The sequence below is a fragment of the Apostichopus japonicus genome, chromosome 8, assembly GCF_037975245.1.
Source record: "Apostichopus japonicus isolate 1M-3 chromosome 8, ASM3797524v1, whole genome shotgun sequence".
Lineage (NCBI taxonomy): Eukaryota > Metazoa > Echinodermata > Holothuroidea > Aspidochirotida > Stichopodidae > Apostichopus > Apostichopus japonicus.
This window is the reverse complement of record NC_092568.1, coordinates 16,004,951-16,293,308: the sequence shown is the minus strand read 5'-3', so window position 1 is coordinate 16,293,308 and position 288,358 is coordinate 16,004,951. Positions and strand designations below refer to the sequence as shown.

The following is a 288,358-nucleotide window of genomic DNA, read 5'->3' as shown; positions in this document are numbered from 1 at the left end:
TCATGAAGATTTTAGTTTATAGTTTTGTTAGACCATTTGCTAAGTTATACATGCCTGATTGATTAGACCAAGTTACCATAGGTGACCAGTGAACTTTGTTTACTCAACAGGTGAATGCAAACCATCACCTAGCAATAGCAACAAAACAATGCAGAGAATAAAAGGGCAAGGACACGTAGCTAAATTGTGCATTTTGTGTAAATTAGGTAGATTGTTGATGTGTGCAAGAGTTGTCTCCCTTTCATGTTTTGATAAATCCTTTAAAACTATGTCTGACTATGTTTGGTCACACTAAAACATTTCACTGAACAGCTTAGTGTAATGTTTCCTTTTAGTTTAAGGTGACCATATTTTCCTGACTGGAATCAGGGACATTTATTGCGTGACTGATATGAGCAAGGGGTTTAAGGGGAGGGAGTGGCCCCTCCCCTTTGGAAAATTTTCAAGTGCCTAAGGTGCTTAGATGTAAAATGGTGATACTTAGAAGCACTTTTTAAATCAATTTTATTTTCAAATATGTAGCTTTTCCTTAGATGAAATTCACTTACATTACGTGGTTCTTTGTGAGCTTGTGAGTTGCTTTTGTCATAAATTTGTGTTCCGTTCCATTCTGCGACTGCACACTTGACTAAATTTTGTGTTTACAATTATTTTACTAATAATGTGGGATATTTTCCAAATTCCTGAACATTTTGACGAATCAGGGACATTTTCAGGGACACTTGTTCATTGGGGACAGCACACTGTAATCGGGGACTGTCCCTGAAAATCGGGGACGTCTGGTCACCTTATTTTAATTGTTTCATGATAACATTCCCTTTGAAGCCAAGGCCAAAGAGACTGAACTGAAGGTCAACTTACTGCAAGCTGTGAACGGGGTTTTCCAATCATGTGACCTACATCAAGTAGAGTGAATTTATTATTTTAACTTTAACCCAGTGTTGTACTGTTGTCATTTGATTGTTTTTTTCTTAATTAAGCATAGCAATAGTTGTGTTTCCTAATCTTTTTCCCTTTAGGTTACTTTATTTTATCATTTTGGGAGTTAAATGTTTGTTTCCTGTAGGTCTGTGAGTCAGCTAAGTACCCCTCTGAAGGGGAAACCTGAGTGAGTACTGATAAGTTCAAAAGTTGTTCAAACTCACTAACGTCTCAATAGGAGAACCTAGAATTACCATGCATTTACATGCGATTGGCTCCTTCATATGCCAGATTTAAATTAAGCAAATATTGTGTCTTCCTGTAGGCGTAGCCATCGAATATGAAGAAGGAAACGACAAACTTGAAAAAAAACTGATTGTGAATTAAGGGCAGACAAAGCAGAAATATCATATTTAGAAACTGCATGTAGACTCAATGGCTTTAGAGCTATGTAGGTTAATTCTGTACTCTTTAGTTGTGTAATTCTCTCTAGTATCTCCCTTTAAACTATTAAGAGCTGGCTGGGTGATCAGCAAAGCAGAACATATTTACAAGCAATAAATTGTCTGGTCATGAAACAAACTGATTATCATCTCTTTGAGCACTCTTTACTGTAATGGTTGGTCTGTTGTCTCCATCTAGATGAGGCCAGTAAATCACACAGATCAGCTCAGTCTCTTCTTTCTCCATGTGTCATAAATATGCTCTACAGAGCAGAAATTAGTCCATAATTCACTTTCTAGGAAATTGGAACCAAGATGCATTTATCCTGGTTAGGGTTCCCCTGAGTGTGTGTTTGACATATTTATTTGCCAAAAGTTGGATGGGTAAGAAGTAGGGGAGATGTATATATATCAAGGGTTGTTCCTACTTTAAAGGTGCTACACTGTCCTTAATCAGACCAATGGGTAAGGTTGTCCGAGGATACTGCTATATGGATTATGTACTGTACAGTGGCATCAACAGATATAGCCACTTATGGATGGGGCATAAAGATTATACAGTAGGTGTCACCCTTGTTGTAGGTGTCACCCAATGATGAGAAAACTCTCGATAAGGCAGTGTCATTGTGTTCAGTGAGACCATTCTTTGCAATTTAAGTCCATCTTGACTATTCTTTGTAAAGATACGTCTATATTGTCTATTCTTTGTAAAGATATGTCCATCCTGTCTATTCTTTGTAAAGATATGTCCATCTTGACTATTCTTTGTAAAGATATGTCCATCTTGTCTATTCTTTGTAAAGATATGTCCATCCTGTCTATTCTTTGTAAATATATGTCCATCTTGACTATTCTTTGTAAAGATATGTCCATCCTGTCTATTCTTTGTAAAGGTATGTCCATCTTGTCTATTCTTTGTAAAGGTATGCCCATCTTGCCTATTCTTTGTAAAGATATGTCCATATTGTCTATTCTTTGTAAAGGTTTCTCCATCTTGACTAGGGATGCACCGGATATCCGGCCGGATAGTGAGCAATTATCCGGTTCTGGTTCCGGCCGGATATTTTTCAAAATCCGGCCGGATCTTTTTCAAAATCTGGCCTGAATTATTCCTTAAATAGGTGTTGGTATTAACTAAATCAATGTAAACTATTTCCAAAAATTAATAAAAACATTCAAAGTAAGGAAAAATTAGGTTTAACATGTTTAATTTAATTTTCTCAATGGTCTGACCCAATGTTTCTAAAGATCAACCAAAATAATACAACTACTGTAATAATATGAAGCTATATACAACAAATAAAGTTTGAGTGAAATCATTTCTTGCAGCCTTCATCAGTTGAATATTGTGCAGTTAAAATAGACCATTTATATACTTATCAGTCAAAATACTGTTCCATTGAATCTTTACTTTCCCATTATTGTTGGCATTCATGTTCTCTGAATTTTTATGTGTGAAACAATCTCTTATATGGTTAAATACGTCTGAATTTGTTTTAATCCCACAAAAACCACTTCATCTTAAAGTTCATTCTTAAACCTTAGAATAACTTTAATTCTCATCAAAAAAGATTAATTCCAGAGCTGACAATGAAAACAATTTCAAAAGTAACCTTTCTACAGAGACATACAGAGACAATTATGTTCATAGATAGTATGCAGTATTTTTCCAGCAAACAAATTTACATATTGTATCAAGCTTGTCAACAATTATATTGTAGTTATTTTATTAAAGAATGTAGATTACACCACTTCAAGTCATATTTAATGTCATAAATGGGGTCTTAATTTCACCTTCTTTTAATATGCATATACCTCACCTGAGATTTGCTCCTTGTCTCATACTTCTATATCTCTTATTAATGATTTTCTTTTGTGTCATGAAAAAATCCGGCCGGATTTCATGTACTATCCGGCAAAATCCGGTTCCGGCCGGATCCAAAAATTTGGATCCGGTGCATCCCTAATCTTGACTATTCTTTGTAAAGATATGTCCATCCTGTCTATTCTTTGTAAAGGTATGTCCATCTTGTCTATTCTTTGTAAAGGTTTCTCCATCTTGTCTATTCTTTGTAAAGGTATGTCCATTTTGTCTATGCTTTGTAAAGATATGTCCATCTTGTCTATTCTTTGTAAAGGTTTCTCCATGTTGTATATTCTTTGTAAAGGTATGTCCATCTTGTCTATTCTTTGTAAAGGTTTCTCCATCTTGTCTATTCTTTGTAAAGGTATGTCCATTTTGTCTATGCTTTGTAAAGATATGTCCATCTTGTCTATTCTTTGTAAACGTTTCTCCATCTTGTCTATTCTTTGTAAAGGTATTCCATCTTGTCTATTCTTTGTAAAGGTTTCTCCATCTTGTCTATTCTTTGTAAAGGTATGTCCATCTTGTCTATTCTTTGTAAAGATGTGTCCATCTAGTATTTTCTTTGTAAAGGTATGCCCTTCTTGTATATTCTTTGTAAAGGTATTCCATCTTGTCTATTCTTTGTAAAGGTATGTCCATTTTGTCTATGCTTTGTAAAGATATGTCCATCTTGTCTATTCTTTGTAAAGGTTTCTCCATCTTGTCTATTCTTTGTAAAGGTATTCCATCTTGTCTATTCTTTGTAAAGGTTTCTCCATCTTGTCTTTTCTTTGTAAAGGTATGTCCATCTTGTCTATTCTTTGTAAAGGTTTCTCCATCTTGTCTATTCTTTGTAAAGGTATTCCATCTTGTCTATTCTTTGTAAAGGTTTCTCCATCTTCTCTATTCTTTGTAAAGGTTTCTCCATCTTGTCCATTCTTTGTAAAGGTGTCTCCATCTTGTTTATGCTTTGTAAAGATATGTCCATCTTGTCTAATCTTTGTAAAGATATTCCCATCTTGTCTATTCTTTGTAAAGATATGTCCATCTAGTCTTTTCTTTGTAAAGATATGTCCATCTTGTCTATTCTTTGTAAAGGTTTCTCCATCTTGTATATTCTTTGTAAAGGTATTCCTTCTTGTCTATTCTTTGTAAAGGTATGTCCATTTTGTCTATGCTTTGTAAAGATATGTCCATCTTGTCTATACTTTGTAAAGGTTTCTCCATCTTGTATATTCTTTGTAAAGGTATGTCCATCTTGTCTATTCTTTGTAAAGGTTTCTCCATCTTGTCTATTGTTTGTAAAGGTATGTCCATTTTGTCAATGCTTTGTAAAGATATGTCCATCTTGTCTATTCTTTGTAAAGGTTTCTCCATCTTGTATATTCTTTGTAAAGGTATGTCCATCTTGTATATTCTTTGTGAAGGTTTTTCCATCTTGTCTAATCTTTGTAAAGGTATTCCCATCGTGTCTATTCTTTGTAAAGATATGTCCATCTAGTCTTTTCTTTGTAAAGGTATGTCCATCTTGTCTATTCTTTGTAAAGGTATTCCATCTTGTCTATTCTTTGTCAAGTTTTCTCCATCTTGTCTATTCTTTGTAAAGGTATGTCCATCTTGTCTATGCTTTGTAAAGATATGTCCATCTTGTGTAATCTTTGTAAAGATATTCCCATCTTGTCTATTCTTTGTGAAGATATGTCCATAGATCTAGTCTTTCTTTGTAAAGGTATGTCCATCTTGTCTATTCTTTGTAAAGGTTTCTCCATCTTGTCTATTCTTTGTAAAGGTATTCTATCTTGTCTATTCTTTGTAAAGGTTTCTCCATCTTGTCTATGCTTTGTAAAGATATGCCCATCTTGACTATTCTTTGTAAAGGTTTCTCCATCTTGTCTATCGTTTGTAAAGATATGTCCATCTTGTCTATTCATTGTAAAGGTATGTCCATCTTGTCTATTCTTTGTAAAGGTGTCTCCATCTTGTCTATGTTTCTTAAAGGTACGTCCATCTTGTCTATTTATTGTAAAGATATATCCATCTTGTCTATTCTTTGTAATGGTATGCCCATCTATGTCCATCACTGCATAAGTGGGAATAGTTGGCACATGTTTGTAGTGTATCCTCATTTGAGCAGTTGATGCCAAAGCTACTCAAAAACCCTTCCTTTTGGGGTGATATTGCTGACACAAGCTGTGGGAGTTGCTCATTTGTGCAATTTCAGCATGTTAAAGTTTCATTTAGTGTTGCTGGTTATTTACTTTGTGTCTGGAGGTTTATTTCCCTGTTGGTGTTGAATTCCACAGAATATCTATTCAATATTAATTTCTCCGGGATGACTACAAACTGCAGAGCTTCTTGGATGAGATAGATCCAGGGGCGCCCAAAGCTTAATTAATATTCTTCAACACATTATACTTCCGTTGAACTTGCATCCCTCCAGGGACTATCATTTACATGGGACAAGTCTAATGATTGCTGTAATTTATGTTAAATGCAATTTTGCAATAATGATAACATTCATGTCCTTGCATGGGGGCTTTATTAGCCACGGTGGAAGTTGTTATGCTGTTAGTGTCAGAAATTCAAGCAGCGGTTTGGGTTGAGTGAACAAAATTTTGAAATTCCATAGACTATTACTCAAATAAGATTATGATAGATCAAACTAAGATACACCCAGCATTGTTGTTTTTTGCACCAGACAAGCTTTAGTATATTAGCAATTAGCAATTTGTCATCCAAACACATTTTCACAGGCAGATTTTAATCACAAAATCTCCAGCAAAGTTTGCATTTGCCAAATTTTGCCCAAATTTTTCTCCATTAAATGAAACTGAGTAGTGAACATACTGAAAAATGCTTTGTTAGGACAAGTTGTCATCAAGTAGAGATGAAAATTTTATGGCAAAAGAAAATCCTAAATCAGTAGTCGTAGTACCCCCTCCCTAATTATGATCAGTTTAATTATCTATTGCTTCATGTTCAAGCGCTTACCTTGTTAACCTTCCCTTAAATTGATTCTAACAGTAAAACACTATTTAATAGTGAGTCTGTGAGAGAATCCTTCATTCCAGATTTGGTTTGCATCTTTTTCGTTCCTTTCTATCCTAATAACTGTGTTCCTTACTTCCTACTGAAATAATATACCACTTCCCACTGGTGAGTTTCCAGTTTCCTGTTATTCAAAGTTAAAGGGCCACCATAGCATTTTTTGAAATTATGTTGGTGTAGTATTCCTATTTATTAATAATATTATTATTAGAGTTGTAGATTCACAACGAAGATTGTAGCAGCAATCGTCTGGTACAGTAATGGATGGATGAAGGCTGAAAACGTACCTGAAAGTATATAATAAAATAGTCTGTCTAGTAATATTTTGTTGACAAGCTATGCACCAGGTACGATGCAAGCAGCCAGTATAAGTTGTGACGGAAACAACATGGAAAGTGTGGGACACAAAATTTTCCTTGTGAGATAAGATGGGGTTGTTAACAATTTGAAAGGAGGAGCAGCCAAGTGGTTGCATTTACAAAGAACCTGTGATTTAGGGAAAAAATTCAGTTGTGTCTTGTGTGTGATAACTCCTCCAGAATGAGGCAAAGTGACTCGAATTAATCACAGTATAGCTTCAGATACTGTACATGTACTACAAATATTTTTACCACAGAGAGAAAGAGTTTGGAGCCTTGTGAAGATAATTTGTTTGGTTGTATAAAAACTCCTCCATTCAGCTGGTTTTGTCTTAATATATGTGTCTTAGCTGGGTACCTTTCATTACTAACTTGGTCCAATAAGATCGCAATGGATCAAGATAGGAAACCCTTGTAGACTATCTCAACAAATGAAGATTTCTCAGCAAATTGTACGATTGCACTTGCAATAAAAAAAAAAAATACAAAATACCAAAAATCAGTTGTCCATAACGTTTTCTCTAATTTTACTCATAACATGCCAAAGGCAAACAGGAAATTTTAATATTTGTAGTGTTTTGCTTATCATTTGAAGAGAAATGAAACTGATTGAAACTAGAGTGAACTGCGTTGTTATCGTCCTTGAGAATGGAATAAAATTCAAATGATTGGTCATGGTTTAATCTAAATAGCTGTTCTCAAGGAGGGAGGTTCAGTGACCGATAGCTGCATACATTTGCTGTCAATGTCAAAAGTCTCAGAATCAGTCTCTGTAGTTGACTACCTTGATCTCCTATCAGATATCAGTCTACAGGAAAGTATCAGTATATATCCAAGTTATTACCGATCTAGCAAGAAACCAGCGGCCAAAAGGAAGGCAAGTACGCACACAAAGGGTGCTAAATTGTGTTCATGGAATATCTTGTTATTATGACATTTATGTTTGTAGCTAGGTTTTTCAAAATGGGAGGGGGATGGGCCCTTCCCTGGATCTGCCCCTGTGTAATAATGTAGCAGCTTCCTTCTAGTCGAAGTAGACTTTTAAGCTGTAAATCTTGAAAGTGGCATGTCAGAGGTGGAGTGATTACGTTGTACGCTAGTACACAAAGAGATTGTATGCTGTTCTACTTTAGCAATTCCCAAATAGTTGTTGTCCAACTACTGTAGGAAAGCACTCTCTTGATTATCCTACTGTAGTTCTTTTCCTCTTTATCTCCTCTGTGCAGCTCTATCTCCCTTTTTTCATCTTTTCTCCTCGTCTCCCTCCCACCTTCCCCCAAAATGATGCAATATCATTTTTTCCCACATGTAGCCAGCCATTGGTTGCAGCCCGTCTCAGCTTAGACTGCATCGGAGTCACATTGCAAAAACAGTCAAATTCCATAAACATTTCTTTGGTGAGGTTTCTTTCAGATGTGTCCTTCCCGACAGGGTGATTGTACTAACTGAACCAACATGTAAAGTACAGTATGATAGCTGAGTTAGAGTAGGGAGAGTTGAAAGGTTGAGCCCACACTGGGCTGTGTTTAATTAATACTTTAAGGCTGGTAAGACTTGCAGTTTGTATTTGATGATTGGTTTCAAAATATCTTTTTATTTTTATTTACTTCACTCCTGGTTTACCTGTCTCCCCACAACCTTAGCACTCTCGTTCTACCATGACTTTTCTCTAAAGCAGCCTTTTAATGTTGGTTACTAAGTTTGGAAAACTCTACCAAACCATCAGGTTATTACTCAAAGGAAGATCACAATGTATCCAACTAAGATGTGTATCCTAATAGCTCATGTACAATCTAATGAACATTAACTCTTGATTCTGACTAATTCATGATTCTATGCCTTTCTACGAAATGTTATCACTCAGAAATTCTTAACATACAGTATCTACATGCATGTACATGCCAAAGTCCAATATGATATTCTTCAAATTTTAATTAGGTAAACAGAACTTTGATGAATTAAGCTAATTCACTGCATTGTGATGTCATGTTAGTGTTGAGAGATATTTTTTATAAATAATAATTAATATGATATACCCAATCAACTCAACTCATAAGGGGTGCTACTTTGTAGAAGAATGTATAGTTGTCCACAGTATAGCTATAGTGGTTATGATATTGATTGTATTGTTATAAACAGATTTTGCCAGATCAGAAAACCTTGTGAGGTCATGCCATGTGACTGCAATAATGCCATAGTAAAGTATTAGGACTTTCATTATAGGATACCTGAGTAGAATATGTGTATTCATAACCTGGAAACCTCGACAAAGGACAAATAACAAAGGATGTGATCATGCTCACACAGTCACACTGACAGGTCTAAATAGTGTTAATGATTACAACCAGAAACCATTGTTACTTTTTATAAGTCACAAAAGAAAATATTGTACAATATGTCTTGTTTGGTGCCAACTTTTGGAGACATGACGTGGACGACTTTCTGAGAGAAATGCGTCATCAAAGGCAACTACTGTATATTAATACAATAACACATGAAATAACCAGTACAGTAGATACAGTAACACATGAAATAGCCAATAGATACAGTAACACATGAAATAGCCAATAGATACAGGAACACATGAAATAGCCAATAGATACAGTAAAACATGAAATAGCCAATAGATACAGTAACACATAAAATATTCAATAGATACATTAACACATGAAATAGCCAATAGATACAGTAACACATGAAATAGGCAATAGATACAGTAACACATGAAATAGCCAATAGATACAATAACACATGAAATAGCCAATAGATACAGTAACACATGAAATAGCCAATAGATACAATAACACATGAAATAGCCAATAGATACAATAACACATGAAATAGCCAATAGATACAGTAACACATGAAATAGCCAATATTAGATGAAAGCAATCAAGGTTTGTGCAAACAGCATTGATCATTGTTATATTGTACAAGGTACCTGTTAATTCATATCCACGCAATCAGAAGAGGGTTAATCTATAATATGGAGTAATTTATTAAATAGAAATCATGGCTATTTATTCAGGAGTTAAATATATCACATGTAAAGAATAGAAGAGGCTTTTTCCTTAACTGTTTCCACGAAAGGACTCTGAGCATGTGAAACAAGCTAGTAATATTCATCTCATATGTTATGAATAAATATTTGCCAACTGTTTTTTGTTTTCCTTTCGAGAGTTTCAGGTTTTACTGTGGAAACCTTGTAAGCACAATATCTCCAAATGGTCAACTGGAAGGAATCATCCATTCTGTGTTGATTCCCTCATACATATCTAATATTTTTTTTTTGCAAAATAATTCAAATAAGAGATAAAACTGTACATTGGATAGCCACCCAAGTGAAGTGTTACAGTAGTAACAAGCCATTCAGCTTCTCACACATGAGTATGTGACTGCTTAGCATCAAAAAGTCTTCCAGGCCTATTACGTATAGAGTGACAAAATGACATTGATGATGTTAACTTGTTTCCTGTTAAAAGCATTAACTGAGACTCAAACTTAATTATAAACACCGTTATTTTAAAAGCCAAACAAAACATGTCTAGCAGCCTACAATTACTTGAAAAATGCCAGCAAAGATATCTCTGAAGAACCTTGTGGGAGGTGAAGAGACATGAAGAGCATGTTGTTCTAAATTGGAATTTGTCCATTCCTATTGTTCACTCTAACAGCCACATTTCTGTTTATTGCGGCCTTCAGTGAGAAGGGATAATAGAATTGCTGCCACAGTCTCTCATATTACTATTCATCATACAAATGTTGGATGGGATATTCCCTTGAATAAATTGCAAATATTTCTCACTTTTGGCACCAGTTCAAGTTCAGAAACAACAGCCACAAATTTTACCATGATCACATGTGGAATGTTGAGCTCTTATACATTAACAGACTGCGGCATTTCCTTGTACGAAAAGAAAACAAAACAAAAAACAGGTTTTTACTTTCAATATAAATGATTTTGGTTATCGACATATTTAATGCTTGCTTCTATATTAGTTTCCATCTCATTTCTATGATATATTCATTTACCGTCAGTAATTGATGACTGGTCTTATCGTATTTCAAAAATAGCCTTGAAGTACCCATCATTAATATTTTAGGAATCTCCATTTCTTCCAATCTCCATTGAAGTTAATCAATACAACACCATAATACAACAGTCTTATTTTCTAGGCATTGTGACTGTACATAGTACCCTTCAGTGTTTAGATCCATGGATAGCCCAATCAATGAGGTTTTTCTTTTTCTTTCTTCATCGCACTGATCTCATCTGATTACTACCGATTCACACGTGCTGTGATTTCGGGATTCTTGACATTCTAACACTCTCAGAAACAGTTGAACAGTTCCTCATCTCCCTCTATCTGTTTTGCACTCTCCTCACCGACTCCTTCCCGGCGGCTTGATCACGGGGAAAGGATACATATGGCAGGTAATTGCTATGTCAGCCACAAATAAGCGAGAGAAGTTTATGTGATAGTTTACACAGTTTGACAGATTTAATCCAAACCATTACTAGACTTTACAATTATTAAAACGACTGTTTATCTTAATTTCATTTCAGCTTCTATGGTATGCAGTGTTTCTATAGCGACTATGACAACACTGAGGTTGTACTCTGAATGATTGAGAATTTTGTGCCTCACTTTTCAAATTATGCAACATCTCTGGTGATTATAGGACCAACATTTTTAATCATCTTCCATCAAACAGGTAATGTTTTAGTACACCATCAAATTAGTGAGGAAAAGTCTGCCATTAATAATTTTAAATCTGCTCACTATTTTGAGTGTCTCCAGGAAAGCTTGAAGCCAGTCAATGACTTCTTCAGCCAAAAAATTTTATGATTAAAATTATTGGCTGTGAAAGAAGAGACCACAGTTACCCTGCCGTACATGACACGATTAGAATAAATTAAATGGCTTGGGGAAATTATTGCCAAGTTAGCTATGACTAGAAACGGATCAACAGAATATAGTTGTGAGAATTTAACGGAAAATACATGGAAAGTGGTGTCAATTTCCTGAGCTGAACTTTGAATGTGTGGCTGTGTAGAGAGCTGTTAATGTGTACAGTATATATTGCACAAAATTCAACTCTGTTTCTTATGACTTAATGAGCATCTTTTGTTTAGAATCAAGGCAAGTCTGTTTGCAAATTCCCAAATAAATGAATTTATTGTTAGCTTTGAGGTGTCCTATGAGGCCTTTTTGAACTTTGTTCTTGAGAGTAACAGGGTGACCTATTGGGGTTCATGTTGTTAACTTCTTTGCTTGAATAGTTTTACGGAATTTTACAACCACAGCAAAAGTTCTTTCACAGTTGTTTTTCTCTGAGATAGAAACCTCAAGCTATGGAAGTCCAAGTTGTTTTCTTGGATAGTCTTACACCCCCACGTGAAAAGCGACTGTTTGTTTTGGACCTGCTAAATTAACACTTGTACTGTACAATGGGGTCATTCAAGATTACTGAATTTTAAGTGAAAGAAATTTGGTTGCAATAGACTAATAATAACAATCTTTTGTATGAATGTTGTGCAGAAATCCATAAACGATTTCATTTTCTTGGGTATATTAAAAAGTGGGTGGGAATTGAAATTTATCTGGTTTGAAAACTTGTTGCAACTCCCTGAGTTTGGAGTTGAATGTTTTGTGTCAGATCTATGTTATTAGAATGTTAGCCGTATTTACCACATAAGTTTATGCAAAGGCAGGTTATGAAGGTTTTACACATTGTCTGAAATATTGCACACTTAAGGTGAAGAGAATGCACTTCTGATACAGACAGTCAAAATTTCAGTCTTTGGTAAAATATTGTCTGCTCAAGGATTTTGCCACTCATGGTTCTATTTTACTGATAAAATAGATCTATATTGGAGTAATCTTGTACAATAAAAGATAAAATATGTACCACAATTTTAGCTTGGACTAAACTGGTGTATTTACTTTGTTCCTCGCTTACCTGTCTCCTCACAACCTATGCACCTCATTCTACCGTGTCTAGTATGCCCTGGTAATCTTTTAACACTGTGCACCCTCAGCAACCGGCTCCTCCGGTAGTTGCCCTTCTCATTCTACCAACCAAAGGAAGGAAGGGCAACGACTGGAGGAGCCAGTCGCTGAGGGTGCACAGTGTTAAAAGATTACCAGGGCATACTAGACACGGTAGAATGAGGTGCATAGGTTGTGAGGAGACAGGTAAGCTCGTCACTCGTAAATATATAAACCAGTAAGTTTTATGATATATCCACCTTTAGTCTGTCTGTGTAGACTATGTGTCTGTTTATCTGTCCACCACACTTTACCGAAGTGGACCCAAAGTTGGCAAAGTTGTGACCCTCAGATGTAAAAGAACTGATGTATTGCCCACTCTATGTCACCAGTACATTACTGTATGAAATATTACTACATCTAGAATTGATGATAAAGTAACCCATTCTGCCTGGAAATGTTGTCAATAAAATATTTCCCTCAAAGATGATATTTGCAAGCATTGTAATTGTTTGACCAGGTAAAATTAGCACCTAGACCTTTATCTCGCTACTATTTGCTCAAAAAGCCATCATAGGTGCTAAGATAATTAGAAAAAATACACTCATAATACACTCAAACACTCATAATTAGAAAAAATAAGTCCCTACACACTTTTGTCACTCCTTTATATGCTCTTCTTCTCTTTTATTAATGGAGGATTTTTTTCTGATCCAATTGTTGTGAAAAATGATCACATTTAACAGGATGTTCATATTTGAACTGGCATCCTCTTAGTTTGTCAGGATGAAAAATTTTGAAAACAAGAAGAAACATGATATGGGTAGGGAGAATGATGACCAGTGACCACAACACTTGCAAATAACATCAGTTTTAACATAATTAACAGAAAGCTCTGTGAGTTGAAACAAATTTGTGGAGATTTTACCATTAAGAGAACAGTTCCCGATGAATCCATTCTTTATTATAACAAAGTTATGTTTGATGTAAACTACTTCTAACTTAATTGCTCACTATTTAATCGTCAAAATTAGTTAAATCATTACTAAATTACTTTTTGATGTCATCGTTGTGATTGATATTTTTATACCTCCAGTGACGACTTACAGTATATACTGTTGGTATACCCATTGCATAGCCTACCACTACTCCATTCATAATATAGCATATATATTTCTAAAGAAGCTTGATGCTGACAACTATTGAGTACACTATTGATTTCTTCTGCTTGGAACGTTTGAAATCAAGGTTATGTTTACTTTGTGGACAGAAATTTTGGAAGCAGATGAAGTTGTGTTGTTTTTCCTTCCAAAATTTGTTGGGGGGTGGGGGGAAGGGGATTGCTCATGTTTGATAATTAATGTGCAGGTATCATGCATTCAATAGGAAAATGGTTCTATTCCTTGGTGATGTCGAGTCAACCATTGTTAATGTTCTGTGATTCGATGATGTGGTTCTATAATTTGTGAAGGTTTTTAACGAGATGCTGATGGATATATTGATTTTATTCATTCATACATAATCTTACAGTCTTATATCTGATTGAAGGACATATCGAGTTGAAACCAGGGACAGACAAAGCTACCGTTAGTATACCTGGTTTACAAATTTGTCTCGCCAAAAGGATGTAATGTTTCCAGATTTCTGGATAGTTTACTGTAAATCTGCATCAGAGATTTGAAAGTGGTATGGATCGGTAGTGTGCAAGGAAAAGAGGGAAGGGAGATATAATGTGCCTGGAGGACAATTTGTTTACATTGCTGACCAGTCACATATCGTTATGGGAACAGTCGGATGACTTGTAACACATATTTCTCATCAGTTGGCAATTATAGTTCATATAAGTATCACCAAAGAACCCAAAATTGAACCATTGTATATAGATTTTGATGGTTCGAAGTGTATTGTGAGCTCAGAAATAACATTAACAGAGATTAAGTTCAAATTTCAAAATATAATGTACATTTATTGAGGTGATAATCATGTAGGTGAGATAGCTTAAGATACATTGACATGCTAGTACATTATAAGCTAGTATGTTATCCATATAATGACACAGTATGTGATACAGTATTGGACTATTTACATTGACATTTACAGAATGTTTTGAAATTACTCTTGTTCAATTTATTCATAGCATTTATTGAATGTGCTGTGTGCAAGACTAATAGTAATGCACCTCAATGCATCCCCAACCGGTTAAGTTTTGTAGGGAAAAAAAGCAAATAGGTTGTGAACATTTCTGATGTTGTTGAAGGTTGGAAGTGATAAATGTTACTAGTGCAATAGTCTCATCTGACAAAATCTTTGAAATTTCAATGGACTCATCATCCACACGGAAACTAATAAAGTGATGAAAATGTCCAGTAGATTGTCTTTGTTGATCAATTGACGTTATATTTCGAGCAATACTTCAAACATTTGCTGATGGAACATAAAAATCTACAAATAGCAGGAACTTGTTAATATTATCCTGTACTTAATAAGTTTATGCACTAAATAACTCTGTATGACACACATAGAATTTAAGGCTTTGTTTGACTTAGCAAATTAGCACTATGTTCACACACATTATAATACATATATATCAAGCACATTCCCTTGATGCTGTAATCAGATGCATTGCTGAAGATCATGTGACTTAACATATGTAAACACTAAACAGGTACATAATAAGATAAGTGCAGGTAGATCTATGCATACATGCATTGGTACTTTAGTGACCATTACCCTTATCCAATATATTGCAAATTTGGAATCACACAAATGTAATGGTTTGATGTCATTTTGTTTCATTTACAAGTCTATGAAATAAATGACTGAATTCATCATTGCTTTCACATGGTTACACCAGATTATAGTGTAAAATACCTCACATACTGCATCTCTCGTATATGTAATTTGTACTGGTTTCCCCCAATATAACTGACATACAATGTCCGCAGTTCATGGATGCAGCCAGTAATCTAGAAGACTCACAGGAACAACTCGTTCCAGGCAAAATGTTCTGTGAAAGTTGTCCTGTTAACTGTGATGATGATGGACTGGTTTTACTCTTGATATAGTTCAAGGCTTCATTTAGTCACAGAGAGAAACAAATACTTAATTCAACACCTCCAGTTCATTAGGAAAATTTTGCGGCAACTTAAGGCGTTTGTCAGATCAGGACCCTGGGAAATCAGCAGAAAGTGTTTGAATGCTTCAATTACGTAAATCTAAAAGGTAACTGCTCAGGAAGGCATGCTTGAGAGTGTCAACTTAAATGTCAGTGGAAAATTCAATGTGTTAGCGAAACAGTGGGAGATTTGCAGCTGATAAGTAGCAGACATCATCTGGCTGTGCCACTAGGCAATTCTGACCTACGGTGACATTTCTTTACCCCAAGTAGGAGCAGTCTCTTCATGAGAGTTAGTAATAGCCTCTAGAATTGATAAGGGCAAAGATTGTCTCATTTTGGGATCTAAAAGCTCTCATGTTGGGGTATAAATTATTGCCTGTTTGATCTGATTTTGTTACATGTACAGTGGAAGAGAACTCTGTAATAGAGGGGGAAGGGGTTCATATTATTTGTTTTGTTTTACAACATGCATTTTAAATGTTTACAAATAACATTCAGTAGTGAATAATACATGAAGTGAAGGAAGTGGAACAATAAACCCTTGCAGGCTTGATGGGGTGCTTCGCTCTCTAAAATACAGAGAAAGAGACCAATCAAAAGTACTATAAAGCAAAATACACAATTACATACAAATAAGACAAAGACTATAGCAAAAACAATAATACCCCCCCCCCCCCACACACCCGGAATAACAATCCAGTACAGCTGAACAACTGTGTCCATGCAACAAATGCTGGAAAATTGGAGTATTTCAAAGGAGTAAAATGCTTAGGGCAGACAATCACTAGTCAAGAGTTTGTAATTGCTTAAACAATAATAGTAAAGTTATACTTAAAAGATCTTTAGCTGGCCTGTCACCTATTAGAGATCATTGAGTGTATCTACTACTGTAGTAGTGACAAGAGTTATTAATTTTTTTTTTTTTATTCTTTTAGAATTGTTTATGTCTTTCTTCATTTGTTTATCAATTTCTCAAAAGTTTTATCAACCCTCCAACCCCCCCCTCCCCCACCTTTAGGGGGTTGCATGCAGTTGTTTAAGATGAGCTGCCCATCCTGGAGTTTTCCACCCAAAGAACATTAAGTAGCAATGTAACATTTTATTTTATTTTTCACTTTGTAAAAAAAATTGACTTGCAAAAAATGTTTTTTGTTTGCATTAATTACATGCAAAGCACAATGGGAATCTTGAAGACTTGAAGTGTTTTCCTATTATTTGAATTAAAGTAAGCGCACCTGATTAGTGTGGAATATAAAGGGACTGAGGCTTATTCAGGAAGGTTTATCCTAACCAACAGCAAAGAAAATCATCATTAACTTTCCACTTTATATTCACATATAGTCTCGAAACTGTTGGATATTCGAATGAGGGAAAGGTTGGGGTGCCAGTAGTAGTGGAGTAACTTGTCTTCAGGTGGGACAGTGCTAAGTGACAGTAACAAGGTACCAGGTCACTGTATACATTATAGGGTGACTGAGTGAGGGTATTTAGTGCTATGAGTGTGGCTGATGGCTTTAATGTTTGTTGCTGGTAAAGCCTGTAAGTTGTTGTGTCTTGTGCAGAATACATACATCTGATAAAACTTTCAGTAGTAGGAAATAGCATGTGTTGTATGCTGTGGCTAAGTGAATAAAGAAAGGCGAAGGCATTGAGACTTAGCAATCGGGAGGTTCCAGGTTAGATACCTGGCCAGGTTATAGAAAGGTGGGTTTTCATTCAAGAGCAATCTATGGTTCTCCCATCTAAAATGACTTTCTAAATTGAAAAGATTCCAAATTTGAGTTAAAATGTTGAATTGGAAGCCACCCGACATGTAAGTTGTAATCCATAAGCCCTTGCAGGTTTCTCCCACATTTGTGTTCTCTTAAGCATCATTAAAAATAACTGCTGATTATTATCATTATTATTGATATTATTATGTGTAGATGACACACAGGTATGGTGTGTGTCTCTTCTATGTAATGCCAGGTATGGAGTGACTCCGTAGAATTCTTGTAAGTTGTAATACCTACCTGTTATATAATCCATTACATGTTCTGTTGTTTGATTGTTCTCTGCAGGTCTGGACAGATAAAGCTGATACCATGCCTGCCATCTTCCGCAACGTACCAGGGGCAGTCCTGTTCTTTCTGGTGATCTGTGTCGAGGCGGTGACAGGTTGTCTAATCATCCTCTTTCCTCTGCTTCCATTCATGGTGCTCCATCCAGTCTACTACCGCAAAGCTGTTGATCATCTCATGATGCTTGCCCTGGGGCTGCCTCTGGTTAGTCAACAACAGCAATTCTTCTGCCTCTTCAAGTCACTCATGATTATTAAAGGTTCACAAATTGTAAACATCTTAACTCTTGCCAAGGAAAACAACCTGGGCCTATTAGTTGACAAAGCAGGTCAACCATGTAGTAAAAAACTTGGGAAAAAATTGTTCTGTGGCAGAGTGTCTCAGATATTGGATGTGAATTGTGACAGTAATGAGGCAGTCATAGCTTCAATTAACACTGCTCCTTGCTTACTTGTCTACTCACTATCAAAGCACTCTCAAATCTACCAAGGTTAGAACTGTTTTTTTGTGAGGCCATCCTAAAATTTACTGCACTCCTCCTATACCTGTCTCCTCACAACCTAAACACTTGTTCTACAGGGTTCTGAATGCTTATTAGCACACACTCCACCTGCATTAACATATAGATTGTAATATGTTGAAAGCATTACAGCATTTTCATCAAATTACTATTACTCGATGGAAATATTCAGTCGGCGAACTTTTCAAATTTCGAAAGTATTTATTAGCAGAACCATACATTTAGATGTAATCATAGACCAAATTTATAGTCTAAATATGCCTTAGAATGCACTATTTGATGTCTATACGGACACTATACATAAGATTCACATTCAAAAACCCTACGTCCACGAAAGCAGGTCACTTAGCCCAACAACCATTTCGCCCAACTGCCATTTCGCCCAACCTTACCATTTCGCCCAACCAGCCTGGTCATTTCGCCCAACCAGCCTGGTCATTTCGCCCAACCTTGATTAAATATGATACTTCAAAAGGAAACGTTCGGGAATTGTTAACATTACAGGATACGAACCGAATAAACTTGAGGATCGATCAGTGTGTTAGGGGTTAGGTTTGATAGTAAACGTTCGAATATAAAGGAATATTAAGGAAACTTGAAGTCCTTTACTTTGTATAACTTTAGTAAGGAAACGTTCAGGAATTTTTAACGTTACAGGATACGAACCGAATATTAAGGAATCTTGAGGATGGATCAGTGTTTTAGGGGTTAGGTTTGATAGTAAACGTTCGGGAATTGTTAACGTTACGGGATACGAACCGAGTATTAAGGAAACTTGAAGTCGTGGTTAAATTGATTACATATGTGATTACATATGTGGTTACATTGATAAAGTGGTTACATTGATTAAATATAGTACTTCAATATTACGGACGGGTTTTATATTTTATTTTATTTTTTCAATTTAATAAGGAAACGTTCGGGAATTGTTAGTCAGAAGGATGGACCAGTGTTTTAGGGGTTAGGTTTGATAGATTTTTATGAAGACCGATTCCCCTGTGTTTGTATAATAATATAACTTCCATTGTATGCGTAAGCGCCTAAAGTAGTGTAATCCTCCCATTATACCCGAAATAACTGCTCAGACTCCGATCGATATTGAGCTGACCTCACTTTTTTATTTACCTATTACGAAGTAACCTAACCCAAAATAAATCAAATTGAACTAGTGGAATAGAAAAAGTAATATTATTCTGACTGAATATTAGTAAAAATAAGGTTGGGCGAAATGACCAACACGGTTGGGTGAAATGACCAGGCTGGTTGGGCGAAATGACCAGGCTGGTTGGGCGAAATGGCAGTTGGGCGAAATGGTTGTTGGGCGAAGTGACTAGAAAGCACGTCCACACCCATCTTTTGTCAAATTTTGTATGCTACAGCCCCTTCCATAAAGGTTCATTCCCCTACCAGAACGAGTGGGGGATTTGAGACTGCCTCCTGCCCCCACCTTTGAAATCATGTGCACATCACTGGAACCCCTCTCTCACTGCCCCACACAACAATGTTATATCTATCTGATAAAGGATGGTCAACAGAATAGACATGTATGTTTATGTTATTAATGTCCATTGTTTCGACCTCCATTTGACTTTGTGAGTTTCTGTTGTCAGAGACCTCCTTTCTTTACTGCACAGTCTTAAATATTACAATAAATTAAATAAAATTAAATTGAATAGTGAAGTCTTCAAATTTCAAGTGATGTGCAAATGAAGAGACTACACTAGATCCTATGTTATTAATCTCACACAAGCCTTAGAATGCATAATTATAAGTTGCTGTCAAAGTGTTTCACTTCAGAAGTGTGTGTGTGTCTCGGTTTAAATTGATTGTTTTCATACTTAAGGTTGAATTACTTTACATTGATAAGCATTGAAATGAACAAAGACGACTCTATTTTCTTTGGTTAAATATCTAACTCCATTAATGGATCTAATCATATTAAACATAACTCTATTAATGGATCGAAGCATGTGGTTAATAAGTAACATATCAAATTTTAATTTCAGTTTAACTATTAATATGTTATATCACATATTTACAAAATGACAGCCACGCAGACATGACTTTTAAACTATGATATCTTCAAAACAGAGTCAGATTTTTCTTAGCTGTTTAGGGGAGTTGTTCATCACAAAAGTTGAGTTTGTGTCCCTTTTAAAAACTAGCTTTAAGAGCTAAAGACTACATAAGAATGAACGCTGTTCCAATTCTTATGTATATAGGAGAGCACATGCACCATTCAATAGGTTAAATTGCTTTCCTCCAATAGTCCTATAGACTACAAGTCTTGTTACCTGCTGGTGAGAGGTATCAATTTTCAAACACAGTCGGCTTCTTTAACATTTTTCTTTTATATTTTGTCTCCTCTTTCACAGGCCTTACTTGGTGAGTGATCTTATATCTTTTCTGCTTTTAATCATGTGTGTGTGTGTATATGTGTATATGTGTGTACATATGTACTGATGGTATTGTATCATCTATTAACCTAAACTAACATAGTTGCTGGTGTTCTGCACATTTCATCATCTTTGTTGCTGGATGTCACTGAACCTGTCTGTTTTTGCTTTCTGTTAAAAAAACACAAAAGTCATGAGAAGTTTAATGTGAAAACCAGAAGACAATATGCTTAGTCTTAATTTGCACTGAGGGATGGTCGCTACTCTTCCACTTCTAAATTTATTTATTTTTTTGTTTTTGGTCTATCATATTGTAGTAGAAATAGTCTGAGTGAACATTTGTTGTTTTAGATAATTCATCAAAGATAAAAAGATGTCCCCTCAAGCCACACGACAGCAGATTGTATTTTTGTTTCTTATGTGTAGTCCTTTCTGACGCATTTTTAAACTAATAGAGAAATTTGCTGCAAGGGTTTCCATCAAAGTTTAACCACCAGTGCAGTGAGTCATCTGAAATTGAAGAGGTCAAGACATGATGCATCTCTTGTTGCCATGGTTATGAGGGGTACATCATTTATCTTCAGAACAGGTTGAAATAAATTCCACTTCTTAGTAAGACAACAGGAGAACAGAGAATTGTGTAGAAAACTAGTTTAACGAAGATTTCACACACAGTTCTACAAATGATATTATATACCCTGACTTCCTTGGCATTGATTCAGTAAAAATAAATTTCAGCACTAATACATTATGATACCATAACGTGACAGTTTATATGCTCCATGTGTCAAGGAAAAATCCTATTCCAAAATATTTTTAAGTTGGTTTGTGCATTTGATTACTGGTACTACTACTTTGATGAATAGACTTATTTGGAGAAAGAATTTGTGTCCAATAATTATTCCAATCATTCTGTGACAAATACTGTGAGGGTGTCTCAGTTCAGTCAATTGCAATATGATTTATGCAGTAAGTTTAATAAGGAGTGCAGAAATTGACAATCAATTGCCGACAGCTAATTTAAAGGGGTATTGTCTCATCTTCAAAGTGTATTTGCGACTGACAAAGATCGGAATGTTGACAAAAGCCAATTCGAAAACGAAAGCCAATGCGACAAACAAACCTGGACAGTTCATTGCATATTTTTCTTTGGTATGCTAAATCCTAACGTACATGTGCAACATTGCAGGAATCATTTAAAGTTGAAACTGTGAGTAACATTTTTCAAAACTCTGAAATTAACTTCGCTACTCGCTTACCTGTCTCCTCAGTACTCTCGTTCTACCATACCTTGAATGAACTGGTAACCTTTTAACACTGTGCACCCTCTATGTCCGGACCCATTCTCTTTTATAGTTGCACTCATATAACAGTTAGCTCATTTTGCACAGCACTTTGCCGTGCGATACCAGATGAATTATTGTGTGGATTGTACCTTTTCAAAGTGTCGCATTTAGTATTCATCTACAACTCTGTACCCCACACAATAACAACCTGCTAGCTTTATTAAATGGTTGTCAAGATTGTTTATTATGAATTATCTGGTTGAATCCGTTTGTCTATGCCGGTTTCTATTTACACCATGGTACTGTAAAATATAAAAAGTTTGAGGTCAGTCCGTGCTGTTTCGTGGAGTCCGGTCCACCAGTGTTGTTTGGATTCAGTGTATTAGCCTTCCTGACGTGGAAAGCAAATTGAATCCTAACTGAGGCAGACTCAGGAATAATGGATATTGTACTTGTATAGCAATCATCAACATTCAATCTGTTAGTACTACTAATACATGCACAGTTGCCTTTTATGAAATATTTCAATCTTCTAATTCCAGTAAATTGATATCTCAGGCTTTCCCGTCTACCTAAAGCTAAAGTTGAAACCTGAGTCGTTAAATTTAACACCATGCAATTATTTGTTTAGATCGATGAGAAGAACGAAATAGCTTGTCTTTGCATTTAACGCAAAACAGGAAACGCTTTGTTATTGTAATTTTTGAATATTTTCTTAAAATACAAGTTTGATTATCATTACTTTGTTTGTGTATAATTATGATTTTGTGTTTGTTTCATGACACCTTGCACTGATCTGCAGCTTGTTAAGTTTTTCGTCTTTGCAAGTTTTCATATCAGTGCTACATTAACTTTGGATCTTTCATTGTGTACTACTTCTATATATAGAGTTGTACTATTGACTGACCAATACATAGTCTATAAAAAGGACAGATGTGCCAAAGGCTGTATGTAAGCCTAATTAACTAACAAGGCAGGCGGAAAATTCTTAAATTTAGCCAAATTATCAGTTTCAGTATTACCTTTAAGAATGGATGAGGGGGAAATGTATAAAAATTGGATGGTATGTACAATTAAATATGCCAGACACAGCATGGTTAAATGCAACGTTTCTCCACCAATTATTTTACATTGCTACCTTTTCTTTTTTTTAAATACTATTTGCGTTATTTTCTTTCTTGTTCTTAGAATACATGTTTGATGTCCAAGTCATCACATCTGGAGATCTATTATATCCGAAGGAGAGGATGCTGGTGATTATGAACCACCGAACCATGCTCGATTGGCTCTTCTTCTTCCAGGTCCTGATGCATCACACAACAGTCAAAACTGAGAAGGTTATACTTAAAAGAGGACCCAGCATTGTACCTGGTTTCGGTAGGTCATTGTAAACTTTAATCGACTGTAAGCTTCATATGGAGAAATTTACCTTGACCAGGTACTATATCAAACTATTTAATTGTACTTGATAGAGTATTAAAGGATTGGTACAGGTGTTTGACATGTCTATTTTGTATGAAAGAGCACAAAAAGACAAAAAGAACAATGAAGAAACTACCATGATAGCATGCTCTGTTAAGGAGATATGACACTTTGAAGATATCAAAAATTTTTTGAAAACGACTGGTGTAGAAAGACTTACTGTGAGGGTGTGACGTCACATCCTCACTTTCTTAACATTTGTGAATATATTTCTTTTAAAATTATTTACATTTTTTAACACATTTCAAAATAATATAATCAAAAATTCTTCAGATGTTTAATCTCAAATACTTCCTTTGACAAATATGAGATCTCCTGACATATCTTTTGGTTGAAAGTCATGAAATCTCACAAAATATTTAGAGAAAAAAACAAAGACTTTTCAGGAATGTGAGGATGTGACATCACAGCTAGTCAGATTTCAGCAGTTTCTACACAATCTGATGAAACTTTACACTTGAATATCTCTTTAACCGAAAAAGATATTTGAACAGTTTTTTCACCATTGTGTTTCTTTTATTGTCCTCTTTCATATAACATAAACATGTATGACAACTGAACCAATCCTTTAAACATTGGGTAGGTATTTATATCTATAAGTAATAGTATAAATAATAGACAAAGCAAAGTGCACAATTTTAGTTATGATAACACTGTGAAGTATTTCTTTCTCTTATTGATTTCAAGAGAATGAGACACATCCTAGCCATATCCTCCTGCAAGGAGCAATGATTTAAACACAGAATTCCCTGCTCCCACCACTGCATCCTTCCATAGACATCTAACCCCATGCTAATGCCAGTATATGCCCTGTTCCTAATGATGCCCTGTTCCTAATGATTTGCTGTTTTCATATTTTGCCATGGCCTTGTTTATTTCAACATATATTCAATTTCTTTGCTGATTTTCAAACAGTATATTCACAGACTAAAATTTGTCTCATTTAGTCCAAATATTCCAGAAACTATTTGCTTACTTTAACCTCCAAAGCAAAAAATATTAAAACTTATTTTACCGAAAGTGGTTTTTATTTGTGAAAACATTGTGATGAATTTGTAGCTCATATATAGCTGGAGCAAAACCCGTCATTGACCTGGACACTTCCAGTGTTGTTTGTCTTCTCAGAGAAGGTTACCTGGAGACTATTTTTGATTTTTGTGTAGGTGGTCTACAAATTGGTTCACACTCTCAGGCAGAGAAATTATTCAGATGGAAAGAAATTTTGGGTTTTTTTTTTTTTTTTTTGGTAATCATAGAGCTCTGACTTGTCAAAGCAAGTAAAAGATTGTTATCCTCATGCAGTATGCATCAATCAAAACTTGAGGCATTCCTTGGTAAACTGGCCTCCCATTTAGACAGGCCGGCAGTTTCATTTGCAAATTTGAGCCGAATGCTAAATGTGGGAAATGCTGTTAAATTAAGCAGGACACACATAGTTTGCTTAAAGGTGAATATAATGTTATGTTAGTATTTACTTACTGTTCTGTAACTAATACATGTATCCGCCGGAGGCTTTTGTCCGTTTTTCTGAAAGCTGAGTCACTTTGATAAGTTATGATGATGAACATATTTTACACATGATCAGTTAAGGTGCCAGTGGATGTAGCTACATGAAGGAGTAACAACAAGAGGAGATGTACCTTATGAAACATGTTTTCAGCCTACTGGCCTCTGTGCTACGTCAATTGATTAATACTATATATTCCTGTATCTTTCTGTAAAATCTTCTCTTTTTTTTCTTTCTTTTCTCCATTATGCATCTCACCCCCCCCCCCTCCCCCCTCATTCCCTCTACATTTTTGGAGGAATATTATAAATCAAAAGGCTTCACAAAAGGCTCTGTAGTGGTTGTTTACATTCAGTACTACCTTTCACTATTGCTGTGTCCTTTGTTGATAAATAAAGTAATATTGTTAAAGGTACTGCATACATATTACACTCTGTATTGGGTTGTTTGCATACATGGCTCTTTATTATGGCTGTTTATGTATTAGAATTTTGGATGCCCTTTAACTAAATTAGAATGATGATAGCCTCTGGTTGGCATTTGAGAAACTAGAATTATTGAATCTGGTAGCATTATGTATAAAATACTGTCAAATTCTTTGGCATTTGTGGCTGTCACAGCCTGTACTGTAAAACTTCTCAACACATTAAGATGACAAATTAAAGAAATCATTCAGTAAAGCTTGTTGATGAATGGCTAGTTAAGAATTGTACATCACTAGTTGATGTGTTAGCTCTGTTTTTGTAATAAAGATGGAAATCTGCTTTATTCATGTGTTTTCCATATTGACTTAATAGGTATGTTGGTGTTCAGTGAGGTGTGTCCTGGTTAAATATAGAAATTATCCTTTATACTGATGTCTTCAAAATTGTATTTGACTTTTACCAGAGTTTGCTTTTAGTGCATCTGTTGTTTGTTGCTCTTTTCCCAGCTGATCTTATTGACAGTGTGTTTAACATAACTGTGGGCTATCCAGACAGGATTCCTCACAAGTTTGACCCTTTCAGTGGAAACTTCCCCTATAATGTGGAGTTTAATATGCAACGATAATCTCTGGATGAACTCATGCCAGCTGGTGCCTGAGATGCATCTATTCTCTCGCCCCCCTCTCCCACCCCCCCCCCCCCCCTGTAGCTTGGTACAGTTGCTATGAATGTACAAGTGTACATAAATGCCTCTTTAAAGGTTAAAATATGTGAATCATGAGAAACCTTTCCTTTCCCATTCTAGGTTGGGCCATGCAGATGGGAAACTACATCTTTCTGGCAAGGAAGTGGGAGAAGGATAAACCGTGGTTGGAAGAATGCTTCAAATATTATAAAAACTTGAGCTATGGTGGCCAGTTTCTTCTCTTCCCAGAAGGTAATGTAAAGTTGGATATTGGCAAGATATTAATTTTATATGCATGGTTAGTGTGATTGAATTAAAGAATGCCAAATATATATGTCCTGTTTTTACTTCAACTTGCACCATATGTTGACCCTCATTTGCATTGGTTGGCATCAACAAAGTAGCAAGATGAGGAATAAGCCACTGTCCTTGTAAGCAGATCTCTGACTTTATTTGGTGTTTGCTCATTTGTAAGAGTGAATTTTACCTTTTAAGCTCATAAGAAGGATCAATTGTTTGGATTTAAGATACTTTATAGCAATTCTTTGTAACAGACAAAATATGCTCTAGACATTACAGTACTTTACTGTCATTTGAATAACCAGCCAATTAATAAGAAATTTAATTTATTGCCTCAACTTTCTTACCAAAAGTCTGTTGAGAGGAATTTTTGTTGTATATATATTTTATCATGTTTTCTGCAGTTTTGAAGTAAAAAACAGTTGATGGCATAGAAAATCTAAATCCAGAATAGTGCTCATTTTAATAACTATTAATTTGTAAAGTATGGAAACAACAGGAATATCATATTTTTACATTACTATGTTAAACTGAATGAAACATTCGATCCAGTTATTGTGTTACCTCAACCTATCTACTATATTGTGATGTTATGTGTTCTTTTATTTCTGATCTCTTTTAGAATCTCATTTGACCTGTAAAACTATAAAGTAGTAGTGAAGCTACTTATTGTAATTCTCATAGTTGTAGGTACTCCCTTACTGAGAGAGTTCCTCTATTTCAAAATTTTAATGAAATTCCAAGAAGAGATGTAAATATTCCATCCAAAAAGTGAAACACAACTTGACAAGTTTTGCTCCTCCTGAGCATTAGCATGGCATCTGGTTAAAGGGATATTCCAGTAGCAGACCATGTGACACTTTAAATGGAAAAGATTTTAAAAAAAAAAGAAGTAAAACATGATTGTATATACTGCTAGTTGAAAACCCCATTGCAAATCTTGTCCCTAACTCAAGATATGGTTGATTGAATGGAACCAATTTTAAGTGGATAAAATTTTCGATTCTGTCTTGGAGTGGACCACAGTGGCCGGTCTGTGATGTCAAAATGGCTAAATTTTCTCCGAAACTTTACTTACCAGTCATAATCTTCTTGTTTCATTATCCTTGAAACCTGGTACTTTTGAAAAGTTTGCTCAGCTAAGAAGGTTCTCTGTACTTAGAATTTACATTAAAACGCAACAAAGTGTGGAACATACTATTTTTCCTCGGGCGTTATATTGTTCAATATTTTTGACAAAGAAGAACAAAAACACACATTTTCAGCTGAAATTCAGCTGAATTGCCATGATACCTCATTGAAGCTCATTCACACTGCTATTGCCAGATGCAGTCACCAAATTTGCAAAAGTCATATCTTTGCCATATAAAGTGCTATTAGGATGTGGTTTGGACTAAAGGATGCAGAAAGTTTTTCAATAATTTTATCAAGCAATCAACTTGCAGCCACTTGTCCCGTTAAGAATGTCCCTTTAAGAAGCATTCCTTACAATGTTGCTATCTTGTTTTTCAGGTACTGACTTTTGTGAGGCCTCAAAGAAGAGGAGTAACCAGTATGCAGACAAGAATGGTTTACCCCATTATGAATATGTGTTACACCCAAGAACCACTGGATTTGCATTTATCCTAAAGTACCTTCGAGATGGTGAGTTCTGTTTAGTTGGCAGTATGGTATGGATGTGTATACATACCTTCTGTATCATAATATTTGGTGATCTGCCATACGCAGGCAAGTATTAACCTATATGTATTTATATGTGTATCTGTGTGCACATGTATGTGGTTGTGTACGTACATGTTTGACACCTACCATGGCAACCTGGTGTCTCAGGAAGGCTACCACTAGCTAACTGATCTCTTACTTGAAATGTGGTTTGCCGTAGGTTACGAACATGAAGGTCAGTAATGTTAGTAAACTTACAGTAGCTACTTTGTGCTGCTTTTACTTACATAACTTTTACTTACATAAAGTAACTGTGGGAGTATTTTCATTGTAGTTGTATGTGGTAGGCTAGAAACTGTCAAGAGTGATGCATAAAACAACCAAGAGAGGCTAGCAAAATGTAAGGATTGCTAGAATCCCTGATGATACACCTCGGGAATGAAGGCAAATCATCGCGGTCATATAACTCAATAGATTTAACCACTCAACTACTCTGGAATCTCAGTAACTCAACATAATTAGACACCTTCATTTCACATAACTGTACTGAAACGTAATTTGGAATGGGACGTCTGCAGTCATCCAGGACTCAACATTAAAGAATTAAGTCTGTCTAGTTTAACTTGGCATGGGAACACTGGAGTCTTGCAGAACTCAACATGAGAGAATTAAGTCTGTCTAGTTTAACTTGGCATGGGAACACTGGAGTCTTGCAGAACTCACCATTAGAGAATTAAGTCTGTCTAGTTTAACTTGGCATGGGAACACTGGAGTCTTGCAGAACTCAACATTAGAGAATTCCAACCATGTAACTTTACTTGGAATGGGAACACTCCAGAACTGAACATCTCCAGAAGCCAACATTAATGAAATCATTCACTGAAACTCTGCTTTTATAATAAAGATGGAAATACGCTTTCTTCCCCTCGTGTTTCCCTATTTCAAATGGTCCGGCATTGTGTAATTGACTTAATAGGTACGTTGGTGTTCAGTGAGGTGTGTCCTGGGTAAATACATAAATTATCCTATATACTGATGTTTCTTAACATTTGATTTGACTATTGCCAGAGTTTGCTTTTAGTGCATCTGTTGTTTGTTTTCTCTCTTCCCAGCTGATCTTATCGACAGTGTGTTTAACATAACTGTGGGCTATCCAGACAGGATTCCGCACAAGTTTGACCCTTTCAGTGGAAACTTCCCCTATAAAGTGGAGTTTAATATGCAACGATACTCTCTGGACGAACTTCCCTCCGAGACGAAGGAACTAGAACAGTGGTGTGTCGATCAGTGGGCTGAGAAGGAGAACCATTTAAAACAGTTTTACGTGGAAAAGAAGAGCCTGGCAGAGGTCATAGGAGAAGCGAAGAAAAGTAGAAACGTGAAGGAAGAAGAAGGAGAAGAAGTCAACGGACAGAGTCATCTCAAGAACGGAAAGCTTGAACAAAATGGCAACTCCATCACACCTGCAAAGGATGCAACTTACAGACAGACTGTAGCCAGGTCACACTTGAAAAATCTGGTGTCAATTTTATTCTTTTGGGGGTTTTTCACGGTGTTCACCATCCTCGCGTTGTATTTTTCAGTGATTGTCCGTTATCAGTGTTTAATTGCCTTAGCAGTGTTCGTGCTGGCTCATAAAATGGGCGGTACGGATTTGTATCAGCTGTTTGCCTACAATTGGTTACGCCGAACCAAACTCTCACCTATGATGAACTTATCAAGCTGAAATAGTGTCTCATCCTCAGTTTGAGGAAATTTTTGTTTTTTCCCTTTCTCTTTCTTACGCTTTGCAAACTTAGATTTCATTTTCTATATATATATATACATATATATATGCATACTTGAACGCAAGAAAGGAGACTTTTTCCTTCTCTCTGCTTGTCTCTCAGACATCAATAATTTCACCTTAACCGTCATTGGTTGAATGCAGCGTTTATTTTTATATCACCATCACTGTTCGGAGAGATCCATCAATAAGAATGCTGGTAATTCTGAAACTTGGAGAGAAATGTGGCTTATCACTTTGGAAAGTATTATTTTACAAAGCTTACTTTAAAAATAAAAATGAATTTAACAGATAAAATAATCCCTACAGGGAATATAAGCCTTGCAACAAAGTTTTGTCAAAAAAAAGAAGAGATATTTGAAGAAGGTGCAACCTGATCTCATGTCCGCAATTAAATGATAACAGCTTTTTTTCTATTGTTAAGGAGGTGATTTCCTAAGGGAGTGTTACAATATTTAGCAACGTGTATAATTGGTTTTGGTTTCTTTTTGTTCTTATTGCTGGTACAGTAGAGTATTTAATTTTCTTAAATACCGGGGAGTGGTGTCTATGGGGATAAAGCTTAATCCAATTTTCTGGTGCTAGACAATGTACCAGTGGTGTACGGAAGAGAACATTTTTCCATACTGCTATTTGAAGAAGTCCCAATTTAAGATCTTGCCCCTTTAAAATATGGTTGAAAATGTCTAACGAAGGTGTCCGCTAAGACACATTATGATAACCCTTGTTTTTGAAGGTGGTAATTCCTTTCATGAAGTAACAACCAACTCAATACAAAATATGAACTGTGTATTGTCAGGCTGATAAAAAAAATTTGGGTACACATTATTATATATATATATCTGTATATATATATATATATATAAACAGTATAGGTCAGGGTGTCAGCATATAAAGTGAGAGGGCCGGGTTTGAATCCAAGTGGAGGCTGGAAGTTTTTTCACTGTTATGGATTCTCCCACTCACTACAATTAATATATATATATATATGTATATATATATATATATATATATATATATATATATATATATGTGTATATATATATATATATTAATATATATATTAATATATATATATATATATATATATATATATATATATATATATATATATATATATATATATATATATATATATATATATATATATATATATATATATATACATATATTAATATATGTTATGTATGAGTTTGTGTATAGTGTATGCAACAAAAGAAAAATGATAAACTTATGATGTACTTAGACAGACTCTTGCCAGAATAGTCTGTATTAATGATGCGTACATTCAGTTATTGCCTTTTTATCAAATGAAATAGCAACGATCATCTCCATTGTTCTCAAAGAACTCCAGATAAATTGACTTATATTTGTGCCTTTTGTTAAAACTTTAGGGTAAAATCCAACTAAGACTTTATTTTTGTTTCCTGCTCATATGTTAAAATGGTCTCATATTTTCATTTTATTTGCAAGTGATATGCTTTAAAGAAATATATTGCATTGAATTTGTTAAGTTTCAGTATTATTCTAAGGAAAATCCCACAACAATGTTAGATCATTGAGATTATTACTCGAACAGTGAAGCGAAAAGTATATTTTTGAACAAATTTTGGAAAAAAATATCAGACTGTGAAGGCAGATATTGTAGGATGCAAAGCAGCCACATGTATGTGTTGAAGAAACCTGGTTGGCATGTAAATTACACAGGAGGCCCGGTGTCCATACTTCAGTTTTAACTCTGTTTGAATTTTCATATATACATGTGAATACCAAGGATTTCTTCCCAGATGAACTACAGTTACCTAACTTAAGATGATGGCTAGGGCTTGAACCCCAGATGAAAGACAGTTACCTAAACTTAAGATGGCTAGGGCTTTAACCCCAGATGAACTACAGTAACCTAACTTAAGATGGCTAGGACTTGAACCCCAGATGAAATACAGTTACCTAACCTTAAGATGGCTAGGGCTTGAACCCCAGATGAACTACAGTTACCTAACTTAAGATGGCTAGGGCTTGAACCCCAGATGAAATAAAGTTACCTTAATTAAGATGGCTACGGCTTGAATCCAAGATGAAATACAGTTACCTAAACTTAAGATGGCTACGGCTTGAACCCTCAACTTCTCAGATTCTAGGTTTCATTGCTTCTAGTGCTACTGCCTTAACCCACTCGACCATAGCTCTGGAGTTTAGGAAATCTTACTTTCATTGTTCAAGTCAATTGCAGTCATATCTTGAGTAATATGCTGTAGGATTTATAACTGGAACCATCTTAAGTTGTAAATAGTGCATTCTACAGACAAAGCCTTGTACAAGAGAGAACCTCGATCTGTTGTTCACATTTTTGTAATGTGAAAAGTTGCTTTAAAGCAATCATCATTCTGTGGCTATATAAATGTTATGATAGAGTCCAGGAATCAGTCCAGCAAAACTGTCAAAACAGTTTGGGTAAACTTGATGTCTTTTGTAAGCTGAAATATCTTGGAAATCCATTAGATGGAAAACAAAACAAAAATGAAAGATTGTCAATTCACTGTTGTTGGAAAAAGGCATAGATTACTACAAAGTTGTGTCACTTTTAGCATGAAAATATAACTAGAGTAATGTCTTACCGTTGACTACACAATATTTAAGTGGCCTTTGAAATGTAAACATGAAAATCATTAGTTTCCATATGCTGCTCTCATGGTTGTGCATAATTTAGTCACTGTTCACTCCATTTGTTGTGTTTGCTATGTAAGCTGGTTAATATTGTTGGGAGTAGATCCTATCGAGCTTGTGACGGGACCTCAAAACAGTCAGGTATGAGGACATTTCAGGTTTAGGAATCCATAGGCTAGTCCTCTGTAAAAAAAAAAAGGGAAATATAGACTTTAATGAGACCAAAGATCAACTTCAGATTTCATATATGTGAACAAAACATGGTATAGTTAAAGTGCGCCTGATTCATGAGACAAACTGGAGACAAACTTTTGGTATTAGAGTTATAATAGGGAAGGCATCCTTTTCAGTGATAGTACAATTTTTTGTGGAAATTATGCGGAAAAGTTTACTAATTGTATTTGGTTCTTGTAAAACAACTGGGCAGAGAAGTGTTAGCGAACTAATAGAAACAAAAGACTGAACGTGACAAGCAACTGTACTATTTAAAATTCTCAAAATGAAATAGAAACAAATGCCTACCTTGCAGTTCTTTGTAATTGCATATGGAGGGAGTTATTCAAGTATTGCTTATTCTCTTTCCTCTTCATTAATGTACAAATAACAATCGGGGTTTCATATGTGTGAACAATATATAATTTTCTTAAAAATTTCAATTTTTTTTTTTTTTGCAGTTTTATATATGCAACTCATGATGTGGACTATCTGGACAGATTTATGAGTTGACTCATTTAAGCATGATACATCAGAGAATTGGTTCGTTATGGAATACGTTTTCTGTTCTTGGTTAGCATTGTTCTTTCTGTACATTGTTTTTCTGTTTTGTAATTTGAATTTTTTAATTGTTGGGTGCGAGTTCCATTAACCAATGTCCCGTTATTTTGTTAAAAGACCTTACAATTTATGTATAATACATTTTTAATTTTGTAAAAAGTGTTAACACTGGAGTTTTTCTTTTTAGAGGGTGGGGGGTGGGGTGGGCAGTTATTCTGTTTTTACATGTGTGTATTTTTGTGTAAGATTGAGTCTAATCATGAAAACCTTGTTTGATGACTCTAATCAAGGCTTCCATACCAAGTGGTAGGTTCATGTGAATACTTTGGTTTTAATAAGCATTTGATCCCATTTTAAATGTGCTTTATAAGCATATTTACCTGTACTGCTATTTGTCTCTCTATCCTTTGCTGACTAAATTACTTTTAAGTTTTGTATTTATCATTATTTCAACTTTCAGGGGTGTGTTGTCCTACATTTTAGGATTCTCGTTTTTGTCGTTTGTTTTATTTTGAGTGCTTGGGAGCAGAAAAAAGGCCAAGCTGGAAAAGGGGGGCAGGGGGGTGGGATTGAGAGGGTAGTAGTTACTCTGAGATGTGTAACACTTTGGCATTGGTAATGCTAACTACTTACCAATGTTAAATGTATTTGGTCAAATTAAACATTTCCGTTCTGTTTGAAAACTGCAAGTGATTGTCCCTTACTCTGTACCACTTTCCAGTTCTGGAGTTGGCTACACTGTGTAAGTATACCCTAATGAATAAATTCAAAGCCCGCGGCAAAGTGGAGGCTTTAAATTTTGCGGCAGAAGATTGGGAAACACCGCAACAAGGTTGCTCAGATTTCATATTTAATTCTTATGCTTTCAGTAGCTGAAGATAACAACATTTGAGAACTGTTGCAATTATACAGATGTACAGTTCACATGACATGCACTGTATAGTCCATTGCCTTCGGCTGTGGATACTTAACCGACTCATGGAGCTGACTTGACTGTCAGCCTCATGTCACAGGTACATACGTTGGCCAACAATGCATAACATGCAGGATAACATGCAGGTACATATGTTAGCCAACATTGGATAACATGCAAGTGCATATGTTGGCTTACAATGGATAACATGCAGGTGCATATGTTGGCCAACATTGGATAACATGCAGGTACATATGTTGGCCAACAATGGATAACATGCAGGTGCATATGTTGGCCAACAATGGATAACATGCAGGTACATATATTGGCCAACAATGGATAACATCCAGGTACATACATATGTAACCATATATAACTTCTGCAGGCATAATCACAAAATAGATACAGTGACTGCCTGGAAATACTGACAGAATTTCAGGAGAAACTCAAAGAGTCTTGTTGAATTTGAGGGGGGGGGGTGGGTTGAGCCTTGGGTGTCTTTTGGATAATCTATTTATGTTCGTTACAACTGTTTACACTAACTCTTGTTGCTAAGTAGTGTTTTCTTTCCATCTTCTTCTTCATCTTCATCTTCTTCTTTCTTTCTCTAAAGGAAAGGATAATGATGCCTTGCATTCTTTGTGCTGGAAAGTAGGGGAGGGTTACAGAAATGAAGGCATGTGTTTTGTCCTTTCCATACTTTTTGTAGTATTTTTGCCATATTATATTTTCCATTCAGTTCCATTGTAGCAGGTGACAATCTGTTGCCATGTTCTCATGTTTGAGGGATGAAAATTAAATATAAAAGCTACTGTTTCTATCTTATGAAATGGCAATTCTACAACTCATGCGAGTTTTGGACCTAGTAAAATACTCGCAGCAAATGACCTTTGTACAATCCGATCCACACTGGAGTGGCTCACTGTAGTGGAGTGGCTCATTAAACTTTCACTGAACACATTCACCCCTTTTGGGAATTTGAGTGTGTCAGATATATTTGGGTTGAAGATCTTATCTTGTTAAGCCTTTCATGTGCTTTTGTTGCTACCTTTATTAACAGAGAGTGTGCCTAAAGATATGTAATTTAAAAGAAAAAAACAAAGTATAGCTACCCAATCAAAATGCTTTCTTTTTACTTCCCTGAAGATAATGAAGGGTTTGTTTTAACATCAAAGAATTACATTTCTTCCTTCTAGATTTCTTAAGGGTTTTTTTTTCTTTTAGTAAAATCAGTGATAATTTTTATCTCTTTCAAAGTTCGTCCGGTTAGATCCAGCCGAGAAAAGATTTTTCTTGATTGATTGTATTTTATCTTTTGCTATTAATATATTTATTAGTTTTTTTCTTTTTTCTCTTTCTCTCTCTCTGTTAGTCTGGTGTCATTGCTTGTGGTTCATGCCAAGAAGCTTGGAAAATAAAATACATACAAACAGCTATCGATTCTTTTTCATGATGCCAGGTTTTAATTCGTTTGCTGGAAGGTAACTTCCCTTCAGTAGTCCACCATCGTATCTATATCGACAAAAAACACAACTCTTCATCAGATTAAATGTAAAGGCTGTTAGTGCTCATAAGTGTACTTGTTGGTTTTCAAAGATGCTGTCATGAGCAAGAAACATAGGACACCCAATTCTACATACCCTCCTCGCCTGGAAGTATCCACAGGAAATGTTCCTCTTTGTCAGGGGGGGTAGGAAGCTTCCAAAAAGTGGGGGGCACAACATCAGAGGGCCACTTTCTCATTCCACAACCACCACTCGTTATGCTATAAACCGATACACACCGGCCATATCACTTATATAATTATATATGATGTGTTAGTATGCTATCAATACTATTTATTGAGATTTTTATTGTTATCCGTGCTACAAAAAGATATGGGGAGCCATTTTAAAATATGCATGTACAGACTAAAAATAAATTATTAAAATTAAATATTAAAATTAGCAAAGGCTTAAGATATCCAAAAGACAGTTCTTCATCAAAGGTGCACATTTTATTTGCCAGTAGGGGCCATATGCAATTTTGGAAAAAATGGGGGTGCCCCAAGTCTTCCCCACCCCACCCCCCCCCCCGAGTACCCCCTGCTAGTCTTTGTGAAGGATATATGAGGAAGTGTGTTCTTGGCAGTTTCTGATGGGTAAACCTTTAAATTTATGGCAAACTATGATAATTAAGGTGAATAAGACTATTCAGTGATGTACAGTATATTCATGGCATTCCATAGTTCACCCCATGCTCAAGCACTGACTCATTGCTCCAAGAAGGAGGCAATTCAGTAATGCTTATTCATGACATTGCATAATTCACCCCATCCTCAAGCACTTACTGCTCCAAGAAGGAGACAATTAGATATTGTAATCAGCCAGTCATTCAAACTATTATTGCTATCCCAGCTGCCATAGCAATGGTTGCTATGGTAAAAACGAATCTTCATGAGTGCCAGGAGGGGGAGTACAACCATCTTAGGACCACAGAAGGTGTCACGAAATCCAAATCCTGGATACGGGTAGAAAGCTGTCTGTGTGTGTTTGTCTGTTGTATGTGCAATTTTTTGTCCAGCTCCTCAATGGCCAGACCAATTCTCTTCAAAGTTTGTAAGAAGGTGCCCTTTTCTATAATCTTGTGTCTTGCAAAGAGCAATATATTGACATGGAAAGTTAAGGTAGGCCTATAGAGTGGTACTCTGACTATTGCATTAGAAAATTGGAATGTGCTCATGTGGTCATTTCCCATAAATTTGACCCTTCCCCAAACACAGGGACAGCACTTCTATCAAAATGAAGAAGAAGAATGATGCTCTTCTAAATCGATTGCGACTCAACAAGAATTGAAGATGCACATCAATAACTGGACTGAAAATGTCATAACTGCATAGCAAAGGGAAAGTCATTCGGTATCTATATGTTTTGAAAGACTTAAAATAATAAAAACATCACAACTGTGTGCTTACACATAAACAGCAAAGTTCATAATAAAAAGTTTCATCAATAATGTTATTTTGGCACGCTTCATTTTGCGGTCTAAAATATGCCCCAGACTGCACAGTTTGCAGTTTGTATTTATTTCCTTCTGAGGGTGGATGCTCCCGTACCCTACGACATGGGGTGTTGCCTTCAACGGCCAAAGGGCCGCCCCGCCTTTATGAAATCCTGTCTGTGCCTGTTATTCTCGCAATTAGAGTAAGGTATAGGCTTATCATAGCAGTACACCTCCATACTTAGGTCGACAGAAACATGAGCAACAGCGGCGTCGGTCACAGGGGACAGTTCCCCCTCCGTTCTCATATGGGGGACGCATGAATTTCTCCCATCAATCATTGCTAGCGGACGCATAAACAAAGTTATAAACCCGATATAGTTAAATAGTCTAATTCAAAGACATTCATTGTGAAATGAATATTTAAACAAAGTAGTTGGACATTTTGTGATAAGAAAGAGTTGCAACTTTGAAGAATAAGTCAATATGTCGATAGGAAAAGTCAAATTTTCGAGAAATACGTTCGAAAGGCAGTTGAAATTATAAGCCAAAGTTTTGCGATAAAAATGTAGCATTCTCCTACATAATAGTTTCCAATAACAATCCCAAGTAAGAGAAAATAGACAAAAGCTTGAAGCAAAAATGGTCGAAATTTGAAAATAAACACTGTCGAAATTTCGATACCAAAAACAGGTGCGTATCCAGGGGGGGGCGTTGGGGGCGCGCGCCCCCCGGGTAAGAAAAAGAAGAGAAAAAAGAGAAGAAAAAAGAGGGGAAAAAAGAGGAGGAGGAGGAGAGGAAGGAAGGGAAAAGAAAAAGAAGAAAGAGAGAAAAAGGAGAAAAAGAGGGAGTAAAAGCAAAACGCGAAGACACCGGGAAGAGAAAGAAGAACAGTGACATCATTACAGCGCTGAAGGGTAGCCAGTGACGGATCAATGATTTCGTAAAAGTGTGACTCACCCTACCCCTTACACCGACAACTCCATTTTTTGACGTTTCAATTTTCCTCTCTCACTAATGATCTATAGGCCTATATATACTTTATATGGTCTATCATAACGCTTGTGTAGAAATGTGCTATGAAACCAACTGTGGCTGGTCTCGAACTCGACCGTGTCGTCGGGGAACATGACTCATTTTTGGGATGGGGGCGACCGCCCGCCCCCCCCACCCCCATTCAGCATTTTTTTAAATGATATCGCTAAGTAATTTCAAAATAGAAAGTGCTTAGAGGCAACTTACAAGGCCTGGGAAGTGTCATTTCCAGCGATCTGGGAGACATTTTCGGCCAAAATTTGCTTGTACGCTTCGCGCCAACCTATGGTGGCGCTTCGCTTAGATAATTTGCCTACAGGCTTCGCTCCTCCCTTGGCAAATTCCTCGCTACGCGCCTGTTCGAATTTGTAACGCAAACAGCAGATATCACATCATATCAGTGAGCATGAAAATGGCGTTCCAGGATGAAAAGCCTCAAAACTGTCCGACTTGCCTGAAAAAATAACCAAAAATTTTCGCGCGCGTTCAACGTGTTCATGTCAATATCATATAAGCAAGCATATACTACATCGCATGCCATCATGTACCGTACGGTCCGTTCAAATTGCGCAGTACACCGCGGGATGCTAATGTAAACAACGACATGTCTCATGTAGATGTATAAAAAGCAGGGAGGTCCAATTATGTCAAAACTCTTTTTTACATTAGTACTGGCGAATTAGGGCCTGCACCCCGCCGCGCAGTGGCGGAGCGTCCATATGGTCAGGGGGCGGATGCCCCCCTGACGGACTCAAATGGACTGCTGGCGCCTTTTTGAGGTCTTTACCACTTTTTACTTATTCTAGATTATTGACTTTTTTATTGCGCTCTCATCTACTTATTGACATTTGTCACATTTTGTTGGTGTTATTTGGCGATGACACCTTATTCTTCGTTTATGTGCAAATTAGTTAGGCCCGGAAAGGGTCATTTCCGGCGATCTAGGGAGTATCTTTACTCAAAAATTTTCTGTACGCTACGCGCCAACCAGTGGTGGCGCTCCGCTTAGATAGTGACGAAAGCGCCCCTTCAGACCATTCTCGCCACTCCTGACCAATACCAGTGGCGGCGGAACCGGGGGGGCTTGGGGGGGCTCAGCCCCCCCAATAAAAAAGTTGAGGGGGCAAATGCATGATAAGCCCCCCCAATATTTACCAAGACTCCGAAACGTGCATCTGCCCATTTTTCAATGCATACTTGTCGATCTTCCGATGCACACGTATACTAAATAGGTGTAATAATTTTAGTAATTGCTGGGGGACCTTCGGCCCGTCCCCTGGCTATATAGACCACATTGTCACCCCAACCGCGTCTTCACGCCCCGTGAAAAGTGGAAGCAGTGAGTGTGAGTACCGGTAAGCGTAACACAACTTCGTCTTAGGCCAATGACTTGCCTCATTTCAGCCAGTTCTCCAACATCCCCTTACTTAGTGGCGGAGCGTTCATATATACAGCCAGTGGGCGGATCCCCCCCCCCCTGACGGACTCAAATGGACTACTGGCGCCCTTTTCAGCTTTTCACTACTTTTTACTTTTTTACTTTTTTCTTACTTTTTCGCGATTATTGACTATTTTATTGCGCTCTCATATACCTATTGACATTTGTCATATTCTGTTGGTGTAATTTTCCGACAAAATGGCGACGACACCTATTTATTCTCCGTTTATCTGCAAATTAGCAAGGCCCGGAAAGGGTCATTTCCTGCAATCTAGGGAGTATCTTTACTCAAAAATTTTCTGTACGCTCCGCGCCAACCTGTGGTGGCGCTCCGCTTAGATAGTGTCGAAAGCGCCCCTACAGACCATTCTTGCCCCCCCTGACCAATACCCCTAGCTCCGCCACTGCCCTTACTACACTCAAAAACGTCTTTGCGAGTACACTACGAGTAAAAGCTACTCTCTTAAAACACCATCGAATATACAAATAACAATTTTTGCAGACTTTTACGTGCAATCTGAGAAATTGCAGGCTTGAGACCCATATTTTAGGGCTAGGTATTCGCAGCATAAAACACTCGGGAAGTGCCGTTTCCGGCCATCTGGGGGTTTGAAAAACCCAAAATTTTCTTGTACGCTCCGCGCCAACCGATGGTGGCGCTCCGCTTAGATAGTCTCCACACATTAGCCCCCCCAATAATTTTTCCGTTCCGCCGCGCCTGACCAATACCCCTAGCTCCGCCACTGCCGCCGCGCCTCCTACGCCTATGTGTGTAGTGTTCGGTTTCGAAAATATCTGCTATTTTTTTCATTTCCTTCAACCAAGTTTTATAATAGCCGTTATAACAGGTTTTAATATTTGTACACCAATAAATTAACTGTGTCTTAATTTTCGAAAATTTATGACCAACATTCTACATCACACTTCCCTCTACTCGTGCAATTTTGACCGGTCTGTTAGGGGTTGAAGGAAGTTTTTTCTATATTGGTTGTACATAGATGAAATTTTGTACAACATTATGGGTATGTTTTGAAGTGAGTTTTGAAGTGAGTTTATTCACGAGAAATGTGAATTTTCAAATTCTGAACAAATATGGGGCTTAAAACCTTGAAAAGTGGGGCTGATGGGTATTGTGGGCCGCGACGTAGAATCACCTACAAAAGCAAAGACCCACAGGAGATGCGATCAGGTCGAACATGATGTGTGCCGGGTTGACAATCTTCAAAAAGGTTATGGATGGAAAAATAAAAACTATTAAGAAATACTTGGTTCTCAGGCAAAAAGTGTACATCTGGTTGGTCATTTCAAGCCCGAGAAGTGCCGTTTCCGGTGATCTGGGGGGTTTCAAAACAAGAAATTTTCTTGTACGCTGCGCGCCAACCGATGGTGGCGCTCCGCTTAGATAGTAATTCGCGCCCCCCGGGTTTGAAAATCCTGGATACGGGCCTGAAAAATGAATACGTTCGACCCTTTATATCAAAATGTCCACTTTCTATTTGAAAGGAGCATTGTCGAAAATCTTGTATCGATCTTGTATCGATCTAATTTGCCCTCCATTCTGAAATCCGATCGACGCCACAAACGCTCTTGTTGAATTTGTTAATACCTACAGTATTCTTACCGTTTGCAAGGTAAAACAAACACCAATAATGCTAAGTTGGCATAGCAGTGGGTGATCTTGTAAACCTGACTAAAATCTTTACAGAAACGTCTTAAACGCACGGATTACAGTCCGCAGATCAGGAGTGTATGTCTGCGGGTGGGGGGGGGGGGGTAGGGGAGATGAATCCTTTTCAATCCAAAATCCAAAGTATTTTATAGCACAAACTTACGTGTAGACATGATTGTAGACCTAATTCATGGTCTAAAAATGCCTCACATTGCATCCTTCACCCCTATTGGGGGGGGGGGGTGAGGGAAGGAGGGATGTTAACTTCCAGACCCTTTCGCATAGCAGTCGGTCTGAAATGACTTCACCAATCCGATTTTAAACTTCAATTCCGAGTCGTCTGCCCATGTATGGACGGTGAGACTGAGAAGCCAAGTCCTCTCATAGCAACATCCTTCAGTGAATCATGTGAATGAATTAACCTAGTAAGAGCATACATGTCTGATCTTTATCCAGACCTACCTTGTCTTTAGAAAGAGCAGGATATCAAGCATGAATTATTTAACTACGTACAGATGAGACCTATTCAACATCCTGATACAAACGCCACGACGTCTGCATCATGCCTTGCGGCGATTTTTTATTTTGAAAGAAAAACGACCTAACATAGAAAGGAAGGTGCTAATCCCTCCAAAATCAGTTATTGTTATGTTTTTTCCCTAAACAAATTTTTAACATGAAAGTGACCATTTTTCAAACGTGTTTATGTACAGAAAGAGAGAAGGGGCATGCACATTGACGACTAACATACATTGTAATACATTTAAAAACAAATCTGAAACTGCCGTTTTGACCGAGATGTACTATACGTGCGTAACCGCTAAAAATCTGAAAATCACCGTTTGCACACTTGCTACTTTATCTTTACATTAAACATCGATAAGTTTGTTTTATTTCTGACGTTTTGACGAGAAATACTAAGTGTGCAAAACGGTATATAATTTCACACTTTTTGACGTTTTGCATCGTGTGTTAGTCGTTCAACGTAGATGTCCTTTCTACCTTACCGTAGTTTAGCCTGTTCAAATATGTTTAGGCTGAAGTAGATGTAGACAGGGTTTTCCGATAGATAATACTAATGTTATAAGCACCGGGAAAGGTTGACATCAGGATAGTCCTGGCCAAAATAGCGCTTCAGGTTTTCGTCAAGTTATAGCGATGCCATGAATTTCCCCCATTATAGTACATTGATTGTGAGAATCGGAAAATCTTTGCAAATGGCCGAGTACATGGGCGTTAATCCTGGGGGAGGGGGCGGGGGACACGTCCCCAACATTTCGATGGGTGGGGGCGAACTTTCAAATGTCCCCCCCCCCCACACACACACATACACACACACACAACACACATTTGGACAAAGAGTAGTGTCGTGGCTCTGTTTGGTTAGGGCTTACACATCTCCGGATTCATATCATCGAATAATAGAACTTCATGCGCATGTGTGATCAAGGTCCTGAAAATAAAATTAAAGTGGTTTGTCTTGCCATCCTTGTTTCAAATTTCATAGAAATGTATTCTCGTAGACCTAGCAAAACATTTAAACTGACACAGTCCTATTGGAAGTGTGTCACGGGTGGCATTACAAGTCATTGGTGATTTAACATGCTGGCATGATGACGACCTTTGGCCAAATTTGCGCTAAGTTCACTATACGAACTCGGATCTGGACTATCTTATTTAAATTATTAATAATGGCGTATGAGAAAAAGCACCATTTTGTGGTATGACTCCCACGACGGCAAGTCGAGAAACTCACATGCAGTCGCAGGGGATAGCTTCCTTCGCCTATACTGTCCGGGGACATTTTGGGACATCCTTCCTATAGGCCTATATCTGAGGCTCTGGGTCATCCTTGACTGACTTTGTGCAATATATATGTGCCCATTTCGAAGTAAATTTATTCACAGATTGTTAGTTGTCATTTCGAACAAATGAGGGGTATTCTATCCTGAAACATAGGGCAAAATGGGGCTGGGGTTTCCAGTTCGCCGCAGCATTTGCCAACTTGTACTGGCAAATGTACAAGTTGTTCATGTCAATTGGAATCACTAATAAAAGAAATAATCCACCAAAAATTTAGGCCGCATGAACTTTATTGCAGATTTCCTGAGTGACGAATTTGTAATTTTTCCCCGAAATCACGCAACTAGATGGCTGCTATCCAGCCTGACAAGTGCCATCTCCAGCGATCTGGCAGGTATTGTAATCTTAAATTTTCTTGGTACGCTGCGCGCCAATTGATGGTGGCGCTCCGCTTATATAGTACTCGAAGCCGTATATACGGCTCTGATAGTACTTACAGCCGTAATACACGAATCGAATACGCCCCCCCCCCCTTACGACCCTTACGTTTCAAATCGGATTGACGCCCCTATAGCCGAGTATAACAAACTGTGAAACATCAACTTAAAAATAAGTTTGGTACATATATGCACCACTTATAAACCTAGGCTAGTAATATATCATGAGGAGCACATAAGGGTTTCTTATAGTTTGGAGCAAATAGGAAAGGAAAAAGCAGAGGCCAGTGGCCCCCTTTTAATGAAATTACACCCGGCGTGCAACTTTGTAGTGGATTTAGTGACTTATTTAGTCTAACGTCCATTTGGTTTCTTGAGCAAGGACTTAACACCGTGCGTCACCATCGTTGTGGCATGCGCTACAGCAAATATCCCCCTGAGCTCTTAGCAAACAGGCGCCAGCAGACACAGCTGCCGTAGTTGAGCTTCAATAAGACAACATAAGAAAAATGTGCTATGACTATATATTATAAATATGGCTTCGCCGTTTGAAAAGATAGATATAATCTTTTCATAAAACATTTCATTTACATTCCGTCTATATTAAAAACAAGTAAATTACCCACCATGAATAAATTTGCAACTAACTTTTAAAAATTGTTGTACTTAAAATAGAGTTTTTAGAATAAATGAGGTTAAATACTAGTTTTAACTAATATATATATCTCTCTCTCTCTCTCCCTTTGGTATATATAATTCGCACTTAGAAACTGACTATTCAGCGACACTACCATTATATACAGAGGTAATACATTGATCCAGATAGGCTACTGTGTAATTTTACCAACACGAAGTAAGTCAATAAGAACATGTCTTTGGTGTTGAACTTGGAAGGTATAGGCTATGTAGATCTTTATGGCTCATTTGTTGATTGTTATACCTGGGTATACCTACTGTATCGTAACAAGCGATGTACCATATACTTGTTTTTAGTAAATCTTAAATAGATTAGAAGTAACAAATATCCCCATAACAGTAAATATATCCACAGCACTATTATCATATGATATATTTACGGTATTACTGATATCCACTGCTGGGACAAATATTGAATCATAACACCTGTCTTTGAATGTTATAATCCAATAAAAGTCAATAACTTCATATAAGGTTATCTGGGCCTGGTTCCCACTACCTTCGTCGCATATGTAATTGTATGCTGCATACATGACTAACTGAGCTATGCTAATAGATATGAATAATACATAAAAATAAAATGTCTGCGAGCATACAAAGCCTCTCATGAATATATGGCTCACAAATACTTCGTCGAACAAATTCCCTGTGTTAGCAATTCGTGGGATTAATGCAAAGCTGTGACTGCAAGGCTATTCCAATGTTTCATTACCGGAGTGGCGTAGCCAGCGGGGTGGGGGAGGGGGCAGGGGGCAGAGTGCCCACAAAGACATATTTGGAGACGCGATGGGCGACCGTGAAAAATCAAAGGGAGCCAAAGAAAAATCTAAATGTACTCGAACCTGGGTGGATGGGGCCAATGATGGGGAGGGGGGGGGGCAAATACTAAAGAGAATGTAATGAAAAGTCACCTCAAGAATATGTGCGCTATGTATGGGGAACACCCTCTCCCCTTACACCTCACCCCCAGACGGCGATCCACCGCTATGTGCCTGAAACTGATGGGGACAAAAATTTTTACTTCGTCCCCCACTCCCACACACCAAAAACCTGGCTACGCCCCTGCTTTACCGTAACGGTGTTTTTGAGATGCTGAGCTCTACTGAGCTCTGAAATGAATAAAACTCGAATTAGTACAGTTACAAATATTGCAAGGTTATTTGGTACCATATGTTGTGCAAATGGAGTTATACTGACTGATGTTGAATCAATGGTAAGTACAATTTGACATCAACTTGACAATATGTAAAATTATAACTGTTAAACTGGTTAGCACAAGACTAGAAAACAATAACCCCCTGTCCCCCTCCCCACCGTGCGGAAAACGACGCGGCACATGCAACAAAGCTCAACACGAACTGCTCTAATTAATTTTTTTGTACGAAGTTGTACATAGAATGTTTACTTCATTTATATTTGCTAGTAGAACCTATCTTTTTGGTAGTTGCGTTGCACGTTACATAAGCCTATAAGGAGAAAGTTTGAGGCTTCATATATATATATGATATATATGATAAGGGGAGGGGGTGTCACCCTCCCCTTTGGCGAATTTTAAGGCCTCTAGATGCAAAATGGTGCAATGTTTGAGCTCAAATCATGCAAAAGAATATTGATAATTATTTTGTGGAATGATTCTATTTACATCAGAAAAATGTAATCCTATATAGACTCAATTATTGATGCAAGGGAAATGCGAACCTAAAGAGATACCTTTCTCAATATATATATTTTTGAGGGGCACTTGGGCCATGGGGGGTGTTTGAACACCCAAAACACCCCCCTTGGCTACGCGCCTGGATACCACCAGACTCATGATTCCACGTTCAAAGCGTAAAACTGGCCCCTTCTCTGGAACCAGCTGCCTGTGGGTATTCGTGTGGTGGTTTCCATCTCGGTCTTCAAAGGTCTCATGAAAACAGCGCTGTAATTTTGGAATTTTTTTTGCTTGTGTTTAGGATTGGCGTTTGTTTTTATTGTGTAGTTTATATTTGTTTCTGTAAAGCGCTGTGATGTTTTGTAGAGCGCTATGCATAGTCATAATAATAATGATAATAATAATACTCCATATCATGCTCTCAAAACACTGGTATTGTCGGTAGGCTACAAACAGTTCCTAACCTTGATCTGTTATAGAAATATGGTATTCATACTGCTCGTACTGACAATACGAGTGCTCTGAAACGGGATATAGCACTACAGATATAGAAAAAAAATATCCCGAGTACATGCAGGGTGCGTTTGGTTTTGGTGACCTTTTCAAAAACCACAGGAAGACGTAAATATTATACAAATAATAAATGGTTATGAGTGCAGTAGTGCAAATATTTCATGAGTTGAAAGATGGAATGTTCCATTCAACGAGGCGGCAGCCGAGTTGAATGGAACAAATTACATCTTTCTACGAATGAAATATTTGCACTATTGCAAGAGTGGAAACCATTCATTATTTGTTTTATACAACACCTTCAAATTTGGATATAATTGGATGTAAAATGCACTCATCAGATCGTTTTGAACAGACAGGTTTCTCTGCTCTCTTACCATTGAAAAAAGTGCTATCAAAAAAGTATAACACATGGTTCTATTTCATAGAGTGCAATAGAGCGGATTTTGTTTGCAATCGACGAGCAATTGACCAATCAAATGGCCGGAATATAATTAGGTGTTGAATAAAGCCAAATATTCTGCAAGTCTAACAAGGCTTGTCATTTAACAGTAGAAAAAGACGCCGGTTCTTAATTTCCAAACAATCACCTTGCATTTATCTACATAAAAACACCTTGCATTTATCAGTGGATATAGAACTTAATCATCTTTTGTTATCTGAGACTTGTGAAAATAGTGAGTTTCGTGTTAAAGGAATTTAATGTTGCTTTCTATTGAAAACCCCTCAATTGGATTGTATACAATTGTATAGACGAATTAATTGAGCGGTAACTTCGTCAGAATTATAGTTTTCAGCCTAATTTCCCCCACAAAATCCAGTTCTAAACAGTCGTTATCATGAATTAAAAAAAAATACGGTAGTGGTTTGACGAATAAGTTTATTTACGGTAGGCCTACTAATTCAGCCTGAGATCGATTAATAGGATGCTGAGATATGACGAAAGGAAAAATTGTCAAGGGCGTATTTTGATTGATGTGTGTAGTGTGACGATGTGCTATTCACAGAGACTTGATATGAAATCCTAACATGAAAATGTGTGTAATGATCAATTGCGAAAACTGTCACTTTACCCTGTGACAAGAAATAAAACTGTTCGGGATCATTGACTTCATACGTTGAAATGTAAATACACAGTAGTTATATTTGCGAGAAACCAGTCTCACTTTCGGCTGCAAGTTGGTATAACAGGTTTATGGTTGCCTGAAACCAATTTGTTCATATAGCAGGAGAGCCTTTATTAAACTTTAGTGTATTGAGTCATGTTACCAAGACTGTTAGCATGACAAAATATACAAATATGAACATATTGTGCAATGCTAAAACGATAAGACTTCATTCCTGAACAATATGTTTTGCCTAATATCTTGTTAGTATTGCGAAATGCTAACATATATATCAATCACGTAGTTTTTGAAAGGCGGCCTTTCACGTTATAAAAATGGGTAGGTTCTAGGATGAAATAAGAGAGACTTTCTTGACTTAAACTAGTTAGAATATAAGACCTGTGTCGGGTCATTCTTGTAAATAGTTTGTAAATACTTGTAAACATAGAAGATAGGTTAAGTTGCGTAGTTATAAGTAGAGAGAGAGAGGGACAGAGAGCTCAATGGTCTCCCGAATTTAACTGTAAATGAAGTGGTTGAACCTGTGGTTGAATTTAAGGTCTCATGATCTGCGTCTGAGTGTCGTGCCTTCCGTGGTTTTTACACCTTCCGAAAAATGAAGCCGAGAAAACCGAAGTATAGACCCCCTGTGGCCCTACTGTACTGTGCGGTTGTGAATCTCACCTGAGAATGTTAGTACTGTACTGATTTTGTACAGCCAACACAAAAAGAACGTAATGTCTGTTTTTACTTAGCGCCATCGGGTTTTATTGCACATGTACGCACTTCTTTTCATCACGAACATACATATCAACGAGTTCGACAGTGACAAAACACAGCGAACCAGCGTCGTTTTCCCAAGATAAAATAGATTTTATGTAAGATATTTTCTCTTTTTCTCATTGCCTTACACAAAACCATATCATGAGGGGTATGTTTTTGTAAAAAAAAATTACAGTGATATTGAAACGTTCATTCTCTTTCCATTTCAGAAAGCTGGGATCATCTCTTGGAGAAGGTACCATATTGCTAAGCGCGACTCATCAAGTAGCCTACCACTGTGCTGAGCGTGGTGTTACTATTACATCATTATCCTAGCCATTGATCGAGGCATATTCCGAGACCGAGTCCTACTTCCAAAGTCAGGATTCCATCCAGTCAGTTCCGCTATTATAAGAGTGCTGAACGGGGTAGACATTCGCAGCCGGACATTTTTTATCGCTTGAACCACCCCACACCAAAAGTGTTTATGTCTTTTTGTGGATTGATAGGTACGAATAAATTAGACCATTCACTCACTAACTTAAGTAAGGCCTTACTAGTACTACAGTAGTATAACTATAACAAGTCTAACTAATTACAGTTCTAGCCTATAGAGTGAGGCTATGACTAGTAGTAGTAATAGCCTATCCGGCATGGTGAGCAATACCAATTGTTTTCAAGTAGCTTAAAAGTGATAACACAACAAACCAATTGTACACTACGACTGGATTAAAGATACGCATTAAAAATTTATGAGGAAAGTAGTTTTCAAGGATTCCAGTGCCATTCCTCCATAGGTACATACCACTGTACCATTCCGCCATCGGTTTCATTCCTTTCTGCCATGGCGGAAACCTCAAAACCTATGGAGGGAAGGTACATTTTAGGAATGGATTTTACACAGGAATGATTTAAATGACCATTGCTGTGGATTATGCGGGCCTAGGTAGTGTAGAGCGAAGCAATATACAATGCATATAGGCCTACAGTGCACCCACAATAATGTGCTCTTTCCACCATACAAAAGTGCTTTACTGCCATCAGAATAACATGTCCGAATGGCACTTTTTCTATGGCGGAAAGAGCACATTTTCTATGGCGGAATGTACCGATGGCCGAATGACACGGCTTCCGTTTTCAAGTATGATGTAGGCCTAAGCTAGCCCTACAGGCTGATGTACCAATGTTCTTCCAACTGCTTGATCTAACTTAACCACCTGGGCTTGTGTTTTGCTAGTCTGTCAATAAGTTAAATTGTGGGTGGCAACTTAAAGGTACGTTTTGAAATATCCCCATGCCTGCAAAAACACAATTCATTAATAGCACATCTCCATAATAAGGCGATTAACGTAATTGTTAGCTTGTCATGTTGAGCGGTCAAAGTCGAAAGTCAAAGTGGTGTAAGTTTGAACTAGCTATACTACAAGGGTAAATTGAGGGCGCTATCAATTAATGGAAACAGGAGTGGTGTCAAATTACGCCGCTACGTTAGTATCATGAATAAGTTAAAATGTGTAAACTATGACTAAGACACAGCAACAAATTGACTGTCAAGTTATCATGAAAGCAGGTATCCTTGCAGTTAAATTCTGTAAAAACCAGTGAGGAGCCCTATGATTATTTAGGCCTACAGCACAACAGTGGAAGACAAAGCTCCAGTTAAATATGCTGACATAAATTTGACCAATTCATGTGCGCTTATTTACCATGAACAGTTTCACTTTGCCACATTGTTCTTCAGTTGTATGTAATTTCCCTTTTCTACATCCACTTGGCAACCCCAATGGTGTTCTGTTTAGATCCCATTCCCATCACAGTATATGGGCAATTCCATGAGAAAGTGGACATGATACCCAAAAAATTAAAAGTGTGTGACAATAGTAAATTTGGTGTCAAATGAAAGCTAAGAGTCCATATTTTCCAGAATCAGGTTCAGAAATGCAATTTTCATGCATTTTGGAATGAAAATATATGGGTAATTGAATATTCATGAGTTGATACAGAAAATTGGATGATTGGTAATAAAAACTATTCGTCACTGCTCATTGATAGCGAGTATATAAATGATATCAGCCACTACCATGTGAGAGTATAGATCATGGAAAACTGAATGGATAATATTTTCGCCCCTTTTCCTCATTGGTTCCGCTTCAGTGGCCTTCGGTATATTTGCCATTTGAAATGTCCTTCCGTTACCGAAAATATAACTTTTTTTAGTTTTTCAGGAAAAGTTGCAGCATGATTAATATGAAAGTTCATCTTCAAAGCAAGTTTAGATTGGCCAACAAAATGAAATAATTAGTTTCACCCTGGTCCTCTTCGTTTGTTCATTATGATTGATTAAAACCTGTCTTTCCGTTACCATTTTGGTAACGGAAGGACAGTAACGGAAAGACAATTTTGTTTTTCCAGTCAGAGAATTGAGTCATTTGCCTTGATTAAAAGTAAATATCATTTCATGCATACATATATATTGTATACAGCATCCTGTGGGAGTTGTTGGATCTGAGAGTGATGTTTATATCTACTACTGTAAGGGACAATTCCATGGTAGAGCCATTCTCGGTCACGTCTGTGACTGAAAAATGGGGAGATTTGCATTTTACCACTAATTAACTACTTTTAGGTAAAGAAAGTTAGGTTGATTGAAGTACTTAAGTATGCAATAGGGGACTCTTTCACAAAACCATATAGCTTAGCCAAATTCAGAACATTCATGTGCTGGCAGAGGTCATATAAAGGTCGGTCACGTGTGTGACGTGAAATGAAACTGGCTTTTTTGCTCAAAAAACATTGGCAATTTCCTCAGTTTTTAACAGGGCTGAATAACCCTAATTTCTCATGTTTCTACCTTAATGTGTTTCTATTCTTACAAGACATTTCACCTCAATATTTCACTTCTTAAAATTAGCATAATACTACATAAGCTAAAAAAATCTGGTCACGTCTGTGACATTGTTGGGTCACGTGTGTGACATTCTGAATTTTGCGTATGCAATTTTCAGTGCAAATGTTGACTCTAGTAATGACCACAGAACAGCACTGATGTTGATATTCCACAGGAATTACTTTGATACAGTTTTACTGCCATGATTTGGAGGGTCACGTGTGTGACATTGTTGGGTCACGTGTGTGACATTCTGCATTTTCATGGATAAATGTCACACACGTGATCATCGGTCACGTGTGTGAGGACTAATAAGAGGCTATTAATTAATCGCAGGAATAATTATTTGACTGGATATTTTGCAGAACTACAGTAACAGTCTGCACCAAGAACGGTTGCATATCAAGTGTGGACATCATAAGACACATCAGTTACTTTTTATGAAAACTTTTGCGTTATTTTGGTCACGTGTGTGACATCAAAATTATGCTAATTAGCACCCATTATTAACGAAGAATTGAAGATCAGGAACCTCTGCTTTAGGAATGAAATAAATGAACCCATGTTTAACTGCCTCCATGTGATAGTTGATAACTGAAATATTGTTTCTAGATACTCATGTAGAAAAAACAAATATATATACAGTTAAAAACTACTGTTTGTTTGTACTTTTAGATACAATCACTTCCCATTAATAAGCAGGTGATTATTTCTAAAGTAGTAGGACTCCAGCTTCAGTTAATTATCATTTTAGAATAAATTCAGTTGAATATAGTGATAGTTGCTTCAACTTTTTCAGTTTCACTTTTTCAGTTATTGACCTACAGTTAATTAACATAATGTGATTAGTTGATAATTAGAAGTAACTTCCATATTTTTGCTTTTGATGGTCAATGCATTGTTATAGTTCACATTGGAATGTTGGTTCTGACAATTTTATTATTGTGTCAACATGTGATATACTCTTCTTTGCACACTGTAACTGAGTGGACATTTTGTCCTTCCGTTACCTTCCTTCCGTTACCAAATTTAACTTTAATTAGCACAATATTTCTAGAAAACCAAAGCAATAATTTCAGAATGGAAAGTGGTACAGTATAGGAAACAGTATTGGGATAACATTTCTCATCTCTAAAATAATATTACTCCATAGAATTCACAGAGTTTTACAATAAACTCAAGACGTGTGAAAACCCTTGTCCGTTTGCTGTCCTTCCGTTACCGACCTCATTAATATTCATATTTCAAAAATAGGAAGGGTTTGTGGAAAAAAAAATATGTGAAAATTGAAGAACGTAGTTATAGCTAGTCAATGATGACAATGATTTGTTGTAATTAATGGGGATATTCATGATATACTTGTTTAAATGTCAGAAAATTAGTCCCAATGTCCTTCCGTTACCATGGAATTGCCCATATGTTAATACCTTTGAAAGCAATCTTGGTTCAAAATGGCAAGCATCAATTAACTACCTCCGTTCATATCTTATATGAATGAGGTATGTGCCATTTCTGCCCAGAAGATAACTGGACCACATGGTCAAATAATGTACTATTTATTTGGTTATTTATTTAGGCCTAACTCCCAAAGCAGAGAGAACCAACATTCAACTCAAATTATGTAGTCATCTAGTAGTCATTATTGGAAATGCTAGCTTGTACAAAAATTTCAAACATAAACAGTCCAAACTCACATCATTTGTGATAAGAAGGATTGTTCACATGTTACATGACAATCGCTAAGACAATAAATGGCAGCTTCCAACCATGGGTATTTCTTGTCCAAAATGCAAAACGAGAATAAGTTGCTATATTGTTTGCACACATATGATAGCCCTTGCCACTAACATTGCATTTACAGTTAACTTTACAACTAGTAGAGTTTCTGAAACAGTTTTTTCAATGGGTGAATGGAAGATCCAAGAATGTTTGCAGACAATTGAAAGGGACTATTAACCGATCAAATCACTGAAAAAGCAACCGACTATATTCAACCAGAAATCTCTGTAATAGAAATGTTGTGAGTGTTGTATCGAAAGATTGCAACTTGCAGCTGTATAATAGTGAAAAAATTCTTTCTCAGGAACCAGATCTGTCCTTAAAGTGTTAATTATGGTCAATCACATTGTGACAAGTTTATTGCAAAATGTAGAGTTAGCAAAGTGATAGTAAAAAGAAAAGAGCAATTAAATCAGTACAAGCTTTGATCATAGATCTTTCTTATTTGTAGACTCAGTTGGTTCTTCTTGCTGTAGAGAGGTTTGATTTTGAAATTTGGTTTGAAGGACCAAATAACCTTTGAAGTTGTCGGACAAACAAGTAGCTTCCCAAAATGCTCACAAAAACAAATCTCACGATGAATGCCAAACTGCTTCATTTTTGCACTTCCATACACAAGTAAAGAGTTTCTAGTCATCGATTTTTCAATTATTTTAGTGATAGAAGCTAAAATGATATGAACATCAACTTTGGTTAAACTTTTTTTTTTTGTTGGTAGACTTGAACCCTATGAACAATAGCTTCAAATTGTAGTTCAAAAGTGATGTAAAATTATGGAAAACTATTATCCTAAGTTTTTACTACTACCGTTTCTGAGAACAATGAAAATGCATGGAAAAGTTATCATTGAAAAGCTCTCATGTCAGTGTGTGACCTCACCTCTTAATCTTTTCTGTTTACAGATCCATCTTCCATAGAAGCCTACTTTCAGCGCCACAAGGCGGTCTCTAGGCATAGAAAACATCATCCGTTAAGGTTTATGTCTTTTACCGAGGAACGGATCGCTCTTCCTTATCTGCTTGTCAGGAAACGACACAAGCTCAATTGTAAAAGTAAAAACCAGTCGAGAACTATACCATCAAGATGGGCGAGTATATCAATGTCAACGGAAATGTCAAGGATCCTTACTATCGCTACAAAATGCCCCGCCTGATAGCCAAGGTTTGTATCTTACAAGACTGTGCTCTTTGCTGAGTAGTTGTGTCTGGTATTAACTTTAATGTTTTAGTTTAAATGGTGAGTGACATTGCTGTTTGTGTGAAAGCTTCATCCAGGATGTTGAAGCCACAAGCTTTACATGAACAAGAACATTGGGAATGTTTATGCTAAAACCACTTCATTGTCATGTCTGTGTTTACTTCCATACCCTCGAGAAGTTGTCAGTTACAAATTCTTGTTACATTGCACATTCTGTGCTCGTTCTCGAAGCAATGAAACATCTGACTGCCCCAGTGTTGTTACTTGGATTTTAAAGTTGTGAACGTGGGAGGCAACGTCTTAAAAATGTTTGCGTCCAGAAAACTTGCGTCCCTGCAGTCCTCCATTAAAGCATGCACTTTAAAGTACCTGTACAGGAACAGACAATACCTTGCTATAATAACCCCTGACAACACATAGGCTTGAGCGCAACGGAAGCCTATAGTGATAGATCTATAATATGCACAAAAGAAAAATCAATTGATGAAAGTTATAATTAATACACAACAACAAAATGACTCAAATTCCGAGACGGGAAATTTTACCGTAGACCAGTTACAGTATACATAATATATGCTAGCCTAGACATGCAATGCATACTACTGTATGGTGTACAACTCCCTTACATAGTGTCTGTGAAAATGTTATAGGCTATGAGTATGCTGTGATATCGGAAATCAATGTAAAGTAAAACAGTGCCTAAAGAGAAAAATTCAAGAATGAAAATACTACACATTTGACTGATTTTATAAGAGCCCCATAAATTTTTTAGAAAATATTGCTTATAGATATCTACGACACAAGAACACGCCCTTAAAAGTCCTAGTACTTGCTAACTACTTTTATGCATCCCTTACCATTAACAGTTACCCAAATGCAAGTTTATTCATAAGTTTTATTCAAAGTTGAACAAAGTTTTTTCTTTTCCCCAACCACTGTGGGCAAGTCCGCTCAACCCCGGCCAGTTTCGACCCCATTCCCAGTATGTGAATAACTTTTTACACATTGTCGATTAAAAACTTGAGCTTCAGTGGATACTTTTGACGATGTATGACCAACCCTTTTCAATTACGGTCGCCATGGTCGCATTGGCGACCACAATTCTCGGCTGGCGATGAGAATTTCTGGAAAAATTAATGCTAGTCGCCAGCCCTATAATACTGTGGCGATCAGTTTTTGCAACTGAAAATTTCACCAATGCTTTACAAAAAACTGATATGTACTCACAGACTAGACGTACGTTGCTATAAAATTAATATTGAATGGATTTCCCTTACAAAACTGTCGATATTATGAAACAAACTACATTCGGCAAAGCCCTGTTTCTAGACTGCGTAACAATGAACAGCGTGCACTACACGTACATCAGTTTACAACTGCAGTGTTTAACCCTACTTAAATATCACAGTAGGCTGGCTACATGTGCTGCAAATTTTACCAGGTACCTTACCAAACAACCCCCTGTCTAACACCTGTTTTTTAACATTTTTGGCACGTTTCAAAAAAAACTTTTCATGGAGTAAACTATTTTGGCTCCACTGTAGAATTAATTAGGTCAGTCAGTAAAGGATCGGTAAAGTTGTGCGAAATATTATCTTAGGCGTTCAAGAAAAGTAGGTAAATATCCCTGTAACATTTAGGTAAGTAAAGCCATGGAAGTAAAAACAGACCTCAAGCCAACTGACTCCTCCGCATGAACAAAACCATTTATTCCCCATGATACACGAGGCACAGTCTATACCATACAGACATAGCACGATATCAAGGCCTATATACAGCATGGCCATCTTTATGAAATTAAACCTTGCAATCCCATGTTTTAGGCCACTTGGCATGATTAAATGCTGAATATTGTTTCCATGTCCTTGTAGAGAACGTCAACTTCGCAAAATACAATTAAAGTTGTGTTTTTGTTGTTACGTGAGATCCGTAACCGACGAAGTGGTTAGGCTATTTACTATACACTTAACTATAATAGAATATTAATTTTTCCATTTTTGTGGAAATTCTAGAAAATACTTTCGTTTTCCCCCGCTTAACACCAGATGTGGTCTTATGGTTAATTCATAAATGGGTGTACTAGAGCCTTGTTTACATTAAATTAGTTGCATTTGGCACGATATGCCAGTTTCGTGTGAAATTTTTGAAAGTATTTTGCTCGATCTTTCGTAAAATTTGAAAGGTGTACCAACTTACTTTTCGTACACAATTGGTAATTTCTCTACTGATTTTCAGAGTTTTGTTCTCTATACAGTGAATGTTGTAAAGGACGGGTTTTTACGAACGTCAAAGTCATGAAGTTGATAAACTTTATTTCTTTTCAACTTTCTTAACCATGGAATGCTAGAATAACATTTAAACATAAAACGGAGAAAGGATAATCGCATTTTTTTCACATTTATTTCAAATTTCTTTTACAAGAAATTATCGTCATTTGTTTATCCTCAAAACATATCGTCTTGAAAATTTATTATCGCGATAATAATAATTTTCGATATATCGCCCAACCCTATCATAGCGCGGGAAATAGAACTTAATTATACTATAGTTCAACGTTAGTGTAGTCAGTACTGACAGTAGTTCTTCTTGATGTTGAGCCTAGGCCTAGTGTTTTTTGTACTAATATTTAGCATATCAAAGTGGCGATCACATTTTCATTCTGGGTGACCAGAATTTGGGGAAAATAAAGATCTAGTCGCCACAGGATGCTCCTCCTGGCGACCTCATTCACTGGGGAATTTAAAAGGGTTGCACATGGTAGCCTAACACCAAACTAAGTCAATGGGGAGATCTAGCCTAACCATCTGTTTAGTCGCTGAAATTGTGATGCAGTTATAAGATTTCCATGGAATACTTTCTTTATTACTGTTTACTTCAACCACATGCTAGCCTAACACCAAACTAAGTCGATGGGAAAATCTTGCCTAACCATTGGATTGCCAAAAAAAAAATAACATTTTGCGTAGGATTCAGTTAATAAATTAGGAACTGGGTAGTACGACAGGTGGGTAGCTGGGTACCCACATACACTATATAACTAGTATATATAACAACTAGTAGTTGTTACTTTCTACCAGAGTGTACAGTTCCTGTGACTGAGTGTTTGGAAAGTCTCAAATTGTTGGTCTGTGTATTTGATGTGTCTTTGTTTCATTAATGCCATAGAAGGCTGTTAGAGAGAATATTGAAGTACTTTTTGAGATTCCGACAAGTTTGTGAAACGGTTTAAGACACTGTGTTGGTATTATCAAGTACTGGAAATATTTTCAAAAGTTTCAGAAGTTGATCACAATTAAACATTTACAAAAGCCTCTTCAAAACACTTTGATATATGCTTGATAGTGTACATGCTGTGCAGTTCTTCTGCCTGTCCCAAGTAGTTTCTTGCTGTTGTTATGCCTGCCAACAGGGAAAGAGCTCAGGAAGCCTTAGAGGAGACAAGTGACACTTTAATTGTCTTTCTTTCCTGTCTTGATATAATTTTAAAGACCGTGATGTCTATAAGATTACTTGACACACAGTACACTAAGTACCACACCTGCCAATATTGAACCCTCATCCCGATATCCGATTTATGTCATTGATACACAGAAACATTGCATATCATAGTTTCTAGCCTCTGGACAATCTTTACTCTCTAAGGGGAACATGGAGTTTATTTAAAGATCCACACATGTGGAAGCAACCAAAATTTAAGTTTGTTGCCAAAGACCATCTCTTTGAAGTTACAGTACTTTCAACAGTAATAGAAGTCCTTTTGCCTTTGAAGCATAAATCATTTGCTTATCCATAAAACTAGAAACCTTGTTATTAAATGTAGCATGGATTGCTGATATGAAGATTTCTCTGTACCATTGTCCCATTTACAGTGCAGCTGTCCAGTTTAAAAGAAAGGGTTTTCTTAATTATTCAGACATATCTGCCTCTTTGACATTTCTGTCTACTCCTCAGTGTGGATTGTCAGTACTTTGAAATAACAAATTATTTGAAGCTTTGATATCCTGTCAAAGCTTGCTCGCTAGCATAGACCAAAGCAACACACTCAAAAAAACATGAAGTGGCTGTGAGGATGTCTGTGCACATGAGAAGTGTATGATTGCAGCCAGGATGGAAAAATAATGCTATATCAGTTAGTAATCAAAACTTCAATATTCTCTGCCAGTCACAATATCTGCTGTATTGCCAAAATAAAATGCCTGATTCTGCTATCAGGTAATTTAATGTGCTCAGTGTAAATATTATGCTTTCAAAGGTCAAAGAGCATCTAGTGTTGAACCACTCACAATGTGATATCTAGGTATTAAAGATTGATTGATGGCTGAATACTGTAGTAGGTGGGTACATTTCTTCTTTTGCTATGACTTTGCAATATTTTGTAGTGGAGGGTCGAAGCCAAATGCGATCAGGACTTCAAGGAAAGATTGGGATTTAGGGATTATTTTACACAACCAAAATTTGTTGTCACCTTGTTCGTAGGACTAGTGTTCTAGACATATATAGTTAATTTCCAGCCATGAGATGGCCCACTGAAACCATCAGTGAGTGAGACTTGCAGTGAGGTGTATGACTTTTGCCTATCTCAATAGAATTGATCCAAATACAGTAGGATATGAAGCCCGAGAGATATAACAGTCGTGTTTAAGAAAAACCAGTCATGTTACAATATAGCAGTTATCTACAAATCAATTATATATTTACTTAGCTTCCTCACTTACCTGTCTCCTCCTAACTACTCTTAGGTATGATTTACTGTCCTTAATGTTTCAATGTTAATTATGCCTAGCATTGCTGAATCAGGATTAGTTAGATTGGTTTTATCATGTGATAGAGCAATCAGTTTTTGTCTCAGCACATCTTAGGAACAAAGATAGGTCTCTCTGGATAATACATCTAACATCATTGTTGATTGTGTTTAGTTTACCAAGCAGCTGTGTAAACAGATATAGTTCAAAGGCTGATGAATTTGATGAAACTGTAATAATTTCATTGGGCATGGAACCTTTGCAATATGTACAGTTAACAAAGAGTGATATTGTTGTTATTTGGAAGGGGAAAAGGGAATATGTACAGGCCTATACCTGGTATAGGCTCTTGTTTGTCAACACTCTCAGCTGCTGTCTGGTGGCAAGGTAGGGTACATATATGCTGTTGTAGCATGTATATATGTGTTCACATAGGTTGTGAGCTAGAGCCAAGAGCCACCAGTAATGTACTAAATGTATGCTACAGACTACAATTCACCAACCCCAGTACAAATAGCCAGTGTACAGTACTACAACAGCTAGATCAAGTGAATGTGCACAATACATTACATAGACTATAATTCATCAACCCCAGTACAAATAGCCAGTGTACTACACTGCTCAGCTAGATCAAATGTATATGTACACTACATTACATAGACTACAATTCATCAACCCCAGTACAAATAGCCAGTGTACTACAGCAGCTCGATTAAGTGTATATGTACAATACATTACATAGACTATAATTCATCAACCCCAGTACAAATAGCCAGTGTACTACACTGCTCAGCTAGATCAAATGTATATGTACACTTCATTACATAGACTACAATTCATCAACCCCAGCACAAATAGCCAGTGTACTACAGCAGCTCGATTAAGTGTATGTGTACACTACATAACATAGACTATAATTCATCAACCCCAGTACAAAAAGCCAGTGTACTACACTGCTCAGCTAGATCAAATGTATATGTACATTACATTACATAGACTACAATTCATCAACCCCAGCACATATAGCCAGTGTACTACAGCAGCTCGATTAAGTGTATGTGTACACTACATTACATAGACTATAATTCATCAACCCCAGTACAAATAGCCAGTGTACTACAGCAGCTCGATTAAGTGTATATGTACAATACATTACATAGACTACAATTCATCAACCCCAGTACAAATAGCCAGTGTACTACAGCAACTAGATCAAGTGTATGTGTACACTACATTACATAGACTATAATTCATCAACCCCAGTACAAAAAGCCAGTGTACTACACTGCTCAGCTAGATCAAATGTATATGTACACTTCATTACATAGACTACAATTCATCAACCCCAGCACAAATAGCCAGTGTACTACAGCAGCTCGATTAAGTGTATGTGTACACTACATAACATAGACTATAATTCATCAACCCCAGTACAAATAGCCAGTGTACTACACTGCTCAGCTAGATCAAATGTATATGTACACTACATTACATAGACTACAATTCATCAACCCCAGCACAAATAGCCAGTGTACTACAGCAGCTCGATTAAGTGTATGTGTACACTACATAACATAGACTATAATTCATCAACCCCAGTACAAATAGCCAGTGTACTACACTGCTCAGCTAGATCAAATGTATATGTACACTACATTACATAGACTACAATTCATCAACCCCAGCACAAATAGCCAGTGTACTACAGCAGCTCGATTAAGTGTATGTGTACACTACATAACATAGACTATAATTCATCAACCCCAGTACAAATAGCCAGTGTACTACACTGCTCAGCTAGATCAAATGTATATGTACACTACATTACATAGACTACAATTCATCAACCCCAGCACATATAGCCAGTGTACTACAGCAGCTCGATTAAGTGTATGTGTACACTACATTACATAGACTATAATTCATCAACCCCAGTACAAAATACAAATAGGGTCTTGCCCATAGTCCTAGAAATATACAATGTGTTCACTGCTATGAACTCCTATATAAACTCCAGCACAAATAGCCAGTGTACTACAGCAGCTAGATCAAGTATATGTGTACACTACAGTACATAGACTACAATTCATCAACCCCAGCACAAATTGGGTCTTGCCCATAGTCCTAGAAATATACAATGTGTTCACTGCTACTAGATCAAGTGTGCAAGTTGTATTGCTTTACACCGACTACATGATATCATCAACTCCAACACAAATGTAAAATGTACATGTGTTTACTGCCATACACTTCTACATATTATGAACTTAGTACACATGTAGACTGTTTTGCCAACCCACATATCATCCATTTCCAGCACACATATATTAGGCTCTTGCCTATATTCACTAGAGAGCAATCTTGCATCACATTCTAGCAATAATTTCCTTGATTTTGCGGGTGATACTAATTGAATTAATATTTAAGGAAGTTCTTGAGTAATTTGATCTCTGAGTGTCTTTGATTTAATATGATCCAACATTGTAAGTTGCAGCCATGTGGAAGTTAGTAAGTGGCATTGATACAACTGTCTACCAGTACAAACTAGGTTGATGTATTGTCATCTTCAACCAGGATACATCACCCAGAAATGGAACATGTTTGTATTCTGTGTACGCCTACTTATCAAGGATGTGTTTTTTTCTATACTGTATTTCATTTTCATGAGTTGTACAGTGAACTTTGATTTGAAGCTCAGCAAATACCACAACAGAAAATACTGCTGTACTGATCAAATTAAAGATTGAACGTGTTGTGAATATATAGTTTGTCATTTGACATATGAACTGTAACTATTGACTGTAACACAGTATGTTATGTTTCAACAGATAAGATATGTTTATACCTTGTGTAAGCCACAACATAATTAACCACCTAACCATTAATTACCGTGTTGATGAATGTCTTGTAAATATGTCATCTATCATTCCATGTAGTCAATGTCAAACAAGCTCTAACAGTTTCCATGTTTTCTTTTTTTCTTTTTAGGTGGAGGGCAGTGGTAATGGAATCAAGACTGTCATCTCTAACATGGCAGATATTGGCAAAGCCCTGACCAGGCCTCCCACGTGTAAGATTGTTGTTGATATTCTTATTCAGTAATTACTGTATGTACGAAAAGGTGTTGTATGGCATTTATGAAACAAATTGTATCAGGATTTCTGGCTTTAGTGTAATCTGTAAGTAAAAGTTCCCAAAATAATTTGAAAAGAATAATGAAAATGTTTGTGTTTGGGACAGCATTGAGTCCTGTGCTATGCCACACCGAGCTATCCAGCTGTTAGTTGGTGCCAAATCCCTGTATCGCTATATCTTTGCTGGGTGTACCATTCAGTGTTGCCAGTTAAATGACAAATTTTGGCATTTTTCAAAATTCCTTGGCCAGAGGAAACAAAATATCTGGCCATACAGTTTGTTGACAGTTTTTGGGGCTTTTTTTATAAAATTTTAAAAACATTTTAGCTCAAATTTGTTAAATTTCCCCAAAGAACATTGATGTCAACCGTTTTGTGTTGTTCAGTCCGGTGCAAGTTTGCATACAGGCCTGTGCATAGGTAAAACTATTTGCCTATTTTAACACCTATCCCTAATGTTCAGCTGTAAGACCCCAAATGCAACAAATTGCAAGCTGACACAGTCTACCCATATGCAGGGTCAGTTGTCATAATTAACAGCAAATTTGTATTTGGTGTTGTTTTCCCCCAAATTGGACAGCTGCATCACAGGAAAAACTACCATTAATGACCCTCAGCACCTTGCATACCATGTTACAATTAGGTATCACACCCTAATTTCATCCATTGATAGAACCCAGAATGTGGCGGAGAAGAGATTTCATGGGAAATTATATATTTTGTTTCTGTTGGAAGGATAAATTACTGTCCCAGTTAATCAAAGTAAACATTTACAGTAAACAAGTATGCATCTTAAAGAGTCCAATTTGGCTTCATAAATGCCTCTCTGAGTTGGCTAAATGAATGTCTTATTTTTAACATTACAGATCCCTTGAAGTTTTTCGGGTGTGAACTTGGCGCTCAGACGCAATTTGATGTCAAGAATGACCGTTACATTGTGAATGGATCTCACGACAGTTCCAAGCTTCAAGAAATCCTGGCTGCATTCATCATTAAGTTTGTTCTTTGCCCTGATTGTGATAACCCGGAAACAGATCTAGTATGTGTCTTTTATCCTGGTGCTTGTCTAAATGCGAAAGTGAAACTTTTGCTATAAAAGTGTATTTTGCAGGGGGAGAAGTTGTTAGTGAAAAAGATTGTGATGACAGGGAGTTGCTTAAACCAAACTTGGGATAGAACCATGCTTTATATCTTTGTTTTGCAATCAGGCTATGTTGTTGACTGCATGCTGTGTCTGGTTATGTTCCGTTACTTTAGGTGTCATATTAGGAATGGTGACACTTTTTAATAAGTTACTTTGAAGTAATTTGCACAATTAAATCTTAAAGGATCAGCTAATATCACAAATGTAGTTACATCCAAGGTTCATTGCGGGGGGGGGGGGGGGAGGGGTGCATTCTAGTGTATCTTGGTGTTGAGAAGAATTTATGAATGCCTTTTGCCAGAAATCAAGTTTGTCTTGGAATTTTCTTCAGTCCTTCTTCAAATGTATATCTTCTTGAACTACTCTGGATACCAAAACTTGATTCACACACAGAAGAAACATTGATTCACAGGTATTACATTTCTCTGGTCGTATGGGTTAATGACACATCCGGAACTCAGTTTACCCTTTCCCATTAGGTAGCAAGTACTTTAATTTATTCAGCTGTGAAGTCGTAGCACCACAATAAGGAGACCTGAAGGAACATTGTCAGAAAGGTAGATAAACATTTACCAGATGTCGCTCATAAATGAAGTCCTGGAACGTGTCGAACATTGACGTAAAAGTTTTTATGATAGCAAGACATCTTGATGTACTTTTGGTTCACAGAAAGTGAAAAGGGGCTCAATCGGTCAAAGGTGCAAAGCGTGCGGCTACCAGGGCTTCATTGCTTTGACTCATAGAGTCACACAGTTTATTATCAGAAACCCACCTGACATGGACCCAAAGGCTATTGGGGAGAGCAAGACCAAAAGAAAAAGCCGTAAGGAGGGTAAATCTGCCCAGCATATTGAAGATACGTCAGACAACCTCAATGATACAGTGGTGAGTCATTTGATTGTGTGCGGGTTACTCTTTTCTTGCTGTAAAAATGGTGATTCTAGCACTGTGGTTCTGACATTGCATTATGTCCTGGTGGAAGATCCATTGTTGTCTTGCTTAGTCCACTTTATGTTACTGTTGAAGAATATTATGTATGAATATGCATGTATTCAGTTAACTCAGCATTATTTAGATTCTGGCTCAATGGTTGGTGATCGGGGGGGGGGGGGGGGGGAGAGGGAAGGGTGATGATGCACACATGAATCAAATTTGTAGATTTATCATGTGGTATCTCTTGGTATAAAACTGATCTTTTTGAAACTTTGCTGCTGCATCGAGAGACAAAGTGACAGGATAGGGTAGGGAAAGAGTGGTTAAGTCACTCCATTCACTTTGCTGTCATGGAACTTGTCAACTCTCTTGCAAATGTACCTTCATGTTTTGTTTATTTTGAAATTGAATTTGACCTTCTCAATGTCTTGAGAGTTGCTCAGTATCCTTGTTACTGAGTAGTGATGCACTTTGAACAGTTCTATTGTTTTGTGGACAATGTTTTCCTTTCAGGAGGATGATGATGACGGTGAGTGGTCTGTGGATGTGTCCGCTGATGCAGTGGCAGAGAGAATGAAGGCACTGACCGAAGGAGCCAAGAGCCTCACTCTGACCAATGACTTGGAGCAGACTCAGACCCAACGGCTTCAGACATTCTTCGACTATGTGAAGGTGAGAGAACTGCAAACTCTGTAATGTCAAGGGTAGGGTGTGACATCTTTGGATGGCATTGCGGTATTCAGAATCCTTGTAACTCACTCAAATTTAGATCTTATATGGCATGCATGAGAATAATCAAAACTTAAAAAGGACAGCCTTTAGTTAGTTGTAATTGGTATGATTTTAATATGCAACCTGATGACATAGGGATGTCATTGTCTCCCTGCAAAGCTTCAAACAAAGGCTGCAACTGTAAAAGATGCGAAACTGTGCCGATAAAGAAAGTGAATTAAACTTGTCCCAGAAGCAAAGTAAATAGAAGAATATTGCTGTTGGGATAGTCATAAATAACATGCGACTGTATGGTCATTAGATAACACAGTATCAGGTGTTAGGAGAAGGATAGATCATTAACTAACTTGTGACGCTATAAGAGATTAGAAACAATGCTCATTGCTGGAAGTGTTTCAATTTTAAAAGTTAGGAAAGTGATTTTATATTACAGTTTCATATGCTAGACAGGGAAAGTCATTAGCTAACATGTGACAGTATCATATGCTAGCGGGGGAGGGGGGTTCATTAGCTAATATGTGGCAGTATCATGCTAGAGAGGGAGGTCATTAGCTAACATGTGGGAGTATTTTATGTTAGAGAGGGAAGGTCATTAGATAACATGTGACAGTATCATATACTGGAGTGGGGAGGTCATTAGCTAACATGTGACAGTATCATATATGCTAGAGGGGGGAGGTCATTAGCTAACATGTGGGAGTATCATATGTTAGAGAGGGAAGGTCATTAGATAACATGTGACAGTACCATATACTGGAGTGGGGAGGTCATTAGCTAACATGTGACAGTATCATATATGCTAGAGGGGGGAGGTCATTAGCTAACATGTGACAGTATCATATGTAGGGAGGTCATTAGCTAACATGTGGGAGTATCATATGTTAGAGAGGGAAGGTCATTAGATAACATGTGACAGTACCATATACTGGAGTGGGGAGGTCATTAGCTAACAAGTGACAGTATCAGATATGCTAGAGAGGGAAGGTCATTAGATAACATGTGACAGTACCATATACTGGAGTGGGGAGGTCATTAGCTAACATGTGACAGTATCATATGTAGGGAGGTCATTAGCTAACATGTGGGAGTATCATATGTTAGAGAGGGAAGGTCATTAGATAACATGTGACAGTACCATATACTGGAGTGGGGAGGTCATTAGCTAACATGTGACAGTATCATATGTAGGGAAGTCATTAGCTAACATGCGGGAGTATCATATGCTAAAGAGAGGGAGGTCATTAGCTAACAAGTGACAGTATCATATGTTAGAGAGAGAAGGTCATTAGCTAACATGTGACAGTATCATATGCTAGAGGGGGAGGTCATTAGCTAACATGTGACAGTATCATATGCTAGAGGGGGAGGTCATTAGCTACCATGTGACAGTATAAAATATTGTAATCAATATCATTAGCTAATCTGACATTATGAAACATTAGAGAGGATCAAAGGTCTTTAGATAATATTTATCAGTATCAAAAGTTAGAGATGTAAGCCATTAGCTAAAGTATGTCAGTATTTGAAAGAATGGAGACAGTCATTAGATGACAGTGACAGTATCAACAAATGTGTACAGTTTCAACCCTACTGAAGGACACTCAACTGGTATGGAGTTACATGAAGTTAGGAAATGCAACAAAAGATCACTGATATTGGAATGAAACCTTTTATTTTGTTGGATAGCCACCCTCCACCTTCCACCCTCCTTTCCCCCTCCCCAAATCACTTCCTTCTCCTCCAAAAATTACCCTAAATAGCATGTTAAGGTATTCTGATGAACATCCTATTATGTTACAATATACTCTCAGCTATCCTGCCCTATGTTGAAAATTAAATGGTTGCTTTACAAACTACATTTCAGGTGGGTTGTGACTCACTCGGACCAAGCAATGTAGTATTAACACATAATTAGATAGCCCTCATTCTAAGAGATTGATGTACTTACATCAAGGGCCATTGAAAAAATGGATGTTCTATCAGTTTTATCCATAATGTAGGTTTGAAGACACCACCTGCATCACACCTGCCATAGTTTTCAATATGATATCATGTTCCATAGTAGATCAAACATTTGTGATAATACATATAGTAAGTCAGATCTTTGGCAAAGTTGCTTCTTTCATGGACCTGCAAAGTCTCATAGATTGCTTATTAAAATTCTATTATGAGAACATGTTTCTAAGCCAGAAATTTCTGACTAATTGATTGGCTTTTTTATTTATTATTTCTGTTTAATGTATTTCATCTAAAGTATGAAAAGATTATTGCACTGATCTGCAGCTTGTTAAGTGCTTCACCTTTGCAAGTTTTCATATCAGTACTACATTAACTTTGGATCTTTCATTGTGTACTTCTACTACATATAGAGTTGTACTATTGACTGACCAATACATAATTTTCAACCATTACATTGTGTATTTATGATTATATGATTTATGATATGATTGTGTATTTATGTTGCCTTGGTAATGCCCAAGTTAAGTTTCTGTTCTCGATACAATTTCTTCATGAATTGGAAGAAACAGGGATATCAAAATAGATGCATGATGTTAGTGTTACTGCTGCAATCGACAAATATTTTAGACAATTCACGACGTTCTCTGATAACATGTGTAGTCCACTTTATTGCATGCTGTGAGTATTCTATAGAGGGGGGGGGAGATACACCACTTCAGCTGAGTAGTTCTAGAGCCCTTTATTTTGGGGGCCTTTCTTAGCTTTCCACTGTTAGTCAAATGGTGTATGATATTAGGACACAAATTGAACTTATGCTGTTTCTTCAGAAACTGAAGGCAGATGATCAGCTGATTGGCAATGACAAGCAGATGTTTTGGGAGGCAGATCGCCTGGATATCAAAGACAAAGGCCCTCTTGTCTTAGTCGAGGTCCTTCTGGATGAGGACATCATCAAGCAGTTGAAGCTGTACCGTAATCATTTCCTGCGTGTAAGTTGAATCCCAATACAGCCACCGGTATCAGTCATTGTGTAATGAGACTGAGCAGCTACTGATAACTGCAAGAAGATTTTAATGTTCTTGAAAAAATGGATGTTCTATCAGTTTTATCGAAAATGTAGGTTTGAAGACACCACCTGCACCACACCGGCCATAGTTTTCAATATGATATCATGTTGCATAGTAGATCAAACATATGTGATAATATATATAGTAAGTCAGATCTTTGGCAAAGTTGCTTCTTTCTTGGACCTGCAAAGTCTCTTAGATTGTTTTATTATTAATTCTATTATGAGAACATGTTTCTAAGCCAAAAACTTTTTACTTTATTGATTATCTTTTTTATTTATTTTTATATGATATTTTGTTATGTTTTTTATCTTAGGAATGAAAAGATTATTGCACTGATCTGCAGCTTGTTAAGTGTTTAGTCTTTGCAAGTTTTCATATCAGTGCTGCATTAACTTTGGATCTTTCATTGTGTACTTCTACTACATATAGAGTTGTACTATTGACTGACCAATACATAATTTTCAACCATTACATAATCGATGCCGTAAAATTAAATGGTTGGTAACAAAGCTTACTCTTACTGTAAATAGCTCTGCTTCAACCCAAGATTTGAGAATGCAGTTGCTATTGTTTTTTTTATGGATGGGGGGGGGGCATTGGTGGGTGGGTGGTGGATATAAAGGAAGGAGAAACTGATCAGTCTTATCATTTTGTTGGTATGATAAGAGATGTGTCCATTGATCCACTTGCTGTAGCGTTCATTGTAAAAATGTGAATAGTTGTATATTGTATACAAAGTACAATGGTGACTTCACACTTAATTATGATAGAAAAGCAGAGATTCTTTTTGGTTAGTAGCAGTAATGCCACTTGACACATAAAATGAAATGGATGGTAACAAAGCTTACTATTACTGTAAATAGCTCTGCTTCAACCAAAGATTTGAGAAGGCAGTTGCTATTTTTTTATGGAAGCAGAGGGGGGGGGGGGGCATTGGTGGGTGGGTGGTAGATATAAAGGAAGGAGAAACTGATCAGTCTTATCATTTTGTTGGTATGATAAGAGATGTGTCCATGGATCCACTAGCTGTAGTGTTCATGGTAAAAATGTGAATAGTTGTATATTGTATACAAAGTACAATGGTGACTTGACGGTTAGTCATCGTAGAAAAACAGATTCTTTTTGGTTAGTAGCAGTAATGCCACTTGACATAGAGCCATAGATTCAGATGTGAATCTTTCTATAAGTGCTACAAGAGCATTATGTCTCTTTGTATGTATGTACAATACGTATGTAGGTTACTGATTAATAGAATAGATCCATACACATGGTACATGATTGGCCTACTGCATGTAGATACGAGCTATGCAAACCTGCAGTGCCATTTATATTACATAGTGCCCAGGTTGATGCATGTACTAGTGTGTGTATTTCATGTCATACTTTCAATGGAAACACTCTGGAGTGTTTCAGCTCATCAGCTGTGGAAACAAGAGTTTTCATCTGTAGCTATTTTCTTCTTCAGTATCCTATGCTAACTATTTGTCATAATTATGACTTTGTTTTTGACTAGCTCACAATGGAAAACCCCAAAGCACAGAAGTATCTGCTCGGAGGTCTGGAACAGCTTTGTGGTAATGTCCATCCTGAGAAGCTGCTGCCCAAAGTGGCTGCAATCCTGAAGGCAATGTATGATTTAGACCTGGTGGAGGAAGAAGTCTTCCATGATTGGGGGTCAAAGGTCAGTAGAATACACAGATAGTAAAACAGCATTCTATTGGGATTGTGTTCCATCTCCTTTACAATTGATTGAAAGAGTAAGAGTGGAACATTGGAAAACAGTTTGGCAGTTTGGAACAAAAGTCCAGTTATTTTCAGAGAAAAATGACTTTGTCCAGAATATCCATAATAGCACTACTTGCCCTTTTACTGCATTCTGCTCCATCCTCTTCTCCTCCACCCAAATTTAATTTCTGTAGTATGTCGATATTTGGTGATAATAAGTGTGGTAAATTCTGAGAATTAGCTCTAGTCTATTACACAGAGTCAGTCTAAGTGATTCCTTAGCGAGTTGGTTTTGTTGTAGGATTCATTGTTCATTGGGTGGTACGAAGGAGACTTGTGGATTTTAGATGGCAGAAGCTCACTTTCAAGCCTGTTTTTTTCAAGGTTTGATTGATCATCCCTATGTTTAGGAAGTAGGCATCTTTGCACTCTTCTATTGGATATGAGCTGCAGCCAAGTCTTGTTATATGGAGACAAATTGCACATGTGATGGCACAACCATGTTCAATCATTTCTAGTGTTGAACTTCCTTTTTTCAAATGGTATTTTCCTTTGAATCTTGTGAATTTTTTTCAGACAAGTCATCTTTGTCATGGTCTATTCTTTGTTGTAGTGATCATTCAGATCATGGACACTTAGAGTGATAATATACTTTACTATGATAGGATTCTGTTAAGGTTCATTCATTCCACAGGTTTGTGTCATTGAGGGTAAAGTCTTCTCTTCATTTGCAAACAGCATCTTAGAGATGTTTCTGTTTTCTGTTTGTTTTTGAACCTTATCTCCTTTTGTTCTTGCAGCCTTCCAAGAAGTATGTTTCCAAAGAAATTTCACAGCAAATCCATGACAAGGCAGCCCCATTCCTTAAGTGGCTTAAAGAAGCAGAAGAAGATTCTAGTGAAGAGGAAGAGGATGAAGAGGTTGAGGTAAGAGCGGGAATATCTGCTTTGTATTCCTTTAAGTTATTGAAATTACATATACTAACAGTCAACATGACATGAAATGTCCGTAGTTCATCCCATCAGTTATGTAAGGGCAGTAGTTCATCAGGTGATTTATGTTATGTCAGTATGTCATCTTGCAGCCTTATTAATTCTTGAGGTATTTTATAATCCAAGATGAGTACTCCATCAGGTCAGTTAAACGTTAGTAGGTCATTGTGTAATACAGTAGTTCATCCGGTCAGTTATGTAAGGGTAGTAGTTCATCAGGTGATTTATGTGATGTCAGTTTGTCATCTTGCAGCCTTACTAGTTCTTCAGGTGTTTTGTAATCCAACATGAGTACTTCATCAGGTCAGTTAAGCTTTAGTAGGTCATTGTGTAACATCAGTAGTTCATCAGGTCATTTATGTTATGTCAGTAATTCATTCCGTCAGTCATGTGATGTCAGTAGTTCAATTGATAGGTTGTTCTAGAAATGACAGTTGTGTATTCCCTGATGGTATTGCAGAATAGGTTACCTCAGTGTTTGTTGTGCACATCATTCTTATGTATATACATCTGAAAGCAAATAATAAGTAAAGATACCACATCACCCCTCTTGTTTGTAGGACTTAATTTGCTTAACCCGGTTTTAACTTTTCAAACCGCAGATCTCCTTTTCAAACCGCAGTGGAAACAAGCTTCATGTTGAGAAAGTGGAGAGTGGAAAGAAGGAAGCTAAACCAGAAGAGGATGAGATAGACATTGATGATATCTGAGACAGAGTGATGATAGTAACTAAGTACCTATCATCATCAATTCCATATTACATGCTTTAATAAAAATGCAGTGTTTACGTTTTTAGAACAACGGCCACTTCGTGCGGTTGGTGTTGTCGATGTTATTGTGATAGAGTATGAGGAAAAGAACGGTGAAGTTTATTTTGTTGTTTTACTACACTTTCACGCTAAAATTCCATGCTGTAAATCGGAGTGGTGCAGTTTACAATTTCACCACAAAAGTAAATGTGTGTAATTGTCACCTGCTCTGTTTTAACAAAATCATTCTTTATTGGATTACAACGTTGAAGGATGTACTCAGATGTTCCAAATAGATACAAACTCAGTATACCATGTGTATTTATGAGTTTTTTTTTTTTTCATATGGTAAAAAGATGACTGGAAATATCATTTTGGGTACAGACTTTTAAAAGTGAAAGTTATTTATGTAATAATTATTTACAAAGACATAAATTGGTCACAAAAGCCTATATTAAACTAAGATTGGCAAGTTGTTAGCCATTGCATGCTTACAGGCAATACAAGTCACCATCCTCTCATGTGTTAACACAAGAGAAGGGTTGTCATGTTTTATATAAAGTCTGCTTTATCTTTGTTTCAATCTATTCATCTTCATCAGTACGGTGGTTGTACGTAACTTGGACATCGTTTAATGCAACAAAACACAGAAGAGATATCAGTAATGTTTGTCAGTAATTGTGGATATCTGAGATGTGATTGTGATCACTTTAGCTTGCTTCCTCTAGCTCAAATACCAGGCTTGTAAATGGTCTCTGCCTACAGGGCTCAGATAAGAAATGTTGTCTATGTAGGATGCAAAGTTTGATGCCTATAGATTGATACGTGGGTCAGGTGGAAGAATGTTGATGCCAGATTATTGAAATCTTTGAAAACTGAAAGAAAGAAGGAAATAAGACTACATCTGTGGCTTAAATTTGCTCTTTTTTATAGTCTAAAGACTGCCACATAGGAAGTGAACATCACCCTGGTGTTAATTTGTAATGTGGATTTTTCATTTTTAATTGCCATCCTTTTAAGTGGTGCATGAATCATTTATTGAATCAGTGCCATAAACTTGTACTCCTTCCTGGCCAGTAATGTTGAATGCATTAATATCTGTGGTCGGCAACGTGTCGTATCACTCTCTTCTTTGTAATGGCACAGTTGTTTTTATGGCTATACTTAGTCACGGTGCAGTATGAATGTATTTTGGTGCAACTGAAGGACAGGACTTTCATTGATAGATGGCCGACCTCTAGGGCAAGCGGAATTATTTTTTATTGCCATCAAGCTTATAACTTGCTTATAACAAGCTTATATCTTTTCTTTGTTATCCTTTAAAGTCAAGTGGGATTACAAGTTTGTTTTCCCACTATAAAACAGCACTCATTTCACTGAATGAGGCATTAAAAACTTGAACATTCAGAAGTTTAACGGTACACTTTAAGTAATGTTCGATGTTTGTCATACGTGGAGGGTTAGAATTTATGTTTCCCATCAGAGCTTTTATGGATTTGTGAGGTAACAAATTTGTTGCATGTTTAACATCAAATATACAGAGGTGTACACAACATTGTATATTGTTCCTCATTTGTACATGTTATATTTTTCACCCATACCTTCCCCTTCTGCCCCCCGACCCCTTCTCCTCCCGACCCCTCCTTCCGACCCTCCTCCCGGCCCCTCTTCTCCCGACCCCTTGTCCTCCCAGACCCTCCTCCCGACCCCCTCTTCTCCCCGACCGCTCCACACCCATTGCACAGGAGTCAGATTAAAAATAAATTTTAGATCTTGGTTACAACCATTGTGAAAAGTGATAACATTTATATGTTACTTGTTGTCAAGTTTACATAAGTATAGATAGAAACTTTAAAGCCTCTTTTACCAATACTTTGCTTTTTACTTGTTGATTTTTTTTTTTGTGGGGGGAGGAGAAGGGTTGGGGAGTTGATTGGATTCATAGAGACATTTAGTTCTCTAATTCTGCCTTTTACATTGTGTAGGAGTGAGCAAGAAACTGCAGTTGTGTCGGGACTCACTACTTCATCGGAAGGAATATGTATGTTGAGTGAAATTACTCATCAATCACCTGAAAGATGTATGTTGGCAAGGAGAGTCACCGCATAAACAAACTAATCTACTTTGGACTTTATAATTCAACTATGACATTTGAAAGACAAACAGAGCTTTTGAAAGTCTACAAATCTGCTGTCTGCAGGAATTCTTCTCTAGGGATTAATGCTTCGAAGATATTTTGACCAGCTGAGGCAGATTTCAGTTTGATGTAGGGATTCCCAAATGATCATTACATGCAGTTTGCATATTTTGGCTTACACAGTGTTGACTGTGCAGCATCAAACTTGTGTATTTCAGTGATAGAAATCCTGCTAAAAGTGGTACAATCTCAAAAATCATTCCACTTTGATTAGACTGGTGCATCACTTTTTGCAGACTGGGCACGATGCAACAATTTGATTTGATTTCAACTTTATAGTATCCCTAAAAGGGCTATGCCTACACATAATGCATGCATAGAAACTCTACATATATACTACATAAAGAAAAGAAATTAAACATGTAAAGATAAAAAGAGGGAATAATTGATACAAAATTAAACTGTTAAAAACCAGCAATTGAAAATGATTGTAAAAATATTGAATACACAGATTTTGTTGGTTTGTAGCAAAAGCTTAGTTTGGTTGTTCCATTTTCCCTAAAACTCAGTAAATGCAACACAGTATATGGATGTCGGACTCGTCACAGTCATGAATATGACAAGCCAAATTATCAATACGGTGAACATAAAATGAAGCAACCAAGTTTCTTATATGGTAAAACCAGAATCCGAACACCATAGAACTGATAAAACTAGGAATGCATAGGTGTGTAAACTACATCATGGTGAAATTGAAATATGGTATTTAAGTTTTATTGAAAAAAGGGTTATTGGGTGATATGTCAAGTTGATAAACCTGGATCATTGAGTGTTAAACTGGGTTGATCAAAAATATTTCTGGTTTATTGATTAAATAATATACCCTAATGACACATGAGATGGTCAAGGTTTATCAGCTGATATACTTGGATTTTCGGTCAAGTCAGTGTTATCGACGTCTACACCAGGTATATCGTTTGAAACCAGGTTTATTTGATAACAGGTTTATACCCACTACTGTCTTCGATATCACACACCTCTCCTCTTGAGATGTTTCCAGCTGAAAGGATCCTCCGCCCTCTATTTCGTGTACCATCGATCACATCATAATATACAGTCAGATCTGGTGATCAACAGTGTTAGTAATCATCAAAATGAATTCTACATTACCAAATAGATTTCCATCTATACGATCATAAGGAGGAGAAATCCTTGTAAGTAACAGTAAAAACGCCGTTTCCCATATTTCGTTTTCTGTGAACATTAGGCTTATATGATATCACGACGATACCGATATCCTGAATTTTGTGTAATGCTGGTTATGAACTGTTAGACCTATGCTGGGGCTGGTCTAGTATTAATGCATATAGGTCTGTAGCTACAGTAACTGCATACGTTAGCAATGGCTACTCCCGACCTAGGCCTAAGTTGAATATGTTGGCAAAATAATAATTGCTGTAACGTAGGCTAGTCTTAAAATATGAACTACATGCTACAATTTATTTGCATGTTACCTTCAAAATGATTTGTAAATTGCCAACAGTAGCAGTAGCGTATGAATCATTTTTGTCATAGAGTAGGGCTACTGTAGGTGGTGAAAATCTGCAGTAAAAGGTCCAGATTAAGGTAGAGAAGGCCTTAGCCTTTGCACAGTGTTTAAGCCTAACAAGTTAATGATAAGCCTAGTCCTAATTTTGTTCTCATTAAGCCTAACGTTTGGCCTAATTGTTAGATACTTTTCACCATTAGAGGTGAGAAACAAATTCTTGGTATCACAAACTGTTGCAGCACTAAAGTGCAGTGAATCTAGGTGAAATAGTATCAAGAAAGGTAAATTCAATTGTTTTGCAGCTAGTCCTAATTTTGTTCTCATTAAGCCTAACGTTTGGCCTAATTGTTAGATACTATTCACCATTAGAGGTGAGAAACAAATTCTTGGTATCACAAACTGTTGCAGCACTAAAGTGCAGTGAATCTAGGTGAAATAGTATCAAGAAAGGTAAATTCAATTGCTTTGCAGCACATAATGATATGCCAGACCAAAGGTGCTCCCAACATTGTCACACTGTATTCATGAAAGGAAAGGCCAGAAGAAATCATAATAACCTCTTCATATCAAACTCGATCAGCATGTTTGGTGTCCAGATTTACTTAAGTATTGAAAGTCAAGTCTGCCTTGCTAATTATGCCAGCACTTGCTAACATGTACTGTAATCTGTAGTCATTTTATTTGTCTGATTAGCAAAGCTTGAGTGGAATTTGTTACTTTTGTTAGATCTAGTCAACAAATGGAAGAACAGGGCAAAACAATGGGAGACCATTAAATTCCTGTGGCTATAATAGCACTCGAAACAAGTGGAAAGGATACACTGTCAGGTCTATTGAACTACATATGATATGCTGATGACTTTGAAGCTCCAATGGAAAGTTAAAACATTTATGAGATGAAGAATGTCATTACATGAAATGTATGCAAGAAGCTGTCGACAATAGTTCAACAAAACTCTGTATTCATGTAACACAATACTGCTTCCAGAGGTTTGATTTCTGAAAACAATACTTTTACTGTGTAGAGATTGTGGTCAGTCTACCATGTATGATTATGTACAAATAAATGCTTCTGTTAGGAGATTGTGTCACATTTTCGTCACAAAATGTACAACGCCATGGACATAAGTACAACCACAGCCACAATGCTTTTGGTAGAATCTTTCATGAAGAAAGGTAATAATCACATTCCTGTGAATTTACAAGTTTAAAGATGAACGATAGTGATTTTTCAGCATGGACGAAAAAATACGATTTTATTCAAGAGTATTCTAGTTGGTTTCCATATTACACATGTGAAAATTCAAGTCAATCCGATGTTGGGAAAGGCTTAAAAAAAATTCCTAAACTCGTTGATTTTTTAAACAAAAATTGGGCTTTTCGCGAACAGCGATATGATGATCACGTGATCTACAGTGACATGTGACGTCATTATGATGATAACAAAGTGAGCTCGTCGTAGTGTACTTCAGCAGTGTGCACTTAGTGTGTAAGTTTAGTTGCAACCTACTCTATATTGGACTCGACAAACAACCTAAACCAGAGAGGAGATTTGATACTCTGTGTGAGATATTTAACGGTCTTATTTGAATAAGTTGTTATTGTTCCTGCTTTTTCTTGTCGTTTTAGTGAAGCCGACTGCCCCAATGTAAATTACGGAATAATCGGTCATAGAGCCAACTTGGGCCAAATTGAAATTTGCGTGTGGCAAGGTCACTAACGTAAAAAAAGGTTGAAAGATTGATGCTTTTATGCCGCATTATTTATATATATCCCGATAAATGCAACAGTAACTGTTGCAACTGGAAGACATGTCAGACGTGAACAACCTAATGACTATGTGAGGAGAGAATCCACGTGCAAATTTCAATTGGGGCATGGACGTCGCTTAGGCAGAGCAGAGATGTGTTCATACCCTCCAAACCACTTTAAATGTAATACGAATAGGAAATGTGTGTATGCTCGAGCGAAACAAAACATCGTGTAAGTATTACTTACGGTAGCGCACACTGTCACTTATGTTTGCACAGTGTGAAAGTACCGTTTGTGGACCTACGTGAAGTTGGGCTAGAATACGATTCCTCCTGAAGCCCAAACCACGAGGCATGCATGTGAATAAACGCAATAGGCATTGCATGTAGTGAGAAAATTGTTCGAGCTAGACTAACTACTCGATTGAGTTCAAATGCGGTTGTATTTCAAGCTCAATGAAACCTTTCTGTTGGATTTAATGACGCACGGAACAAGGAACGTTTATGTCTTACAGTAGGCCTAGTGCATAAAAGCGAGTCTACTTTGTTTAGAACTTTGGATTTTCTTTCGGATGTTATACTAAACTACGTTTGAGACTATCATCTCTATTGTTATTGTGCCAGTTTGACTGGTAAGTGAGCACATTCATACATCACTCTGTATAAAACCCGCCAAAAACGTGATCTTGAGATTTATGTTACTTTGGGTCAGCTTGCGAGTTACCTCTTCAGATATTGGGAAATCGTTGCGAAATTGCTGCAAATTTTGTAAAAAAAACTTGTAAACACGTGGTGAAGAAATCAAGAAACAACATGATATTCATTAGCTATTTATGTCTTGAACATTACGCCGGAAAATAACAGTTATGCTGACACGAAATGCACGCACAGCTCCGTACTGAACAGTTCACAACAGAAAAGATCATCACAGTGACGTCATTCACTGACCTGAGGGCTGTTCAAGGTCGCTGCAGTGTTTGCAAATTCCTAAATTATGGAGACGAAAAAAAGATGTTTTAATTCCCTTTTTTATAACTTTCCGGTGTGCTATTTGGAAAATTAAAAAATATGTTGCTTGGTAACATATAAACTACATTATATATGAAAATGAGAGATTTTTTTTCTGTCACTATCGTTCTACTTTAAATTTTGTCAAATCTGGTCTACTTTTAGTTCTGCAGTTATGTTCACTCTAAATTTGCATGCTGGTTGCAATAGTTCAGTGGATACCTACAAGCAGCTAGTACATGTGTGTTAGCCATGATGTTCGATGCAGAGGGTTTCCTTTATTTGAATGCGAAACTTTTATATGAAATAACATATGTACAGCTTGCTTGCGGAGAGCCTGTAATGGTAGCATTTGAAACTACATTGCTTAAAATGACAACATAGCAGGGACGAAATGTTCACGGACAGACTTGGTGTTCACTTTGGGATCATGGGCATCAGGAAGTGAATGAGAAAAAATCCTAGATGGAGAAACAGGGATTTATGGGAAGTTGTCAGGGAAATACACACAAAGCTTTATACATTGTGACAATACAGATTGCCATTCGGATAGCTGTTACTTAAAGGCTCTGAAATACATTAACAAAGCTAAATAACTCACCACAAAATGTAATAAAAACAATGACTCAAAACAAGCATTCTACCTCCAAAATGAAATAGAGATTGAACAGGACATTATTCAAATCCCTGGTCCTTGCAACCCTCGCTCTCAGTTTACAGTAAGCTACCCGTATTCTGTGCTCCCCTCCCCAAATGTTACTTTTCTTATTGCTGTGCTTCATCCTCCTTCCCCACTTCCAAATATTTGGCAATGGCACTGCAAGATGCACAAAATTTACAAACCACAAGTATTACTTTTAGTCAGGTAGAATAATTCAATGTTGCATAAGGAAATTATAGAGATGTGCATCTATACAAATACTGTACCGAAGAGATCCCCAAGAAAGTTTAAAAAAGAAAGTTGCAGATAGGAATCTCCATGATATAATGTTCCAAATATTTGGACCAGTGAGACTTATACAGTACTAAGTCGTTGTACGGCGCAGTGACAAGGCAGGTAGAAATTGAAAACCGATGAATACCAGACCTCATTGTATCCTCTGCATGGCTGTATACGATGTACATAAGTTTTATATGCTGTGTGACTTCCATTACCCATCTGTGGCACAATTAGTCCTTGCAATTTAAAGGAATACCTTGCCTTTCGACTACATGCTACTAAACACATGTAGAGTTTACTGCACTCTACATGGTAATCAACCACCTTTGTAATCAACCACCTTTGTATCAACCACCAATACCTTGCCATAATATCACTGAGTAAATTCTGTGCAGCCAACATTTACCACCGAAGACGAAATGTACCTTCAAAGGCCTATTTAGTCTAGTTTTTGTTCCTTATCTCAGTACCTGTCCAAGACTGCTGTTACCCTTTTCCGAAATTTCTACTTGGGCTGTGTGATTTTATTGTATTTTGTTCAAGAATTTAAAGTAATTAATAGCAACTGGAACTTACAAAGGTCCTCAAGCTGGTTTTTACCCTACAGGTGCAATTAATGAGCCCAGTGCCCACCTCAGCTAGATGCAATACAAGTCATATTTAGATACGTTGAAGCTCAGAACTGAACAGCTGTGTTTTTACACACTTAGCATACGTTGTGCAGTGAAGTCTGAAAAACCTTCATATTTGAAGTTAACCCTAACGATTGGAAACTTCTTCGGAGAGATGATGCAAAATGATGTATTGATGTTCAATAAAATTTATTTCATTTCAAAAAGGCCCTGTTGTATCCATTTATAATGACTTTCAATTTGTTGTGTGCATACATGGACAACACATTGGAAACTGCTTCCTTCAATTTTCCCAGCTAAAAGAAATTAGTTTACAGCTTTACAGAGGTGGAACAGTTTAGTCATCGATGTTGTCAGATAGGCAACATATTCAGGTAGTGGATGAGAAGTTAATAGTTCCTCGGTCCACTAACAAACTAACTGAAATATTTGCCAAAGTGGTTTTCTGCAAAAAAGGCAATTCTATTGCATGTCAGACACATAACTGACAACTTTGTGACCTCAGTTTCTCAATGTAGAGAGTGAGGTCAACTGAACTTTATTAGCTTGGACAAGGGTTGCCTAGTGTACATTAAAGTACCACAAGACAGAACATTGTTCCTTCTCAAAAAAAAAAAAAATAGAAAAGAAAAGAAGCTGTTTAGATGTAAACCAGAAATTTTCCCATGTTTGGTGCCAAGGATAGCCCTGCAACAAATCGGAATAAACTTTCCCATTTACGTAAAAATCCTATTCTTTAGCTAAAGTGCTATATAACGTGACCACTACAACTACAAAATTTTGAAAGATTTGTTACTAAATAAGCAAACAAATTTGTTACAAATGCAAATTTGTTTTGAAATAAATTAGCTGTCTGTACACTTTTTGCAATTCTTTGATGCTTTTTGTTTGAGTCAATTAGATCATGCTGTTCGCAATGTGTGTTATGAATGGAAGTTTTCGACATATTTCAGGGCAAATGTTTAATGGTCGTCCAAGAAGAAATGTCTGTTTCGACGAGGGACATTAGGGTTGAGGCTTGTCTGGCGAACGACTAATGTTAGCATCAAGCTCAGATGGCATTGTAAATATTAACCTTAAAAAGGGATAAATCGGTATCATCTCCATTACATTGAAGATACTTTACTGAAGTAAAATAGAAGTAGTGGTAGGACCAGCCGACCATGTTCCACTTGAAGTGGACTTTTACTTGACCAAAGCTGCTGTTCTATTCACAAAACCTACACATCTTTCCTGCACTGTACATCTTGGCCATTCTTTGTTGTTTGCTACATTTTTTCAGACAACCAAATTTGCCTTTCACTTTGCCAAAAAGTAAGTCCTGGTTGTCCAAGGTACAACCATAAAACAATCCTTAAAAATGTTCCTGTATTCTGTTTACACCAGAGTCTGAGTGGCACTGTGTATGTTGGAATAACCCAAGTGTTTTCCAGATTACAATTCCTAACTTCCAGTGTATGGAGGGACCATTAATGTTATGTCTGAGGTCTGAATATATGTGTTTACATACTGTACATTGTTATCAGAATGTACTTGTGCAGTGTATATGTAAAGTATGTATGTAAGTGTCAATGGCCTCACCCTAGTCTTTTGTTGCATACAACTGTACAGTATATTTGGTGAGATTTGCTTTTATATATAATGGAAAACCAAAGAAGAAAACTATGGAGGAATGAAGAAAAGATTCCAGGGTAGGAACTGTCATTATTTGTACAGAGTTCCCTCAAATTTTCAAGTTCAAAATCTTTTGTTTGTTGTTTCATGTGGAAAATGATTTTGATGTGGAACGTACTGTACAATGTGTGTGTTCTGGAACGAGTTACACCTCAGGGATGCTCTTGTACATGGCATGCTAATTAATATCGCCTAACTTTGTCGAGCATGACTTTGCCAGGACTGATGATACAGTGTCGAGTACCAATGTTATTTGCAGCCTAACAGTACTAGTTTCTGGAAGTGTATTTACATGAGAAGGTTAGAAAGTCAAAGAAAGAGGTACTGAACTTGGCAATATATTAGCTTCTAATAAATGCCACCTAACTATGAAAGAAAATGTATGCAAAATATCAATGTAAAGATATATTAAAATTTGATGTCTCTTTGTTGTTACTCTACATTTAGAATCACTTAAGTATATATCCATAGAGGGTAAACAATTTTGTAAATTCTGTAGCAAAACTAGATATATATCTCTCACACAATAGAGTCCAAACTGAACTTAGCAAGCTCGAACCAGTCACGTTTATGTGTTTCTGTGCAGTAGTGTAGCCTGCAGTTCATACTTTATGACCTTATCATTATTCTGATATGTAATATGTTCCCATGTAACACAAATTTTCACACCTTGGAAGATCAATAGCATGCCTCACTATTAGTCAGCAGTAGTAGCCACTGTAATGATGTCACAACACATGGATTTGAGCATAGACAGCTGCCTTGAATAGTCACTTAGTCCATTACACTGACAAATCCCGGACACATTCTCACTCCAAATCAAAGTTGACGACAGGTTTCTTCTTGGCATTTAACTTGCAGTATGAAACAACAATCATAATTTACCTGAGTAATAAATGTAACTTTCGATGTTGCATTTTGAATGTAAGAAAAGATCATGAAACCATAATGTTTGGACGTTCTAACATTACTGTCAGTTTTTCCATCTGATTTTGGTCATAATGAAGCATAATCAGATTTATCTGCGGGTACTCACACATCATGCCTGATGTGACATCCCTGAACACAAACAGTGATCACCCTTTGTAAATACCGTGCCTTTAAAACAGCACTTTGTGTTGATTTTTCGTATTTTTCAGATATTTAATATTGTAGCCATAATACCTTAGGTCATTCAAATTCTGAAGCAGAAATCAGTGTTTAAAAATTGGACCTTGTTCAATTGGCTGGTAGTGTTTGATATACATCAAAACTTCCTGAGGCAACCAAAAATATTTAGCCTCAAATACAATCATGAATATCGCTAAACGAAGAGTTTTGTTTTTGGTGAAAATCTATAGGACCTGGGAGAAGTTCTCATTATCAATATTCAGTAGGCGTGATGAGAAATGAGAAAAGTTTTAGGCGAATAACACACAGACTTGTACACTTTGTACAGGTCTGTGAAGGTAAACAAACAGTCCTACGCTGGACTGACCCTTTTGACAGGAAGTGAAATTATAATCTGATTATATCAACTCAATGCATTCAGTCGGAAGATTTGATAGCACCCTTCCCATAGCCCTGATTGTGTACATACTTGAGTTAATGCAATATATGAATACGGTTTTGGAATCCTCATAACATGTTTTGATTCAGTTGTCAAATACACATCACTCTGTCTGGTGTCTGTTTTGTTTCACCCACAGACTATTTTCCATCCTCTAGCCTCTTTAAAAAATTGGTCTTATTGGATTAGGGAATTCAAGCATTCACTGTCATTTGTCCATTTTTGTGACGACATTCGCTTCACATCCCTTATTGCCCTTCTTCTCGTGTCCTCCCTCTCTTCTTGATGAATAATACCTCTGCCGCGTGAGATTCTTCCATCCTCATCTGCTAAATTTTCCACATTATGTCAGAATTTTTTTAGGATGTCTCGTCTTGCGTCATGACCTAGCTGCTGTCTCAAAGACGACGTTCACTGTGCCAAACTCATCTGAGTCTTGTTCGTCCCATTTATGATAATTCTGTCGCGGAATGTTTAGAAACTAAAGGGAGCCCCCAGTGTAGGGCCTCTCGTTGCCTTTCTCCTAGCATTATTCAAGGTGTGGCTAAGAGCAATGGCGTAGTCGACCAATAAAACTCTCCCTTCATTTCATTAAGTGTGCAGAGAACAGACTCACATACACACAGAGAGTCAATGTAGCTTTCCTTTAATGAGATGTTGCTCTGTGCTGTCATCTCTTGTGGGTTAGCACGTAGACATCTTGTATATAACGTAGACAACAAACGTAGAGCTTTTCATCCATTTCTCCATTTAGTGTATATATGTCGTCTTTCAACAAAATTGTTAGGAACTGAGGAGAAATTCTTTTTTCAAGAGAAATACATAGGTTTTGTCATCTTGTCATGGATATATAGAAGTTTACTGAGAAGAATGTCCTGTAGTTGAAATTAGTCGCTTCATTTTGCAGCAACAGACCGTCTTCCACACATTTTCGTCATAAAGGTAAGTTCAACTAAGCTTATGTTACTGTGTCAGTTGGTTTGACTACTAGTTCTGGTGACTTTATTTTAATAGGAGTGCATTTTGGATATGAATTGTTGATTGTAGTTTGTGTTCCAGTACACTGTTATGCTATGGTTGTATGAATGTGTAGGACGGTCTGATATTACTGATTGTAGTGTCCAGTGTTATGGGTAACACAGAGGGTGGTCTTGTGACATGCTGGATAGTAACAAACACCAGAATAATCACAGCGAGTCGTAAATTATGAAATCTGGTCCTTTCTGGAACACTTGAAAGGCGTGAAAGGTAAATATGTTGAACGATCTTTGTCCTCTGTGAAGATATTGTTTCTGTGATGAACTAGCGACTACCCAAAAAAGGTGCAAAGTAGTTTTGTTTGTGAGATAAATCACATTTCTTCTCAAGTCATGTCAGAAGGCTCTGACATTTTGTCCTTTGTATGATGTCATAAGTGCACCTGGAGGGGGAATTGTTTGGGGTCTTTCATTTTCCTTTGTTGTTCTGTTCATATTTTCATTGTTAATGTAGGCAGTATTACTTTATTAAAAATTAATAAAAATGTTAAATGTTCTAGTATACATATGGTGATGTTATGTCACTTTAAATCTGTTCATGTCATCTGTCCTTTACGCTTTGACAGAGCATAGGCCATGGTTATTAACTTTGCTCCCCCTTCTACCCCCCCACGCCCTTCGGTCTACTCTAGAGCCAATGAATAATTCAGTGTTCTAATTTTGTTTAGCAGTTTTGAAGGCTCTGAATTTAAATACTACGGTTCCTGTATAAAAAAAACAACGCTATACATCTTTGCACTTGAATAGCAATTAGACCATTTTGCATAGCAGTGTGACACCGGATAAATTATGCCCTGAGAGTGTTTTGATAAAACGGTTCAGAAATAACTCATCTGAACTCTGGTCCGTTGCATACAACTGGCCGGAACTTGCCATTCTACTGTACGGTACTACCCAAAGTGTATACGCATATTTTTTTCTGGACAATTCGTGATCCTTAGACCTGCCAAATGTTTATCGTCATTCAACCTGCATTTTTGCTACATTTTCACCTTTCTTGTGTTTCTGCTGTTCCTCTGATGTTTCCTGAGTTGTCCCCATAGTTGGGATTATTTCTCCTCGGACTGTGATATTTTGACAGAATCTGTATGTTTTAAGTAGCTCATTGCAGTGGAGGCTTCATGGTTTTACCCATTTCATACTCTGTACATGATCATGGTACTAAAGGTAAACAGGATAATCTCTTTGAGTATATGGATGCAGTCCCAGTAGAAACAGAAAGGGTTGTTACATTATGTCATATCGTGCAATGTTATCTCCAAAACAGGATATGTAATGAAGCATCCAAACATGAGAAGAGAAACCTAAAGTGAGGACTTTTCCTGTCATGTAACTCTATGTATAGTTTTACATACATACTGTATAGTACTACTGTGTGTACATGTTCATGTATGGGGATTACAGTCAATAGTACTACAAAACACTTGCTTTCATTCACTACCATTGATTGACCCTGAGGCTTACAATGGTGTACACAAGTATTAAGTAGCACAGTTTATAGGCAATCTGACACAGTAATTATGGTAATTAACTGTGGAGCAATCAAATTCACCTAATGAACATCTGCTGTGTTTTCTATCTAATTCTAACAAATGTTTGTTGAAGCCTGATTTCATTGTGCTTTAAAATGCTACTACTCACAGTGTGGTCTGTACTGTTTATTAAGTAACACAAGTGTAATGCATGGTCTTAGTGGCTCAGTATAACACTGCTGCAATGAAGCAAATACTAATGAATAGAAGAAAGTAACCTGCAAAACAGTCTCTGTAGGGAGTGTAAGTCTGTAATTTCACTGATTGTCTGTAAATTCACATATTAAGATATACATGTGCAAAGACAATGTTCGCAAGCTAGTTCTGGTTCGGCGTAAATGAGAAAGTTACCATGGAAGTAAAAAAGACCACGGTGTGTTAAAGCAGCCAATATTAAAAATAGGTTACTTAGTTTTGTAGCACTTTGATGTTCATCAACCTAGTAGAGTATTGATCAGATATCATTGCAATGGATGAAAGTATTGAAGACGTACAAGTACTGACTTATTTTGGATTACATAATTAATTAGTGAGTAATAAAAGGCTTAGATTATGGCAAAAATTCCAGAACATTGTATTTGTGTTATAGATTCATAAAGTAAGTTTGTGCAATGGAACTCTCGATTCAAGTATACAAGAAGAAGTTGCGTAGGTCTCGGAACTAAATTGTGATTGAGTTTACAGCAGAATACTGCATGTACTGTGAGCTTCATTGGCACACTTGATGATCATATGATGTACTGGTATGGGAATGCTGTTGGAAGTTAGATGCACTTGGTTCTATAAATGTAAAATGTTTAAAAAAGAAAGAAAACCAGCAGAGTTACCTGGGCAACGTTTCAATAGTTTTGTATTTTAAGGGGAAAGTTGACGAGAACATAATAGTCAGTAAACATGTTAATAATATTTCTTCAAATTATTGCCCAGGATTCATGAGTGTCTGAGTTTCTTAGTTACAAATTATTAAGAATTTCAGAAACATGTAAGACTTGTCATAGGCCTAACTTCCAGTGTATGGCCACAAAACAAAGTTAATAAACAAATGTATAACTATAATAAATATATATATATATATATATATATATATATATATATATATATATATATATATATATAGTAATATAGTTATATTTATATTATATATATATTTATTAAACCTATTGAAATATCCCTTTAAAACCAGACTGCTTGTACCCAAAACTGTTATACTGCTTTCAAAGTTTCTTCCGAGTACAGACGTACATAGATGAGTTACTTCCTTCTTCTCTTCCTCCTCATACTTTACGGTCTTGTTAGAGCTCTATATTTCTTGGTATTCTGCTGAGTGTCTATATATATACACAACTGACGTCATTGTCAGACATCTGAGCTCGGAACTACCTAAGCAGCCTCACAGTTTAGACACAAAACATTACTTTGGCCTTGCAGCAGCGAATTTGTTTCCAGATTTCTCTGATATTGTGAAATCTCAAGAAAAACTCTCTTTTGCCTGTGTCTCTGTTTATTATGACTTGCCTTTTTTTCCATTTGATATTGATCACTGGTGTTGTTAGGTTTGAAATCACCAAGATGTTTTTTCATTCTTAATAAGCAATGAATCATTGTTGTCATTCAGAAGTATCTCTCAGCATGCTCTCACAGAGTCTGTTAGATGATTCATGGGTTTTACATTAGTGTTATTAAGTATGATAATGGTAGCTCTCATCCAAACAAGATTTCCATCTTTGAACTTAGTCCATTTATGCTTTTTATAATGCTTCCTCCTTAAAAGAAACCCTTTTATCAGAATTCACTGACATAAGTTATTGTATACCTGCGTGTGTGCTTGTGTAAATTGTAAAAATCTTCAGTACCTTTTTTTTATGTCCTGGAGGCATTAAATTAATGAAATTTGGCAAGTACTGTTTGGGTGGAAACTGGGGTGTCATGAAAGCAAATAAGCAGAATCAGAAATGTGCTTGTTACTGTATGATGTGATCTTTGACTACATGGTAAACTTTGCCATGGTATGGTATGTATGTAGATGCTATATATTATGTGTCTTGGTTTCCTTTGATAAATTGAAGGGTACTTTTCACAGTACATCATTCACATCTTTCTTCCATAATACTCATCAAACATTTGCCAATCTTTGGTTAAAGGAGAGGAGGATTTTGGGAGCTGTCAGAAACAGTCAGTGTTTTAAGACTTAAAGTAGGGTGGAAGGGAAATATACCTCTTAGAATCTGATACCTGTAATGACGATTATGTTTTTTTTATGAAATATTAGTTAACACAGTTATTAAAAACTTCACTGTTCAAGATCTGTATCATAGTTTATAGTTAACAGGTTCATGTCATCAAGGGTTTGTCTATACTGCTAACATTGAAGTTAGTCATCACCTCCAGCCTTGATACCTTCATGATTGATTCTGGGAAAGAATGGCTCCGTCCTGACAATTCTGTGGGAGATCTGACATAATTTATTGTGAAGTTAGCCAGTGATTTCACAAAGTAGTCTCTCTCTTTACTGTGCCTTAAGTATTACTTCTTACCTAAAAGTCATTGTATGTTGCCAGAATATGCAGGGTATAGCATTGCCAAACTTTTCAGCGATTGTGTGCTGCTTACACTAGTTTTGATTGGTGGAGTCCTGTGTCCAATGACTGCGAAAAAGTACCGTAAAAGCGAAATATTACACATTCATACAACGTAAGTGCACAAGTACCTACTGGACAAAGACAAATGAGTTGAAATAACCAGTTCCTCATGGACAGTCACTGTCGCCAGTGCACAGTTAAAATTTCAAAATCACATGCTTTTTTTTTCCCCCTCTTTCTGTTAAAATTTCATTTGTTTCATTTTCATTGTCAGTTTGCAAATATCTTTTCAGAGTACAGTATCAAAATTATTCACAAATTTGTTAGGATTCAACAAACAGTCATTTGAGATGATGTGGTTTGCCTGGGGAAAGGAATTGTGTACAGTAGCTCCTTGTAGGTCATTGTGTATAGATACTATCTTAATCTACATTGATGCTGTGATAAGGTACTTCAACTGCACCATTGTAATTAGATGAGATTTGCAATCTTTTCTTTTTTAATCTCTTTATCTGATCACAAATTTGTGTGTTGTGTTTCTGCTCTAGCATAGCGTATCGTTTATGAAGGTACAAATCAATAGCAGCCAAGTCAAAGATCAAGTAGTGTGTTCTTAGCACTGTTTAGAGCTCTATACTATAAATGCAAAGAATACACAAAAGAAAAAATAGCTTTTTTTTAATTAAGGGACATTAACCTCTTGCAATGAAACTGGAATACCCCCCTCCCCCCTGGGCACATGGCAGACATTTGCATGTATAAAAAGATATTTTGTTTTTGTTGTTATTAGTACCCAAGATTAACATACATTGCATTTCACACTAAAAATTTGTGCAATAAAGCTTAGGTTTTTATGATGTGACCTTGGAGAGGCAATTGTCTGTATCCCATCTGTTTACTTCCTGTCCCCTTTACATACACACTCCGATCTACCCTAGCTATCCTATAGACAACTCTATACTGTATGTATTGGAGACCCATCTGTTTACTTCCAGTCACCTTAACATACCGCATACACACTCCGGTCTACCCTAGCTATCCTATAGACAACTCTATACTGTGTGTATCGGAGACCCATCTATTTAATTCCTGTGTCCTATACATACTGGATACACACTGGGATCTATCCTAGCCTATAGACAACTCTATACTGTATGTATTGGAGACCCATCTATTTACCCCTGTCTCCTATACATACCGCGTACGCACTCCGATCTACCCTAGTGAGCCTTCAGCTACTGTATCCTAGCCTATAGACAACTCTATACTATATGTATTGGAGACCCATCTATTTACTTCCTATCTCCTTTACATACTGCGTACACTCTGCGATCTACCTTAGCTAGCCTATAGACAACTCTATACTGTGTGTATCGGAGACCCATCTATTTACTTCCTGTCTCCTATACCGTGTACACACTCCTATCTACCCTAGCTAGCCTATAGACAACTCTATACTGTATGTATCGGAGACAAGTAAGTATCGTCATCTGTAAGTACCCAAACCAGAAAGATTTGGGGTGTCTGTATGAACCTTACAAGTGACATCCCAGTCTTAGCTTATAAGGTCCATGGTTGCTTGATGATTGAGGAATTTTAACAACAGTGGTGGTCATACTTGTTTCTTTGCAGAATAAAACTGATTTGCTTACCAAGTCATGAGGCACACAAACGGTACCATGTCCAGTTCAAACTCTTCGGGGGGTGCAGCTCCGCAAGCCATGTCTCAGGATGAAATCGTAGGAGGAACCAAGGAGGTTATCAAAGGTACAGTATTTGCTCTTCTCATTTTGTTGTTGAAACATTTCCTGACAATGTCTTATTGTTTGAAATAATCAATATTTTGAATTTCAGATTTAATTCAACTTTAAGGGATCATGCAAGAGATTCCTTAATTTGTTTTTAAAATGTGGTACACCTGTGGCCTTAGGAGTCAGGTCTCCATCCTTATTCAATATAATACAATGAATACTGCTAGAGAAGAAACCTAAAAAATGTGGAGTAGCGATTCCACTCCCAAACAGAAGTCATGACTCTGACTTAGTGTTGAATTACTTGCCCAAGACTAATATGCTGTTTGCCAATAGGCAGAAATGGTGACATAAAAACACTGCAAGAACTTGTATTATCATATCGCATCTGGTACATTCTAAAATGAAAGTGCCTTACCAAGGAAATAGTCTCAATTGAACAACTAGTATTTATATCTTTCAGATTTTGTAGCATTTCTTGTGAAGCAGGTTTTTTGAGTTGATTGTGATCCATTTTATGATTCCCTTCAATGCTATAATCATATAAGGATGAACGACATGATCTTGATTAGTCAAAGTTTCGTTTTGGAATGTCGATGTAAATTGTCAAAAAATTCCCAAGTGTCTTTTACTTGCGATTGCAACTGATATGAAAAAGTTTCTTCGAAAACAAAATGTTGAGAATCTTGTCACATTCACCAGTTACTTGTTCATAAAGCTTTTGTCTGACAATAAACCAAATCTATGATGGTGACAGAGTTTGACCAGTTGGAAACTTATTGAATGTAAAACTTGTTTGATCTGGTAAAGTTTCTAAACCAAATATGAAAAAAGCATCACAAAGACTCCTTTCGCTTTGTGGAGTAAGTTGTACTTTCGATGCGAGTAGTAATTTCTGATCTAGTGGTTACCTAGGTATCTTGGTTACCAACTGTGAAGCATTAAATTTCCACAGAGAGCTCATATGATTTTGTTTCATATTGCAGGCCTTGAACAACTAAAAAATGAACACAACGATATATTAAACAGTTTATACCAGTCTCTCAAAATGGTCAAGAAAGACAAAGGAGATTCCAATTTAGTGGAAGAGAAAACCAGAATGATTGAAAAATCATTGGAAAGTTTAGAGCTTGGTCTTGGTGAAGCTAAGGTAAGCCCATTTTTAATTCTTTGAGTGTGATTACTGTTATTCTCTGACAGCATTCTTTGTATACTTTACAAAGTTCATATGAAGGAGACATCAAGCCAGCCACCTTCTTTAACCTTTGTGAAAGAAGTGATAGATATGAACAATGTTTACTAATAGAGCTATTAATGCAGAGTCTGATTTCACTTGGTAGGAGTCATTCCCACATAATAATTACAAATTGAACCAGAAATGCTTGAATTACATGTCTTCCCTCATTCCTTTACTTACTTCTCTGGTAGAAGTATTTTTTGCTAAATTTAATATAAGTTTCTGAAATTTGCTGATGTAGATATTAATTTCACTAATATAGCAATATTAAAATCAATCCATGAACAAGAAGGAAAAAAAAACTGAGAATGTAAAATCCAGCAAACACGTGTTATCAGACTTTGGCCTGTTAGTGTTGATTTCCTTGCAATGGAAAAGATGTTCGTTAGCATTTCCTCTTGGTAAGTATCTATGTACCTTTAAGCCAAAATATTATTTGGGAGGTCTGGGTCCTTTACCTGCCTCGCATGATTTAGTCAAAGAAATTTGGTATTTGGTATATATACCCGATAAGAGTCTAAGTTACATTTCTGTACAGTTGTTACAGATCAGAGGCTCATCAAACAGTGGTTTGCAAATTTTGTGCTTGGTAAAATTACTGCACAATTCTCACAGCACTTGTTGCTCATCACTGTACTTATCTGTTTGATATTTATGCAAGTGATACCTTCAACCGTTTTGCGTGGCACCTCAGCGTCTGATAAAATTTTGTTTGTGGACATTGGTGACATTTCACCAATGTCGAAATATATAAACAAATGAAAAATTAATTAAGTGAATTTCCTGGAAGTATGTTTGTAGTATTTCGTTTTTTTTAAAAGTTCTATTAGAGAGTGATAAGGTAAGTAGTCTTCTTAGCGATGGCTGTTAGATACGCCACACTCAGATGTAACAAGAACAGTTTTGCATATTAAAGAAGTTCCGTCAGAGCACTTAGTATGTGCATGTGTTGATCTCTATCATTAAGCGTTGACGAAGCAATGACTCCCTCCCGGCATCCAATCAGGAGGACTGTTGTAGGAGGAGGATGAGTCATACTTCCCTATGGCAACAAGAGGTAGAAGTTGATGTAATAATTACAGAACCATGTATGCTCATAGAAGATGGCACTGTGTGTTGCTTAACGTAGGAGTGACCGTTGAGAACCTAGTATTAATCCTTTCAAGTTTTTTTTTCTGAATAATTTAGTGTCATATTCCTTCAGTTACTCAAACCGCCTACTCCTAACTTACTTTGGTCATGTAAGACACCTCAAAGAGTCATCAGTTTGTGATGTTTGTGAAGTGGCTGCAGAACTCTTGATAACTAGCAATGTTACAAAACTTGCTAATGTTTTGCATGTTTGTGTGCAGAAAGAGAGAAATGAACTGTACGGAAAAATCTCTTGGGTTGGAGCAATGCCATGTTCAAACTGGACCATTAAATTCTCTGAGCCAGGATCCAGATAATGTTTCACTGTTTTGGTCTTTGTACCCCTCGCCTGGATACTGGGGGAGTGGCATCTGAACCATGCACTGCCAATTATGTTCACAGCAGTGGTTTTCTTGTAGGAATATTGCTGCCATATGCAATTGGAACACCCCTGGAAACTGATCAGACTCCTGTTCCCCCCTTCCCCACCTGTGTTGCTATTCCTATGCCAGAAAAGGCTGAAGTAGGGAATGTATGGGTTAATAGTCTCTTGCCCAATATAATCCAAATATGAATGTACTGGACATACCCAATCTGGATGGGATTCATGTTAGGCTCTTCAAGTGTTTAAGACATTCCAAGATACTTTGGATATATATACTTCATTCATTACCTGTCTCCTAGACATACACACTCTGAGATCCACCCCTAGCGTACAAACTGGTTATATTCTTGCACTGTGCCCTTAATTGACCCTCTCTAGGGTCACTGCCCTCTTCCTTCCAAATCATCCATTCAGTACTCATACATACATGAAAAGCTTAAAGCCTGGATTTTCATCTGCTTGGTGCCAAAAAGTTAAAAGTTGTATACAGGCATCTCAGCTTGAGGGAGTTGCTCTTCCAGTAAGGAATAATAGTGTCATACTCCACCCATATTTAAGCTGTGCTGTAAACTTAGCAGTGTCTCTAGATTGGTATTTAGAATGATGTTGATGGGATACAGTGTAGCTAGGTGACACATTGTGTTTCGGTGTGAAATGTTACGGTGGTTGCATCCTGTCAGAATAATTCTGCTTTGTTCACTTCACTGGAAGCTTCTGTTGTTCAGTGCTCATGCAAGAAGCCACAACATAGTGTGTTTGCTTCAATCGAAAACTAGATAAAGTAGATTTGAATGAAAGAATTGCTGATGTACAGTCTAATAAATCAGATGACCAGCATATCTTGTGAATAGTTCAACTTAATTGTCACGGAACTAACACTTTTATGGATTTGCTAAGTCAATGATTTGCAGTAAATTGATCTATGTATTTTAATGCTATCCCTGTCCTAGTCATAGTGCCAACATCCCCATATCAATATGTGTATACATGTATTTATATATGGCAGATTGCTGTTATGATGGGTAAGAGGTGGAGTCGGAAGTTTAAACAGGGGACAAACTTGAAAAGTTCCTAAACATTATGTCTCAAGATGACATGCCTGTGTTTTTCTTAATAATTATGAATGAAAAATATCCTGTTGTTTTGGTGGATATCAATGTCATTCATTCATGATCGTGTCAGGTCATCAAAATTAAAAACTTTAAAATGGTAAAATACACATCTCAAGAACTATAAGTTGAAATGAAATTTACAAATGTGTATGATATCGCCTCTATATTGTGCAAGAACATAGTTATTGCACTTAAAATGTTAATAATGATATTATTTAATTCTCAAAAGGGACAGCTGACAAGTAGATTTTTATTTTGTATGAATGTTTTGATTAAGAGCCCTTTCGCTCTTGGGTAAAAAATGTTGTGAAAATGTGAAAAAAAAAAAAATGTTTAAACCTTGTGTATATAAATGACTGCACTCCTTCCTTATCCATCATCTGTCTACTGTAGCTTTTTTTTTCCTCTTCATTAATCCTGCAAATCCAGCTTATCTTTGAGCTCTGTCAATAAGCTGTGATCCTGAAGTCCTTCCTTAGTAGTGGAATTTATAGAAACTCCAGGATAAATGAACAACTTGCCCTTTATTTCAATTCTCAAACTTAAAAAAAGTAAAATTTATGTCATACATACCTACTGTGCTACAGTTGCTATACAGTTCATCAATCCTGGATGTAGGACTGATGACAACCTTTCTTATTTTATGTTTGATACCTTCTCCAAGACATTGTGGAGTGTTCCCCTCAATGTAATCACCTACTGAGCACTGTCATCCTCAGTAGTGAAATTTATAGAAACACCAGGATAAATGAACAACTTGCCACTTATTTCAATTCTCAAACTTAACAAACTAAAATTTGTGTCATACATACCAAAAGTGAAAATCATGTCATACATAGATACAACTACAGTTGCTGTACAGTTGATCAATCCTGGATGTAGGACTGATCACAACCTTTCTTGTTTTATGTTTGATACCTTCCCCGAGACATTCTAGATTGTTCTTCTCCATATACAGTAATCACCTACCATAACTAACCAAGGATGTGTATAGGTTTAAATTCTCAACAGATATTGGTACAGTTACAAGCAAGTTGTCATAACAGTATCATGATTTAAGATTCCTGTCATGAAGGAATTGAAAGGGATTATATGATCCTCCTAAAATGGTCCATCCATTAAGACTTGGCATGAAATGTTTGTAAACAGTATGCCAATTAATCCAAAGTATTGTTATATTATTTAAAATTTTATGGAAGATATGGTAAAATTGAAAAACTTAATAGAGCAGAGGTAAGACTTTATGATATAGAACATTAAATGTGTACCATATATAAGTATTGTCATGAATTAAACATAATTTAGGAGTTAGTTTGGGTTGATAGTTTCCCAGCAGAATATTGACAACCAGACTCATTCGAAGCAATCTGTTGGAACCTGGAGGTGTTTTTTCTTTTTCTTCTTCTATCTTTTGTTCTTGGCCAATGGCAAATGGAATCTGCAATGGTGATGACATTTACAAACTGTGAAAATGGGAAAAGTCAAGGCAAAATTAGGGAATTGAAAAAAAAAATTCTCTGGGTATAGGAAGCCCAGGAATTTTGACATTTTAGTCTGATAAAGTCAGGGAAATCCTCATCTGTAACACTCCCTTTAATATTCGTGACTAATCATTTAGGTTTCTTTATCTGCAAGACAAAGACAAAAAAAAAGAAGCCTGGAGCCTTTGTGTATGTTGATTCTCCTGTGATTTGCAATTTTTCTGTCCTAGTCCTCATGCAGTGTAGTGAACTTAGGCATCGTATCAAGCCTTACATTCAGATCATAATGCAAGATAGTACAGCTAGGCAATAGGCATAGACCTAATATTGCACTATGGGTAAGAATTAATAGAGCTAGGATAAACTTAGCAGTATAAATCAAACTGTCTTGAAAAGTAATAGCATATATACCGCATGCCACATATGCGATTCATGGCTCGTGAAATGTCTCCCTCACTGCAAATTAACAATAAATAAATAAATTGTGTTAGAGTAACAATAATATAGGTATAGGTGTAATATAGGTAGTCCAACATTAAGTCCTAATTACTGTTTTAGCTGTCTTTAGTATACCACAATACCTTGCTTTGGTCTCGAAAAAAGTCTGACATTTCATTTGTTGAAAAGCATTGGAACCATGAGTCATGGTCTACTTGGTGATTGATTGTATAATTTCACTTTTCATCTTTGCACATACAAAAATGTTCCTTTATTTGTACAAATTGTCAAAACTGTAGTTAATCTGTGCAATGATTATTCTGTCCTCAACAGAGATGAACTTGTTTACTCAATATCGTCAAAATGCCCTGACTAACATTTTGATGTTATTACTTCAGAATGACATGAAATAATTGTGCTCACACTTAAACATGGCAGCACCATACCACCAAAAAAACAAAAAAAAACTAATTTGAATATATGGAACATGGCATCATTATTCTAGTTTCCTAATAGTGTCAAATTGAGATAGAAGGGTTTCACGTCATGCTCCCAAGTTTACTACCTAGTAACCTACTACCTAGCAACAGTGATCCATCACTCATAATGCCAGTTGGCATTTTGTTGCAGCCATCTCATGTAAAAGCTCCGTCTGTGAAGAGACGAAGATGAGCCCCCTGCTGCTGCTGCTGCTTCATCCCGGCGGATACCTGCAGATGTTTATATACTCGCTCTTGTACTCATCAACATTATGCAGGGAGAACTTCTGACAGTCATTGATTGAAAATGCATTAGCATTTTGAGCTGGATAACAACATTCAAGTAATGGAATAGCTATATGGATAGTGAAAACAGCGTTGGACTTATTAGAAGACAAATGAGTTCAGTATAAATTCAGAAGACTAATTCGTGAAATTTGGAGAAATTTGTAACCCCCCCCCAATATTTTGATGCTGTTAGAATATCCATAAAAATGGAATTTTCCTTCAATTTTAAGATCATTTGGTTGTTGTTTTGCTACATGCATGGAAGTTTAAACAAAACATATTTTTTATGGAAATATTAATGTGTTAATAATTTGTTAAAATGGTCACTTCTTAATCAATTTTATTTTAAGTTGCAAAAAAATAAAAAAATTAGGTTAGCAATATTTTAGTTTAATTTGCTAGATTTACATTGATACAGTAGAGTAATGCTCAGAAAAGCCTAACATATATCAGACCTTGATGAAACAGCAACATCACATTAATGTAATCAAGTGAAGACTCTGATGTGCTTGCCAATACTGTAGGTTAATATAAACAAAATTTTTGCGTTATTCAAACAAAGGTAGGTATTACCATATTGATTGCTTTGCTTTCCTCTCCCGCTTCTGTATTAAGAGTAAAGCTCGGAGTAGATTTGCTGCGTGAGAACCTTTAGGAAAGCATGTAGAATAATTTTCTCCAGCAAAGTTTCAGTCATAACAAATCTAAGTTCCTTTCAAGCAAAAAAGGCTACTCTTGGAAACCTAAATGAAAAGAATCAAGTAAGATCCTTGTCACTCGAAGCAAAAACTTGTTCCTCGCCACAGCTCCAGTTGAATTCATATCTTACGTAGATGACTTGGCTGGCAGCCAAGGTGAGCGATAGAATCGTGCGCTTTTTTTCCCCCTTGGTGCCTGAAATTAGATACACACCTTATCAGAACTGTTGTCTGTTGTTGTGTGCAATCAAATACACTTAGTCTTTTCTGCCGATATTCTGGTCCGGTGCATTTATGTTGATGAGCTGAATTTTGAAGCAGTAAATTCGTAGAACTTTTAAATGATGTAGTGATGTCATTTTTCTTTTTTCAGTTTTTTGTACATATCATTGCTAACCTCTAATTGTAAATGTCTCAATTAATTACACTGGCAAACTTCAAGCAGTTTTTGTTTTTTACTTACTTTGTATGATACAAAGGTTAAAATAGCTAGAGTTTTTCTAATTGTTTTATTTTTTATTTTGATATATAATGCATGGTTTGGGTCTTGCAAATTGTGACAAATTTTAACAATCATTCTGCATATTTATGGATTTCAGTAATTATAGAAATTAGATGAAGTGCAAGGGTTCATAGTCGGAGAATGAATATAGGCCTACAGTATAGTTAACTGCTTACTGTTTGCAAGTTTGTACTTTCTGAATTTTCTTCTATTAGTCAGGGACTCAATGTAGTAAAGGACTACACAACAAAAAACATACTATGTCTATATTTGCTTTTGTGTAGTAGGTTGATATTCTTTGCATCGCATTTTGCAGAACAAGAACAAAATTTTCGTAATTAAAATTGTATCAACATTGCATAAGTATATTGTTAGGATTGTTTTGTGTGTGTTAGCAGTGCTTCAGCCTATAGTTGTTGTTGTGGAGGAAGTCTAACATTTTCACAGTTTCTTATTTTATTATATTTAGATCGTCCTAATGGGTTTGATAACTTGTCTGTATTTGTTGATATCAAATGCCATGCATACCTTCCAGCTCTTCTTCCAATAAAGATTCCATTGATATCTGTTTACCAGTTTTGGAATTCTGGAAACCAGACAGTGTACAAACAAAAATAGTCACAATTAATAATTTATAAAGCTTTATTGACAGGTGGCAGTCTTTCTTAATCATGTGGCTATTGGAACCTCCAATCGATAAACTTCACACTAGGTTTGAAACCTATGGGCATTACCATAACAACATAAATTATGAACTGGTAAACAAATTCAATCCAATATTTACAAGGTTAGAAGCTGCCCTGTTTGCGTGTGTGTGTGTGTGCATGTGTGTTCATGTTTGTGTCTGTTTGATAGCTTTCGGTGGAGTCGCAAATTAGTATTTTAAAGGGTTCTTCGTATTGTGGCTTACAGAACCTACTTATGATGAAAGTCTCAATACTGTAGGTGGGTTGCCGATGGAACTGGTATTGAATTAAAGTTGCGATGATCTAGTATTAGTATTGTTGGACTCCCTTTCGTGCATGTTAGATGGTCTAGTACCAGCAGGGAGCTGTTAGAGTAGCAGCTACCTGGTACCTGGTAGAAATGACTATGGTACATTGCTTATATGACTTTGATCATCACTGTGACCCAAAGAAGGAGAGAAAGAAAAGACAAATTGAAGTTTATCAACAAAATTGGAACATTGAACAGTAAGAAGGTAAACTGGATATGAAAATGCAGTGGATGATGCTTCAGGCTGGAAAAAGCTAAAAGCTGAATGCAGATGGAAATATTCCCCATTTTCCCAACTAGAGAGTAGAAAACAGAACTGTTTTACTGCCAAACTGATGTTTGGTACCGTACGTGTGGTGTTCAATCTATGTCTGAGAGGATTCAGAGCTCTGTTTGTCCTTGGTCATGTGTGAAACCCTTTCATGAAATGACAACTGAAGCCCTGTTGATCATTTGATGTGAATCTTCTCAGTCTGTCTGTCTGTCTGTCTGTCTGTCTGTATGCCTCTTGATGAGATGCTGACTATCAAAGGCAACATTAATAGTCATTGAAGAAAAGCGTATTGGGTAAACTAGGCTACCAATTAACATAAGTTACAAAACAAATTACGAACTAGTAACATCCGTGATGAACTGATTCTAAATTAATGTTAATTATATTTAGGAGGGTGATTCAATATCTCTGTGAATGTCAACCCTGCACAATGGTGAAAATTGTTTCAATACAGCATTATACCTAGCTGACAATATTGGTACAAATTATTTATTCATGTGCGTTATTACATTGTCCGCATCAAACTGAACCAATTTCCCGTTGAAGATAACTTTCCTGCCAAACACCTATTTGAAATATTGATGGACATTTCTATCCATCATGATGGTATGACTACATAATCAATGTGAGTCAGATGTATGCATCATTAGATGGGGGGGGGGGGAGGGAGAGGAGGAGGAGGAAGTTGACAAAAAGATTCTTCGTTAGTAACTGGAAGCAGATCTATACTAGTGATAGTAAAGATTCTAAGATAGGACCTAATATGAAGGTACAGTAACCCGGGTTGTAGCGATTGCAGGTAACCTAGTTACTAGTAGCAAACAATTCATAATCCCCTTGTGATAAAAGTTATAATAAATAAACAATGGAAAATAAGTAATGGGCTTTCACTTAAAAAATGAATAAGAGACTAAATGCAATGTAGGCATGGAGGAAAGTGGTGGGTGGAACAGGTGGGGGTGGTGGATGGGGGTGATGGAGGAGGGAGGGAAATTAGAAATAAATAATTTGTAGCTATAATGAGGATTTGTATTGGTACTGAAACAGATCATAGTGAGCTAATAGTCTGATTTATAAGTTTCAGTACTTCTTTTGTGGATAAAAGTAACAAACACACAGATTTGGCGACACCACGCATATCCATTACCGCATTGATCGGGCTGCAAACGTTGAAGATCGTAAAAGCTTCATGAAGATCTAAATGAATCTACCATCTCTCGTGAAATCTTGCTCTTATTTGTATTCTAGCTGATGCAGAGTCTGTTTCAGAGCTGATGAGAATTTTTGGTATGATACTAGAGGGTATATACTACTTCAACTCTGTGATGAAACCCTTGTATTGATTTCATATAGTGAATAAGAAATGTTTGACCAGAGGGTGTCCTACTTTGATGTTTAATCTCATTATGGTCTGTCTGGTTAGTGGTATATATCAGGATAGAGAGTCCCTGTATAGAGAAACACATTGTCTTCATTATTTCTCATCATGTATATCAGTTCACATCTTTATAATTTAGGAATTTTTTTAGCTTGTAACCTATCTTCATTTGATTGTTTTTTGAAGTGTCTTCTTAAAGGGTCACAATGTGAATTCAAGGAATTTTGATTAAAAGTTAGAGAGAAAGACAAGAATATTGCTTTTATCTTCACATATGTTTTATGCCAGAGTATATGCATAATATGGAGACAGCAAACATTTCTGTTGTCAGCAAATGAATTATGTGTTAACTTTAGCCTGTTGAACTAAAACAGATAGTGCACAAGAACATCTAGCTATAAAAAGGTAAATGTACAAACTTTGAAGTAAAATACAACAAAATTCAAATTTTTAAAAATTGATTTTGGTCAATTTGCTTAGATAGTCAACATTCATGGCATGCAGTTACAACAAAACCATGGTTGGTTTATGTACTGAACATCAAATGGGAACTACTGTAAGTAGTTAAGTTGTGATCACACTACACATTAAAGTCACTTCCTTCCTCTGTACCCATGCTGTGAACAATTCTGTTAAAGTGTCCATGGCAAGCCCTACCACACAATCTACGAAAACACTTCATTTCTTAGAATAACAACTTCAATACCTACTGTACATGTGTATTAGTCCTGTGATATTTAACTATGTAACCATGGAAATACCACCGTAGGTATGTGTCATCAAATAAGTAACGGGCATTATGCAAATCAAGTTAATTATTATGTACTGTACAGTAGGTATCATTGCGTACAGCAAGAATATGTTCTTACAAATATCTATGGATACCTGTTACGTAATGTAACTGTTTCTTTGATGGAAAAAAAGGAGGGGGGGGGGGGTAAGGTTGCGAATCGGAGATGACACGGGAGGCCAACAAGAGGAAGCTGAATTAGAAACAGGTCCGAGAAGGAAAAATCCAGAATGGAATACTAGTTTACTTATTTAATGGTTATTTTCTGCTCAGCTTGAAATGAAATTACTTTGGGAATTTGTCAAACTCCATCTCCACATGAATTAAACAATGCAACAATATGTTTGCATTGTTTCCTTAATGTTGCTTAGCCAATTAGACCCGTACCCCAAATGTTTTGATGTAAGATTATGGCACTTTGAGGAATGGGTAGATGTGGCAGGAGGGTGACAGTGACCTTAGAGAGGGTCATTGGGGGTGAAGTGCAAGAATGTTTCCAATTCTTAGGCTAGGGTAGCTAGTAGTGCATGGTATGAATAAGAGACAGGTAAATACCATCGTTCTTAAATACCAAACCTGTAAGTTTTGGGGTTTACATTTATTTGCATGACCAGCTACCACCATGCTAGCAGGCAACAAGGACACACATGTCATTGGTGTGTTTGTTAACAACAATTTCATATCATTGGGAAATTGTTTGATATTTCATACCTATTGACAGAAATTCTCCAGCATTGGCATGAAGAATGTGATCTGGTGTGATTTTTAATTGCTATGTAAAACCTTACAGTAGCTTAATTTGTAAAGTAAATTGTCACCTTTAATTGCATTTAACCAAATGATGAACTCTTATCTTATTCTATTTTCTTTTCTGATTTCTATAAATTTCTTTTTCCTGTCCTTTTTCTAGGTAATGATGGCATTAGGACACCATCTAAATATGGTGGAAGCAGAGAAACAAAAGTTGAGAGCTCAAGTAAGGCGATTAGTCCAAGAAAACACCTGGTTGCGAGATGAATTGGCAGCGACCCAACAGAAACTTCAAACTAGCGAACAAAACTTTGCAGAACTGGATGAGAAATACAAACATCTGGAATACATGAACTCCATAAAGAAATATGATGAAGATAAAACACCAGAGGTATGTTATAAAATGTTAATTATTTTGCTCTCTAGCATCTTCCACAAAGAGAACCACTCTCAGGTGCTTTGGTTGGTTGAAATAGAGGGAGAGTCATTGACGGGTAACGGGGTGTACAAGTGTTGAAGAGGTTAACCAGCTCCCTTGGGGTACTGTAGAGTGCTGATGTTGTGAGCAGACAGGTAAACTTGTCACTCATTAATATGCAAACCTGGTAAGTTTTGGAATATCGCTAATGAAGAACAGATACAAATCGAATGACAAAAGGAGTTGTTTACAAAAAACCACAATTAATTCAGACTGAATTGATTGACTCAGCTAATTTAGGGAACCAGATGGCAACATTTTAAACTAACGTGAGAACGCTAAGCTGGAAACTGATCAAGTGAACTTTCCTTGTACTTTTCTTTTAACCTTTTATATAAATCATGGTAAATAGCTGGATGGGAGTTTCATTTCATATTTCCTTTGCTACATTTTGAAATTGATTCAGAGAGTTTGCCATTGTTTGGGTTGTGATCGTGAAACCTCATTGATTTTCTGTTTTTATCTTTCCATTTGCAGAGTGAAGATAGCTCTTCGGCAGCAATTGATCTAACCTTCCCAGACGATGAAGTAGCTCAAGGAGAAGGTATCGTGGAGCTTGCCTTATATAATTCTAATGTATACAGTTTCACTAGTAACGTCCAGATAGTTTCTAGCTAATGTCCACGGTCCTCCGACACAATAGAAAAGATATTATTGATATGACAAATTAATGATTATCTATTAAGTCTTCTTTGTTTGTATCTGGTTGTTGCCATATATCTAACACTCAATTTATCTCCTGTAGCTTTAATAAAGTTTTGGGACAATTAGGACATTGAACAAGAGGCTTTGTGCTACAGTTCATTGTATGTTAAGAATAAACAGAATAAACAATAAACCGGGTCAGTTGGATACAATCAAGAGGTCTTTGAAACTTGACAATTAATCCAAGGCAATTTTTTTTCAGAGGAGTGGTGTATGTGATAGCCTACATCTCCATCTTGAGAAGGACTCCTTATTCTTAGCTAAAAAAAGACAAATAATGACAAGGAACTATTTCCCTGTACACTATGTGCAGTACCACATTTAACTTCAGGCAAAATAGATTTTATGCAAAAGTAGTGACTAACATATTGAGACTCCAGTGGTAACATGTTATTCTCTTACTGACAGGATATCATTTATCAATCTATTACTTCCCTGTTTTCATTACACTGTAGTGTGTTGTTGTTACTATAACACAGCCCCTCCTGTTAATCTTCCTTGTTCACAGAGGGTTATGCTCACCAGTCTATACCAGCCAATGGGTCACCTTCAGCTGGAGGTTATGAAATCCCAGCCAGGCTAAGAACACTCCACAACCTTGTCATTCAGTATGCCTCTCAGGGCAGGTACGAGGTAGCAGTCCCTCTCTGCAAACAAGCTCTGGAAGATTTAGAGAAGACATCTGGCCATGACCACCCTGATGTAGCTACCATGTTGAATATATTAGCCCTTGTCTACAGGTACCATTAAATATTCACTACTCCTCAGCTACCGTCCCCTCACAACCATAGCACTCCATTGCATAGTTGTTTGACAATGTCTCAGATGCAGGACTTTGTCTGATGGTTGTCTGTCAATATTTCAGATGCAGGACTTTGTGCGATGGTTGTTGGACAATATTTCAGATTGAGGACTTTGTGCGATGGTTGCCTGACGTTGTTTCAGATGCAGGACTTTAACTGATGGTTGTCTGACAATGTCTCAGTTGCAGGACTTTGATGGTTGTTGGACAATATTTCAGATGCAGGACTTTGTGCGATGGTTGTTGGACAATGTTAAAGAAGCAGGACTTTGTCCGATGGTTGTTGGATAATAAATGAGCCAGAGTTGTTTCTGCTTCAGTTGAATCTTATTGTTTGAACCAGTCTTTACATCAGCACAGTTAAACTAACATGTTGGTCAATTAATTGGGGGAGGGGGGGGGCATGGGAAGTGGACCCTTTCCCCTTTTTGACATTGCAAGTGAAACTATATCTTCTCTTAAAAAAAGCTGTTGATCATTCCTGTAATCATGATGTCGATCAATATGCAAATTTGATTGACAGAAATCTAACCCAAACTTTAGTTGAGTGGCATGAAACACCGATGTCCTTGATGGTTGGTTAGCTCTTATTCTACTTGCTAGCTATTGGTTTTGAAGACAATTCTGTGCATAGGCAATATGAGCCAAGGATAGAACCCAATTTAATAAATTTCACGAAAACTATTTTCATGCAATGGTACTACAATATACTTTTTGCTAGACATTATACTTCCAAATTGTGACTGAAGCATTGGCTTTGAAATGGGTTTTTTCGCTTCGTTAGGGTCAGATAGCTATATCTACATCTTTCTATCATCTACATCTTTCTATCTATGCAGAGATCAAAATAAATACAAAGAAGCTGGCAATCTCCTACACGATGCTTTAGCAATTAGAGAGAAAACATTAGGACCAGACCATCCTGCGGTGAGTTAAAGCTATCATTGTAATTGATGGATTTAATTGCTTAATATAATTAATTCATTGGTTGTTAACATATTTACATTCAGTTGGCATACAGATGAGGGTCCCTTAGCACTATAGACGTAATGAGAGCTTGCAAACGGTGAACTGTACTTTTGTTAACCTTTTCATGTCATTCTTGTAGCTGTATCGCAGTATAAAGGCATTTTGAGTCACAAATCTTGCTACTTTGGTGAATTTTCTTTACTAAGACTTCCTCGAGTCATTATAGCGTACACATTTTACGGATTGCCTTGGCTAAGTGTGGTTTCCTACCTAATAGGCTGGGAGTGGAGGGGGGGGGGGGGTCTGCAGTGGGCAGATTTTGTTAAAGACATTTTTTTTTAGAAAATTAAAGATCTTGTTTGAGAAGCTGTTCTTTCTGTTTTTTGTGACTTCTTTCTGCAGTTAAGAAAGAGAAAGAGCTTTGACTGAGGTTAAAGAGCAGGAGCAGAAATGTTGATTAATGGCTTCAATATTTTGTATTCGTCTTGTCTTATTTTGTCCAGGTTGCTGCCACGTTGAACAATTTAGCTGTTTTGTATGGAAAACGAGGAAAGTATAAAGAGGCAGAACCTTTATGTAAACGTGCCCTGGAAATCAGAGAAAAGGTAAGATATATAGGATGTTTCTATGGACACCTATCCAGCTGGCTCAGGGATAAAATCAACTTGTCAACTAGCTCAGACATTAGTCAGCTTTCTAAATCAGACATAAGTCAGCTTGCCAGCTAACATACGGCAGCTTATTAACTCAGACATAAGTCAGCTTATCAGCTGGCTGACTCAGACGTAAGTTAACTTACCAACTAACTCATGCATAAGTCAGCTTACTGTTAGCCTACCCAACTAGCTCAGGCATTAGTCAGCTTACCAAGTAGATCAGACATCAGTCTGTTCAGTTGGAAACTTGAACACATATCCTAGACCTACTACTCAATGATAGCAAAGATAGTCGGCTCAGTTTTATTTGCATATAAGAATTAGCAACTGAAGCAATTGTTACTAACATATGGGGCAAGCATTTCTAGACTCTATGACTCTATGGAGAAGACTCCTCTAGTTATAGGGGTGAATAGATAAACAGCTACCTTTACAGTGACTGTTGAAGTGAGTTGAGTGCCGCTGTGTAATTTAAATAATAGAATACAGCCTGCTGCTGTAAGACACATCTCAGACACTCCTGGCATGATGTTAGATATAAACAGCTACCTTTACAGTGACTGTTGAAGTGAGTTGAGTACCGCTGTGTAATTTAAATAATAGAATACAGCCTGCTGCTGTAAGACACATCTCAGACACTCCTGGCATAGTGTTGGATATTCAAGGTTTTATAAAAGCAGTTAATAATGATGGCTGCATGTTTGACGAAAACCACCACAGCAATGGTTGCAATTAAACCAAACATAAACAAGCAAAGAGCTCTCATTAAGGAGCTTAACCTGCATGTGTCCAGTTTTGTGTCATGTCTATTCTAAAATGTTAGTAATTCATGAATGATTATAATAATTATAAATATCTTAGCTCAAGTCAGAAAGATTTAAGAATTGAGAATTTTAAAATTGTTTAGTGTTTCTTGATCGCTTTGTCAAGTGAAAACTTGAAGAGGTAAGTTCATATGTCTGACAATCTAGTAGTAATGTTGACCAAAACATTGTTGACTACTGAGTCTTGTTTCTAAGACATTTGAAGTCTGAATGACGGTCTAGCATTCCAGAGTAAACACACACTGTTGCTACCTTAACCTTATCAGTAAATGCCAGCAGTAAAAGGTCAACCAAACTTGAAGAAAAAAGTAAATATTTGATAAAGTCAGAAGACAATGTAGGATCCCTTAAGTTTGTTCTGGTTTGAATAATTAGCATTCATGAATGATGCTATGGCTCTTGCTTGATAAAAGTCAACCATCACTTTCTTTGCTGTAAAACAATTTCCTCGTGATGGTGAGAGGAAGTTATTCTGAGAACAAGGAGCAACTAATCAAATAATGTTGTATACTTGAAGGACAGCATAACACCTTGAGATAAATGTTGCAATGAATTATCTGATGTTGTGGACTCTTGTGAGTCGCAGTAAGTAGCCACACTGACATGTTTTATAAGTGATATAAAAAGCTCACAGGTACGGTTCACCAACATACCACCACGATGGTTCATCACAGGGAGGGTTCATCACAGCGAGGCCGAATTGAAAAATCACTTTCGTGTGGAAACCAAATGTTTGTTTAGACATAAGTCAACTCTCAATGCTTGATGGCGCTTGTTGCATTATTATCAAGGTAACGCTGTTTAAAGATGGATCATGTTAGATTTTGAATGATTTTTAACGTTACTCTGCATTAATATGTCATCTTCATCATCTCAGGTTTTGGGGAAGGACCATCCCGATGTTGCCAAACAGCTGAATAATCTGGCTCTACTCTGCCAGAATCAAGGAAAATATGAAGAGGTATGATATTCATCTGTGTCTCTGGTGTAGCAATAAAAACATAAATATTGTATCAATAAGGTAATAATCAATAGGTACCAAAATGCACCTGGTATCCTTATTTATAGCAGCCTTTTGAGTAGATTATGATCAATTCTTCAATGCTATATAAATACATAACACTAAACCCCATAAATAAATGGCATCATATTTTGATTTATAAATTGAAATCTGTTTTTTTAATTTACACTTAGAAGGTTGTAAAAGTTGTTGACCAAACCAAACTAGCTTCTGTAAGGCGCCATTTTTTTTTAAATGAAATTTACCTTTAAAAAAAGTAAAACATATTCAATACTTTCGTTTGTCAGAAGACACTTACGCAAGCTGAATATTGTGCACATTAGCTCTGTTGAATCAGATACATATATAAATACAGATATTTCCAAGAAGAGATTTTTACATAATAAAGCATGAAAAATACTCCATTTGTTTTCTTCGTAGTAAGCTCACGCTCTCCGTACTTAATTTTACTTTAAACATAAAATATTAACTTACTTTTAATCTGAACAAGAGTATTAAGGTGCTCGGTCAATAAGTTGTGTCTGAATGCCAGCCAGCCTTCCTCAGTTTCAATGAGACCATTTTTCCACAAATCCTCTCCAAATTCAGAGTACAAAGTTAGTTTTCAAAGACGATACCATTTGTTTTTGTAAGCACTCATGTAGACAAGAAAACAACAAACATGAGCGCTTCTGTTGCTTCGTGTTCTGCTGAAGGCATTCAAATGCCAAGGCAATCCGTGCCTGTCAAAATATGCTAATCAAATTCAGATGGAACGTCAAGAATTAGACTGCTCGAGTTATTAATTGATGAGATTATCCAATAGTCACTCAATAGGAGGGGGAAAAAATGGCCGTTTTTGGTTTTGCCTTTGAAATGAGAATGATTGGCGGGTAAACATTAACGCGGTCGAGTGAAAATTATGAAGATTTCATTTGTCGATACTTCTCTCCGACCACGTATGAAATCAGAAGTCTTGGTTAAAGAGAGGGACCTATCTAGTCATTATATCCCCTTGACACTCCTGTAAATCCAAAAGAAGTGATGAATTGTCTGAAAAAATTGGAAACTAAACCTTGTAGATACTTTAAATTTATTTGTAAAATTTAAATGGTCTGTTTGTTTAATAAATGTTTGTGTTTTGTATTATTTTTTCTGGATTTTAGTTTTCTGAGTTTTTCCTGAAAGGGCGGAAATAATAAATTAAGAAAGATATATTTTTGAAGGTCTGTAATGTGGTATATTACTTTAGTGAAATTGTCACCATTGATGCTTCTGCAATAAACTACTTCTTTTAACCATTAAAACTGCTTCTTTTAACCATCCTTCAGATGTTCCTTATGAAAGTGAAGTCAAACAGAAATCTTAAAAAAAGTGCATTTAAGAGCCTGTAAGCATTATCAAAACTCAAATTTAAATTGAAAAGCAGTTGTGTCATTGAGATAATGAGGTCGTGCTTTCAAGAGAGAAAAGTGTTTACAGTAAAGCAGTCATTAGTTTACAGTGTGTATCATATTTGTGCAGTTAGCTTTAACTTCAATTTGGGTGATGAAACTTCCAGGGTATTAAATCAAAACCTTTTAGTTCCAAAGTGACATTTACAATTCTCTAATATCAGTTGGCGGGTTTTTGCACTTCCAGCCAATATTTGTCTGGTCAATTAACCGGAAACTGAGTTTAGGTTTGGCAATAAAATGGATTTATTTTTAGCTGATGGATGAAAGATTCTGACCGTAAAATGGCAATGTTTTTGTTGTTGTTGCTTGAATGAACAGGTGGAGTGGTACTATCAAAGAGCTTTAGAAATCTATGAGAAGAAACTCGGACCTGATGACCCTAATGTAGCAAAGACCAAGAACAACTTAGCTTCAGCTTACCTGAAACAAGGGAAGTACAAGGCAGCAGAAACACTCTACAAGCAGGTGTTGACCAGAGCCCATGAGAGGGAGTATGGGGTAACCGATGACAAAGACAACAAACCAATATGGATGCAGGCAGAGGAACGAGAGGAAAAGGTAAAGATCATGTTAAATCTTAATAGGGAAGGTATGTGTAACAATAGGAAGAGATCGATTGGAGATAAAAAAAACAGACGATCCCTTGTCTATAGATCACTTCCCCCTGTGGCCACCTACACCTCGACCACACCCACCCCCCCCTCCCAATTTCCGTCCTTGATTCTTGTGTGCAAAGTAGGATAAGGAAAGGCACATTTGCTTGACATTGTTATATTCATTGATGTAGGAGTTGATGTTTGTTCTGAAATGCAATATGCTGTGATGCGGTTCCATCATCTGTTTGTAACTCTGTTGTAATAAGCTCTTATAGTGTAGTTGTGCTCATATATTCACGCTATGCAGGCACATGTTGCTGCTTTAAGCCATGCTTAGGAAAGTTTGACAAAGCCAACTGTTTTTAACATCCAGCAGAGATAAACATACATGCAAACCAAGAAGTAGTGTCAAAACATTCATGCCTGGGTAGATAATTGTAAGCTTGTACATTATCAATACTTTGACTGGAGTTTATGAGTATCCATCTCCATGCTGTTCACTTTTGTTTGTTTCATATCATCAGAATGTTAAATATCTCTTTCTTTCCTTGCCCTGTGCTATGTTAGAAAAGATTTTTGCCAAAAAATATGATCACCTTGCCCGAGCAATGAATTAGTAAGATGGAAGGAAGAGTCTTGATCAGATTGTTGTAGTGATATATTTATGTTCTCACTAATTCTGAGCACTTTGTGAATTCTGACAATGTGTGATATTCAAAGTCTGATAACACCCAGAGAAACATCGCAAGAGAACCAACTATGCAGCAAGTTGTTGTTTTGTCACTTTTCGTTAACCATTGTATGCCTTGCACATACTAAGCTGCATTTTATGCCTCTTGGATTTGTTCTTACTTATTGTATTAGGTTTGTTTTTTCTGAACAAGTTTGCTAAATTCTTGTTAATTTAAACAATTTGATAAAATATCTCATCATTGAACATTCTGTTTACTCTTGACAAGGAAAAAAAGAAAATATACATATATATGTTTATCAATTTTCCTGACCTGTTAAACTAGTTGTTATAATCTATTTTACTTTGTGTTGGTCAACTGTTGTTTAGTATATTTGATTTCATTGTTGTCTGTGAGCAGTACTTTATTTATGTGCTACTTGTTCTTTTTTATTTGGTTCCCTTTTTTGAGTTTCCATTTTCTCTAAGTTTGTCTTGACTGTTGTCTTTTCTTGCATAATGGTCGTTGTGATCATCTCTTCAATTGATAAAATACTCTCATGCTTTTTCTGCTTGAAGTCACTTAACGCAATCCCTAATGTCTCAAATGACAAGGAGGATCTTCATATCATTATCCCTGTTTCAGAAAAGGCTGTTTCATAGTTCTCGGTAGACATCTTAGGTTTACGTTAAAGCACATAGCATAAATTTGATTGCTTTTGTATCAAATTTGCTTCAAACATAACAGACATAGGGGTAAGATGCATGTTATTACTGGATGAATGAACTCTTTTTATCTGTCATGATAATACCTATTGTGTTATCAACAATATCAATTTACATCATTGTGGTACAAACAATATTAATTGAACATCAAGTGTATTAACCAATCAGGTTTGTGCAGTATACATAAAGCCATATTTGCTCTCTTGCCAAGCTTCAACAAGTAATATGCTATAGCACTGTACAATCTTTACATTGTAAAGACAATACATATGCTTATGATGTATGGTCCCCATGTGAAGATGCGGAAAATGACATTTTAGTATAAACAGTGTATATTTAAATGTGTAAGGACAAAGAAAAGTTAAGACCCTTCACATGTAAGACATTTTAAGATATAGCACCATGTTACCAGATCAAGTTCATAGTATTTACTTGCAATTTACATGTACAGAGTTTTATATGATGTACCACCAGGAATGAATTATTAGTCATTTTATTGTCACTTTGGGTGGAAATAGTCTCTACGGTTACTACAAACCACACTGTATGTAAGGTATTGTCCTTTCTGTGGAGTGTATAATGACTATGTGACCTCTTTTGTTTTGTTTATACGTGGTATGTTTAGGAAGTGAAGCTTGTTTTGGATACAGGGCTGAAAGTTAAAGTGGAGTAGGAAGTGTGTTTGTGGAGAGGAGAGAGAGAGGCGAGTGTTGTCATTTGTGAATATATCCAAAACTAGTCAATTTTGTGGTGTACATTTAGATGTGGTGTTACACCTTACAATACACCATTGGTTGAAAGGACATATGGAGACATACTGCAGTAAGAGTGGATTATCTTCCAGTATTGGGACTTCTCTTCCAGTAAGGGGACTTCTAAACCAGTAAGGGGACTTATCTTCCAGTAAGGGGCTTATCTTCCATTAAGGGGACTTCTTTTCCAGTAAGGGGACTTCTCTTCCAGTAAGGTTCTACCAGTAAGGGGACTTCTCTTCCAGAAAGGTTCTACCAGTAAGGGGACTTCTCTTCCAGTAAGGGGACTTCTCTTCCAGTAAGGGGACTTCTCTTCCAGTAAGGGGACTTCTCTTACAGTAAGGGGACTTCTCTTCCAGTAAGGGGACTTCTCTTCCAGTAAGGGGACTTCTCTTCCAGTAAGGGGACTGTTTGGTCAGTTGTCCTTTCCTTTTCAACTAGTGCATCTAGTAGTCCATTCATAACTTTTGTTTCATTTTACAGGGTAAATTCAGAGACAATGCTCCATATGGAGAGTATGGAGGCTGGCACAAGGCAGCTAAGGTGGATAGGTATTGCACTTTCCTTTATATCAGTGTGAACTATTATTTCAGAATAAGATGTAACATTAAGAAGGTAGGGATTTGTGGTAAAAAGGTAGTGTTTGTGATTCAGTCATTTTCATAACACATTCCTTAAAAAGAAAAGAAGATTGGTGTTTATACGAATTGTTACCATCAAACTATCAGTGAAAATCTTCGAAATCATTACAAAATTAAGACCAGTTAGTGCAGAGAGGGCAAAGCTTGTTCCGAATCTGGCATTTCACATGTCTTTATTGCGGAGGAAATTTATGTGAGAGGCATTGTCAACACATTGGTTACAACGGTACGTACTACATGGCCAGCATTAATTCACCATTAAAACTCATTCTTGGGATCCTTTCTAGTAGATTTCAGTTTGTAATGCACACATCTTTAGGAAATGAAGCTAATGCCATGACAGTACGTATTGTTCACACTCAAATTAGCTGAATGCTAAAACTATTCTTGGTCAAAGTGATTGTCGTAATCACTGAAGGTGTTTCAGTTGGATCGGCAGGGAAATGACATTCATGGAGAGCCAAAGATGACATTATTAACAGTAGTCCTATGTGTAGTTTCTTCTAATTGCATGTTAAATATACTGACAAGAATCCCTTTATAGCAAATAAGGCAACATAAGCAACTTGTTTGATCTCTTAAGAGGATAATTAAGCTGGAAAACAAAAACCAGACAGAGTATATGCATTTGGTCAAGAACATAATTTCAGGTCCATTCTGAGTGTTCACAGATTTCTCTGCCAATTTTTCTATCAAACTACAAACATCGTGGATTTGGTTGAGTAAAATCACAACCGTGAACTTCCCAGAATCAATTTGGCTCACTTTTCTCCTTCCTACTGAAGTAGCCCCACGGTGACTACCACCCTGAAAAATCTGGGGGCCCTCTACCGAAGACAAGGGAAGTACGAGGCAGCCGAAATATTAGAAGAATGTGCACAAAAATCCCGAAAGAATGTAAGTATCTGTGGCTCTGGGGGAAAATAACAAAACTTAGCTGGGTGCATATTATCCAGAGCAGCTCTAGCAGTATTAATAGCAATGTACACAATTCCATTTTGCCTTTACCATCCTTTTGTACTTGTGTCTGTCTCTTTGCTTTTCATTGTGATTTAAACGTTGTCCAATATTTGTCTGTTTATCACTTTAAACTTTCAAAAGGTTGCATTGCTGAGGTTTTTCATTTATGTCCCAACATGTCCACTTTTTCCTTGCTGGGATCAAATGGTGATGGGATTTTTTTTTTGTGCTCTCCCTCTCTTTCAATACTTTCTTTCTCTTTAAGTTGACTATTAAAGTCTCTGGGAATAAGAAATTTGAAATACAGAGCAAAAATAAAAAGTTTTGACTTTCATGATAATGCTCATTTGTAGGGATTTGATTTACTGTAGTGTACCCCTCCTGTTTTATCATCCAGCCTGTAGATGTAGTCAGAGAAACTAAGGTCAGAGAGCTCCTCGGACAAGATCTCTCCACGGACGTATCCCGCACAGAAGCACTTGCCAAAGAACGACAGCGAGATCACCGTCGTAGCAGTAGCAACAGGCACAGTAGCGCCGAGAGCGTATCTTATGAAAGGGGGGACTTAGGTGGGGGCGATGATGTGAGTATCGGCGTCCAATGGAGAGGGGTGAGTTACATGAGCAATTCAATTCATTGACCTTTGACCCTGGGAATGCTGCAGGTGAAGCTTACACGGTGGCAAAATAAACAGAAGAACTGAAACTAATCAGCTTAGTTGTTGAATTGCGGTAAAACTAAGCTGGTTAGACTTCAAAGTTTGCTTCAATTACTGCTGTGGTTTTACATAACTTTTAATTGTACAGTGCAAAAATGTTTGGTTCCTCAGAAACTGAGACAACTCAAGCAAGGGGGGTGGGACTGGGGTCGGGAAGGGGTTGGGGTGAGCGAAAAGGCTACATTCCTTTCTAGTTGTGTCCACGTGTTTCTTTGAAGGGGCTGACTGAGCTATGTAATCCATTATAATATGTGGTTTTATATAGCCTAACACAATAGGCAACATACTCTCTCTTTATAGTATTAACATCACCGTATACCACTTGATGTACTAACCACTGAGCTTTGCTTTAACCATCATGCCCAAATCTAGCAATATATACATATATATATATATATATATATATTTCTAACATGGTGCTTCCAGTAACATGTATGGGATGACATGATGGATTAATGACAAACTATTAACACATTCAAGTAGATGGGATTGTATCTTATTGCAGATATGCTTGTCACACTGCCATGTATCTATTCTTCCCAGTGTTTGCACCTACCAGCCCTGTCCTCCATCTATCAGTTTGTGACTTAAAACCTCTGGTGGGGAGGCTAAAGACAATCAAAACGTCTATATAATCAGAATGTGATCAATGGTCCCACAACAAACAAATACACGTAGAGAATATGTCGTAAGAAGTGTTCTCTCAACTGATGGTAAACAATACGTCTAATTAAAGCACACGTTAACAAACGTCGACCTATTCCAAGAACTTGTGAAAAACTTCAATAGTCCGCCTCAAGCAATGAGCTGTGACTGTGTTTTTGGACCATGTCCCTATTGGTCTTATGCTTGATGAAGTTCACGATTAGGATTGACATTGCAACTCTAACAGGATTCACATTCAGTCAGCAAAGGTATGAATTTGTTTTTTTCGTTGATATCCAAATAAAGAAAAATATGCTTTTAGTTTGCTCTTAGTTTGCAGCATCATCACAACCGGTTTTGGCAGAAAAAATGCTCACTTGAAAAATTCTCATAGTTTTTATTTGTCTTTATTGCAAAGTATGGGTCAAAGTAATTAAAATTGCTACCAAAGTGACTTCTATTTTATTAATTTTGTTGCTTTCAAACACAAAAGCATGAGACAATTCACTAAAACTGATTTTTTTTCTCCTGCTTGTGATAAATTTATGTCGGGAAAAAAAAAGGGGGAAAAATTTTGCGAAGTTTATATACTCTAGCTCCGAAACAGTTTATCGGACCAACCCCAAGGAAGGAACCAGTTAAGTCCTGTAAATAATAAATGTGTAGCGTCGAACTGCAGCAGGTTTGAAATTTACAAACATTGATGCTGCATCCTTGGTAGTTTACCTGCACCAATAACAAGAGACAGCTCTGAAAACTGAAGTTCTAGGGAAAGGGGTTTGTATGAACCAAATTTTAAAAAGCAGCACTGACTAAAATATCAGTTCTTATTCAAGAAAATGTACATTGGTGATCGAGATAATTTACTTTTGGCAAACAAATACACACAGCAAAAGTTGTTTTATATTTCTTTTTGATTTTCCAAACTGTTCTGATTTTCCAGTTCTAATGAGTGCTTCTTGTTTGTTTGGGTTTTTGTTTCTCAGTGTGGGACTACTTTTCTTCACCGATCTTTCTCCTGCCACACTTCCATCATCTGAAGGGTCATTAAAATTGCTCATGTACTCACATTCCTTTTCTTGTTTGTTGTAAATGGTGCACCGATTTGCCTGCATATTCATGTGATGACGTAGATTGAGGTGATGCCCGAGTAACCCGTCATGTATTTGATTGGACATATGGTAGTGGGTAGTTTTAATATTATCATAACCAAAACCTTGAAATGCCATATTTACATGCATGGATTCTGTGTAACTACAAAGGTTGTTGCAATCAACTGTGGTGATTTTATTTTTTCTACTTATTACTGTTGTTTTTCAGATGGTAGGTATTTTCCTTTGATTTTTGTCAATTTTAAGTGATAATTCAAAACTATCACTCTTTTTCAGCTCATTCACACTTCATCATCATCACTTCAAGCCACTTTGCATGTAACAAAAGATCATTTCTTTTCCAAATCTGCCTTCACAAATAGCAAAGAATTTTTGTTTTTCATTTTTTTGGGGGGTGGGGGGTGCAAAAATAGCTCAAACATGGTCAATCCTCCATGGCTCCATCTTCCTAAACTGTTTTTCTGAGTGTTTGTTGTTGTTGTGCAGAAAGTTTTAACTTGTTGTTACTGTCTTGTACATATATCCTACCTAGACTGCTTGTTGTTTGTATCTGTATCCTAACACAACATATATGTATGTGTGCTATAGGTACCTCTTTGTATAGCCTATCCATACCTCTGATGGGGGAATTGTCAAGCACTATACATCATTCAATTGGTATGAAGCCAATGTGTTGGCTTTCATGCATTAAGAGTACATTTTTCTCCATTCCATTGATCTGTTGATGCATTTGCAGATTGAAAAGAGACGGTATCTCTCCATATACAGCTGCCTCATTCTGTCATATATCTGATGATATTTTCCTGGAGAAATTTATAAATATTGCATTTTACCAGTTAATATTGTATCGTCTGAGGGCATGAGAATTCTAAATGGGTGGTGTTTTAATTGGTTTTGACTATCTGGGAAATAACATATTAGGTCTCCTTTAGACTGTGCAAGGTATGTTTTTTTCCCCCTTAAAACCGTTTCATTCAGTATTTTCAATTTGAAAGCTAGCCGAACAGAGCCACGGGAGATAATTTTCAGTATCCTTGGAGGTTATTACATGACATGGTATCATCACTTTCATTCAGAAAGGGTCAAAACAATTCGATCAGTCTGGAATGACTTTTGAGTTGATTCTGAGATGTTTTTTTTTTGCTCCTTGATTTATATATTTCTCTCATATCTGACATCTATCAGTGCCATATCATACATCTCAAATACATAAGACTCTCACATCCATTCATCATTACCTCATGTTTTTGTAGGTAGTATTTATATGACCTCATTACCCACATACCTGGAAAGTGTCTGAAATTTGAAAATACCTCTGCATGGAAGGAGATGCATAGGTTAAGGTTCAGAGAGCTAAAAATCTATCATAGTATATGAATCTAGCGGACAGACAGGTGAGCCGAGGGTCTCAAAACTGCTTTTTATCCCTCTGCCGCTCACACTGACATTATCCTGAAAAAGTATGAATCATTTCTCGAAACATGAACAGTGTCTTTTGATGTCCAGACCATATTAAGCTGTTTCAATAGGACCAGAACTACATCTTTTCTAAGAGGTTTCAGGTCATTGAAATCACATCGAGTGTTAGTTTTGCAGTGAAACAGTTTTGAGTTTTGACCTTTCCTATTGAGGAGCCAAATGGACTAGGGCTTTTGAGATACTCGACTGCAGTCAGCGTAGCAAACATGTTTCAACACCTTCGATAAATCTAGCTTATATCATGTAATTTGAAATAGCGCCACCATATTTATTATTCAAAGTGTTTGGAAATACCCCTTGGTTTGTTGTTTAAATAATACTGTGATGAATTTAAGATAAATCTAGATTATATAAATAAATTTTAAATAGCGCCACCATATTTATTATTCATAGTGTTTGGAAATACCCCTTCTCATCCCTCCTTCCTTTTTTTTTTTTTTTTTTGGACAAATAATGTAACATTCATGGAGATTTTATTCTTAATCCTCAACTTGGTTAGATAACTCAGCAAGCAAACTACAGTTGCTACCTTGATATATGATTGATTTTACAGTACAGAAGGAAGTTTTGGGCCAATCTTATCATTCTGGTCAGTTGTTTTATTTTTAATTACAAATATTTCCACATCAAACAGTTATTTAGGTTTTAAGGTGACATTAGGGTAGATAAAACCCAGCTTAACAGTTAGCTTTCCTTTACACAGATCTATGTTTGGCATATTTGTAAAATAGAATGAGGTATAGAGTGTGTGGCTTGCCAGAATCCAACTAATCAAATGTTCTAGTGTAGGTTAATCTTTCAGAGTAGCTGTCAAGAGAAAATGCTAATCCAGCTTCAATGTTAATTGCTTGTACTAATCTGGGGAATCCTTAAGAAGAGGGAGGACGGGGTGGAGAAGGCAGGTCAGGTTGTGGAGTTGGTGGAGATTTAGTAGCACCATGGTGGAGATATCTGAACCTGTTGTAATGTCAAGTATGCAGCATGCAGTTTTAATATGCACATTGGTTTATCTTGAGAGTACATTAAAGTTGGCATCACTAGCAGATATATCAGTCAATTCTGGGTCTTAAAAGTATTCAGTTTGGTAATCCAGGATGATTTAATAGATATCACCATGGCAACCAGTAGTTCTTACCATGTTCATAGCAATATACTGCATACTTGAACTTTGTGCCCACTTGTTCATGCGTGGCTGAGAGACCACTCTGTTGTTGTTGTTTTTCGGTTACTTGCAGTAGGCAAGCAAGTAACCTATGCAGTCAAGTTGATTTGTATGTGTTTGACTGTGTGTGTATGTGATGCCCTAGCTTGTAAACATGATATCTCAAGATAGGTAGCATCTGGCATGTACCATTCAAAGGGGATGTCCTTCTGACCAATAAATACCACAGTAAGCTGAAGTCAGTTTATCAATTTTCACCACTTGAACAACATGTCAACCATTATCTGATCATCTAAGAATGTAGAGACAGAAATTGTCACAATATTTTTGTACTGCTAGAAAGTGGGATGTCCATTATGGTTGCAGACTTCATCATGTGTTAGCCACTTCTGACAAATCTGACAAATTTGACTAAACTGCTATGATCTCTAGGAGGGAATAAACTGGTGACCATAAACTTATTAGGTAACGTAGGAGAAATGTACAAAGTTGTATGCATTGGTAAACCTGTGATGTAAAGACATTCAAGTACTAAGCATACTCCAAATGTTAAGGACTTTACAATCAGTGATAATTTTGGCGTATCATGTGTTTATTGAATTCATCATAGTTACCAGTTGCATTTATTGAGTTATGAATGGTTTCATAGATATAGGCCTGTTTGTTTGAACTACAGGAAGTTCTTAAGTCAGTGGTAAATGTGATGACAATATAATCTCTGGTACCACTAGAGGTGAAACAATTTCAGGAAATTGTGTGACTGACAGGGATATTTAGTGGTCGTGGGAATATCAAGAAAAATCACAAGACAGACCCTTTTTACCTCTCCATATAAAATTAGCATATTTATAGAGTAAAATCTGGCACATCGTTTGTGGTTAGTTTGTTCCGGTGGTAAGTAATAGTTATGGTATACATTCTTTTCCACAGTTTTTCCTGAAAATGCACTTTCTCACCTTTTGGAGGTAGCTTAAATACTGAATACTGTATTAGATGCTTTCCAGGGGATTACAAAAAGAGAAAGGACTGGCAGTTTTTGGTTATAAAGGCGTAAAAAAGCAAAATAAAAAGGAAGAAGAAATGGTTGCAATGGTAGAATAAGCTCTGAATTTTCTCTGCTGTGTCATTGTTAGATAATACTCAATGTAAATAAGATTAGATGAACAGTTATCATAAGTAATTTCGTCTCAAAGCCTATTTCTGGTAATATTGTCTTTTGATTCTGGTCGTAGATAGAGCCAGATAAGCCAACATCATCTTTTAGACTGCTAGAAAGATAAAAAAAGTCACCTTAAACTAAAGAACCGTGTTGGCAAATTTGTTGTCACATATAAAGAAGTAAACTTGTGTCATTTGATAACTCTCAGTGCCTAGCATTCATTTGCGAAGTATAAGTCTCGGGGATAGAGGGCATCCCAGCTACGTTTAGATTCTCACCATTCATACTTTGATGTTAAGTTTGGTGTAAGTTCATTTTAGCCAGTTATTAAAGTCTGTTGTTAAAGTCAGGTTGTTTTAGACATGTCATTATCTGCATCACTCTGTGTTAGTGCAGCATGCATGCATTGCCATTCCTTCAAAACTGCGATATTTAAAGTTGTGCAAGTTAACCACAAACTCTTAGCCCATTATTCCCTTTCTGTTAACCCTACTCTCTAACAAGTTTTGGGGTGATCGTGGCTCAGGATGGCACATGCGCAAGAAGAAATTGCACTCCGCAGCAAACTGTAGACCACATCATAGCATTATTCAGCTCATGAAATGATTTTGAAAGTTCATGTTGGGTGTTATTAGCATCTGTGCCTAGCATACCTTGCGGTTTGGATTCCAGCCAAGCCAGGGATGACACAACCCTGTTGCCTGCACCCAACAAAGGAAGAAATTGTTTGCTTTGGACAACCTAATTTGAAAATAATTTTGAAGCACACTTTCAAGGACAAAGGGCGTTTGGTTCAACAAAAGGTTGCTGACTATAACTAGAATTTCATAGATGCTTGTTCTATACTGAAAGGCAATCTTCCGTTAATATGTGGGCTGAAATATCTTTGAACTTTAAGCTTTCATGTAGATTTGGAGAGAAATTCTACTAGATTTTTGACCCATAAAATCATACAGAGATTTGGTTCATACCACAGAGAAGTTTCTTTGTCTTACCCACTTGAGGGAGACAAATGTCTTACCCATTTGAGGGAGACAAATGTCTTACCCATTTGAGGGAGACAAATGTCTTTCCCATTTGAGCGAGACATATGTCTTTCCCATTTGAGCGAGACAAATGTCTTCCCATTTGAGCGAGACAAATGTCTTTCCCATTTGAGCAAGACAAATGTCTTCCCATTTGAGTGAGACAAATGTCTTTCCCATTTGAGCGAGACATATGTCTTTCTCATTTGAGCGAGACAAATGTCTTTCCCATTTGAGCGAGACAAATGTCTTTCCCATTTGAGTGAGACAAATGTCTCCCATTTGAGCGAGGACAAATGTCTTTCCCCTTTTGAGCGAGACAAATTAGTTGATAGTGAAATTTATACTCTTTTGTTTGTATAGCAAATCTACAAATATAGTCAGGGCAGGGGTAGGATCTTGAATACAGGGGGGGGGGATTAGAAGAAATGTAGCCGTATAATCTCAATCCAAGTCGTAAGTGGCACAGAACATGCCCATGCCTTCTTGGTCCGAAGAAGGTAGCCAAGACCATTACAAATTCTCTGCTGTAATAAACCTTATGCTATGTAACCTAAGCTGAATTCAGCCATGTACTTTTTTAGCCACCGGACATAAACCACTAAGTAATGCATGACCTGTGCGTAAGGATAAGTATGCGGATGTATACAGGGTTCGATAGTCATCTCCACTAAAGTAACATTTAAAGTAGAGTGTATCTGAACCCCGAACAAAATAGCTAACGTATTTTTTCGGCTAACCAAATTGAGATAAGTATAGGAAGATTCCATCTTTGAGTGCTTCCTTCCTAGAGGTATCGCTGAATCATTAATTTCTATAAACTGCTGGTCACTGTTGGATCATATTATCTGCAAGATGTAAAGTAAAGATTAAAGACATGGTACTATTAAAAGGTAACATTACTACCAAAACAGGATATGTTACTGGGGTTAGGTTTAGTTCTGTTGGTCATAAATGGCACAGGGCATCATGTGGCCGGTAAATGCATTGTTGAAACATTTAGGAATTTACATAAGCATTACATACTTACTAAGGATGTAGGTAGAAACATAATACAAGTGAGAAAAAAAGGTCAGTCCCAAACCAGACAACTGCTTACATTACAAGTAGTTGATGAGATAACTATAATTCTGCCCAGAAGAGAATTGTTGCCTTCTGCTTTCTTTATTCATTCTTCAGGGTGTGGGAAAGGGGGGGGGGAGTGTCATAACCACCTATTCAATTGACGTTAGTATATGTTACAACTTCATTAGTGTACGGTACATCTGAAATCCACAAAAGTTTCAATAATTTATCCCATATTGAAATTTCTTGGGAATTTTGTACTCTCTTGTGTTGTACTTTAATTCTTAGAGCGGTCGTGTCCGAGTTATGTATATGCATATTCCAAACTAGAACCTGTGGCTAGTGCTATTAATCCAAATGACTGTTACCTTTCTGTTATTAATTCTGTTATTGATTCTGTTATCGATTCTCTCAGTAGTTGGTACTTAGTGGCCATGTTTTTGCAATCGACTTTTCTTCCTTCCACTCTGGCCTTGTGTCATTGGTAATTTTAAAGTAGATGCAAATTATTCACTTGATCTTGGTAGAGGTAATGTAAGCAGTAACGGTAGTTAGTTTCATCGTAGTTTCATGTTAGATACCAAATAAAGTATCACTTTTTTTCACATTGGTGAATTGTTGTTCACAGTTGGTCATATTCGTCACTCACTCTCTCTCTCTCTTAATAGCTTCTCTAGGGTTTCTGTAAAATAGTAGATTCCTCGTGTTTTTCCCTTTAGTTTTATGAATCCTCTTCTTTGTTTTTTTGTTTCTTCCCTTCTTTTTTGGTGATTTTCTTCCTTAGATTTAAATATAAGAGATTGTTGTGGTTTCTTGAAGTTTGCATGTTGGGTGCAGTGCACGGCAGTGATATGTTAATAGCAAGGACAAGCACAGGGTGTAACGCATCACCCTTTACGTGACCTTCCGTCGCAGGACCTGTGAATTCTCCCTTTTCTGTTTTTCATGCATCACGTTTGCTCATTAAGAAGTGTGTAGTGAGCTGTTCCTTCTAAAAAACCTGATTTTATTTGTGTTTAAACACTAAAAGCTGTCATAACATGTGAGAGTCACTGCTTACGGGCTGGCAACCGATCAAAAGGCATGCACGCTGTTCATATATATATTGTGCTTGTTTCGATGAGTTTTGTATCACAAGATCGCCCTCTCTGACTATGTATTCCCATTCAAGCATTCCCTCAGTCCACTTCCATCCATACCCAAACTATTCCAAGTTTTTGAGTTAAATTATGATTTTTTTTTTTTTTTTTGTCTTTTTACCTTGTGTGCCTGCATTTCTTGCATGTGTTTGCATCTTTCCCATCTCTCAATTTTCCCCACACTCTCATCAGAACGAGGAAGGCAAATTGCGAAGAAGCGGGTCACTATCTAAACTGCGGGCATCCGTCCGGCGGAGCAGCACCAAATTACTCAACAGACTCAAAGGAAGGGAAGCAGAGGAGGATGGCGGGTAGGCTCATAGCTCTCTTTCCTTCATTTAATTCGGCAAAGATAAGCTCGTACAGTAAACTAAGACACTTCACGAGAGGGGCAGACTTGGTAGTACCAATGCAAAACCAAGGAACCAAGCCTGCACATTGTCCCAGTAGGGAAATAAAGAGAAATACTTGAGTTGCAAAGCCATCGTCAAGTATCACACCAAACAAAATTACTACATGGAAATGAAACGTGCATCCCTCGTAAACTCAGCTTTTTTACCATAATTTCTATATGGCAATAAACAATTACACTAGAAAGTAATAGCTGTTTTTTTTTACTTATTATTATATTTTTATTTTTTATTACCTACAAAATGCTCTGTTTGAAACCATCTTCTCTTGTGCAGGAGGTACCTATTTTTCTGCCCATAGCTCGGTGATTCAAAGTTCACTTTTTTAGACTCCCATGACAATGCTACTGCATCTACTCCAACTTTGACAGGTTGAATCTTTCACCAAAATATTGTCCTAAAAGTATGAATAGTTATTACATATCTGCAAAGAGTGTCATTGTATGGACAGCATATAATCAGGACAGAATCGCAACAATCTACTCCTGGTTCCCTGATTTATTCCTAAAGTCATCCAGCTCCGAGGGTACGAGCGAAAAGACAGTTATTGTGAAAAAGTCTAAAGTTTTTGTAAATTTATTCTTTTCCTTTCCTTCTAATGCAAACAACTTCTTTACTCAAAGATAGGCTTGAGGCTATTAATTCCATTTTCCTGCAGCTCTGATCATATCATCATCCTCCCTTTATTAACTTGGTGGTTGCAATTATTAATGGAACCCAAGCCATTTGAGAGTGCAGTCTTAAATGTTAGCCATTAATGCAAGTAAATACTAATCTAACCATCAGGGTGTCTTTTTTTTTTTTTCTTTCTTCTTTCTGTCTATCTCTCTTGCTTTTGCTCTCTTTGTGGAGTACATGAAAATATTGTCCGAAACAGATGTCACCAAAATGCTGTTGTTGTTTTTAAAATAAACTTGAAATAGTGAGATATAATTGCCATTGAAAAGGTTCAGGTGAGCCTAATATGTCTGAAGTAGTGTAGCCCAACTATGTCGTAGAGGTACCGTTGGGCAGTGAATTGGTTTTATCTTGACCTAATATGTCTGAAGTAGTGTGGCCCAACTGTGTCATAGAGTTACTGTTGGGCAGTGAATAAGTTTTATGTGGACCGAAATATGTCTGAAGAGTAGTGCGGCCCAACTATGTCTTAGAGGTACTGTTTGACAATGAATAGGTTTTAGCTGGACCTAACATGTCTGGTGTAGTGTGTCAATATTTTGTACAGTACTGCTATCATTAGAAAGGTTTTAGGTGGATGTAAATATATCTGAAGTAGTCTATGTATTAAGTTCTGTTATCATTGAATCGTTTGGGGTGGACGTAACAAAGCTGAAGTAGTGTAGCTCTGCTATGTGAGATGCATTCTGCACTAAGATATCTGAAGTAGTGTTGCTCTGCTATGTGAGATGCATTCTGCACTAAGATATCTGAAGTAGTGTTGCTCTGCTATGTGGGATGCATTCTGCACTAAGATACCTGAAGTAGTGTTGCTCTGCTATGTGAGATGCATTCTGCACTAAGATACCTGAAGTAGTGTTGCTCTGCTATGTGAGATGCATTCTGCACTAAGATACCTGAAGTAGTGTTGCTCTGCTATGTGAGATGCATTCTGCACTAAGATACCTGAAGTAGTGTTGCTCTGCTATGTGAGATGCATTCTGCACTAAGATATCTGAAGTAGTGTTGCTCTGCTATGTGGGATGCATTCTGCACTAAGATACCTGAAGTAGTGTTGCTCTGCTATGTGAGATGCATTCTGCACTAAGATATCTGAAGTAGTGTTGCTCTGCTATGTGGGATGCATTCTGCACTAAGATACCTGAAGTAGTGTTGCTCTGCTATGTGGGATGCATTCTGCACTAAGATACCTGAAGTAGTGTTGCTCTGCTATGTGAGATGCATTCTGCACTAAGATACCTGAAGTAGTGTTGCTCTGCTATGTGAGATGCATTCTGCACTAAGATACCTGAAGTAGTGTTGCTCTGCTATGTGGGATGCATTCTGCACTAAGATACCTGAAGTAGTGTTGCTCTGCTATGTGAGATGCATTCTGCACTATTACCTGAAGTAGTGTTGCTCTGCTATGTGGGATGCATTCTGCACTAAGATACCTGAAGTAGTGTTGCTCTGCTATGTGGGATGCATTCTGCACTAAGATACCTGAAGTAGTGTAGCTCTGCTATGTGGGATGCATTCTGCACTAAGATACCTGAAGTAGTGTAGCTCTGCTATGTGATGTGCATTCTGCACTAAGATACCTGAAGTAGTGTTGCTCTGCTATGTGAGATGCATTCTGCACTAAGATACCTGAAGTAGTGTTGCTCTGCTATGTGAGATGCATTCTGCACTAAGATACCTGAAGTAGTGTTGCTCTGCTATGTGGGATGCATTCTGCACTAAGATACCTGAAGTAGTGTAGCTCTGCTATGTGGGATGCATTCTGCACTAAGATACCTGAAGTAGTGTAGCTCTGCTATGTGGGATGCATTCTGCACTAAGATACCTGAAGTAGTGTTGCTCTGCTATGTGGGATGCATTCTGCACTAAGATACCTGAAGTAGTGTTGCTCTGCTATGTGAGATGCATTCTGCACTAAGATACCTGAAGTAGTGTTGCTCTGCTATGTGGGATGCATTCTGCACTAAGATACCTGAAGTAGTGTAGCTCTGCTATGTGGGATGCATTCTGCACTAAGATACCTGAAGTAGTGTAGCTCTGCTATGTGGGATGCATTCTGCACTAAGATACCTGAAGTAGTGTAGCTCTGCTATGTGAGATGCATTCTGCACTAAGATACCTGAAGTAGTGTTGCTCTGCTATGTGAGATGCATTCTGCACTAAGATACCTGAAGTAGTGTAGCTCTGCTATGTGATGTGCATTCTGCACTAAGATACCTGAAGTAGTGTTGCTCTGCTATGTGAGGTGCATTCTGCACTAAGATACCTGAAGTAGTGTTGCTCTGCTATGTGGGATGCATTCTGCACTAAGATACCTGAAGTAGTGTTGCTCTGCTATGTGGGATGCATTAATGTAAGGTACTGCTTTCATTGAAAAGGATTTAGTTGGACTTGATAGACATGAAGTAGTGTGACCTACAATGTAAGATACAGTAAGGCAACGAAAAGGTTTTAGGTGGACATAAATATATCTGAAGTAGTGGGACCATACAATGTTGGATACAGTTAGGCAACGAAAAGGTTTTAGGTGGAGGTAAATATATATGAAGTAGTGTGACCCTACAATGTAAGGTACAGTTAGGCTACTAAAAGGTTTTAGGTGGACGTAAATATATCTGAAGTAGTGTGACCCTACAATGGAAAGTACAGTTAGGCAACGAAAAGGTTTTAGGTGGACGTAAATATATCTGAAGTAGTGTGACTATATTATGTATTAAGTACAGTTGGCAGTGAAAAAGATATTAGGGGAACCAATCTTCCTGAGTTATTACTAGCTCTACTATGTAAAGTTCAGTTGGCATTGAAAAAGGTTTGATGTGAAAACAGGTATTCCTGAAAATCAACCATTGTAGTGGAAGATCAAGTGTGTTTAAGAAAAACTAATAGAAAGTCAAACCAAATGTCCTTAATGGCCCATGATTACCCATATTGTCAGCAGTTATTGATCAAACCTGTATTTGCTGAAAGCTTACAGCAAGGCCTGGCCATCTGCTGCTGCAGGTTCCTATTATTCTTCAAATTGATTATAATAAGGCTGTATTTAACAATTCTTGAATGTAAGAGGTGAGATTATTTAACATAGCTGATGTATCATATATATTTTGAATTGGGTGTATTTACAGAGGCTCTCTGCATAATAAGTGTCATTAGTTTAAGGGATTAGTAGTTGAGAACATGTACATAGTTGTTTGGCGATTCTGTTTGGCAAGGGGGTGGGATGGGGGCTGAGGGGCTTGCCTAAAAATCACATATATGTCAACCATGCAATATCTGTCCCTAATGCACCACAGTGGACACAAGCACCTGATATCTCAACTGTGGCTCTGTCCAAGGTTGTCTTGTACACCCCCACCCATCGATAGAAGAAATGAGATATAATGTGCTTGAGATTGATTCATTATGACTATCACCGCAGCTCACCCAAAAATCAATTATCGTATTCAGTTGGTCTTCTTATATAGCAAGCTTCATATATGATGCTTTCCTGTTTCAGCCATTAACTCTGACATCCCTTTCATACCAAAAAAAAAAACACATTGCTAATGTCATACATTATGTTGCGTTGAAAATTGCTTGGCTGTATAATGAAGGCCCTGTGATTGAACTTCTGCTCTAGAAAAATCAATATCTACCCTGTCAAATTGAAAAGTGAAACCATATCTGACAACTTATTTCCTTGATTGTCATTAACAATGTATCATAAAAAAGGGAGTTGAATTCATGTGGTAAAGAAATGCAAACAATTTTTGCTGTTACTAAAGCAAATACCTGCCACTGATCAAGTAATACAAGTGGATCTGGCTTAACATGACAAACATGAAAGCATAATAAGGTTAAAGATAGATCTACCACTTCCCAAATAGCTTAGAGGTAAGCCTGATGAGGATTTGGATTAGCCTGATGAACACCACATGGTTCTTACAAGTTAAAGGGATGATCTTCCTGATATCCATGTGTAGAAAACATTTTTGGTGGATTCGGTTTAGCCCGGTGAACATCACAAGGTTCTCCCAAGTTAAAGGGAGATTTGCCAATGGCCATGTGTAATATACGTTTTGGTTGACTCGGTTAAGCCTGATAAACACCTAATATGGATCTTCAAAATTTCTATTCAAGGTGGATTGAAGCAGCTGATTGGTTGCATTTCTCTGCATTCCAACAAGCAAGACATGAGCAAGGTGTATGATGTTAGTTAGTTTACATCAGATGTTGAATTCCTCCAGAAAAATAAATCATGGCTACTTTTCACTTGTGAGGCCTATAGCACCTTCAGTGCAGTTCATATATGAGGAAAGGGCCTACTTTGCATTTAACAGTCGGGACTACGGTAGTACAGTCATGTGTGTACAACTGACAGAGCTTATGAACCAGCTAAATTAGGTCATGTTTAGACAAGGATGAAAACATACATTATGACATTCATGTTAAAACATTGTAGTAGTTAACACAAGCAAATTTGTTGGTAAATGGATTAAGGTATATGTATCATTGTAGCATTAATGAATTGCAACCGAGTTGTTTAAGGTTTGTCAGTTTCAGTGGTTTAGCCCAGCACACATATCTGTGAATTGTCAAGGTTCTTGACTGGCCCTATGCTAGGAGATTGGAACAAATATAAGCTATCGACGCATAAAATATGACAGTGCTGGATATGAACTTGTATGACATGAACTGATCAGATCAGATTAAGGGATTAGCCTTTACAGACAATGACTTCTTGACGGTAGCTGTCTGTACTTTTATGCTTCGAGTTGAGTGATTTGGAGAATTGTCTGTACTCTGTATGCTTTATATACAGCCTCACATCAAACCCCACACAGAGTTCTTGTGAACAAAGTTATGGAATATTTTGAGTGGATTACTTTGATTTGAGTTAATTTTCAATATGCTTTTAGGAAGTCTTTGTGTTCCTTTTTTAAGATTGTTATTTTTGCTATTTTACTTCACTTGCTTGTATACTAGATTTGAACTGAGTGGAATGTGTACAGGTTTCCCAGGGGGTGTCCTATGATACAAACAGCTCAATTCCTACAAAAGCTAGCAGACATTCCACACTGCTGTGTCTCTCCCTTCAGATAATTAGTGCAGCTTAGGGGGGGGGGGTCTTGGGTGGCTTGAAAAGGTTGCTGCAGTAGCATGCCGTTATTACTATTATTATTACAATGGACTCCACTTTGTTGTACAGCTATTGTCCAAACATAATACAAATATATATGGTTTACCTTATGTATATATGTGTGTGTGTGTTTGTCTAGGAACACAGTATTACAATCACAGATGCATTTCTGTAGTGTTTAATATACTCTTTGTTGAATATGATTGTGCCTAGATCAGATGTTTCCCTTGTACCTACCACTATCTTTGCAAAATTTCTACCCTTTACTACTGTTAGTCTTTAGCCAGCAAAATTTGGTTCTTCTGCATTCATTCTATTAGCAATAAGGAAATTGGACACAAAAAGAATTGATTACAAATTTCATGAGGTATGAGAATTCCTAATGTTGAAAATCTCTCGATATTTAATGATTGAATGTCAAGAAGTTTTCACATTAAGTATTCCATACCTTATGAAACTGTGCATAAATTCATATTGATTGAATCTAAAAATAAAACCATTTATATACATATTAAGAGATCTTCAGTATGTGTTGCTTTATCATCCACAAAAGCTCATCACAAAAATTCAACTTTGCTTAAAAAAAAATACAACCAATGTTGTGTAAAGTTACCTGTTATTCTCAAAGAAAAGTATGTAAACAGTGGAAAGTTTTGAAGAAATGCAAGAGAGTATCTAGTTTAAAAGCTTAGGTGTTAATTTCTTGATTTGGTCATGACATTCTCTTGGAAGTAGTTTTTGTCTAGAATTAATGAGTATTCCCTGAGTTTCAAATACTTATAATCTTCTGAAGGAATTGAATAGAATTCATTCGTTCGTTCATGACAGGAAGATGTGGCAACCATACTTAATGTACTGAATGAGTTTTAACTTAAAAAGTCACCAGGCACTCTGAAATTTCTTCCCAAAGGTCTTACATTTTTGATGGGTTGATGGATATGGTCAAAACTGGGTGAGTTAGACGTCCCCAGAGAAAGCTTTTGGTGTTACCTCCTTCTCCCACGATACCTGCTTGTCTCCTTTCAAGCTGTGTGGATTTTTTTATTTTTTTTATTATTATTTTATTTTTTTCCCTGTTTGAGTGTCATTTCTTGCTTACTTTTTGTTCAACCGTCAATTTTGCATTTTTGTGTGTTGTATTGTAATTGTTGAGTGCACCCTGAGTTTCAACTGTTTCTTCTTCATTTTGTAGACATCTGCTTAAACTTGTTGTGGTTTATTATTTAATAGCTTCATGTTTGGGAATGAACCTTCTACTAACTCTAGACCTAGTCACATAATTATGCTGGTGATCTATAAAAAACAAAATAGAGGGCAACAACTTATTACCGTCATTTCATACTTTTGCCAATTTTACCATCTCTGTTGACGAAAGCAGGATGTACATTACTTCCCAATGACTGAGATTACTTCACTCTTGAGTTCTGTTAGTAATCATTGCACAATATAAATCCTGCTGGGCTGGGCAGGTATTGTGCAATATTTACCACTTTGAAGTCTGTCTTTGTAAGTCTTGTTCTGCAGCAACCTTTTCAATGAGTCATCATAGTTACTACAGTTCCATAGCAACAATGACTATTGTTGACATGGTATTTATCATGAGTATATACACCTTATGACAAAATAGCAATTTGTTTGACATACAATAAGCAGTTTTTGTTTGTTTGATTTACATCAAAGGTTCTACCACAGGCAATCATGCATATCACAGAGTTGTAGGTATATATATATATATATATATATATATATATATATATATATATATATATATATATACACATACATATATATTTATATATATATATATATATATATGTATATATATATATTTATATTTATACATATTTATATATTTATACATATTTATATATATTTATACATATTTATATATATTTATTTATTTACATATATACTGTACATATGTTGGGATGGCTGGAAGATGGGGGGTTGAGAACAAATTGTCAATATATATTAATTGTTACATAATTTTCAGCTCACACTTTGTGAGAGGAGCTTGTCCTTACCAACAACTGCCACATGTCCCAGCATGAATATAGTGGCAAATTAAGTTAATAGGATAGGAATGATCTATGAACATTATTTAACTCTCCCACTGGTTAATTTAAAACTTAACACAAAGAAACTGTAATGAACTACTTTTGTTAGGCCAAGGATTGCTGGCCTGTAGCCCCCTAGCAAGTGTTGTGCACTGCCAGTCAATGTACAAAACATATGTTCACCATCCTATATCATTGTACACATCCCAAGATTATTTCTGCACAGTTGATTTCAAAACAGTTTCCTCAACTTTACTGGTTCAAATGATGCAAATATGAGGTCTTTCTTTCATCTCTTTGTGGGATAATGTTTGTGAAGAGCAACTTTAATTTACAAGTCACAATGACATTATGTTTGCTCTGATCAGAACTAATTTAGCTAAATTTGCCAAGTATAAATCATTGTCTGTTATTAAATAGTTTGTCTTTTGTTAAGGAAAGGAGTGAGTGACCTTTAATTGTGAAGTATTTTATAAAGTATTTCATAACTTGAATAGATCATTCACTGTTGAAACTTAGTTCCATCAAAAGAACTATGTCCCTCCATAACTGTCAGTCACCTACAAGAGAGGTGTATATGTCAACTATGGCAGTACTGTAGTAGTAGCTGCTACATCCCTGCACACTTCAATACCATGGTGCTATACAGGAAAAGAAATAAAACAGTACATTTCTGTATGTCGTCAACATTTTTGAAACAAAAAAAATGAAGTATGACTCATGAACTAAGATAGCAATTGGTCAAAGTTGGAGAATCTCCTAGCTTCTTCATTTATTTATATTTTTTTTATTTCTGCAAAGCTAAAATCAGTAAGTAACTAAATTATTCATTTAGTTTTTAAAATGTCATGGTCCAGATATTCTTCTTTATTAGCATTAAGCAAGTTGGAAGTCCGAAAGTTTGGAAGTTTTACTTCAGTATTTGAAATGCAATGTGGCTTTAGCTAGACTAATGAGCTTTGGTGTCATAGAATTCGTAGTATGGCAATGGCTAACAGATTTATCAAACCCGAATCTTCAAACAGCTGTCAGGCTGTAAAAAAAGCTGGCTGCCAGCATAGGCCTGGTTTCGTATTTCAATAGTTCAATATTCATGAATAATTGAAGTCTGAAAATTGCAAAGATGCTACGTTAAATTTCTACATAGTTCACTGTTGCTTAGATTGCGGACTCTGTTAACATCAACTCAATGCTAAAAGCAAGTTACGACATCTCTTGCATATATATGCTGGTAGGGAAATTGTTACAGTCATTTGGAATTATGTTCTAATGCTTACAGTATATGGTACTCGATTGTCACACTTCAAAGCACCAGTAATGACAGTAGGAATAGGTCTTTTTGTGTAATATAGGAACAGGATAGAGGAACTATTCCTCTACGGGGCTTTGAAATGTGGTATATGAAATGCGAGTACCATAGAGTTTGTCTCAACTGGGTAATTGTGAGCAATTGTTATTGCTACTGGTAAGGGGAAAAGTACAACAAAATATAGCAGGAAGTTACATTCTAAGCTAAATTGGTAATTGCCTGAAAGGTTGTTTGTGTATTAGATTTAGTGCAATACTAGGTACATGTTAAAGCAGCAAGCTGTATGAATATGGTTGGGAAGGAGGAAGAAGAGGGAGTAGAGATTAGGAAATAAATAAAAGAAAAAAAGAAGAGATGTTTTTTGTGTCAGATATGTGGGGATATTGGCAAAATAACCAGAGCGTCCACACATGACTTAGCTCTGGATTAATGCATGTAGGTGCTGGCTCTACAATGGTGGTGTCTTTAGTGCAAAACATTGGTCTCTCGCACCCTATTTAATGCTAGAGACTTTGGTGTTGTACATCTTTATATAAATGGTTGCAGCTATACTACATAGGTATCACATGGATATGAGTAACAGATATTCACCTTAAATTCCCTGACATTGGACCAATCTGAATCTTGTTTTGATATGACAAATGTGTTTCGGAGTTATCATTTTTTTTTTCCAGGATACATTTTTAAGCAAATTATTCAAAGCAAAACTGATTACTATTAATTTCAATAAGCATGCAGTTGATCAAACTATAAAGACGGAAGGGACATAGCTATATTCACCTACTGAATATTCAGTGATCAGGAACGCACAATTCCATTTGATCTTTTAAGTGATATTTGATTACCGCGACACTTTCTCCCTCACTATTAATATTAATCTGTTACAAAAGGTACATTTTCCAACCTTTAAATTTGTGTTCATTATTTGCGTAGCCAGCTGACAAGTACATACTGAAGGGCCAATGAATTGCATTGCTATGAACGAATTTGAAAGTTAACCAAAAACAACTAAAAATATCTGAGCATTTAAAAACTAGAATACATATGCTTACACAATCAGGCTTAGAATTTCACAATTTTTAACATTTGCTATAAGATGCCAGTGCTTGAGAAATCTGCTGACCAAAGTCCAGTTCTCACTTTCCTATTCCTGCATTGCAACACACAGGTTATTACTGTACCGGGTAATATTTGCTAAAACCAGCAGTATTACTACAGGGCTTACTTTAGGTACGGAAATCGTGCCAATTCTTTGGCCGACGCTTGTCGACTGACCTACTGTGTGTTGATGTTCTTAGGGTCTACTAGCAGAAAACTGCCAGTGTAATTATAGCCAGTAAATAGCCCTGATTTTGAGACCTGACAATAAAAAACATTGATCTTCCGTCACCTCTCAACCCAGACAGAGAAATGTTTAGCCCTTTGGTCTACTTCTTCTGAACCGTTTCTGATTTGAGTAATCATCATCCGTATTTTTCTCCCTCACCTGTGGTTGTTCCTCCAGAAATTATCAAATAACAAATATAAAAAAATAAAAACACTGTAACACTTTGAAAACAATTTGAGAAAGTAACACAAAAAAAAGCTTCATTGGGAACTGTCATGGATCCTAGCAAGGAAGGGAATTACATTATGTACCAATATTCAATTACCTAACACAGGAAGTATCTTAGTTGAACTCTACAAGTTTCGTTCTGGTTTGTAAATTCTGCAACTCTTTGAAGTAAAGGGAAGTGGGAGGAGGGTCTTTGAAATATTGAAGTGTTGCCATATAATGTGAATGTTGACTTGAATGATGTTTGAATTCTTCCTCTGTCCGCGTGTGACAATACCTCTTAAAAGTTGTGGGTTAATTAGGCGCAAAACCAGACAAAATGTGCTAAAATGGACATTATTCTTCAGTTTCTTCTATATTGAGAAGATAACATATCTGTAATGATGGGTACACTTATAAATGAAATATTGGAACGGCCATAACTCTTGAGATCATGGACCCAGCCCATAGACCCAGAGACAGGGAAGGGAGGAGAGAGTAGGGTAGGGTAGGACCTGTGTGATGACTATATTGTAGGGTAGGGTAGGACCTGTTTGATGACTCTATGGTAGGGTAGGGTCGGACCTGTGTGATGACTCTATGGTAGGGTAGGGTAGGACCTGTGTGATGACTCTATGGTAGGGTAGGGTAGGACCTGTGTGATGACTATATTGTAGGGTAGGGTAGGACCTGTTTGATGACTCTATGGTAGGGTAGGGTCGGACCTGTGTGATGACTCTATGGTAGGGTAGGGTAGGACCTGTGTGATGACTCTGTGGTAGGATAGAACCTGTGTGATGACTCTATGGTAGGGTAGGGTAGGACCTGTTTGATGACTCTATGGTAGGGTAGGGTAGGACCTGTGTGATGACTCTATGGTAGGGTAGGGTAGGACCTGTGTGATGACTCATGCTGCCCTTTTGAGGGTTGTATTATGTCCAGTACTGCATGTTTGGTGTATAACTTTGCCTCATGTTCATTGCATCATGTTAATCTTATGTATGAAGTGTTTTAATATTTTTTCTTGTGCTGTGTGACTGTCCGTGTGGTTGTTTGTTTTTGAGTTCAAGTCAAGATTAGATATCATCCAGTCAACTCTTATAGTCCTTATATATATATATCACCCAGCTACAGAGATAACTTATCCAGCCAAGTTTGTAGGTAGGCTAAAAGAATGTCCTTATGTCAAATTCTGTATTTCAAAAATATAAATAAACAAACTTGTTTGCATTTAATGAATTGTACAAAATATTAGCTGTTGTTATAGTTATAGAATTGTAATGAATCAATCCTTTTTATCTTGTTTATATCACTGAGTTTGCATTTGATCTACCCTTGACATAGCCAGCTATGAATACTCACATTTCATATTCTTTTAGAGAGAATTTAGTAGACAGCTGTGCAAAATATTGAGGGTGTGTTCATGTTCTACAACTTATCCAAACAATGGGCATTATTCTAGCTTAGAAGTTACTGGTAGTATTATTGCTACATTGTGTTCCTGTATGTGTCCAAATGATATAGCAAATATGATAATAGCTAAAGTCCTCAGGTTTTCAACTGAGTCAAATCACCACAGCACTTAATGACATCGTTGCTGCAAAAATAGCTTTATTTGTCATTCCTTTGACATCCAGGGAGGGGGTGGGTGGGGGGCGGTAGAGCATCGCTGGTCTGTAGCATGATTTGTGTTGTATTTGTCCCTTTTATGTCAAATTTCTTGATGTTGTTCGTGATGTGAAATCCAATACAGATATGACTGCAAATGAGTGATAACAATGATTAGGCTAGATCACTGGCACATGTACAGTATTGAGTGCAATGAAAGAGTTAACAGTCAAGAAGCTGGTCAACAGTGTTCAGAAGGTCCTACTAGTTTGTTGTTGAAAACTCATTTCAGTTCATTTCTCACAAACATAACAAATTAGCATTCATCTTTTACACTACAAGTAACGTTAATGCTGGTCTGTTTGTGATATCCTGGCCCTTACAGACAGACCATTTAGATTTGCCCTGTAGAGAGTCAATCTACTTAAAATAATGACAAAAAGGCCTGTCCTATGGACGGCATTTTCATCCTATTTGAAACATCTGCAAGCTACCATTTAACCAGCTGTTGTATCAAGCCTGTGGTAAATGGATACAGTGCAAACATCACTGTTTAGTTCCAGGGTAATTAGGCCAATAAGCAATAAATTAGGATATTTCTGTGTGAAAGTACAGTCACATTTCCAAGTTATTTTTTTATTTTTAAAATATATTTTAAAGTCTCATATAAGGAAATCATTTAGTCATAAAACCTTTTGTCACCCATATATTTACTCTTCATATCAGTATTAATCACATTTAAAACAAACCACAGATTGTCAATATTGTCGACGTTTTTGTTGCTATTCTGAATAAAATATTAACTAGTTAGGTTTATGATCTACATTATTGTCATATTAGTGCTGAATGAGAGAAAAGTTGATCGAGAACAAAGTAAACAAGCTGCTTGACAGTTTTAGTCCTCTCCCATAAAAAAAAAAAAAATGAGTAAATCCATTGAGAAATCTAATCTAGATTAGTTTAATCAGTGAAGAAAACCTAACGTGATCTTATTATTTGAGGTCACTATGCAATGTAAGATGTATCTTAAAACCTGATGTTTAACATACCATATTCTTCTGCTGACAAAGACATAATATGTCACCATGCCAACATGGCTGATCTCGTGGCCTATTTAAAATGATTCTTATTGTATCTCATAAATCAAGACAAGGCATTGTTGCTTTATATACAATAGGGGATTGCATATACTCTTTCTTGTCTATCTCATAGTAGTGGCTTTTCCATTTTATATTTTTTTATTAAATATCTTTTTTTTTTGTAATATTCCATGAGTCCAGACTGAAATTCTGTAACTATCAATTCTCTTTTTATTATGAAAGCCTTGAAAGGCTTGAGTTATGCTATAAAATAGAAGTGACCTTGATGCACAAATCTTCCACAATATTTTTGATTTTCAAGGTTGTGCAAATAACATAGACAATTGGTTACAATTGTACATGACACATGCCATGCTATTTTTGTATGGCAAACATGTCCATGATATGCATACTGTAAGTATTCATTTCACAACACATATTCATATTACAGTACAAGATCTATTATAGAGCAATGTTATCTCAACAAAGACCTTTTTTAGATGCCAGGAAATTTGATTGAAACAGGATGTCACTTGTTAACATCGATTGAGCGTTTGAAATTTGAACATTTAATTTTTTTTTTTTTTTTTTAATCTTATGTAGATCTGGAAATGTGTGTACTTGAGTTGAAATGATTTCTTGAAGTGAAGAGACAGTTAAGCATTTTAGCATGTTAAAGTCTCAATGTGTGTCTGCCAAATTTTAACTTTGACCTTTCCAGCTTACTGCCCTAAAAGCTCAGTGAAAATAACACCGTTTATGCAATTTTCACATTAAAATCATTTTATTGTGTTATCTGTTGTTAAACATTTTGAGCTGAATAAAGTTCACCAGACTTTTTAACTAGTCCTAAATTCTACAAACTTCAATCAAATTTTCAAGCTCCGCCCAACAGATTATGCGCATATCAAATCTCTCTGTTTTGTTTACGACCATTAGGCCTGTGTGCTGGCCTGTGTTAGATCCATTCTCTTGAATAGTATCTTTCTTTCGGTCTTTCCGATGTAGCTTGCAAAATTTTGTCATTTCCTTCCATTGCAAGGAATAAAGAGGTGTTTACAGACGTTACCTCTGTGAAATTGGGTAAAAAAAGTGGATGATACGAGTATATATAGGTTACATTTGTGTAATGCACATGCTGGCATGGGCGGTCGCAGTGATTTTACGGTAAATCGTTCGCGCCATAAGGGCAACAGAAAATAAATTTCTTTTTTTCGTTTGCAACAACTCTTCTCTATTAAACCCACCTGGTCAGAGTGCATTTAGAATAAGGTACATTGAATCTGCTTCGGAAGTTTGTTTAAATTGTTTTCCTGAATTCATCAGCCCACACATATTGAGACTTTAAGTATAATTTAGATTTAGATCATAAATCAAGAAACTAAGATCCTGAAGTTAGACAAAGTATTTCTTGATGAAAAGTCTTTAAGTTTCAACGACCAGTTCAATTTAGTTAAGCCTAGTTGTTGATGACAACATCACCATGAAAAAGAACAGAATTGAGAAAACAACCAGATAAATTTAGACAAAGACAGAACTATAGGTGACACAGAGTTCATTCAACAAAAACAAGAACATTTATTTAAAATAAGCTTAGAACACAGCAGCAATAATGGAGACAGCAGAGTGACTGCACTTTGGCAATCCATAAAACCTAGGTTCCTTTGTGTGCATATTCCAGGTACTGAAAGTGTTCAACTCCAAATAATTAGAGTTTGCCACTAAATATTGAATTATTGATTAATGTACTACACCGTACATCGGGTTCGATAAATACAATAACGCACAAATGAAGTGACAGTTTTAAACAAAAGCTGAATTAGGCAGGAGAGAGACAAATAGGCATATATACTGTAGGTTATTTGAAAACATGGTGTCGTATCTGAGCCAGACAGTCACAGAAGGTTTATAGTGCGGTTTTTCTATAAGTGGTTGTGGCTTGGTTATATAAAGGTTTTAGACAGTTCTATTCAAGAATATGCCTAGGTTCACGATAATGTGAAGTGTAAGTTATTCTATTGTCTATAAGGAGTCTCATTCAAGCCCACATTTCTCAATCAATAAAGAAAGTACTTTGGGTAATAGTCTGTTGAAAGTGGAAAATGTTCGACAATTCGCCGTGATAGGAAATGCAGGGAGAGCAATCCTCGTTGGTCCATTACACATCATCATCACCGTAATAAATATTCACTCAGGAAAAAGTATTCAATCAACACATGTTTAGCTCCCCCTATTTAACCGTCCTCCTTTTTTACTGTTAACCCATTTTTCCTGTCCATTACCTGGAATATTGCCTGGTTCCTACATTTCAGGAAATTCCTCCACAGCTAGCTTCAATTGAGTAGGATATTGCTTGTTTACATTCCCTGGAATACATTTGAATGTAATTTGTTGTTAAAAATTGTACTGCAGTGTAGTAAATGAGCTGAGAGAGCTTGAAAATCTGCTCTAGTTCTTGAGAGTCAACATTTTTTACCGAATTGTTTGAAATGCAAAGTGGCACCTTGTATGTAGTGATACAAAATAAAAGGGGGGGGGGGGAGGTGGATGGGAAATGTTTCTGTGTCATGTACATACACACCAGACACTTATATGTTCCCTTGAGTGGAATAAGTTGAATGCAAATCCTAATCAATCATTACACATTTATTAGAATCCCATCCAACATTCTGTTTTATTTGTTATCATGTTACATGAGGTGGGTGTGTTTTTTTTTAGTGTTGAGGTAGTCAGCCTGTAAAATCATGCACTATTTGTGGTATTGTTATGTGCCTGCTGTTTGTTCTCTGTATGAACTTTTGCGTTACCATGCACCAACCTCCTTTGCATCTTATTCTCTCCCATTCGTGACAGATGACCCCGAACGATTCTAATCTCTCTTTCTCCTGTTTGTGTCTTCACCCAGTTTTCGTAGATCTAATGGAGTTGAAGTGTCATACAATAGAAGCGTGTCTGTCCCAGTAGAGGTATATATTGGTGTATCCCCTGCATGGCTAGTTTTTTCAGCCATCTATGTGTTCATTTTCAGACCACGTTGCTCTAAAATTTGCATTATCATTTAACACCCCACCACCTTAAAAAAACAGCTTGGAATGAAATTTAAAAATGTTCTCAGCACACTTGCTTCTGTTTAAATAAGTGTTTGTGGAGATTATGATTCAGTAGTCTCGCATTACGTAAAGCAAGATTAAGCGTATCAGTGGATTGATATAAATGTGTGATTCAAGAAATTCAAAATAGACATTCTTCCAATATAGGCAAAGTTGACAAAAGAGAAAGGGAATGAAGTTTGGCACTTTCTAACTTTTTAAATCTTACAAAATTTTTGTTCAAAGTGTTAGGTAATATTGACTCATCTATAGTAAAACAGTATTTGCATCGATTGTCAGTTGTATAAGAGAAGACACTAATACCATTGTTGCCAGCTGCTTTTGCAGACTGAATGTCCAAGCTTTATTATAAATGAGCTTTAAACTTTACGAAATTTTGTACTGACGTGTCATTCCGTCTCTTAACATCATCCATAACTTGTCCGATAAGATGTAGTCTAATTCAGCTGTCTAGTTTCATTGTGTAACACCTCTCTCTCACTATCTGAATCTACAACAAACTCACCTTGAATTTCCTGTACATATTACCTGTCACAACAGATGGATTTCTTCATACCCCTCTCACATGTCTCCTATACATGAGGACATAGCCTACATCATGTTCAGATTTATAGATTATGCCTTGCTGTGCATACACATATAAACTAGGGTGGGATTGATGGCAAAGAGTTGTCCTACACTAGGCCCATTACCGGCTAATTGCACCTTTTGGGAGTGGAATGTGTGATCTTCATTATGTGAAATATTAGCTGATGTTTAAAATGGAACATTGCTATGTATTAAAATTAAGAAACAAATGTAACCAGTTGCTGCACTGAAAGCATCCTTCATGTAGGTGAGGTACTTACCAATCAGCTGTACCCTGGAACTCACATGTTAATTCTCAAGGTATCAACATAATTGAGTTGCCAAGATTGCCAGAAAAGTTATTGAATTTAGCTGCAAAGAGTAGCATCCTGTTTGACTTCTAAGGAATAACTGGATCTTTACACAGAACAGACTTTCACTTAAACATTGTTACCTGTTCATCTTTAACAACATAATAATATCAATGTTTGTTGAACTTGTTGTATTCCTTTTGAAAACTCTGTGCTTTTATGTTCAAATTTGTTAACTCTTCTCAACTTGTTTTATTGCTAGATGAAAGTAAACTGTTTCATCGTTGTTGATGTATTTTTCTTTGAAATTTCAAAGTTTGATGTGAAATCAGTTCTTGGACTAGCTAATTTGTGACTCTGTGGACAATCTTTGATCTCTTCAAAGCTATGGATTGTTCAATATCACTGGCAATATCTTATTATATTTTTTGCATCTTATCTTTATAGTCTCAGCCAGTCCTGGTGTTCTTCATGCATTTGTTTTGTAAGCCATGCATTATGCTTTTACATGAAATGTTTTATACATGGGGGGGGGGGGGGGGGTTGAGGACTCATCCATATTACAAAGACATTTTAATTTAGTGAAATAACATTGCGGTTGGTGAAAGCAATAACACATCTGCTTGCAGTGTTGAGTATCCTTGTTGAAATCAATAACAAGCCATTCAGTATGTAGCTTTCCCAGGGTACCTCCCAATGCTGGTTAAAAAACGATATCAATTCTGAAGTAACTGGGGCACTCAATATATTGGACATTAAACCACTATACAAATATAAGACACAAAGAAGGTATGATGATATCATGAAAATGGGAAAAAAGGACATTTCAGGTCAATGTAGAGAGAAGTTCAGTTTGTGTTCAACAAGGAATTTTGTTCAGCAAAAGGTGCGATTAAGGTCAGATTGGAAAGCACTTAGTGATGTTATTTAAAGTAGACCATTGCTGCTACTGCCAAACATTGCAACAATGCAATGTTTGCGAGACATCATGCATGGAGACTCGTAGAATTTCCATATTTTATGAAGGGAAATGTTCAAATTGTAAACAACCTGGCAACATATGCGTGTTGATCTATTCAGATATTTTGTAGTTGTACCATAGATTTGGGATTGTAAAACCAGGGCCCATCTTGGAATGGAAGATGAGCTGATCATGCAAGTATTTTTAGTAAAGTAGGATTCTGTAATGAGAGCCACTGTATTGCAGGAATTCTGACATCACTCCTCTCTCACCTGTCTCCTAGATTCATAGGCACTCAGGTATTACGTTCTTGCACATTGTTAAAGAATTTCGTTAAATAAGGAGCAATGGCGTGCATTGATGAGATTAATATGAGCCCAGGCACACTGCACAAACTGTACAGAGGGAAACAAAACTTTCCCACCAATAAATCCCAATCCAGGAGTTCTATACAAACAAATCATCGCAGAAAATAAAGTGGAAATAGGCATATTTTGACTAAACAATAGTCGGTTTGAATTAATGCAATTGCTGAGAGTTATTAGTGTAGTGTTAGTGTATTATATCTGATCATTGCAAATCCCTGATCCATGTCCATTGACTCACCCACCCCGCCCCTATCCCGTCCCCCTCCCCTCCGCCCTTCTTTTTTCTTCATCTTCTCATTAAAAGTGTTACCGTATTTCTTAGGGGCATCTTTTTGGGCATCTCATCAAGTGGACTTATTCACTGTCTTGTTATATTTCCACATACTGTATCACTTGATAGTATTATTTTACAGTGTACTTCTTCATGATATTATTAAGTTGGGGGGCAGGGGGGGGGGGTTAGAGGAGAGAGGGTTAATGCTAGGTTGAGGCCTAAATTTATACTCCTTCATAGAGCTTTTTGGAGTGATGTGTAATGTACAGGTACAGTACTGAAGAAAAGACTTCAAGGAAGTGTTCTATGAGTATGACAGTGAAACAACACTCTCCCTTAAACAGTATTACTGTCACTCTAAGATTTAGGTCTGGTCACAATGACGATATCTAGTTTTATATTAATGAATCTATTTTGTCAGGTTGAAGAGGGTACGTTATCACACAGGGAGTGCTTTGCTCGATAAAAGCCGGTTTATTAAATTATGTGCACTCCACATGGGAGAGTGGTCTGGTCTAGTAGTGAATGTTACACTATGCTGACAGTTGTAAGCACCAACTGGTGTAAGAGATGATTGTGTATAATAAATATTCTCACATACAATAATAGTATACTGTATGCTAAGTTTTCAGTAAGACTTTGATCAAAGTTGTTTGGATGAGCTGTTTTATACTATACTCTGATATCAATACAGCTCATTAGCTTGACTAGCCAAGTTGCATTTGAATAAGTGAAGTAATTGTTCATGTAGTTTTTTAAAACTGTACACCATGTAAAGTGTCCAAACTACAGACCCACCGCCGTTGAGGGAGTAAATCAAGGTCTATAATGACCTACGGATGAACCTTCAATTGGGAGAAAGATCTAGATGAGCGTCTATAGCATGATCGATTGCAATCATATCTTGAGAAATACCAGTCAGTAAGAAATTGCAGACGGCGGCGGCACTCCAGAAAAAGCTGCTCTAAGGTTGTTAAGAGTGTAATGATATGATGAATGTATCGTCCTACAGATACTACACCTCGGACTACTGTATATTTCATTTCAGAGTTGAGGGGGAAAAGAGGGATCTTTTTTTTACTGACAGTTGGAAACTTACAGAAATAAGACAAGAACCATAGCGGAGTTAATTACGATGATGATGATGATGTATAGTGCTTGTGCAGGATTTAATTGCTCTGCATAGAGCTATATATATTAACCTATTACATTCTATCTTCAGTGTTTCTTTATACTCTACAGGATTTGCCATACCTTTGACCAAATCCTTGGGGAAATGAGACTGCATGATGTGTTCAGCTTGCGTTATTTTTATATATGACTATATATATATTTATATCTATAATGCTGTGATTATATTCATTTGTGGCTGTGCTTGGCTTGCCCTGCTCCTCCTCCTACTCCTCCTAACCCTCCTCTGTCATACACACTCATATAAACTGTCACCTCTTCCTCCTTTCCCATGATTTTTTCATTTGATCTGGATACGTCAGTTTTTCAGTTTGGTTTGTTTTTTTTCTTTTTCTGTTCCATACAGCATGAAAAGAGCTAGTTCCATGTCTGTACTGAATTCCGGTCACGAGGTGAGTACAATCGCTGCATTCTCTGTTCCCCTGCCCCCCACACCTCGTTAACGTTCACGTCAACTTTAAAGCACGAGTGTGAATTGTCAAGCATGAAGATAATGAAAGTGTTTCTTCTTCTATTTCTGTATTCAATTGCTACTTATTTCGTACTGTTACTTTGCCAATGTTAATACCGAAGACCTAATTAACCGAAGTAACCTAATTTCACACAGTACTTTACCTTTGGGCAAAATGTCATCTTGCAGGGTGTCTACAAATATTTGTTTTAGGTTTTGTAAAAGCGCGTAGAGGCCTTTTGGTATTTGGCGCTATATTAAGAACTTATTTATTATTATTATTATTAAATGACAGCATCGTGGAACTGTATGTAACTGTGATGTTACTGGAAGGCTTGTTTGTGTAGTAAATCGAAAACACAACAGGAAAAAAGATCACATTAATATTTAAAGTCACACGGCTTTCATCTGTAGAACTTTTGGTTGGTAGTTCGTGGAAGGGGATACCAGTTCTGATTTATTCGTCACGTTGATAGTGGTAAAGGGGCATCAAAGGTACCAGAGTTGTAGGAAGGGTGGATGAAAGCCAATCCATGTTACCTTGTCAGTGAGAATCCGTTTAAGAACGTGGGAAAACCTAGAGCCCTTGTTTGTTTGTTTGTTTGTTTTGTTTGTTTGTGGTAAGCAAATAAATTATGCAAAAGACTCAATAGCTACATAGCTAATCTTTTGTTGAAAATAATGAGCTGTTTGTTACAGTTTCTGAGCAATTCCTCACAGGACTCAGGTCCATGTTTCTGTGAAACTAAACTGGGACTTGGTAGACTCTGGGTGGCCTGGAGATGGACTTGATACTGCATTGTTTGACCACCCAGATTGAACAGATTATTTCATGAACAACATCAGATTTACTAATACCTATTCTTACACTTTGGTTGGTCGGGACCGATTTTCTATGTGTAGTTCCGTTGACTTAGAAATAATATGTTATCGTACATCAAATTGACCACTTTGGATCACCAGGCCAACTCCCAGTTCATTATAGTTCTAAACAGTGCATGTGCAGCGTTAAAGTTTCTCAGCATTGCCCAATCAGATCACTGGGTATACATCCTAACCGACTGGTTGAAAATTTGGCTGGATCATTTCAACTTGAATGTTGATCAGTGATGCTAAAGCAGCTGTTTTGCATGTTAACCAATTTTATGGTTTCATTTGAACAAACTTAAGACTTCCTTCTAGGATTTTGAACCCAACTAATGAGTCATAGTTTACTACAACTACTACTACCCTGTCATGTTGAAGACAAAATTCTGAGCCATATTTAAACTAGGTTTTATTCATGTGTATATTTTTACCGTGGCATTTCTTTTCCTTTTCTGCTCATAGCCTGGGGTACCCCGTCAGCTGACTCTCAGGACACGGGCGGGGAGTCACGAGAATCTATCATCAAGAAGGCAATCTGGAAACTTTTAACGACCTGTTCACTTTCCTATTAATTATATTTGTACACTCGACTGCAGCAATGTTGTGAACGCTTTTGCAAGAAAGGAACGCTCTGCCCGGCGTGTTTGAGATGGACTTGCTACGATACGGCAATGAATGGAATCAAAGCTCAGTTAAACGTCATGGATCAAGCGGCTAGTCGGGAGTCGTTGCTCACCCACTGGAAGACATCCATCCATTTGGCCACTGAAGAGGGATGTTGCTTGAAGGTAATAGAGAGATTATAATGGACAACTCGAGCTTATCTGATTGGTTCCATCCATGACCGCCAACTCCTGAAAAGTAAAGTCAGATAATATCAGAGATGCAGACACAGAAAACCTGCTAATCTATCACAAATTGTCTGTGAGAATTATCTGTGTTGATAAAGTGTTGTCTCTTTTAGGCTACAAGCAAATTGATTTGTTTCAATCTAACTAATGCTGAAAACATGTTAGCTTTTTCTCCTACTTTCTGTCACAAGAATAGTGTTCTTGTTTTTTCTTCTTCTTCTAATGTGTACGGTGGGCATTGTCTTGTACTACTAGGTTTAAATTGTTTTCATAAAGATTTTATCTACTTGAATAACTCCATTATGAATTATTATAACTGTCCATGTCTGATCTCAATATTGAAACATTGCCAGATAGAATATATGGTAACATTATGGAAAAATTCTAAGATTATGACATCTTGATCAAGTCACCACACTGATCCCTTGCACTGATCTTTCATTTACCAGTCTCTTTACTGGTTCACATCTACAGATTATTTCTTGATCCAGTCCCTGTACTGATCCACAGAACTGATCCATGGTACTGATCATTCAGGAAGCAATCTCTTTACTGGTTCACATCCAAAGATCAAATTTTGATCCAGTACCTGTACTGATTCATTGCACTGATCATTGATGTGCCAGTCTCTTTTCTGGTTCTCATCTCCTGATCAAGAATTACTCCATTCTCTCCCCTCCCTCTATTGATTGTGAACGTGATGTGCCAATGTGTAGGCTGGTCAGTTTCAACAGATCCAAGTGTTTGTACAATAAATATACTGATTCAGAGAACTGACCGTTTGCCTCAAGTGGTTCACCAGATCTGTCAAGGTGATTCCAATTAATTTGTCAATTGGCTATGCTGTTTTGCCAGATTGCCTACCTGCAAATTATTTCTTCACTGTAATGTGTCTTTTACACAGATGCATGTTGAGCAATGGAATAGTTTACAACTACGTATCTGCAATGAATAGTGTGCGAGCACGTTTAAGATGATGACATATTTTCTGGGGTTTTTGTATTTTTTTTTTTTTTAGTGTTTCTGGTTCTTATTATGATAAACAAAATGCCAAAGAATGCAGGCATGGTTTTCAAAGTATTTAATATTCAGCAAACATTTTTCCAAAAGATGTTTTAATATTTCTTGATGGCAGTCTGTTGATAGTTTAGATGAAGTGGACATAGAGAAGTCTCTCAAATCTGCGATCAGTTAAGTGGTACTGTCAATAGTTCTTGTATGGTGTAGCACAGGTGTGAAATAACCTGTCCTGCTTAATATTGCAAAAGCAAGTGGCAGTTGAAAAATGATACACTCACATACAAATTACTATGACTACAGGCCATCTTGAAGTTGAAAATTCGAAATAAGTAATTGTTCTGTTTTATTCCTGTTTGGACTTAAACTGATAGACTCAGTAAAATGAATATATTTGTAGTTCTCTTTCTAGTTGGACAAAGAAAGACCTGAAAAGTCTTAACTTCTCTTTCTTTCTGTACATTGCTTTGTACATAAAAACAAAGAAGAAACTGTTTTCATGTTGTTTGAGTGTTGTTAGTGATCACTGGGCAATCTTAAATAGTATTCCAATTAATAAGGAGTTGGGAACGTAATTTGTTATACACCGTGATGGAGTAAATCGTATGGCTGCCTTTCCCTTTAATGTTTGGTTCTTGCCAAAAAAACACGTGTCCCTTGTGTGACCTTGCTCTGATTGCATTGTTTGCAAACTAAGCATGGCACAGATACATATTTGGTTTCAAAACCCGTTTAAAGCACTGTGTGAGTTTGCAGTAATATAACCGGGTATGCGAACTTACTCGAACACAAGCTCATCCAGGGTCAGATTTGATGCAGTATTGTCGTTATAGATACTTAAAATATCCGGACAATTTGTTCAAAGATCGAAACTTAAACCTGAGTACACAACATCAGATTCATGATGGAGTCTATGATTAACATCGACATCACATCTTCATCGTTTTGGGGAAGAAGAGTTACTGCGTGTAATTTGTATGACACATTGCCAAGTAACATGCGTGATATGGCGGTGTAATTGTTGAAATGTAAATCAGCTACTTTAACATACTACCCACTGTATAAACAAGTCTAGTGTGCACTTGCGGTTGAGCACACAGGCCACAAAGACCAACAAACCTAGTTTGAAAATGGCGAGGTGAATGCAATTAGTAGTGTGTTCCTTGTTTAGTCTACCCTATGACCTATGTTTTTGTTCGTTGTGTAGGAATGGTCTAATCCATTCAGGTTTAAAGTCTTAGATCAGCAGCCAAGTACTACCTTCAAAAGAGTTATAGTGATAATAATCAGCACTATTAAAAACACTTTTACCAAGTGCACACCCTCAATAGTTCTATATAAGTTCCAAGAAAATCTTGCTCTGGAAGTTGTACTTAGGTATATTGTCCTTATATAAGGATGTGTATCTATGTGTTACCTATGTTTTGCCTATCCTTTCCTGGAACTCTACTATGCCTTAAACCTTACTTTGACCGATTGGCATATTTAAGTGAAGATATTCCATATTAGTTGTAAACAACAAAGAAAATGATGTGGTCATTTCATTAGCTTGCAAAATTAATGATTCTTAGCAGGTATCCATTCAAAGGAACTGGACTGCCTAATCTTTTCTTTTCATATTGTTTTTTTTTATATGTTCTGTGTCTGATACTGCTAGTGGCAGAGTGTTCAGTTACAAAGTTCATTACTTAGAAATACAAGTCACAAATCAAAGATTAGAACAATCAAGGAAATCTTTACAATTTTTGGCTTAGGTCAAATGTCAACCCATTGCAACTTCCCAGCTGGTTACTTTTGTACCAGAAACTCTACAATGGTACAGGATACTAGGGTATTATTCTAAGAACTTTAGCAGAAACCAAATCTGAAATGCTATCACAGTAAAACAGATATTGTGTTTGCTTCCTGCTACATGTCTACACAGAACACTAAGTACTGACATGCTCTGTCAAGCTGTACAGACAGCAGTTATTGCGTTCCTTTCTAGTTCCCACTAATATCCATTCAAGCAATCGTAACATGATATTGTCTGTCATTCATGATAACGTCCATGCTTATCTTGTTGTTTAGCCTATGCATTTTGAACTGTCTGGTTATTTCAGGTAGAAAAAACAAACAAACTAGTTTTCAGTTGCCTTGTGAAGTGAATTGTTATATGATCTTAATGGAGACTGTATGCTGTCAAAGATAAATGTAATGATCGAAACCAGCGACTAATTTGATCCCAACTGTCCATCGATTTCTGAAAGGTGTGATTGTATGTGATTGCCAACTTAAAACTTAGACAAAAGAAGATTTAGAAAATGAGTTGCTTTACCCAAATTGTGGTTTTGTTTCTATCTTGAACAGAGAGAGGACAGAAACCTGCTTCTGTTTTGAACCCTTCGTTAAGTATGACATAGTGTTGCTGCATTTTGTTAGTAAAACTGATTGTGCCATTATCAATGATACAAGACCAGAATTAGCCTTATTCAGTGTAATCTTGTTTGTTAGTACGACCATAGATTCTGTGTTCCTTCCTTTCGGAGCGTTTATTCGCTTCATCGGAAAGGAAGATATTTCAAATAAATTGAGAGATCATCTCTCATTAAGTTTGTCTGAGAAATATTGCTTTATTGAAAGTGTTGCACCGTGCCTGTTGTTGATTCCCTGGGTGTTACTACCGACTAGTTCCACTTGGTTAAAGCGTATTAAGATATTTATTGTTCCTCTCCTCCCACACCGGAGGGAAGCTGTCCAAACCATTCAAGCTTTGCATGTATAAGCGTCGTCATCGTCATCCACAAGAAGCTTGGGTTTGAATTTACTCTTTTCGTTGATCATGTTACAGTGATTACAAAGACATCAGAAAGTGGGAACCATTTGAGTCTTCTCTCTACCGGTGGGATGGGATCAAACAAACAATGCTTATATCTATATAGTGTTTATGAGCTGGTGTGTGGCATATGATGAAAGAATCATTGACAATGAATGTTAACTTAAATTTTATAATTTTAATTTATTTGCTTTTGAATCATTGCGTGGACAAATTTTCATTGGCTCTATAACGTTGTCTAAGGAGGAGTATATTAAAAACTGACATATCATTTTATCAATTTTTCTTCTTTCCGTTATGCAAACATGTAAATTTTAAGAAAAGTTTTCAAATATTATTTACTTTCTTCTGCATTCTAGTTAGGAAAGGGGTTGCTTTTCTAATTCTCTTTCTTTCTTATCTCTCTCTCTCTTTGTTTTCGTTTGTTAAAGTAGCAGGGTTATGAGTTAACGGTTGCAAAATAATTTCCATACATTTTTGCAACCCCCACAACCCTTTTGTACCCTAGTTATTAAAGTCAGGCTTTGGTTTTCCTTTGTTATAATATTGACATTCATGGTTTGACCAAATTGAGAATGAAAGCCAATTTTGTATGTGATGTGTGGTGAATTTGCTTTGTAGTTTAAAAATGCTTCTGCTGTGACAAGGAGAAGGGACAGAGTAACTCACAGGTGGTGATTGGTTTCTATAGTAACCTCCCAAAAATTGAAATATATCAAAATGTATTAATATAACAATCATATTATTATCATTATTATTATTATTATTGTAGATAACGTAGATATTAAAATTGCGCCATTGAAAGTATCGTTAGTAGAGTGCAAATTTCTTTAATAGTTATTTCAAATGTAGCAGTATTGATGCTCATACAATTAAAAATTAAACTTATTTATCTCACACTAGTTTGCCATAGATTGGTTCATAGAAGTGATAGCCTCACTTTTTACCTGGAAATCTGTTCAATTTGACCAGATATGTGATGTTAATCATGAGGAGGTATTTGGTAAGTTTCACATATTTACAACCCATGGAACATCTCAATGTGTATGTTATTACAGTACATACCACTAAAGTACTGTGTAGATAAACTGTGAAGGATTAGCAATCTACAGGTTTGCACTCTCACTGAATGACCTGTTAACACTGCATCTAGATCGATTCCACCCTAGCCATTGGATCATAAATCATCCCGCTAGGGTTTCAGTGTAGCCCATCTGAATGCATTACACATACTACTGTGTTTGTTAAAAGACAGTAGTATGTGTGATACGTCACAGACAATGATACAGTCGTTGTACATTAATAAATAGGGTGACTTTCATCTGGGATCAACTGGGACTCAGAAGGGTGTTGATTTACAAATTTGATTCGGAGGAGGGTGGGGTACAACCCTGTTGTCTGCCCAGAAACTAGTTTAATCTTGCCCAGAGGAATGTTCCATTACAGCCACAGGTGTGATTTGACATAACTAGAGTAAATTTTGACTTTCTGAACTGCAGATTGAAGAGTCTTAGTCTGTCTTAACAATGTTGGCTCTGTTGCCTGGACAGCGTAAGCTGAAGAGGCTCTCATACATGGTAAGGAGCTTTAAGGTGGAAGTTATCATCATCGAAACCCCCCTGGTTGTTTTAATTACTCTGAGCGGATTACTCTGTCCCTGTTCCTTCAGTTTGCCTAACTATATATATTAATTTATATATATATATATATATACATATCAGCGCATTGATGTAGCATTGTACTGACTCTGTTGCTAATGTGCAAATAAATGCATGTAGTCGCACATTAAATATAGTTAACTGACTGTGCTTATCATGTACATTTATTATGGCAAGTGTTTGTGTATGGCTTCTCAGAGGTAGTTGTGTAGGTATTCAAATTAACATTTTATTCAGCTGTATTGATACCAACTAATTTGAGTAAAATCCAAGAACTAATGGTAAAGATGTGTTCACGTATACATATGTAAAAGGCCACACAATGTCTTGTCAATTGCCATATATATATAGTGTGAATAAAGCTAAAAAGTACATGGACTTCATTTAAAGATGTCACTTGTGTTCATTTTTTTGGCTCGTATGTTCTCTTTTATTACGATAATTATCATCTGTTTTAGGGATTACAGATAATTTCCACACCCTGTTGCATTTGTGTATAAGAGTATGGATTAGGGAAGGGTTTGGAGTTCACTGATTACAAGTCAACAAAGAAAGAAGATATCCACTGGATCTTGTTACATCTCCCGTTTAGATGAGGTTTTTTTGGGGGGGGGGGGCAATTTAGATGCATACCCAAAGGTATTTCAGCAGTATAAATAAAATCGTTCAATATAGGGCTAGTTTAGTTTCTCATCAATAAGTGTCCCTTACTCTAACCCCTCAACCCCTCCCCTTTCCAACCTCTGTCTCCCATTCATTGTAAGGACATGAACAAAGATGCGTCTGATTCTCATTCCATGATTGAAACGTGCAAACAAGTAGTCCTTTGTTGCCATATTCATGCTGATGATACATAATAGCCTGCTGCATCAGCATATCCTGAAAACTTACATGTCAGTATGTCTCACTAAAAAATGGCTGTGTGAGACAAAATCATTTTTGCAAGAGAACTCCCAGCTAGTGAAATCTGCTGAAAGTTTTGAATCTGTATACTATGTGCCTTGAAATCTGATACATTTGTGATGTCATTGAATGAACCCAATGCATCACAAAATAATTGTCCTTTTTTTTATTATGAAAGAATTTTGTCTTCACCTTAAAGCAACTTTTTGCATATGGTTGGCAATTCTACCAAACCTGCTGATTATTACTCCGAATAAGATTACATTACAATTTGTCAGAGTACATTACATAGTGCAATTACAGAGTACATTACAGATCATCAGAGTACATTACAGATCATCAGAGTACATTACAGAGTATATAGTACATTACAGAGTATATAGTGCATTACAATACAATTACAGATCATCAGAATACATTACAGAGTACAATTACAGACAAGGGCGTAGGAACCGGGGGGGCTGGGGGGCGCCAGCCCCCCCAGTGCAAAATGTGGTGGGGCGGAAGTATCATTCCGCCCCCCGCTTCGCAAGCCAGAAAACCCCTTTTTCATTTCCAAATGAGAAAAAAAATCTCATTTGGAGCACCAAATTGCATCTAAGGCCAGGTGAAAATACAAAATTAAGTTTACAGAATGGAGTGGGTGTGGAAGTGTGCTATATTGCACCAAATTGCATCTGAGGCCACCTGGAAATGCAAAAAAATCCAAAGGGGAGGGGGAAACCCCCTCCCCTTAGACCCTCCCCCAGGCCGGCCATCAGTTTTCAGCCCCCCCACTCAAAAGTACCTTCTTACGCCACTGATTACAGATCATCAGAATACATTGCAGAGTACATTACAGATCATCAGAGTACATTACAGAACATTACAGAGTACATTACAGATCATCAGAGTACATTACAGAGTACATTACAGATCATCAGAGTACATTACAGAGTATATAGTACATTACAGAGTATATAGTACATTACAATACAATTACAGATCATCAGAATACATTACAGAGTACATTACAGATCATCAGAGTACATTAAAGAGTACAATTACAGATCATCAGAATACATTACAGAGTACATTACAGAGTACAATTACAGATCATCAGAATACATTACAGAGTACATTACATATCATCAGAATACATTACAGAGTACATAACAGATCATCAGAGTACATTACAGATTACATTAGAGATCATCAGATTACATAACAGAGTACAATTACTGAGTACATTATAGATCATCATAGTACATTACATTTCTCGCCAAAACTGGCTTAACCCATTTCTAATTAACCTACAATCAGTTGATAACATTAATAGCTTTAACCCGATTCTTCAATCCAAAGTTAAGATGTAGGGTCTATCTGTCTGCTCGTGGTTGGGCGGCTCTAAATCATAGCTGCTGACGATATTTGTTTTGAAAGAACTGATGTTTCATGAGGTTACTAACATCTAGTCTGGCATTAAAGCAATAAACAAAAGCAGTTCGGGATCACGTGTCTTTGTGTTGCAAGAAGGACATAAACGCACTTGAAATAGATATCTACACAGTATGGAGACAGGGATTCTTTATGAAACGTAGCCGTCCCTGGTCGTGTCAGTCGCTCGTTCTGCTGTTACAAAATACACACATCAAATCACGACAAGGTTCAGTTGCCGCATTCACCTTCACCTTTGAGAATGACAACCAAGGAACATGCAATGCGACAATCAATATCATATACATACAATATCATATTTCTTGTTATATTAATATCGCCAACAAATGAAAGTCGAATGTCTAGAGTGATCTTTATTTTTTTGTTTGGGGGAGGGGGGAGGCACCCTGTCAATTAAACTCATGGAGACTTGAATACATTATGTTATAATTGTTGGTGAGTCTGAACCATACAATTGGTTTATGAAAGTAATGTTTGAATTAATTAGCTTGTTATTTTTTATTTAAGACTCTCATCTTTATTACAGTACTAGTCCAGCGTCAAAGAAATCTAACATTTTTAAACGGTGAAGATACGACGAGCATAGACGTAAAAGTGCGGCGACTTATTTTATAAACTGAAATTAAACTTGCGGCGAGCTTACTATAGCAAAGTATACTGTATATATCGTTGCATTGGAAGTAGCCTACTAGTCTTGGGAAATATTTCAGGAACTATAAATTGGTGGGTCCGATATGACTTTCCCTCTTGTATTGTTTTCCATGTGTAAGTAAGTTCTATAAGTTGTGATGTTCGTTTGATGCCCTTATGTTGAACCCCATGCAACAGCCATTCAAATTTGCGATTTTTCATTCACCGGATTTTATGCTTACGGTTAAGGTTTTCGTTGTTGTTCATGATAGAGCCCCCCCCCCCCAGTACCACTTCGTGTCCCTCCTTCTCTCACTTCTTCACCTTGTCTGAGGGCAAATCGTTAATTTTGATAAACAATGCATCCTTACCCCCACCCGACAACACAATCTTACGTTTCCCTGGTAACATAGGCCTAAGAAAATTCTCTTACATATTACGAGAAACAAAAGTTGAAATTGGGGTTAGGGTTAGGGGATGTAACATTGCCTCCTGATCTTGAAATAGTGCTACAATCTCTTTGTATTTAATTTCCTGATCGTGTTTCAATATATAATTAATCCGTACTGCATTTCATGCCAATAATGTTAGTATTAGAGCTACTGAAGAAGTTTTGGCAACAGAACTAATTGTATTAATTAAAGTAAATTTCAATCGCTAAAAGCTTGCCTGTTTGGTACCTTTTGTTAAAACTGTTTGGGTCTCTTGCCTTGCCTTGTACATTGTATTGTTTTAGAATTGTTTGGACATGCCTTTATAGTTTATTATTTACTTGTATTTTGTATTTATTCTTTTATTTAAATCCGGCCATATGACAGATGTACATCTTTTTAATTTGCTGAGATAGGAAAGTCACATGGCATTATCCTTTTGTCCACACAAGTTAATGGTTTATTAATGGTGTGGGGAAGATGGGGGGGGGGAAGCAAACATTTTAGGGGGGAAAACGCACCTGTATAAATTGCGCATCACGGGAAGAATCAGGGGAAGGAAACACGTTATATACACCACACACCCTCACCCCACGGTTCATTAGTGAACAAAATTTTAATTTATGAAAAATATGACCACAGTTTAATGTCATATCACCAGGGTCGAACATTCACCATTTTGAGGGATGTTGATCGATTTTGGGGCAGGCTTGAAGTAACTAGCTGAGCAACGTTTCGAAAAATAACGCAAGCGACAACTTGCTTTATTATTACAAATGTTCACGGTTATTGGCTGGGAGTACAGCCACCCCTCCCCCCCCCCCTCCCCAGTGACGAAATCGATGTGCATCAATCTTTGGGTAAATTTAGTTTTTGGGTTGAGACCGGGTTCAACGGCTAGAGTGCCAGACTCAAAGTCCACCACCGTGGGGCCATATTTCAATGCCCTGTTTATAGCAATACTGTCACCAAACAACTAACTTTGCTGCCCCGCATTGATTTTGACGTGTTCCCGGCCTATATCAGACCAGAAACATTCTCGTCCGTCAGAAGAAAACGGTTCCCATAGCAGCAAAAAAGGAACACATGCCTCCCGATTTTCTCAATATTCATCGACGGATGACAGAAGGTTCATGTATACATGCCGGTGTTCTTACACAACCAGGGTTTCAAGTGAGCCAAACTAATGATTTAAACAGTTCGTTATACAGAGGGCGTTGGATTTCTGATATTGGGCGTATTATTATTGGCTGCATGGGGTACAGGGCCTTGTCAAGGTGAAACTGAGAGCCGTAGTCGAGGTTTCATGCAGACGGAAGCCTGGAAGTTGCCAGAGTCGAATGAAGGAATATTATAAAGGAAGGGGTGCTGCCTTGGGGTCATTGACTCCCATTTAAAGGGGTTTGGGGTTGCTAAATCTCAAACGATGCATTTTTGAGGCACATATGGACTATAATTTTAGGTTTATATATGTATAATCTAGACGGAAGGTTGTGCTAAGTAATAATAAATTCAACATTTCTCGGACTGAATAAACGTGAACCTATATGGGAAGGCCTGATGGCGTCTCAAGGATGTTATAAAATTAGAAAGGAGCGTTGTCCTGGGGTAATTGAAGCCGTCTCCTAAATAGATGGGTTTGGGGTTCTCCCCTAGAAAAAATAATGTTTCAAATCAAATATTGCATTCTGAGGCTTATTTAAACTATAAATTATGCATATATATCTTGTAGCTCTATATGCGAGGTTTTGCTCACAAGTACTTTGTTTGAGATTGAAACAGGTGGGCGGGAAGTTGCACCCATAGTATTGGTATACTTTTTTCTTGGCTGAATGCAATAAATCATCACCCCCACCCCCCCCCCCCACACCGCCCCGCCATTGCGCACGCAACTGCCTCTCCTCCCCTTCATTTTAACTTCAGATTCATATACACCAACTGATGCATTTCTTTAATTAAGAACAGGACATCGAAGTATACATCATTCATTAAATTGTTTCTCTAGCTGTTACTTTAAGTAACAAAATAGAACATGCATATTCGTAAATTACGAAATAAATGTTATTACGTATAACTTGAAAAGTTTCTCAAAGTCACACGATAGGCATGATGTTGATTTCCTTAAACGTACTTTCGAGGCTGCTTTATGGTTGAATGTTTTAGCTGTTATTAGTAAATAATAATAATGTATAGCAAATAAAGCCACTTTCAAATCTAATGAAGAAAATCATGCAATAGAATATTCGCGCATCTGGGAGTTTAGTCCACGATAGATCTAACGTGACTTTGCGTAATAGCGAATACCTTTCTTTAAAGCTTCTGTTTGGTATATACATTTTGCGTAGCTATGAACGTCAATGCATCACCCTTGCAGTTTAATTGAGATTAAAGTGAAAGTATGTGTAAAAGTAAGTTGGCCTGACGTTTCGATCCTAGCAGGATCTTCTTCAGAGGCTAAAAAAGAAAGAAATCTAAAACTGAAAATATGTGTTCCATTTAATAATATGAACATCTAACGTCTCCCATGTCAAAGTGAGTATTCCGGCTACGGCAACACTTTGTCCAATTTTGTCTATGTGATTCCCGTAGTTCATTGCCGAAGCTTACATGAACTACACTGTAAAGTACTCTGGTAATCCACTCTCCGTCAAAGATACTCACTTAAGAAAACATCGTCATGACCATACGGTGACAGTCTCCGATGTAAGAGGACTGGGGTTGAGAGTGAATCAGGTTATTTGGTTTCTGTGCTCTGGCCCAGTCTATCGCGATACATAGATAGAACGACTCCCTATAGGTATACACGGATATCTAACAAAACAAGTTGCATGTCATTTACTTGTAATCCCAGGTCCTCTTTCAACCGAATCACGATCATATCTCTAACGGTTCTGAAAAAAATATAAGTACGAGCTTAGGCCTATGGATGAGAAGAGTTTTTTGATGATTTTCGCGATCGAGCTACGACATAAATATCATTCTGCTGAAGAATGGTATTTATATTTTGAGTTGGACAATATGATCCAGTCGTTTCTTCAATGTATGAGGACGTGTAACTGATTTCGTGCTTGCCGTAGCATTATTTCAAAAAAAAGAGGCGAAATGTCACCATAGGAAATTAAACACAAAAGGGGCTTCCCCGTTGTTCTGCACCATCATTGGTTATGTTTGTCATGTTACCCATTCAGCCAATCATAACTTTTTAAAAGGGGGAATCCCCATGAAGGCTTTCAGTGTCGATTGTCGTGTGGTGTGTACTGCAAACAGCTTGCTGGGACCACCTTTTATGCACATCGCCTGAACTAGCAATCTGAGCTCTTTACCTGGATGTTTTGCCTGAATACAGTTGAAAGAATTGTTTCACAAATACTGCCTCATTGTGAAGCATTAATCGCTTTATCGAACTCAAGACGTATCGGATGGTGTCATATAATATAAAATGGATCAGTTTGGACAAGTTGGAGGTAAGCTCAAATTCCAAAATACCAATTAGGCCGTAGCCAAAGGTAACGTTACACCTACAGTAGGCTAACGCAAGACCTACTGCAGCCTAGTTAACCTAGTCATAAGCCTTGATTTTTCATGGACGTTTCCTTGAGCCTAAGTTATGTTTATTAAACTTCTGTTCGCAAAGGTGGTTACAGAAAGAAACTTTCAAAAACGACAACTATGCTTTGTCAAACATCGCAGCTTAATTTGTAAAACACAATTAGAGCCTATGTGAAGTAACTGTCGGCCTAACGTTAGGCTAGGTAACGTTACTGTAGCCTATACTACATATATAGCCGTTTGTGGTTCTTGTTTGTTATGTGTTACTAGCAGACTAGATAGGCAAAGTTACTGAAATTTTTAAGCCAGAATCAGAACGTTATTTACGCTAGTAAAGTACAAACGTTTCGTAGAGGCGGTGGTTATGAATAATTTTATTGGTTTTCTGATGTGACCAGAATTTCTGGTGGAAATGCAAATATTAAGGAAATTATGGAGGTTGTCCTATTCATACCACCCAGTAAGTTAAACTGTTAGAACTACCTTCTGGGAGGTGAGATACAGAGCTCAAGATCACAAACTGGGTCTGAATGCTTGAGGTAAAGGCTAATTAATGTAAAATGCTGTTTGGATAAAATGCTTACCAAGTTTACCATAGGCCAAGATTGAATAACACAGAACTTTATGATATTACATATTATTTTACATTGCACAGATCTCTTGTTCAAAAACATGATAACAAGATTTCACACAATATGTGCATTTTTCAACAACAAAAAACAGCAATAATCTCATATAATTTACAGGTTCACAGTAGCCAAACTGCTTCATTTGAAGCACAAAGAATCTCTTAAATTTTTTTAAAGTTCTTTTGGTTATTTTTGTTAGTAAGTTTATACATTTGAACATCCAGGTAAAACCTAACAGACACTTAAATGTTTAAAAACCTGGTAATGTTATGTTTATTTTGTAACGATAGATGTAATATTTTGCATAAATAATTGTGAAATTGTAGCACCTCATTTTGACTTCATAATAATTAATAGCCAAAGCAAGCATTTTCATACTTAATTTCAAGTTACCATATAGATGTTATTCCATACATCCTCTACCCTTCTGCATTGTCAAGAAAAGGTGATCCACAGCTCACTCTCCATACTCATAAGAAAAGGAACAAATGGAATTTTCAGTCTTAATATTAATCTTTGAAGACCAAATTTGTAGCAATGATGCGATGAACAAATTTATGTTTAAAATTTCTAATTTTAGCGTATTGAGACTAGTAACCTAACATTCATCCTCCCACTTATAAACACAGCAACGTGGTTGCTCAACAGAGCAGTCAATAAACTTTCTATAAATAATGACAGACCTCTATATAAATTGAATCAGCATTACATGCTGACTGGATGGCTTCCCTGGGCAATCCCAGACAATGACTTGTAGGCCTCAATGCACTTGGCATGGAATGTTAAATCCCATTCAACTACCAGCTGAATCATAAAAGTCCTGGACATACCTGACATTTGATTTAAAGTTGTTTTCGTACCAAAATACTTCATTATTGATTGTAATAGAAACATTACTCCAAACAGTTTGATCACAATAATTTGCAACAGGCGACTCAAATGTCAGATCAACCCGGGCACAGCAGCAATTAGAATAAAATTAATTTTGAGCTTTCTTCAATAAATCTCTCCCCCTAAAATAACAGCTGGATACAAAACAAATTCCAACTTTCTTAAGGAAATGGTCAAAAAGAGTTTTCCAAAGACCTGAAGAGTGGTCAATTTATCTTTTAATCCAGGTAGTTTTTATACTCTTAAGAAAATTGTAGATATTGACCATATTCAGACCCCTCATCCCCTGTTCTTGAGTCTACATCATGATATTTTTGCTTTATCTAATCATTTTTTCCTCACCAAATAAAAGTGAAAAGAACATTTTACCGTAAGGGGTCAGGTCACGGGAGGACAACATATTTAAAGTACTTTTCAATCAAGATAATTTTAGTAAGTACTTCAGGGAAAAAAGGTCATCCCTATTACAAGTTCTTGTAGCTCCAAGAACCCTGGTTGGCCCATTTGTAAGAGAAATAATATAACAAGATTGAAACTTCTGAACATGCTCAAAATTGTCATCAATGCAAAAAAATGATTGATTTGCTGAAATTGACTTTCGGACCCGAAATTCTAAAAAAAAAAATCCACGCAAGCTGAACAATTCGGATAAAAAAACACTTTTAATCCATCAAATTATACTCTCACCATATTTGAACAATTGCAATGTACGATAAAGAAACTTCCATTCAGTACTGTCAAATACGTTTTGGAAACCCACAAATAAAATATAACTTGATATATTTTTTCGTGCGCAAAATGGATAACGTCCACAATAAGTTGGATATTTTCACCAGTAAAATGTTTCTTCAAAAACCTAGTTGATTAGAATGGATAATAGCACTTGCCTGAGTTTAGTAGAGATATAGCTAGCAACAATTTTAAAATCTACATTCAGAAGCAAGCTTGGCCTCCAGTTCTCAATTTTCTTAATTAATATCTTTCCCTCATTTGGTAATAACGTAATAATAACTCTGGTCTGCTCTGAAGAGAGCTTCCTAACATATAAGCTCGAGTTCAATGACATTACCACCAATGACTCAATCTCTGGCCAAAAATAATTATAAAGTTCTACCAGCAGTCCAACAATTCCAGGTACTTTCCCTATAGCCATATTTTAAATAACATTCCACTAATCATTTTCTGCTAAAATAACTTCACATCTGATTTTTAAATCATCATTAATGCCTTCTACATGTAAGGAATCAGTAGAGGATTTATCCACTTATTCCGTGCTATGAGATTCATAGAAAGTTTCATAGAAAGCCTGTTCAATATTCAACATCAAAAACTTCAATTCCATTGTCATCAACTAAAACTTTAATAGCATCATCTCACTATTTTTTTTTTCTATATTTAGGAAATAATTAGTATTCCTTTCTCCATTTCCACCCACCTTGCTCTTGAGCAAATAATAATACCATCTATGTTGAAATCACCAGCCCAAATAATGTTAGTACAATTGAAATCAGAGACCTAGAAGTCACCTAACAAATAGATACAAGTTACTGAAAATGGAGGATCATAATGCAAACTTAACAAAATTTTGTTTTACAATTTTGATATCTTTATCAACAATTATAAAATGACACCCACTATAGAACAATTGTTTTTCATAATAAAGGCTAAAGATGGCTTCAAAAAAATAGCGCACCCAACACTTCTAGAAAAAAAAAAGGACTTTCTGCCCATTCATTAGACCAGACGTTTATGGAGATAAGTGATATTGAAAAACTCTGGTTGTATAACCAAGAGAAAACTTTTCGCCTGATTTTAACATGGTTTAAAATCCGTCAATGAAGTGGAAAGGGAGGAATGGTAAGATTGACGTACCTGTAGGGTAGTTGAGTTTTCACATATATGTACACACTTACAGGGGTTTAGATAAGTATGTTCATGGGTAAACAACCCAATTTAATTGGAAATAGAATTATTATTTATTTCCTGTTGGCTTTTTCACCAGATAATTATGACCATTTTTCATCCTTATCTTTTCGTATTTGCTCAGACACCTTTCAAATTTGGTTGGACTTGTTCATTACTTTCTTATCTCTGTATTTCCTTTCCTTCCATCCTATGCGATGGTGATCATGGATGTGTTCGTGTTTGTGTGCGTGCACTTGTTTTACATTCAAACTGAGGACTTTTACGAATGCCAAGTCCTAACATGTCATTTGAAAAGAATCACCACATCCTGTTCTGGGTGTGTTTGTCTGTGTGGACATGTGATACCTGCTTGTTATCTATATCTCAAAAAATACATGGTGGATGAACTTCATTTAATGAGTACAAAAACTTTGTCAGTGAAGGTTAAAGTTCATTTGAGGTCAACAGTGGACAAAGTCTGAATACTTTGTAAACATGATAACTCACAAAGTCAACTTAGGGTGAAGTTCATACTTGGTATAGTGTAGTTATAGATCCTCCCTGGCAATTAAGTAAAATAACACTCTGAAATTTGTGAAGGACGAAGTTGTCATTTCAGGTCAAAACTTGAAAATGTGTGCAGTGTTATGGGAAATGTTCTCATATAAAACTTGGCAAGAATCACAAAGGTGTTGGGCGGTGGTTTATTTCTATACAATGGTACTAGTGGTTAGAGCTCCAATAAATCCATACTTATGGGCCTTCCATTTGCCTTTGATGGAACATAAGCAACTCTGTTAAATAGCTCAAAATTGACTAGTTGAGCCATTGTCATGGCGATGTGTCTGTCTGTCTGTCTGTCCATCTGTCCGTCTGTCCTGTCTGTCAGCAATGGTTGAGAGGCTACTGCTCTCTGATCCTTTGCTGAATTTTTATGAAACTTAGTGAAGTTGTAAACTATAATAGTGGGCTAACAGTCCCGTAAAAAAATAGTTGGTAAAAGGTAATTTGTGGTCATGAGAGGTGAAACAGTGAAATCACAAACAGCATGTGTACTCCTATGGTCTATGTTCGATTTTAGCCAAACTTGGCAATGGTCATCAGTAGATGGGCAGTCATAAAAGGTGCACTTATTTTGTAGGTCAAAGGACATTTGTGTCAAATATGGGTTAAAATGTGAAGATCATGTAAAAGCATGTACTCCTCCTCTGGTTTATGTTTGAATTTACACAAAGTGATAAGTTGATGATTGGTGGTGAAATTTGTATGTATTTTTCAGGTAAAGGTCATTTGTGGTCAAAACTGGAAAAACAATCATGTCTAAGGCTCTTGTGTAATGTGCTTGAAATCTGGTTACAGTGATCACCAGATGGTGGGTCAGTGATTTGGTTGATTATGACTTAGTTCAGTGGTCATGTGGGACTCCGTGGTAAAACAAACATTTTATCCCAACAACCATGAAAAAAGACTTTAGTCCAAGCAGTTTATCATCAGTGTACGGTACAGACTGATCATCTATAATACACAATACATTTTTTAAGTGGTAGTTACTACGTGCCTTGTACCAGAGTTGAGTTACAGCAGCAGTTATTCTCTAGTTTTTGTTGTTATTTTGTCAAGAGTTCAACCCACCATGATTGAGAATGTTTTAACAGTAACAGCTTAAAATTATTGACAGGACAGTACATTTGATAAGTGTTTATGGTTGTGTTTTTCAGGCTATGTTTTTGAGTTGGTTTATCACTCCTACCAAATTTATTAAGACTTTATAGTAGAACTAATAATAATGTCGTTTAAAAAAAAAAAGTAACAACGCATCGTAATGATTATCATTCATGCATTTCTGAGGCTAGGTGCTCTCAGCCTCTACATTAACAAAACACCATTCAGTGTATCCAACAACAGTTCATCTCACATTTGCAAGCATTCCAACATGTAATTTTTGCCCACAGGTTCACAATGACACAGCTTCAGGGAACATTGTTTATTAGCCTGACATTTTACCCTTGAACCAGCCTCATAATTGAATGTTCCATATTCGTAGTACACACCCACACGATGTGAATAGACATGATTGTAAATACGAGGTGAATACATTGGTGGCGCTACATGACTTCCTTGATAACATACATGATTATGAGAGACTTTATGTGCAGTAGTAGCTCGTCTGTCTTTGTTACATGCAGCGTTCATTATACTACAGTATAGTAGTTTTGGACAGTACTTCTATAAATATAGTGAAGCAATTGCAGCATACCGCTGGTTATTGTTCTATTCTCATCAAAGTGATATGGTAAGTTAAAAATAAATGTAATCGATTTTATGGTATTTGGTTTTTAGCCTTGGTTGGATAATATCAAAGTAATTACTGCAAGCTACTAGCTCAGTAAATCAAGAACCAGATATATTAACCTATATGCAAATAATACTACAGTATATATGATCAACTTGGATCATATGATTATGGTATAGTCGATTTTTATCCCTGTTTTAGGCTTGGTTGTTGCAAAGTGGACTTCTGAATACTCTCCAAAAGGTCAGAACGTCCAGGGAGCTATAACTTGGTGATTAAGCATTAGGAATTATGATCTTATTCATCATGCAACACAGCAATTAGCATGTTCATGTATCATATCTAATTAAAGGGGAGTAATGCTGTGCTCTATTCATATTTGGTGAAGCCTCTTATGTTAATGAGATAGTTGAAAGCTTCAGTTTTTGTTTCTATTTTCTGTCACCTTCTTGTCTATTTTATAAACTTGAGATTTTACTGAAAAACATTTGGTGTGTTATGTCAACCTACAACATATCCAGGCTATATCTACGGTAGTTCACACAGTGTACACTGAAGGATACTACAGTAGGACAATGTAACAAGGGAATTCACAGATTCTATTTATGGATTAGTTTAGAGCTATTCCAACTGTTCTTGGAATCACAGCTACCTGGACTTTGATTGAGCGGGAAGATAAGAGAGTTGTATTTCAGATACAGTACCTGACAAAATCTTGTGAACAGCAGGTGGCAGTTGTTGGTTAGAATTGTACTGGACATATAGTAATAGTGCTTACATATTTAGCTAGACACTTTGGCCTGGTTAAGCTGGCTTTCTTTCTGTAAAAGTAAGAATCTGCACATCTTGTAGAATTGGCTAATTCATAGTTCTTCATTTCCTCAATCTTTGATATTTCGGACTGATCACAAGCCTAGCATTTACACAAATCAGGGCTTATGTTGGGTACGGAAAGATACCCTATTTATGGACTGAAGATTGTTACTCGACCTATCATGTCTAGCCAGTAAATAGCCTGAATTATGAAGCCTCAATTAGCAAAGAGTTTGGGAAGGCGATCGAGGGTCGAAATGGGAAAAAGGATTGCAGTTTTACGAATGGAAGCTCTGTAACATCTCTGGTTTGCAGATAAGGCTAGGTTTGCTGTATAAATCTGAATTTATACCATGGGTAAAATTTTGCTTGTAATTACCAGGCAGGTTCCACCCAATGTTGTGTTTTTTTTTTTCAATCTGTTATTGGAATGGAGGCCATGTGATCTGTTTCAAAAATCTGTAAAACGAACTCAGGCAGGTAGGTCCTATAATTGTCAAAATTTGAGATAAAAATGTTTCAATTTAAGGTTCAATTTCCAAATTGGTCAAAACATTAAACTTTTGATTTTACAGTCTACTTTATATCCATTGTCTACACTGGGCTACCACATAACATCTACAAAAAGAAACTTTTCCTGGGGTGTGACCCTAAATCTGGCCGGCTTTCTGTACGTTACTGTTTGGAAGCTTCTCACGTACACCACTGGCTAAGTTTTACACGACTATACATGAAAACTATATCAAGAAACCAGAATAGTTAAGTCAGTGTTCATTGCTGATTATATTACAATGTGTACGCTACTCAGCATGACCAGTGTGGTCAACTGTGACCAACAGGTGCTACATAACTCACAAGCTGTAGCTACTCATTAATTTCAAATCTCTTGCATCCAGACTATCAGCATTCCAGGCCAGGTTAATTGATCAAAACAAGAAGGTTTTACTGGCATTTCATAAAACTCAATTGGTTTATCAAACGTGGTATGATAAAGATGATAGGTTTTAAAATTATTTCTGTTACGGTATCATCATACATCATATACATTCAGTAGCGTAGAGGAATCATTTGCATCGACAACAGTTTACTCGTTCTTGAGGACTACTCTCTTGACAACTTATCTTTGACAGCCATATCTTTGATCCGACGAAAAATAATTTCCGAGGGATATTAGACCCCATTGATACCCACACACATACACCCCTCCTCAGCCCCTTATGTGACACCCCTAGAAGATGCACAGAAATCTCAAAGCAACTAATTTGTGAGATAAATAATTACATAAAAATTAAAAATAACATACAATGATAGCACATGCATCAAGCTAATTTCTGTTGGTAGAAAAATCTCCATATGTTGGAGCATCCTAAATGGTGGTTTGTACACCACCCACCTAGTCGCAATGTGGGTGTTGCATATCACACAATTAAATGCAGGCATTGCCATGATTATGGGTTCAGGCTTGGTTCCAAGCAGTGAACTTTGGCAAGCTTTGGAATTTCCCATGATTCGATCATATATATATATACATATATATATGGTTGTGGCACAGCCATGTGTCCTACACAGCCAGTAAAGTACACACACATATATATATGTATGTATGCTACAACATAGAAATGGTATTATGAACAATGCGACAGGTTGCCTCGCCTAACGACGTAAGACTGAGAAGCATCTTTTAAGTTAAAGTTAGCGGGACTATATATATATATATATGCCTTAGTCCTCAGTGACTTTCGTGGTTATAGTACTAACTGTTTGTTAGTACCTTACCAAGTAACCATTATCACCTATTTATGGGCTCATTTTTCAAATGAGTTGGAAATGTGCTTCTTAATATGCTAAGCAAAACCCCCAGTGTTTTAAACACAAAGCTCTTTTAATTTGGATATACGTACGACAACACTGTGACACAGGCGGAGAATGCCTGAAGTTTTCACCAGATTTTGTTTTGTGTTTTACTTTCATCAACCAAAGGAGTCTAGTAGGGAAAATTGATTCAAGGTAGGTTTTACTTAAATACTAGAAATAGATGGTGTTCATCATCTTCTTCTGCATGTACACTTTTATCATTGGCGCTGTGAAAAAACTATTTTTCGGCAAACTTCAAGTAGTGTTTAACACTCGTCGTTGCAGAGTGCATGGTACCATAGCCGACATTTCTCTTTTAAGTAGCTTGAAGAGTTTTGGGGAGACTTCAAAAAATGGCACTTGATACCATTTTTTACTGCCTTCTTTCAACCATTCCGTAATGAATGGTTGTTGACGATACTTGACGATAATTGATGCAAAATACTGTAGCAAACAGGTGTGTTTGAATGGTTTGAACTAAAATCATGGACTGATTAAATCTTGGTATGAAGGCCTGGAGTCTCAATGCTGGCTTAGGTGTAGAATAACAACTCCCATTCATTTGTGGTCCTGTCTTTACTTAAAAAGTTCCGAATGCTGTCTTCATTGCAAGATAATGCGTCAAAACCCTACTTGTTTTCCATTTCAAGTATGTTAGATCAAGCCAATCTTGAAGTTTGACCAAAGTTACTGTCACCAAAACAGTGACATACATGCAACCTGTGCTTGGAGTTAGAATCTGATTTCTTGTTCTACGTTTCTTGCAAAATTTACATATTGAAGGACAGTGAACATCTTTCAAAAATTCCTAACATCTTAACCTGGTACTTGAAAATGTTTTTAATGAAACACCAGTTTCTGAATTGAGGATTGCATTTTTATCATATCAGCCCAAAAAGACTTATGAGTCATTTCTCAATGGATATTAAGTAAGAAACTTGGAACTATCAAGGTTCAAAGTTTTAGATAGCAATTTGGCTCAGTGTATTATGCCTTTAAGTCACATCGGATCAAAATAATAATAAATGAGACTTATATAGCGCCAAATCAGTAAACAAAAGTCACTGCTCAAGGCGCTTTACAAAGAAAGCAGATTAATTTACAAAAGAACAAGTGAGAAGATGGGTCTTAAGTAGACTGTTGAATGTAGAAAGTTTAGAGCATGTTCGTATATGATCTGGTAAATTTTTCCAGAGATAAGAGCCAGAGTATTCAAAGCTTCTGTAACCATAGGTCTTCAAGCGTGTGGTTTAGGAACAGTTAAATACAGTTTGTTGGAGGAATGAAGTGTGTGTCTATATTACTACTTGCAAAGTTTTTTACTTGTTAATTGTATTGAATGATGAAGGAGAATTCTAGAGCCGCAAGGACTAGACTCCAAAATTTTACAAGTCTCTCAAACATATAAGTAAACTTCACAAAGTTTAGTCTGTCGTAGTGCAACTACTATGACAGATGACGGCGTGAGTGAAATGTTTCCCGGTGAAATGTTCTGTGCCACAAATTAGACATTGTACAGGTATTTTCATGAAGCAAGGACACCATGCAATAATTTCTATTTGTTGGGCAATCCCATGCAAAAGTGGACATAGGCTCAAAACATAAATTCTGTATTGACAGCTATTGCTATTGGTCATAGTTTTGTTGTATTCAAATCCGGTGTTATGGAATGGATATGATATCTTCCTAAATTCTTCATTTTTAGTTTTTTTCTAGATATTAAGAGATGAAGTGGTATGAAGTTATGATCCAAATTTTGTTATTGACTTAATTGCTCCTGTGCTTTTGGGCAGTTAACTTGTGATATTTTTATGATTGGTGATTAATCAAACACATATGGCACTAATACATGATATCATTGCAAACAATTTCTTTCTTTCTTCAAAATAATGATTTAACATGCTGTATTCAGTACCCTGGTGATCAGTGATGTAACTTGAGTAACCAAAATAATTTTTTCTCCATACGAAGATTTTAATGACCCCGTAATTGGACTGTCATTCCCTCTCTTCACCCTCACTGTGAAAACAAATGAAGGAATTATGTGCATCAGAGTATGTTACGAATATTAGGTAGTTAAATTTCTAACTGTAAGTTACCATGTAAGGTGAGAAACCTTGTCACCTGAGTAACCATGCAAGGTAATCATTCAGAGGATATGTACATGTAGAGGAAAATGAATTATTCTTGTATGTACATCAATCATAGATTGCACAGTACCTTGTACATTGGGGTAGACTTAAAGGAACTCTACATCAGGGTGGCAAACACCACATTAGTTTGTTCTAAGAGTTTATTCAAAACATTTCTGTGTTATACATGGACTGGAAATTGTTATCAGTTATTGCAGAATTACTCCATGCGTTCAGTGGTTTGATTTTCATCATCAATCATCGGAGGTACATTGAATTGTAGAATTACTCATAGTACAGCAAACAGACACGTAACTGAGGACTGATAAAGTATGGAGCAGATTATGAAACTTGTCAGTGTGGTAGCCAAGAGAAGCGGTTACCGGTAGTGATCAGAGTGACTGTCAGACTAATCAGTAGGACCAAACTATAATCACTTGGCTAAATCCACAAGATAAACTGGCAGTAAAGTGAAATTCAAACTTCATATATTACACTATTAGTGGTGATAACCTTGGTAAGTGCTCTTCGAGTTTTCTGTTAAGGTTTAAGGAATCGGCTAAAATAAGTCATCTGAAGAATTCTTTGAAAATGTACATATATGTTACTGAATATATCATTTTGGTGAATAACAGAATTTAGTAACTATATTGAGAAATTCAGAAGACTTTTGTATCTTCAAAGTTGACTGAAGACGTTAACGATGTGTAATGTGTTACAATAGCTCTTCTTACTAGAGTATATGATTTAGCTACAGTGTGTTTTGGTGTTTAGTGTAGTCTTGACTAGTCATTACTAGCGACACAGAGTGAAATAAGACTCACACGAAGAAAATCTCGCAATTGCCTTATGGAACAAGAAAGTGAAATATAAAAGAAGTGATGGAAGTTTGCAAAACTAGTTGCAAATGATCACTATGCAGTCACTGTTTATGTCCTTGGTTGGTAATGTCAGCTCAGCTATTATATATGCTTGTGAATTATAAAAAATAACTATTCTTGTTATATCTAAAATACTTGTATAACGACATAGGACCACAACATAGAAACTGGATGTGTGGAATTTCAGATGAATTCCACTCCTTAACATGGGGGGTTGCCATAATACAAACCAAACCACAATACTATTATTGTCAAAGATACAGGAATTGTCCAGATTTTGTCAAAACATAAAAAGTAAATGTACCTGTAGGCATAGGAGCCTAATTTGATTTGGGGGGCTGTAACGACTTGCCCGAAAAATATAACCAACATTTTACATGCGCTTTGCGCGCGTTCAACACCTTGATGTGCTATCATATAGGCATTCATCGGTTATTACATCACATGCCGATAACCGATGAATATATAAATAAGTACCAAATATTAAAGTGCTGTTATCATGAAATAAAACATGCTCAAGAGCACTGTACAAAAGAACCAATTCCTTGAATATAAAGGAATGAATGCCTATGTGACATGCACATGAAAATTTTGGTTATATTTTCCGTGTTATTACCCTTCCATATTGGTTATAATTATTGGGCAAGTCGTTACAATAATAATAACGATAATAATAATATCAGTTTAACCATTGAAAAACACATTGCAAATTATTCTTCTTCCAGAAGGTGCCCGAAAAATTCTCAGCATATTGCCCGAATTTTCACCAAAAAAGTTGAAAAACACATTGCAAATTTTTCTTCTTTCAGTAGGTGCCCGAAAAATTCTCAGCATATTGCCCGAATTTTCACCAAAAAAAGTTGAAAAACACACAACAAATTTTTCTTCTTTCAGTAGTTGCCCGAAAAATTCTCAGCATATGGCCCGAATTTTCACCAAAAATTTTGGTTGGGGGGCTGCAGCCCCCCCAGCCCCCCCGCCTCCTACGCCTATGCCTGTAGGTAGGGAAGGGCACTGCAGAAGGTTGTTAACAATATGAGGAATTCATATGTGAATAGGTGAACTTTTCTAGTTCAACTTACTTAGGCGGTGCAATAGTCCACCCACTATGCTACTTCTGTGCTTCCTAATTAAATCAACCTGTAAATAAGCTAGTAAAAGTTACCTTTAGTGATAAAAACTAGCGTGAGATGTAACTTTTCATTTCAAGCTCTTTGATGAGCAGTTTCTAGCCTTTATAGTTGTATTTATTAGCATTTTTTTTTATTTGAAAATTTTATGAGTGGGCAAACCGTAACGTGAATAACCATTAAACGTGACCAATCAATTTTTTGTAATTTCTATGGAAATGAGCATTTACAAAACAGTTGGATAGTACTCTTTCTGTGCATTAGTAGGATGGGTATACCAACCATATGTCACTTTATTCAGGATTCATCTTGTATCCTTTATGTGCATTAGTAGGGAGGGTTTACCAACCATATATCACTTATTCAGGGTTCATCTTGTACCCTTTACATGCATTAGTAGGAAGGGTATACCCACCATATATCACTTTATTCAGGGTTTATCTTGTACCCTTTATGTGCATTAGTAGGGAGGGTATACCCACCATATATCACTTTATTCAGGGTTCATCTTGTACCCTTTATGTGCATTAGTAGGGAGGGTATACCCACCATATATCACTTTATTCAGGGTTCATCTTGTACCCTTTATGTGCATTAGTAGGGAGGGTATACCCACCATATATCACTTTATTCAGGGTTCATCTTGTACCCTTTATGTGCATTAGTAGGGAGGGTATACCCACCATATATCACTTTATTCAGGGTTCATCTTGTACCCTTTATGTGCATTAGTAGGGAGGGTATACCAACCATATATCACTTTATTCAGGGTTCATCTTGTACCCTTTATGTGCATTAGTAGGTAGGGTATACCAACCATATATCACTTTATTCAGGGTTCATCTTGTACCCTTTATGTGCATTAGTAGGGAGGGTCTATAAACCATATATTAATTTTTTCAGGGTTCATCTTGTACCCTTTATGTGCATTATTAGGGAGGGTATACCAACCATATATCACTTATTCAAGGTTCATCTTGTACCCTTTATGTGCATTAGTAGGGAGGGTATACCAACCATATGTCACTTTATTCAGGGTTCATCTTGTACCCTTTATGTGCATTAGTAGGGAGGGTCTATAAACCATATATTAATTTTTTCAGGGTTCATCTTATCCCCCCCCCCACTCCCCTTTCTCCTGCCCCACACTCTAAAGATAGAAGCAACTGTTCCTCACAAACAAATACTTTTTGAGAGGTTGAAAAAAAGGGAGGGGGGTGTACACCCGCAGTGGTGGTCTAATCCTTACCCGGCTAAATGCAAAACTCCCCCGACTGAACCAATTCCCCAACTGACGATAGGAGGGCATGGCCCCCTGTGCCCCTCCCCCTTTGTTCAAACCAATGCAGAAGGTGGTAGTTTTGTCTGAGGCGCCAATTGCATTGCTCCATTTAAGGCCTCAGTTCCACGAGTTGGATCAATTGATCGTTTATTCACTTTGCCAAAGAAGCAATACAACTATCAATACTGCTTAGCTAGAAAGACCTGTCCATGTGTTACGTAGTTTGCATGTTGTTGCTCCTTAGACTGGGTTTTGTATTGACATTATAAATGTTAGTCATCAACATTTGCTTTAGTAACAGATTGAGGTATACACTACAATATCCAAGTTCAATGGTTTGGTATGCATGTCTTGTTGTTGATTGTATCAGTGGTTTCCAGGCAGCTGTGTAAATTAAGTTGTTTGCTTTGAGATAATAGGCATACAAAGGGTAAATAAGCAATTGTGCAAGTTAATAGGTACGTTTGTCAAATCAGGCAGTATTTCCTTGTTAGTATGTGTCATTTTCTTCCTAGTGTGGGAGCTTGATCATGCAGTTCTAATCACTAAGCACTCTTTATCCTGCACTGTCCATCATCTACTCCTGACTCCAGTATACTATTTACTTATTTACTTTAATAGGCACCCTACGCCATCTAACATTCTATGGTATTTTATTCTACAATACATGCATGAAATAGTTTCTTTATTTTTTTCTTTGCACTTTACAATTACTTCATAGGTCATCACAGTATTGCGTATGAAGGTGGTATGCGTCTGGATGATATGAACCTACAGGACTGGACTGGCAAGAATAACTTAATTGGTAAAATGATTGATCAACCATCTACCATTAAGGGAAGGCTCGCAAATTTAACCGGCGATGATCGAAGGCCCAGCCAGCAGCACACCACTGCTCATTATGCAGCCTGCATATCGCTCACGCTTGAGTGCACACACCCACGGTAACTCCGTGAAAGTAATGAGCATTGAGCTCCCAACACAGAAGCGCTGCTATTGTTTGTTGTTTATTGTTTGTTAGCCTCTGAAGAAGATCCTGCTAGGATCGAAACGTCAGGCCAACTTACTTTTACACATTCTATTACACAGGCTCTCTAGTGGATAAGCAGTTTGCTAACAGTTTTATTTTATTTTGCTATTGTTTGTAAACAAAAGCGGTACTTGCCTTTTCCTGGTCTGTGGTTTTTACGTAACAATGGCACTCTGACCACAGTAGAAGGAGATTTATTTCAAGAACGAGTTGAAATCTTCATGAACTGTTTTCGTATCGAATGTTTCAAAATACTTTCAGACTTCTTTTCCTGTACAAAGTATTTTCATTCACTAACACTGATCCATCTCTCTTTTCTCTACTCGAACAGTCAGTTGGTACACCTTTCAAATTTTACGAAAGATCGAGCAAAATACTTTCGAAAAATTCACGCGAAACTGGCATAACGTGCTAAATGCAACAAATGTCATGTAAACAAGGCTCTAGTACACCCATTTATGAATAAACCATACGACCACATCTGCTGTTAAGCGGGGGAAAAAGAAAGTATTTTCTAGAATTTCCACACAAAAAAAGAAAAAATAATTATCCTACCATAGTTAAGAGTATAGTACATAGCCTAACCACTTCGTCGGTTACGATCTCACGTAACAACAAAAACACAACTAATTGTATTTTGCGAAGTTGACGTTTTCTACAAGGACATGGAGACAATATTGAGCATAGAGAAATTACCAATTGTGTACGAACAGTAAGTTGGTACACCTTTCAAATTTTACGAAAGATCGAGCAAAATACTTTCGAAAAATTCACGCGAAACTGGCATATCGTGCTAAGTGCAACAAATGTCATGTAAACAAGGCTCTAGTACACCCATTTATGAATAAACCATACGACCACATCTGCTGTTAAGCGGGGAAAGAAGAAAGTATTTTCTAGAATTTCCACACAAAAAAGGAAAAATAATTATCCTACCATAGTTAAGAGTATAGTACATAGCCTAACCACTTCGTCACGTAACAACAAAAACACAACTTATTGTATTTTGCGAAGTTGACGTTTTCTACAAGGACATGAAAAAAATATTGAGCATTTAGTTAATCATGCCAAGTGGCCTAAAACATGGGATTGCAAGGTTTACTTTGATAAAGATGGCCATACTGTAGCTATTGGGGCCTTGATATCGTGCTATGTATGTATGGTATAGACTGTGCCTCGTGTATCATGGGGAACAGATTGTTTTGTTCATGCGGATGAGTCGGTTAGCTTGAGGTGTTTTATATACATCCATGGTTTTACTTTGTTACGGGGATATAAATTTTCTTGAACGTCTAAGATAATTTTACCGATCCTTTACTGACTGACCTAATTAATTCTAGAGTGGAGTCAAAATAGTTTACTCCATGAAAAGTTTTTTGGAAACATGCCAAAAATGTTAACAAACAGGCGTTAGACAGGGGGATTGTTTGGCAAGGTACCTGGGAAAATCCGCAGCACATGTACAGTAGCCTACCGTGATATTTAAGTAGGGGTAAACACTGCAGTTAACTTGTTAACTGATGTACGTATAAAGCACGCTGTTTATTGTTAGGCAGTCTAGAAACGGGGCTTTGCCGAACGTAGTTTGTTTCATAATATCGTCAGTTTTGTAAGTTAAACTTTTTAAAGATTGTAAGACAGGTTAAATCTCTTTTCATTTTATCACATAATATAGCTACTCTAACTTGTCTCTAACAGCAGACTGTTATTTTTGCCTGGCTCTGATGAAATACTACTATCTCAAGTAACGTTGGCAAGTTGCCAAGAAATAAATGTCACGCAATGTGATACAAAAAGTCATATTACCCATTCATGAAGGCTTCAAACGCAAGTTTTCAAACATTGGTTCAGTGTATAGTACAATTACAACTAGTCATACCATTGTAGTCTAAACCGAATTTATGCTTTATGCTAAACGATCTGAACAAACGTAATTTCTCAAACTAAATTAAAATTATATCATTCGTGACTTCGTTACAACTAAAGCCAAGTAAGTCTACTATGAATAAGAATTATTCGGTTTCTTTATTAGCCATTCCATTTCATAAAGCGCCATGCAATAACAATTTTTCTTCCACAAGTCGCGAACTGTTCAGGGTTTTTTACAACCCGAAAGCAGCTGCGCAACGTGAAAGTAAGATCACGCACATGTCTTAGCCTACTGTCTGACTGCATGACTCACGTGGAGGTGATTCTGCATATATTTACTGTCATTTCAATAAACTGTTTATAGTACGAACGAAAGAAAAGTCCCCACAGGTTTGAGAGATTGTCTAGAGCATTGATGATGTAGGTTTTTGTGTATTAAGGGATTCAAGACCAAACGGAGTGTCTCCGTTAGTTCAATTGCAAAACACGAAATAAAAAATAGCGATGAAAGCGCCACGTAAAATTCATGTTACGAGCACAAACCGTCAGCAAAGTACACACAACTGTGTAGTAACTCAATGCAGTTACAGTAGCCTATATGTAGTAGCTTTATTGATAAACAATTCTCCAACCTGCAGAGAAAATTCTATAACCCTTTTGTGTACATCCTGGACCAAAGTGACCAGTTCATTGTCTGGTCTTCTTTTGTGCATAAGAGGCTTAATTTGTGGTCTCATAGTCAAGTGCATACAACTGTCCACTGACTCAGGAAATGTGTGCGTTCAAGCATGACTCATTACCAGCTGGTTGCTGTGCTCATTACACTGGATAGCAGCGGTTGGGCCTTCGATCATCGCCGGTTAAATTTGCGAGCCTTCCCTTTAAGCAGTAAATTATCCATATTGGATTTTTTGCAGATTTTACTATATTTCTGGATATATGATGTCCTTAAAGGCATTGAAGACTCGCCCCAAACTGCGTGTGGTCATCTGAAAAAGTTAACTTTCTGTTGCTTGCAAATGACGTTTTGTTTGTGTGCTACAAAATGCAGACAGTAATGAAACATGATACCTTGTTATCTTCAGCTGGACCTGAGATGTCCATCGCTGTATCGTTTGTATACTGTGCTGTGGGTATTGACCGCAGCTGTATGTACTGACTGTACACTAGTGTCTAATTACCGACGGTAGTTAGCTGTGTGTGTATTTTCTGGGATCGATGGTGGTGTTTAACACTTCTGTTACACCTCATTTGAAACTAGGTCAAATTAGACGTTTCTTTTTGCGCGAGTCTTCACACCTTTTAACAACTTATAGTCAAGACCCATTGTTTTGTTTCCATCTAGCCATCTTGTCATTGGTGTATCTGTGGCAATTGGCAACAAGCTCTCTCTGATATAATCTCCTGTGTTAAGTGGTAGGGTTTATTTTATGTCTCTCCATAGGGGAGTATATAAGGACAAATACTATCCATGACTCACTTTGGGTCATCAAGTTAACCACAAAATAAATGAAACAAATGAAAAGTTCTACGAAGTATAGTGATACTTAGTGTTGAACTTATGCTGTTCAATTCAGGGTCTTTTGTTTTTCATGCCTTAATGATGAGGTGAGTATTCCTCAAACTCTCTCCTCATCAGTGTTGAGTAGTTTAATATTATCATGTATGTCCAGATTATGTTGCCAGTTGTACTTAATGCCACATGAATGTTCACCATGGTGCATTGATGTTAAGTGCAACTCTATGCAGGTGTGGGACAAGTGGTGTTCAAATAGTTTGTCAGTGGCCATTGGTTTACAAGCAAATGTCTGTACTCAAAGACAAACACATAGTGCTCTTCACAGAAAAGATAATATGATTGTGTACCTAATAATTGTGTACGATAATAATTAAAATACAAGTACTTGTCGTTTTATCTCATTTGAAAAGATGGAAATAAAACTATATATGATACAGAAAGGATTTTTTTCAAATCTAGTTATCTTTGAATTCATGATGCATGACACAGAGGGGGCTACTATGCTCCCAACATTAGTTAAGTGAGATAACACAGACCACAGGCCAATTGTGATGTTGACGTTTCTTTAAGTATAAGTGATTGCACCAGTAATATGCACTTTAAGTATTAGTGATTGCACCAGTAATATGCACTTTAAGTATTAGTGATTGCACCAGTAATATGCACATAATGTAGTTTCAACAATTGGCTGGAGGAAGCAAAACAGAGTCCACCAATGACATACATATATAAATATAGTTCAAATAATTGGCTGGTGGAAGGAAAAAATAGGCCACTAGTGATATACACATCATGTAGTCCAAGTAATTGGCTTTAGGAAACAAAAACACAGACCACTATTAGTGGTTTACATTGTTACACATTGAAATGTAGTCTAAGACATTGGCTGGAGGAAGCAAAACAGAGGGCACACATTTAAATGTAGTTCAAATAATTGGCTGGAGGAAACAAAAAAACAGACCATTATTAGTGGTATACATTGTTGCACATATAAATGTAGTCCAAGACATTGGCTGGAGGAAGCAACACAGAGGCCACCCAGTGATACACACATATAAATGTAGTTCAAATAATTGGCTGTAAGAAGGAAACACAAGCCACTAGTGATATACACATAATGTAGTCCAATCTTAATTGACTGGAGGAAACAAAATACAGATTGCCAGTGATACACATAATATAGTTCCAACAATTAGCTGGAGGAAACATACAAACAAACCATCAGGGATATACATAATATAGTCCCAGCAATTAGCTGGAGGAAACATACAAACAAACCATCAGGGATATACATAATATAGTCCCAACAATTAGCTGGAGGAAACATACAAACAAACCATCAGGGATATCCCAGGCCAGACATTGGCAGACCATATCACTCTCACTCTATGCCAGACATATATATCCATTATAATATGAGATCACAACCATAATAACTGTAGAAATAGACAGCATTTAATTTGCAACAATATGCAACCTTAGACGTTTTGGATGCACAGCATGGCTAATGTGCATGGCTGGATGCTTTTTTTATTTTTTATTAAAACTGGTTGACTGTTGGACAGCCAGAAGGATGTTAGTTCACTTTGTTCAACAAGTTGGATAACCCTTAGAAAAGAAGCTCTTCAACACGAAAGTACTAAATGACAGTTAACATGAATTATTCATATGTTTTTGATTTCTAGAAAATATATTTGCTTCTATGGATTCAGAGCCTGCAATTCCATGTTTGGTCATAACCGAGCAGCCCAAGCCAAAGGATCATCGTTTTAGATATCCATGCGAGGGTCGAACTGCTGGAGCATTGCTGGGAGAGAAATCATCCGAGCGCAAGAAAACTTGTCCCGAAGTTAAGGTAAACTGAAGTTTTGTTTCCTAAATACAGTATGTTTTACTGTATATCTGAGATTAACAGTACTTAGTGCTTTGTCATTTTTGTATCTTATTTGTACATGTCACTAAACTCTTAATATATGGCCATACCTAGCTTTATATAAATATGTCAGTGAAGTTGGTTTGTATCAAGCTTGCAAGAGGTGTCAACTCTCATGAGATGATCGATCTTGCATTTTCGTAGGTGGAAAACCTTGCGACTAGAGCCCTGATCGTTGGATCTCTGGTAACTAAAGAGGAAGATGCGAAGCCACATCCATTCAAACTGGTGGGAACTAATTGCACTGAAGGTATCGTCAAGATGGTCGTCACTGCGTCATCCCCCAAAGCCAAGTAAGATCAAATGTTTGCCTGATGTAAATATAGTTTCAAAGAATTTGTGAGATGACTACCATCGTATTCTCACATTTTACATCTTTGAAAGATTAGTGCATTTAATTCATTAGTATGACCACATGCGAGGTTTGATTTCTCGTTCACTCCATGGACAAATCAGTGTGCACACTTCCATTTCAAGAGTAAGTTGTATGTCCTTGTGAAGTCTTTTGGTTGTCTTTGTGACGTTGAACTAACTGAACCAAATGATGAATGAATTGGACCAGGGACCACAATAGCAGAGCTACAGTATTCTTGTTAATATAAGAACTTTTTGTCATGGTTGGAATCTATTTACACACAGGGATTGGTATCATTAGTTTGGTCTTTCATTTGTAACAATTTTCAGGGTTTCTCATATCAAAATTTTTGATGACATTATTGCTCGGTTCATTTACTAATATCAAGTCATCACACCAGAGTCGAGTCTCCAGCCCTCTCAGTGTTGTTTCCACTGATTGCTGTGAGTTGTTAATACAACTTCAGAAATTCACACTTTGTGACAAACCACAAAGTTTTGTTAGATTTGACAAAGGTCCTTACAGGCTTGACTGATTCATTGCTATGTTGTTTCATCAGATTTGAGTCTCTTGGTATTCAATGTGTGAAGAAAGCTGACTTAAAGGATGCCCTACTGGTCAGAAAGAAGTTGCAGGTGGATCCTTACAATAACATTGACCAATGTCTAGAAGATGACATGCAGGATCTAGATTGTAAAGTCCTAAGGATTTGCTTTCAAGCGTACCTGGAAGATCCAAATACCGGACAGTTTACCGAGCCATTAACTCCAGTTCTAACTCACAACATCTATAACAAGAGTAAGTTTTACCTCAACATGCTAGCTATTTAAAGGCATTGAAGACTCGCCCCAAACCGCGTGCCGCGCTCTGAAAAGTTAACTTTCCGTTGCTTGCAAATGACTTTTTCTTCTTGTCGCTACAAAATGCAGACAGTAATGAAACATGATATCTTGTTATCTTTTATCTAGCCCTGAGATGTCCACGCTGCTATGTACACTGTGCTATGGGCATTGACCGTAGCTGTATGTATTGACTGTACACTAGTGTCTCATTACCGACGGTAGCAAGCTGTGTGTGCATTTTCTGGGATCGATGGTGGTGTCTTACACTTCTGTTACACCTCATTCGAAACTAGGTCAGATAACTGGCATTAGACGTTTATTTTTGCGCGAGTCTTCACACCCTTTAAGTTCTAATGAAATGTACAGCATTTTGTCTGACTTGCAGTCTCTGATCTCTCTGTATGTATATATGGATGTAAGTATGCATATGTTTGTATTAAGTATATATGCATATATTTTAGTTGCTGTCACTGAGTGTTTATAGTTACTAGAATGGAATCAATGTTGAGTGTCCCAATATGCCTACGAAATTGTCAATGTTGTTTGTATTTTGGATCTAGCTACTGATGTGGTTGTATGTTGCTCTTTTGTGCTAAAATGAGGGTAAATAAACAATTATTATTACTGCTACTTCTACTTACAGTATGTGCATGCAAGCATATGAGTATATTTGTTATGCAAATATGTATTTTCGTAAGTATGTGTGTCTTTATTTACATATATCAAACTGTTACAGTAACCTGTTGCCCACCAATATGTGGAGGCAATGATAATATACTAATACTGCAAGCAGATTTATTGTGAGTTGAACAGATAATGAAAAATCTCATCTTGTGGAGTAAATCCCTGTGGCTTATGCTTTGTATGATGTGAACAGTTTTATTAACAATTTTAACCATCAACAGGAAACACTCAGGCCAGCACTGGCCATGAATAAAATCAGGTATTGGGTCGTAATTCATGATTGTTGCAAACATCAGATTTTGTACCAGTCTTGCATACTTCATTAGAAAGACATTAATCTATTGTATTGAGAGCAGCTTGGAAGCCAAATTAAAAATAATGTCGTAGCTAGCATCGCATCGTTCCTGGGTACAGAGTCCTTAGTTGATTATAATATTTCATCTTGAAGCAAATGTAGAGTATGTGTGGATGTGATGCAGTCTCATTCATTATGTGTGGTCTTTGCATAAACATACTGTACCTCTGTAAATGTGTTGTAATATGACATACAAGCTCTGTTTTTATGTCTGCTACTGACAAAGCAAATTAGAGGTGTGGTTTTAAGGCAGAAAGTAATTATTTATTTCAATAGTTTTCCCAGTTGATTTGTTGATCAAGTTGATCTGCACTAGATTTCTTGAATATCTTAAAGGAGTAACCACTAGCACTGGTATCTTTAAAACTTCATGCTTGTGTTTCTGTAATTCTTACAATTTTTACTATGCATTTTGTAGAAACATTTGAGCAAACTGCAGGTTTCATGGAGATGTGCTTCTTATTGGTCAAAAGAACTATTTTACTAATGATTTGATTTGCCGATTGTCGTGTTCTAGTCGTCTGCCAGTATAAATAGAAGCTTCTTGCTATCACTAAATGCTAAATTCATTATTGGGCTGGGGAATCCTATTTCTTGTATGGACTTTGTTCATTTTCTGTTGCAGCTCCTGAACTTTGCCACAAACTTCCTAACGGACATAGAAACAGCTTAATTCTAATGTCAACACCTTTTCAAAGGAAACTTAAGACTCATCTGTTCTAAAGAAAGTTTTCTTTACACTAATTGCCACTGAACATTACTTGACTTTGGATATTAGGCACTATATAAATTTTGTTTCTTTGGTTGATTGATTGATTGTAATAAACATTTTTGAAATCATACTGTGAACAACCATGCTGTGTCCCAAATAAAAAAATGAAAATTTTTTTTTTAATGATATTGACTCAATTTATGCCAGAAGTCAGGGTAAGTTTTGTAGGATGTTTTGAGTAACAAATGAAATAAAGCATTTGTAGGGAGTGGTATCTCTTTGCCCAGTGAGTTTGTAACTTCAGGAAGTATTAATTCTGTTGTATTATTGGTCTCTCTTGCAGAAGATTCAAACTTGAAGATCATGAAAATGAACAAGAGGGAAGGCACTGCAAAAGGGGGCGATGAAGTTTACATCTTCTGCGAGAAAGTGGACAAAGGTTAGTGGATTTGAATCTATGTGCCAGTGAACATGACCCCAGATTAGGTCATCTTCTAATGGTGCTCTTCCTCCATCTTTCTGCATCTCTCTACCGTTGCTACTATAACTATCAGGGTCTGTAAGAATGTCATAGAAACATGATGTTACGTTGAAGAAGCTGTCAGATGGGTTGTATCTGAATCTTGTGATCAGCTGGAAGGTGCTATCACATGATCAGGGCTGTTTCTGTCGTACAGCTGGAAGGTGCTTTCACATGATCAGGGCTGTTTCTGTCATACAGCTGGAAGGTGTTTTCACAAGATCAGGGCTGTTTCTGTCGTTCAGCTGGAAGGTGCTTTCACATGATCAGGGCTGTTTATGTAGTACAACAGCACCTTGGATAAAGACCACATTTGATAGACAGTTACACTTGCTCAGTTGTCAGTAGATCAAACTTTCTTAAAGGCTCTTGTTATTGGGAAATGAGTTGCTTTCACTCATAGACACTTATGTAGGTGAGCCATTTGTTTGTTGTTACACTTACAGGTCATAAACAGACTATTAACCAATCACCATAAATATGGTGACCCCAAATCTCTAGCAACTAAACCACCCTTCACCAATAGGTAACATATGGCACACAACCACAAAAAACAACTTGTGGATTGCTGTAAACACAATAATCCTGTACATGCCATCTGTCCCATTAATTAATATGTTCAGCAAGAAAACGATACACTGTTGAAATTCTCAAAAAGGTTTTGTAGTGTCTTCTACCATTTGTCTGTAGAGGTGCCATGATGACATGGTATGCTTGCACTATAAAGCCTTTTCCATTGATTTGTGAATATCTTTGCTTTGTTTGTTAAATCCAACCTTAACTATGATGTTTCACATATTATTTGTCTCCTGTAGAGGACATCCAGGTGGTATTCTTCGAAGAAAGTAAGGAGAGCCGCCCCTGGACTGATAATGGCCTATTTGGATCCTCGGATGTCCATCACCAGGTATTGACCAACATTACAGATAGCAAGATTAAGTAACGTGCAAGCAGTAACAGTACAAGGAATGGTCGTTGTAAATTATTGTAGAGTTAAGGCAGAGTAAGACTGATATTTATTTCAGTTTTGCTTCTTGTCCTTTGTATAGCCTGGACAGCCTACTTTCAAAGTTTTCTAGAGAGCACAGTTGGTTGGCGACAGATTGATTGTGGAAAGTATGACTGTGAGGGCAGAGGGTTTTGTTTCAAAGCAGCAGTGGTTGTCCCTTGGAAAAACCTTAAGAATAACTTTTAGTGGTCCAATGAGAAACTTCCTTGTTTCAGACCACTGAAACAGTAGGCCATGTAGAGTGCTTTATGGTGACAGAAGTGAGATATGGTTGCTCATCAGATGGGGTGTTATTAAAGAGGTTATGGTCCTTGCTGCTTGCTTAATGGTGTAAAGCAACATTGTTACCAAATATTTATAGGTTTTACTTCGTTGCACCATTTCACCTCCTCCTTAGCTACTTTCTTCTTGCTAGGAAATCAGTTGCTGATAGATTGTTTTTTCCTCTCATTGTTTTCAAATTAGATTGCTATTGTGTTGAGAACACCACCTTATAAATGTACCAATATAGAGAAAGAGATTGAAGTCAAGGTCAGATTGCAGAGAACTTCTGATAGTGACGTCAGTGACCCAGAAGTCTTTACGTACATTCCTGAGAATGCTGGTAAGTCATTTAATAATACATGGTAACTAACTAACTCCACAAGAGCTGTTAACTTGATCTTTATTTAACAACGAAAGCATGATAGTGATGCATGTACCTTCAAGGGACAATATAACTTGAATCCAGGAAATAAGGAAGTGATATGATGGCACAAGGTAAGTTGATATGACTCAAATTATGTAGCAAATGGTACTGTGACAACTATTACTCTGTGAAATAATAAACTGACTACATAATAAATGAAAATGAAATAAAACTGTTAGCAAACTGCTTATCCACTAGAGAGCCTGTGTAAGAGAATGTGTAAAAGTAAGTTGGCCTGACGTTTCGATCCTAGCAGGATCTTCTTCAGTGGCTAAATGACAATTACATAATAAATTATCATCAGATATTTTCAGTGATTTTCAACTGTCTCCCTCAAATATTAAGATTTTCAAATAGTTTAAGCAAAGCTTGTAACACCTATCATATATCAGTGTGTGTCTTTGTACATCCTCATTTACATTGGATTATTCTTTTTTTGTCTGAGGATGCACCCTAGAATATGGGAGGTATGGTAATGATGGATAAACAATTTTTGTAATCAAGGATTCTGTGTTTGTTTAGAAGTGATTTAGCAGGATTTACCCTGTTAAGTTATGATCATTTGCTTTTATTGATCCATTGGATTTTTAACATTTATGTCATAGTGGTATTGTATTTTCATGTTCATCTAGGGGTACGTTAGGCTTGAATCTTATCCTAAAAAAATGGAGATGAATTGGTTCAGGTGGGCAGAAACCTTGTGGTGTATGTCTTTCCTATTTCCATTTTTATGAGAGACTTGATTAAAAGTATTCCTATGGTCGCTCCATAATAAAATGAATCACAGGGCTTCAAATGTTTATTGTTGAAAGAAATAAGGGAAGATTTGGGAAAGGGTGAATAATTCTTATGTAGCTGAACGAACCCCACCATTTTGAAGCTTACATAAAAAAGCTTACATGAAAAAATTCTTCTTTGGATTTTTTCTTTTTATCTTTCCAACAGATCCGGAACAGCTCGAAGCTAAACGAAAGAGGAACAATCCTTCATTTGAACAAAACTTTGCATTAGAAGGTCAGTATGTAGAAAGAGAAAGCTGACATATTATCAACAACATGAATGTGACATCCATGAATAGAATATGGGGTTTGAATAGCATTAGTCTCCATTTTATTGGTAAGAGATATTAGTCACATCGGTCCAACATTGGTTGCAGTTGTAACAGAACCACATCCCATAGACATTTCAGATCTGGTCTTTGCCTCCTGCGCACTATTTATATTCTTCCCGCACACTATTTATTTTCCTTTTGGGACACTAAATCAGCTATGTAACTGTACTCCCCGTACATGTACATTGTTGCCACTAGGCCCCATCAAACACCACCTCTCACCTAGAAATGACATTTTCACTGGTATCAATGATGATAGTTACCGCTTAATACACGTTAGGTATTAGGCTGAGCACAGAACTGTTGTGATAATCTTGTGTACTGGTACTGGCAGTTCAAAGGGAACCATTCAATACAACACAGTTAAGAGACACGTGTGGTTTCGCTATGACGAACCAAGGCAATATCAAGTCTGAATTTACTGATTTCATACAAATCAAAGAGATTAGGAAAAGCATAAAATGCTTTAATTAATCTACGACTGAACACTTTTTTTGTACATGCCAGCAACAGATTCTCAAATTTCCAAATATTTGAAATATAATTATATGAATGACTTGATGAAATTGAATACATTCGTCTTGGTAGTCTAGATGTGTCATCCTTTATACACTGTTCAGTATTGTAGTGTTTATGAATCATTTGTTCTGCTGTGGCTCTTTCTGTTGCAAGGTGAAATGTTAAACAGGAATTAGGGTTTACAAAAGCATGCCCATAGATGATAGATTCAAAAAGGAAGACATTTTGTAATTCAATAAATGGAAAGTTTGAAAAAGAAGTATAAAAAAAGTCCAGGCTTTGCAGTGTCTGAAGTATTTAATACTGCACATCTTTTAGGTGTGTTTGAGAGAGAGAGAGAGGGAGTCACCAAAGTTGTAAAAAGTTGGTTGCTGTCCGTATTTTTTGTACACAAAAGACCTACGAAGGAACATGAAAACAATTGTGATTGTCACTGTAGATTGTAAAATTTGTTCAAATTGAAAAGAGCAAAGGAATAGGGTTTGAAGCAGTGGACCTCAGGATCGGAAATCGTTTGCTTTACCAAGTGACTTATCCATCCTTTGGTTGGTAGCAATCCCTGTACTTACCTTTTCCTGGGGAGGGGGGGGGTGAGCATGGTGTACGTGCCAGTCTGAAGCCACAATACTTTGCATACTGCGTCAAAAGTGGTCATAGAAGGGTCTAGTCTAAGTTGTGTGCTTCATGCTGCAACACATAAGGAACATAATATCATTTCACAATTCTATATTGCTGATCTTAAGCATTATCGCTAGGGGAAAGGGACTTCAGTGATTCATATTATACGGTATCTTAAAATATCACAACAGTATACAACTCTTGTAATGTTCAACAAAACGTACAACATGAAAAGGGTTTTAAGAAGATTCTTACATCAAGGCCTTAGGTATTGGAATTCAGCAAACCAATAATTGATTGAAAATATAAGACCATATCTAAATAACGTGGCTTGACAAGTTATGACTTACATGACGTGGTTTATGTTAACCTAGATGGAGCGGCTGGCAGCAGTTCAAAACTCTCTGATATAAAGAAGAAACTAAACGAAAAACTCAAAGCTAAAGGAAGAAGACAGTCTCTAAAAGCCCGGGCCCAAGTGAAACCAGAAAGTGAGATATTTTTTTTTTTTTTTTTTTTTTTTGAACATCGCCGATGTTGAAACTATTAAAGTATGACTTAATAGGTACAAAATTAGTTTTGATATTTTGTAGACCATCAAAAAAAAAACACTGCTCATCAGTCCAGGTCAAGTTTAGTACTTTTAAAGTTTTTAGAAAGTGACTATGAACAGCCTAGGTTCATTTAAAATGGCTGGTTTATATAGTCTTTTATTATGGTTTATATATGGTTTATGGTTTCATGGTTTATGGTGTCAGTGGTTTATATAGACCTTTAGGTCAGGTCCTCAGAAGCAACACAAAGCTCAGTGGGAATACAATAGAATTTTATGGCCTCAAATGACATGTTTAAAATACAAAACAGATATGTCAAAGTTCAAATTGTGTTGAATGCATGTCATCCAAGGGTGCTGCTCTGTTGTTTATATGGACTTATCAGACAATGCTTTGGCAGAGTCATTAGGACTTATGGAACAATGGTTTAAACATTAACATTTAGGCCTGCACTGAGGATCCTATGGTCATTATCAATTTGGTAAAGGAGCATTTCAGAGAATAAGTTGTGAATAGGGTGAAAAGTTGTGAAAAGGTGAATATATCTTGAAACCAGAACTAGCTGAAAACCTTTACTGGAGCTAAACTTGTTTCTTTAATCTCGGACTATAACATATCAAGACTAACATTCTGCCGAAAGTCATCCTTTGAGCTATGCCATAGCTATGGTTATCTTATTTTTTCCAATTTCTTCTTCATTATTATCATTATTAGCATCAAATTGTACTGAATGGTCGATTCAGAGCTTAAGAGCTTCTTAGTAATTTGCAATCAATTCATAGTTGCCTATGTCCATAATGTTACCTGTGAGGCTCTGTTGAGGGTATGGACATTTTTCTACAAAAGGCCAAATATTTATGGTAAAGTGCAAAGCTGTGTGATCATTTGCCAATCTGGAACCTATGCAATCCTAAGTTTTGACTGAAGTTTATAGTCCCATAGTTTTGAAAGGTATGTTTTGCCACAGAAAGAGAAGACTAAGTTGAATTGACACTTTGGAACAATTTACCATCGCTAACGTGTACTACTCAAACTGAGATTGTGAATTATCAAACAAAATGCAAAACTGTGAGACTTTTCAAGCAAGTGAACCACAATCAGGGAGTGATTAGAGATATCTTTGGATTGAAGTGAGATTCCCTTGAGAAATTTCATATATTGGTCCTAATGATACGCAAACAATCATGTCAGCGTATTTCAAAAAAATTCAGCTCTTCTTTATTTTCCAATTAGAAAGTTGGCTAGCTGAGCTAATGAAACTACAATGTTGTGAGATTTAAGAAGGGAAAATTTACCCACACAAAATCAATGTGTGAAAGTAAGTGGGCCGTTTCGATCCTAGCAGGATCTTCTTCAGAGGTTGATGAGAAAGAATGCAAACAACTGTTTTGATGATTTAGAGTTGGTGCTGTCTGTAGCTGTTGTTTCATAATTGCTTGCTGTTGTTTTGCAGGTTCTTTCTCGTTTCCATCTGCGGCAGATAGCTGCAATATGATCAGTGTCACCCCCGACTCCATCGCTCATGTGACCATTGGTCCTGTTAAAAGGGAGCCTAGTGCCATGGTCATTCCAGATAGTTTTATGTTTGCAGATGAACCTGCTATGGACAATTATGAATTTTCTGAAGTCACCGATTTGAATACTACACTTGAAGTGGATCCTTTCGCTGATCTTAATAACCCTACCAACTTAAACTTTGTCGACCTGCCTGTCGCTTATAATGATAGTGCAAACACAAACCTATCTAATGCTCAATTGGTTTCATTATTCAACGATTACTCTGAACCAACTTTAGCACAGTATAACAACATGGGAAACAATGAGATTGGTCTACCAAGCATTAATGTGTTTATGCAAGATATCAACCAGTCTGATTTTTTGGATTGAGCAGGACATGGCGAGAGTAATGACATAGAGACCATGCATGGCAAAAGAGATTGTACAGGAACTAGTTGAAGCAGGTCTGCGTGCCCTGCTCTGGCTGTTAATGGCCGGCAGTGAACTAACTGACACCTGGCTGGAGGATGGAGAGTAACATGTGATGCAGAGATGTACCTTGACGGGGCTTGTGATAATTGAAAGGCAATGTGCTGATGATGATACAGATGATACACATGATGAAGGAAGGTGGTTTTTGGTGTTGTACTGAGCAAGCTGTTGAGAGATTACCTCCAAGGGATGACCTAGAACAGTCCGAAAGATGTTAGATGTGACCTAGAACAGTCCGAGAGATGACTCAGAGATCACAGAGGGATATCCCAGAGATATCAGATATGGCCTAGGACAGTCCAAAAGATGCCAGACCTAGAACAGTCCGAGAGATGACTCAGAGATCACAGAGGGATACCCCAGAGATATCAGATATGGCCTAGGACAGTCCAAAAGATGTCAGACCTAGAACAGTCCGAGAGATGACTCAGAGATCACCGAGGGATATCCTGGAGATATCAGATATGGGCTAGGACAGTCCAAAAGATGTCAGACCTAGAACAGTCCGAGAGATGACTCAGAGATCACAGAGGGATACCCCAGAGATATCAGATATGGGCTAGGACAGTCCAAAAGATGTTAGATATGACCTAGAACAGTCCCAAAGATTTCAGACCTAGGACAGTCCAAGAGATATCAGATATGACATAGGACAGTCCAAAAGATGTCAGACCTCTACAGTCAAATAGATGTCACATATCACCTAGGACAGTCAAATAGATGTCAGATATCACATAGGACAGTCTAAGAGATATCAGATATCACCTAGGACAGTCAAATAGATGTCACATATCACCTAGGACAGTCAAATAGATGCCAGATATCACATAGGACAGTCTAAGAGATGTCAGATATCACCTAGGACAGTCAAATAGATGTCACATATCACCTAGGACAGTCAAATAGATGTCACATATCACATAGGACAGTCAAATAGATGTCACATATCACCTAGAGCAGTCAAATAGATGTCAGATATCACATAGGACAGTCTAAGAGATATCAGATATCACCTAGGACAGTCAAACAGATATCACATATCACCTAGGACAGTCTACGAGATGTCAGATGTCACATAGGACAGTCTAAGAGAAGTCACATGTTACCTAGGACAGCCCAAGCTATGACTTTAGATATCATCTAAGGGAATCCAAGAGATGACTCAGATATTATGTAGGACAGGTCAAGAGTAACCAATGACTAGAGATGGACACTGCCAGCTGGTACATGTTTGTAGTGTTTTGGAGATCATTTTGAAGGCATCATCAGTATCTTAGCACTTCAGCAGTGAAGCTTATAACAGGAGCACCACCACCTACCTTTACGAGAATCGTTGAGGGGAAAATTGTAAGACAATTCCTGTCTTTCCTCCTGCTGAAAATGAAGCTGTTTCTTTGTTTCAATGCTAGATCTTAACTAGTTATTAGCACCTGAATCACCTACTTGTGCAATGTAACATGGCAATATGTCGAGGTATTTCATCAGAATGATGCCCTTAGCTTTTAAGTAGCTTGAAAGTTAGTTAGCAGTATGGTCAACTGTGCACACATTCTTCTATGTAAAGTAGACTAGCTGTGGGTAGATTAAGCATGAACGTTTCTTAGGCCTAGTTCAAGTGCTGATCCTTGTGTTTTCAATGTAATGGACTTTCTTCATTTCTTCAGGTTTAACACAGCTATTGTGACACTTATATAACCTTCTGAGAACAGTAAAAGTCTCGTTGAAATCACATCCAGGTGCATTGATGAAATTAGTAGCTATAGCCGTTTCCTGACAGAACCTGCCAGATTGTCCCAATATATTAGTGCACTGACATAAAAGCTACCTTTGTCATTATGAATATGTTTGTACAGGTTTTCATGTTGCCTATGACTGGATACATCCTGAAGTCTCTTTGAGAGTGTTCTGTGGGAGCAGTCTTATTAGTTGGTGTAGTAAACAGTAGTTACGATGTAGATGAATGTGTTTAATGTAGAATGTATCATGCAGCTTCCTGGTTCTCTGTCAATATATTAAACTTGAAAACTCTCAGTCTTGTTGTTAATGCTCCATGTGCTTGTGAGATGAAATTAAAGATTCGTCAATTAAAGTAGTTGTTAAGACATTGATCTCGGCAGTGAGAAATAAGAAATCGTGAAATATCCTTAAAATATCATTTATTACAGTATATATAGTTGTATTGTCATTAATGTATCCTAGTTCAATACCCGCCTAATTACTGTTTTCTGAGGTAGGGAATGACCATATTGAGATAAACAAACCGATGTGAAGTCCAATAAGTGTTTCTCAATCATAAGATTTAGTCAAAGTGGTCAAAAGATTGCAGGAATGATATATATAGGAATTTTAACATGAGGTTTTTATGAAAAAGTCTTGCGACATCCAGCAATGCAAGTGTTTTGTAAAACCTTTATAAAGGTTTTACAAAACACTTGCATTGTAATGAATCCGTGACATGGATGAATTCATAATGTGCGTATTTGTGGTTCATCTTCGTTCGTTCCAGCAACACTAGTAATTTGGTAATATTTCTATGGGGAATAATCAAATGTTGTATTAAGTATTCTAGTTAAGGCAAGGACAGAGATATGGAAAGCAAATGTTTTTATACACAATTCATATAATACTTCAGTTCTGCAGTGTTGTTAAAAGAAAGGACACAGATTATTAAAATGAATTTACCCTTCAGCTGTTTTTGCTAATTCCTGTTCATTAAATGGTGCTATGTACCGTAATTCACACATTATAAGAATGTGTAGCATATCATGACATCATCTGTGGATATTTCACCTTAACAACAGTTTGATTTAGGTAGAGCAACTCTACTGGAAACAGATGAAATTGCTTAATCTAACCAGCAATAACAATGAAAATCATTAGTGCTAAGAGTGTTTCATGTTTAATCTTCATTCTAAACTTTTGGGTAGCTTTTTAGAAAATATCAACTATTCGTCAATACTTTTTGAAATATTTAGAAGAGAAGGGATTGGTGCAAGTTTGGAACCAGTGGCTTGAAGTCTGAAATTAAGATAATCTACTTAAAGTAGGTCAAGTTCTTTGGAGGGTTCATGGTTGGATACAGCAGAGAGGGGTAGGCCATCTGCCTTGCATTATTCTTTCCAAAGAGGTATTTGGTTAAAGGAGACACAAACTCAACCATCGTTATTGTCATAGAAACTGTTATAAACAACTTCTCAAAATAGTTTAGAAAAATGCCAATTATGAGATTATCATAGCATTCAGAGTTTCTTTCACACAAGACTAGAGACTTGATCGAGTCTAAATATGATGTTATTGAGCCAAATGTGCTACAATTATATATTCTTTCTGTATTTATTACAATGTGTAAGGCAAACATGATGGTTGGCTTTGTCTCTCCTTTCATTATATACTCTAAGACCTCAGTACCATGTCTATACTTTTAGCAATAGAGCTACTAGCTAAATAGTATATCTCATGTATTTGTCATCTGTATGGTCCCATATGGCATTTTTTAAATTAAATTTAAATTTTTTTTTTTTTTTTAAATTATACACTTTTTATCAGGACACCTCATCAGTGGGAGAGTGTAAATGGAAACAAAATCATGAAGGGGTTTATGTAACTCCTCGACAAAGTCTCCAAGAAACATTTCTGAGGTAGATATCTCAAGAGCAATGTTTATGTTTATTTCTTGTAGTACCTTTTATTGATATTGCGAGGCTAGCTCTAGTAAGGTTATATAGTCATTTATATGTGACTGAATATACGTGGCATTGAAATGCTATGATTTTTTTTGACATTGGGCATTTTCAATTTGTGAGCCTTGTGTGACATACCAATGTTCTCTGGCACAGAGAATGTCAGACAGGACCATTCAAGATGACTAGCTGGGAATCATCTCTTTCAAAGTTTTCCTTCAATAAAAGTTCTCTTTCCTCACATTGTTTCGTCTTTTATTTGTATTGTTCTCGTCTTCTTGTCTTTTATCTTTGACATTTGTGGGTTTATCTCGATCTTTTGGGGCAAGGGGGGTGAAGGAGGGAGGAAGGGGAAGATTGATACGAAAAGTCATCGTGGAATATAAAATTTGAGAATGAAATGATGGAGGACATTCACACATACCAATGTGAACCCCATGTAACAACACAGAGAAGTATCCAAGTATTTATGAATGTTAGTTAATACAAGAATCATTCTGATTGACACCGAGTAACACAAACCAATACAGAGTGCAGCTGTACGTTAGAACTCATATATTATAATGTGATAGGATGTCATGGTATTCACAGTGATGTGCTCATGCTGGGATGGGTGTGAAAATTTGTTGCCAGTTGTCTTCCTAACTTTAAAGACAGCTTGCCCTGTTATATGGAAATTTCAGATTTGCCCTCAAAGCTTTTACTGAATAGATTTTGACTTTGAAATCTTCAGATTTTGCATATTTTTTTCTTCTTTTTTTTATAGCTTTTATCAAACAAGGCATCTCGAAATTTTCTGTTTTTCTCACACAAAGTTACTATCTGTAACCTTTCTCCATCTCAAAAAGGTGGAGGGAGTGGGAAGGGGCCCGGACGTGGGCATAATATTTGACAACCATGGAACAAGTCTTGTGCAGTATTGTGTATTATATCATGTGGGTGAAGGTCCCTTTAATTTAACTGCCTCCCACCCCTCCCCCCCCCCCATCCCATTTGTGATTTATTTATTCACGAAAAACTTAAGGTTTTCAAGTTCCTAACCCAAGTAAAATATTTTTAGTTCTTTCTATGAGTAGATCATAATGAGGACTATATCCACAACCCCTAGCCCCGCCTCCATGGGTAAAAACTCCGGGTTAAAAGCATGAATTTGCCCCACCAAGAATTGTTAGAGGATCCAAATACGTTTGAATAGTGCGTTTCAAATTAATACAAACAGTTCATTTTTCCATGAATTTTATAATAACTCTGGAATAAAAAAGTTTCGGACACCGCCCGGACAAACATGCCAACTGGTGTCAACATGTCCGAGTTCCGCTATTGTTTACAGGTGTAAATACTTTGATGGTATTCATGAAATTATTGAAATAAATTACACAACTGCATGGAATGATTCAGGGTTTTTAACTATAGGTATGCAATCCACGTCAGTCAGGTGGGTCTTTACCGGTACTGTATTTCTTTTACTTAGGTTTCCTTCATAATCCGTCGAATGTTCGACAGTACTTTTATTTCTCAAAAGGTTTAAACTCTCAACCTACTCGAAAGGTGCTCAAATTTTTCGAATAAGACAGTCGAGACAGTCAAAACTTTGAGGGAAAAGGCTAACTTTTCAGATAAAGTAGTCGCAAGTTGGAGATAAATAGTCGAGTTTTTAAGATGTTCATATTTTCTACGTCTCATCTGGGCCACAATAGCCTCTACCTAAAGTACATTCTTTTGGGAAGATTTCCAAACTTGCTACCGGTTTTCTGCACCCACACCCCCCCCCCTTCAACCCACCCACACACGCACACTTTTTGATTGCTTCCTACGCCAATCAACTAATTAATGGGAACATACCGTGCATGGTACGGGTCAGTGGCCGCAGGAGGGACATCTTACAGACAATTTTGTGAATGATTCTTATCATTGTTCATTTGTATTCATGGACGGTTTTGTGTATGATTGTATTGGTAAGTTTGCTCACATCCAGTCCTGAAAACGGGTAGACGCCTTTAACTTCCGTGAACCTCATACTTAAAGAAAATCAAATAATCGTCATTAATGCTATAACTTCAACATCGCAAGTTTGCTACCACCATCTCATTTCACCAGTGGAGCATTTACTAATCTACTTTAACACGATCAAGTGAAAAGGACAGTACCAGTTACTTATACAATGCTATATCTAAATAGATATAGAAGGCCTATGTGAATACAAAAAGATTTATAAAAGAAAAGTCACATACTACAAAGTTACATACATATAACTTCAAAAAGAACTTTGCTACCAACATCAACGATATTTCATCAGTGAAACATTTAATTGTCTAATTTAATATTCGTCAATTTTTGGAAGTAAATTTTAATTGTTAAACCAACTTCAAAACTCTATCAACATTTAGCATGTGAAAATTTGGGGGTCAACAGTCACGGATCTTTAATATGCACATGCCCATAATGAATGAGTATTGAATGAGTATATGTTGCATTTTGGTAAAGGTATGAAGGTAATGTGATCACTGAACGGGACTCGCCAAAGTTTGTAACATCACATTTTGAGAAATCTTTGTATCAGTAAGAGAGCCTAAATGCGAAATGGTGCGATCTTTTGCAACTTGTTTGCAATAAGTTTCTAATAAGCCAGTATCAGGCGCGTATCCAGGGGCGTTGGGGGCGCGCGCCCCCCGGGTAAGGAAAAGAGGAGAGAAAAAAAGAGAAGAAAAAAGGGAAAAAGAGGGGGAAAGAAAGGAGGAGAGGAAGGATCGAAGGGGAAAAAGAAGAGAGAAAAAGGAGAAAAGGAGGGAGTAAAAGACCTCGGGAAGAGAAAGAGGAACAGTCATAATTACAGCGCTGATCCCTATTATATACACAGGGTAGCCAGTGACAGATCGAGGATTACGGAGGGGGCGTGCGCCTCACCCTACCTCTTACACCGACAACTCCATTTTTGACGTTCCATTTTTCCTCTCTCACTAATATATCTATACATATACTATATATGGTCTATCCAAGGGCGGCGGAACCGGGGGGGCACATGGGGCACGTGCCCCCCACTTTTCCTCAGGTTAAAAATGTGTCCTTTTTCTACATAAAAATTGAGGTGTCTCAAGTTAGCAAGAGGCCAGGGAATTAAGGGTACCAGAATGAACACTCGGGAAGGGCCGTTTCCGGCCATCTGAAGGGTTTGTAAAACCAAAAATTTTCTTGCACGCTCCGCGCCAACCAATGGTGGCGCTCCGCTCAGATAGTCGTGCACACAACTTTGCAAATCCTGGCTACGCCCCTGACTTTCAATGAATTTCTGTGGGTCAAACTCAAAGCTATTTCGAATGGAAAATATTTTTTTTAACATATTAACAAGAAATAAACTCTAATTCTGAAGATTCCTACATTAGCAACTAGCATGATTTCACCTCATTTTGTCTCAAAAGAAAACTTGTTATTTGTTTCCCAATTTGCACATTGGATATTGCAGTGCTAGTATGCATATTTTCCTTGAGGAGGGGGGGGGGGGGTGCGTTGATGGAGTGATGTGTATACGCAAATAAGATAATACAATAATAGTTATAAAGGGTACTAAATATAAGGCTGCATCAGTCGAATCAAATTTTTGCAAATTGCCCTTTGATGTCGGTGCCCCCCCCCCCCAGAATAAAAGTGCTTCCGCCGTTCTTGGGTCTATCATAACGCGTGTGTATGGACGCCTTAAACAATTGTGCTATGGAACCAACTATGGCTGGTCTTGAACTAGACCGAGTCGTCGGGGAACATGACTCATTTCGGGAAGGGGGCGACCGCCTTAATGATATCCCTAGTAATTTCAAAATAGACAATGATTAGATGCAACTTACAAGGCCAGTGAAGTGTCATTTCCAGCGATCTGGTAGGCATTTTCGGCCAAAATTTTCTTGTACGCTTCGCGCCAACATATGGTGGCGCTACGCTTAGATAGTTTGCCAACAGGCTTCGCCCCTCCCATGGCTAATTACTCGCTACACGCCTGTTCGAATTTGTAAAGCAAACAGCAGATATCACATCATATCAGTGAGCATGAGAATGGCGTTCCAGACAGAGCAGCCTCAAAACTGTCTATGTGCAGGCGCGTATCCAGGATTTTGTAACCCGGGGGGCGCGAATTACTATCTAAGCGGAGCGCCACCATCGGTTGGCGCGGAGCGTACAAGAAAATTTCTGGTTTTGATACCCCCCAGATCACCGGAAATGGCACTTCTCGGGCTTGAAAATGAGCAACCAGATGTACACTTTTGCCTGAGAACCAAGTATTTCCCAAAAGTTTTTTTCATCCATAACCTTTTTGAAGATTGTCACCAGTCACACATCATGTTCGACCTGATTGCATGTCCTATGGATGATTGCTTTTGTAGGTTATTCTACGTCACGGCCCACAATATCCGAAAGCCCTACTTTTCAAGGTTTTAAGCCCATTACTTGTTGAGAATTTGAAAATTCACTTTTCTCGTGAATAAAATCACTTGAAAACATACCCAGGGGCGGATCCAGGGGGGGGCCGACCCGGCCCCGGCCCCCCTTTTTGGAAATCAGCTGCGTTTTTTTTATGCGGGAGTACTTCAAATTCCTAATAGGCATAACTTGGTGAAAGAAAAGCCTAATATATATCCAGCTGCTCTTCCCTGAAACGCGATCGTTTTTATTCCAAATTTGAAACTAAGGCAATTATCAGGCCTACGCGACATCACGTATTAATTAGATACGGCTCAGTACTATAGTGCTGACTATTACTGTCAGGGAAAATCAATGCACAGTTAGCAAGTATATCATAATTATCTGAATGAAAGGGGTGGGGGGTGTAGGCGGTTTTACACTATCTAACGCAACGTAGTCGCCAAGAACCTGAAGTATTTTTAATGGAGGGCCCGAGGAACATGAACTTATAGCATGCTCCTCGTGGTGAAATATAATTGCACCTATTAGGTGAATTGAGTGTACTCTTAATAGTTGGAGAGACTAGTGTAGGTTCTTATGACCAACTAGACCGGTTTCTGCTCTCAAACTTTATAGGAGGAGCTTCATCAGTAGTAGCCTTTGAATATTTTATATTCGGTCTGGGCGTCTCGTTCTCAAAATGCATCTATTTTCTGTGCACGAGTTTTTATGGACTCATAGTGCAGCTACAAGAGCATCTAAAAGAGCTTCGTGTGAACCTTGAGCGTCAGCTGATTCTTCGTTAGTATGAAACCTTGAGTTAACAAGTAAATCTTTGAGATTTTGGGCCCTTTTGTAGGCTATAATCGGTTCTTTTGGAAACAGTTTGGATAATTCCGCGTGCAGGGGCGTAGCGAGCGGGGGGGGGGGGGGGGTGTGGGGGTGTCACACCCCCCAATAATTTGGTCGCTGTCGGCAAATTTTGGGTCTGTCGGCAAAAGGAGAAAAGGTGAAGAGAGCGGAAGGGGAAGAAAGAAGGAAAGCTGAATAGAGAAAAGGAGAACGGGAGCTTCTTTATCGTTTATTTCGATTTTCCAGTTCTTCATCTGATAAACTCATTCACCAATCCAATCACCCGACGCCTGCAAGTTAAAAATCTCTCGGCAAATAACCGATAATGTCACGGCCGTCAGTATAGCTACTGTAGCCAGGCTCAGCTAGACGAGTGCCAGAATCGCCGGCAACTCTGTGAAAGAAATGGAATTAAAGGCTTCCGTATAGGCCGCAGCCCATGAGTCGTGCTATCGTGTGACAACGTGTCGTTATTATCTTCTGTTCAGAATGACGTCATCGCAGATGTCATTCGTTCTCCGTGGAAAACTTAAGGACACGGCTCACGAATTGTACACAATTTTTAACGTTTCTCGCTTGTATATCAATGAATGTTGTTATTTCTCATTACCGGAAAGTTTTCTGAACATTTTCATCACGAAGTTTCCCTATTTCAACAATCGGTGAAAGAGAAAACACAGTTCGATAATTGGTCCCAATTAATTCTTCTTCTGCCGACTGCCATAAAAATAATATCGAAATGGAAATTCTACGGTGCCAAATTTGACTTAAAATATGCACCAGATTGCATCTAAGGACGTTTCAAAACTAAAAATTTTCCAAAGGGGAGGGGGACAACCCCTCCCCTTAGACCCCTCCCCCATTTCAGTCACCACTTCCAGATCCGTCGGCAAATCAAATCCTCCACACCCCCCCCCCCCCAACAAAAATAAACTTCGCTACGCCCCTGTCCGCGTGTTGCGAGATTAAGTGCCAATGTTTCAAAAGTATATTTTTCAAATGCGTGGTTTTGATATGGGGTGTATAGGTAAGCTTGAACACCATTGGTGGTTCCTTTTGTTTAGGTTTGGTAGTGAGGTATTGCCCACGGTTTTCAAATTTTATGCCTTTCGTGGCTGAGGCAATTTCCTCTTTCTTACAGTTACGGAGTAACAATTTCTCTGTGAACGCATTCTTTATCTGTAAGAAATCAGTCTCATTGTTACAGAGACGTGCGTATCGTAAGACTTCCCCTTTAATGAAGCCTTTAAAAGTGGCAAGTGGGTGTGCAGAATTTCTGTCGAGGTATTGGAAGGTTTCCGTGGGTTTGGTGTAGACTTTGGTGTCTAATAACCCATTGGTTTCAAACCTTGGACCTTTGAAGATTTTCAAATCTAGGTATGTTACCTCGGTGTAATATTTCTACCGTAAACTTTAAGAAGCGGTGAATTTCATTCAACCTGTTTACTAGTTGTTCAAGTTCCTGAGGTGAACCGTCGTAAAGCAATAGAATTTCATCTCTATAGCGGAGCCATGTTAAGATTTTATTATCTGTCGGTAAAATCTGGTTTTCCAGTCTATGCATGACGATATCACAGATTTCCGGAGAGGCTTGGCTACCCATGGCGCAACCGATCTTTTGTAGATAGAATTGGTTATTGAACTCGAAACAGTTTCTTGTTAAAAATAAGTTCAAATTAGTTTGCGCATGGATATGGAAGATATTTTATTTATTCCATATTCGCTTTTTTCCGCCTCTTCATAGACTTCTTGACATATATCTGTTGCCTCCTCTTGGGGAGTATTGGTATACATGGCGACGACATCGAGTGTAGCAAGTACTACTGCTTTTGGTAACGGGGTGGCTTCCACAATTTTCAGAATGTGATTTGTGTCTTTCACATAGGTGCTTTTTTTTTAATACAATAGGAAGCAAGAAATAGTCCACAAATTCCGATATTTTTTCGGTCGGTGATCCGTTTCCGCTTATTATCGGGCCCTCCCTTAAAAATACTTCAGGTTCTTGGCGACTACGTTGCGTTAGATAGTGTAAAACCGCCAACACCCCCCCCCCCTTTCATTAATAAGTATATCATAATTATCTCATTGAATATATCTTGTTTTATGTTTTTTCTTGGGGTGAATCTGGTGTCCTAATTTTCGCGCAAAAGAAAAAACGAATCGACGCAATAATAGTGTATCCATTGTACATGCACTGTTGAGCGTTGTTAAATATGTGTCTATCGAGAAAAAATATGTGCACAAAATAAGCGTGTCTGCAACGTTTCTGGTTTTTCTAGTTTTTGGCGAAATGTTTCACCATTTTGCATCTGAGCACTCACAATTAACCAAAAATTTCCAAGGGGAGGGGGACAACCCCTCCCCCTAGACCCCTCCCTCAGGACGCAGATCACTAAAGTGCTACCATCGGGATGTCGGCCCCCCCTTTCTCAAAATCCTGGATCCGCCCCTGATACCCATAATGTTGCAGAAAATTCAATCTATAGACAACCAATGTAGAAAAACCTCCTTGAACCCCTAACAGACAGGTGAAAATTGAACGAGTAGAGGAAAGTATGATGAATAATGTTGGTGAGGAAATTTTGGAAAATTCCGACACAGTTAATTTATTGGTGTAGAAATATTGCAACCTCTTATAATGGCTTTTACAAAACTTGGTTGAAGGAACAGAAAAATAGCAGATATTTCCGATATCAGGTATATCGAAACCGAACACTTGACTCATAGGCGTAGGTCCCGTAGGAGGCGGGGGCTGCAGCCCCCCCCCCCCAATTGTTTTCCCATTTTTTTTGGGCACCTACTGAAAGAAAAATAAATAGCAATGAATAGCTTAAAATGATCTCCTTGGTAATTGAAATAAAGTTGTAAGCTTGACCGACATTACCTTTGTAAAAGAGAGTTTTGACATAAATGGATCTGTATGCTTTTTCTCCATCTACATAAGACATTTGGTTGTTTACATTAGCATCCGGCGGTATACTGTGCAACTTTGACGGACCGTGCGGTAGACGATGCCATTTGATGTAATGAGCGATCTTGCCTATATGATATTGGCATCTACATGTTGAATGCGCGCTTCGCGCGCGAAAAATTTTGGCTTTTTTTTCGGGCAAGTCATTACAGCCCCCAAATCCAATCTGGCTCCTACGCCTTTGACTACACACATTGACAGTTTTTGAGGCTGTACATCGTGGAACATGCATTTCAATGCTCATTGATATGATGTTATATCTGCTCTTTGCTTTACAAATTACCGAACAGGCGTGTAGCGAGTAATTGCCAAGGGAGGGCGAAGCCTGTAGGCAAACTATCTAAGCGAAGCGCCACCATGCGTTGGCGCGAAGCGTACAAGAAAAATTTTGGCCGAAAATGCCTCCCAGATCGCTGGAAATGACACTTCCCAGGCCTTGTAAGTTGCATCTAAGCATTGTCTATTTTGAAATTACTAGCGATATCATAAAGAAAATTTGCTCGGGGGGGGGGGGGGGCGGTCGCCCCCTTCCCGAAATGCGTTATGTTCCCCGACGACTCGGTCGAGTTCAAGTACATTAGTGAGAGAGGAAAAACGGAAACGTCAAAAATGGAGTTGTCGGGGTAAGGGGTACGGTGAGGCGCACACCCCCTCCGTAATCCTTGATCTGTCACTGGCTACCCTGTGTATATAATAGGGATCTTTCTCTTCCCGAGGTCTTGGCTATCTTCTACTCCCTCCTTTTTCTCTCTTTTTTCTTTTTCTTTTCCCTTCCTTCCTCTCCTCCTTTTCTTTTTTCCCCTCCTTTTCCCTTTTTTCTTCTCTTGTTTTTCTCTCCTCTTTTCCTTACCCGGGGGGCGCGCGCCCCCAACGCCCCCCCCCTGGATACGCACCTGATGTGTGTAGTCAAAGGCGTTGGAGCCAAATTGGATTTGGGGGCTGTAACGACTTACCCGAAAAATGTAACCAAAATTTTTCGCGCGCGTCCAACGAGTTAATGTCAATATCAAATAAGCAAGCATCGGTCACTACATCGCATGGCATCGTGTGCCGTACGGTCCATGAAAGTTGCGCAGTATTTCGCCGGATGCTAATGTAAACAACGAAATGTCTTCACTGGCGGATCCAAGGGGGGGGGCCAACGGGGGCCATGCCCCCCCCCCAAAGGTGAGCTAAAAAGTGTTTCCGAACATCCGCTGAATCACATGATTGGAAATTTAAAAAATCGAGAGGAATAGCAGTGGTAGACTAGTCTAAACCTTTACGTTTTCTGGTTTAAAATTAAATGTATGAGCATGACAGTTTATCACCATTTTGCAGTTACAGGCTGGTTGTAAGAAATTTATAACCTATGAAAAATAAAAATATTTGAGAAAGATGATCCTAACTTTGTTTTATAAATATTTTAGAAAATTACACCTGGGAAACATTTTTTAGAAGTAAATTAACATCACCATTGTACACTTTGTCGCACCAAATTGCATCTGAGGCAGCGGCGTAACGCCTATGGGCTCGGACGGGGCAAACCCAGGGGCCCCGACCAAAGGGGGCCCCCGCTGCACTGATGTACAGAACTTAGAAGAGGGGAACCCCCTTTTTTTTTTGAAACGGCACGTTTTCGTTGGAAAAGAAACTATAAACGAGACAATGGATATATTTTTCTGTGTGACCTTAGTACCTACTCAAAGCTGTTATCGGCTGTGGTCCTATTTATTACACTTCCAGTCACAGTGGCGACCGCAGAAAGATCATTCTCCAAGTTGAAGCTAATCAAGACTTATACCTACGTTCAACCATTTCTCAAGATCGGCTGGATTCGCTGGCTATCCTTTCCATCGAGAGCAAGGAGGCATGGTCACTTGATATAGATGGACTAATCGATATGTTTGCTGACAGAAGGCCAGGCTCAGTAAATTCAAGCTCTAGCCTTTCCAAGTTCTCGGGAACTTGGATACCATTTGTCCACAGGAGTTACGCCACGGGTGGAAATATACATGTTGATGTTAATTGGACATTGGTCATTTGGTCTTATTGTCCTTTCAATCTCTTAATGTATTCTAGTTTTGCAACACATTTTTTCATGTTCCCAGTATGACAGACAAGGTGGACCAAATATGTGTCTATGAACGCAGATTTTCCCCAAAATCTCAGTCGATAAAATCACCACGAAATGTTCCATATACGGCTTAGATTGCACCAGAGAGCTTGTAGAATCCCAGAGCTTCCAGGGCCCTAAGGCGGGCCCTGGACCCACGCCTTTGGGACTTCGCGCTCCGCGCTCATGATGTGCGCTCCGCGCGCATCGGTAGATTCTCCGCAGCAGCCAGGGGGGCCCTTCCTTCCCTGGACCCAGGGGCACCCTGACTCATCGTTACGCCGCTAATCTGAGGGCATTCAGCAATAGAAAATTTTCCAGCCCCTCCCCTTAGATCCCTCCCCCATTCCCCTTAGACCCCTCCCCATATCACTCTAACGCCACTTTGGCCCCTCCCAAAAAAGGCCCTGGATCCGCCAGTGAATGTCTTATGTAGATGGAGAAAAAGGGTCCAATGGTGTCACAACGCTCATTTACAGTAGTAATGGCGAATTAGTCGGCCAAGCTTAGAACTTTATTTCAATTACCAAAGAGGTAATTTTTAAACTATCCATTTTCTTAAGCTACATCATTGCTATTTATTTTACTTTCAGTAGGTGCCCGAAAAAAAATTCTCAGCATATTGCCCGAAATTTAAGGGGAAAAATTGGTTGGGGGGGGGGGGGGGGCTGCAGCCCCTGCCTCCTACGCCTATGTGTGTAGTATTCGGTTTCGAAATATCTGATATCGGAAATCAGGGTTCTGTTTCTTCCGGAAGAAACCTATATTTCTTCCGGGGAAGTGGAAGAAACTGGAAGAAACCTGTTTCTTCCAGGTTTCTTCCAGCTATTTATTTTACTTTCAGTACCGTAGGTGCCCGAAAAAAAATTCTCAGCATATTGCCCGAATTTTAAGGGGGAAAAATTGGTTGGGGGCGGGGCTGGAGCCCCTGCCTCCTACGCCTATGTGTGTAGTATTCGGTTTTGAAATATCTGATATCGGAAATCATGGTTCTGTTTCTTCCGGAAGAAACCTATTTCTTCCGGGGAAGTGGAAGAAACTGGAAGAAACCTGTTTCTTCCAGGTTTCTTCCAGTTTCTTCCGGAAGAAACTGTGAAAATTGGCTTATAAGCAGCACACAAGGGAGGCGGAAGCACTTTTAATCTGGGGGGGGGGGGGGCACCGGCATCAAAGGGCACTTTGCAGAAATTCGATTGGACTGATGCAGCCTTATATTTAGTACCCTTTGTAACTCTTATTGTATTATCTTATTTGCGTATACACATCACTCCATCAAGCCCCCCCCCCCCCTTCAAGGAAAATATGCATATAGCACTGCAATATCCAATGTGCAAATTGGGAAACAAGGAACAAGTTTTCTTTTGAGACAAAATGAGGTGAAATCATGCTAGTTGCTAATGTAGGAATCTTCAGAATTAGACCTTAATTCTTGTTAATATCTTAACAATTTTTTTCCATTCGAAATAGCTTTCAGATTGACCCACAGAGATTCATAAAAAGTCAGGTGGCGTAACCAGGGTTTGGAAAGTTGTATGCACGAATATCTGAGCGGAGCGCCACCATTGGTTGGCGCGGAGCGTACAAGAAATTTTTTGGTTTTACAAACCCCTAAGATGGCCGGAAACGGCCCTTCCCGAGTGTTCATTCTGGTTCTCTGGCCTCTAATGCTAACTTGAGACACCTCAATTTTTATGTAGACAAAGGGCACATTTTTAACCTGAGGAAAAGTGGGGGGGGCACGTGCCCCCTGTGCCCCCCCCCCGGTTCCGCCGCCCTTGGCAGCACAGCCCACATACATGATAAAGAGACAAATAGTTTACCACCATCTGACTGAAATGCATACCATTGATACCATTAAAATATGATATTTTTGTTTTGATTATAATTTTGAGTTGTTTTCCTACACCAAAAGATGTTTGCTTATAAATCACTATATTGAAGGACTACAGGTACTTATCATCTTGCAATCCCCCCATCAACCAGAATTGCATAACTGGCCATATGTATGAATAATTAACCTGGATTGGCCCATGAACTGAGGATTCAATACAATGAACACCAAGAAAATAGCCGAACAATATCTGTTAGATTTAGGCAACAGTTTAATTTCTGCAACTCCCTAATTTACAACTTGTAGTTCACAGGAAGACTTGTCATCCCAACAGCAAAAAGAACAAACATCCACAATTAAACACAGCTGGCCACGAGCCAGCCCTCATTTCACACTACAACTTCCAGTCGAATCTGTAACCCTCATGTCTTGAGTTCAATCTCCACAAAATATGGTCATAGTGGTCAATGTAATCGTAGTAATGAGTGTGCATTGTAGTAGGCCTACACAAATATCCAGGGAACACTTGCCCCTCCACTCAGAAACTAGTTTTTAACTTAGAACTGGGCTATAATCAGGACCATTCTGGTCTGCAAAAGATTGCTTGCCCATAGTTGTTCCCTGAATTGTCCGCTGCTAGTAGCCTAGTACTATATTGTGTACAGTATATGCCGCAAGCAGGTCATGTGCTCCAAACCTAGATATAGACTACCTAGATGACACTATAGTGCTTCTTGTCCATTTATTACATAGTTAGAAATCATTGCAGGTTGTTATGAAACTTTATCAACAGTTTTTCCCAAAAAAAATGAGTTTCTTCCATTTTGTCCGGAAGAAACTGGAAGAAACCTATTTCTTCCGAGTGGAATAAACCATATTCCGCGGTTTTTTCCACCCCCGGAAGAAACCTGCGAACCCTGTCGGAAATATCTGGTATTTTTCATTTCCTTCAACGAAGTTTTACAATAGCCGTTAAAAAGAGGTTTTAATATTTCTACACCAATAAATGATTTGTGTCTGAATTTTCGAAAATTTCCTGACCAACATTCTTCATCATACTTCCCTCTACTAGTGCAATTTTGACCTGTCTGTTAGGGGTTGAAGGAGGTTTTTCTATATTAATTGTCCATAGATTGAATTTTGTGCAACATTATGGGTATCTTTTGAAGTGATTTTATTCACGAGAAATGTGAATTTTCAAATTCTGAACAAATAATGGGCTTAAAACCTTGAAAAGTGGGGCTTTCGGATATTGTGGGCCGTGACGTAGAATCACTTACAAAAGCAATGAATGATCCACAGGGCATGCAATGAGGTCGAATATGATGTGTGACTGGTGACAATCTTCAAAAAGGTTATGGATGGGGAAAAAAAACTATTGGTAAATACTTGGTTCTCAGGCAAAAGTGTACATCTAGTTGATCATTTTCAAGCCCGAGAAGTGTCATTTCCGGTGATCTGGGGGTATCAAAACCAGAAATTTTCTTGTACGCTCCGCGCCAACCGATGGTGGCGCTCCGCTTACATAGTAATTCGCGCCCCCGGGTTAGAAAATCCTGGATACGCCCCTGAGTATAGACCTTCAACATATGTATTGCTGTAGAAAATTATCCAGCCAGTAGAGATCAAAGTTTACATCTCATTATTTACGTGACAAACATATTATAACATACATAATCCTGGGGTGGGCTTGCATAATACTGTTACTAGTCACGTGGTAGATTAAACATCATACATCGTACAAGGTATTCTGTATAGTTGGGGTTCGACATGTGGAAGTTACGGACTGCCCCTCTCCTTTCAGAATTTGGTTTCTTGACCGAACTCTATCAGGTTGGGAAATCCGGATTGGTAAGAAATAACATACATAAATGGGGGAGACTGGTTTGTAAGCCTTGGAATCAGTGGTTCCACTGGAACTACCGCCCCAGAACTGGCAAAATAACATCCCACGGGGAAGCGATCTTCTGTACCCGATACAAAACACTCCCCGATGGCAGGGCAGTTTCCCAGATGTAGTAGGCACATAGGCGTAGGAGGCGGGGGGGGGGGGGGCTGCAGCCCCCAACCAAAAATGTTTGTGCAAATTCGGGCAATATGCTGATAATTTTTCGGGCACCTACTGAAAGAAAAATAATTTGCAATGTGTTTCTTAATGGTTAAACTGATATTATTGTTATCAAGTTAATATTGCAACGACTTCCCCCAATAATTATAACCAATATGGAAGGGTACGTAATAACACGGCAAATGAATGTATGTAATTGGCATGCGATGTAATAACCGAAGCATGCCTATATGATTTGCACATTAACACATGCTTAACGCGAGCGCGCGAAAAATTTTGATTATATTTTTCGGGCAAGTCGTTACAGCCCCCCCCCCCCCCCACCCAAATCCGAAATTGGGCTCCTACACCTAGGCATATAACCCGACCGGTGTTTTAGTCACAACCCCTCTAGACACCCAAGCTCAGAGTTTCCTTTCCCTCTTTGTCCGAGCTGGAGGAAAGAAGACCTTACACAGGCCTTTATGCGGGATTTGGGTGGAGCGTACCCTCCCGTCGGTGCAAACTAAAGTGCCTTTCACCTACCCCACCATCATGTTTACAAGAACTTCAAAAAGTTACCTGGTTACCCGATAGCAATTGTGTATTGTGCAGGCATTGTGTCCTTCATAAAAATGTTGGTGCCCCAAATTGCTGGGTCAAAGATTTGGTAAGGGTGTGTTTACTAGATATTTACGGAGGTTGATCATGTCAGCATAGATGAGGACATCGATATCAGCTTCAAATAGTGACAAATATACCGAGAAAAATAGAAGCAGATCCTATTTGCGTTGAATAATTTGACGTTCTGCGCAGAAGCCGATATCATCGATTTTAACATAATAAGTTTTTTGGCAGGATAGGGGGTGCAGTTATAATGATTTCTTCCGGTATTGATGTCGGTAAGACTATTAACAGGAAATTTCTTTATCCGGGGTATATTTTCTTTATGACTTTAAAATGATAGTTGTCAATTGTATCTTTAGTGGATTTATTTCTATTTGTCCACACTGTGAATCGAGAAAGGAAAACTAGGGTAAATAATTATCACGCTATGATACCTTCAAGCACTTGATAGCCTTTGCAGTCTACCGCCATCGTATTGGCGGTTTCGGCACTCCTCGAACTAACTGATTGGTTCTCGCTTGCTTGAAGCTACAAAAGTGTCCAATAATTAGCCATGTACTATTTACCTACAGTACAGGCTCGTCCATAACCATAAAAGGATACACGTCAAACGTCTATACAGCTAGCTAGACAGGTACGGGGTACAATACTGCGACAACTACAACGAGTACGTACGTACGTATAGATAATGGGTGTGCTGTAGGTAGTGGAGACAACCATTAGCATTTAGCTTGACCTCACGTTAGGCCCGTATTTCCGTAGAGCAATTCCGTTCCGAAACACCTGTGTTACACCACATACTATGTGACAACATTTGTGACATTACTGGATTAATATTGTATGCGAGAAATTGAATTACCAAACGAAACTAAGTTGAGAGGTCATTTACTTGGTACGTATTTCATCCAAGTTATCATCGGTTTAACTGTAAAACGTTGGATAAGCCCTACAACTAGTATACATTACTACTACTACTTCTAATTGCTTTTGGTAGAATACCGTAATTTCGCGTGTTCCCTAAATGCGCATAGGGGCCTAGGCCTAGTGCTATACATATGTAGCCGCACTGATACTATACTTTTAGTAGTTGTAGTACGGTAGTTGAAATTATTTTATTCAATTGCAATTATTAATGTACAGAACTTTAAGAGGAGCATCTTGTATATATCTTAATCTACTTTCTTGCATTATTCCACCCAATTAGCGGAATTATAGAGCTAATTTTGGTAATCTTACGGTATCGTACACCCCAAACATGTATGATGTACACACGGAGTGCTGACACCAAGCTAGTTTAATCGATATTTAGATATCAAAGAAAAGTTTGGAGCAAAAAGACAAGCATCTCTTGTGTTGTGTGCAGATGTGCTGTACGATTGTGAAGAGATGTACAAAGATATCTGTGTGAAGTAAGGATGCATGTAGTTAAGAACTAATACACGAAGCCATAGGCATAATAGTTAAATACATTCATGAAGTAATATAAACTACGAATGCCAGTAGAATCCATCATGTAATGCTTGAAAAGCATCAATTTGAGACATGTATAGCTACAATATAAGTTAACTGTCATAATTTATGTACTATTTGAACATTTGTTTCAACATATATTTTCAAAGTGACACATGCTCATTTGCTGCCGCCGTCTAGTATTAGCATAACGATCATTTACCTTGCCCTAAATGTATATTTTAATCCTTTCATTCATACGGAATATACACATTTGTTGCCTCCGTCATTTAGTCAAACAATCATTTACATTGTCATACATACATGTACTTTTATGATTTTCATACAAACTACAGTATATACATTGTCCGCATGTTAGTCAATGCGTGCTCAATGCAGTTGCGTACGAAACATTATGAAATTCATGAATGTCAAGGTAAGTAATGGTTTATGTGTACATGTTTTGTATGAAACTGGCATGGAGCTTCCATTGATAGATAGTTGAAATAGAAAAATGCATGCATTTCTTACGATTGTTATTCAAAACACATACATGTAGCCTTTGATCAGGAAAATAATACCCTTTGTACATTTCGTAGTTAACTGGCATGGAGCATGCATTGATTAATACATGAAAATACTACATTGCAACTGTATACAATTCGTACAAAGTTATTCAAAATAAATGTGTAAGAAAGGAATGGATCGTTAATGTACATTTTGTACGAAACTGCCATAGAGCATGTGTTGACTACATGATGTAGGTGGACAATTTTGTACGAAAAAGGATTAAACTACATGTATGACTAGGTAGATGATCCTTAACGTATGTTTCCTATGAAACAGGCATAGAGCATGTGGCGATAAAGGCATGAGTGTGGTAAAATTGTAAATTTCTAATGAAGAAAAAGAAAAAACTGATCAAAGTAAATATATGACAAGGTAAATGAATATATTCGGACACGTTTAGAACAAAGCTGCCATAGTGCATGTATATTGATTCATTACTTATGTCATAAAAAGATAGATGTATGCCAAATGTTTAATTTCATTCATGCAAATGAAGATAGTCAATAGCGTCTAGCCTGTTACAGTAATTAAACATGTTTTTGTTTAGGAACATCAAGTACAATTTTTGCAGTTCTAATACTGCCAGTTTTTTTCAGCCATTCGGACCCATTTTGCACGGAGGTTTCGTGACTTGGTTTCCTGTTTTGATTGTTTTTGTAGTAATAATATGGAACTTGTTAAAGCAGCATTTAGCAAAAGCTATATAACCGAATTCAAATCGATTGCAGTCCAGATGCATAATTTTTATGATATTATTAAAGTATGGTACCATTTATATTCAGTACTGTTTAGATTCAGGCTACTAGCCAGAGACTGTTAGAATGGGACATGGTCGCACAAAATTTGGCTGATGTACAATCTGGGGAGAGGTGACCTGTCCGCTTTTAGAAACGTCTGTCTCGATACGGGGGCTCAACTGCAAACTGGTTCTGTCATTTCCATCATTTTGATTGCATTTGTGTATAATACAACTTCAATTGTGTGTATTGGTACATGTGTTTGTCTCTTTCTTACTGTTCCGTTACGTCTCGGATCTCCAAAAGGAAAGTAAATGTGGATATGGGGACGGAGCAAGAAAATAATCAGTTTAAGGTAGAAGCAGGATTTATTCTTCCTCTATTAATTTAATCAGCTATGTACACAAACAAACTTCTCTGAAGCTAAATGCCAAAGATGTCCAATGCAACAAGCGAAGCTCAATGCAAACTCCAAGACAAACATAATATTACCAATATTTGCATATGCTTCTATTCTTATTAATGGCTAACTTTACTCATTGTTTCTGGAAGATTTTAGAGTAGGTTATGCGGATGCAACTCATAGTCTTGGAATGTCACACGTCACATGTTTAACTCAGCAACCGGACTTGCTCTATGAGGCCGCTTGTTGGCTTTTGTGAATAATTGCCAATGCCTGTAGTGTACTATGAGAGGCCTTTCTTGAACGACAAACGAAAACGATTGTTGTACCTATGTTTTTTTGCCAGTGACATTACTGTACTGTTTATTGACCCAAATGTAAAGGCTGTGTGTCATCATGTAAAGGCATCAATCAGGTTCGATACCGTGCTCAGAACTGTGACTAAAGCGTCAATCATTGAATCAAACTTGACTTGTTCAGAGTTCTCTTCTTCACTTTGCGTCCTCCTTCCCCCTCTCCCTCGCCTCTCCCCCTCCCTCTGGCTATACCACTGAAAGCAGGTATATACTGTAACTGCAGTTATGAATGCTACTTTTCCATGCTCTCAAAGTGTATAGAATGAGCTTAAAGATGGTCTTTTCACCCAATATTAAAGTTAATTCATCTGAGTTACAAAGAAGATTTTTAAGTAAATGAAAGAATAAGCTGCTTGACAGTGTGCAGTAGCCTAATCATCTTGTTGAAATCTAAATTAACAAAACAGGGATTGTATGTTGCAGTCAATCTTACATTCAAGTAACCTTTATGCAGCTTGCAAATTGCCATCTGGGTGATATTTGTTTAACTAAGTACTTTTGAGGTTGAACTTTTTGCACACAGAGCTAAATGACACTCACCTTAATCGCCTACACTCTATAATCATTTGTAGTTCTGGATCGTTAGCGATGGTGTTGATAGTTGGTGTAGCAAAATCACCCTCCTTGAAAGCAGAGGTGATCCTGAACGGAAGGAACAATTGGTCTTAAATTTTAGGAATGATTTCCGTTTGGGTTAGCTACCACTTCCTGGTGTATAAAATGACAGGAAAAAGAAGAAGCATAGTTTTAACTTAACATGTGGAGAGAATAGAACTACAGATAAACAAGCACTGGGCTGTGTGGGTAAGGAGGGTATGATCTATTACCTCGGCTCACAGTAGACAATGGTAAACATCAAAGTTGAAAACAAAATTACTGTAGGAACATTTTGTTGTTGGTATGATTCATCTTATATTCAAAGAATTATTGTCTGTTTGTGAATGGTAGGTTTGTTTTGATGATGTTTTGATGCATGTAGCCTAGCTACTGTATGTGTAGGTTGGGAAATAAAACCACTGTTTGTATTTGGGCAAAAGTATTTAAACTTTATCTGTCATCAATTATCTGCAAATTTGTCAACTGCATAAAGACAAGGTGAAATGTTTATAGTTTCAACAATTACTTGTAAATTAGTCTAAACAAGGGGGAAAATATATATATAACAGTACTAACAAAGCCATGTATGAATGGTTTACTTATTGAGGGACTGATTAATTTATGACAACACGTTGCACAATGTGAGTAACAGTAGTAATTACTAGTGCAACTCGCTAAAAGAAAACTACCGACAATTGTGATCAATCCATGTAACAGGATATTACGCTTTTCACATTGAACATAATATTGTGAGGCTCCCTTTTTTGGGAGAGGATTATCAATGTGTCTGTTGAGACCTTGGTCATTGGAATTTGGTCATTGAACTTTGGTCATTGGAATTTGGTCATTTGGTCTTTGTTTACTAAGTCATCAGGGTAGTGAATGTACAAGTAATTCAAGGAACTTTCAATGATTATTTTGATAACACTGTGCAGAACATTCTTAATCGATACTTGTTAATAGTTTGCATGTTTGGGTTCTAATTGAAATGAGGAAATAATTTGAGTTCCAATATTGTGTAGTGGTTTTGAAGTACTAAACTATGGTTCGTGCGATACATCTCTGCACTTCTTTAGCAATGTGCTGATCTTTCATAGCATTTTTGCCATGCGATACTGGATAAATTATCCTTGTGAAATAATCTTTAATTGATGACTGGAACAATTGAAAATGAAAGTAGATTACTGATTTAAATGAAGTTTTAACTTTCAATTGCTTTCATTTTAGGTGATTATTTGCAGTGACATCTAGTTGATAAAATATATATTTCAACTTTTGATATTAAGTTTTTTATAAAACATTAGTTTGAAAAGATGCCAAAGTGCAGTGAAACGTGCCTTAGGGTTGTCTTTATACACGAAGAGAGCAGTCTGTTAGTACCGTATATGCCTGTACAGTAGTATTCTGAATCGGGTAAATGAGATATTTCCCTTCAGGATTGGGAGGTGTAACTTAAGATGACCTAGTCATGTATGCTAACCATTTTCCAATCTCTTGTTTCTTTTCCTTCAGCACGCTTGCTTCCGTTGCTGTTTGGGTAACATCCTTCCTTCTGGTGCGTTCGGGTTTATGGTGAAGATTTTAATGACAGTGTAAAAGTAACCACACAGGATTCTGCACAGTAGATGATCGAAGGACGCTTAGTGCACACGCAAACATTGAGCTACTTTTAGACATGCAGACTTGTTGAGAGGTTAACAAATATATATTGCAAGGAATAATTGGAAATACGTGAAAATGGAGAGAGATCCTCATATGTTTAAGTTGCCTGATGGCAAGTATGCGGATGGATCCTGGGAGCTGAACATTCATGTGACAGATCTCGACATCAAGAAGACCCTTAGAGTGACTGGAGACCAGCATATTGGAGGTGTTATGCTTAAGCTGGTGGAAGAACTTGGTAAGAAGTCTTTCCTTCCTTGATTCCTTGACAAAGGGAAAGGGAATCTTTGCGATGGTAATAGCGTATGGATGTATTTATGTGGGTGCCTATGTATTTGTGCCTTGATGCCTTGGCTTGTAAACATAATAACAAAACAATTATATGGCGGGTGAACTTCTTATATTGGTAAGTGGATGCACCTTATGGAGTCGAAAAACCCTGTTGTTTTGTGTGGTTGTCAAAGGTCATTTGAGGTCAACAGAGTTCCAAGTCTGATAACCTTATAAACATGATAACTCTAGAGCGGTAAAGATAGACTTCATATTTGTTTTGTGGATGCACTGTATTGAGTAAAAGAAATTCATTGTTTTCTGTGGAGGTCGAAGGCCATTTGAGGTCAACATCAATTGGTCAAAGTCCTAAAAGCTTGTAAACAGTTAACTCCCAGAATAGAATTTGGATGAAGTCCATATGTAGTAAATTGATGCACCTTGTTTTCTGTCAAGAAATAATATATATGACAGATTTAAAGCCTAACTCCAAATTGACCCTCAGATCATTGTTTTAATATTGAGCACCATATTTGTGAAGAATGGCTTTTTTATGTCAATAATTGTCATAGGATATGACCTAAGTTGCTCAATTAAATAGGTGTGAGGATGTTCCATTTCCACAAATGACCATGCTGTCATCAACTTTGAGAAGGGTATTACCTCTGCAATGGTCAAGCTATCTGGAATTGTTTTCTGTTCTTGTACTTGACTTTAGGATGCATTTTCCTCAGTTGCTCTATCAATCATGTGATTCCATATATCCTTTAAGGCAAAGAAACCTGAAGCCTTCTGTGTGAAATGTTAGCTGTAGGACATCAGGAATGGTGGACAAATATAGTTATGTAATGGAAGAAAGACATGTAGTTAAAGACAGTGATTGTATTATGGGGATAACAGGTGCTTCTAAAGAATGCTGGGGTCCAGCACCTGTGTGTCATTTTGTCCTGTACAGTAGAACCACTTATTTGAAGGTCCTAAATTGAAGAGGAAAACAAAAGCCAGTGAAGGGTATCAATGGTCAATCATATACGTAAATTATGTAAGAATATCACATAGAAAAACTGTAAACATCTACAGGGATATTTTATATGATGATGATCTGTCAAGAGTTTCACAATTTGAGAGAACTTTGAGTATATGCAAATTAACATGGCCACTGTATAATTGGTCAGTCCTGATGAATATTTTAGCTACAAAGTTGACTTTTCAAGAGAATCCATATACTGCAGCTATGCAGAATTGCTGTTTGAGCACCTCTCTGTAATAACAGGTACAGTACAGTTAGGTTACTAAACGTAGCTGTGATACTAAGTACTGCCAATGTGCCATGTGTATCCTGCACACAGTATTAGCTACTGTACATCCTTCATGGTCATTTCAAGTGCTGTCATTCCTTTGAGTAGCAGAGACCTGTGTAAGATGAACCAAATGACCAAGCAATTGTCTCCATTACAAACTAATTAGAGAGAAAGGAAGAATTCATGAGAGGAATGAATAAGTTGATGACATTCCTATCTGTCAGGCTAACCTGATAGGAATGTACTGGGATGCATCACCCTTCCTTCCACCAGATGCCATTACCCTTACTGAATTCAAATGTCATGTTTGTCAAAAAGGCAGAAGAATAAAGAAGGGCAGTGAAAGGATTTGTTTATTATTCACCCCTCCAGGAATTCCTGTGTTGCTCTACCAACAGACAATACCCTTTACAATGGATTACATCGACCACGAATATTTAAGTGTTCACTGATTATTGATGTGTGATTCAGACAGGAAGTAAATTGGACAAGTGTAGCTGTCTAGAAATCTGTTTTGATGTGTTTTATTGCCCAATTTGATATGGAAGATTTACTCTCTTGACATGTAATGCTAAAATAATAGGCAATCATATTCAAGTTGATTTACTCAGAAACTCCATTATTTGAGCTTCAATCCAAAACTTCAAAGGTTTCAATAATTTAATAAGGATGTATAAGGTGTATAAGCAATGGTCTGTTATGGTTAAATATTATGCTAAACTCGTAGTGCATGTACTAATGATATTTATTTTGGCAAGGTTAGGATAGGTGGTGTGAGCGGTTCATTTACGATTGCTTCAAACTGAAACAATATAAATATAATATACATGTATAATATGTATAATATGCACTTCCCTAGTATTGTAAACTTCTCTGAAAGCATTTTCCATACATGTGGATTTACATCTATTAAAACACAATGCTCTAGTTACAGTTTGGTGAGCGTGAGCTGATTGTAAGAACCTTATTAGTAGTCTGATAAACTTGTTACTTTGTAGCCAGAATGACCCTAACAACACAGCTCGGATAAACTTCATATGTGATATATTGTAAGTTCTCATACATATATAGTGCAAGGAACCTGCACATCACTTTGACTCAACAATTGTCAAACCTTATAGGCATGTTTTACATAGATGTTCTCATGTACATACATGTCAAGGAATCACTGAGCTAGTCTGTGTTAATGTGTTACTTAAAGTTCTTGTAATGTGTTGACCTAAATTTCAACATGATCTAGTCTCACTATCATTTTTACTTTTGCAAAGGCAAAAGGAAACTTTAAGATGTCAGTGGTATACATGTATGTACTTGTGATCAGAGGTTTATGAACCCGACAACTCACCATGTCCAGCATATATGAACTTAGAATATATACAATTTGACAATGTCAGAGGATGAAAAATTGTGGCAAAATGCATTTCGATCCAGTCATCCCGATTGGAACACCAGACAAAACTTAATCCGTCTGTGAGACATCTTAATCCTCTCTTTGTCCCTCCACTGTTTATCTCCTACCTCTCCTCTTCCCATGTTGCTTTCTTCTCTCCATCCCTTGTCTACTAATCCCTTGACATAGATGTTCATAAACCTGTCTGTATTCTGTGCGTGTTTTTGTCCCTCCTGTTACTGTTACTTGTCATTCAGCCTCTGAAGAAGATTCTGCTAGGATCAAAACATCAGGCCAACTTACTTTTACACATTGTGAGACATCTAATGTAATGATCATGAAGGATCTGATAGCCCCACTGGTGTATGGTAAACTATGAAGGGGGTCACATACTCAAGTGAACTAACATGTATTTATAACAATGGGGTGCAAGTAGCTGTGTTGCATAGAGCAGGCAAGTATTTCAAATGGCAAGAACAAACAAACAAAGATCTATTATCTTCCAGTAAACATAAGAAAGAAAATCCGACCACCTGGGTAGTTGTTGATGGTCACAGGGGTTAGTTCTCTTGCAATGAATGCCTATTAGAGCCAAACTAGGACCAGTTTCATGTTAAATTTGTTTGTTTCAACTTGTCCATGCATGTATGCTCATATTTGTTACAAACCTAATATTGAAATTGCACCAAATGTAAACAAGGTGATATTAAAAGTCACAACAATATTGTTGTGTGACAGTACTTAATTTGTGCACTTTTATTCCAGATTTCAAGTCAATACCAATTTCCATTCATGAATGATTGATATCCACATTGACTAATGCATCATAGTGTATATAGGATTTCATGAATGGGATGAGTTTCATTTGAAATGTTTGCACTATAAAATTCTAGGTTTTAAAGTAGTTGTGTGGTTACTTAAAAAAGTAGTTGTTTGCTTGTCAGAAAGTTATAAAAGAAGAAACAAAACTTACTCCATTTTTAAGACTCAAAACAAATTGTCATGTGTTTGAATGTCTTGTGCATACATGTACGTTTGTATTCTGCCCCACATGGTTACACATTTTAGAGACTTTAGCTTACCTCTGTCTGTTGAATCACTATCTTGTGGTGCAACGTTGGTACAGAAATTGGAAAATTGTATGGATATCTATCATATTGTACAGTGTGTCCATTTGAGAGAGTGCTGACAAATTGTCCTGTACGACATGGTTTTTAATGTCAGGCTGAATGACATACTGCTTTAAGATTGCCACCAATGACAAATATGAAAAACTTCTAACGAAGTTTGAAGCATGTGTTACTGAAATCAACATGTTGTGAATGACATGAAGGTTAACAAACATAACTTTTTACATGAAATATTAACACATTCTTCATTTCAATACAAGTTATCTCAAGGTTAGCATTCAATCAGCTAGGACAGGGTGAAATAGTCTATAGTAGGAAATCACAAAGCCTCTGGATTTCTGGTTGCTATGTTACCATGAAATGACATCCCCACTGGCTGCTACTACAATGTGTAACTGTTCAGGACAGGGTGTGGTCTGCAGTTGTATATATTACAGTGGGTTACTGTTCAGGACAGGGTGTGACATTGTTCAAAAGGTACTTGATAAAGCTAGGTAATAAATGGTTTACTTGGAATGAGTATGAAACTACCGTTAAGTACTTTCAAGTCATCAAAGAATTTTGAACTTCCTGCCCACACACACACATGCATACATGTTGACTTCAGCTCTCCAATTAATGCAGTATTGGTACAAGTTTGTTAGTTCTTGTGCAATAAACTTTGCTTGACATTTTCTTATATTCCACTAAAATGATATAGGTGATAAGCAATTGATTGACTCTAGGATTAGCAATAACGAAGTGACTTCAAGTCTTTGCGGTTAGACAATTCAAAAGTGTAAGACAAGTAGAGAAAGAAAAAAAAAATTATATAGTATGTTGCGTGTAGTTGTATAGGTTAGTATGTGTATACATGTATCCAAGGGTGGGTACTGCTTGTCTTGCTGTGGGCCTTTAAAGATACTCCCTGTGGAAGCTTCTAGCTTCAAGCTATTTGATGAGATTACTCACTTGGTCAATCCCTTTTTGATTTTGAAAACTACAGAGCTTTGTACCTCATTCCTAAACAGAGCCTGTGGCTGATACTCCTCCTGTGGAGAAGATAACCTACATAATGCATACAATACTACTGTTAAAGGGTGAATCACTGGCAGGCTGTGCTGATATAATAGATAGTATAAACAAGAGCAGCCACACTGCAGAAGCTCAGCTAAGCTTTCTATTTGAGATATTTGTTTTGATCATTGGCAATATTTCCATGGGTGGAATTATTTCCCAGAGTGACTGGGAAAATGTAGATGGAAGACATTTTACTACTCACATCAAAATGCAAACTGGTCATTAATACTAAAATGTTGAAAAACAAATTTTATGATCATTGCATATGATCTGTGGCCTATTTCATTTCATTTCTGAAGGCTTTCAGCCCAGCTAATGAACAGGAAGGTGTGGAGTGAAAGTGATAGAAATATAGTCCAAATGTGATTTAACTTTGCTTTGTAAGAAGCAGTTATTAGAGCTACAGCATTACTTAAGTACAGTTATGTTCATGTTTCTGGCTAAGAAGTGGAGATTTTCATTTTGCTAGAACTCTACTACATATCCACTGACCATAGAAGTAGTTATGAGTTTGGTCGCCAATGTCTGGTAGAGTTTTACTTATACTGTTAGGGTATTATTGAAAGTAAGATTGCAATTGCTCACAGTAGACATTGTGATCTAGGTACAATTTTTCACTAACTTTATGTAATGTCTTGGTTGCAATGAATGAATCAAATGATTCTATCATTTAAAAACAGCTTTTTGCCCAGATACTCTCATCTAAGTTCTAACAATATTAATCACATGCCAAAGGCAAATGTTTTAATCTTGTTTGCCTTCCTCTTCATTTTAAACTGGACTTCCTCTAGCTAATGAAGTTTATCAGGGTCAAGTTTAAGGAGTTTTCCTAGTCTGTCCAGCTGTGAGCTTGAAATGAGGTTGACCTAATTCAAGGCATTTAGACTATTAGAAATAATATTGACTACTCTACTACTCAGAAGCAACTTTGTTATATATGTGAGTACATGGAAGGCCAAAATGAAAATCAAAATGGTACATTTGGCTTTCATTTTCAAGTTTATCTAGTGTGAACGTTTGGGTCAGTCGGACAAGCTGGAAGAGAACTTTTATCGTTTGTTCTTCTTCTTGACATCCTCTAGATAGCCTGTCCTAGATCTCTGCTTCATTTACAGTATGGATCCTCTTACAGTGGGTTGAAATGAAACTGATGTAGAGAAGGTTGATGATTTAGCTATGACTCACTTTGCAAAAGGGGAATGCCCTTGCCCTATTCATTAAACACCGATTCTTCTGTTTTCCTTTTGGAATTAGCAGCTGGAAATGAGAAGATTTCATATGTTGTTTGTTGACTCACCACAAGGCAGGCAACTAATTATGAAAATGAACAGCCTCAGTTCACAGACATTTATAGAAAACGTTCTGTTTTGGATTTAATTTTGATACTGTCATGAGCACGATTTATCTGCTACATTATCTCAGTGTTCAAACTCCAAAGCTGGCGAGATTGTGCTGGAGGCTGTGAATTATTGCGATTACACTCTCTATGTTGCACGTATTTGGTATCATTGCAATTAAATCCCAAAGTTGAGACTGGTTAATATTGATACTGATTTTCATGCTTTACGTAGTACTGTTAGAATTGGGCAGATGGATTCAGTGTCAATGAAACTTGCTCAAACTGATAAATATCAATCAATATTCCTACATGTCCCCACGCGCGAAGCGAGGAATTTGCCAAGGGAGGGCGAACCTGTAGGCAAACTGTCAGAGCCGTATATATGGCTCTGCAAACTATCTCAGCGTAGCGCCACCATGAGTTGGAGTGAAGCCCCACCATTAGTTGGCGCGAAGCGTACAAGAAAATTTGGGCCGGAAATGCCTCTCAGAACGCTGGAAATGGCACTTCCCAGGCCTTGTAAGTTGCATCTAAGCATTTTCTAGTTTGAAATAACTAGCGATATCATAAAAACATACAATAAAAAAATATGCTCAAGGGGAGACGGCCGCCTCCTTCGCCCCCCCCCCTCCCTTAGGCTGCGCGCCTGCATGTCCTCAAACTCTAGAAAATATCCAGTATGCCAGCCTCAGATTTAGGAGTGCTTAGTAGTTCTAAAGAAAACTATAATTTGTTTTCTGAATGCACATATTGTTAATTTGCACCGTAACTAGCATTTGACTGAAGTGAATTGATATATTACAAAAAGAGATTTCTGCTTTAGTACTCTGTGGATGGAGGGATACATGGATATACCAGTCGTTCACATTGCTGCCAACCCAGCATTAATTGGGAGTAATGTATGATTTACAGCATTCAGTCCCCCACTTGTTTATCTCCACTCAATATACACAATAATGTACTTGTGCACTTTTACCCACTGTACCTAGATAAGTGTGATCCCTGGAGATCTTTGATACTTTGACCCTCTTCCTCTCTTTTGCAATGAAGCATACTACCAAGGGAGGAAATACAGTATTTACAGTAGGTGTGTTACCACTCTTCCTGTCAACCTGGGAGATCCCTTGCTATGCCTAATGCCTATCAGAACACGATCATCAGTTGGTGTGACCAGGGAGCTGCTACTGGTGTGACAGCATTTGAAACATATGACATGAAAGGGTTGTTCTTATTTGGGTGTAAAATCTTGAAACATGCATCCATAATTCTACAGGGTATCTACCATGTTATCCAGCTGTTTTTTTACTCAAGTACTATAGATTACAGTAGATACATATATCCAGCTTGTTTGGCCTGCTGCAAATTGTACTTCTGTCGAAAAAAAATTCTTTTAATACCCATGCACATGTACACAGGTACATGTTCACTTTGCCATGTAGAGCAATAATCTATTGACAGTGTTACAAGCGTATTGCTGATACTGATCACTCCACTAGTCGGTCTTCTATATATGTTTACATACGATTCTGGATTTGCTGAGCTATATCTAACAGGTTGGGTGATGAACCACTTCACTGTTTAGCTGCTTTGAATAATTGATTATGTGTGGTTCTTAATTACAAGCTGCTCCATGACAGAATTTGCTGTGCTGCTGCAGGCAATTCTCTTTGCTGATTTGATGTGTTGTTTACTAATGTTGTTTACATCCTAGGTTAGGCTCTGTCCAGACGAGAAAGTAAACATGTTTGAAGAAATGACAAATACTTTGGCAATCGTAAAAAATTAAGTTTACGAATTGCCATTATGCGCAATTATTAAACATTGGTTGGACTGAATGTTGCACTGCAGAACAAGCCTATTACTAACAAGCAAACGCATGAATCTAACCGGAGCAGGTGCTTGCTGACTTTTAACACAGCACAGCGCTAGTGTAGCAGCATTGTGAGAACCTGTATACTTTTGCGATATTTGCTGACAAACTGCTTTAGTGTTGTTTTTGATCTAGGTTCTAAGGCTATTTTTCAAAAGCAGATTATGTGTAGGGTTATATCGTAGTCGAGTAATCTCAAGTTAGGTTTAAGCGCGATTAATCGAAATTCCAAAATTCCAAAGTGTAATCGCGAGTACTGGCGATTAATCGATTACGACTATCAGCACTAATATCTTGTGGTCTTAACAATAGTACTTGTAAACTTTCAATGTTAGAATTTTGGTTGTACTGCAGTCTTGTTTGTAGTTTTTAAAACTTGTCTACTTGAGTGTGTTTTTCTTTTACTAGTCTGGTCTTATGAGTATTCAGCTGCCTCTGACTATTGTATCAATTTATAATGTTTCTTTTATTGTTGAACTATTGAAATGTTGGTTAAATGGACTGCACAGGACTCGAAAATGTATGTATAATTCTTTCTTATTAATTGTACAAGGCAGGCATGTAATGTTTGCACATCTTCGCTGCTCACGTGAGTGACGTGACTGTCATGTGGAAATTAACGTAAAGTTACTTTGACACTCTCTTAGATTTTTTAGTTTCATGATGTAAGTGTTATAACCAAACAGGTTACAAACTGAATGAAGCATGTACATTACCTGTAAGCATTCCATTTATGTGCATAGACCTTTGGTTAATTTGCATCGTTAGCAAACACAAATTTACCTGATGCCTGGCGGTAAGTTCAGAAGTGTCTGTTCTAAGTAGAGATGCCATTGAAGAGTAGTAAGAAAGTAAGTGGTATGTCTCTGTCCAGAACGTATTTCAATGTTTTAGCGTAAGGCTGATTGAACTAAATTACCAAATAACACTCATGTATATTTCATTTGTTGTAGTATGTGTCAGTGACCATTATATAACAAACTGCAAATTGCCTGGGCAATGTAAATCTATACATCACCACTGATGTAGTCACTCACTGGAGTTGATGTCTATTAATCATTGTTTACAGTGGAGGAAGAGAACAAATGTTAATTTCATAATTATTAATAATTTTTGAAAGTGAATTATTGAAGTAGTAACTACTTTCACCGTTGACATTGAGAGAAAAAGAGGTGAACAACGTAGGGGAAAAACTTAAAATTTTACCTCTCTAAACTGAAACATGGTCAGATTTAATGTACATGGTAAATTGTATATACTTATGATGTTAGATGTGGTGAAATGGTACAATCTCCCACAGAGATGGTTGTCAATTGTGGACACAAACATAAATTTGTAATATATCACTGATATGTCAAAAGCCTGATATCTCATAATGGAAACTGGACACATCTAACAAACTGGACGTATATCTTCCTGTATTTAAATGAGTGCTTCCAAGCTTTCTGTGTTTAATATGTTTGGCTCAATCTTTAGGTTCTGTGGACCATATATAAGAGCCTACCAGTGATATCAGCAGAAGACATTTTCAGCTGCAAATGTCTGTTGGGAGGTATAACTTTGGATATGTAGTGACCTCTACCACGTCTCCCCAGACATCTTTGTTCCTGGTTTGTAAAATATGGTAGTTTGTTACATATATATCTTAAATTATATAAGTTTAAACTTTGACTATTGGAACGCTTATGAAATAACTTTTAGTTTTAATGTACATGTTACAGTAAATATGAATATCCTTTCTGTACAGGATGATTTACGATAAATTGTACACTGTACATCCTAATTGAGTGTGGTGCACCATGCATTGTTACTTCTATTCTTTTTCAAGTGCACTGTTTAGTGCAATGGCTTTATCTTTACCCCTGTCTGTAACTCTGTTTATACATAACAAGCCAGGCTACTCTATGACCTAAATTCTTTGATGTTTTGCTTCAATAAATCTTTTCACTCAACGGAAAAAGTCTTAAAGGATTATTCACCAAATCCTTTTAGTAGCAGTTATAATGCACTATAAAGAAAACCTTTTTTGTAAATTTTTAGAGAATAGGTTTTTGTTCCTTGCTGGAAGCAAAGGAACCTATGCAGTCAGTGTGTGGGTGTGTGTGTATGTGCGTGCATCTGTGACACTTGCTTGGGTCCGTGATAACCCAACAATGGAGTGTTGGATGTAGGTCTTACTTGCGATGTACATGTATTATAGTGAGAAGGTTTGCCCCATCATTTTTGGCACAAAACTTATGAATATTAATGAGGTAAAAATCTTAACATTGCAATAACTCTGCAACCTTAAGCCAGATTGTAACCAAACATGGAATACAATTGTTAGTTTTTGGGACCAACTGGGCCCCAAATAATTCCAGGCCCATTTTTGGGGCAGGTGGGCCCAAATTTCACCCCAAACATAAATCAGATTACATCCAAACTTGGAATACGGTTGTTGGTTTAGTAATAGCTGGTACATGGGCATAAATATTATGATATTGGGTGATGACATACAACACTTCTTAATATTCCACTAAGCAAAGAACCATAGTGACAGTTGAGCTCTTGTTTGAACAGTTGGTGGGGTGGTGGAGGTTGATGCTAGAAGGTAGAAAATATTTAATTTTGAAAAACCTTGCTTCACACAGTTCTGAAAGTGTAGAAGAGAGTTCTGGAAAGTTAACATTGATAGAAAGTTCAACAGGGTGAAAAACTCTTATAAGGTCAGTACAGATTAAATTGTCAAGTGTCTTAAAATTTCACTTTGTCAAGAGTCTTAACTTGGAGAAAGTCTTTGGCATGTGTCATAGATAGGCATTAAATGACCTGTAACAACAAGTACGGTCTTTTGTTGTACTGTAGGTCAAAGGTAAAGAGTGGTCAAGGCCTTAAACCCTTGAAAACAGGAAGAAGACAGGATGATACTTGCCATGTGGCTAGCCCATAATGATTACAAAGTGGGTGTTGGTTTTGGTGGAGGTAGTATGTCTGGTTAGGTTAGCAAAGGTCAAATGTGACAATCTTGAAACTAAACTTGTTATGGATTATAACTTTGAAAAAAGTTAACACACATAGCTATGTAGCCTGGCTTTCTAATGTGCAAGTCTACTGCCTTGGATTCAGGTCAAAACTCAAAATTAATTTGAGGGTTTAGGAAAAACTGAATCTCTTGTAAAATTAGTCAAAAGTTTATAGTCTTACTTTGAGCAAAATGCATTTGATTGTTTCTCAAGACCATGAGCAAAAACAAAGAAATCCATTTGCTTGCCAGGCTTATGAGCTGAACCTTGCAAGTTGACAGGGACAGCATTGACTTTTGTACAGTACATTTATATTTAGAACACTGTAGTAGGTAAGTACTACTAACTCCTATGTAATAATTATAATGCATGAACCCATGTAGTAGTTCAGGCAGCCAGAAGGACTTAGAAGTGGAAGAAGGTAGGTTGGTTTGTTGCACTCTACATTTACTAGATTGTGAGATGTATGAGTCATTCATAGATTCCAAATTCAACCTCAACAGCAAGTGTCTAACAAACTATTATTAAAGGGGGAAACTGAATCTTCCCCATTGATGTTGACCTTCAGAGAGTAGTAAGATTGGGATTGTGTAATATTCTCAAGCTGTGGTAACAGCAGGTAGCTTACCATAAACACTGCTGGAAGCTTTATACCTGATAGCTTAGGGGGCTAGTCATGCTCAGTGCATCCAAACCTACAGATTTAGATATAATTGAAGGATTTTAGAAGGAGTTTCTTGAAGTCTCTTCAATGAACAGAGGTACCTTGCCGTTAGTGAAAGGTAAACATAAGTCACTATTTTTAACCATGGTACTGAGCATGGTACTGCTGCCTGATTTGAACACAACTTGCACTCTGCTGTGGTGACCTTCACAACAGTATGTAAGTGGGATGTAGTTTGTCAAGATGGTATCTTGAGAACTACTACCCTTACAGGTACTGTATATACTTAAAATAAGTAGTCAACATGAGGATTTGGTTCAGTAACATATGTCAGTAAAAATAATGGTCAACATTTGTATTTATATATGAAGTTTCCTGAGTTTTTTTGTTAGAAAAGTTGTGTTGTACTGTATAGCACTATACAGTTTTTGCTTGAAACAAAAAGGGATGCATATTGCATATAACCTGTGACTAGTATGAAATATTTCTCCTAGCATATATTTCACATAAGCAATATTGAAAACAGTTCTTCACTTTCAATCTAGCATACAGAGTTATCAGACTATGGATCAATCATAGTGCAGTTTTTTAAAAGTTAATTCAATGCAAGAAAGCAAGTATAATTTTTATGTCAGTAAACAATGCAAGGGAATGGATACCAGGGATAAAAAGTTATCTGCCCAACTCCTTTGAGGCTTTGACATTTGCAGTCCTACCATCATAAATACAGTAGGTTAAGTTTGTTATTGTCAAAGAGCTACAGCAAACAGTACTAAAATTTAATTTGAAGGGTGGTTAAAAAAAAAACACTCACACAAGCAAAAAAAACTCAACAAATTCTTGTTTTCTTTGAGGGATATTTGAAATGAATACACTGTTTTATGGAAAAATTACAGAGAGAGGAACCTTGTGTATTTCTAGGTGGTCAATAACGTGTCAATAATTTTGCCAGGTAAAAGTTAACACATATGGATTATGTACTTCACTGTGGGGTTATGACCTTGTCTAGATCAATATACAGAGTACTGCAAGCCTGCCATGCAAAATAAATATATATCACATATTGCTACATGAACTCTCAATATGAATGGCAAAAATTTCAAGTCTGTTCATTAATGTAATATTTTAACTTAGTGTAGGTTGTTTCCCTTTGGGATGGGGGAGAGGGGGGGGGAGAATGAAGGTATGTGATCATGGCTTGATGGAAGTGATTGTGGTGCATTAGATTGTGAACATGTATGCATCAATCAGTTTGTGGATATTTGGTACAAGCAGGTAGGTCTAGTGGTCTACATATGAAAGATACATGTATACTTTGCTATGTTAATGCCCATAAGAACATTCTTTACTGGAGTAGGTAGTCATTGATAGTTTAAAGGTAAGAAAAGGTTGGAGCATTTGAGTATGGAAGTAAATTCTGGGTTATATTTATCAGCATCCAAGACGGATCAGAATACTCACTCTGAAAATCGTGAATTTTGGGGTGGGATGGTGGGGGATGGGTGGGGGGTGGGTGGAGATGGGTGGGGGATGGGTATGGGGATGGAAGTTGTAAAGATCTGAAATGCTTGTACAAAAGCCTTTTAAACGCATCAATTTTTCTGACATATACAGGTACAGTATGTCATACTTACTGTGTAGCAGTTGTCTCTGGACATTCTGAAATGTTGTAAGAAGTCAAAGGAGATTTTATTTTATGGAAATCCTATGTTTTTTGAATGAGATAATGCAACAAGCTTTCTGGTTGTAATTTGAATATAAAAGAACTAGACTTCTAGTAAGTAGGTAATGTGAATCAAGCATTTCCTAGTTGTAAGAGTAGCTCATGGCATGTTTACATCAACTACAGTAAACAAACCCCTGTCTTAATGAAGAAGCACTTTGATTAGGACTACAGTAGTGTCATTGAGGGAATTGTGGCAGTCATGATAAAGTAATTGACTTTTGAACACACTAAATGCCATATATGGTTAATTTGACAATTGGAATGTTTATGTGATTGTTGATCATCCTGGAACTTATTATTTCAAGTATTTTGGAGGATATAATTTTGTGAAGTTTCAGAAGATATTTTGGCTACTTTATGCACGAAAATAAGTGTTGAGAATCCTACCTTATTCCCATTTCCCAACAATTTAGCTCATGATACAGTAGTTAGTATTGTCTGACACTCTACTCCTTGACATAATTAGGTCTTGACTCCCAAAAATCTTATTACTACTTGTGGCATGTTGATTCTTGTTCATGGTTTCTTTGATGCTCTCAACATGGCTTCCAATCGGTTCGAGGTCACATTTTATTGCATTCAGATGTAATAAACTAATAATTGTACATGTGTGTGATTTGAACATTCATGAGTGAACAAGAGGGGAAAAATACATGCATTCAAAACGTTGAAAATTCAAGGATACATAAGCAGTGATTCGTTGTAGATGAAAACTAGTCGAAGTGCAGCTTCTTCTTGACTTTGATCAAAATAGTCCACAAAGAACGTAATTCAGGTGTGAAAGGAAGGGGTGAAAATTTCCAATAGAGACACACACGTGCTCGGCTTCTGAATAGTAGATCTGAAAGGAGGAGGTCAGTGACCATAGAAGGGATCATTGGGGGGCGCAGTGCGTAGGTAAAGGTCAGTGACCACAGAAGGGATCATTGGGGGCGCAGTGCGTAGGTAATGGTCAGTAACCATAGAAGCGATCATTGGGGAGCAGTGCATAGGTAAAGGAGACAGGTAAGGGTCGTCGTTTGTTATTACCTAAACCAGTAAGTTTTTTGTTTTTTTTGGGGGGGGCGATTGTCTCCCATCAAGGTGAAGTTGCTCTCAGATGCCAGAAATGCTAAAAACTTGGTTGTCTGTCACTTGCATCAATGATAACCAAGCTTTTGCAAAAATAAGCAGAGGCTGAGCTATTAAGGCCAAATAATGAGTGGAGCTCATTGTATTAGAACAGACTTGGTCAAGTTCAATAAAAGTATGATGTGAACTATTTGGCCTGTGTGTGGGAGTATTAACAGGCTTGTTCGATTGATTTGATTACCCTTGGTTCTAAAGTACATTACACTTTGCAGAGTTCTTTTTATGGTTGGTCTGGTCTGGGTAAGAGAGATAAACATTATATGTACAATAAAGCCTTATGAATTGATGATCACTGTTATAGTAAGTAGCCATGCTTGTAAGGCTCATTGGAGATTCATTGAGCATAACATTGCACTATTAACTTTATATTTAATCATGAAGGGATAAAGCTAATAAGGTGTGTAGTAATTAAGAATCTTTCAGTGTTCGTATTGTGAAATGCAAAAGCCTGCACTGCTATTTATGCAAATTACAGACATATTTATCTACATCAGTGCTACAGCAGTGACGTAGGACTTTGAAACAGCATTTTCATAGATGACTTGAGCTTGCTTACAAGTCAACACCCAAATGAAATAAAATCATGGTTAAATTATAATGCATTTAGTATGTACAGAGGACTTGGAACTTATGAGACTTAACAAATTCACTTCAGTTGTTTATTTTATAACTAACAATTTACCTCGCTTACCTGTCTCCCCACAACCTTAACACTCATTCTATCATGCCTATAATGAACTGGTAACCTTTTAACTATGTGGGCCCTCTGTGACTCGCCCCTCCGGTCATAGCCCTCCCTTCTCATTCTACCATCCAAAGTGCCAGCGTCGTAGGTTTTCGTCGGATTAATATCTACGTAATTTGCTTGGAGCGGTGACCATATTATTAATATTACTAGACAAACCACCACTTGCAGTTTAGGAGACACTTATCACTTGTTGGTTGATCGCATATAGCAGGAATCTTGATGTAACACTTCACTTGTTCATTCAGATCCACATGAGGCACTGTTTGGTATTTAAAAATGAAATTGTACTGGTATGTCTACTACATTGTCACTTTCATCTATATTCATTTATGCATATGGTACAGAAAATTGTCTTACTGTTCTAACAGTTCGCAGAATTGCTGCTCTGCCAATATTTATAATACCAGCATTTATCCTGCTGGATCCTCCATGCCTACTGTGCAATATCTTTGGTTGTTGCACACAGCATTACTTATTTATATAATCAGGACATATCTGACATATCTAATAAAATCTGACAGAAACTGTGAACATGAGGTACTGTAGCTGCAGTAGCAGTAGCAGCAGATATGATATATAGCTTAAATTTATAGCACCTACAGTATGAGTTACATATTTAGATTAACGTTGTCATTGAGAGAAAGTTTTAATATTTCTGTTACTTCCTTTACCCTGTGCAGATCAAACAGATTGGTCCGACCATGCTTTCTGGTGGCCAGAGAAGAACGAATGGCTGATGCGTACTCGTTCGACCCTGGACCAGTGCCATGTGCAAGCTGACGCCACCTTAGAATTTACTCCCATGCATAAATACTTGCGTGTACAAATGCCTGACATGCAAATCATTGAAATGAAAGTGGACTTTTCTGGACTCGTCTTTAACGCTGTACAAGAATTGGCAAAAGACATTGGTATGTAAAATTCAGCAAAATGCTTGAAATGCACCTTGTGATGAATTTGAAAACTAAAAAAAAACACACAAAGAAAACAATGTAGGGTGCTTCTTTAAATGTTTTCAATTTTTTTTTGAAATGTTCTTTTATAATTTCCTCATAAGAACTGATCTGTTGCTTTCTCCTTAAATAGCTATGACAGACTGACAGGCTGTTTGCTTCAGCAGGCTGTGTAGTGTAGTCATAATGGGAAAATCCTCAGATGTAAACATTGTTAGCCCTTAGCTTTATAAATAGATCAGATATTCCCCCTTTAGATAAACTGGATACATTTTGCTGCTGTAAATGTATTTTATTCCCTGTGGCAGTGTTGATTATTACAACAATCGCCAGTATCTCAGTAGCAACTGTCGGTATATTTAAGTTAAGCTTTCATACAAGAAATAAACATTCCAGGCTTACTGTCCCACTGATGCATCCGTTAAGTGATACCTTTAGGACACCTTTATGACGAGTGTGTAGGCTATGCCCCAGAAGTGAGGGCGCAGTGCTGAGAAGTTCCAGCCATCTAGTCACGGAAACAGGTCAGTCACGTCACTCATAAATCTCCAAAGCAGTAAGTTTTGAAGAATTTGTGATACCTTTAAGCCTCTACCACCAAGGTTACATACGTTAATCTTGTTAAGTGTTAACCACTTTAGCCTCCCCCTCCCACCTCCTCCATTATCCCCACTATCTTCAAAACATAGGAAAGTCACATAGATGTACCAACTGAGAACACATGGTATATCTCTAACAAGGAGACCAGGACTGAAATGTGAAAACAGATATTGTATAACTTTAATATGCAGTGCAGAAAAACAGTTTTCTTGGTTGCTTCAACAGGTATTCGCCATCCAGAGGAAATGTCGTTCTTACGAAAACCAATTGTGACATCCCTAAAACATCGCAAACAATCTGGAGCTAATGGACGCAAGGTCAGTGGTGCAAATGGCCGTAAGAAGAGCAGGGATAGGGACTCGATGGCTTCAAGCAATAGCAATGATGCAGCGTCGATGGGAAGCATGGATGGAATCGCTGCGCCACAAACACCGACAAGAAGACTATCGCCAGCTGTTCAAAGGACAGGCTACAATGGAAGTCCTTCCATGAACAGTGCTGGGTCCTTAGACAGCTTTGAATTGCTCAACACATCCCTGGTAAACAGTCCCGCGCAACCATCAAAGGAAGCAATGGATGGAGTTCTGAGGCCCTCATCGTATCGTGAAAAAGCTACAATTAATGGCGGGTGAGTGTGTGATGGTGTCTGAGGAATGTCACTTTATGAGTTCAGGATGCTGCATTCTCAGTTCCTGGGTAATAATTATATATACGTATTCCTGGGTAATACTCTCTCATGGTGAAATATTCTCCTCTTTAGTTATATAACAGCCTAACAATTAAAGGGATAATCTGGTGGGAGATGATAAAATCTTGAGAAAAAAATGACCCCTGTAACTCTTATGATGACAATGTGAAAAAACACATACTGATATCATGTTTTATTGTCCAGATTTTATTGTCAACAATTTCAAAATTTTCAAAAGGTCTTTGATTGACATCACCATGGCAATTAGGCTAACAGTGATATATACATTCTTACAAACAGTTTGAGCGGTACGACTGTGCTGCCACTAGAATATCTCTTTAAATCATGCATGCTAGCTATGCATTAAGAGATACACCAGCGTTATGTTCTACGCAATAGGACATGTAACATCCTCAAAACAACCACCTGTGAAACGAAGATGTGAAACCTACCCCAAACTGCCTCCACAGAAGCAAAGTTAGCAACTTTGATTTCCGCCATCGTCATTCTCACATGATCTATTTCGGGAGAGCCTGTAGATTTTTCCTTGGCAAGATTGGAAGAAACCATCTGAGAAATACTTCCTTTCCTGGTTTCCATTCACATGATAAGAATAGTATCATAAGAGGACAACAGTTGTTAACCAATGCTGTATAAAATACAAGACAGTGTGTGAAGGGAGAGGTGTGGTGAGGGGGGGGGAAGTGAGAAGAAAAAGTCATAAGCAGGCTCCTATAGAAAACCATAGCATAGTAAATTGGATTTCTTTGACTCTAGCAGTGTATATATAACTTCCATTTCAGTTCCTTTGGGTTTTGTACAAGTTTTTTTTTCCCTGAGCAATTTTGAGAGGTAGGATATTGCTTATTATATTCTGTACTTGTACATTTAAAGGGAGGTTGAAGGGTCTGAAGGGAATATTCAAAGATATGGTTCTTCGTGCCTTTTCTGTTTACCTCTTGTCTTTGATGAATCTAGTATTCAGCAACATTAACTTGTTCTAGGTGTAGTTATGATTTAAGAGTTAATCAGCAAAAGCACCTGGAAGATGTGTGCTAAAGTTGACAATGCTGCATGACTAGCAATCCGTAACTGACAAGATTGACTGTGAGAACGGAAAGATATTATCATCGCAAGGATGAAAACGATTTAGCATGGAAGTAATAGCCATACAGTGTAGTACAATTATTTTCTCTGGATAGAAAAAAAAATAGGTTGTTTACATTGCCAGAAATATCAGAAATAAGAGCTCTGTTTTGGATAACTTTATTTTGTTGAATAACTAGTATTTTGGGGGAAATATGTTAGGATTGACTGGAACATCCACTGATTGATTATCTAGAGTTAGTCAGTGTTCCTTTTAGTCAGTGTTACTTATGAGTCAGTAGTCAGGCCTGAGATGAAAGTCTTCCTTTAGGTATGTAGTCAAGAGAATCAATTTTTTGCCATTTGAAGTGCTCTCCTAGTGGTGAATGCTAATACAAACATAAATACTAATGTAATACTTGGTAACCTGAGACCTTCAGATCGACTTTAACACAAGGGTGGCGACAACATTGTTATGAAAACGATCACTACCCCATCCTACATTTTATCTAATATACCTCTGCGGATGAGAAGTTGCACATTTTATCTAATCAGTCCTCTCGCTGCAGGATAGGCATGATTTAGGCAAAACTTGAGTTGGCTGGGAAGGTTAATTAAATTGGGAAACGGAAGGATATTAATAATCTGAGTAAGCAACACTCCCCGGAGTCATTGCTTATTTCAGTTTCGTTGATATTGATAGTTCCACGGTAACTGAGTAACAACTAACACTGATACATGGAAGGGAGGATGTATTAATAGAATGTACCGTATGTACTATACAGTAGGGGATGAACACAGGAGTTGGGGAGACGAGAAATGATAAGCAAAATTAGCTGATGTTATGTGCAATCAATACCAAGATTTCAAAGGAAAATTACAATGTAACTTCGATTGGAAACTAAAAATTTGGCTTACATAGAGAGTATTGCTTCCTCTACACATATCGTTTTACGAGAATGAAACTATGAAACTGCATTTAAGAGATAATATATCCTATATGAGATATTGACATCACGTTATCACCATGACCACTTAACTAGTTTTTGTTAGAAAACAACAAATTTAGACAAAATACAGACTTCATATCTGGAGAACCATCAGGACTAGATTACCTCTTAATTACTTCCAGGATGTGTGGGGGGGGGGGTGGCGTAGGCTGTAGAATAGTAAAGTGATTCTTCGTTTTTGTCTTTCATGCATGTTCAAGACTAGTATTAGAGAGGTTCGTCTCTGTGTTAGGTGAAGATAAATTATAGATAGCTATATCGATGTAAGAGGTGTACACTTTTGTCATGTTTCTTGTAGTGACCATTACTGTTGTCCAGCAGATTGACTAACCCATTTTGTAATGTTTGGCTTTGAAAATTTCAGTTGCAGTAGAGGATGGCAGACTTGTTATATGACGCTTTAGGGACATAGCATTGCATTAGCTGATTGGATTTTGAATATATATGTAAACCCCCAAAAAATCAGGTTTTGTGATGACCTTAAGCCTTTATCTGCATCTTGAATTTCCTCTTGAAATCACCCCTATTTCTCCAGCCTCCTGACTTTCAGTTGATCGCTTTACTGATTAAACATTCTTAGCTTTTAGGGTAATTAAGTCCAACGCCCGGTATTGATCCTGACGTGCCGTCAGTTCGCAGTAGTGTGTTGTTGATCAGTGGTGCATTTATACTGGTCGTCAACAAGAGCAGGGCAACTACGAGGACGTTACTACTGATTAAATTCATAAGCTCCCACAGACACTTCAATGCAGTATTTGATATGTCCACTGATAGTATTACAAGTCCAATGCGTGACTCATATGGGTCTGTCCATGGGGACAAGATATGGTATAATTGCATTTACATCTTCTCTACTGCAAGTAAAGAGATGTTGTGAAAGTCATTGCTAGACTGTTAGTGCCTTCTTTAATCCTTTTTCTGGTACTATTCAAGATTGGTAGTTTTTGCAATTGATGTTTGTACAGTACTTATGCATACGTCTGCATAACTTGCCATGCAGGTGAACTTACCTGGCATGTTTGAATAACTGTAAAAGTAGTGATTCCAGGGTTTGATTCCTAGCTGAAGATATTAAGAATTCTCAGGTGCAACTTTGGTAAAATAACTTTGGAGATCCATTTTTTGCATTTTATTCATAATTTTGTGAAAATGTTTCTGAGTCCAAGTTTCCGTGTTGACATAGACTGAGTGTAAAGGCAGCTTCACTAAAGTTTGGCACAATCAAACAATCACCACATGTACTTTATTTGATAGTCCCTTTAATACCTGCTTCTCTTCAAATCAGTCACATATTCACTCTCCTATTTGATCAGTTTGTGTGTTTTTATAATTGCATGTTTTTTCACATGATTGTTTGCAAACAATGGTCTGTGTTGTCATGTTGACAATTATACCTCATTGTACTAGTAATGGCATTGTAGTGAACTGAAAAGATGATTTAAGCTGTCAAGATAGACATCAGTTTGTGTGTGTTTGTAAATGGAATGCAGAATGTGTTTCTTTAACTTAACAATTCTGTGTTGGTTAACAAAAACAAAACGGACCATTACCGTCACCATTACTAAGTATATAGAGGCATTATCTTTTCATGATGCAATGTTTGGCACTACCTACTGTATAGACAAAGATTTGGCATAGAATTATTAGTAATTACTTTATATAGAAGCATCTTCCGTGGGAGGAAGTTTGGTGCATTAAACCACCTGTGAAACATTTCCTGGGGAAGGTTACTAGTCTGACTAGTTTATTGGAAGTAATGTGGATGTAACTTGATATATCGCTCTAAGAGGAAATAATACCTTCCTGGTTTAATTAAACACTGTTAAACTCTACGTTCTACATGTTTGATATACTCGGCAGTGATTTTCCCTTTTGTCTTAGTCGTCGAGTGTTTGTTTGTGCTCCATAGAGACTGTGCAGTAGCATAATAAAAGCTCAAAGTCAAGAGTGGCTACATAGAAGTTCACGATACATTTTGCTTTTGATTCGAGTATAGAGTTTCACTTTTAAAAGAAATGTCCAAACATCTAAATTGATATTCAACTCTTTGAGAAAAACCATCAGTTGCTTAGTAGTTCTAGGGATCTTTGGTATGAAGGGAGAGATCTAATGTTTGCAATATTTTCTTGGTTATACAAATTAATTACTGATCATATTTCTTAAAGTGGGTAAAATAGTAATGGATAAAGTTTCCAATAAACGTTTCACTTGATTTCTTGCAACTATTCAGTCACAGAGATACTATACACCGTGTCATTTCTCGCACGTTGGCAATATCTCATCTGAAGGAATCGTCTGTCCTGTTCATATCATTGTAGGCAGAGTGCTGGCCCTGCCAGGCTGTCACTTGACATTTATGAGAAATGTTTCTCTGTATAATATTTTCCCCTTGATTAGTTCTCTTGAAATGTCTCAAAGTGTGACAAAAAGTTCAGTAGTTCATGTCTCTGAATTGACACCGTCATTCGATTCGGTGTAAGTTTCATAAGCCTGGTACACTGTTGACAAAAATAGACTTGAGGAATTCATTACATTGTGCCTTGGACCTTGTGTGAAATGTTTAAACAAGTCATTGTTGTACAGTAGCTCTCTATTATCTGGAAACTGCTGGTATACAGTAGGCAGTGTACTTTGTTGGCAGTTACTGTATTTTGTGAACGTTGTTATGACAGTCTGTACATTGCAACTGATCCTTTGCAAAAACAACCCAAAGATGTAATGCAAATTGCAGCAAAATTTCATGTGACATTCTCTGCTCTGTTCTGTAACTAGTTTTACTAAGGGTCTCTGCAGCAGGCATTTTAGAATTTATTGCAGGCATTGGTAATTCTATGACATTTTATACCTTTTGAATTGACAGAGTTGTTTTGCAAAGATGTGTTACCAGTTGAACATATTTTCGTTAAGGCCCCACCTTTGTTGTTTTGCCATGAATCTTGTCTAGTTAATTTGGAGGCCAGGTTAAGTAACAAGGGAACCTGAAAGCAGCATACAAGTAAATATACTGTGATTACTGTTATTCAAGTGTGTTTTAGGAGATGTTTGTGTAGAGGGGAGACCAGGCAAGGATCTGCTTTTTGGAGTGGGGGGGGGTGGGGGGATTAAAAACCTGCCCAGTTATTATTGCTCATGTCTATAAAGTACTCATCTTGATCACTAATGATGACCTGGGTTATTTCATGAGAAGTTTCTGACATTCCACACAGACATTGATGAAAACATGTTGATTTTGGTGGTGAATGTGATTGATACAGATGCAGGCATGTGTTGAAGAATGTTTGCTTTTGTTGCAGGCTTACTGTATGTGATAAAGTTTATTCTGTCTGCAGTTCATGATTGAATCACAAAGTTATGCCTTTGTTGCTATGTCAATGAAATGTATCACGTTGCATCTAACTGAACTATTTTAATAATCATGCAATTATTGCAGTATTGTCAGAGAAGAGTATCCGTTGGTGGAGTGGATAGATGGAGTGGAGCTGGTAAGAAACACTTGCTATAAGTTGACACTGTCTGATGCTAAGCCATACACGTATATCCCATCAATTTCTTAAATATCAAAGTTAGCGCAGTAAGGCCTCCAAAATTTTGGCTTTCAAAATGTCATGTTTCTACCCATCCATTATCCTGATTATGCAAAATATGGCTGTTGCCATGGATCAATTTATTTCATAGCTTGATTAAAACGACAGTTCAGAGTCGATAACACATTTGATTGGACAAGTACTTTGTTGATCCGTCATCCAATATTTATCTGGATACAAGTGGAGCAATGAGGAGTGACATTTGCATTTGGGTCAGATCGGGATGAAATCCCGATGTCAGGAGAATAACAGAGGATTTGTGGACTGCGAGACACCTGATATAAAAAAAGTCTGAAAAGGCTATGACTGCATTTAAAGAAAAATTGCAGCTAAAGTGGTTTTCACTTCTTCCTAATGGCAAGTGTATCGGGAACCAGAGTTTGTAGTAGTTTACTTAATTGAACAATATGGACAAGAAACGTTCATAGATTTTCCTGTATATATGTTGGTATACCTCTAACAAATATCCGAGTCAGATTGTTGGTTGCCATGTTAGTAGGAACTAGCAAAAATGTTCACAGAGATTTGAAGAAAAAAATACGTTGGGCTCTTGTTTGAGGGTGCATACTGTTTAAACAGGCAGGGAGTAATTGCTTTCACCTAGGCTCCTAGCAAGATGATTGTCTTAATTCAGAACTGAATGGTTATGATTTCAATACAAACATGACACAATTCAGTGTCCAACTTTTTAGTTTTCAGTTGATCATTCATTGCTACTATTTATAGCCGTTGTAAAGTGAAAGTAACTGAATTAGAAATTCTCTGAATATTAGAGTTGAAATATCATTCACTGACTTTACATTGTCTTGCTACTTGCACGTATGCCTGTGATAGGCTATAGAATGTCTCTTTCACTTGAAATAATGAAATGTTCTCTCATAAAGTTTGAATCCTTAAAGGTCAGTAGCAGTATTGGCCCAAATTTTAGCACCATAAAATTAGCTGGAAGTTATTAAAAGGATTTACCTGGAGGTTCTGACTCATTCGTTGTATTACATTCACAGATATTCAGCATTGCTCAAATAGACAGTTAAATGGCTCAGTGTGGATTAACCACTTTATAGAGTGGCAGTATATTAAATGCTTGTTAAATTTTTAGCATATTTTGGAGGGCAATATAACCGATGACCTTTAATAGAGAGGTTGCACATGATGTTTTTTTGTTTTTTTTATTACTTCAAAGTCAAAGTTTTGTTCAACCTTGTTAACATGATAACTCAAAAAGTACATCTTTGTTACTTCATACCTTGTATGTCGATCCAGTTTGGTGAGTGCAAGAACCTTAGGTCAACTTTGTGTCAATGTCTGTAATCCTTGTTTACATGCTAACTCCAAAGGTAAAGCCACAATTAATCTCTGAGTTACTCTGATGCTATAGCTTCCTTATGGTGGACATAGTTTTGTCAATTTGAGGTCAGTGTAGTTTTGTGTCAGGCCCTAATATACAAAAGGTCTTCAGCAATAGTACAGTCATTCAGGAAAATGAAATCTGCTTCAAAGTGACCCTTATCAGTTTTCTCAGCTGTTCTCAAACTTGGCTCAAGGGATCAATAGGTTAAATCTCAAATGGTCTCAAACTGGTGTTATTCTCAGTGATTTATAACAGATGACTTTGGCTTTGGCAGTCACTTGTAAAATATTTCACAGTGTATAAACAATACCATGAAACTCTCAGTCATTAATGATTATTAAAGGGATGGCTGGTGGCAGAGCTGATTTGCTAGCTCCAAATTGGTCAAGGAAAGTGTCAATTTGCTCATATGGAGAACATCTATGTGTCTGTATTTCACATTGGAAGACAGTTCTTTACAAATATTGAAACATTTTGGGATAAAAATTCTATATTATAAAATACTTACCAGTGAAGTAATTGGTTGATGCCCAGAAGGGAGTGCTACAAATAAGAGCTGGAAATGTCTTGATCTGTTCAGGTTCTCACTTAATTCTTGGACAAATTTAACTCACTTGCTTTAGCCAGATAGTTTAAATGGAATGTTGAGAAAATTATATGGCAAGGAATCACAAAGCCAACTGGCTTTCTGGCTTTTCATACTGGTATCTTAATCTTGCTTCATTTGAATGGGTGTTGAAATTATCCCTCCCCCCCCCTTCAATCTGGTGTTAGTAAAATATTATATGTAATTGACTGTACATACTATAATGCCTTACAAATAGACCACCAAAACTGCACTAAGAAGAGTGAAATTAAGTGTGAACTTCAAGGTTTTCAATTAAAACATAGCTCAAATTTTAATTTGTAGGTTTCACTGAGGTGTACCCCCTCAAGGTGTGAATATTACATGGATTGGTGGATATGATGTAGAGTTATAATCCAACTGAGAATACCACTTTAATTCTAAACACAATGTGACTCGGTGTCAAATTCTCTAATAAAGACCCGGGTATGATATCCTGTGTCGGCAGAAACCACCCCTTATTGTCAACAGTTGCGGAGATTATACACAAAATTCTGTGTGGGAAACCTTAACCAGTTAAAAACTTCACTGGTTGCATTGAGGAAATGATGTAACTTGAACATTATACTATGCAGTATGTATGTATGTTTGTCATATGACTTTCTCAATGTCTTTTTTACATTGCAATGTACACTTTGGCAAGGTTAAACATACTCAGTCATTTGATCAGTCAGAACCAGAGATACTCATCAATATTCCTATTATCCATTAATCTTAGTTTTCTTGTCTTGAATCTATAACAATAATGTATCATTAATCTCTCTGACTCAGTTTCCGTGTCTCGGAGGCAGTTGTTAGTCTGTGCTATTTTTTATTGAACAGTGATTCCTGCACCAATATGTTGTTAGTCTACTGTATATCCATGTTGAATTATACTAATAACAGACAAGGATATACCCTAATGATATCATGCTGTTTATTGAGTACTGAACCCAGTCGTTATGTTGACTTCATACTGTGATGTATATTAAACAGTCTGAAATGAGTGATGCATGTATACATATAGACCTTTAGTGAGAAGGAACCTTGATATTCCACCAACTTTTATTTTTTCTAAAGACAGTCGAACAGTTTTATTTGTTTGTAACATTTGGTAGTTAAATTTGTTAGGTTTCAATTCATGAAAACTTGGTTTAGTTGCAGGCAGCTGCTGTTAGAGCAGCCACCTTGGTTAGTGTATGAACTGAGTTGTTACTCAGAGGTTGAATGTACATAGTATGTAGTGGAACTGGTCAAGAGCCCATTCAATTCAGTATAGAGCTCTGTTTATCCTTTGACTGTCTCAGTGTACCTGTTATTTTTCACTTATCATCATTAGTGACGTATATTTAACTTAAAGATTTTATCCAGATCTCATCCTTGTCAGATGGAGAGTCATCACAATATTACTTCCTTTCGGCCTCAAGTGCTAATGGCCAGAAATGTAGAATATTATTCATTATTAAATGTGAAAATTATCACACGCTGCTGTTAATCCCATTATCAAGTCAACACGGGGTTAAGACAAGACAACAAAATCAACAGGTTTTTAACCACAACGTGTATAATGCTATAAATCCTATTTAAATCATCATTGTCTATGCAGAATGTACAGTATATCACGGCGATTAAGATGCAGCCCATGTTGAACTGTTAAGCATCGTGAGGCACACGCTGTAATCGCATTACATAGAGACGGTTATTAAGTGTTTGTTTGATCAGCATCTTAGCATGACAAGTTCAGGTGGTTATGTCCTTAACTTGGTCTATTACAGGACTGGTAATCCATTATTTAGTCTACTTGGAAGTTGGAACCAAACAACTAACAAATTAGACTGTGAGCTTTTAAAGGGACAATGTGCTCATTTGTTCAAGTTCATGTGGTAACTACATGCATATGTCCAATAAAAATACTAGTGTATCCATCTGTCATTAAATTTGGGCTCAGATCTTTCTCCTGAAATATGCCGTACCCTTGAAGTTTTGATTGCACAGGGAGGGGAAAAGTTCATGTAGTAGTGTTTTGCATTCCCTCCAAGGAGAGCTGTTATTCTATTTCAGTGCAATTTACTTTGTCGTCAGTAATGAGTGTTTGGTATTTGGTACAATGCTGGTTTCAATATGGAATCATCATTGAATTATTGAAGTATACATCATTCTTGAATGATTCAAGCCAGCCTGCATACCCTCTTCAGCTTATCTGTTAAGCCTTACTAAAATGCACACTTCTTCCCTGATATACCAAATTTCACTATCTGTTGATACAGTACAAGTGAACATTTCCTGTTGGTATTTTCTTCTGCTCATAGGCCTACTACTACTGTTACTAGCTTAGTCTTCCTCCAATGCTCACCTAAACACATACAGTGGGAAGAAATATTTCCCAGGGTGGATTTATAGACTATTTCTGTGTTTATGTGACCTTTAATCCTATTGAGCAGTATTGCAGTATTTTTCATTGCCAGTCAGTTCTGCTATAAGGAGCAACATGCCTGAGTACAAAAGTAAACTGATTTTCTCCTTCATCCAGCATGTACAAGCAATAATCCACTGAACTATTGGGATGGGACTTTGCATGACTGAACATGAATGGCTTACACAGGTTCATCTGTGTGTTGTTCCTATATACTTTAGTGTTTAAAACCTTACAGGAAATCACTTGAAAACTTTAAGCCAGCCCTCATAAAGTAGAGTTACTGCAGAATCTAATTTGGTTATGTTCGTCTGTGTTAATGTACTTACAAAGGACATGCATTAAAGGTTCATATTGTTTAAAGTAAAAGCTCAGAGGAAACTTCATTTTGGGCATTGTAAATAAAAAGAATAGAAGCATGCTGGTGAAGGTTTGATTGAATTCCTAAAAATATATTCATTTTAAGATCATATGTTATGAAGGTAATATGGTTATGTTCGTCTGTGTTAATGTACTTACAAAGGACATACATTAAAGGTACATATTGTTTAAAGGAATAGCTCAGAGGAAACTTCATTTTGGGCATTGTAAATAAAAAGAATAGAAGCATGCTGGTGAAGGTTTGATTGAATTCCTAAAAATATATTCAGTTGAAGGTAATATGTTTTGTACCATGTGATCTTGAAGTAAGTGATGTCATGAATGCACATTGACATATATTATGTTGTTTTTCTTTATTTTCTGACTCTGTTGTAGATGGGATACTGTGTCAGCTTTTTGCTGCATGGGTTGTAAAGCATATGTATATGCTTTACAACCCATGCATATGTATCGTACTAATGAACACTGGATTTCTCTCGTTGCATCCACTTTTAAGCAGTAAATTGAAGTCAAATTTTAAAAGAAATTATAATTGTGCATCTACGACATCAGAATTGTTGGTAAACATAAGGAGTATTCTTCAGACCAACACATCTCAAAACAATCATCTAGGAATTGAGAGAAACTACCCAAGAATGCTTGGAGTTAATTCTGCTGTCACATGTCAATGTTAACTTTCATCTGAACCTTCCTTTTAAGGAGCAATATTATTATTCCAAAGAGTAACTGGAATGTCATTGCATTTTATTATATTTAATATACACACAATGCCTTTGAATGATGCTTAATTCGAACTCTGGAAATGTGCCAAGTTGTTTTCAAGCAATTAGATTTCCTAGTGTAACATTTTATTCCAGTCATAGTATTGTTAGGTGCCCTGTAAAACGTGCAAAGAGGACTTCTTCCCAACCACACTCGAAACGATTCTTTGGCAATGAATGCATAATTGGTTTTAAACAGATTCTGATGTTCTTACAATACGTCCTATAAAATCTTGCATGACATTTTTCTGTCGCCATTTTACCAATTTTACTTAAAAGCATTCATTACAGACTGTTTAGACATTTCCCCTCATCTAAGGCTGGGTTCTCCTTTCCTAAACTTAGACCAGACTTCAATGCAGGAACAACAACCCTCTGTGGGATAGCACAGATTCACATGTTAGAAGTTATGCATACCAGAAGTACTTAAATGGTGAGAGACAAGTCTCTTGTTGAAAAGGCTGTGTGCTGAATAATGAGGTAAATCAAGACTCTTAGCTCTAACAACCTGCAGATGATTTGATCTTCACATTTTTGGCTGAGGTCATAACATACCTTTAAGGATGGTTTCATGTTTACACAACTTGATGCTATACATTCCACCAGGTTACATGTCATAGTCTGAATGGCACATAAAATTAATATGTACATATGGCTGTTATTTTTGTATTGTCAGGAAGGAAAGGAAGAGTGAAATGTGTTTATGCACAACAGTTAGGTAGGAAACTGATCCTCATTATTTACCATTGTTTTTACCAATGTTGATTCATAAAGCACACTGCCAAAGTCTAAAGGAAGGAAAAATGGACTGTTGCGTGCAGTTATGTTACATTCCATTGTGGTGATTATAGACAGGGTTTGGGAGACAACATGTTTGTTATCACTGTAAAGACCTGTAAGCTCTTATCAGTAAGGAGGTTACAAAGTTCATTTATGACAATTGAATAATAGGGCTATATCATTATATCATTATAGGGAGAATCATTTTGAACACAACTGTGATTCATCATGTGGCTGTGTGATAGAGCCATTTATAGTGAACAACACCGCCAAACAGCTAGAAGATTCTTTATATCATTTAGGAAGATGCGGTGGATCAGTGATGGAATGGGTAAGGAGGGGGATGGGTGGTGGGTGGGGGAGGTGACAAGTGGTGGAACAGGGCTGGGGTGCATAATTTCAGATATAAAAGTTTTTTTTGGGGGGGGGGATCTGGGCTAAAGTTGAACAATTTGTCATGGAAAAGCATTTTAAAAGTACAACCCCCTCCCCCCCCCAGCAACTAGCATGTGATGGAGCAATCCATTATGTAGTTCTTAAAAGCTCTAGGGCTACCCAATCCATATCCCAGGCACTGCTAACTCTTGCTACACTACTGGGAAGATATCATTGTTTTAATGACTAGACAATGAATCTTGAGCTTTAATTTAGTATCACATCACTGTCATCACATGATCAAGCCCATTTTGGTATCCGCTTTTTACAGTATCTTTGTCTTTTTGATGCCATTGTACTTTTTCTTAATTAGAAGTGGGCTTTGTCAATGCCTATTCTAAAATATTGAGGATTCAGTACAAGGGCGGCGGAACTGGGGGGGCACAGGGGGCACGTGCCCCCCCACTTTTCCTCAGGTTAAAAATGTGCCCATTTTCCACATAAAAATTGAGGTGTCTCAAGTTAGCAAGAGGCCAGGGAACCAGAATGAACACTCGGGAAGGGCCGTTTCCGGCCATCTGAGGGGTTTGTAAAACCAAAAATTTTCTTGTACGCTCCGCGCCAACCGATGGTGGCGCTCCGCTCAGATAGTCGTGCATACAAGTGTGCGAATCCTGGCTACGCCCCTGACTTTTAATGAATTTCTGTGGGTCAAACTTAAAGCTATTTCGAATGGAAACAATTTGTTAAGATGTTATCAAGGAATAAACTCTAATTCGGAAGATTCCTACATTAGCAACTAGCATGATTTCACCTCATTTTGTCTCAAAAGAAAACTTGTTCCTTGTTTCCCAATTTGCACATTGGATATTGCAGTGCTAGTATGCATATTTTCCTTGAGGGTTGGGGGGGGGCGTTGATGGAGTGATGTGTATACGCAAATAAGATAATACAATAAGAGTTATAAAGGGTACTAAATATAAGGCTGTATCATTCCAATCAAATTTCTGCAAAGTGCCCTTTGATGTCGGTGCCCCCCCAGATTAAAAGAGCTTCCGTCACCCTTGATTCAGTATGACCTGACGTTGGCATTGTCTTAAAAGAAACAAAGCTGCATGTCTTCCATGTAATGAGAAATTGTTACTCATGATATCTCCCAAATAGGGCAAAATGTTTCATCACTTAAGAGTTGTCATTCAATGCAAGGATCATGGTTATTTATTTAAGGTAATAGTGTTTACAGTTGTCTTTCTTAGAAAAGACATGACAGGAAATGAATGTTATGTAATGCTGGTTTGTCATGTAATATCAGACATGAGATATTATTTTCAAGTAGAAACCTTGCCAAGCAGATAATGCTTTTCATTTGACCAGTATCCGTGCTTCCTGGTGTCCTTTTAACTTAATATTAATCTTTCTTGAGTTGTCATTAATATCCAACAGCTGTGTGCAATGACAGACATTCAGTATTTAACCTGCAACGATAGTGAGCAGTTTATTAGTTACTAGTGTCTGCTCGCTCCCGCTGTACTATTACTAGTTCTATCCTTGGCTACTGGGGAAAGGTCTGTCACATTCCAAACATATCTTGTGAACCATTCTTGACATTCCAGTGTCATTTAACAAAGCTGCAGGTCCTACAAGTTAAGTTCCTGGAGTGTAGTATATCTGACGCCAATCAGCTGATCCTACTATGGACCCTGTCTTCCTGCTGTGGTTCCCATCCCAGTGATAACCGGACATGACTGACTTAACCGTGTCCTTCAAACCAATGACTCCCTCCCAACTGCTGAGAGATGCAGTGTAAAAGAACGCTCAGTGAGACAAGACTTCACATATATCTTCACACAATGTCGCCTAAGCTGCCACACATGCAGTGCCAGTATAGTGTGCGAATGCAACAGTGTGCGACTGCCATGATAACTCAAGATTGTATTGAATAAAACTGTGAGGTTTTCTTTATATAGCTATTAGCCTGCTACATAGTGAAAAAATATGACAGTTGCATAATTGTATTAAACTGTAATGTTGAGTAATATTACAAATTGTCATATTTCGAAGTCCTGTAGCAGTAAGGAATTTTGGGAAACACGTAAAACTTGCTCACGTGGGAACACTCCATGCTAGTATTTCTCTTAAGAAGCTTCCATGTCTAGGTCATTTCTTATAGGTGTGAACAACCTTTTAAAAAGTTATAAGCATAACTTTACTGATAATAGATGATCAAAAGTCTCTTTATTAATAGTGCAATTCCATGAATGAGGTCGACACACTCCTTTAATTGTGGGACAGTAGATTATAAGGTTTCTACAGGCTTGTTTCCATGGAAGCAGATTCTATTTAGGTAGTTTAGAAGCTGGTAGTTAAAATTGGTGCTTATATTCCTGTGGTCAAGTTCGATCTAGACAATGCCAGTAGGAATACCAATTGGGGGTGCACCACTGCATTTTTTAGGATTCTTTACATAGTATTACAATAGTACCATATAAAGTGGTAATATGTGTAACTATATTCTTGATAGTTGAGTCAGGTTACTGTTGATGATTAACCTTGAAGCATACTATATGTACCATATCACATGTTTACCTTTTGAACTGTATTACACAGTCAAAGTTTTGATGACACTGGTAACCTATTTAATCATTAGACATGTGCATATATATGTATATGTAAATCCATATATGTGACATGCGATCTCCAGAAAGATGAGAAACCTGAATAGATCTCTTACTTCATTAGTAGATATCTCATATCAATTAAAAGCAAAGAATTTAACAGGGGAGAGTGGTGACAATAGTGTGTGGCTGTGAAGCACAGAAAAAAGTGGGGGCGCTTTGTTTGTAAGGCAAAAAGAAGCAGCATTTGTTCATCGCTTTTTATATACTGTGCATTGTAACGGAAAGTTGGCTTCTATATTTTCAGTATAAAAGGTTATTGGGATTTTTATGAAAGATGTTATAATGTTTAGAATGAAAACAACTTTAGCAAATTTGAAATTTGGGAACTTCTTGGGGGCATAAAGTCTCATAGCGCTAACATGTATAACCGAATTTAACACTACACCGTATCAGGTGTAAGCAGCTACATGGTACACGGCTACTCACTAGAAGCCCACAAAATACTGTAGTACTGCAGTGAAAGTAATTGGTGCTACATGTTGCCCCTGTCCTTTGTCTACAAGCTTAAATTCCATGGAATCGTATTCACATGGTGTTGATAGGAAAGACCAATGAAATACGGGCAGATTCCTGTTATTTTTGTAGTTTTCTGGTACATTCGATCCCACCTACAATACAGCCATAGGAGAGTGGAAACTATTAGGCCCCTAGATTTGTACAGTGGCGAGAAGGCCTACGGGACTTATAATCACTGTAGAAAAGTGCAGCCTGTTTCATGGCAAGTGTTCTGTTTACAACACCCTGCAATGGCTTGAGACATGAATTAACAAGAATGTAGAGGCTCCAATCCATGAGTTAATAAGCTAACTAGAGTCATTCATGTGACTCATGATACCGAGCCACATTACAGTACCTTATACAAGGGGATGGTATCCATATTTCAAGAGTCCTATTTTGGATTTGCTGTCTGTCCCTGAACTGCTTCTTTCAAGGTAACCGATGCAACTGCATACCACTGCCTCATTTGTCGAAGAGTTGTGAAGCAAAATGTGGTGCGAAAAGTTACCATTTTGGGCAAATTTTCAAGTCGATTACATCTGCCCAGACTGCTCGTATATATAGTGTTTCTACTTTCTATACCTCTTGTACTGTTTAGCCTACTAACTAAGTGCCTCGGAAGTATTGTGGACCTCACTTTCCTTGCCGTTACATCATTCTACCCATTATAGCTTTTAATGGATGATATATATCAATATGTGATATTTTCAGTGGTCTTACACATGATGGTAATATAAAAGCTCACAATCTTAAAAGGCGAAGAGTGGATGCAGTGGTACATTGATACCTTATATTGAGTAAAAGGACTTAATTGTTTGAATTGAAAGACAAAGGTCATAGGAGGTCAACATCGGTCAAAATGAGAAAGCCTTTCACATGAAAACTGGAAAATTGAATGGACTTCGCATACATCATCCAGATGCTCCCCCCCCCCTCCCCCCCATATTGTGAGTTTATGGCCATTATGGTTTTAAGTGGAAAGTCTGAGGTCATTTGACCTCAGTATATGTCAAAATGTTTACCAATATCTCAAGAGAAAAATCTTGGATGGACCATATAATTGGACCTTATAATTGGTAATTAATCACCACATAGTACATATGTTTAATTCTAATCCATGTAAGATCATCTTCAGTCCGAAATTTGACCTGTCCTTTGCTTCTGAATTGCTTGCCTTGAATCAGAAATGTGTGTTACTGAAGTATGTGTTTTTATTACTGGATTGAACCTTTCTAGAATTGACTGTGTCGTGGAAGATAAAAGTTTATAACTCATTTTGTGTCTGGAACTCAAACTGTCACAATGTTTATTTCAAAAGTCATCCAAAAGTTTTCATGTATGAAAAATCCGCAGTGTCAAATAATATTAATTCAATCAGTAAATTGCTATCATCTAGCTGGGTATTAAGACAATAATACTTCATCTGTCCCCAAAACCAATTCATTATTTTGTTACTTTCTCTTTTTCCACCATTTCCAGATGGCTGGATTCCTCCAAATCATTGATGCAACAGGGCATAAACGAGAGGGATGTTCTCTTACTACGCTTCAAGTATTATGCTTTCTATGACCTGGATCCTCAGCAAGATGCTATCCGCATCAACCAGATATACGAGCAAGCCAGATGGTCCCTCCTCAATGATGAAATTGATTGCACTGAGGAAGAGATGATCATGTTTGCAGCATTGCAGGTAATAAACCTACCTATGAAAGGGAATGAGGAAGGGGAGGGGGTTGGATAAGGAATCTTGAGGGGAGGGAGAGTTTGTGAATGCGCAGAGCAAAAGTCTCCTTGTCTGTATGCAATTTAACTAGCTGGGGAGTATGTTCGTAAATATGAGTTTTCTCAATTTCATCTGTTGAGATAAGTTCTCATCAGATAAGACTACAGAGTTGGAGATGTTAACTTACGATGAGGAGAGGTTCCCTTTCATGATCTCCGGCAGCATGATAAAACATTTGAAGATGGCATGTAACAATGATGCAGCTAATTAACATTAACTGTCACCTTTCATTTGAAACTTTCAAGAAAGTTTTGTCCATAGTTGCATCAAACGATACTTTGGGCTCTTTCCTTGTTTAGACAAAGAAAAGTCTGTTGGGCACAGGTGTCACAATGGAATGGAGCCCTTATAACATAATCAGTAGTAGCTATCTATTAAATGTTATCATTCTGCTGTTCGGCACAGGTGTCACAATGGAATGGAGTCCTTATAACATAATCAGTATTAAGCTATCTATTAAATGTTTTCATTCTAGCTGAGGATGATAAATGGCAATCATATTTTGATTTCTGAACAAATGCAAAATACTGAGTGAATTGAACTTTGGTCTTTTGATGGGACATGTATCATAACCTCAGATAAGGTTATCTTATTCTTAAGAAGGGCACATTCCATGACTGCCTAACAGTTAAGTCACCAGGGTAGGTTCCCTTTTGTGTCATGTGAGTCATATCCTTCACACAATGTAATCTCCAAGAAATACCATAGCTTCGAATAAAAAATTTGTGGGTGGATAAAGAACTTCCTTGTTGTTTCAACCCACCTCTCTATCTCCTGGCAGGACTTTAGCTTGAAATAGAAAGTATGGAGGAGGCCAATTCTTGAGTGTTGATTAATTTGGCAAAATATTGTTTGATTGAAAGTGCTTATTTACAAAATAATCATCTTCTTTAGCATCTCAAGCAGATGAGTCAACCTTTATTTCCTGTCAGAATCTTGAAAATTTAGTTAGTTTCTTCTAAATATAAGTTGGACAGCTGGACCGTTTCCTGGTTAAGTAAAACCTTGTTTGCCAGAAGTGAAGTGTTCTTATCTCAATCCAAGAGCTTTACAAGCATCTTTTACTTTCAGTGTACTTTCTAAGGTGTTTTAACCCACATCCAATGAGTTGGTAAATTGACACCTATTTACTGTACACACCCAACCCTGACAGTCTTTCATAGGTTGGTTTCAATATACAATTAAACATGTTTTATATCAAAAGTACTTCTTGCATTTTCAGAAAGTGGTATCTTGTGGTGGTGGTCTTTTAAGTTAATCATCAAATGGTTTTAAAACTATACATTTTGAAGATATTGGCTTGAGTTCCACATATGAGCCTTAAGAATTTGAAACATGAAGCACAATGTCTGGTATTACAATCATAAGAGGTTAAAGGAGAAATAAACCCTAGTTTTTTTTGCATCCATTCTTACGTTTTGACAGATGGTCTTTCCAATAAAAGCAAAAGAAAAGCATAAAAATCCCTTCTTTGAGGTGAAAAAACGATTTGAATGTAGTTCATGTGTCGCGCCATTTTGTTTGAATTGAGCCAGTACCCGGATGTACCGTGACGAAAGCTAGCCGCATCGCGTATTTCAAGACAAAATCGTTGCCAATCTCTAAAATAATTAGAATTGTACTTTCAACAATAGTAATGAATAAAATATCGATCAAAAAATATCTTTTGTCTTTATTGATCTGTAAAAATGCTTAAAAAGTGTGTAAAATTTGTTATTGTAACGAGTATCAGTAGAAATATAAATTTTGGGATCTTTTCAAGGAATTGATTTTTAACGTGTTTAAATTAGATTGCTTTCAACACGCAAACCGTACTCAGTCCTAGCGATAGCGTTACTTACGTCCATCATTGCACTCCAATTTACTGCCGAGCAAATATCTTCAAACAAGAAAATGGAAGCCTTTGGATTGGAATCGTATCTTTTCGAACCAGAATATTCAGAGGGAGAACTGAGACATCGAGAGGAGGAGTTTGTGCAAAGAATCAGTCCGCGACTGTTGGTGATGTTGGGTCGAATTCCGTTGCTGATACGAATACCGGTTACGCGAGCCACTGCGAAGAATGGTGTCTGTGTGCACTCTGTTCGCCATTGGAAAGCGACACGGGGAGGATATGCTGCTATGGATTGTTCGCGGAAAAAGCTTTGTTGAACGCAGGAGAATGTCTGACCAACAGACCTGAATTCTCCCAGATATTTTTGCAGCCAGTTCATTTAGAACTCTGTTTTGTAAATTTCTTGAGGTACAAGAAGAAGAATCCTTTTCCTACGGCTGCTGAGAACATAACGAACAGGTACTGTACACCTCAGTGAAAGTTCACTCTTTTCCGGATATTTTATTCCATCTGGAATAACGAAATATCTTTTACCTTTTTCTGCTCCCTCTTCCCCTCTTCGGTTAACACAACCAAAGGCTTGGCATTCGGGCATTTTAACCGGTGAAATAAGCGAAGCAAGATGCTCGAACATAGTGCGAATAGACTATAACTCGTATGCAAAGCTTCATTGTTTTGAAGTTACGATGTGGCTGGTGTACGTCACTTTTGAAGCGCCCCCAATACTCATTTTAACAAAATGGCCGTTGTTCAAATGGGTAAAAAAAATTAATTGGAAAATTCGCGTAAAATTCAGGGAAACTATATTTTGCTTAGTAATTTCATAAATGGTATCAGAAAAATATCCCCTACCGCATGTACGCTCCAAAAGCCCAGAGTTTATTTCTCCTTTAATACTATCAAACCATTGGCATGGATCATACACTCTGATAATATACTGCGAGATACTGCGTGGGCCTTTCCCAGTTCTTTAAATCATTCCATATCCCTCTACCTACAAATTGTGAGAAAAGTTTTGTTTTGATTATTTCATCTCAAGAGAAGTTTGAGAGGTTTCAGCTGTGTCTGAAGATGTAGGACTATGTCTCTGCATATTAATCTAAGATGAAGTTGTTGATGAGATGGAAGTCATCAAAGTCACAGTCTTCTTTCAATGCCAGGGACTGAGAGTCGAATATTTGTCATGTCTTAATGATGAGTGGGTGCTCTGATGATGGTAACTGTAGAACAAAACACCAAGCTAGTCTCAAGGTCTCATTTGATCAAGTTTTGGTTTCCTTTGGCAATAAACTTCAAGATATCTCTTCCTGCTGTTGCCACTAGAAATATGTCACACACTGAAGGTCACTGAAAGTGAAAAGGAGTGAATACTGTGGAAGTCTTCTCAACGCTGGTATTTGCATAAATACTACATTTACTCCGCTCCCCGCTTACCTGTCTCCCCACAACCTTAGCACCGCATTCTACCGTGTCTAGTATGCCCTGGTAGTCTTTTAACACTGTGCACCCTCAGTGACCGGTCATACCCGGTCAATGGCTCTTCCTTCTCATTCTACCATCCAAAGTGTTTACTCATGCGTTTTCGTAGTGGATTCAAATCTTTCGAAAACTGCCCGGATTACATTGGATTATTACCTTCTTTACATCCTATTGGATTTCTAAGCATTTCAACAGCCTATTACAGCCCGATAAGTATCCTTTTCTTATAGGGAAGGGAGTTTGGGGGCTGTTTTGAGTGTGCAACTCACGCCCATGTGTTCGTTTTTTACTATTTTCATTTGTTAATGCAAGGAGCGCAATGAGATGTAAAAACAACCATCTGGACTTCATCAGCTAGAGATGCCTATGAGGAAAAAAATCCTACCGGAGCATAATAAAAGGTTAACTCCATAGGACATAATACTGTGAGGTGTATCAGGGTTTCCTTTCAGACCATCCTCACACCCTTTGTGCCACCCCATGCTCCATACCTACACAGTTCTGTCAATAAACAGGTTGGAATTATTATTTTGATAGGTGCAAATGACAGGGCATCGACACCCAGGCTAGTTCTTTTAACTGAGTGGCTAACACTCATGAGACCCATGCAGTTGTCCTGTACATCCATCAGTTACCTTCAGGCTGCAGAGAGGGGTGTATTGTAAACTCAGAGGTCAATAGGTTGTGTGTAAAAGTTCACCAATTGAATTATAATAGATTGTAAACTGAAACTGATGCAATGAATAGAAAATGGTCTGCTAGGTGACAATGGCTCTTATTGAAGCCAACAGTAGGTGTATGTACTTCTTCTGTATTAGTCATTATTAGTTGAGGGAATGTAAATTTAGTTTGGTGATGTACTGTAGGTAGTACTACAAAATGAACCTTGTATCTTTTTCACATCATGTTAAATGTTCATGTCTTCAAGCTGAATGCCATGTTTGGTGGTAATGTTCTGTCACTCTCTGACAGAGCTGTGTGATATTTCACACATAATTGGACACCTCTCAGTCTAAGTGGTCACAACTTGTGAGCTGCTTATGATGAGTTTCATGTATTAACCTAACAGCTAAGTAGTCAAATATTCATGAAAGAAACTTTGTGTCCAGCAACTTTACGGGGGTGCTTTATTAAATTGCATTCACAGACCTATGGAGTTAATGCCAAGTTTCATTATTCCTTGTGCAGTTTTGGTGGACCAAGGTACCAAATAATGCGTTAAGATATGTTATCTTTCATTTAATGGCCATGTATGGTACTCATACAGTAGGTTTGTAGCAATGCAAAGTATAGCTTAGGTGATCTTTTTTATTGTGTGACTGAATGTGTTGCTCAAGCTATTGTTTCATAGTTCTGTTAGTTTTACTAATTAATCAAATGTGACTTAGGATGAGTCAGTTCATAGGTGCAAAGAGAAGCAAGTCTGTACTGTCCACAAGCCAAATCTTGAAAATGTAATATGCAATATGAATCAATGGTAGAGTTAGATAATGTTGATGTTAGCAGTTTCCTAATGTAGCAACTGTTTGCTTTCAAGGGATTTCTTTTGAATTTTGCAGCTGCAAGCCAGCTTAAGAGGTGACTCTCCCACAGAGAATGATGGGCCAGAGGGTCAGGATGACATCGATAAAGCCCTTAACAGTCTGCAAGTTACCCTGGAGGGGACAACCATGAACCCTGGGCAGGTAAGAACTATGCACCCTATCGGTAGAGTGTATCTTTGCAGCATAACCCTAATGTATCCTGGTTTCCAAATATACATTGCTTCTTCCACAGGTTTTGTTGAAAGCTCATTATGCAAGTAGTCCATTGTATAGAGGTAATTTGTCAATTTTGGACTGAAGAAGTGAAGAGCTGATTGGATAGCATTTTTGAATTTTAAGAGTCTTTAGCCAAAGAGCACAGTTCCCCTGGTGTGTCATGCTTTTCAGTAATTTAGTCTTGGAAGTGGATGACTGAAATGAACACACCTAGCTCCTAAATAATTGCAGAGTTGGTGGTTGCTAGGTTCCAATATTTTGTTTTCCTTTAGTGTTTACAATGACTATCCTCAATAACTTCCTATTTGAGCTATCTAAACTTTATGCATTGTTTATGTCCAGAGTAATTTGTGTCAAATTTTACAATATGTAAGCCCAATTGTATAGCTTAAATAAACAGCAGGCCGCCTTTCCCTATTATCTATAAACAAATTTCAGTTTTGAGTTTATTACTTCTTCATATTACGTGTGGAAAAAGGGTCTCTTTCGATATGCTACTCCACATGGATTGTTTGTAGTCTCTTGTCCATGCATTGGAGGAAATAAACGCTGCTTTTCTAGTCTCTCTCTATTATGGGTGACATTAAATATTAAATGGTCTTCACGGTTGCCCTCGAATATTCCTGCTAGAGAAATGTCCAAAAAGTTTCACTTTGTTATCAAACTCCAAACAAGCATTTCACAGACACTGTGTTTTCCTTCCAGTGTTGAAGCTATATCTAACACTCCTGACTGTCTGGGAAAATATTGGAGGGTCAGAACTTGAAAGAATTCTTTTCTATAAAAGTTGTTACTTTAAGAGTTAGTACTGGTAATCCTTTCACTGTTCATATCGTCATTCCAGGCCTAAACCTGGAGTTTCAGATTCAGACAGCATTCTAATGCAGCTTCTATCAAAAGTCATTAGTTTTGTCTCTCATTTCTAAATTTGACAATCTTGTTTCCTCGGATCTGCAATCTGTCAGAAAGTCCAATTTTGTCTTGATCTTATTTGCGGAGTGTAAACATCATCATTTTCTCCAGCTCAATAAGTTTATTGCTGGTCTCTTACATTGCACCCTGGGAACATCAAACATTGTGAGGCTCTGCTATATTTAGAGAACAAATAATTAAAATTCTGAATTCTCTGTTTCTTGTTCGGGGATGCCAAGCACTTGTCTTTGTTAGAAGCACTTCGTGGATTAAGGTAGAGGAATAGCGTTTGATCAAGTGGAGTTCTGCCAAAACTAGTGTTTGATCTGGATATAAAAATGTAATTGGAAATTGTATGGGACTACCAATTTTAGATTTGGTTTATTTGCAGTTATCTGCAGCAACTGCCTCTCTTTTTGGCATGATAATTGTTCGGTATGGCTGAACTTATAAAAAGTAGTTATTAACTGTATATTGGCACTGCTCAGATCATTTGCTTAATATATGCATGCCCTGGATTCCCAACAACAGAAATTCTGTCACTGAGATTGTCTCACCAAACTTATTTTGCTTCAGAAAACAATCCATTTGCCAAACTGTGCCTAGCATTTAGTGTTTTCTTACTATACCTACATCAAATCTTGATAGATTATTGGTTGTAGGGTGGAGAGTAGTAAGTCACATTAAGTGTCTTACTGAAATACTAGTTCCAACTGGTCCATAGTGCTTATCTAATTTCTGTACCTGTAGGACCAGCCATCTCCACATTCCATTTTCATTTGGCATTTGTTAATGTTATTGGATAAATACTGGTTCTTGGCTCAGCACTAATCATGTTTTCTATGATCAGTTGTATTTAATGTATATGATCATACTTCCTGTCCTCATATATCGTAATACCTCAAAATTCTTCATAAAAATCAGATTTATTTATCCTTTTGCTGTCCTCCTCTGCTTGCTTGATCCTTTATTACCTACTTTATATGTTTTACTTGTTTACCTCACCCTTAAATATTCAAACTTTAATATTAGTCGTAATTATTGGCCACCATTTTATCTAGATCGCAGATTAAACATCTTGATATATTTTTACTTCTTCATTGACAGAGTGACATTACATCTGTACCAGAGCTTAACGACAGTCTGAAATTTTTCAGGTAAGTTGTATACTTTCTGGCCATAGACTCACTCTGGAGAAATAACCACATTCAGTGGATACGTACCCTCCTCAGTGTAACTGCAAATGTGGAAATAAAAAAAAACGGATTTGCATATCTCCCAGTACAGTGCATTCCCTGAAAGTGAAAAGTAGGTAACTTTTGTGGGAGTATGCACCTCGTATGGAAGCAGAAAATGATTTAAAAGAGATAAAGGGTAAAGATAAATATTCAGTTGAACCAAAGCTCAGGCTTTTCTTAGAACATTGTATAGTTTGCAGCAGTCAAAGCCTCGAAGGTAGGTTTAAAGTTAACTACAATATTACAGCAGAGGTCATTGACAGTATTGAGTGTTGATCAAAATTACCATGTATTCACCAGTGTATTGTTTGGAGCAAGGAGTGAACGCTAATGTGTTTTGGTCCCTAATCACCTACCCATCTCCATACAACTTAAGCACTCTCTATGGCAAGTGGTAAAATGGGGGCAGTAGATAGGAAGTGACTGACACTTGAAAACGACAGTGCTAGACAGTTAACTATGACAGGGTAGTGTGCATTTATATAGTACGGAGGTAGGTAAGTGGGTCACTCTTAAATTGATCCAAGACGGTAAATTTTAGGATTATGCATAGAGTTACCAGATGTTCCTTTTCCTTGTTGACATGTGAAAAATTCTGCCAGGTCTAAAGCAGGTAACTTTATATATCTTTCTCAGGATATCTTTGATATGAAATAAAATCAATTCATGATCTAAAAAAATTGGAAGCTGTCATGAACCATCTGTGTCCACTGTCTTGCTTGCAAGATGACTCCTATCAAAAGTCTTTTCACAAAAAAAAAAGAAGAAAAAATTGTGAAGGGTGAACTGTTTGCTCTCTAATACCATGTTGTTCTTTAATATATCAGGTCTATATATATATATATACATGTATGATGTATTACTAGGCGACAGGGAAAGTTTACTCAGTTTCCCAGATGACTTTGTGAGCCATGTTGATTGAGTGTGAAGAATAACACATTCTAAGTGTGGTACCTTGAATTGCCCCCTATTTACATGAAGACGAAATGAAACAGATCACCAAACGTTTCTAATGGGGACTTGTTATATCAGAAGAAGTATGCTTTGTCGCTGTTTGTTTGTGGTAAATGATCTAGTGCTGGTTGTTAGCTTGCTCTTCTTATGTGATCATATTATAATATTTTCTTAATCACGCTGAACAGGGTAGGCACACTAGCATTGTGATTAAGACTTACCAGCATCAGCAGATCTGCTTTCCAGATTAGGTTACAATGTAAATTTCCAGCTAAAAGCTACATTAATAATACAACCAATGAAGAGGTTATCAATCAGGCATTCAGCTCTCTCTCTCTCTTTTAGTGCAGTGATTTATGTATACGTAAAAAATAAATGGAAAACTGACTCTGAGACCGCTCATGAATATGTATACTGATCAAGGGCGGCGGAAGCACTTTTAATCTGGGGGGGCACCGACATCAAAGGGCACTTTGCAGAAATTCGATTGGACTGATGCAGCCTTATATTTAGTACCCTTGATAACTCTTATTGTATTAACTTATTTGCGTATACACATCACTCCATCAACGTCCCGCCCCCCCCCCCCCCCCCTCAAGGAAAATATGCATACTAGCACTGCAATATCCAATGTGCAAATTGGGAAACAAGGAACAGGGTTTTTTTTGAGACAAAATGAGGTGAAATCATGCTAGTTGCTAATGTAGGAATCTTCCGAATTAGAGTTTATTTCTTGTTAATATCTTAACCAATTTTTTTCCATTCGAAATAGCTTTGAGTTTGACCCACAGAAATTCATTAAAAGTCAGGGGCGTAACCAGGATTTGCAAAGTTGTATATGCACGACTATCTGAGCGGAGCGCCACCATCAGTTGGCGCGGAGCGTACAAGAAAATTTTTGGTTTTACAAACCCCTCAGATGGCCGGAAACGGCCCTTCCCGAGTGTTCATTCTGGTTCCCTGGCCTCTTGCTAACTTGAGACACCTCAATATTTATGTAGAAAAAGGGCACATTTTTAACCTGAGGAAAAGTGGGGGGGCACGTGCCCCCTGTGCCCCCCCGGTTCCGCCGCCCTTGATACTGATCAGCTCATATGCAGGATAAGGAGGGTAGGCCCATTTGAGTTATCTGTATTGTGGCATAAAAGATATGTTTCTTTAATACTCAATATCAATTTGGCAATGTCATACTAACATGGTGAAAGATACCATGTGTTGTACCTAATCAGTCTAAGGGCTAATTAGATGAAACTCTTTCCATCTTTGCCATAGGAAAATCTTATTTCTGGGGTAATTTTAATTGAAAAAGGACAACATTTTGGTGTTCAAAGTTGGAAATTGGTCATGCATATGTATACAGTGGCTCTCTCTCCATATACACAAATGAAGTTGTCTGTTGTCTCCTTATTACCTACAATGGAACCATTGAAAATGCCACGCATAGTGCAATACCATTGGTTAACATAGCTACAAGAGTAATGCATTGCCGGTATTACAAATCAATTGCCCAAGATTTCACTACAGACATACGACAAAACAAGTGTGGAGATTAACATCATCAACTATTGCATTAACCTAGTTTTACCCATTGGAAACAGTCATTAACCAGACATCAAGTTTGGTATGTCCAATTTAGTTTCATCCATTTGAAACCTATAATCTTCCCATTTGGAATTCTTTCTCTTTGACAAGGCATTGGATTAGGTATGGCTGATAGTTTAAACTAGTATAAATATTTTATCTGCGTGCTAGTGTCTCGGGGAATTGTGACCCTTGGCTAAGTCGATAATATAAACATTGAGTTGCAGTTTGCAATAGACCAGAGGTGTTAATTTAGCGTGTCTGTTCACAAGCAATAAGAACAATTCCCATTCAAGAAGTTTTTAACTTGACTTTCATACTGAGGATAATGAGGATATTTGCAGTGTATTTTAGAAGAGTCTGTGATCCATTTTGTTTGTCTCAAGTAAGGTTCTTTCATTTAGCATAGATATAACTTCAAATTAATACAACTACATTGACTTTCTTGTTTTTCTTTCCCTGCTTTGTGCCCCATCAATTTAAGGCACATAAAGCTGTCACTTATAATCTTCAACTGTCATTCACTATGTAGATACCAACAGTTCATATTTCCATTGCCCCACATGAGGGGTTAGTGTGATACAATGCAGGCTACTGATAAATTAGCCATTTGTCTGTTACCTGTAGCTCAGAGCATGCACCATATGTGTTCATGTTTCCCAGGTTTAATCTTATTGTCAAAGCTGTCTCTTTTTCTCCATGTTTTGTCATCTGTGACTTTGCAGTTTAAATGTCAAGTTTCTTGCAAAACATATGTAAGTACTCGTAACATGCATCGATATATGTAGTGATGGGAACATGCATCGACATATGTAGTGATGGGAACGGGAACCTGCGATACCGGCCAAAAATAACTACACCATCCAAGCCCAAGTACCATCTGGTCCTAAAAATTGCAATTGCTATCAAAAAATTCACCATCATAGTTCTCAATGTTCAGATACATTTTTATTCAATTTAATGCAAAGGAGAAAGAATTTGTATTCTCCTGTAATGTCATCATTTGTTGATATTTCCTTCCTTCTTGATGATGATATAAGGGTTCTTAAGCATATTGTTTAGGTGAAAATATGTTACTGTTATCAACTGTATCAGTCCTGCTATGTGTATACCGTAGTCTGCGAATTTCCCAACTAATCTAAAAGTAACCTTAAGCCTTTGAACTGGGTGTCCCTGAGAGAACAGGTTGTATATGCATGGACATCCCTAGTGTAAGTTTATTGGTGTGGTACCAATTAAGTGCCAAAACTTTGGCACTAAATTGGACAGGGGGTTGAAAATATCACAGGTATTTTTTGAAAAATGCAATAGCAGTTAACATAGATTTCTTATACTTTGCAGAGCAAATGAGTTATAACAGATAACAAGAACCAGTTGGTCATAGTAATTACTATACACACATAACTATGCATACAGTGTAACATCAGGCTTTTGATATCCGTACAGTACATTTCAAAGAAAGCCATGAACGCAGTACCCAGGGGACAGACAAAAATGATAAAACAGGAACCCGGTAGCAAGTGTTTGGACTGTTCCCATCACTTATCTTAAAGCACCTTGTCCATTTATAAACTACATCTTTCTTACTATCCTGCTTGCATGTCACCTGATGTTATCTTGCTTTCATAGTATGACCTGAAAGATTTAATCAAGAATGTGCTTCTGCTTCCTCAATGTCGCCATGCCAACCACATGTAGCTTTCTTGAGTATTAGTCTCCAAGTGTTTGAACAGACGAAAAAGGGTCAGGGATTCATTTGTAGGGTATGCATATTTGGCAAGCATGAGTATTCTGTAAAAGAAATCATTTAGAGTCAAGAACATCCTCTTCAATGTCATCTTGACATAGCCTAAGTTTGCATGGTAAACGATTGAATGATTCAACTCATAGAAAGCATTGAAATTATTTGGTTGTCATTTGACATATTTGTGAGATAAATCTTCAATATCCATATTCATTTGCATGGTGGGAGAAAATTGTTATACTCTTTTTATTCTGTAGTTAGCTTTGAATTAATGCCATTTGTAACCTTCTTTACCCTTATGTCTGTTAAATTTGTTAATATCTTACTTTTTGTCTTTCACAGGCCGAAAAAGTTTACCCTGAAAAGCATGAAGCGTGGTTACTTTATCTTCCGAGACACACACTTGACACAGTACAAGAGTTCAGACGACACCTCTGGCACCCCTGTGCAGAAACTAAACTTGAAAGGTGAGTAGAGCGTATGAGCGACGGTGCACCGAGCAATTCAAGGACTCGCCAGTCAATAATCACAGCCACCACAGTTGTAAACTTCAACACACTTCTGCAGAGAGATTTATGAATGGCAAGTCACAGTCCTGGTTATCATGGACTTGATGAATCTCACTACTGGATCTACGTCCTCGGAAAAAATAAAAACCACAGGATGTCTTCTACTCATAGTAAAAAAGAAAACATTTAATCAAACTAACTTTGTAATGATGTGTCCTATAATGAGGACAAACTTGTGACTTGTTTGGAATTGATTGACAAAGCGTTGGTGAATGTTTGTTGGAAATGTGGAGACTCTTTATGAGCTGTAGGGATGGTTTGCTACATATTGAGACCGCAGCTCTTATGTGCTTTTTAGCATTTAAAAGTGGTGGCTATGGAAGGCTCACTGAAGAATTGCCTTATTTTTCCTTCTCAGCTTAATTGCATCATGATTAATTTAAACAGCCACAGTCTTGCATAAACCCTTGCCCTCCAGTTCAAGTGTCTTTGATGAAAATTTTGGTGGAGGGTTCATGGATGAAACTGCTCGTCAAAGAAATTGCAATACTGTGATTACTTTCTATGTGACTCCTTCATTGTGTACTTAACAACCATTTGTATTCTTCTTCTCCCCAGGATGTGAAGTCTCCCCGGACGTGAACATTTCTGGAGGAAAGTTTGGAATCAAACTTCTGGCTGAAGGTCAGACTGAATTGTGGCTTCGTTGTGATACTGTAAGTAATATGGTTGGACGCCTGGCTTGCACATGCTTTACACTTGGTTCAATGTTTGTAACATTTAAGATATTTCATCACTCACACAGATTAATTTTTATGTATCGACACTTTGTTCTCATTTTAACCATATAATAGGATGTTTACCAGTAAATTGTTTTATCTGTATATTGTTATGTCATGGTCAGGTGCACTCACTGATATACCTGTATATAGAAGTTTACTCGGCAACTGTTTGAAGACATCCTTGAAATGAACTTATTGAATGGTTGGATTTTGCCTAAATAAATATTTAAAAACTGCACAAAAACAGCAATTTGTGTTATCAGCAAAAAAATTCCAAGAATAGATTTGAAACAGCTGCATACACTTAAAATAATATAAAATTGTATGAAGTGGGTGAAAACATTGCCCTTCTTTGTTGTATAGATCAAAATGCCACATCCTATCATATTAACTCTTCTGAGTTTCTGTTTACCTATGTTTAAGCAATCACATAGCTTTGAGACACTGTTGCCCCAAGCCCTTATCCTCACATACTGTCTTCTAACTCAAGCAAATGAATGCAGTGGAAACTTACATTTCATGGCTTCACCTTTCCCATGATTTGAGGTATTTTTAACATATTTGTGCTACAATCTCTCAATGTGCTGATGGGTTAATGTAATGTTGGCTAAGATTTTCGCCCGTTGTTTGGTGAAATGCCTTCTAGCTGCTTGTCCATAAGTTAAATCTGAGTATTAGGCCTGAGCAAAGAGAGCGATATCACAGACTGATTTGATTATGTCAAGTGCTACTTATGAATAAATTTGATCGCTTCTAGGATTGTAAATGACTAGACTCTTTATTGTTCCTTATTCAGGCTGAACAATATTCAAAGTGGATGGCTGCTTGTCGTCTTGCCTCCAAGGGTAAGACCATGGCGGACAGTACCTACAACACAGAGCTTCAGAGTATCCAGGCATTCCTAGCAATGCAACAGGGCTCTCATAATTCAGTGACACCGACCATGCCCAGTGATGTCCCTGACTTCCAGCCAGAGAGCTTTGTCTCCCAACGTTACTTGAAGAAATACAAACGCAGTCAGGTGAGATAACCTTGTACTGGATATTATGAAGATAGCTGCGTTGTCCATCCGTATTGGAAAGAGACTTGCGAACAAATAGCAACAAATCATGAGGAAGTACAGACGAAGCTTCACATCTAACTGTTGTAATGCAAGGCAAACAACTCTGTGTGATGGCGAGGGCATGTATAATTGTGTGTGTGTATGTAGGTGATAATGCCTTGCCTTGCAGATACGATAAAGCAAAAGTGGGTCGATAGCCATTCCTCCCCACCCAACCACCGTGCACATCTTTTTACTCTACAGTCTCACGCGGTTGAGACCATTTCTTATACACTGTACCTTCATGTCAGGCTTTGAAGCACTTATACTGACAGTATGAGCAGTATGATTATCCTTCTGTTAGAACTGTTAATGCTCTCAGTAAGGGGTGCTTCAAAGCATTATATTAGAGCACAGTTTAGAGTGGTATTAGCAGAAAATTGTGCCAATTGGCTCTCAACCTCTTCATGACTTGCTGGATGTTCTACATTCGTTATTCAGATGATACGCAGTGTAAGATTTTAATTTAATGAATTTGCTTTTCTTGATTTTTATGCCAATGGTCATGTGTATTATTTCTTTACTCTTAACTTGTTCCTAGATTGCTACCAAGATACTGGAGGCACATGGTAGTGTCAGAATTCAAACGACCAGTCAGTCTAAGATGAGCTTCATCCGGGCGTGGCAGGCTCTACCAGAGTATGGTATTACCTACTTTGTGGTCAAATTCAGGAACAGCAAGAAAGAGGTATGTAATGAACATATATGCATCTTTCAATTTGAAAGAGAGGCTAGGTTGCTTGTAAGGACATCCATAGGTTCCATGTTTACAAGGGAAATCTAATCTAGAACTTCAAATTAGGTTAAAGTTTGGTACAAAATAAACTGATGGTAGGGGGAGGAAAAGTTGGATAGGAATTACTGTTACCATCTAAGGGGTACTCAAGTGGTTAAATATACCTCCAGTTATCAGGACAATTGTCATAAACCAGGACAACATCTAAGGGGATCTAAAGTGAGGATACTTGTAGACTGCATGATGTTTTTTTGCTAGAAAGCTGTTATTTGGTTGCCCTGTAGAGGGAAAGGGTGTTCTCGTATGCAAACACCATACCTATGTAGCTCTTAAGGTGGATACGGAGGGAGAGAGGGGTGTGTTGTATTCTTCAAATGGCTTCATCCAGCCGCTACAAAGATCGAAACTTGAGTGGATGGGGTGATACTGCACTGTCTTCCACAACATTATGTGAAAAAGAATATACTTGTTTGTAATGATTTTGTGAACCTTCTTTTCTCAAATTTTTTTGCTCAATGTTTTGCTCTTCAATTTGTAGGAACTGTTTGGAGTAGCACATAACAGACTGATCAAGTTTGACATCAACTCGGGAGATTCGCAGAAGACCTGGAGGTACAGCACCATGACCGCGTGGCACGTGAACTGGGAGGTGAAGGAGGTGATGGTCGAGATGGAGGAGGAGAAGATTCAGTTCTCCTGCCACAGCGCAGACTGTAAGATTGTCCACGAGTTCATCGGCGGCTACATATTCCTCTCCATGAGATCGCCGGATCAGAACCAGACACTGAACGAGGAGCTCTTCATGAAACTGACCGGAGGTTGGGTTTGAGCCAAAACCTTGCATGCAAAATGAGAGGAACAGGAGCAGCTCCCACGGGGCAGTGTAATCATAGCGTGTGTAGCCATGGTAACGGTATGAAGTTGAGAAGTGTGTACTCCACAGGCATGAGGCCGAGGAAGCAAGGAGTTGTCATCATCTGGGGCTCCTCCAACTTAAAATTGGCTGTGAGAATGAGAATCTAAATACTAGAACTGCTTGAAATTAACTGGAATGAATGCTGTAATCTTTCATCTGTACCTCCTTCACTGATCAGTTGGTGTATTATTCACCTTTAACAAAAGTTGTAGCCACTATATTTGCCCAAATGGATATTTACTCTTCCGGAACTGCTTCTGGTAATCCCTTCATTGGCTAATTGCATGCGACGGGTGTTATTTATACTGTCTATTGTCAAACCATTCTTGCATGTGCAGTAACCCTTTCCTACCCGTCAAGTCTTGTACAACTCATTTCATAGTTATTCATAGGAAATCCACATCCCAGTAACTGTGAATTCTTAATGCTTTGTAAATTTGTCACATTGACCACTATTTTTCGTTTTTTTTTTTCATTTTCGTAGTCTGTGAAGGTATTACTACATCATCAGAAATGTCAGTCATGTAAATAAGTTACTTTGTTGTACCAAACCATAGTACACGGAACCGGGACCCAAGCCCACAGAAGTTGATACACTACAAGGTGAACTTCTTTTAGTCTTCCAACTTGAACAGTAAATTTGAAAAGGTTTAAATTATCATATTGTAATGCACCACACTTGTAACAGGTTGCACTGGCAATTGGTTGAGTTAATTAAATATTTATTTACAATTATTCCTTAGACTGCCAGCCCATGGCATCATCCTTTGAGGCAACGTTTACAGATTAGTGGATTGGTAAAATGAGAGAACATGCAATAGTGTCTTCCTTATGTGTTGACATTTGATAAATCTATTTGGCTATGATTTAAATCTTTGCACCTGTGTGCTTAGAGAAAATGTTTCACATGTTTGTTCAATCCTAAATGCACAAAAATTATGTGCCTTTCTCCTTTAAATTTGAATAGACAAATTTGGCGACCTGTTTGACAGAAACAGTTCAAAGTTTGTGTGTGATATTCAAAAATGATCCCTCACTCACTGTATGAAACCCTTTGCTACTTGCAGAATTATATATTGATAGTTTTGTCAATGATTATGAAATCACACAGTGTTAAATTTGAACTGATGGTCCATTGTTTGAACATGGCTCGATTGACAAAGCTTTGTTTTGTAAACATTGGGTGTTCTAACAGTACACATGGTAGCTGGTCATTTTGCCAGCATGGATTTCAGCGAACATTTTACTCAAAGCGAGTGGTTGTATTTGCAAACAGGTTCCCTTCGGGTCCCCCCCCCCCAATTAATATAGACATAAGTTTCAGTGAGTGACTGATTGTTGTCCCTCAAGTATCATGTCATGGCCTTAAATTAATACATAGATCAAGTATAAACATCCATTGTGTATGTCAATATATTTCATTTTACCGTCGCATCTTCTGCAAAGGTATGTCAGCATGTCAGCAGCCTTTGTGGAAAAAAAGCCACAAAAAAAACACTTGCATTTGTTTATTATCATTACATGCAGATGATTTATGTGAATTTGAGGGTTGTAAAAGGACTGGTCTAAGTTTATTCTGCATGTACACCTAGTAAACAAAATCAGTATCAAATTGTTTACTCGAGATCATCTCAAGGGCTATAGATATACTTTATATGTTGAAGTAAATCATATACTTTCATAACGTTTTCTGCCCTTTACATAGTTTCTTGGTCATGTAAAATGCATTATTCTGAAACCTGACCATTTTGTTATTCACACGATTAATGATCTTTATTGTTAATATTTTTCCATTTACATTTGGTATATAGTGGTGCCTTTTATCTTTGTAATTGCTGTATATCGAGGTGTTTTGCCAATTTTGAAGCACAGCTATTGTGTCTAACATTTATGAAGAAGTTTCGTTACTCGGTAGCGATAAATCAGTTGCGATTTTAAGGTTAGATTTCTGTGCTCAAACAGTTGTTTGCATGAGACGATGATTTCAAACTAGAGAATCTATATATATATATCAGGGGCAGAGCTTGGTATCATTTTCACGAAATTAATAACCAACTGTACCATATTAAAGAATTCCAATAGAGTATAACATTGATGTATACTAGCCATACTAGGTTAGAACATAGCCTCCTGTTTATTGTTACCAAGTTACCGGTTTATCAAGTTATATTCTTCTTCCTTTTAACCTATATCAGACCATGTACAGTTCATCAAATTGACATGTGTGTTCCAGCATGTTGAAAGTGACATGTAAGGTGTTTGGCTATTTTATTGATTTCACAAAGTAAGCATCTGTAGTGTTTGTAGTTGAGCTTTTTAGAAAGTACACTTCAAATACCAAAATACAAGTTTATGCTATTGCTACTATATACCTTGTGTGATTGGATCACCAACTGCTGAAACATTCAAGTAGCTGACAACCGTTCATAATCCCTTCACTTAGGTTACTTTGCATATGCTGTTCAAATGTCCATATCAGTGGTTTAATAGTTTAATCCTAAAAGTCACAATTAGCCAGCAGTTAGACCCAATAGTTGATGGCACTAAATGTTATTATGCTATTATATGTTATTTTTTTATATGCTATTATGCATATTTGAAACTAGTCTAGGCTATGTACCTCCACTATGTAAGTGTTTGTTAGGCTAGGCTACACATTTTGGTACTTGTTTTGATCAAGAACAGACTGTTTCAACATCTGTTGTGCTGTTAGTACAACACAGTAACAATAGTACATGGCTAATCATGAGAGAACTCAAACTGCAACGGCAACCCAGTGTTTTAGACATAGCCATACTGTTGGTTAACAAACTCATCTGGAAAATTACACTGCTATTATATAATGTGCACCAGCAGATTTACATTCTGAGGAGGAGATAACAGCCTGCTTGAAGAATTCAGTAAACACATGGATGTCAGTTATATTTCAAAGCAGCATATTTTTGGGTGTTGCATTAGTTCTCACCTTTACTTTTTACAACCTGAAATGATTTTACCATAACGTCAATCTCAGTCGATGTGATGAACGCATAATTAAGGGTCTGCATAGTTTATGCAGTCAAACACAATGATTATATAAAAAGTAGTGAATATTCATCAATTAATGTACCAGTTTCTGTGACTTAGTTTATTATGTAGCAACCTTAGTACATCCTCTCCTGTACAGCCAAAGTGTTGTTGCATAACTAGATTTTTCTTTTTCTTGACTTAACCACGTCATTCTTTTACCACTTCTGCAATTCATCAATTGTAAAAACAGTCATATTGCACCAATCTGTTAATTTCCTTGTGTTTGTTATTTTATATGGAATAATATGTAAATATGATTCTAAACTAGAAACTACAAACAGACTTCCCTACAGCCTGTCGTTATAAATAGACTGTGGTTACTTGGTAAACCTATCTGTAATATCATTTTCATATTTATAATTATATGCAAGAACTAATCATATTGTACTGCTGTGGAAAGAGGATGTTAAAAGCACACCAATCGTTTCTAGTCATATCCAATATGGCTCTCAAACTCACATGTTACATAAAACAAATTGTGATATTTGCTTCAAAGATTGTTAACTTTGCCTGGTTCAATTTTGCCTGGTTCAATTTTGCCTGGTTCAATTTTGCCTTCTCACCCTTACAAATGAAATAAATGTGATATACTACCATAGAATGTTCATTTAAGTGGTAAGAGTGGTCACTGCTATTGTTAATCATTTAATTTTTCACAATGAAGAAAAAAGTGGCAGGGGGGGGGGCAGGGGGCTTTTCTCTCTCTCTCTCTCTCTCTTTTCCTTAAGTGATTTTTACCCTGTATAAATATTTCAAGCCATGAGCATCAAGCTTCTTGCAGTGCAACATTAATGTGCCAATGAAAAATGCAAGTTAAAATATATTTTATTTTATGATGGATATTGGTTGCTGCTGAATGTAGCTGGCGTAAGACAAAAGGGGACAAAAAATGAAAAGATCAATGTTATTTTGATACTTTGTCATTATTGTTATATTGATTATTTCTCATAAATGCAATGCCTTTCAGTAATTTAAAAGAAGAGGACTGTGTTCAAAAGTAATAAAATGGGACAAATATCAAGACTTGAGGCGTAGATTTGATTATAACTTTCGGTAGAGACTTTTAAAGAAAACCGTTTCGTCACTGAAAACGGTTTCCTGTGATAGAAGAGGGGACTAGGGGTAGGGATGGTATTAGGTTTCTGTAGCTACACCTGATGGTTTTTAAAAGTTGAAAGGTGGGAGGTGTTTGATTTGAAAGCCTCTTTTTTTAAGCCGGTGAAAAAATTTTGAGAGTCGTTCATTATTATCTTTTCTAACCTTTTTGTGCATGTATATTAAAATGCTTACGCTATAATTTTAAATATTAATCAATTGCTCACTTTACATCCGTCATGTTATCTTGAACATTTTATGGGATTAAATCTTTACCAACAAGACACATTTTTTCTTGTCATTCATGTTTTCATCTTGTCTTTTATACTGGATTGTGTATGCTTGGGTATTTTACAGCTTGGATTGTATACAGGGTGATTCAGGAAAGAGACTTTTGTGGACTCTTTTATTTGCATGTAGATCCATTTTAGAAGCTACAAGATCCTTAGTGTGTTTGTGATGATGGTCAAAGGTCATGTGAGATGAAAAGATAATATTCAATACTATGTTTCCTCAATAAGTAGTAGGATGAAGTTTTGAACTTTGTACTTGGAATGGCAGGTTTTCCTGCAGTTATTGTACAAGAGTCCCATTCTGTATTTGCAGGTCTTTTAGAGATTAGTAAAAGTCTGAGTGTATAAACATTCTTAAAGATGTAAGTAATAGAGCTTTGAACATCACACTTGTCAAATTGTCCTCCTGTAGTAGTGAAGTCATAACCTTATTGTTGGTTACTTCCAGTAACTAGGCAAATAACCTCTTATAATAATAATAATAATAATTTACTTCATAAAGCGTAAAATCCACAAAAGTGCTTTAAAACGCTATGTAACAGTAAAAAAAATATATGAAACATAATATATAGTAAAACTGCAGAATAAAGTACAATATAGATGAGTATAGTCAACTTGGCGTGTGTATGTGACGCCCTAGCTTGAAAACATGACATCTCAATAAAGATCCCCTGCAGTTCTCATATTTGGCATGTGGCTTCCCCATAAATAGTACAAGAACCCTATTGTTTTTGGGTGTCAAAGGTCATTTGGGGTCATCACAGGGTAAAATGTGAAAGTCTTCAGAACCTGAACATCAAAGGAGCTCATATATGAATGGTAGTATAGCCTTATGTAGTATAAGGTTTTAAGTTTAGGTCACCAGGGTACAAAACTTGAAATCCTAGGAAACATGATATCTCCAAACAATAGGGAACTATTGGCTCTCATATTTTGCATGTGGCTTCTCTATAATGAGTAAATGAACCTTATTATTTTTTGGAGTTCAAAGGTCATTTGGGGTCATCAAAGTTAAAGCCTTATTCACACAAACCTTGTAAACACGATATCCCAAGATAATTTACATCACATAGACATAGCTCATGTTTGGCATGTCTTGCATATAGCGAGTACAATAACCCTAATAATTTGGGTGGAGGCCAAAGGTCATTCGTGGTCAGCAGAGCTTCAAAGGTCAAAGTATCAAATGGATCTCAGGTTAAATATTACAAATGCAAATTCAGCTGTTTGTTGTTAAAGTGAGCATGCAAACTTCATTACCAACAACATACAATGTCCCTCTGTCTTTCATCGTTTTAATATTATGTCGCAAGATTCCCAGTCATCAAACCATGTAAGCACTGACTCTGTTTAGATTTTTACTGCTCTCCAGCAATATGAACTTGTGCTGCATATAAAATGTATTTAAAGGCAAGTAACCACTGGAAGGGGTGTCCCTCTGGTTTCTTGGTGTCCGAGGTGACTTTTTGGTTGTTTGTTGGTTGAGTGGTTGTACATGATGAAATCCCAACAACAGTAAGTTGGAGAGTTAAAGGGTGTGAAGACTCGCGCACAAAGAAACATCTGATGTCGGTAATCTGACCTAGATTTGTATGAGGTTTAACAGCAGTGTTAGACACCACCATTGATCCCAGAAAAAACACAGCTTGCTACTGTCGGTAATTAGACACTAGTGTACAGTCAATACATACAGCTGCGGTTAATACCCACAACACAGTGTTCATAGCAGCAATGGACATCTTAGGTCTAGATAAAAGATAACAAGGTATCACGTTTCATCACTGTCTGCATTTTGTAGCGACAAGAAAACGTCATTTGCAAGCAACGGAAAGTTAACTTTATCAGAGCGCGACACGCGGTTTGGGGCGAGTCTTCAATGCCTTTAATGCTTCTGTCAGTGGTAGCATGTGCACTATTAATCTTGGTGCTGATATATAAATTGCATTTTAGTGGACAGGAAGTTTCATACAACATATTGAAATGTAATATATCTAGATTAGAAGGTCTTGAGTAAGTGTCATAATTCGGTGTGGATTATTTCGATATACCTCTGCAACATTTCCCCTGGAAGTTTTATTTGTTGAAAAAATATTGTTTATCGGTGCAGCCACATGAAATTTTAGCTGATATCAGCCTGTAACCATGATCTTAAGAATGGGATTTATTTTGAGTTCATGCTTAGCAGTAGGATGCCAAGATTCAGTGATGATCCATGTTTTATTTCTTGTTCCTTGCCAGATGGTGATGTCATATGTGTGTCATGTGTGTGCATGTGACACCTTGGCTTGTAAGCATGATAACTCAAGAACTTTGGGTGAACTTTGTATTTGGTATGTGGATTCACCTTATAGAATAGCACTGTAGCAGAACCCTAGTGTTTCGTTAAAAGGTCATTTGAGGTCACCAGAGGTCAAACACTGAAAACCTTGTAAACACTATATCCCAAGATAGGAAGCACAGATCACTTTTAAATTTAAGTTGTGGATGTGTCATGTTGAGAAGAAGAAGCCTTTATTTTTGTGTGGAGGTCAAATGTCATCTGAGGTCATCAGAGGTCAAATATTGAAAACATTGTAAACATATCTCAAGTTAGGAAGCATGGATACTTTCCATACTTGACATGTGGATGCATTATGATGAATAGAAGAACTTGACTGTTTTTGGTGAAGGTCAAAGGTCATCTGGGTCACCAGCAGTCAAGCTCTGAAAACCTTTTAAACATGGTTGCTCATAATAGAAACCATGGATACTTTTCATACATGGAATATGGATTTGCCATACTGAGTACAAGAATCCTGGTATTTGTGAAGGTCTGTTGAGGTCACCAGGGTCAAACTCTGAAAACCGTTAAACAAGATATCTCAAGGTAGGAATCATGGATACTTCTCATACTTGGTGTGTGGATGCATCACATTAAGTACAAAACCCCCCTTGTTTTTGGTGGAGGTGTGTATTGCCACGTACAGTAGACTGACGTGTGTTCATCATGACATAGCGTAATTGTACATCAAAATAGTGGTTCAGGACATTTATATTATAAAAGCTATTTCAGGTGAACAAGCAGAAGTCTAGTGTAATGAAGTCATCGAAACCTCAATGCATTTTGCACTCTGGTTCAAATTTAAAAGTTGTACCAAAACTGATTAAAGCCTGCAAAATATCATACCGTAGAGGCTTAAGTTAGACCATTTCAAGTTTCTTCCATAAACCCTTCTCCGGTTCTCGCTATAGTGATACCGAAGAGAGCAACAAAAGATGTGGTGGGATGCCCGATATATACCGTACCTCATTGCATATTTATGAGCAACTTCTTAGAAGGAATGTCATTTCTAAGACTTATTTAATAAAACAGAACCAGGGGAGTCAGGACTGGGGGGCGAGGGGCTTCAATGATCTTTTATGTACTTACGCAAGCACTCACGTAGCCCATACCCAACAGACATACGCCTCTCGGTTTAGGTGGCGTTTGTAACCCTTTTTAACCCCTTACAGGCGCAAATGCATTGGCACACATATATATTGTAATGAAGTGGTACCCCGCGATTTATATACATAGCCTACACTAGTTAAGTTTATCATATAAGTTATGTCATAAATGTTACTTTCTTAATAATCTAGTAGTGAAACTAGCGTAAGAAATATGTATGTAGTGTATTGTTTTCCCAAGTACGGTAACTTTCTGTGGGTGGCAACAAGTGTAGAGTTGCCTGAGGCTGTCTGGCTTTAAGCAAGATAGCCAAGTTTATTTATGTTTGAATGTATTGACTGTTGTTGCAAGGGTTGTTAGCATCTGACCTTGTTGTCTATGCTAACATAACGAGCATGTCAGTCCAGACTTGAGAATCAAGATAAAAGGGTCCTTTGATTTTACATTTGAGTGTTGAGGAGTGTAACTCCTTGTTCTCGTTTCCCTCCGTATGGTGCTTTTATTTCAACACTGCCCTTGACATCCTGGTGACGTCACAGTATAATATAATTATATCATATATGTTTTACTCCAACTCCAAAAAAGAGAGAGTCCACCGACATTGTTATTGTGCTACCCTAAGCAAGGTAGTCCCTGTCCTTAGTTAATTCACCATGAACCCATCAAATTCAAGTGGTCATTTGGTTTCCCGAAAAGGAAAACTATGGAGTCCACTTTTGCTGACCTTGCAAAATTGTAAGCAGGACCGCGGATTGCAAAGTCTGCAATGACTATAACGCGGATCGCAAGGTCGGTAATTAATGTTACGGTTAGATTTGTCCAACACGGCAACATACAGAAACGCTGTACTCCAAGCCGAAGACTTCGTTATTTGGTCAGCGACAACGGTTAGACCGTCATTTCTCAGAAAAGATTCTATTACTAAAATTGTAGGTTCCGCACTGTTTGTTAATGTTATAAAAAAAAACATTCAACAGGTTGAATAAAATTATCAAAGAAACATTAAAATTGTGCTTGGTACTATATATATATATATTAGTAAATGTTGATAATATTATGTAGCTAATATGTCTTTAAATGTTAAAATATGTTGCGTTTGATACAGAACTTGTTAACGCCCATTCATTGTTCATGAAAATGAATCTCTTTAGGTTAGTACCATTATGTTGATAGGGGGTAAGGTAGGTTGGCTTTAAATAAAAACAAAAAATGAAAATATATCTATAACGAAAATAACTGCTTGCCGTGACAATCCCCATATTTCGATAATATAAGGCTAACCAAGTGCTACAGCCCCAATCGGGACTGCGTAACACATTCCGCTGACATTGAATTCCTCTAAAAAGTGACATTTCTGTACTTAAAGATCGCTTCAAGAGAGCAACAAGTATCTGCAAACGTTAATTTTGTTGTCTTGAACAGCGCCGCCGGCGCATACAATAATGTCCGTTTTGCCAGTGTTTTAGTCATTCTGCTGCATATGCAGTAATTGTTGCCAAATAACGAGTACGTTAACGGAAGTCGTTCTGCTGCAGTAAAGCGTACCGCATAATGAGTAAGACTTACGTTAGTCAATATTGACAATAACATTGCCGCAAAATTAGGTCATTCTTTCTTGATCATTATGTGACTGTAAATATTGCCGCATAATGACAACGAGTTTTCGTGAAGTCATTTATGCGGCAGTAAAATCTGCACAATAACAGCCAATATGATTTTTTTACGAAATGGTGACCTTTCTGTGACAGCTGACAGACTGCCCAATAAAATTCAAGCCTTGGTCATTATGCTGCGTAATAAGAACCTCACAAAGTGACTTGTAATTGTTTTTCTCATGTGACACAAAGGTTACTACTGTAGAAGCCTAGAAGGAGTAAAAGCTGCATAAAAAGTTACTGAATAATGTCCGTTTTGGCGTTCCTTTGAGTAGCAGCTCCCTGCTAACAGGCTACAAAAGAACACAATACTCAAAAACCTACAGCTCCGGTGGATTCGCTCTCAGGATCCCGATTATAGCTCCGTGATACAATCTATACAAATTTAGAGTAAATCCTCTTTCTGACGTGTATTCGTCTTTCTAGAAGCTTCCGGGAACTTTGTCCCATACCATGTATCCCCAGCCAAGAACTACGGGAAGGACAAAAATACGTATAAACCACGGATTTTCATATGCAAGACAAAAATTTAAAAGGACCCAAACAAAAAATTAAACGATTTTTTCTTTTTTTAAACGAAAACACAATTTTTAAAACGATAAACAAAGGATAGAATTGCCTGAATTTCAGAATAGGATAACCCCATGCAGAAATATTGCCGAATACCCTGTCCTAGGCGGTGTCAATCCATACCGAGTCTTTCAGAAGGCACATCGAAAGTCTGCTTACACTTGTACAATGTTGGGAATGTTTGACTGCATTACCTTTACAAAAAATTTTTTTTTAAATTGTTGTTAGTTTAAAAAAATTTGTTTTTCGTTTTTGAAATATTTGTTTTTCGTTTCAAAAATTTTGTTTTTCGTTTATCAAATTTGTCTTCTATATATATATCCGTGCTTCATATATTTTTTGGCATGGCCGCATTAATCTTCCGTAGAACTATGCAGTTGAAAAATAATAAAACAAGATGCTGCTTTTGTTGCACTGATGTTGATCTCAAAAAGCAGTCGGTCCTGACCCGCTCTACACCTACCCCCACCAATTCTCCTTGAAAAAGGTGAATGTATGCCTCTGCATGCCGCTAATACATGCTAACTTCGATTGATAACAAGACAAAAGCTCGATTTTGCATTATTCCACCCAAGGGCGGCGGAAGCACTTTTAATCTGGGGGGGGGGGGGCACCGACATCAAAGGGCACTTTGCAGAAATTCGATTGGGCTGATGCAGCCTGATATTTAGTACCCTTTATAACTCTTATTGTATTATCTTATTTGCGTATACACATCACTCCATCAACGCCCCCCCCCCCCCCCCCAAAGAAAAATGCATACTAGCACTGCAATATCCAATGTGCAAATTGGGAAACAAGGAACCAGTTTTCTTTTGAGACAAAATGAGGTGAAATCATGCTAGTTGCTAATGTAGGAATCTTCCGAATTAGAGTTTATTTCTTGTTAATATCTGAACAAATTTTTTCCATTCGAAATAGCTTTGAGTTTGACCCACAGAAATTCATTAAAAGTCAGGGGCGTAGGCGTAGCCAGGATTTCCAAAGTTGTATGCACGACTATCTGAGCGGAGCGCCACCATCGGTTGGCGCGGAGCGTACAAGAAAATTTTGGTTTTACAAACCCCTCAGATGGCCGGAAACGGCCCTTCCCAAGTGTCCATTCTGGTTCCCTGGCCTCTTGCTAACTTGAGACACCTCAATTTTTATGTAGAAAAAGGGCACATTTTTAACCTGAGGAAAAGTGGGGGGCATGTGCCCCCTGTGCCCCCCCCCCCGGTTCCACCATTTTATTATTCATATGAGACTCTCTGGAACTTCCGCTTTCCGCTATTGTACACCACAAAATGTATAAATTTCTGTGTCATCCCATGGAGCTATCTGTTTATAGCTCCATTGTCATACCAAGGAGGTTCTGCAAGGAACTTCCTGAATACACACTACGAAAACAAAGCCGAAACAGGATGCACGGTCGACTTACGTTTAAACCACAGAAATGAAAACATGGAAGCCATATCCGCATCTGATGACGTCAATACACTTTGCAGCGATTAGAAGGTCAATCGCGCCATCTTGATAAACCAAAACAAGGATTCGCCCAAAGGATGCCTACGTTATGGTAACGAGGTTTCGACGAATCCTGATCTAATCGTCAAAATATATTTCATTTTTCACATACAGGAACACTTGAAGCACCAGATTGTCTCGAATTATGTGGGGAAAAAAAGATGCTTGTCGAAATTAAGTACTCACTGCTTACACAGTTGTTCTTACATTTTGAAGGGAAAAAAAAGCCTATCATGTTCTCAACTGTTGTAAAATCTTACGTTCACATATTCACATGCTAATTTGATTAGACCGAAATGTAGGAGAGACAGCTTAACAACAATGTTTGGGCCCCCGGGGAGCATGTACTCCGAGTTGGAGGGACACCAACAATTTATGGAAGGGCAAGGACCACAATACTCATGTGCTGTTACTCGGTGTGAAAGTTTTGTTCACATGATGGTGGTACAAAGTTAACGGGGGTCGGGTGGGAGAACATTAGTCTGAAAGTGGAGGGAGCATGCCCAATGGGCCCAAGCCTGGCAACTGGACTGCTGGGTATTGGTTAAAATTCAAATTGAGCCATATAGCCACCTAATAGAAATGCTCAGTGAATGATTAAGACTGATATACACTGCAAAGTCACGTTGAGGTCAAACATTTTCTTGAACATTTGTATGGCAACTGTCTACAAATGCTGAAGCTCAGTGAAAGACCTTCGAAATTGTCTTTTTTTTTAAACAGAAAGGTACCTCAAAGTAAAAAAAAAAAAAAGATGCCGTTCTTGTTTTGTATAAGTTGATGATGCAGGTGCTTGGAAAATAGGTCAAAACCCACTCATATCACATCTGCAAAACGATTTTGGAGGGAATATCCCAAAATATATTTCTCTTATTTTCTGACTATTTTCAATGGACTGTATCAGATTGTCCAAGTGGAAACAGGTATATCCATACTTACAAAATAAAAGTCAAGATGGAAGAAGAAATAGATACCCTCTCTAGAAATATCCAACTCTCTCCCACCTCCCCCCCCCCCCCCAAACCACACACCCATAAAACGGTGATAAGCTTTTCATTTTAAGTATGTGATGATGATATGCTGTTTCTATTTTTGATTCCTTGCCCGAAGAATCAAGGAATCTATGCGATGGTGATTGCGTATGTGTGTGTGGGTAGGTGTGTGTGCGTATGTGCCCCCTGTGGCACGTAAACACGAGAACCCAAAAATGGCAAGTTGGATTGAAGTCATACTTGGTACATAGATGCGCCATAGTGAGTAGAAGAGCCCCATTGATTTTGGTGCTCTTCTCAAGAATATTAATGAGGTCACAGGGTCAATGTATGTTCAATGTGATATTATGCACATTTATTAGGGGGCAGGGCTGGAGCTGATTTTGCTAAAAATTGTAAACATGGTAAGATAACATATTTAGTAGGTAGGTCCACAGTCAGTGAGAGAACCTTGGTGATCAATTTCATCAACAATGATGAAAGCTTAGGATTATAATCTCAATTGGCAAGGAATCACAATAAGCCCATTGGCTTTCTGTTGTTGTTTTTTGTGTTTTTTTTGACAATGTGCATGCCTTCTTGAAGAATATTGAATTTACAATGGAACACGGCGAGCGACAAGCCGGAAGTATCTTCTATGTGATAAAGTTCTGTGGTTAGGACAGGTCTGCGGCTGCGCATTTGTGAAGACGGGGAAACCCCGAAATCATTATACCATCATTTACCATGGCATCAAACTCCATGATTGTACCTGCCCTTTCCTATCTTTAGACGATACATAAGTGTCTGTCAGTCGCCAACGGAAAAGTTCCTCGCATTCATCTTGAAGCTTATCCCAAAACCTTCTATATACGGAGTTGATGTATATGTGGCCTTTTTTCATGTGTAAGTTCTTACTCCGGTTTTCGTTATAGTTTCAGTGAAGTTACGACTTTTGCCAACGGTTTACAATAAGGCCTAGTTAAAGTTAGACAATAGTATTAGTACTATAGTAGGCTAAACGCGTGTTGTAAGCCCAAATACTATGGTTGCTTAATTGCTGTAGTTAGTGCATCAACAAAGTTTGACCATGATTTCCTAATCATTCTAGACAGGAACCTTGTTTGTGTAGCTCCTTTTTAAACCACGCTGAATGTGTAGTGCGCTAATTACATAGAAAATAGCGTGTCCTAACTTTGGTAACTAGCAGACTGGGTTATCTTTATGAAGAAATTTCATTAATTTTAGAAATGTTAATTTGCTTGACCTCAAAATATTGTAATTTCTAAAGCTCAATTCATGTGATGTTTTTTAGGAGATTACAACTATCAAAGCAGGAATTCTTATCACTTTTTAATTAGAGCACTTCACTAACTGCAGAACTGTTATTTTTTTATTTTAGTAATGCAGCTATTTGCAGCTGTAGAACTTACATCCAAGTCTCTGGTGTGGACCCTATATTGCCACACATCCTACTGAACATAACCTTACAATGGTGTTCAATTCTTACTGCATAAATGTGGTCCTTAGTCTCACTAATGGAAACCCTACATTATATTACATGGCTACAAAATGCTGTTTTAAGTTGAAACTATATTGATCTCTTTCATTTGTGAAAATAGGAATGGATTGTAAGAGCCAGTGCACAGCTATGGCAGCACATGCAAGTGGCAAGTCTTTTGTCTCACATCGTCAGTTGAAGAAACTCAGTACTCGCCCTTACTCAGCCCATGAACTTCAGTTTGATGGTCGATCACACATGATGACCTCAGACCTCGGACCAAAAGGCAGCAGATCAGAGCACAGCTCTTCTGTTGATTATGGCTCTGGCCTGTCCAATAGCCTTAAAATGTCTCTCCACGAGAGCTTGAGTGAAGGCAGTCTACCGAGGTGCAATTTCTCCTTGGATGACTCAGCTACTATCCCATTTGGACTACTTTACGAGCTATCAGAGGTATTGAATCATTTGGAGCGCCGAACACTTAATCAGCTGGCATTGCTGTTAGGTCTTACTCAAGAACAGTTTAATAGACTGTATCAATCAACTAATAATCCAGCCATATCTGTAATGACACAAGGTGAGAGGTTTCGAAAGGATCTTAGCCATCTTCAGCAGGCCTTCGAAATTTTGAAGTTGGATAATGCAATAGCTCTTATAGAGAAACACCATAGTCAGATCAGGAACAAGATTGATGCGGAGATCTCAAATAAATCTGTAGATGTGGATGTTGATCGCGAATATGATAGATGCATAATTTCCTTGAATTCAAGTAACTCCGAACAGTTAAGTTCCTCGGTAAATTTTGAGAATATTTTCCTAGATAGTCACAAGAATACAAAGACAAGGACACCTTCGAGTTCAGATCAGTCAGACCCAGAATCTACTCATCAGAAACCTGTTGAAAAAGAACCGCAAGGGTTTGCTGGAAATAAAACTGTCAAGCAATTAAGTTCAGCAGAATTGCTCCTTGGTCCAGTGGATTCTGGTTTTGGATCTGCTGAGGTATCTCCACTTTTCTATTTGCCTTCTGATGAGCATGATTCCAGACTATCAGTCAACGAGAGTCTCTGTGCATGTGATTACATTGACGAAGAAGGGGGGATTCTCTTCATACCTGGATCTAGCATTTATCTCCGAATTCCTCCGGGAGCATTGACCAGTGGATATCAAATTCAGCTCAGTGCCTTTATGGACCCAGCTGAGCACGGTTGCCCTCGGCCAGATGATTCTCCGAGAATTACTCCTCTCGTGAGGTGCCAACCTGATGGAATATCTTTCCAGGTCCCAGTGGAACTAGTTATACCACACTGTGGGGTAATTGTGGAGCCAGCTAAAGTACCAGTAGAGGTGTACACAAGGCCTCATCCAGATAAAGAAGGTATTCAAAGTGTTTTGTTACTTGCAGAAGTTTGTGCTCGTCCCAGATATGTTGCAGTAGTCAACTGTAAAGTTTCTCAATGAACCAAGTCTCCATTTCAACAATAGAGATTGGCAGAAAGTACTCAGCATATATGATCCATAGTAGTCATGTTTTGCCCTCGGTCATAAATTTGTTAAGATGTAAATCAATTATTTCATTAGTTGATACATTTATGTTTATCTCTTACAATGTTATAATGCAAAGAATCCTGGCAGTTAATTTGAAACAACGAAAGCCAATGTCTTGAAAGATGATGCATGTTTCTCTAGTTGTCTTAAATTTGTAGAAAACAGTCGTAGAATTAGGAGAAGTTTATCTTTCAGCAAGATTTATCCTTTGGAAACGTTCTCTTAATTTAATAGGATTAAAACCATCCTGGGTTCGAGATGAGGATGCATCATCCAGGGCATCCCTTGAGAAAACTTCTTGTTCCATCTTTCTGACTCACTTCAGCGATTATGATTGCATCATTGGTAAAATGCTTCGAGTCTTTCCAATGATCAACAGATTGAGTGGACCTGCAGATGACCTTCTTCTGTCTCTTTGGATATGTAACAATCAACAAGAAGTTTATGAAGTAAGTAAACTTTGCAAAACGTTTGTACAACATAGTGTGACACTTCTCTCGCTTGACAACCCTCTCGTTCAACATTTGGAAATGTGGAAATGAATTATTTTCTTCCGGTGATCAGAGTATAAAATAATGAAATCCTTTTTCATTCCTTTGTACAGACAATGTTGATTGTTAGCCTTCTTGTATCATTCCTGCACATCTATACAGTAGTGAGCAAAAAGTCTTCTTCATCTTGGGAAGTCAAACAAAGGCCAATTGGTTGGGCATAGCTGGTGATTTGCGTAACCTGTCTTTAGTGAAGACATTTTCATCAGTATACTAGTGAGTCCAACCGTGCGATAAAGGCGCCAAAATCTCAAAGCTTTGTACATATGATAGCATTAAATAAGCAACATATGGTTTTGTTATGTTGGAATGCACAGATGTATGTTGCCAGAAACGGTATGGTTTGCTAAATGCTGTAGCCTATAGATCAGTTGTATGTATGTATGTATGTATTTTAGATCCTCCTGCAAACAGGAACACGCGAAGAAGCCTCATTGGCTTGACAAAACCGCAAGCTGACCGCAGTTAGATTCTCTTAGATTCATATTTAACGTCCATGATTATGAAGTATCAATTGTCAACAACACTGTAACTGGACGACATACATTAATCTTGGAGTTACTTGAACCGGGGACCTTATGATTGGAAGGCACCGGCGTTAACCACTGAGCTAACACTCCAGTTGTGACAGAAGTTAGGCAACATCATAAATCATAAACAGGATATAGTAGATCAAGAATGCACACTTGGTTTGATGTCCTATCCTTGTGTTATATGTGGTGGGCAAAAGTTTTGAAGTCATCTGACTGAGCTTAACAAAGAGCAAATATCATAAGTTGAAGTTGTACTATTTCAAGTCATAAACTTTTGCAATAGATGGTATATGTTTGGTCAACATTAGAGTCTCTTGATTTACATTGCCAGTGCTGGAAATGGTTTTTTGATTTGCACTTAATTCTTGGATATATTTAACTCACTTGTTCTACATTAGTCAGAATAAAGAATAAGAAGGGGAAAAGAGAAGATAGTTCAGTTGAATTTTGAGCAACTTATGTGGCAAGGAATCACAAAGGCATCAGGATTTCTGGTTATTTAATTTAACAGCCTTATCATTTTCTTACATGATCGATGAAAATCGCCATTCAAAAATAATTTGAAAAGAAGGAGAAGCTCTACACTAATAATTCATCGTAAGAGCAACTTGCACTTTAATTTGTGGAATCGGAAAGCGATAATTCTAGCCTGGTAGTCAAACTTTCAATCAAACACCCAAGGCAAGATCCTTATTTTATACCCTCTACCAGATCCTACCAGGAGTTTGTTACATGTTATATACATGATGTATATTACATATCACTGTGGAACCAGTCAGAACTTCCTTGTTGATTTATAGATTGAAATACAAACACCACAATACTGGTGTTAGTAATCTAGTTTCTCAATTAACCTCAAACTCAGCTTGAACTGTTTTTGAATTATTATTTGGTTTGACAGGAATTAATTCAAGAGCAGACTGGTGATCATGGAAGAAAGGTACTTGATAGTTACAGGAGTTTCATGCTGTTGGTATCGAACAAAGCTGTCAACATCTCATACACAAATTTTAGTAATCAATGGAAGGTTGTTACTGCTGAGGAGGTAGGAATATATTTAAAGTTTGAACAATTTATGAACTAAATGTTTATGTAAATGAGTTGTTATGATTGTATTGATTGTATATAAGTCCATCAGGGGCTAGAACTGACTGATTTATATATGTAGGCAAGATTAGTCTATGCTGGGTTTCTTCTCTTCATGTTCCAAGGTGACCTTGATCTGACCTCCTCATCCATCATATGAACAAGACTTAGATTTTACCAACGCCATTTTGAACTTTTCTGTTTATATAAAACCAGCCAACGAATGTCATCAATTTAGTGCAAGTTTGGAAGAAATTTCTTTCAGTAAAGGTGTTAGTGCTAATTGATGGGCCATAATTATTTTAATTTTGGTTGTTTTAAGAGGAAATTAACACAGTACATTGGCTTCATCATACAGTTGGGGATGGTGGAGATTGAACAGAACTTAACATGTATGTAGCACAAAGATTTAGACTTTAACAGGTAGAAATGAAAAATAAATAAATAGGAAGGCGGTAGTGACAGTGAGGAAGATAATTTTGAGAGAGGTGAGGAGACATTGTCAGAAAGATGGAAGCTTCAAAGGCCAAGATTATTCAAAGAAGCATAAAGGGATATAATGCTATTCTTTTTAATTATCATCTGCACGTATTGAGCGATGTTAACAACGAAGTGAGCGTCAACTTTCAGTTTGTTTCATCACAGCACTCTCCCATTGAATTATTGAAAGCTCTCACAATGATTTTAAAATGGTTCATTTCAGTTTAGACTTAAATGTTAATGGTCTGCCTACTTCTTCTTCCTGGTTTTTTTCTACTTGTCCAACATTCTATACTGATGGAACAATATGAATACATGATAATACTTTCAGTTTTGGTTCCTTGTTGGAAGTAAAAGAACCTATGCAGTCAGGTTGGTGTGTGTTGTGTGTGTGTGCATTTGTAACACTTGCTTGGGTCTGCAATAACTCAACAACCGAGTCATTTGTCATACTGGCTATGTAGATGTATTAAAGTGAGAAGGTGTGCCCTATCCATTTTGGTATGGATCTTATGAATATTAATGAGGTTATCTTTACATTGCAATAACTCCGATCTTGGTGTGCAGTTGTTGGTTAACAGCTGATACATGTATTTTTGTTGAGACCATCTGGGCCTCCCAAAATTCTGGGCCCAACTTTTATTTCCACCTCATATGCATTTTGGACACATTCTTTGGACCAAATATTTTTGGGACCATTGGGCCCACTTTTTCCAATCGTGGTATCCAGTTGTTGGTTAATAGAGCTGTTACATGTAGGCCTAAATACTTTGAGACCAACTGGGCCCTTTGTGGCACTCATTGGGCCCAAATTCTAGCTCAACCTACTAATATGGGTAGAGCTTATGTGAGACTGAAGTTGGGGAATTGTCTGTCTCTTTTTAAAAAGCCTACTTTTTTATATAATTGCTGGCTGATTTTTGTAAAATTTGCAGTGAATGTGCTACATTGGGGTGGCAATACAGCTTGTTCAGGAATAGATGATTGGATAAAGGGGAGTGGTAATTTTGTGCAAGTTTGATATTTTTTTCAGAGTCTTAGCACTCTTTTTAGAGTTCTCACTGCTTTGATAATGTGGATATACTGTATATAGGATATGGAGGGAGGAAGCTCTGCAGGGTGCAGAACAGGACTCATGGCAGCCCTCCACTGAATTGGTTTTCCTTTTACAGATGATGAGTTGAGTCACTGCAGCATTGCTGCTTAGTTTCCACCTCAAATGCATTTTTGGACACATTCTTTGGGCCCAATGTTTGGGACCATTTGGGCCCAAATATTTTTAAACGTTGCAATCACTATTATTTATATTGGGTGATGGCATACAACACTTTAGGCACAACAGTCAGCAAGGAACCATAGTGACCGTTTGGCTCTTTTTCAGAGAGTACTGAATCTGACCATACCTTTCACTCTCAAGCAAATTGTATTCACTATATCTCATTTAGACAGGGATTTGTGTTTTAGCCCTGTCTACAAAATATCCAGATAAAAACTAAAATGAAAATGTCTTGATGGTGGGCAGCAGAGAAGAATTTCTATGTGAATGTGCACTAGTGAAATTTTTGGAAGGAATGACAAGGGGGGATGGGGGGAGGATAGGTGATGAGAGATAAGATGGAGTGTGCCCGAAAGATGCAGATTTAAGATCACGCACAAAGTTGTTTTAATTGGTCCTGAATGGCCTATCATTTTACGACATTGTGTGCATAATGGCACATAGTAACACAATGGTCATAGGTAAAATGAGATATTTCATATACTGTATGTAAATTATTTTACAGACCATTGGATATCACCTTCTTTGGCATGGCAGCAGAGGTGTGGCTAACCTCAGGATGAAAAGTAACACTGAATCTGGTGGTGGAAAACTGAGTGGAACTTTGAGGGTACAGCAAGAAGAAAATAGTGAGAGTGTCAAATTTGAACTCCAAAAAGAGGTACTAATCGGTTCATATATGTGGTCTAGTTTTGAGTAACAAGAGACACTTGGTTGGGAAGTTTATAAATGAGACATTTTATAAATAGACAACATTTCTGTTTGTTTGTCCCCCCCCCATAGCATGCATGCTATTTGGGGGGTAGAGGTCAACTATCATCCACCAAAATGTTCACTGTTCACAAACTAAATTGTTACTTTAAAGACATAGAAAAAAACCCACCGTGGTTAACTTGGTTTGTATAAAGAAATGCCACTATCAAGGAAAGTCTAAGGTCATGACATGGGGTTATCACAATCGTATGAAGCTTTTATCCAAACAAAAAGGTGTGAAAGCAAGAACCTTTTATACCAGACTGCTGCATAAGAAGTGAACTTAGATGATTTGAAGTTGAAACACTACAGATGTTGAAATTGTTAACAGGGTTGTTGCAAGACTTTTCTTGGAAAACTTAACTGTATAACCGATTTAATCAGGTAAATCCATGTGAAATATTTCAAGGTATTTTCTTTTCTTTGCAGATTTCTGACTTCTTGAAGCTAGAGGAAGTTAGATTCCAGCCTTTTGAGAAGCCATTGGCACAATCAATGCAGAATACACACAAGAGAGACTCAGACGTGACTGAGGAGAAGCAAAGAGCCCTTAAATTTAACGGCAGTGAAATTCATATACCTCCATCCAATGGAAATGCATCTCACATTCATGTTCATCTTCCACCAACTTCTCCAAGTCGGTATTCAGACAATGAGATGTCACCAGCGTCACCCCCAACCTTTCATGTTATGGAAAGTGTTGCTATTGGGCTGTCTAATCTGTTGGACACTGAAGATACTTTTTGCAACAACTGGGAAGGACTTGCTGGTAAACTGCACTATACACACCAAGATACTCAATTATTTGCAAAGGCGAAACATCATACCAAACAAGTCCTTTTGAGTGCCTGTAGGTCAGGTAGGCTTAAGAGCTATGATGAATTGATATCTCATCTTGAAGGTATTGAAAGGAAAGATGCAGCTGCCTTAGTCAGGGAGTGCCTGGCAAAAGGGAGTAGATACCTCACTCAACCAAACGCCTGCGATGCTCCGGACTTCGAGAAGTTGAAGCCAGCACGCCAGATTTCTGCACCATTCACCATCTCCACAGATTACTGGGAAGAAGATGCTGGCCGGGATGAAACTGACCTCAGTTCCCTTCCTGTACGTCTTCCTCATGGAAACGATCCAAGGTTGTTGACAAGAGGTTATTCTGTCCAACCAATCTCTCATCCTGGCCATCACTCCACTCCAATGAGAGCTAATCTAGTATCCTCAGATTCACTTCAATTCCCCGGCTTGCCTGTTCGTCCATTAATATCTCCCTGTAGCGGGAAGGGAGACTCAGGGTTCAGCAGTCCTGTCAGCTTCGTTAATAATAATGCTCAAACCAAAAGCAGACCCAGGAGGAAGTTAAAGTTGGCAGTGAATTTCAAGGAGGGAGATGGTATTGGCAGGAGACATCCTTCTTCATCATCATCAACATCATCATTGTCATCATCAACCCCATCATCTTCATCGTGGATTGATTTTCCAGACTCTCCTAGTACCAGGCCTAAAAGTATGTTGTCTCAGAATAGTTCAGATGATTCTGGTTTCGTAACGTCATAATCCTGTCAGACTCGCAAGATGAACTCAAGCGTATGTTCGGAAACGTTAAATAGTCATTTGATTGAAATGGATCACAGACTCAAAGAATACAACTTGGGGAGGAGTAGTGGTTATTAGTGAAGACTAGCCATTCTTGCTGTATTTAGAGCATTATTGATTCCTTGCCGAAGGCCGAAAGGAATCTATGCGATGGTGATGGCGTGTGTGTGTGTATGTGACGCTTTGCTTGTAAACACGGTATCTCAAGAAGTTAAAGTTGGATGAACTTCAAACTTGGTATGTGGGTAGCCCTTGGTAAGTAGATGATCCCTATTGTTTTTCATGGAGGTCAAAGGTCATTTGAGGTCAACAGAGGTCAAAGTCTGAAAACCTTGTAAGCACAATATCTCAGGGAGTAAAAGTTTTTGGAATTTCAAACTTAGTATGTGGGTAGCCCTTAGTGAGTAGATGGTCTCTATCTTTTTTCATGGAGGTCAAGGGTCATTTGAGAGGTCACCAGAGGTCATAGGCGGAAAAAATTGTTAACACGGTATCTCAAGAAGTACAAGATGCTTCAACTTGAAAATTAGACTGTGGATTGACCTAGGATAGCAGATGATCCCAACTCTTTTTCATGGAGGTCAAAGGTCATTTAGGGTCACCAGAGGTCAAAGGCGGAAAGCCATGTAAACATGATATCTCAGCCAGTAAAAGATGCATGAACTTTAAACTTGGTGTGTAGATAGCCCTTGGTGAGCAAAAATATCTATTGCTTTTTCATGGAGGTCAAAGGTCATTTGGGGTCACCAGAGGTCAAAAGTTAAAAAACTTGTAAACACAATATCTCAAGGCAATAACATTGTGTATGTACATTGGAGTGCATAACAATTTAAGGATGGAGTGCACTTCATCAAGGGGAACATTTTTCATAAAATCGCCATCCAAGGTCATTCAAGGTTGCTTATGGGCAAAAAAATGTCCACTTACGTTAATTTTTGCAACAACTTTCAGTGACGAAGTCTGACATGGCTGATATATTGGGACATATTGTGAATGAAGTAGGTGCACATTTTACTAAATAACCGTTTTGTAATCCAAGGTCACCAAAGGTCAGTTATGGCTCTTGGGGGCAATAACTTGTGAAACTCCAACTGATGGGGTCCGACATGGTTTTTCATGTTTTCCATGAAGGTCAAAGGTCACCACAGGTCAAAGTCTGAAAACCGTGTAAACACGATATCTCAAGAAGTAAAAGTTGCTTAAACTTGGTATATTGGTAGCCTTTGGTGTACTGATGATCCCTAGTGTTTTTCATGGAGGCTAATGGTTATTTGAGGTCACCAGAGGTCAAAGGCTGTAAACCTTGTGAATACAATATCTCAAGAAGAAAAGTTTCATGAACTTTAACTTGGTATGTTGGTAGCCTTTGATGAGAAGATAATCCCTATTGTTTTTCATGGAGGTCAAAGGTCATTCAAGGTCAATTGTTGGTTATAGTCAGAATAAGTAGAATTATACAGAAGTGAAGTTTATTTGACCTTCGACCCTCTTTGCATAGATATGCATTACTCAATTCTGCAAGACTTGCCATTTCTGCTGAGCATTTCAGATCGTTAGAAAATCTTCTACCTAAAGTTTATTATCATATGGGCAAGGAATCACTAAGTCTTTTGACTTTCTGGTTTATATATTCTAGTTCAGAATGTAACCAGTTACATCACAGTTGACCTTTGAAAGTAACCTTGTTATAAAGTGATGCCCCTATAAATCGACAATTATTGTAGGAACACTGATATATGTGACATTGGAATATATTTTCTTCTTGCTATTGTTAGACTTTTCATGAAAGTTTTGTTGGTATTATACTCAGCAGAATGTTTCCCAAAACATTTGTTTTCCTCCTAAATTTGTCCTCCTAGCACAAGCCAGTTATTACATTGTTCATGAGTAGTGAATAGTATGCAAGAAATGAACAGAGAAGTAGCAATACCGAGGTCATACAATTCCAGGTCTAGCCATCACATCATATATCCATAAGGAGACATATCTTAGAGCAAGCACAAATGATTCCAACCGTTTGAGCATATTTTTATATATTTGCAATCCATTTCTCTGTTTTTATCTTTTATTCTCTATGATGTATATACTATTTCAAGTACAGTGGGTCACCAGAAATTGTAATGTATGGAAGAATCAATTTATCAGTCGTGTTTGGCAGTCAAGTGTTTATGATCAAGAAGTTAACAGTGAAAAGTGGTGTATATAAGATATTTTATCTAATTTGCAAGTGGATCTGGTGATGCGGGAGAAGTCCTCCCACTGTCACTACTTACAATGTAAATTGTTTTAAATGATATGTTAATACAACAGACATTAGCGAGCATGTGATAAAGAACAAATAAATTATGTTGGCGATCAAATGGAGGTTTATTGACTATCAAATTTAAAATTTAATCGTGGTATACTAAGTTTGTGCATTTCTCCTTCTTACCTGATAGTTTATAGTGTGTAAAGGTAAGAGACATATCCATCCTAGCAGGATCAACTTTATATTTTGAATAGAATATTTTTATAGTTTATAGGTCAAAACAGTTACAACAAATTAGTATATGAATAAAGAATAAAAATAATAAGCAAAAATTGTATCATATCATGAAGAATTATACTTTATTGGTCTTCAATATTAATTACCCCAATTGATAACTGTACAGTCATTCATTTATTTATAAAGTGGCATTTACAAACTTTGCCATTATGCAAGATATTGTAGACAACTATGAACTGTGGATGTTTTTTCGGCCCTTCCTCCTACAAACTTTCAACTCTTGTGCAGGTTTTATAGTGTTGTGGATACCGGTTCTTATAATGTTTTGGGATTTTCCTTGCATTTGAGTCTCTTCCAAAGAATAGGAGTTTCCTTCAGTGTCTCATAATATCTTATTTGGGCAGAGAACAGTGCAAGCAAAACCAGTCAAAGTCAGTCACAAAATGGTGACAACCATCTTACTATATACAAATATAAATATATATATATATAAATATATATATATATATATATATATACATATTTATATATAATATATATATCTATATAGAGAGAGAGAGAGAGAGAGTTGGTTGATTGGCGTCTATCTTGGCGCAGAGTGCTCTATGTCCAGTGCACAGAGCGGAATATATGTTGATACTAGTTGAGACTAGTTGTAACTCAGAGTTTCACGCGCTTTAGCGATCGTCAGACAATGGATAGCTTCAAGTTATGCTCCATGAATATATAGGTTCCTCATCGGGATTACTGGGGATTATAGGGTTTTTTGTGTATTGTTCTTCTGCCGGTGTATTCTCTGATTCGAACCACGGGCCTTCCGCTCTGTACGCAGACACCCTAACCACTATAGGTTTTGGACGCTGATTGTATGTCCAGAGGTTCGAAACCGGTAAGGAATGTCGTAATTCCACTGTAGGCGTTTGTCACCTGTATCGAACAATACTAGTTCTGTTTTTGGTGACATATTTTGCCCCAGTCTAGAGATCAAACATGATGCTAACCAACTCGAAATCATTTGTGATTCCTAAAGCCGGATCTCGAAAGAGATACTTTGAACAGACTTTATGTTAATGCAATGGAGGTAAACGACAAAGGCAAATGAATATATATAAATGAAAATCGTAATGAGTTGGAAAATCAAGAACAGTGAAAAACTTTCAGCCTCCACCGGGATTCGAACCACGGGCCTTTCGCTCTGTACGCGGACACCCAAACCACTAAGCTATAGACGCTGATTGTATGTCCAGATAGGCCTATCCGAAACCGGTAAGGAATGTCGTAATTCCACTGTAGGCGTTTGTAACCTGTATCGAACAATACTAGTTCTGTTTTTGGTGACATAATTTATCCCACTCTAGAGATCAAACTCAGTGATGCTAACCAACTCGAAATCATTTGTGATTCCTAAAGCCGATTCTCGAAAGAGATACTTTGAACAGACTTTATGTTAATATAATGGAGGTAAACGACAAAGGCAAATGAAATATATATAAATGAAAATCGTAATGTATGTATATCGTAATATATATATCGTAATATATATAT

The 288,358-nt window shown here is 37.2% G+C and overlaps 6 protein-coding genes and 2 long non-coding RNA genes across 28 annotated transcripts; 7 read left to right on the top strand and 1 right to left on the bottom strand.

Annotated features, from left to right (window-relative positions):
- Positions 1–23,141: 23,141 nt before the first annotated feature.
- LOC139970723 (lysocardiolipin acyltransferase 1-like) lies at positions 23,142–30,623 on the top strand. Its single transcript, XM_071976670.1, has 4 exons — positions 23,142–23,367; positions 26,210–26,341; positions 27,902–28,033; positions 29,164–30,623. The coding sequence occupies exons 1-4, from the start codon at positions 23,184–23,186 to the stop codon at positions 29,775–29,777; spliced, it is 1,062 nt and encodes a 353-aa protein (XP_071832771.1). The 5' UTR covers positions 23,142–23,183; the 3' UTR covers positions 29,778–30,623.
- Positions 30,624–34,205: 3,582 nt separating this feature from the next.
- Positions 34,206–35,624, top strand: LOC139970843 (uncharacterized). The gene is made up of 2 exons (XR_011794232.1): positions 34,206–34,334; positions 34,437–35,624. It is a non-coding gene; the product is annotated as an uncharacterized lncRNA (long non-coding RNA).
- A 12,609-nt stretch (positions 35,625–48,233) lies between these two features.
- On the top strand, positions 48,234–72,873 carry LOC139970713 (eukaryotic translation initiation factor 5-like). The gene is made up of 11 exons (XM_071976642.1): positions 48,234–48,393; positions 48,508–48,786; positions 53,846–54,104; positions 61,871–61,952; positions 62,883–63,055; positions 63,830–64,045; positions 64,607–64,765; positions 67,612–67,773; positions 69,368–69,535; positions 70,380–70,505; positions 71,174–72,873. Exons 3-11 carry the CDS (start codon positions 54,027–54,029, stop codon positions 71,279–71,281), a joined length of 1,272 nt encoding a protein of 423 aa, XP_071832743.1. The 5' UTR covers positions 48,234–48,393; positions 48,508–48,786; positions 53,846–54,026; the 3' UTR covers positions 71,282–72,873.
- Positions 72,874–74,520: 1,647 nt separating this feature from the next.
- On the top strand, positions 74,521–150,752 carry LOC139970709 (kinesin light chain-like). 13 transcript variants are annotated; one of them, XM_071976625.1, is made up of 18 exons: positions 74,521–74,671; positions 89,340–89,474; positions 90,445–90,608; positions 101,558–101,788; positions 102,353–102,419; positions 103,089–103,320; positions 104,222–104,309; positions 104,855–104,956; positions 106,709–106,792; positions 108,607–108,846; positions 111,516–111,583; positions 112,456–112,570; positions 113,031–113,243; positions 122,330–122,448; positions 129,252–129,293; positions 138,834–138,894; positions 143,057–143,102; positions 144,491–150,752. In XM_071976625.1, the coding sequence occupies exons 2-17, from the start codon at positions 89,366–89,368 to the stop codon at positions 143,069–143,071; spliced, it is 1,950 nt and encodes a 649-aa protein (XP_071832726.1). In that variant the 5' UTR covers positions 74,521–74,671; positions 89,340–89,365; the 3' UTR covers positions 143,072–143,102; positions 144,491–150,752. The 13 variants fall into 13 exon arrangements, with proteins under 13 accessions (XP_071832726.1, XP_071832722.1, XP_071832723.1 ...); XM_071976621.1 differs by lacking the exon at positions 138,834–138,894 and having other exon boundaries at positions 112,459–112,570; XM_071976622.1 differs by lacking the exon at positions 138,834–138,894 and having other exon boundaries at positions 113,031–113,216.
- On the bottom strand, positions 149,076–156,895 carry LOC139970712 (uncharacterized). Its single transcript, XR_011794198.1, has 2 exons — positions 156,432–156,895; positions 149,076–153,668 (listed from the first exon to the last, which is right to left on the bottom strand). It is a non-coding gene; the product is annotated as an uncharacterized lncRNA (long non-coding RNA).
- Positions 156,896–157,042: 147 nt separating this feature from the next.
- LOC139970710 (putative transcription factor p65 homolog) lies at positions 157,043–191,357 on the top strand. 7 transcript variants are annotated; one of them, XM_071976634.1, is made up of 11 exons: positions 157,043–157,234; positions 171,851–171,934; positions 177,233–177,402; positions 177,625–177,773; positions 178,395–178,633; positions 180,772–180,867; positions 181,764–181,855; positions 182,423–182,561; positions 183,591–183,659; positions 185,268–185,384; positions 186,901–191,357. In XM_071976634.1, the coding sequence occupies exons 1-11, from the start codon at positions 157,210–157,212 to the stop codon at positions 187,332–187,334; spliced, it is 1,614 nt and encodes a 537-aa protein (XP_071832735.1). In that variant the 5' UTR covers positions 157,043–157,209; the 3' UTR covers positions 187,335–191,357. The 7 variants fall into 7 exon arrangements, with proteins under 7 accessions (XP_071832735.1, XP_071832742.1, XP_071832737.1 ...); XM_071976636.1 differs by lacking the exon at positions 157,043–157,234 and adding an exon at positions 162,889–163,037; XM_071976640.1 differs by lacking the exon at positions 157,043–157,234 and adding an exon at positions 163,627–163,866.
- A 15,114-nt stretch (positions 191,358–206,471) lies between these two features.
- On the top strand, positions 206,472–266,872 carry LOC139970700 (fermitin family homolog 2-like). 3 transcript variants are annotated; one of them, XM_071976601.1, is made up of 13 exons: positions 206,472–206,603; positions 211,553–211,940; positions 228,013–228,243; positions 229,111–229,513; positions 246,574–246,784; positions 251,750–251,875; positions 253,970–254,019; positions 257,361–257,390; positions 258,722–258,846; positions 259,507–259,604; positions 260,467–260,691; positions 261,314–261,460; positions 262,047–266,872. In XM_071976601.1, exons 2-13 carry the CDS (start codon positions 211,778–211,780, stop codon positions 262,335–262,337), a joined length of 2,100 nt encoding a protein of 699 aa, XP_071832702.1. In that variant the 5' UTR covers positions 206,472–206,603; positions 211,553–211,777; the 3' UTR covers positions 262,338–266,872. The 3 variants fall into 3 exon arrangements, with proteins under 3 accessions (XP_071832702.1, XP_071832701.1, XP_071832703.1); XM_071976600.1 differs by having other exon boundaries at positions 206,502–206,820; XM_071976602.1 differs by lacking the exon at positions 257,361–257,390 and having other exon boundaries at positions 206,503–206,820.
- Positions 266,873–275,730: 8,858 nt separating this feature from the next.
- On the top strand, positions 275,731–284,444 carry LOC139970861 (uncharacterized). The gene is made up of 6 exons (XM_071976905.1): positions 275,731–275,916; positions 276,633–277,889; positions 278,294–278,508; positions 280,045–280,188; positions 282,491–282,646; positions 283,168–284,444. The coding sequence occupies exons 2-6, from the start codon at positions 276,635–276,637 to the stop codon at positions 284,287–284,289; spliced, it is 2,892 nt and encodes a 963-aa protein (XP_071833006.1). The 5' UTR covers positions 275,731–275,916; positions 276,633–276,634; the 3' UTR covers positions 284,290–284,444.
- Positions 284,445–288,358: the final 3,914 nt, after the last annotated feature.

Coding starts and splice junctions, on each gene's coding strand:
- LOC139970723 (XM_071976670.1), top strand. CDS start 23,184: ATGTTTGATGTCCAAGTCATCACATCTGGAGATCTATTATATCCGAAG. Junction 26,342..27,901: donor GTTTCTTCTCTTCCCAGAAG/GTAATGTAAAGT, acceptor CTTGTTTTTCAG/GTACTGACTTTTGTGAGGCC. Junction 28,034..29,163: donor CCTAAAGTACCTTCGAGATG/GTGAGTTCTGTT, acceptor CTCTCTTCCCAG/CTGATCTTATCGACAGTGTG.
- LOC139970713 (XM_071976642.1), top strand. CDS start 54,027: ATGGGCGAGTATATCAATGTCAACGGAAATGTCAAGGATCCTTACTAT. Junction 64,766..67,611: donor CATTCTTCGACTATGTGAAG/GTGAGAGAACTG, acceptor CTGTTTCTTCAG/AAACTGAAGGCAGATGATCA. Junction 69,536..70,379: donor TCCATGATTGGGGGTCAAAG/GTCAGTAGAATA, acceptor TTGTTCTTGCAG/CCTTCCAAGAAGTATGTTTC.
- LOC139970709 (XM_071976619.1), top strand. CDS start 89,366: ATGAGGCACACAAACGGTACCATGTCCAGTTCAAACTCTTCGGGGGGT. Junction 113,244..122,329: donor TCGGCGTCCAATGGAGAGGG/GTGAGTTACATG, acceptor CACTCTCATCAG/AACGAGGAAGGCAAATTGCG. Junction 122,449..129,251: donor GAAGCAGAGGAGGATGGCGG/GTAGGCTCATAG, acceptor TTCTTCCCAAAG/GTCTTACATTTTTGATGGGT.
- LOC139970710 (XM_071976633.1), top strand. CDS start 164,204: ATGGGTAAAATTTTGCTTGTAATTACCAGGCAGGTTCCACCCAATGTT. Junction 177,403..177,624: donor AAACTTGTCCCGAAGTTAAG/GTAAACTGAAGT, acceptor GCATTTTCGTAG/GTGGAAAACCTTGCGACTAG. Junction 181,856..182,422: donor CCTCGGATGTCCATCACCAG/GTATTGACCAAC, acceptor TTTTCAAATTAG/ATTGCTATTGTGTTGAGAAC.
- LOC139970700 (XM_071976601.1), top strand. CDS start 211,778: ATGGAGAGAGATCCTCATATGTTTAAGTTGCCTGATGGCAAGTATGCG. Junction 246,785..251,749: donor TCATGTTTGCAGCATTGCAG/GTAATAAACCTA, acceptor TGAATTTTGCAG/CTGCAAGCCAGCTTAAGAGG. Junction 251,876..253,969: donor CAACCATGAACCCTGGGCAG/GTAAGAACTATG, acceptor CTTCATTGACAG/AGTGACATTACATCTGTACC.
- LOC139970861 (XM_071976905.1), top strand. CDS start 276,635: ATGGATTGTAAGAGCCAGTGCACAGCTATGGCAGCACATGCAAGTGGC. Junction 277,890..278,293: donor GCCTCATCCAGATAAAGAAG/GTATTCAAAGTG, acceptor TTAATTTAATAG/GATTAAAACCATCCTGGGTT. Junction 278,509..280,044: donor ATCAACAAGAAGTTTATGAA/GTAAGTAAACTT, acceptor TTGGTTTGACAG/GAATTAATTCAAGAGCAGAC.